General features: G+C 36.7%; 1 protein-coding gene, 3 long non-coding RNA genes and 1 other non-coding gene across 10 annotated transcripts; 3 read left to right on the top strand and 2 right to left on the bottom strand.

The window, feature by feature from the left end:
• Positions 1-13,724: 13,724 nt before the first annotated feature.
• Positions 13,725-16,314, top strand: LOC116569294. Its single transcript, XR_004276964.1, has 3 exons — positions 13,725-14,236; positions 14,856-14,929; positions 16,195-16,314. It is a non-coding gene; the product is annotated as an uncharacterized LOC116569294 (long non-coding RNA).
• A 55,677-nt stretch (positions 16,315-71,991) lies between these two features.
• LOC116569292 lies at positions 71,992-115,211 on the top strand. 2 transcript variants are annotated; one of them, XR_004276958.1, is made up of 4 exons: positions 71,992-72,242; positions 107,328-107,466; positions 108,117-108,307; positions 114,950-115,211. It is a non-coding gene; the product is annotated as an uncharacterized LOC116569292 (long non-coding RNA). The 2 variants fall into 2 exon arrangements; XR_004276957.1 differs by lacking the exon at positions 114,950-115,211 and adding an exon at positions 109,823-109,909.
• Positions 115,212-126,004: 10,793 nt separating this feature from the next.
• LOC116569293 lies at positions 126,005-264,336 on the bottom strand. Of its 5 annotated transcripts, none has more exons than XR_004276962.1 (5): positions 263,741-264,336; positions 254,338-254,579; positions 208,915-209,027; positions 207,135-207,191; positions 126,005-126,162 (listed from the first exon to the last, which is right to left on the bottom strand). It is a non-coding gene; the product is annotated as an uncharacterized LOC116569293 (long non-coding RNA). The 5 variants fall into 5 exon arrangements; XR_004276959.1 differs by lacking the exon at positions 263,741-264,336 and adding an exon at positions 258,978-259,064; XR_004276963.1 differs by lacking the exon at positions 263,741-264,336 and adding an exon at positions 258,992-259,034.
• On the top strand, positions 195,815-195,918 carry LOC116569738. Its single transcript, XR_004277169.1, has one exon. It is a non-coding gene; the product is annotated as a U6 spliceosomal RNA (small nuclear RNA).
• Positions 264,337-267,215: 2,879 nt separating the features above from the next.
• On the bottom strand, positions 267,216-287,180 carry GPR37 (G protein-coupled receptor 37). Its single transcript, XM_032305370.1, has 2 exons — positions 285,456-287,180; positions 267,216-268,546 (listed from the first exon to the last, which is right to left on the bottom strand). Exons 1-2 carry the CDS (start codon positions 286,479-286,481, stop codon positions 267,728-267,730), a joined length of 1,845 nt encoding a protein of 614 aa, XP_032161261.1. The 5' UTR covers positions 286,482-287,180; the 3' UTR covers positions 267,216-267,727.
• Between the last annotated feature and the right edge of the window lie 1,178 nt (positions 287,181-288,358).

Below are 288,358 nucleotides of genomic sequence, written 5' to 3'. Positions count from 1 at the left end.
GTTTGATCCTTGAATCCAACCGTGCCGTGGCCTCCAACAATTCTAGTTCGTTAATATATAGTGTAGTATTAGTTTCAGGTGTAGAATTTAGTGATTCAACATTTACATACAACACATGGTGCTGATGATAAGTGCCCTCCTTAATCCCCATCTTCTAGTTCACCCATCCCCCTACCCACCTTCCCTCTGTAACCAGCACTTTGTTCTTTATAGTTAAAACTCTGTTTCTTGATTTGCCTCTCTTTTCTTCCCTCAATGTTCATTTATGTTATTTCTTAAATTCCACATATGAGTGAAATGTCAAGGGTTATTTTTGAAATCAGGTTGATCAGAAACTTGTGATGAGTAAACATGACATTATACTTAAAATATTACTGTGTGAATATGCAATAAAATCTTGCTTGAGTGAATCAAACTTAAATATTTTCAAACAAAAATGATCATAAAACAGTGCTTTAAAATAAACCCTGTAATTCTTCCTGTTTCCAAATGAAAAAAGAGAAAATAAGGAAGGCCTCATCCACAAAAATGTGCAGAAGTCTTATCCTCCATAACTATGTAGTATGCAGGGACAATTTGTTTAAAATAAGTCTTTTAAAAGGTAGATTTTGTTATTATTTAGGTATGGTGAAGCCAACAGATGAAGATATAATTGTCATTGAAAAGATAGTTTGTTATAGTCACAGATCCCAAGAAGCATGCTATGGGGGGGGGGGGCGGCGGGGAGGTCACAGGAAAGCATCAGGTTTGGTCAGGAAGCAGAGGCAGTGAGGGGAAAATATGGGCAAAAACTGTGGTTTTTGTAAGAAGGGATGGGAAAGGCAGGGTAATTTGATTTAGAATTGGGTAGTTTTAATAATTTCATCAGACTGTCCCTGGTTTTCTGCTATCAGGCCCTAGAGAAAGCAGGGAAGTGGAATAGTGGTCTAAGTGCAAGAAATTGATAAAGGATTTAGTTCAAGGTATGGGCTCTGGACTGTTTGCTTGCATATGAAAAGCACACTTGCAGGCAAGACCTTTACTGGTCCTAGAAAATGGCGAGTCCTGGGAGAGGCAGTGCCTCTAGGTTCAACAAAACCCCCAGAGGTCAAAGCATCAAAAATACAGAATGGAAAGACATGATGAATATAATCACCTGAGAATCTTGATGGCCTACAAGTTTTCTAAAATCACTTCTGAGCCAAGGGATCTATCCACATCACCATCTTGTGTAGAGATTACAATCTGCCCCCATTTCTTCTTCTTTTGGTTAACAATTTTTCACTTGGAAGCTCTCTCCTGTGATACTGAGAGTGGGAGCCAGTTCTACCACTTCTTGCAGCCCACTCTTCTCTTGAAACAGGTAAACAGATTTTCTAAAATATTGTCCTTTTCCTGATTGCCAGAAATAGAAGCAAACAAATAACGGCAAGTTATGAGTTCACTAGAAACCTTAAAAACATTTCTCTAATCACTATTTCTGGACTTTATAGGGTTGAGGCTAAAGATAGACCTCGTCTTTCTCAGCAACTTTTCCTGATCTCTCTCTTAGTGCTTCTTCTGTATATCAGCCTTGTTGAGATCTTCTAACTTCCATTTTATCCCAGGGTGACTCTTCCAGATTTTTTTCCCCTCAGACTTCCACCTAGTTGGGTTTAAGGAAGCCTCTTTAGGGAGTGAGGGAAAGGTAAGCTGTCACTACTGGGGAATAGATTTCTTTCATATATGAGTCAAAGATGTTTATTTGTGGTCCAGAGATATTAGTAAATTCATTTTCTACCTCAATAGCTTATGTATTATGTATTATAGGAGTATTCTTAGAACTTGGGATCCATGTCTTGTCTTTCAATGTAAATGCATGTCACTTATTTCCATGGTTAACCCTCAGGAGACTCTGGATATGAACTATTTCTGGCCAGAGGTGTGGCTCTTTTGGCTCCACTGAAAGCTTCAAAAGGACCAAACAGGGCTTCTAGAATGATCTTGCAAGCTGTAGGCAGGGGCTAGAGATGCTTCCGAGGAATACCAAAACAACACTTCCCTACTGGTAAGAGAAGCAAAAAAGCATTCTAGGAGCTGTGAACACATGAATTTGTTTTCTGGGACATTTCTGGTATATCATAGAAGTCAACCAGCTGCCCAATAGACTGGGAGTTCTAGGCCTCAAGGAATGTTCAATAAGATATTGTCTGAAAGCCCAAGTTTAAGAAACCATTAATTAAGCAGACATTAATTGAGTATCTCCTCTTCATCTTTATATCCCCAGTACTTAGATGATGGCTGATGCATCCTGACATAGTCTGGATGAATTAAAATGCATTTGATTAGCACAGCCAAGTGCTAAGCAAATTGAGGGATTTCAACAACACTGAATCTGACTCCTAGGCAGGCTCATATTTATATATCCCACTCCAAAATATTAGTGATATTAGGGAAAAAAAGAAGAGTCCTGCTTGGGGGATCTGTGACTGAAGATAGGTATAGAATGATCTGAAGAAATGATTCAACAGACTATTTCTCCTGCAGAGGGCAAGGCCTTTGCTAAAGCAAGACTGCTGTCCCCACAGAAAACCCATTCCTACAGTTTTCTTCATAGGCATTCCAAAATATACCACTTGCATAATTAATAGATGCTCAATAACCAATATTTCAGCCATCAAAAGGTTGACCCTTTCAAGTAAAATATATCATTGGGGACCCATGGATATTTTCCATTTTATTGCGTCATGTGCTATTCAGATGTTTGAAAGGGAGGGAGTGAGAGTAGTGCTGAGATGGGGTTTAGAAACAAATAATGCAGTAAATAATAATTTTTTGGCCCTAGCTCAAATCCTATGCCTTTTCTTACTCTAATTCTTAGAGAGTTTTCTATGGTCTGAAATATGAGAATGTTTTTTCTTAGCACTTAATTATTTTATTCATAAGAATTGTTCATTTCTTAGTTATCTGGATCAAGGACAGTGTTCTATTCTGTTTGGCAAAGGGCTCTCTTCCATCTCCCATAAACATACACAATCCCACCACCACAAATCCTATGGGTGCAATACTATCATTCTCCTTCCTCTCCTTCTCCTGCCCCACAACACAGACACCTCACATTCCTCACATACTCCTTCAACTGTATGCAATTTCCTAGTGGAGAAGCCAATGCTGACTGACTGTTTGAGTTGCCTAGAGTTTCTACTGAATATACTATTTTACTGCCACATTTTGTTGCAAAATTTATAATTCAGCTAATTCAAATGATTATTTTCCTGTAAACAACAATCCTATACTGTCCAGCTGGAATCAACTCTATCTTATTCTTATTTTGTATAAGAAATAATCCCCTGAAATTTTTTTTTTTTTGAAGTACATTGGGCTTGAACTTATGACCCTGTGATCTAGACCTGAGCTGAGATCAAGAGTCTGATGCTCAATCCACTGAACCACCCAGGTGTCCCTCCCCTGACCTTAATTAAATAAGAAACCTATAATGGGGCAATGTATTCAAGTCTGCAAGGCTATAAGTTTCAGAGGCAGCAAGGTAACCCCATGTACAAGCAAAAACCAAGGTGGGATTCTACAGTGAGGTGACACCAGGCAGTCAGGGGCTAGTACATGAGAGCATGCCTGTGGTGGACAAAGTGGAGAGAGAGAGAGACAGAGAGAGAGAGAGAGAGAGAGAGAGTGTGTGTGTGTGTGTGTGTGTGTGTGTGTTGGGGGAGTGGAGACTAGGTAAGAGAAGACTTGGACTCTGAAACCAGTCTGACTAGGTTTAAATCACAACTTTGTCATTTACTATGTCATTCTGGCCTAAACAAAGACAACATAGTAACTGCCTCCTAAGGCTGGTGTCAGGATTACATGAGTTAGTACATGAAAAGCACTTACAACATTGCCCGGAAATGGTGAGCAGTCAATACCTGTCAACCACTGCTACAAGTACACCAATCACAAGAATGCTATGTGTCAAATACAAGTTTCATCTTTTCCAGTGGTAAGCTAGTTCACCCACAATTTGGAGTATGAATTATAAAGGATGAAGAAATTGAGATTAAAACTAAGAGTTACTAAAAAAAGAGTTTCTCTAAACTCTTAGAAAGGGCTGGCAATGTGTAGGCAAGATTTTTGGATAAGCTAGTCAGTTTGCCCAGCATCTCCAAACCTCTATCTATTTGAGTGTGCACAAGATGACAGTGTAAAATTCCCAATAATCTCACAATAAATTAATTCTATCAAGCATCCAAATACTTCAGGAAGATAAAATATCCAAAGAATTACATGGAAATACCTAAAATTTGTGTCATTAGTTTTTATCACTACATGATTAATGATAAATTCATTTAGAGAAGAAGAAGTAGTGGCTATTTAAAGATACACAATGCACAGAACAAAACATATTAACAAATTTGTATATATAGGCACATTAGAAAATGTGAATGCAATTATGAAAAATAATTTCATTTTACTATTTTTTTAAAAGATTTTATTTTTTTTTATTTGACAGAGATCACAAGTAGGTAGAGAGGCAGGCAGAGAGAGAGGAAGGGAAGCAAAGCAGGCTCCCCACTGAGCAGAGAGCCCGATGCGGGGCTCAATCCCAGGACCCTGGGATCATGACCTGAGCTGAAGGCAGAGGCTTTAACCCACTGAGCCACCCAGGTTCGCCTCAGTTTACTATTTTTAATTTAGTTTGTGGTTAACTCTATTTGCATAATAAAATTCTACCAGCATTATACATGACTTATGAATTCACAATATCTTTTTAGCAGCAGTGCTTGAAATGTGTGGGTGGTGCAATGTTGAAAAATGGGCTCTATAAGAAGAATAATGACAGGCCTTACCCTTTTTTCATAAGCAATATTTCAAATTTATCATATAAAGTAGGTTCCTGCAAACATGACAAAAATCCAGGAGGAAGAATAAAGGATTTACTCCCAACAATAAGCAGAATTAAAATAGAATTAGAAAACATTCAGGCTTTGCAGATATACTATATAATCAAATTCATATTGATCAAATATTGAGAAAAAAGATGACTTCCAAAGTTTTTCTAGACTCTTCCCACAGCCAGATATAGCCATTTCACTCAGGTAATTTTGCATCATGTGCTCAGCTATAGAGCTGTCGACTCAGAAAACAACCATTTCTATAATGGTAAATGTCCTTTGGGAGCATGGATCTCATTTGCCTTCTGCTGGTCAGTTCTCCTGTCATTTAACCCCAAACTGCACCGCATGGTTAGAGCAGGGGGATCTGTGCCACCAGAACTGTTCGTGGCAGTGGGGGAAATGCAGCATTGTGCCAGATGACATGGCACTCACACTTCATCCTTTAGTTGTCAAAGCCAGGTAAAAAGGGAGAAAAGGATTGCCTGCATGGACTTTATAGAGATACTGTCTTTTCTGAGTTTTTAGTTACTCATGGGAAAACACAGAGCTGTGGAAGATACAAGCTATCTTTATAGCTAATCCTTTCATCCTGATGGATATCCCAGCACTATGTTTTTCTCCTTTTGTTCTCAACTGAGAAAGGGTCGATAGTGGGATGTCCCTCAGTTAGGATTTGTCTGATGTTTTTCTCTTGATGATACTGGGCCATAGGTTTTGGAAAGAAGACCACAGAGGTAAAGTGCTGTGGTCATCATATCATACCATATCATATGCACACACTATCAACAGAATTTATTCCACCGATGTTAACTTTAACCACCTGGGTCAGGTGTTTGTCAGTGCCATTACTCTCCTCACCCCTTTCCATACAGTACTCTTTGGAAGGAAGTCACTATGCACAACCCACATTTAAAAAGTGGGGAGTTATGTTCCATCTCTTTGGGGTGTGGATTATCTACACAAATTAATTAAAAGTATTCTGCACAGGAGATCTGTCTATTCTCCCCCCATTTTATTGATGTATATATTCATTCGTTCATTCATTCATTCATTCAACCAATCATTCAATAATATCAATATGGACTCATGGATATCTATTTTATACTTGAGATTATAAACCAAGATTATTTTGTTGCTCAAATTGTTTCAGCGTCAGTCATTGGGAGCTCTTTCAGTTGCCTGACCATTACTCCTCAAAAAGCCAAAGCATTCAGAAGCTAGGAAAGTCTAAGAAACTATCACAACCTACAGAAGTGTAAGGAAACATAATGGCTAAATGTAATGTGGTATCCTGAACCATAAAAACTAAGAGAATTAAACACACACACACACACACACACACACACACACACACAGCTAAGGAATTAAAAAAAAATCACAGCTGATGCAATTCGTGAAAAGTATAGACTTTGGTTAATAATAATGAATCAGTAATTTTTCATTAATTGTGACAAATGTAACATAATAATGTAAGATACTAATAATAGGAGAGTAAACTGTTGGGGATGGATAGTCACATGCAAAAAAGTGAAATTGGACCCCTTATCTCACATTATACACAAAAATCAACTTGAAATAAATTAAAGATTTGCTCAGAACCAGAAAGAAAATCTTGGAAGAAAACGTAGCAGGTAAGCTCCTTTATGTTGATCTTGACAATGGTTTTGTGGGTCTGACATCAAAAACAAAGACAACAAAGCAAAAATAAACACACTAAAAGGCTTCTGCACTGCAAAGGAAACCATCAACAAAATGAAAGGCAACCTATGAAATGGGAGAAAATATTTGCAAACCAAATATCCTATAAATAATTTATATCCAAAATATACAAGGAGCTCATAGGAGTCACTAGCAAAAAGTCAAATAACCCAGTTTTAAAAAAACAGGCAAAGGAGCTAAGTAGACATTTTCCCTAAGAAGGTGTGTGATTGACCAAAAGGTGTATGAAAAGGTACTCTATATTACTAATCATCAGGGAAATACAGATCAAAACCACAATGAGACTCACCTCGCCCCCGTTAGCTTGTCCATTACTAAAAAGACAACAGGTAACAAAGGATGTGGAGAAGAGGGAACACTTGTGCACTGTTTCTCTTTGGTAGGAAGATAAACAGGCACAGCCATTATATAAAACAGTATGGAGTTTCCTTAAGGAATTAAAAATAGAACTGCCATATGATCCAGCAGTCTCACCTCTGGGTATATATCCAAAGGAAATGAAATCCGGATCTCAAAGGAAAATCTGTACTTCTATGTTCATTGCAACATTATTCACATTAGCCAATGTATGGAAACAACCTGTCTGTTGATGGATGAATGGATAAAGAGGGGCACCTGGGTGGCTCAGTGGGTTAAAGCCTCTGCCTTCGGCTCAGGTCATGATCTCAGGGTCCTGGGATCAAGCCCCGCATCAAGCCCCGCAAGGAGCCCCACATTGGGCTCTCTGCTCAGCAGGGAGCCTGCTTCCCCCCACTCTCTCTGCCTGCCGCTCTGCCTACTTGTGATCTCTGTTGTCAAATAAATAAATAAAATCTTTTTAAAAAAAAGTGTAGTATACGTTTACAATGAAATATTATTTGGCCTTAAAAACGAAAGAAATCCCATCATATGACATTTGGAACCTGAAGGTCATTATGCTAAGAGATATAAGCAAGGCAGAGAAAGATAAATACCACATGGTGTCACGTATATGGGGAATCTAAAACAAACAGAAAGTTCAACTCAGACACTGAGAGTAGAAAAGTGGTTACCAGGGGCTGGGAGGTAGGGGAAACAGAGAGAGGCTGGTAAAGGGGTACAAGCTTTCAGATGAATGAAGTCTTGAGGGTCTAATGTTGAACATGGTAACTAATTGATAACACTGTATTGGATAACTGAAATTTGCTAAGAGAGTAGAACTTAAATGTTCTCAACAACAGCAGCAGAAAGATGAATATGTGAGGTGATGAAAGTATTACTTAATTTGACAGGCAGATCCTTTCACAATGTATACGTACACCAAATCATCATGCCATAGGTTTTTAATGTCTTACAATTTTATTTGTCAATTATACCTCAATAAAACTGGGAAAGAGAACACACATTCCTACTTGGAACATGTTGAGCTTTGGAGAAAATGATACTTAAAAATGGACTTTCTGCCTTTCATTTATTTTTTCTCCCTCTTTTCCATGCATAATATACTGTTTTTCTTTTGTCTCTCTCCCTTTCATCCTTTTTCCAGCCTTAATTTTTTCACTTTTTCTTTTCTTTTTTTTTTCCTCCTCCTCTATCTCTCCTCCCTTCTTTCTTCAAGTAGCAGTTGGGGAATAGCTTTGATTATCTCAGAAATCGATCACTCTACTCTGTGACTATTATTCTATATCTAGGAAATCTTAAGGGTTTGTGAATTCAAGGCCATAACTAGAAAGATAACTGGAATAACTGGAAAGAGTTGGTAACTTTACCTCTTTTCCTTCCTCATTCTCTATTGCTCTCTTCTTTCAATTATACATTTTATAAACAGAATAATATCAAAGATCATTAAGAACTTCTTACAAAGAGAAGACACACAGCAGCCAGGACCTTCTATTTCGTAATAGGCTGCCATTATTTCCACTTCCAACCATGGTGACCACTGCTCATTCTGACTTCCATCAATTTGTTGAATAATTCTGTTGAAAAGCTATGGGTTTTTAAAATTTCTTGACTCAAAATGCAACTAATCTGCATACCATTTGATAATAAACCTCCAGTTTTCATTGAGATTATGCCAAATGGCAAAATGTAGGATCTCCCTTTCTCTCTAGAGACAGAATGAAAAAGAAACACTTTTTTAAAAAGGTAAATTGTTAGAAAAATATAAGTAAAAAGAAGAAAATAACTGCCTCAATAAAAGGCATAATGGAAACATTTTAGAAACCAATTTTCAAGTTTAGAATTGGCCACAATTTTACCAGATTGTATAGCAAGAAGCATAGTGGTCATGAAGAACTAGATGACGGGAGGGTCTACAGAGTGGTTGTCATTCCTATTGGTTGTTTAATAAAATTACAATATTTTGTTTACATCTGCTGCAAAAATGAAATATTAAATAAAACAAGTGTCTTGTAATATTAAAAAAATAGGAGATAGTGGGAATGGGATATGTGGGGGCTCTTGCTACTGTCTTTGCAACTTTTTTGGTTAAATCTAAACCTATACCAAGATAAAAAGTTAAAAAGAAACTGAAATGCTTTTAGCATCCATCTAGCAGAATTTTGAAGGAGTCAAAGAACTGAGTTGAGCAGCACTCCTGCCTCTGCCACAAAGACATAAAGAGTAGCTTACTTCTCACCCTAACCTGAAATATTCCCCATCTCCTCTTCTAAGTGGATTTTCAAGGCTCTCCAAGAGTCCCAAGGAACTCTTCATGCTTATTACAAAGTTAACTCAGTAATAGTGATCTGAACCTTCTCATCTGCCGATGGGCAACTGACAAGTTAAATTCAGGCCATGCATATGAATGAACTCTCTCAGGAGACCTAGTGCCTACCTGCCAGGTAGGGCTGCTCCCCAGGAGGGAGAGTCAAGGGTTGGTGTCACCTTGCATATCTCTAATTACTTGTGCTCAGGTCTGGAGGTGGCTTAGTGTCTTTTCACAAATTCACCTTGATAGCCACTTAAATACTTTTTGGGTGAAGCCCAGTCCGTAGACAGGGAGCATTATCTCTCCACTTTAAGAAGTGATGACTCTGCATAGCCAGGCCCAAATTACACTGACCTTTTTGATAGCCATGTCACATCTTGTAGTGATACTCAATTAGACTGCCCAGTTGACCCTTAGGGTTTTTTCAAGCATTGGAGATTAACAAGATTTTTCCCCGTCTCACTAAATGTCTGTATTTCTGATTTATGTCTCTATGCATTGATCTTTATTTCTTGGCCCATTTTTTTCTGGATTTGCAGCTTATCCCTTCTTATATTCACTTTTTTTCTTTGATGCAATTCTTAATTTGTGTTAGGAAGAAATAATTTCCTGCTTTTATGATTCTGAAGACCCCCAATAGCTCTGACGTTTGCTGTTTTATGAATGATTGGTAATCAGAGTCCTACTGAAGATGTGATTAAAAGAGTGCCTCTATGATATACATTTGAGATTTGGGGGTAGTTCTGGTATAATAATTATGAGATGAAGTAATTGCCTCTTTTTATAGTATTTTCAAGAAGAGGCAGGATTTTTTTTTTTTTTTTTAACTTCATTCAGAAATTCATGGTAGATTCGCCAACAGAAAAATCTCTGAAAAGGGAAAGACATGTTTCTCCAGGGAAGTGTCTTTCTGGATTTCCTGCTGAGGATACTGAAGCAGCAACAAGCTCAAGTTGTCAACCTTCACATTCCAGTGAACTACCAGGAAAACACTGAGAGTGCTCACACTCTAAAGCTGACCTGCCAATTTGCTTTCCTGTTTAATTTGTCTTCATTGTTATAGTCATCACCACCACGGAAAAGCAGACATTTGTTACCAGTGGCTCAGGACCCTCTTGTGAGGATCTTCCAAAGAGAACTGCATATACTTCAGTGGCCATTCTTGCAGTCAATTCTGCCCAAAGTATAAAATAAGATGGATACATCCAGGTAAAGTTCCTGGACCGTAAGAATTGTCTTACTCATCTATTTTTCAATGTACTCAGCAAAGTGCCCTGTTGTAGGTGCTTAAGAAGTGTTTGTTGCATTGAGTCAAATTATGGTGAGAAGAGGCATAAGCAGGCAAAGTGAGTTTCATGCCAAATCCCTTAGTTCCCTTAATCCATATACTGCCAACAACAAACTGTAAATTAGAACTGCCACAGATATGTTTGAACTTCTGTTTAAATTCCTCACTAAGTTAGTGCTTCTAAATTTAATACTCTAGTCACATTCCTGGCAGGAGGATAAGCACCGGGATGGAAAATTAGAGAAGTCTAGTCTAGTGCTCATCTTGGCATTACCTTTTGGCAGCAGAAGCCCCAGGGCAAAATGCATTTGCTTCTCAGCCTCATTTCCCTTACTTGGCTGTTAAGGGGGAAAAGAGGAGCAAAAGCCAACATTTTTAAATCACTTTAATCACTTAGAAGAAAACAGAAATTTTATAGATACCCATTAACTCTTTGATGGCTGTCTGTCATTAGCACCATGCTAATAAATGACCAAAGAGCAGCCTTAAAAAGTTGCAGTCTGATCATTGGAGAGGGGAGGATACCTACAAATTGCCCATATTTTAGATGACATGTCTGAAGCAGGATCATCTGAAAACAACACTAGGAGCTCACTCTGGGTGGCCAGATCACACAGTAGCTGGTTACTGAGTGAGTCCCTTTTTTCCTAGATGGAAGTGTAGCACCCAGTGGAATTGAAGATGTCCTCCCAAGCAGCGTCCTGCAAATCAAGCATGAGCACCAAAGTTTCCGAGCTGTCTAAGATGTTGGGCCACTGGTAATCCCAGAACATGTTTGTAAGTATCTGACACTCAAAATCCAGACTGCCTGGGGCCAAAGAGCCTATGGATCCCATCATTAATGAAATCATTTTCTTATATGTAGACAAGAGATAGTTGCATGTTCTTCTCCTGGAATAAAATCCATGCTAAGTACTACAGCTTATGATCTCTTCATAGAGAGAGAGATTGCCTGGAAGAATCCCTGTATTTCTGTTTTGTTGACTCTTGCCTTAAAATGCTTCCTTTCCCCTCTAATGCTTATTCTTTAATCTGTATCAATGAAACAAGATGGGATTGGGAGGGAGACAAACCATAAGTGACTCTTAATCTCTTACAAAACAAACTGAGGGTTGCTGGGGGGAGGGGGGTTGGGGGAAGGGGGGGTGGAGTTATGGACATTGGGGAGGGTATGCACTATGGTGAGTGCTGTGAAGTGTGTAAACCTGGCCATTCACAGACCTGTACCCCTGGGGATAAAAATACATGTTTATAAAAAAAAATAAAAAATTGATAATCTGTATCATGTGATATTTTAAAAATCACCCAATCCTTTACTTCAGCAGTAGAAACCTTTAGGGATCCCCTGACACAACTGTATCATAGGGAGAAAAGTATGGCACTTTGGGATCAAAATCTGTAACTTACCAATAAAACTCCATTGATTGTGCTCACTTCGGCAGCCCATATACTAAAACTCCATTGATTAGTTATTTCAGTTCTGTGAGTCTCAGTTTCTTCTACTTTAAAATTAGACTGAAAACCATCTCAAATTGTTCTGGATATTAAATAAAATGATGTGGCAGGCCCTAGCGTGAAGCATGAACTCAGTATTTGAGTTCTTTTCCAATGTCTCCCATCCTCTCCTAGCACATTCACCTTTTATTTCTAAAATTATGAAAGAAATTGTGGAAATGGGGGAGAAAGCACTGAGGAAGTTCCATGAGATCAAGGACTAACAGTGGAGAGGATCAAGGCAAGGAAGCAAGGATGGCTTTAGAATAAGGGTGAGAGATTTCTGGGAAACCTTTTCTCTTCTGACTTCAGGTGTGCTTGGAGATCACCATCTCCTCTAGGCCTAAGTAAAAGGAAGTTGCAGAAGATTTTTCTATTATTCTTTATCTAACCTTAAATAAAGATAGATGCTGCTGATTTCTTTACTTCTTTACTTCTTTTACTGCCTGGTACTCAAGGGGCACAGTAACAGGTGCCAAAGGACACAGTTGCATTTCACAACAGCACCATCTTCCCTTTTGAAAAGCATAACTAGTACATTGCATAAACCTCCCTGCAAACTGTATTAAGTAGTAACAGTTCCCAAAGAGAAAGGCTATGCTGTTCAGAGGCTGCCATGATTTGCTTTCATTTATGACCACATGATTTATATCAGACAATGGCAGCAGCGGCAATCATAATCACTCTGGAATTCAGCTTAGATAGACTCATAATTCTTTAAACGGGTACAGTAGCTTTCAGGCTGTCAGAATAAAGGAGGAATCATTTATAACATCAGCATCTTAACAGGATAAAAGAACAAACACAATCCTATGTATATCAGAATGAGATAATTAACTCATTGCTAATATGAACTACAATGTTTTTGAGGCATGAAAAAAAAAAAAAGACATTTCCAATCTTTTTCTTCTTTTTTGAGTCAGCCTGACCTCTGGACTCAAAATACTCATTTGTAAATGACATGCTCAGGATTAGAGGTGTAGACATATCAGACCAAATAGGAGCTCAAAGGCAAGAAGCTCTGTTATTATTAGTTATTTATCCTCAAAGCTGCATTGATTTTGCCATTTCTAAATTCTATTAACTCTATGCATGTATACCCAAGCCCATAAAGAATTCGTTCCTGTTTAAGTTTTTCCTCTCCCAGGGGATTTTTCTGATGCTTCTATGATGCATCTCAAAAACACCTTTCAAAAGAGGAGAGCCCAAGTCATTGCTTATCAAAGTTGGAGCATGATAAACTGTCTTCTCCTCCTGGTCCCAGTCTCATATGAAGGAAGGTCAAATGAGAAAACTTTATCTTGAATTTATACAGATTTTAGAGTTTGTAAACCACTTCACATATCGCAACTGGGAGTATCAGGTTCAACAGGGGAATGTGCATATAAGTGAGCCTCCTTCACTATGTCAAGGTAGATGAAATGCCCACCTAATTCACTACAGCCATGAAAGGTACTGGATTTGGTATCAGATAAGCCTTATCTTTGCCATTTACCATAAGGACAATCACTCAATCTCTCTCATGCTATTTTCACTATTCTAAAATGGAATTATTTGAACTCAATACTCACTAGGATCCCATTCAGTTCTAATGTTCTAGAATTATGTATTCTCTCTGTTTCACTCACTTCTAAATCTCTTATTTTTCCAACAGGAATTGAGGCAGTCCAACAGCAGAAGTATTTCAGGATGTGGGCTGAAGAGCAGAGTGAGATGATACAGGAGAGACTCCAAACCAAGAGAAGCACACAGAGGATTCAGCATTGAAAACCAAGCCCAGGAAGAGCTCACAGACACAGGAGACTTGCAAGGAGCGGATCTGGCTGGGAGCAGAGGCATTGCTTGTACTCCTGTCTCAAAGTGCTCGGTGACAGGGCACATCAGGAATGCCTAGACAAGCCCTAGCACAAGAAGCCCAGGGAATCCACCCTGAAAATACTTAAAGCTAGCCACATCATCCAAGAGAAGGGCTTCAGTAACGGTCTGGAAGCATCCATGAAGATTATATTTGCCTCTTTCTTAAACATTGCCATCTGAGAAGTCTGCCTTGCAGCTAGAAATCAGGATATTCGTGGGAGCTGAATGGGAAAGATAATTTATATATATATATTTTTTTTTTTTCAAAAGTTGTACCACTTCATAGGGACAAGCCTGTTGAAGATCCACAAGCAATCAGATAAAGTGAAGGATTTAGCAGAAAATTGGAAGAACAAGGTAGGAAGAAAGAAATCTGTTTTTTCATTGAGAATACTCATTTAAGTGGTGAAGAAAAGCTTCACAAAAATGGTAGAGAATTATTTGCAAGAAAAGGGTTTTGTAGAATCAATGGCTTGTGACAGTAATGGTTAAAAACTGTAATTAAGGTGTCATGTTTTAGCAAAGACTAGTTCTAGAAAAGAGCAGTCAGTGGCTAATAGAATTTGAGGTCTTGGTCTTTTAGGAAAAAAAAAATCAGCATTCTTTCTGTTACTCAACATGAACTTCCCAATGGTTCCTTATTCCTGCGAACATCAGAAACAGTAAGTCTAGTATCGGAGTTCAAAGAAAAATAGATTAAAAGAAAAAAGTTCTAATTCCAGTGGCATAGGATATCAATAAAAAAGAGGACAGAAAATGTCCCTAGTGTGTTAGATGGATTTGCCTTTGATATAATAATGTTTTAAATGACATGATTGTATAGAAGGCAAAAATGGATCTTTGTGATGTTACTTATTACTTCATTACAGGCAATTCTTAAAAAGATATGACCTATTTTGATGTCTGACCATTTACCTTCTACACAATAATGTTAGAATTGGAACAGGACTTAAATTTTTTTTTTTCCCTTCAACAGACTCTTTTTGCATCAGACGAGGGGAAGCTGAGAACCTGGGAGAAGTGAATTGATGCCCCTGGAAATCTGACCAGGTGAGATTGGAGGAGACGCACCCAGGACCAGAGCCTTTCACTCTGCTTCCAGATAGCTTTCATTTTGCTCTTTTAAGCATTTTCCAAAGTTACCTGTAGTGCTTTCCACTCTGTTCCTTATCCCTATTTTCTCTTTCTTCTTCTTTCCCCCTCCTGTCCATTGTCTGGTTATTATTGTTGATTATAATTTTGAAATTTCTAGTTAACAGAATTCTAACAGTTCATAGTGTCTCATTAAAGACTATACTTTCCTTTTTGAGTTAATTCTATTCTATTTTCTATTTCCAATGATTCTGACTTACCCATCAAAGACATATATATATATATATATATATATATATATATATATATATATTTTAATTTTTATGAGAAATTGGCAGGATTAAGAAAAAGATGGTATGGTATGTAAGTATCACAGGGATCCAGAACATTCCAGTTAAAAAGTCAATGAAGTGATGATCAAAAATAGATCTGAGAAGATTACACCAGCAGCAGCTCCTGGAATGGTGTGAAATTAATCATCTTGGAAATAAAGTAAAACAAGTATCCAGGGAGAAAGGCTTTGCACTGGGGCCTCTACAGCATTAGATGTTGATTCTAGGGTATTGCAGCCCTCGTATGCCACTAGGAATAATTCCTGGAAATAGTATTAACCCAAATCCCACTAATAAATGAAGAGTCCTTGGTGTAGGCTCTGGAGACTGAACAACAGTTTGTGTGACTAACAAAAAATATTATGTTATCGAAGATGAATGTCACCTACAAATTTTAGTTGTCTTAATTATAGTCTGCAGCTGTTATGCAAAGCCAAAAATAATGTAACTGTCACCATCAAAATGTATTTTTTTAAAGGCATGTCTATACAAATGGCACCATGGTGAACGCTTTACAGATTGAGTAAATTTTTAAAAGGCTCTCAGTATAAAGTGGATGACTAGGTTCTATCCTGCAGCTGGTGAAATCTGCTAAGATCTTAATTCTTTCAAGACAAGGAGCTATGTCCTCAAGGAGAACCAAGTTCTCTGTTTGAGCATTCTTGAACTTCACTGTACTATTGAGTGAAACTTCTTATACAATTCACAGCATATTCGCTATGAATTCTCCGGCCTCACTTGAAGCCTCTTCTCCTCTGGGGCTTTGACACATTATAAATATCCTTATTTTTTTCTTTCAAAATGATAGTGTTATTTAGAAATAAATGAGAGGTAAAGAAAAAGAAAGAAAGTATCAATTATGATCGTAATAGTTTTTCTTCTAATTGTCAGGTACTTGAATACAGCTTCGGATAATTGTCACAGCAAGATATAGAAATGTCCTTTGAGGAGAAAAACACCATAAATACATTTTATTGTGAATAGAAGACTTTATCAAACTCTCTTGGTGAAAACTGCCATATTAATTTGTACTTTCAAAAATTAAAATAATTATAATTCATTTTTTAGTATTTAGATTACCATATGCCATTTCTTCCCCCAAACCATATGAATGATTCTATATCTACAGTATCAAAAAATAATTACTAGATAGTGAAAAATTCACTCACTGGGGAGTTTTTTTTTTTAATGATTGCTTGCAGATGATTTTACTTTTTTCATGATGAAATTTTTGTGTCCATCAGGTTTTTGTTGACTTGTAGACAACGCTCAAATATTAATATGTGGTTGGTGCTTATCGACATCATATTAAAACCACCAGATGTCAGGACAGTTGAACTATTTGGGAATAATATCTGAAGAAATAAATTCCAACTTTTGTTGTTTTGAAACATAATCAATGAGGAGCTGAAAATAATAGAGAAGTTTACAAATACGAGGCTATTCTTTATCTTATGATAAACTGAACTGTAAATGAAATGAGCAGTTTATCTTTTAAATATTTGCAAAATGCTATTTTTCTCTTTATCATACTTATAAATGTTTTTTGAGAACAACCAATGAAATATAAATAAGCAAGCTAAATAAAAATATTTGCTCATCACACAGAATCCCAGCCTATTGGTTTAATAGAGCAAGCATGCATTAGATCTGTCGTCCTGAGAAACGTCTTCCTCTGTATCTTGCAGTGTTGGTGGTTAAAGAATTGACATGAGAGACTGGAAGAGGAGAGACCAATTTTGAGATAATAAAAATAAATGTCTCTCTAAGACTCATCATGTTGAAGAAAGACTCACATTTCTCTGCAGCCAGCATTTGGAGGAGACAGCTATTTTTAGCCACAGATACACTTCAGATTCCATTAACTAACTAAAACCAGGGGCTGCTTAGGAACAATCCTGAACATAGTCTGTTGTAAAATTGCAAAATAGAAATGGGGATGTGGTCATTGGAAAAGTGACTTAAAGGTGTGGGGCACTAAAAACAAGAATACCAGGGTGGTCAATAAGGATGGAAAAGGAATGGTTGGGGGATTTATTAGAAATTGGTGACCTTTAAAGAGCAGTTTCAGTCACCCCAGGAGGGTCAAACAATCAAGTGTCCAGGATCAGAAGCTTTCAGATTTGTTGACCAAGTAATAGACTCAGGCTGCTATAATAAGGCTTCCCAAATTTCTGTTTCCAGAGCCTGGTTCCTCTGTGCCAAGCACACCCAACTCAGTCATCAGCAAAGCCTCCTGCTGAGAATCTGCATGAGGGGTTTTCAGGCAGCAACTGGAAATCTCATTTGTTTTGTAACTGCTCTTCTTGACAAGAGACTCAAGCCTCCATGGGCACAGGGGATCTGGAAGCCTGTCTCTCTGCTTTGCTGAGAGTAAAAAGACAGCATCCCTGACCACCCCCTTAATCAGCCAAGTTCAAACACAATCACACAAGCTTCAATTCTGCAAATTTCACAGGCTATACAATTTAGAATCACACTGAGCCCTAATAAATAGAGGACATCTAATCACTTAGTCACATAATTACCTAAATTGGGGACATCTAATCATTTCCTGAATCTAATGCTTAGAGTCGAATTTATGAAAAATGAAACAACAACAACAAAACAGTTCTTGGAGGGAGCCGGAGATTCTCATGAGGAACAAAGGACTTCTGATTTCTTTTATTCTTTTATATTCACTTCTCTGTTTTTCTGTTTGTTTGTTTTCTCTCACAGAAAATACTGTCATTCTAAGTAATAATGAAAACCTAAAGAAACCACTCTTTATTGAGTGCCTACTGTGCTTCAGGCACCAGGCATTTTACATTTTACGTTCAATACATTGAATTCTTACATGAACCTTTTATGGCAGGAATGAGTAATAATAGAAGAAACTGACGATCATGATTAGTAAGAAGGACTCTGGTGCTACTTCCATATCACTTTTCCTTTTTGTTATTTCCAGTCTTTCACTAATATAAGCCATGCTGCAGTATCTTGTGTCTCCTTGTAAATGTATACCATGGTCTGTAATACCTAGTCACAGAAGAACTGATTATAAATTGGAAATAGCTTTGATTTATTAAGATATGGTTTATACCTTTAACCAATAGTATTAGATGGTATTCTCCGTACCATTATATGGATCTAGGAACCAAGGATGGGCATAGAAGTGACCCTGGTCTCCTGGGAGACTTTTGCTTCCTATTCCCTCCCAATAAGTTCAGACTCTACTAGGGGTCTCAGAGGCGGAGTAAGTAGTAAAGGCTTCACTAAACCTAAAGTTATAGTGCCTGTCACTTTGGGCTCTTCATCACACCATACAAAATAGAAAAGGAAGGTGCTGCCCTCCAGGCCGAGGCATGCAGCCCAGACGATCATGAAGAGGTAGGGTCGCTGCTCACAATGGGAACAGGAAGGCTGTTGGAGCTCAGAAGGCTTCTGGTGCTTCTCTTTTTGGTAATAATCATATATGGGCAATTGTAGCAACTAGGTCCTGTCAAGAACTGGGTCCACAACCCCTCAAGCATAAAGGTCTGACTTTCTCCATTAGGCTGGCAAGTACTGGCTAAGGGTTAGAGGAATCTTGAATAAATGGAAGAAAAGGCAAATAATGTATGTCATTGATGGCCTCAGGACCAACTGTAACTTACCCCCACTAACTCTGTCATAAATATATTTTGAGAAATTACAAATTTTCAAGGACAGCACCTTGAAAAAGCAATGACGGGACATGGCACATTTAATGTTGGATCAGGCGGATCAGGATGGTGCAAGGATCAGGTGGATCAGGGCTCTGTGCATGTCCATTCCTGCACTCTAGCTGACTTCCATGTCTGCATCTGCAGCTCTGTGCCTATCACACAGCAGGCCCTGGAGTGCAAAGGCATTAACGCTCTTAGGAGCAGCTCCCAATCAATGCCTCTCTGATGTCTGTGTGTACATCTCCCAGTTCCCCTGCCCTTTGGGTGGGATCATTCTAATGTAGGTGTTTCCCTACAGATTTAATCTCCAGTTGTCTATCATAACAGCTGGCTAAAGAATTTATCCTGCAGTCCTGTCTTGCACTTCTGTATCACTTTTCCTTATACTACTGGGACATAAATTTTTGCTTCACAGCCTCCTCTGCAAGAACTCAAACTAAGACACAGGGTCTCAGCTGTTTGCAGGAATCTCCATTCCAGCTCATAATGCTCAAGGTCATATATCAACATGGGAATGGGCCTATATAAGCATCCAATTTATGAGGGACCAATGGAGTGCCAACCTTTACTCTGGGTTCCCATTTTGGTTTCTGTCCCACCATATTTACTGTTTGTATTTTTTAAGTTTGGATGCGTGTGATTTGATTTTCAGAATAAAACTGAAATAATGAAGTCTCATGTTACTTCTATCAAACCCATAAAAATGAGGACAGTGGATAATGCCAGGTGTGGACAGGGATATGAGGCCAGGGGTGCATTCACAGGCTTCTGCTGATGGCGAATACTGGTGCAGGCCTTACATAGAACAGTGTGGCAGTACTCAGCTACAATAGGCTTCCACTTACTCTTTGAGACCTAGCAATTCTTCTCCTGTGTATACATTCCAAGGCAATGCTCAGTGGATCCACGAGAAGGCACGCATGAAAGCTCAACACACTGGGGTTCTTTGTTTTTGTTTGTTTTTGCTCTTGTTGTTGGCAGGAAATTGCCACCAATGTAGCCATCTACTGCAAGAGAAGTCACTGGTAAGCTGTGTTGATGTCCAGTCTGCAGGGCATGGTCAGGACAAGCCACAGACTAATTATACCCATAGCAACTTGCAGAGAGCTTAAAAATATACTGCAAGGTGAAAAAAGTAGAAATCACAAGATATGTATCATAGTTCTTATATGCATATTAAAATAGGCCTATGAACAACAACTCATCTTCTGTAAGAACACAGCATGTTGTATAGACCAAACACATTGGGGGAGAGTAGAGGAAACAGGAATGAGAAAAAAGGAAACACACGAAAAAAAGCAGAACTGTGCTTTATGAAGACCAACGATAATGTATCAAGTACTGACAGATCAAAATTAACCTGACCCTTCGCACCTAAAGTAAAAAAAGAAGTTTTTGTTTATTTGTTTGTTTGTTGATGTGTTTGGAGTATTTCAAGTATGTCTATAGGCTGGCTGCAGATGGAAGTTTGCCACAAGCTTAGTCGAAGTGTTGGGAGTACTATAACTCATTTAATAATTTCCTGGTGGTGGCGATTCGTCTGGTTCCAATTTTCTTCTATTACAAATAGTGCTGCAATGAGTGGCCTTCTGGGCCCACATGTAGTGTATGTAGCACTGCTGAGAGGAGCAAGGTGATGAAGGGGGCAAGAATGCCGGGTCGTGCTGCAATCCCGGCTCCACCACTGTGTGCCCTTGAGTAGCTCAGTTAATTGCTCAAGGCCTCAGTTTCTTGATAGGAACAGTACTAACCTCCTAGAGTTACAGTGATGATGATAATAAATAAAATGAGTTAATGTTTGTCAAGCACTTAGAACAATGCTGGACATACTGAGCGCTCAACAGTATAAGTAACTATTATTTTATTTTTTAACAATATTAGCTATTATTAATTCTACTGTTTTAGTGCATATTTCAATGGGATAAAATTACAGGTATGGAATTTCTTGCTTTGGGGAATACATTTTAAATGTTTATGTATTTTAAAAATTCTAGAAAGGTTGTATCAACTTAGTCTACCACCAAAGGTGCCCAGGCTATCATTTTCTACACTCTACACCAAAAATAAGATAACTTCCTTCTTTGCCATTCTTTTTTTATTGCACTGGTGAGTAAAGCGTTACATTTCACCTTACATTTCCTTGGTTACAAGTGAGTATGTGGGTCTTTTAAACTGCTATGGACTATTCATTCAAAACTGGTATATTAACAAAATTAATCCTAACCGGCTTTAGACAAAAGAAGCTTCAATCAGCTTTTGTATTTACTTGGCTTATGACCTATGAGAGATTCAACCAGTGCTAAGCTTAGGATGGAGCAGCCCTACACCCTGCCTTAGAGATTCTGCCATTATTTTCTTTCTGGCCAGATGGGCTATTGGGAGATATGAATGATCATGATTATACCAGAGTGTTGTCATTGTACTTATTTTCCTAACATTCATAAACATCATCTTGATTAAAATCAAATCTCCAAAGCTGCTAGGAGTCAAGATAAACTGACTCGGAATTATTAGACATGGGATTGCTTTATGACATTGCTTTTACTTTAAAAATTTTTAATGATATGTAAGATTTTAACAGCGTAATTTCAGTCCAAATGCCTAAATCCTATCCTGTGACCTTAAAGAAATTTAAATGTCTATTATATCTTTATTAGAATAAATTTCCAGTTCATGAGGATTTAGAAAATGTCAGCCAGTATAGCCAAAGGGGCTCTTTTTTAAGAGGTTTATTTTGAAAAAAATCACTTGATCTTAGCCAAAAAAATCAAAGCATATAATCCTAGCGTAGTTCATATGGGGGGGGGGGAACTAAAGTGCCAAAAGAGAAGACACTTCCTCTCAAAATTATCTTTTGATGATTTCTTCTATTGAGTTTCTGAAAAATTTTCCAATAAAAACATTTTTTATTCAGTGTGATATATATTGAGACAATTCTCCCTCTTCTATCTCAGATATATCCTTGATGCACAGAACTCCTACTGATTCTGTAGCAATTTTATCAATGTAGAAAGACTGGTATGAAGAGAGAAGAGTCAGAGCATGTGTGATTTTTTCAATCTATTGTTGCAAGAAACAACAGAATCGTAGGGGAATTGTCAGTTTTTAGGACAATATTTTGCTTCCCTGTATTCTTAGCTTACTTCTTGGGGAATTTGGAAAACGGTAAGATTTCAGATTTCTATATTTTTCAGTATTAAACAAGGTTATTAATTATTGCTCATATAATCCCTATATTACATGTTTTTACACTCCAAATTTCAGGTTATATGTTAGGAGGTTCCTTTCCTTAAAAACCTCACCTAGCAAATAGGGTAGAACATATTAATAGTACAGACTTCACACTTAAAACCATATTGGCCACAAAAGTCCTGCCAAATGAAGTTTTAGTCGAATGTCTTCCTAATATATGTTAGGTTATGCTTTGTGAAAAACCACCACTTTAACAAAGAAACTCATTTCTTGTACACTGGTACAGTCTTTATACAATCTCTATAAGACTAAGATGTAAAACTGCTTCAGGGATAACCCTGTGAAGATTCATTCTCACCAATACATCCTTTGCACAATTTTTCACCAACATTGTCAGTGAAATAAAGCAGAGAACTCTTCTACGATGACTCTAGGTATTAATAGTCTTTCCTCTTATCTTTTGTGCATTTCTTTACCGGACCTGTTATAACAGAGCAGATGAGGTCATCAATGAGATGCATACTTTCCTTTTTTCCTTGATTACAAAGTATATTGAGATAAAGACATTCTAGGAATGAAGTTACGAAGATCAAAGATATAGTCCAGCTACTAACTGTACATTGATTCAAGTCAGGGATCATTCACTCACTCAGAGTTCTTAAAGAATCCCAACCATGAACGAGTTACAGTAGAGTATAGAGGATTCACATGTAAACAGATTTCCCTTTCTTTGGTGTGTCCAGGTAAATAAGTTATACACTTCATTATTTGTGATGCAACATAGAAAGGGACAGGTGAGATGAGATAAGAGCCTCGTGAAATCCTTCATAGAGATGTCCTATAGTCTGAACCACAACAGATAGGTAGTATTTCATCATGTGGATATGGGGTAAATAAATATTTGAGTGAAAAAAAAAATAGTGGGAAGAAAATCTGGAGTGGGTCCGTGTGGGAACATCTAGGGGCCTGGCCTCTTTGGGGAATAAAGTAAGTGAAAGGAACTGATGGAAAGCAGGGGGGCCATGTCCTCTGAGACCAGATAGTAAGGCCCTGATATACCCATTGCCAAAGAGCAAGGGCTTTTCTTGGTCATTGTAGGTTTTAAGTAGAGATTAAGTGATCAGAATTGTGTTTTACAGGGTGAATCTAACCAAGGGGCTCAGGCTGGATTGCAATGAGGGGATCTTGCAAATACTACAGAGAGAATCTCCTTACAGAGGTCAGGGGATTTGGCCACAGGGCTTCAACTGAGGTGATGGGCCTGAAGTGGAGGAGGGTGGTGGGTGGGGTGATGTGGAGAACTTGGTGACAGGATGGAGGCTACAGGAAAGAAAAAATAATAAGGTGATTCTGTTAATAGAAGCAAAGGACACAGGACAGGGACAAAAGCTTTTGGGGCAGAAGCTGAATATTTCATTTTAAGACATATTGAATTTTAGGTTTGGGGAAGCAAGCAAGTTTACTATGAGGTGTTAAATCCAAGGAAGAATAAGCATCAAGGGCAGAGTTAACATAGGATGTTTCAGGGAGACAGGAGAAACAAGGAGATGTCCTTGAATTTAGTGACTAAGAAGTCACTGGTGTATCTCTCTTTTTGAAATCCATAAATGAGACAGAGAAAGCTCATATCTCAAAATATTAATTTTATATACAGGGAGAGAGATAAAGGAGCTGTTTTCTGTATTTTTTTTTCTTTTGTACAATGACCAAGCATTACTTGTGTAACAAAGAAAACAACAAGGAAATGTCAACAATTTTGGTGGCATTTAGGTAGTGAGAACAGAAGCCATACACACAGATATTGCAAAGGCCAATTGCAAAAGCTCTACTTATTTCCTTTGGAAGAACTCTGTGTGCTCTATTTCTGCATTCACAGTAGATTGTCCTGCCAGGAGTTTTCTTCCATTATGGGTCCCAATGTGAGATTTTATCACCTGTGGAACAACTGATCACAGCTAGTACCCACAGCATCAATGCCTGAGTGCTTAATGCTCTCACATAAGGAAAATGATTCTCTTTTCTACAGCTTTGTTTCCTGGCCATCATTCTACACATCCTGGCTTGTAATGATTCCCATCTCCCTCATGGGGAATTATAATTAAAACAGCTAACTTTAATTGAGCAGTTACTATACAATATGTGTTTTAATCGTTGATTTACGTACATTATCTCTGTGAATTCCCACAATGACTCTATGGCATCTCTGCTATTAGTTTCCCAATTTACTTAGGAGGAAGCTTATACTTAGGGAATGTTGGTGACTTGTCCAAGGCAACCCAGCCAGTAAGTAGTGAGGAAAACTCACTCCTATCATCGTGTTTTGTCAATTTCTCTAGCATGGGGTTGGGCAGTTCCTCCCCAAGAAACTATCTGATAAGTGGTTCAAAGTTCAAGGCAGATGAACTACATGAGTCTCCCCCTAAATTACTAAGGCAATTCCTTCTCTGTGACTGTTAGCAAAATGGAATTACAGAAAGTCAGGAGACCGGAATTCCAGTTTTAGGTCTTACACACAGAAAAATCACTTAACCTCCTTGGGTCTTTGAGTGCTTTTACACAAAATTAGTTTAGCTACATCACAATGCTATTTGTAACTATTGATTAAGATAACTCCATGAGGGTGTATGGGTGGCTCAGTCAGTTGGGTGTCTTCCTCTGGCTCAGGTCATGATTCCAGGGTCCTAGGATGGAGCCCGACATTGGGCTCCCTGCTCAGTGGGGAGTCTGCTTCCCCATCCCCACCCCTGATTGGTGCTCATGCTCTCTCTCTTTCTCTCTCTAATAAATAAATTAAAAAAATAAACAATAAAGAAAGAAAGTTTTAAAAAAGATAACCCCATGGAAGTTCTCCACAAACCCTATAATGATCTGAAACTTATTCAGATTCTGATGCAAACCTCTTTGTTCTTCTCCCCTCCACCCCAGATAGAAGAACATTCTAAGTCTGTTTCTACGGATATTACTCACTAAGTTAGGGATATTCATAAGAGCCAGGGCTCTGACTCTTGTTCCCACTAAATAGGATTACACTTGTAAAATGCTCCTAAATCTTGGATAAAAAGAGAGATTATAGTATTAATGGTTTTATTCTTCAGAATAGTATATTGCTGGTTGAGCTCAAAGGTTGAAATACTAAAATTCAGACCCCAGAATTATATGTTTCCAATGAATTTTCTGAGGAAAAAAACCAAAAACTCTATCTAGATAGTTTTCATTTATTCAACATTGTTGAGAACCTACTGTGGGTCCTCAGTGCCTCATAATTCAGTGCTCAGACAGGGAAGAGAATAATATTCAGCATTGGCCTAAGAGGGGAAGGAACTCTGGGTGGATGCACCAGCATCCACAACAGTGGTCTGAATACAAAACAGCTGTATAGAGAACTGAAATTCCATCTGGAGAATCAGGGTGAGATCAGCAGATTTTCCAAAAATGACACTTGAGCACTAAAGAGGAGGAACAGATATCCGTGGGCCTTGTATTCTAAGTGGAAATGGTTGCCCTTATCCCAAGGGCTATGAGGAGTTATTGACAAATTTTAAACATAAAACTCTTGTATTTAAAATGTGAATCTCAGGTTCATATAGAGAATAGATTGATTGGATGGGTCAAGGTTTTCCTTCTTTTTCCTGTGGCAGCCTTTTTTTTTTTTTAAATCAACTTTACTGTGATGTAATTTACATAAAATAAAATGTATCCACTTCAAATGTACAGTTAAATGCATTTAGAATAATGTATACACCTGTGTAACTCCTGCCACAATGAAGACATAGGCTATTCATTACTCAGAAATTTCTATCCTGCCCTCCTACAGTCAATCTTTTTTGCTAACCAAGACCCCACACTCACCTTTAGCCCTAGGAACTTCTGAAGTGTCTTTTGTTTATAATGATTAGCTCTGGCTTGTCTAGAATATCCTAAGAATGACATTTTAGTGTTCATATTCTTTTTAATCAGGTTTCTCCTCAGCATAACAGTTTTGAGACTCATTCATATTGTCATAATTTGTTTTTCCCAGGACTCTGTTGGAAATTTGAGGTATTTCCAGTTTTCAGCTATTATAAATACTGGTGCTATGAATATTCATGTGCAAGTATTTGTGTTGGCACAAGATTTCTTTTTTCTTACATAAAAACCTAAAAATGGAATAGCTGGGTCATATGGTAGGCAAATATATATTTAACTATATAAATAACTGCAAAACTATTTTCCAAAATGGTTGTCATATTTTACATTTCCATCAGCAATATGAGAGTTCCAACTGCTCACATCTTTACCAACACTGGGTATTGTCAATCTTTGTAATTTTAGACATTCTAGTAAGTGTATAATGGTGTCTCACTATGGTTTTAATTTGCCTAATGACGAATGAGCAACTTTATGTGTAGTTCCCTGTCACTCATCATATACGTTCTTTTTTAAATTAAAAAAGAAGTTTCAGAGGTAGAGGTCTGTGACTCATCAGTCTTATATAATGCCACCCAGTGCTCATTACATCACCTGCCCACTTTAATGTCTATCACCCCGTTACCCTGTACCCCCCCCCCACCCTCCTTCCAGCAACCCTCAGTTTGTTTCCTATGGTTCAGAGTCTCTTATGGTTTGTCTCCCTTACTGGTTTTGTCATATATGTTCTCTGTTAAAATCTTGTCTGTTAAAAACTGTTTGCCTCTTTACTGATTGAATCACTTATTACTGGGTTCTAAGAGTTATTTACATATCCTCAAAACAATTCATTAGTGAAATATATGTAGAATTGATCCTTGAACAACATAGGGGTAAGGGTGCTGACCTCCAAGCATTCAAAACTCCATGTATAAATTTTGATTATCCAAAAAATGTGACTGCTAATAGCCTACTGTTGACTGAAAGCCTTATCGCTAACAGTTAATTAAGACATACTTTGTATGTCATACATATTATATAATGTATTATTATAATATAGTATGCTAGAGAAAAACGTTTTTAAGAAAATCATAAGGAAAATATATTTGCAGATCTGTACTATGTTTATTGAAAAAAAATCCACATGTAAGTGGACCACACAGTTCAAACTCATGTTGTTCAAGGTTCAACTGTATATAGCAAATATTTTCTCTCTTGTCTCTTGTGGCTTGTCTCTTGATTTTCTTAATGATGTCTTTCAAAGAGAATTTATAAATTTTGACAAAACTGCAAAGTCATGGTCTAAACACTCTAGTTAAAAGGCAGAGATTGATAAGTGGATAAAAAAAAAAAACAGTATATGCTGTCTAGGAAGATACAGTTTAAATACAAAGACATAGGTAAAGATATACTTTAAATATAAAGAGGCAGGTGGTTAGGTGAAAGCAAATAGATGGGAAAAGATACAGCATGCAAACAGGAGGCATGAGAAGATGGTGGAGTGGCTATTTTAATATGTGATAAAGTGGCTTGCAAGACAAATGATAATATTAGAGGTGAAGAGAGACATTTCGTAATGAAAAAAGAAAAAGCATATTAGCAAGACTTGACAATTTTAAGTGTATATATGTCTATTTACAGAGTTTCAAAATACCTAAATTAAAAATTTATAGAATCAAAGGAAGAATCCTGTAACTCCAAAGTTATAGTAAGATATTGTAATAGTTGTCCTTTGGCAATTGATAGCACACCTACTTATAAATCAGTACATTTCTTGAATGTAATTACTTCAGAACAGTAGACCCAGCCACTGAAGAATACCTATTCTCTTCAGGTTCACATGGTGCATCGTTAGATAACACATTTTAAATAAATTTAAAATTATCAAAATCATGTGAATCGTATTCTCTGATCATAACAATCAGATTAGGAATTAATATAAGTAAGATAGCTAGGAAAAACTGCCCATAAATCTGGAAACTAAACAACACACTTTTAAATAATTCATGGGTCAGTTAGCACTTAACAATCTTTTGTCTCACTTTTTTTTTTTTTTTTTAAACAAAGGACAAATAATAAGACCTCCTTAACGTGAAGATGAAGTAAGGGAACAGAGGTTAGATTGCTTCGATTGTTTGGAGGTCATATACAAATACAGTATTCTCTGAAAATAAAGACTGAAGCCTTCTCTGAATAATAGCAAAACTACTTCTACTATTATTTATTGTAGTCAGAGAGGATAATCATGTGCCAAAGGGGAAAAATGATAGCCACCTTTGCCACCCGCTCTTCTGGTTTCATGATACAGAACAATTTATCCCATCATTTATGGCTGTATTCCAAATTCTGTCATTGCCACTGCCACATTCTCCCTCGATTTTTCTTTTTTTTTTTTTTTCTATCTTGTTTGTGATAGGGGAAGAAAATATTCTTCCTGAAGAATATTGTGTAACATTATGTCCTTAAGTGCAGGCTGGTAAAAAGGCAGTTGGTGGTGGTCTTGGTGTGCTTCTTTCTTCTTTATCTTTTTATTATTTTCCTTCTTTCCCTTCCTTTCTCCCATGTTCTCTTTCCTCTCCCTTTTCTTTCTCATTACCTGTCCCCTCTACCTCCATTCTGACTCACTTGTCAAAACCAGCCCTATGATGGAATTCAGGACTAATGATGTTACTCTTAGTTCACTGGGGGAAAAAAAATCCAATATTTTTTACATTTACCTTAGAGATGTTTGGTCTTGACACTGTGGTCCAGAGTAGTTAAGTGACTTTAATCTGATATAAATCCACTCCTCTGACCACTTGTTACATCTCTGAATTTTAAGTCCCAATGAAGCCCGTGAAATTGGTCTTGTTGAAAGTCCTTTTCCCACCTCTGTGAACTGCCAGGTTGGCTGACTTGATCCTCTCTATTGCTGCCCCTATTTTTTCCCTAATGACTTGAGTTTGGCTCTAAACCTTTACAGTGCTGTCCGAGATCAGTTGATACCATGGCTTGTGTTTCCTTCCTGGATCTTTCTCCTCTTAACTAGTCTATTCCTCAGCTTCCTCCTCTGTGATGTCTCTCATAGTGCTTCTCATTCTCATTTGGTCATTTGGTCAGCTGCTTGCTTGCTTGCTTTCTTTCTTTCTTTCTTTCTCTCTACTTCTTTCTTCTTCCATCTCCTACATCTAAACATTATATAAAAACATCTTTGGCCTCATGCTTCCCTTTTATCTGGTTTCCTAACCAGACTTTTGTCAGTTCTAGAGAATAGGATACTGCTCTTCACCCTTCTCAGGCTACTTCTGATGAAAAAGCCACTTATTAAACCACATTATGGCCTACGCCATATGTTAGCAACTCCAAATACAATTTACTTTTGGCCAGAAGAACACAAAAGAATAGTGATACCGCTTTTGTTTTTAAGTGAATTTATTGTGGAGATCTCAGTTACTTGAGGCATTCTTAAGAGACGACACCGACATTAGTGCCAGTTGAAATCAGAAGGAAGGAAAAAGGAATAAAATAATAAAATATTTGGTGACTAATAATTGGTATTGTATTTTCTGGAGGAACTCTTTGCCTACAAAATGGAGTTAACCATCCCTGGTTTGTGAAATATACCTTTTTTTCCTCTAGGTTGCTGTCCTATTTCAGGGTCAGTCACTACACTAACCTTCAGAGTTATATATAGCTGGAATCTCTTTTATTTAGTTTAATACTTTGCAAGACATTGTACTCAGAGCTTGACCTGGATGAGCATAATCCTCGTGGCCATACTCCGAACCAAGTGCTATTATTACCTTCATTGTATGAATAATGAACCAGTGTTAAGTCTATGAACAAGATAAACCAAAATTTCATTGTAGCTCACCAACTTTCTAGATATCTCATGATGGCGAAGTTAGTTAACTTGTCTCAGTATCAATGCTCCCACCAGGAAAATTGCTATTTGATTGGGAAAAGAGGTCATTTGACAAAAGTAAATGAAGGTCTCCAGAGGTACTGTGGGTAAAACCTAATAGAAATACTTGTTTGGCCTTAAGTAGTCTGGAGGACAGGAGGAAAGCTGTTCTCATCCTTTGCATATACTTTCAGAGATGCAGGAGAGAATGCAATGATGACTTGGCTCTTCCAAAGAAAAGTAAGTTTAAGTTTGTAAAGGCAAGAAGGAAAATGTAGCAATGGCTATATGATACATACCCTACCCCCCCCCAATACAGATGGGCTAGAGACTTAATGGTCCTCAAATAACAGATGTTAATGCACCATAAACAGAGAAAAGCACTAGCTCTGCTAGAATTCCCAGGAAAATTCCATCAAATCTGTGGGCTTTCCTTATTTCAGGTTGGTTTATATTTATAGGTAGTATGAAACTTGCTACCCGATTAGCTAGTTATTAAGCAAATACACAAATGACAAGAGGCCCAAGACTAGCAGAACATGGGATTTACTTACCTTAAATATATTTTATATATAGAAAATTCTGCTATGTACTGGATTTATTATGATATAAGATAGATAATAGCCGACCTCATTGGGTTTCCCGTAGAGAAGACAAACATTGATTAGATATATAAATAATCAACTAAAGTTATCAATAAGTAACAGAACACGTTTTAGGGCATCTAGACACCATATTTAAGTCTTCTTTGATCACTAAAGATTCTGTGGCTTTGGGCAGGATACCTAAAAGTCTGTTTCTTCCTTGTTGAAATAATAAGGAAATAGTACCATCATTCCAATCTGTTATACAGGGAAAAATATGGCTGGATTTAAAAGTATCCAAATTATTTGAGCACTTGCAGATTGTACAATAATGTTAACATATAATTAGTATCCTGATAGACAGCAATGTTAAACTTGAAAAAAATTAAATGAGAAAATTTTACATTGCCTTCATAGCAAAATGCTTGGTGTAAGTAGTCAATAAAGTTATTTCCCTTCCACTGCCCATCCTCTTTCTTGAGGAGTAAAATATGCGTTCAGACAGAAAATGTCCATGTCAGAAAATGGGGAGAGTACACAGAAGTAAATTAGCAGCCTTCTTCATGAATATTTAAAATAGCTAGTAAGAAAGCACACTCCCATTTGTGCTAATTTCTGTTATTTTAAAAGTCATCTGTGGTTTTGGCTTATGGAGGATGAATCTTAAAGAATTTATTTTCCTGCATAGCATAATCAGGTTGGAAAGAAATAATCAAAGTGACTATAAAGCCTTTTGCTACTATCAGCGCTAATAAGAGAAAAATCTGATTTTCAATTCATAGCAGCCTGGTCTGATTTTTAAAGGAGGATTTCCTAATGTCAGAAAATAAGCAAGCTCTGCCTCTCTCCATAGGCAGATATGTAAATACAAGGATGGATGTGGGGAGGGAGAGAGACACAGAGGGGGGAGAAAAAGGGAGAATTATTCTTCTTGTTCTTCCTATCATAATGGTCAATGGTGATGTAAGGCCAAGTTTCCAACGACTGAACAGTAAGAGAAGGAGATTATTGATGCTTGAAAGAATCTTGTTGTGTTGTTTCTCTTGGGCCCTAATATATCTCTACCGCATAAGAATGAAATATTAGATCTGAGTGTAGTATTTCCATTTGGGAGTAGAGCACCAGCTGTCTTCTTAAATTTCCATGCCACTTAATCTAGCTCTAAGCTTGGTTAGCTTTCAGTTCACAAAGAAGGCAACAACAGTTACACAGGGTCACATTTTCAGCAAGGTCTCTGAGGTAATGAAGGGTACCAAGTATGCTAATAAAGAGAGCGGTGAAGTTAATTCCTTGAGGGAAGTGGAAAGACATGGCTCCAAGAGCCACTTTTTGGTGCAATGCAAGAAGTGACCTGGGAATAGAAGGAGTTAACATTGAAGGGCAAGAATTTGAGAGTTTCTCAGCATTGCTAGGGGATTACCACTCAATTAGCCTTACTGATGACAATGTTGAATTTATTACCTGGTATGTTCATTTCTCTCCACATAAGCATCAAAAGATACTTAGGGTCAAAACTCCCGAGATGATCATCTAGAGAGCTACTCACATTAAAATCATCTGCTGCATCAGCCCTCTCAGTTCACAAAATAAACTTGCAAAGGATGATGCTGATATGTCCATTCTAATCACTACTAAGATTTTTCATAGGCTACTGGTACATTTGTCAAAATTTCCAAGACCTTCATTCCTATGCTAGGTCAGAGGGGAAAAAATAGATATTTAAATAAGCTTTGAATAATTCCTTTAAATAAGTCAAGTAATTCTGTCAGAACATCATATAAAAGTTTTAGAGTTGAGGTCACTCATCTGAAAATAACTTCTCATCTGACTCCCTAATATGTGCTTGTCAGAGAAGTTTTATTAATATTAAATATTCAATTAAGCCTATACTATGGTAGCATACACAGAAAAATACATGAAAAACAAAAAAGCTGAGAGCTACCAAGAAATCATACTGTTATTCAGGTGCATACCTTATACCTCTTTTAAGATTAATAGGTGGTTGATAAGCATAATCCAGAATAAATCATAGCATCAAAGAATATTAATGATACAAACTATGCTGATATACTTCTCTCCTAATGTCATTCTAACTACTGTGCAACAAAATAGCATACAATAGCATAAAATGACAAACACTAATTCTCATGTTAATAGGTCACCTGGCATGGCTTTGCCTCAGCTAAGGCCAAGTTTCCAATGACTAAACAGTAATGGGCCGTGGGACTGCTTATCTTTTGTCTATGTGGACTATGGATCAATCCAAGTCTGCCTTATGTCTCCTCTAGGTCCTCAGATATCTTGGAATGTTCTTCAAATGACAAAATTTGGAAGATCCCAGATACATGAATAAAAACATGCAGTGTTTCTTAAAGCTTAGGATCAGAACTCTAGCTGTTGGATCTCACAGATGGTTACTTCTCCTCCCTTCCATTGGCTGAAGCAAGTCACAAAGAGGAGAAGAAACATGTTCCTCCCCAATAAGTAGATGGGGGAGTCATTACTGTTGAACAAAAAGTGATTTTACTCAAGCTGTTAACAGTAACTTGCTCTTGTATGTGTGTGTGTGTTTTTGTGACATGTTTCAGGGAACGCTACAGGTTAATTTCAAAACTAGAATAATAGCAATGTGCTCCATATTAAACATTCTTTTTAAACATTTTATTTATCCATTCAAGAGAGAGCATGAGTGGGGGAAGGGGAGAGAAAGAAAGAGAGAAGCAGGCTCCCCACTGAGCAAGGAGTCTGACACGGGACTCTATTCCAGGACTCTGGGATCATGAAGCAAGTCAAGGTCAGACACTTAACTGACTGAGTCACCCAGGCGTCCCTGTGCGCCATATTTTAAAACAGGAAACTCCAGTATATTTTAATATAATGCTTTATATTATATACTGTACCCTCCTGGAACTGACATATTTTCCCAAGTGATGAACTATTGCTTCTCAAAATCTCATTGTAGGCGGTATGAAGGGTATGTTTTGATTTTTTTTTAAGTTAATAGCTTCCTCCTCCATACCCAATTGATATGCACACAAATAAACATACAGACATCCACAGATAACATAGAGGGAGGGGAGAATGAAGGGAGAGAGAAAATACTAAAGTAGAAATGCAATTATTTATCCAATTGAAAGCTAAGCCAGCCCTAACTGAATTTGGAGCTGCAGTATTTTTGCTATTTTTCCCCTTAGGAATCTCCAGGACAAAATAGAAGCTGCTAGGCAATCTCCATACCAAGTTTGTCATTTTGTTAACAGGAATGGGAAGTGTGGATTGATAATCAGGGCAACAAACCCAGCAGAGCCAAAAATTTCTATTCCTTCTCTTTCAGTAGGGATGGAAAACAAAAATTATTATTTTTTTTAAATTTACAAGACTTTTTTTTTTCTATCTCAGAAAAGCAGGATGTGCTGACAAGATAGGTCAATCAGATGCTATTGGAAGAACATTTCCTTTCTTGACATAAACCCTATGAATATATAAAAAAGGAATTGCTGTAACCGAAAAAAAATACTATTACAGCTGTGACTGGTGGTATGTACCGAACAGCCTGCAAATCTCACCCAGAATCACTCCGGAATTCACTCACCACACATTTACTGAGCTGCAGATGGTCTTCTTGCTTATCTGATGGCAGATATCTCTAAACTGTTGGAATTACCCAACAACTTAACTTTTTGAACAACTTTTCAAAGACTCCCTACAGATTTCTTCTTTACTCAATGAATGTAGAAGGAACAGATAACTTACACAGCACTTTGGTGGACTCATGTTGCGTTGGTTTGTTAATGAAGACACGAAGTATGGAATTAATGCTATCACGGAAAAGGCAAAATGCATACTGCTTGACAATAATGATTTTACTCTCTTTCTTAGGATTTTGTACTATACCTGTATCCAATTTATGCTTCAGGTTTTCATGGTTTCACAATGGACTACAACATAGTTTATCTCGCAGGTGTTTCTCTCCCAGGCATTTCCCTTACTTTGAGTTTCCATGAAATTAATGGGAGAATGACATATTCCAATAGAAACCCTGCATCACCCCCCTAGACATAACCATTAAACTTTCCTCTACAAGAATTCAAATTAGTATTTTCAGCACATGAAGGGAGCGGTTCTGTGGTTTAAATATCTTTAAGACAAAATTGGCCTTTCTATTTTATTTTTAAACAAAAAAATCTATTTTTTCTCTTCTATCACTACTGTGCCTTCTCCTCACTTAAATGGAAAAGCTAATCTTAGAGAACAAAGGGGTAAACTCATGTTTTGAAATGACCACAAACCATATGCAAAAGAACAGGATGGAAAGACCAGTGTTTTTCTTTTTAATGAATTTTATGTTATCTATGAAACTGTTTTCATGAAACATGCTTTCCAAAGCAAGCAATCGAAACAACCACCACTGCTTCTAGACTGTGCAGAAGAAAAGACAAGTCAGATCGACCTGTATTAAAATTCTGTCTCTGCAAATTACAAACTATGACCTTGAATGAGTTACTTAATTTCTGAGTTAATTTATTCCTCTGGAAAAATAGAAATGATACCTATTTAATAGAGTTGTGATAAGGATAAGAATGATACATGCAAGGTGCTTGGCTCTTGGTGAGTATTCAGTAAATGATAATGTTTACTATATCATTATATTTGGAAAATAGTAATGCATGGCAAGCAAGAGTTCACCCTCTGGAATCAAGGTGCATCTGGGTTCAAATCCAGGCTCCTCCTGTAGCTATATGAAGAGTCACTGATGAGTTTACTTTTACCATAAGACTCAATTTCCTACTTTTTATAGGCTCATAGTATTTGGGGGAAATTCTTGGCCCCGGCCCCTTGCTTAGTAGATAGTTGTCACTGAGTAAGCGGTAGCCTTACTCAGGTGGAATGAGTCATGGCAATACGCCTAGTGAAAATCCTTATTTGATAAAATTCTTATAATTTAGTTTTTTGTAGGTAATATTTTAGTCCCTGTTCTAGATTAAAATATAGCAAGATCCCCTTGAGAAGCCCTTCTGAAACCACCTTTCTCTACTGACATCTCACTGACCCCAAACAGATATATGTCTCCAAGAGTAAATTCATAATTGTTATTGTGACTTTCTCTAAGGACTCTTTCCATTTAGTCCTAAGGGATGATCTCTCATAAGTGGGGAGGACTCCCATGCAGTAGAGGCCGGAGAGGGACAGAGAGGAAGAGATCTGTTCTCATCCTTTGCCTCTTTGACTTTTACCTGCATGCTTCCTTGAATTCCTAGGTAATATAGTTGAGTGAAATATCTCCCTGGAGAAAACCTGGACATTTTGAATTTGAAAGACAAGGTTGAGATACAGGGCTGTTCCTGACTCATACACAGACGGCTGGCTGCCTCAGTTACCTGCTTAACTCCTGACAACCTGTGCCACCTCTTCCAGAGTATACAAAGCTGTGACAATTCTCCTTCAACATCCTGCCAATTTGGTGGGGTGGGCAGCTTGCTGGAAAGATTAATGTCACTGGCCACTAATCTTATAGTCTTCTGCTTATTCAGGAAAGTTATCATTATGTTCCAGCAAGCCAGACATAAAATAAATCTTATTTCTATTTAGATGTAATGGGTAGAAAGAAGGAATAGCAAGAGTCATTTTAAAAAATCGTTTTAAAACACAATTCTTAGTATTCCACAAATGTTGTTCACATTTGTAATTCAACTGACCAAATTTGCCTTTTCTCTTGCTTTCATATAGGGAGGGGGGAAAAAGTGCTCCTTTTTGTTTATATTGTGCAAACAAAACTGGCGATTTTAATAAAGGCAATTTGTTTAATCAATGTATCTCTTTATATACAAAGTTCAATTAAACAACTGGTTTGATTGATTTCCCCTCTGCCAGCCTAAGTTAACTATATTAATTTCAGATAGTCTCATTCCTGAACTTTAGTCAAAGGACATTTGTAGGTCTGGCTGCACAAGAATCACCTTGGGAGCTTTGCAATAAATAGTTTCTTGGGCCTTATTCCTGATGCTTCAGATTCAGAAGCTCCTGACCTGGGAATCTATATTTCAACAAAGATCTCAGCTATCAGCAGCAGTCTTAAATTTGTCATATATAGCACCAAACTGGTCATTCACATGACAAATAGAGATACTGTAGTTTCCTTAGGATATCTTCCTCTGATTGCTTTCATGATTTATCAGATTATTTGATCAATCCTTGTAAGTCAGCATATGTAACCATGGTGTCTTCTAGAGCACTGGCTTCTAAACTCAAGGGGCAGGTGGGCAATATGGGGAGAATACACAATAGGGGTTATTCTCGCTTTCTCTCTCCTTACTCATCTCTTATGACCACTGATATCTTTCTATATATTTTCCCCAATATGGTAAATAAATGAGGGACTGGATGAACAATGACATTACATTCTAAATAGGAGCAGAGATCCTGAGAAGAGGCAAATTTGAGTGTCCCTGTGGGCTATTTCAAGCTTGGAAACTGTCTTCAGATGAGATTTCCACAGCACTGCCTAAGCTATCTGCAAAGTCTGAAGATGTCCTTGTCATAACCACTGGTTATTACTGGCCAAGGGAGTTGCATCTCTAATTCCTGCTGATGTCAGTCATTTCACTGGTTCCATAACTGATGTCCTCAACCTCTAAATCCAGCCAGCTTTGGCCAGTCTTTGTCATTAATCAGAAAGTGAGGGTGAGATATGTGGGAACATTTTTTTCCAACTCTAGGAGAACAGGGTTAAGGGTACCTAAAAAAACAGGCATGCATTAATTTCTAAGATACTTAGAAAAATCATTTTTATGTAAGAATGTCAGCAATCTGGCAAAAGACTTTTCAAAGGAAGTCTAGTCTGTTAAAATATCCCAATATGGGACAAATGTGGTATTTTTCCAATATAGTCAGTTGGAAAGGAAACAGATACAAACATTTAAAAGATCTGAAGCAGCCCTGAGCCATCAGACCAGGTTACTTTTGAAAATCTTAGCAGCTAAGATTCTTGAATAGCAGAAACATTCACATAGCAGCTAGTGAGCTGCAGAAGGATATGAGGTGGCCAAAATGCATAAGATAACTTAGGTGGGAGAAAAAGAGCTTCTACGATTGCCCAGTTACACATACTCTCAAAGCAGAAATGCCTTCACAGAAAACACATTAAGGATCTAAATACAAATCTACCTTTGACATGTTCCATCACGTTGTTAGAGGGCTCACAACATGAATTCATCTTATTCTCCATTTGTTTGGTATGGTTGTTGATGACAAATCTATTTGGGATGATCTATATTGATAGATGGTTGTTATATGGGACCCACTGAATGTCTTTTCAGTCCTACCTCTTTGGAACTTGACACCCTACCCACAGAAGTGGACCCCTCTCATCTTTATTAGTGCTGTATATCCCCTACCTTCAGACTATAACTGACTAGATCAGAACCACACACCTGATCCGAGTTGGATTGATCTGATTCTCTCTCTTTAGACTTTGATATTAAATTAGCTCAGAATTTACACATGGTAAAGTTTTTACAAACCACTTGAATAGTGATGTTGGAAGACTGAGGTGTTGGATTGTTTCATTTTCTTAAATGGCAAAGGAATTAAGGATTAAAAATAGTTAAAAGAGAGAGTTCAGGAACAATTAAATATGATTTTGTGACAAACTCTCATCTCTTCCCACCCACTGATACCAGAAGAACAATGAAACACTGATGTATGTTTCATTAATAATAACAATAATTTTTTGTCATTAAATACAGCAAAAATGGTTTATTGTCAATATATTCTTGATATACCTTAATGAGAAAAAAGAATGGTTCTACTTCTCATGGCTGGAACTGTGAATCACTACATCATCGGCCAGCTGACACCTCACTGGGGATCCTAGAGATGTCTGTGCAGAAGACAAGGCCAATGGCCTACTCTGTGCATTTACCAAGTGTCCTACTCTGAACTCCTGTCCAGAGTCCAGGAATGAGTAACATCTTTCAAAGAGGTTCTTTACCTTCTCTGCCCTCACCTAACTTCAACTCCCTTTTTTCTATATGTAGTTTTGATGCCACATCAATTAATCAATCAGTCTAGCTCACAAACCTTGAAAGAGAAACTCATTGAAAAGAGTAAAAAGAACAGAGTTTCTCTCCAAATAACATGTATTCCATGATCTTCTGCTGAGTTCTCCTTGGCATTATATCACAGTGCTTCTCAAACTTTAATGTGCACACAAATCACTGAGGTTCTTATCAAATTTCATATGTCTTGAGTGTGTCTGAGATTTATCTGCAGTTCCAGGAAGCAACCAGGTGGTGCCACTGGCCGCCACTTTAGGTACTGCGTCTTTATGGTCCAGTGAGAGGACACTGGCAGATCCCTTCGCCCAAGTGAGGAAAATGCTCCAGATTATACTAACCAAATGAGAAAAAAAAGAAAGAGAGAGAGAGAGGTTCTTAAAAGGAAGAATCCCAAGTGCTATTAGAAGAGAACTCATGGGGTGCCTGGGTGGCTCAGTGGGTTAAAGCCTCTGCCTTCAGTTCAGGTCATGATCCCAGGGTCCTGGGATCGAGCCCTGCTTCGGGCTCTCTGCTCAGTGGGGACCCTGCTTCCTCCTCTCTCTGCCTGCCTCTCTCCCTACTTGTGATCTGTCTGTCAAATAACTAAATAAAAATCTTTAAAAAAAAAAAAAAAAGAGAACTCATGACATAAATGTAAGAGTAGTCAACTTTTTCTCAGTCATGTGGCTGCTTGGCATTCTGGGTTTTGACAAATATCTCAACTCTAATTCTAGAGTGATGAAAGGGGGAAAGGAGGTTTGATTTCTTATGGTCATTCCTATACAGGTTTTCTCAATCTAGTTAGTTAAATAGTTAATAGTTAAATTAATTTCTATGTATATTACTGAATTAATCCTAAAGCAACCTAATAAAATAGGTACTATTATTTTCTCCTTTACAGATGAGGAACTTGAGTCAGGGGAGTATTTGCCCAAAGTCACAAAATTAATAATCAGGAAAGCCAGGATTTAAACAAGGGCTTTTAGATACTTATTCTCAACCTCTGGGATATCCTTTTAGATTTTAAATCAGTGTGAGAATTTTAAACAAATAAAGCTATTGTTCAAGTCTTACTGAAAATTGTCTTTCATTTTTAAAAACTTAGATGTTTGGTGTAGAATTTGCTGTTTTAATCAGAAGGAAAATTTGATTAACACCCTTTGTCCTTCTGGCATTATATTTTGTATCCTCTGTTCTCCATGCAAAGGCCAGATTGAGAATTGAGTAGCAGAAGGAGATGAAACCAGAATAAAATAAATAGAAACCATTCCACTGGTAACAGTGTTCTTGTATCCCCTTTTAGAAGAGGAGATTTTGAAAGGGTTATTTTATCACCATCTGTGAGAAATTCAGTTTCAATTACAGAAAAAAAATTGAAAATAATTTATGGAGCAAATTTTGCTCTAAACTGTGAAAAAGTTTTTTTGCTTTTTTTTTTTAACAGAAGGATGTGAAAACTGGTAGAACAAATCATCTCTATTCTATGAAGTAAACTTGATGTCACTGAAGAAATCTGGGGCTCCCAATGGACTCTGGGATAGGAGAAAAATACACTCCCATTAAGTCTCGGCGCCAGAGATTTTACTTCTTAAAATTTACTGGCATAGTTACAAAATTCTGTAACAGTTGAATGCCATTCCTCTTAGCCAGACAGCTGTCTCTCACATTTTCTTCTCTATGGAGCCAATATTTATTTCTACCAGAAGACTCTAGATCACAAGTCATTTGACACTTTTAGTTTATCTTCGTTAGCTGAAAAGGTTAATTTAATGCTTTCTTCATGCATATTACAAATAGTTTTTAGAGCAACAGCTTCGTTTAAGGAAAAGGTTTCATGGCATTTTATTCCCTTGGATTCCTAGGCCATCACAAGGTTTGCCCTCATAAGCAAATATGAAGCTTCTGCTTCATGTTGAAATGCATTGCCTCATCACTTTATGGATGTGGCCATCACATCTTTGGCTTAGCTCCCTTTCCAGATTTAAACTCATCCCCCAGCTGCTGGGCATGTTAGAGGTTGAGGGCTTACACCTGAGTCTTCTCTGGAAATTCTACACAAGTGAGCTGCCTCATGTAGGGTTTCACCTCATTCCAGCTTCTCTGTTTCCTCACAAGTGTGGTTCCCAAGAACAGTCACCAACAAAGCTCCTGTGTGGAGACTTCAGAGACTCAGTTTTGGATCCTGACCTGCACCATCACCAGTGCCCGGGGACACTTGGCCCCATGACAAAGACATCATTCCCTCATTCATAAGTCCCTTCATTCATTCATTCATCAAATATTTTTCAAGTCTCCACTATGCTGGGCATAGTATTAATTGCTGGGGATATGATGGTAAATGAGACAGATGTGATACAGACTGTATGGGGACACTATTGGGGTTTATTAGAAAAGAAGCAGGTATAGTAAATTTAAATATGTGCTACAATAGGAGAAACTCAAGAAGGGAGGACCAAAATGGTTTTCAGAGATTAAATTATTATGTCACCCCACAAGCAGTGTACAAGAGTTCCAGCTTTCAAATCCTTACAAACATTTCATATGACCAGTCTTTTTAATTTTAGCTCTTCTGTATCTTATATGGTTTCAATTTGCATCTCTTTAATTATTTTGTGTGCTTTTAAGATTTTATAAGAAATTAAGTTATGATGTATCTTGGTGTAGTTTTCTTAATGTGCCATATGCTGGAATTTATAAAAGTTTTGGATCTGTAGGTTTATAGTTTTGATCAAGTTTGGAAAAATTTTTGGTACTGTTTTTTTCAAATATGTTTGTCCCATTCTTCTCTCTCTCCTCTTATTCAGAGTTCAATTGATGTGTACTTGGTCACTTGAAGTTGTCCTGAAGCTCTGTGGTATTCTGTTAGGTCTTTTTGGTTGTCCTTTTTCTCCATTTCATTTTCAATAGTTTCTATTGCTGTGTCTTCAGGTTCATTACTTTTCTTCTGCAACATGTGTTTTGCCATTAATCCCATCCAGTGTATTTTTCATCCCTCCCATCCAAGTACTAAACAGGTCTGACCCTGCTTAACTTCCAAGATCAGACGAGATCTGGCGCATTTTGGGTGGTATGGCCGGAGATGTATTTTTCATCTCTAAAATTGTACTTTTCAACTCTAGAAAGAAGTACTATGTGGGTCTTTAAAAAAATAAATTTCATGTCTCTACTTAACATATTCAACCTTCCCTCTAGCTTCTTCAATATACAGAATGTAATTATAATTACCTTTCTAATGTCCTTTGTTAATTTTAATGTTGGTGTCAGTTCAGGTTCCATTTCAGTTGATTGATTTTTCTCATTATGGATCACATTTTCCTGCTTCTTAGCATGCTTGGTAACTCTTTATTGTATGCCGGAAGTTGTGAATTTGATCTTGTTGGATGCTAGATATTTTTATATCCCAATAAATATTCTTGTGCTTTGTCCTGGAATGTGGTTAAATTGTAGTTTTGATCTTCCTTTTATCATTTTTTAGGCCAATTCAGAGCAGTGTTTGGTCTAGGTCTAATTATTCACATCGCTACGGAGGAAGAACCTTGTGATTTCTTCTACACTATGCTTCATGAACTATGAGTTTTTCCAGTGTGGCTGGTGGAAAAAGTCACAATTCATGGCCCCATCTGAGCACCAACTTCTATTCCCTGATTCTACTGAGTAGTTCTTTACCTGGCTTCAGGTAGTTTCTCTACTTGCATGTGTTGGTAACTACTCAGATGAAAACCTGGAAGATATATTCTACTTATCTCTGGAGCTGTCCCTTTGTGGTCTCTACTTTCTGTGTACTCTAACCACTGTGATCTCCCTCAACTTTGTCTCATTAGTACGAGAAGTCTCCTGAGCTACACTTAGGTTCTTCCTTCCTAGCTGAGACCTAGAAACACTTTCAAGGTAGTAAGCTTATAATTCAATTGTAGGGTTCACCTCATTTGTTTCCCATCTCTTAGGCTTCATGCCTCCTTTTCCCTAGAGCCCAGGGTCTCAAAAAGTATTGCTTCATTTTTTTCCTATTTTTTATATTATTATTTCAGGAAGGAGGGTAAATTTGTTCCCTATTCCTCCAGCTTGTCTGGGAACAGTGCAAGATTTTAAACAGAGAATGACCTGATAGATTTTGAGAAACACCCAGTCTACAGTATGGAGAATGTTGAACTAAAGCAAATCTGAGGAAAGACAGAGAGTCAAATAAAGAGGCTTTAACACAGGTTAGGTGAGATATCCTAGTACACAACAGATTGTATCATCTTGCTTTGCCAATTACTGTCAGAGAGGAATCATGACAGTCACCATCGTATAGGGAGGAGAGAGAATGGTGTGTGTGTGTGTGTGTGTGTGTGTGTGTGTGTGTGTGTGTGTGTATTTAAGGATTGATAGGTAGTATATAAAAATACAAAGAAAGGAGTCAACTTTCCAGTCCGTCTCCAGTGCAACATGGTGTGAGACATCTCATGGATTAACTTTATGTTGCAAAAATAGATGAAAGCATTATTCTGCAAGTTAGTATATTTTGTCCTTCTTCAGCTTGTTCACTATTTCTCGTCACCCTTCCCACAAGCAATTGAAAAAAAAAAAGAACACTCAAAGAATATTTCAAATATATACAGAGAGTGAGTTTTTCATTCTCCAAAGATTAGATGAGGCTAAGAAAGGTGATCCTTAAAATGTATATACAGAGGGACGGGGTGTTGCTGTGTGTGACTCAAACTGAGGGGGAAGTAGAGAAACAACCATGTTCTTGGAAGGGGTCTCATGAATCAGAATCTTCTCTTGCAAGAACCAGGGAGAAAGTGTTATGGACTTAAACTGTCCCAGAGCATGGAGTTCTACTGAACCAACGCCTGTGAACAATAATGCTACATTTGACATCCCAGAACAAAGGGTAGGAAAATGTGGGCAACTTATGTGGAAATGGAGTTGTAAAGAAAACACTTTGTCCCATATCAGAGTTGGGGGAATAGATGAGAACCAGCTGGTTCTCCGTAAGCTACACTACCTCTGTGTGTTACTTGTGTTACTACTTGTTTCTCCTCTCTTGGTAATAAAATCCTCTTCAAGACACTTAATAGCTTTTCAGAATTTTCCTATTGCTTTAAAATCAAAAATTGCTCACAGGATGAGAAATAAGTGATTGATAATGCAGTTATACTAACTAGACTACTACAACAATATAGAAGAAGAAGAATTAATGGAAAATAAACATCATCACTACTGAACTAGGAAAACATAAAAACCAGGTAATTTTATGTGAAACTAATGTTACATTATGTGCCAACTATACTTTAATAGAATAATACTAATAACTGATCAAAAAAAACCCAGGTAGTTTGGTAGTTTTCTTTCTATAGTTATCATGTTTACATGTGATGTCTCCTGGAAACAGACTCTGAGTTCTACGTTCTTTGATCTATAGCATCTTTCCATTGAAGTAAAAGGTCTCGCACATGAAAGTTCTTACTAAATGTTGACTTACAGACAACTTAAAGAGTGACTAAAACGAGGTGATTAAAATCTCTAAGCTCCACCTTACCTCTGTAAAATTATGCATTTAACTACTTCAATCCACTGTGTTTTCAGAAACCAAATATACGCACAATACCATAAAGTATGAAATCTTGGTCCCTGGATCTGAAAAAACACAAAACAAAACAAAAAACCCATTACATGTTCTATAACATGTGCCTCCACCGCAGTTCCTTGCCTTGGAAGGCAGAGCTTTTAATATTATTAAAGTTAACCTGGTTAAAATAAGGGGAAGCTATTTAAAACTCTGGCATAAGACTGGTAGAAGTTTGTGGAGTCAACTGGCAGATTCTTTACCCAAGAGGCATATACAAATGCATCATGTTAGGTATATGTATAAAACCAAAGGCAGAAAAAGTATTTTGCCCATTTGTAGCACCTCTGAAAAAGTCTCTTAGACCTGGCAATGCTCACTGTGGCCCAGAGCCCTCATAGTCCTTGTCTAGTCAAGACTTATCATATGCCCTCTGCTGGGTCTGCCCAGTGATACATCCACTCCACTGAGCCCATAAATGGTAGTGCCAAAAAATAACACTTCCTATGGCCTTAGGTTAAATTATGCAGGCGGGATGCTCAGTAGATGGGTATCTAAAGTTAACTTTTGAATCCTTCTCACAAACAATAGAGGATAACATTCTTACTTTATCTTAGGCACTGCATTAAGCACTTCACAAACATCACTTTATTTTTACAAAAACTCTCTGAGTTAGGGAGCTCAGAGAAACTGAAACTTAAAGTTTAGTGATATGTCCGGCATCACAGACCTAAGTAAAAGCAGAGTTGGTCTGGAGATTGAGCCCTTGACCTCTATGACTTTTTACAGCTAGTAGGAATTTCTATTGGGAAGTCACCTCTGGTTGTGATCCTACATTCCAGTCCCCTTCCATGCAAATGACCTCATCCCCAGGTCAAGCTTAAATTCAATCAAATAGTAACTGTCCTCACTAAATACTGGACATTTCCTTTAAAAAAAAAAAAGTTTTAAAAAAAGACGTTCCCTTTTTTAAAAAGAGCATTTAAAAATGCTCTTTCTTCCACTAAATTAAAATTTCAAGAAAAAATTATAGGGTCAAGATCAGGAGGCAATCAGATGTCAAATTAATAACTTCTCTAACAGACAATTAGAAAATTAAGAGATCTAGTCAATTTAAAAATTTTATTTATTTATTTGACAGAGATCACAAGTAGGCAGAGAGGCAAACAGAGAGAGGGGGGGAAGCAGGCTCCCTGATGAGCAGAGAGCTCAATGCAGGGCTCAATCCCAGGACCCTGAGATCATGACCTGACTAGAAGGCAGAGGCTTAACCCACTGAGCCACCTAGGCACTCCTAGTCAATTTAGATTAAGAAAACATTGTTGGGTACCTACTCTTTGTCAGGCACTCTTCTTGGACATGATTTGCAAAAATGCCTTTGCCTTTGCCTTTGCCTTTGAACATTACATATCTTGACTAGGAGTTCTTTTCTATCATATAATATAGGACTGGTATCATATTTTTTCTACTTGTTTTTTGTATTATTTTTGTAGCTTAATAACTGATCATCTCAGCTGACTTCACTGAGTTAAACCATTTTCAACAATTCCTTTACAGAGAGTGATTGTGAAAATGGGCAGTTTTCCACAGTATCAGAGATTCAGCTGGGAAGCATCCATTACATTAATAGAATTTATATAATTCCATTTTATTGCCATCAAAAGGTTGAATCTAAAAGGTTTTACTAAATGTTATTTCCTTTCAAAGAGGTTGTTTCTGTCAAAAATATGAATTATAGAATTCAAAAATGATCATTTTCTCCTCCATATACCTTACTTGGTAGGCAGTCTCTACATTTAAAAGGAATATATATAATCTCCCAACTTGGAACAACTGCAGGTGAGGTTTTGTTATTGTTGATTTATTGATTTATTGATATAGATATAGATAGATAGCAAGATAGATAGATTTTTAACTGTAGAGACTACCAAGTGAGGTAATTTGTGGCATAGAGTCCTTTTTAAGAAGGAATGTTTTCTACTTAAATAAATGTCTTCCATGGCAAACCTCACAGAAGCCTTTACTGTGGACTCTCAATGACAGATGATTTCCAATGGTGTTTTGTCAAGCAAACTGAGACATAATGAGAGTAACAGAACAAAAACTTAAGTTTGAACATAGCCCAATCCGCCAGTTCTCTGTTAGGGAGGCATCCGTTAGCTACCTTTTCTCCTCCCCACCCTCTGTATCAGTCAGACTAACTCCTGCTGTCTGAAGTTGGAGGTGGCTTCTTTGGTTCATTCAGATTCATCATGGCTAACTGTTCTTTTTTTGAAACTACTTGTATAAATAGGTCAGGAAAATGAGTAAAGGAGAAAACAAACAATCTTCTGTTATAGTTTCATTCCAATCCCCAAACACACAGTCATGGCCTTATTCTTAGAAAAGACAGGCAGCTCTCGGATGGCACCCCACTTACGAAAATGACTACCTGGCACTAGCTGGGGAAGTGACAAATCTCAAAAGTTTTACAAATAACAGATCAAGATTTTCTTTTTAAAGTCTGGATTTTTATTCCCATTGGAGGCATACCAAAAACCAGAACCATGGTGTGCAGTGTTAGTAACCCAGTGCATCTAACTGCCAGAAAGTTGAAATCTCACCTCACCATTTGCCACCAGTAGGAATTCTGGCAACTTGCGGCTGTTTTAAATGCAGGCAGAATGGAGTTGCACAGCCCGCCTCCCTACGTGAGGAGAGCAAAGGGCTATGCAGAGGTAGAGTGCAGAATGTAAGTGCTTCAGGAAATGAGCTCTAGCTCTAGCTCTCCTTTGTGGAATCAACATCTAATTTACATGTAGAATCAAACACCTACCAGTGAATTAGATGCTTACAAAACAGAAACACTGGAGATTAATGAGCAATGTCAATGATGAACAATTCTGAAGTATTGTGAGGGACAGTTACTAAGTTTATTATTTTTGGAGGGGAATATATTTATAAGATGCATGATAATCAAAGAGAAAATTTAAATGCAGCAGGCATGTATCGTGTTTCTCCAAATTCAACCCCAAAATACAACTAACATGTCTTTCCTACATATCTTCAGGTAGACTGGCTTATCTCTGCTTCTGTCTAGAGTTTAGGGGTGGGCATTGTCTCATCTGAAGCATCTTCTCTTGGCAGAAGATGGAAGTACCTAGATGAGTAGTTACAAATGAGAGATGACACTTGAAGCCTTGGCTTGGGACTGGTATGTTATCACTTTTTTTGTTTAATTAAACATTTTGTTATTATTGAAACATAGTTGGCATATAGTGTTATATTAGTTCAGGTATACAACATAGTGTTTCAACATTTCTATACATTACTCAGTTCTTAACATGATAAATGTTGTCACTGTTACCATACATTGTATTATTGACTATATTTCCTATGCTGTACTATTCATCTCTCTGATTTCCTTATTTTATAACTAAGTCTGTACTCCTTAATCCCCTGAATCCCCCTCTTAATGCTTTGTTGCCTGTAACCTCCCCTCCCCTCTGGCAACCACCAGTTTATTCTCCGTAGTCACAAGTCTTTGTTTTTTGTTTGTTGATGTTTATCTGTTTATTTTTAGAGTCCACATATAAGTGAAATCATATGGTATTTGTCTTTCTCTGTCTGACTTATTTCACTTAGTATAATACCCTCTACGTCCATCCATGTTGTTTCAAGATCTCTTTTCCTTTGGCTGAGTAATACTCCATTGTATATATACCACATCTTTTATATCCATTCATCTATCAAGGGACATTTAGGTTGCTTCCATAGCTTGGCTATGGTAAATAATGCTGCCATAAACATAAGGGTGCATATATGTTTTGATATTAGTTTTTTCATTTTCTTTGAGTAGATACCCAGTAGTAGAATTACTGGATCATACAGTATTTCCATTTTTATTTTTCTGTGGACTCCATACTGTTTTCCACAGCGGTCACACCAATTTACATTATCTCCAACAGTGCATGGGGGAGTGTCTTCTCAAAAAAGGTAAACAAAAACAAACTATTAGGACTACACCCAACTGAAAAGCTTTTGCACAGTGAAGGAAACCATCAACAAAATGAAAAGGCAACCCACTGAATGGCTGAAGATATCTGCAAATAATGTATCTGAAAAGGGGTTAATACCAAAATATATAAAGAACTCATACAACTCAACACCAAAGAAACAAAAAATCTGATTTAAAAAATGCACAGAGGTCTTGAATGGACATTTTTCCGAAGACATGCTAATGGCCAACAGACACATGAAAAGATGCTCAACATCAGTAGTCATCAGGGAAATACAAATCAAAACCACAATGTGATATCACCTCACACCAGTCAGAATGGCTAGCATCAAAACCACAATCATATCTTTCCACATTCCTCTGGCCAAACCCAGGTCCAATTCCACAGCAATGTTTGCTTCTTCATGGAGATGGGGGAATCAGAATGACTATTTTCTGAACAAAAAGCTAATCCAACACATCTTCCCTACCCTCATAATTTAGAAAATATCAGTAATTAAGAATGAGAAAAATAAAAATTACTGGTTAAACTATCATCCAGAGATCACCAGTATTAATCTTTGGTATACATTCTTCCTGTTTTTTCTTTCTGGGTGGTGGGAAGGCATTAGTAAAGGAGTCCTGAGGAGGGACAAAGGGAAGAGTCAAGGGCAGTTTCCCCAGGGTATTAATTGAAATGGCCTGTGTTTCTGAGCCTATCTCACTGTAAGTGACTACAGATTGGTGGCTGTTATTAGTTAGCCTCTCTGAGCCCCCATTTCAATCAGTAAAATGGGGCTAACAACTGTATCTACCTCATATGCAGGTGTGACGATTAAATGAGTTATTAAATGCAGATAGAACTTGCAACATGACAAATGCTCAGGAAAATTTAGTCACTATCCATAAATACAGTGTAGCAGGGTTTTATCTTTCAGTACCGACCTATTTATTTTCTATTCATTATCCATACTTTAGTCTCTCACTTGCAACCCAAGAGTCTTTTCCTACCTAAAGCATAAACACTTCAAAGAGAATACTGGCAATAATGCAAGAGAGAAAGATTTGGATGCTTATTTACAGAGTGGCGAGAGCTTCCCAGAGGCTCTCAAAGCCTGAATCAATGGTCATGTAGTACTTACTAAAATAATTTTTGGAAGTCTGTGTGTCCTCTTACATATTTTTAACTTGACATCAAAGATTTCTCATTATGAGTTTAAATGGATGTAATTGCTGGCATTTGGTAAAAATAAGGTTATAGTATTCTTTTAAATATCCAGTGAAATTTAAGTAATCAAAATGACTCTAAACAATACACCAACAATTTCTTCCTGAACATTCATGAATTTTGTACCTTTTGATTTATTCTCCCTTGAATTCATATTTTAATTATATTTTAAGCAGAAAATCTCATTCTAATATAACCTATTTTTTTATTCTTGAAAGACTTTTATTGATAATCCCACTGCTATTCTTTGTAAAGTGAAAGTATGTATGTATTTTTATGTGCAAAATTTCTTTGAAGGGTTATAAACATTCAAAAATTTTTTTCAGGCTGAAGTCATTAGTATTATCACTTGTGCATCATAAATATGGTATTAAACTGCTGCATAATTATTGAACATTAGAAGTAAAATTTTTAATGTCTTTTATTGAGATTAGTGATTTTTTTTCAATTAGCTTTTGTCTCTCTGAATGCATAAGAAATTGTTAGAGTCAACAGAGTTCTGCATAAATTATATTCTGATTTAGTTTGTTTTATAGATGTGAACAGAAGAAATTATTTTCACATAAATTAGCAGAGAAGAATGGAAGAAAGTTTTATTTCTTTTTCAGAGACGTGTCATTTAATTCCTTAAATGTCAAAAGTCACAGCGATCTATTATCAAAAATTATTTTTGATTATACACTGACACATCTTTGAAGGCCAAAATCACAATGATATGTTAATAAAAATTATTTTTAGCCATTTTTAATTAAGTCTCACTTCAAATTGGTAAAAGCAAAGAGTTAGAAACAACCTGACTTGGATTTTATTTGAAATGTGATTTGTTGCCCATCACTTAGGCCTTACTTTCTCAAAATCCACAACATAACCAAAAAAACTTTACAAACACATGCTGACTCTTAGTTATACCTCTTACTCTTTTATTTAGAGGAATTATTTAATCCAACACACACAAAAGGGATAAGGAAAAACCAAAATGTTTTACTCTCTCTAATATAATATTTTTGTTTTAAATTCTTTTTATCTTATTATATGCTTTAAAAATATTTTTATCAACACTTTAGCATTGTAAAATTAACTATTTAAATTTATGGAGAATGTCTGTCCTATAAACGAATCAGCATAGTATCCCTACCTAACCAGACTTACATTCTGTCAGAAAAATTTTCCCTTCATGTTTCAAGTTGAGAAAATGTATCAATTCACTTTTCAAGTGTTATTATTAAAAAGTTCTGAGGAAATAAGTTAGATACAGAGACTGCCATAAGCAGTCATGAGGATTAAAATGATGTCAATCATGAGTAATGTGCTATGAAAATAATGTAATATATCAGTAAGCCATTGCCTATTACTTAATTTGTAATAATTTAGTGAAACGTTTAGCTAAAACTGTAAGTTCTTTATAAAGCAGGAGGAATAGGATAAGATTTGGAAACATATATATATATATATATATATATATATGGATTTACCAATTATTATATATGGAATAATTATTATATATAGGATATAATATAATATAATATAATATAATACATATTACATGATATATAATATATATAGAGAGAATAAGATTTGGAGATCCTTAGTATATATGTGAGGATTTATCAATTAGTTATTGATATAGTATGGTTGCAAAACAACCAACCACATAACTTTAGTGTCCTGTAACAATAAACATTTATTTCTCACATTTATTTCTTGCATCAGCTGATCTAGGCTAGCCTGGACTGGGTAGCTCTTCTGTTCTTGGGGGGGTGCTCCTTAATTTGTTTGGTAGTAGGCTGATCTAGGCTATTTTTCTAAGATGAGCTGGTTAGCCTGGGCATGTCCTTCACAAGTGATACCAGAAGCAAGAAAAAAAAAGTGGTTTCAAGCACTTAAGCCTCTTGTGGCATAGGATAGAAACTGGCCTATAGGTTACTCATTCTATTGGCCACAGCAGGTCACAAAGCCAAACCTGAGGAACGGGAAATCATGCTGGGTCCTAGAGAGCATTCAGCACAGCTGCATGGCTAGGAACATGAATAGAAGGAGGAATGGAGAATGGAATCCATAATTCAGTCTACCACTGTGTGCACAATAAACTTTGTGGACTTCAGCTTTGGGAAATAATTAAATGTGAATCAAATATAAATATCAGCCATCACTCAATTGAGTTCAGTAGTTACCATGATTAAACATTTCCTATAGGGCAAGAAAAAAAAAGGAAAAAGAGAAAAGTGAGAAAAGCACGTATTGCCAAAATCTAATTAGTCTGGCAACTGGCATACAGTTTTATTTTATTTTATTTTTTTCTTAGTAGGAGATAGAAAATATTCAACATTATATAACATGAAGTAAAATTAGGATTACCAGTAATTGCTATAAATATTTCCTTTTTACAAAATAGTTTGAAATATCTTATTGAATAAGGTGTGCCAAATTTGAAATAAATTAAGTTAAAGCCTTGCCTCTGAGTTTTAACCAATATACACTGAAAAAGTTGGGTGATCTGAAAAATCTTCCAGTTAGAGTTAAAGAACCAGTATCATTCACCTGTATTGCCTCGGCTGTTTGAAAGTTACTTTTTTTCAAACTAAATAACATGTCTTAGGGATGAGATTGGCAAAGAGTAGAAAAAATTGCTTACATTTAAGTAAGTGTTGTTTTTGTGATTTTCTTACGGATGGATGGCCACTTTGCTTTGCTTGCAGCCTTTTCTCCTCTCCTGGTGATGCATTCTTCGATCCTGGTGGGGGAGTAAGAAGCAAGTTAATACTTGTCTTTCCTGCACACACCCCAGTCTATAATACATCTGAATTCTGAACATCCCAACATGGGTCAAAATACCCAGTTCTTACAGAGACACATGTAAGAGAACAAGGACTGGATGTATTATGACTTTACAATGCAGCTTAAAAATTATCAGGCATGTCTCTACCCCTTGTATTTTATGTTTCTTTACTCAGATTAATTCTGTGTACTCTTTTCCCTCCTACATGAATTTTGTGATCATTTTGTCAAGTTCAAGCAATATCTTTTAAGATTTGGCTTCAAATGTATTTAGATATGTAGATTAACTTGTACCTATCAGGACTTTGCCATACTGTTTTCCTATTCAGGTTTGTGATATCCACACAATTTATTTATGTATTAAAGAGTCATTAATAGTCACAAGCTAAATTTTGCCTCCTTCCCAGAAGTCCTTCACATTTCCTTTTTAGGTTATTATTTGATAGTCCTGTTTCTACTCTTGGGAATGAAAATTGTTTTAAATTATAATTACTCATTCCTTTTCGTAAAAGGAAAGACTCTCAGAACACATATTGTCTAGGTTGTTAGTATTTAAATGGATGGCCTCAGGATTTTTACATTCAGGGAATTTTAATTAATGTTTAAAAAGTAAATATTAATTATACTTTTGAAACGTTTTAAAGTTTCATCTTTATTTAATAATGTAGGCACTTTTAAATGACATTCAAACTTTTAAAATTATCCACTGCTAAATTTTCAGTATCTGTAGTTAGAAAGATCTCTGCTTTCTACTTATTATTGTTGGTTGTAATGAACAATTCAGAATTTCAAAGATCTAAGTTTATTCTCTAAATTAAGTATATAGACACAATTGGATATGTTTGGCTGATTGCTGTCTCACTGAAGTATAATTGCCTTTGTCCATCCTTATAAAGATATTTTTAGCAATTCACAATAAGAAAAAAAATGTTCTGAATAAGCTTTCATTAGAACTTCCAAGGAATATAGAAAGAGTTTATTAATAAAAATAGTTTATTAATTTATTAATCTTAATTTCAAGATTTCTCTTCTACAGCTACAATAAAATATGTGTCACAGGAATAGATTTTGATGTACCTGAAAAAGTCAGATTTAAAACCTCTGGTTAGAATAGGGGAAATTTTTATATTTGATATGCATCTAACTATAAGAATATGTAGGTGATTTAAGCAACTGTCATACAGAGATACAAAGGACAAAATTTGCTTTAATTTTCTTAAAGAAAAATGTGTTTTAAATAATTTTTAGTTCAAAGATTGATGGAATCAGCAGTTGTTCAAAAAGTATTGTCAATCCTTCTCTAAAGACAACCACAATAATACAACAAAAAGAAATATAACCCATTACCAGTGTCATTAGCGGTCACCTTACTCAGTGCTGACTGAAAATTGATGGCCAAAATAGAGAATGACTCCTTTAATTTGCTCACATTCATCATGAAAGTCAAAAGAACGAATGGACTATTTTCAAAAGATGGGAATAGGCAATTTATCTTTGTTCAGACTGGACGATATGCTTGCCTATCAGCTCCTATACATAAAGTAAGTAGAAATAAAGAGTGTGGGGGGTGGGATTAATAGGGAAAAATGACAACACAGGTGGGGGGGTAGGAAAAAATAAGTTTTTGATAAAGGATGACAATATTAGAGAGAAAAAATTTTTTTAATTTTTTAATAAACATATAATATATTATTAGCCCCAGGGGTACAGGTCTGTGAATCGCCAGGCTTACATACTTCACAGCACTCACCATAGCACATACCCTCCCCAATGTCCATAACCTCACCACCCTCTCCCTATCCCCCTCCCCCCGGCCACCCTCAGTTTGTTTTGTGACATTAAGAGTCTTATGGTTTGTCTCCCTCCCAATCCCATCTTGTTTCATTTATTCTTTTCCTACCCCCAAACCCCCCACGTTGCATCTCCACTTCCTCATATCAGGGAGATCATATGATAGTTGTCTTTCTCCGACTGACTTATTTCACTAAGCGTCATACCCTCTAGTTCCATCTAGGTCGTCGCAAATGGCAAGATTTCATTTCTTTCGATGGCTGCATAGTATTCTATTGTATATATAATTGTATATATATACCACATCTTCTTTATCCATTCATCTGTTGATGGACATCTAGGATCTTTCCATAGTTGGGCTATTGTGGACATTGCTGCTATAAACATTTGGGTGCATGTGCCCCTTCGGATCACTACATTTGTATCTTAGGGTAAATACCCAGTAGTGCAATTGCTGGGTCGTATGGTAGCTCTATTTTCAACTTTTTGAAGAACCTCCATGCTGTTTCCCAGAGTGGCTGCACCTGCTTGCATACCCACCAACAGTGTAGGAGGGTTCCTCTTTCTAGAGAGAAAATTTTTAAAAGGTGGAGTCATAATAAGACTGAGAAGTAAAATCGAAGGAAACAGTAAAAGAAGAATGGAATAAACAGACATGTTGTAATGAACAAGAGGCAAATACTATCATGGTAAAAAGAGGGAGGGAACCTGTGGAACTCAAAAAAAGAAATAGGGGCATCACAGTGGCTTACTTAGTTGGTTTGCCTTCAGCTCAGGTCATGATCCTGGCATCCTAGGATGAGTCCTGCATGGAGAGACTGCTTCTCTTCTTCACTCTGCCCCTGCTCCTACCCACTCATGCTTTCTCTCTCCCTATATCTCTTTTTCTCAAATAAATAATAAAATATTTTTAAAAAAAGAAATAGAGTATTATCACAGTTTAAAATCAGAACCTCTGAAGTTACTGGATTATAACCCATAAATAAAATAAGTGTCTAGGAGTCCATACTGATATAAATTGAATAAACAAATCAATGAGGAGAAACAGCTTTTTCTTATTGAAAAATTCCAATTAATAAATATAGGAAGAATAAAGGAAAAACAAAATTAGCATTGGGCAAACACTGTAATAACAGTAATAATTGATGTAGGCATGATCCACCAATCGATGCTAAAATTAGTGAGCAAAACTTTGAGGGGAAATTGAATATTTGCATACTCTGAAATATTTTCTCCAAGATATTTATTAACTACAAATGGGCAAAGAGGAACTTACAGCAGAGAAACTCAGGACCCACAGACAGAACCTTAGCCATGTGATCACCTGTAGTATCACTAAGAACAAGAGTTATTGACATTATGTACCTTCTGATACACACTGAGAAAGGCAAAAAGAAAAAAATCACTTCTCTGTCTTAACATGTATAAACTCATGTAAGTAACAAAAAAAGTGAGGGATATTCTATAAATTAAGTGACTGATACTCTTCAAAAGTATCAAGGTCCTGAAAGATGAAGACTGAAGGATAGTCACAGATTGGACAAAGGAGACAGGACAACTAAATGCAGTGTAGAATCTTGGACCAGAGTTGGAGAAGAGAAAAGTAATTACTGGAAAGTCTGGTGAAGTTTGAGTAAGGTCTGTATTTTAATTAACTATATTAATTATATTAATATATAATTTAATTTATAAATTTAATTAATAATTTATTATTATATATAATAATAGCTATATTATTTTCCTAGTTCTGGTTATTTTGCTGTGGTTATATAACATTGGGGGCGTGCTGAGTGAAGGGCATATGGAAGTTACTATTTTGCAGCTTTTCTGTAAATTTAGAATTATTTTAAATAAAGGTTAAAAAAATTCTGGACCTCAAGCAAAAACTTTAGACAAGACTTCTGCTGTAGGAATAATGTACTGATACATTTCGTGTTTGGTTTTTGCTGTTTTTCGATAATTCAAATGGTGTTTTACTTTAGTATCTGTATCCTTTATGAGGAGTGATTATGCTCCTTTTTCTCAGGAGTGATTGTGGGGCACTGAAATTCTCAGCTCCAACCAAGATTCTGAATTCCAGACTTGGCAATGTAATAGGACATAGAACAGCAACAACCTCCTGGTGACTCTGTGGACTTGGGTAATTATTAAACCAGTAGCAATCATAATAGACTCCTGTGAAGGGCACTTGTCTCTTCTCCTGGTACCAGGTAATTCTGGATCCCTATATTATAATGGGGGTAAAGAGAAGGAAATGACCCCTAAATTTACTTACATTCCCTTCAAATGTCTGAATAGAGGTTCCAGTGAGATTACATCGATTTAAAGAAAATAGTAATACATTTCTTATGCCTTCAAGATTGTGGATTAAGATTTATACTCACTATCCCTCCTAAATCTTTAGTTAATTGTTAAATAAAATCATGATAAAGAAACACTCTTCTCTTTTTTGGGAATAATATATAAAGCAGAAGTTCTCTGACTTGAAATGCTATTTCCAAATCCCTCTGCTCCAGACTTCAGAAAAATCCTGTTTTTTAAAAAAAGAAATTATTTATTTATTTATTTATTTATTTGAGAGAGAGAGGCACAAGGGGGAGGGGCAGAAGAAGAGGGAGTGAGAATTCATGCTGAGCACAGAGCTGGAGGAGGGGCTCCAGGCTGGCTCCATCCCATGACCCTGAGATCATGACCTGAGCTGAAACCAAGAGTCACATGCTTAAGCAACTCCACCACCCAGGTGCCCCCGTTCTGTTGATTAGTAGGCTCAACTACCTATAAAATACAGTTATCTCCATGCATTTTTTTTCTTCTTTTGAGATCTGAAAGAATGGGCAATTTTCATGATGAGTTGCCATTTCTGTGACTTTGAGACTTAAATTGGTGTGGTTTATGGCAGCAGATTCAGAGAATGAACCTTGACAGTCTCATCAGACATGCCATGAAACATTTCAGTAACCACTCTCTCTGCTTATTAACCAAATGAATATCTCCCTCTTGTTTGGTTTAGACAAGCAAGCAACTGTTAATTTCCAGAGAACTTTGATATTCACTCGATTCTACTCAAGTTCAGAAAAGAAGTTCCCAGGGTTATTCTCCATCACTACCAGTTTCCTTTTCTCCATGGTATGTGACTGCATTTCACTGAGGAAAGAAGAGTTTGATAGATGACTTCTCCAGAAAATAAATAACATGATATTTGCCAATTGCTGCTCTCTTTTATGCCTGGGTAACCTAGATTTGCATTAGAAACCAACCACAATTTAACAACATAATTTATGGTGCTTCTAAAAGACCTGCTTTTTTTTTTTTTTTTTTTTTTTAAATTCCCTGGTCTCATCCTCCAGTTCCATTCTTATTGTCACATTAGTGACAGAGATTTCTATTTCCCCCTTGAAACCATCAGTTTAAGAATTTATGGTTTTACCCAAAGTAAATATTCTTTAATTCAGCCCAAATACTTTATAATGGCATTATCCTTGACTCACATGGCTTTCCCTGGGCTTTGGAGCCAGACAAACTTTAACTGTGATCAGTACTTAGAAGCTGTGCTAACTGGAAAATTAGGGTTATACATTTGTCCTCTGAGATTTACAATGTAATATTAACACTGGGTTTCAACATGGGTTGTCAATGACAAAAAAAGGATTGAAGACTTGGCCACAATACTTTTTGGTTATTGAACTATGTTTGTTAACATAGATATGAGACAATTTGTCCACTGGAACAAAAGGACAGCTATCTTAGAGTGATACCATTAAAAGCTTGAGTTATGTAACTCTTCTTCCTCAAATTTCATGATCTCCAAGCATGTCCATGATTTCCATGTTGATCTATCTCCAGCTCTTTATTAACTCATTCAACATATAGAAAGAACAACCTAGCAAGAGAGAATGTATTGATTCTCCTGTATTTCCACACCTCCTGCCTATAATTTCTCTTGATAAATAAAAATAGCAACCACTTATTTTTTTCCAAAGTGTCCAAGAGCAGGGAGTATTGTTGTGAATATTCCCAAAACGTTTATCTGTTTATCCATAATTGGGCTTTCTGGATTCTCCCTCAGTGAAATGTGAATCTGATCTGGCCACCCTCCACATTCTAAAAGAGGAAGTCTTTAGGGTCTTCAAAGCAGTGATTGAGTCCCAGGCACCCTTGTTTGAAATCATAATGCTCCACGAATTCCAAGTTTATTCCTTTATTTATTTGCATGGAATAACATTTCTATGTTATTTACTAGCTGTGTGATTTTAGGAAAGTTATCTAGACTTCGTCAAGCCATTTTTCCTTAATCCTAAATGAAACCAATAATTAGTACCTTGTAGAGATGTTGTTTGGATTAATTGTAATACTTAGAAAGTATATATCACATTTCTTTGGGTACATAATAAATAATAAGTCACAGTAAAAATAAAATATAACAAGTTCAATATAATTAATGTTTTTGTAACAAATCTATCACCTTTCATTGTGAAGACAAATCTAAGAGCATAGCCTCAAAAAAAATCTACATTGGAATATCGTCTTAAGCAAATACAACTTATTTGCTTTACTGAAGTCATATTTCCCAAACCTGAACACTGAAAGCAATGTTACTGGTCATCTGGTCCAACTTCATCACAAACCAATCCCTACTAGAAATTCACCTAGATTATTAAAAACCTTTCAGTGATTGAGAATAGACCTCTTTATAAAATCCATCTCATACTCTAATTTTGGGTAAACCTGCCCACGAAGATGAAATGTGTCTTTGTAACATCTGTCTTTTGATTTCATTAGTCTCTAAGTAACAAATGATACCATAATTCCTCTTTAAAAATTCCTACCCACGTTTCTGTTAATTTTTTCCCCAGGTTTAGCATTCAAAACTTCTTTATTTTTTGTATTTCATAGTTTCTAAGTTCTTTACCATCTTTTATTTTTTAATTTAAATTCAATTAATTAACATATAATGTATTATTAGTTTCAGAGGTAGAGTTCAGTGATTCATTCATATTATACCCAGTGTTCATTATATCATGTGCCCTCCTTAATGTCCATTATCCAAGTACCCCATTCCCCTACTTCCTTCCCTCTAGCAACCCTCAAATACCTTTGTTTCCTGTGATTATGAATCTCTTATGGTTTGTCTCCTTGATTTTATTTTTCCCTCTCTTCCTCTATGATCCTGTTTTGTTTCTTTAATTCCACATATGCGTGAGATCATATGATAATTGTCTTTCTCTGACTGACATATTTCACTTAGCATAATACCCTCTTTTTCCATCCATATCATTGCAAATGGCAAGATTTCATTTTTTTTTTTTTTGATGGCTGAGTAGTATTCTATTGTGTGTGTGTGTGTATATACGTATCACATCTTCTTTACCCAATCATCTGTCAACAAACAGCTGGGCTCTTTCCATAGTTTGGCTATTGTGGCCTCCAATCCTATACACACTGGGGTGCAGGTGATCTTCAGATCATTACATTTATATCTTTGTGGTAAATACCTAGTAGTGAAATTGCTGGGTTGTAGGGTAGTTCTATTTTCAACTTTTTGAGGAAACTCCATACTGTTTTCCAGAGTGGCTGTGTCAGCTTGCGTTCCCACCAACAGTTCTTTACTACCTTTTAAAATGTAAGATGAACCATCTCCTTGTGAATAGTCCATAAGTGGTCTGACAATGGCAGTGAACAATAGGAAAATGGGTCTATTGTCTTCATAGACCCAAAGACTACTCCTTACTCTTGCAACTTCATAATAAATGAATGTGCATTCCCTTGTTTTAAGCATCCAATCACAATTTTTTTGTTCACACTGAGCTTAGGAATAAACATGGTCTTTTTTTTTTTTTTATTTTTTAACAATAACTGCTATCTGAGTAGACCTTCTCCAAGCACATTATCTGAGTATGATAATTTTAAACCATGACTACAGGCCTCCATATTCTTCTTAAACATAATCTTGGTTTTTTTTGGTCCAATATAATAATCATTTTCAGACTTGTTCAGACATAGGTATGATACTCATTGTATTATCAAGCAATTCACAAATATTAAACAGAATAGGAAAGTTGGTGTGATAACCACCAAGCTGTACAACGGGCTCACCATATAACGTTTTGTCTTCCCCACTAGTTGCAGAGATCCTGAATCATTCATCTTTGTGTCTGTATGGCATAATACAGTGCCCAGCAAGTGAAAGGTGCTTAATGAATCTGAATGAATGGAAAGCAGAATGTGATGTTCAATGGTAAAATCAGAGCACTGGAGAAGTCCAAAAGAGAGAGAAATGAATTGTGAATTTGAAATAGATCTTGAAAGAAAAACCAATTTGGAATGGTACCGTGATATAAGATGAAAGGGTGCATTTCAGAAGAGAGATTTAATAAGCCATGACTAAAGATCAAAGAGTTTCATTGCAAGAATGCATCCAAAATTAAACTAATGAAGTAGAACCTGGTAGAGTAAGAGAGAATAAAGTATTCTTTAACTTCTAACATGGATAATAGGTCTCAGAGGATAATCAAGAGGACCTGATTAGCTGAGCAAAAGGATGTTTTTGTGATTGAAAAAGAAACATTATCTTTTGCATTCGTGGAAGACACATAAGTAAGATTACTGAATCCAAAAATTCTTCTAGAAGAAAAGATTTTTTAAAGATTATTTATTTAGTTATTTATTTATTTGACAGAGATTACAAGTAGGCAGGGAGAGGGGGAAGCAGGCTCCCTGCTGAGCAGAGAGCCAGATGTGGGGCTCCATCCTAGGGCCCTGAGATTATGACCTGAGCCGAAGGCAGAGGCTTAACCCACTGAGCCACTCAGGTGTCCCAGAAAAGAGTTTTTGAAAAATTTCAAATAATATATTGCAAATATCAGTAGTATTAATTGTATTTTTGTGTTGGTAAACAGATGGATAGATCCATCATGTGTAAATGACTAAAAAATATTAACAAATATGAAGACACTGAAAACTGGGAAATGCTGGTTAAGCAACAATTATTGAGGTACTTCTTTTTTATTACTTTGGAAGATAGAACTGAAGCAGAAAATAAGACACTTTATCTTAAAAAGCTTAAAATCCAATTAGGGGCACCTGGGTGGCTCAGTTGGTTGAGCTTTTGGTTTTGTCTCAGGGTCATGAGACTGAGCCCCAGGTTGGGCTCTGCACTTAGCATGGAGTCTGTTTGAGATTGATTCCTACCTGCCCCAACCACTGCCCTGCTCTAATCTTCCCCCTACTTGCACTCTCTCTAAAAATAAATGAAATCTTAAAAAAAAAAAAAAGTAGTAAGTATAAAAAAATAGAAAGTAAAAATAATAGATTCTAATAAGTAAAACCTAAAAATCTGATTTTTTTTAAAAGGATATTCCCAAAAAAAAGATATTCCAGGAAAGGCAGAAGTCAACCTGGATTTGAGTTAAAATGCTACCTTTAACAGAGGCATAGATCTTCTGTCATGTATGAGAGATGCACAGAATGGCAAGGATGGCAGAAGAGCTAAAGTGACTAGTCTGTAACAGCAAGTTAGTCACTACAGTGAAGAGAATCAGGAAGAAGACTGCAAGACTCAGAGTATTTTAAATTAATAATGTGAAGGTACTATAAGCTTCTGAAGACAGAAATCACATGAGAAAAATCACACCAGTGTCTAAGGTTAACTGGGCCAAACATTAAATAATAATAATAATAATAATAAAGTCCATAGAGTATTGCTAATAACCGTTACTTCATTCTTTTATCCCTGTTCCCTCTTCTCCATACATACCCATGTGTGCACACTTTTACACAATCATATGTTTTTTACATATTAATTAATTAATTAATTAATGGCCTTACAGTTCATTAATTCCTAGCATCTGTATTCTAACATATGGGACACAAGGAACTGTCTTAATTTCTTTGTTGTTGGTAACTAAAGCAAAGAAAAACAAAAAAGATAAAGGAAAAAGTGAAGAAGAATTGATAGGTAATACAGTGCAACTACAAACAACAAGTACAATTTATTGATTCACTGCTACATGTCAGACACTCTGCAAAAAACCTTACCCTTTTATTTAACCATCCTAATGATCTTAGCAAGTAGGCACATTATTACTCTCAGTTCACAACTGAGGAACCAGGGGATTGAGATGTGAAATAACCCATCAAAGGTCACACAGGCTTCTGGACTTCAAAACCCCTGCTTTCAACTACTACACTAAACTGTCTCAGCCTAGACTTGCGTCTTCTCCAACTCCATCAATCAGCATTTTTAAAGTATACAAAACTAAAATTAATCAAAGATTTCCTTTTCAAAATGTTATTTGAATAAAGCTATGAGGGATGCCTGGGTGGCTCAGTTGATTAAGCTTCTGCCTTCAGCTCAGTTCATGAACCCAGGGTTCTGTGTTGCTTAGCAGGGAGCCTTCTTCTCTCTGTGACTATTGCTCCCCCTTCTTGTGCACTCTCTTTGACAAATAAATAAAATAAAAAAATAAAGCTATGAAATTATAATGATTTCCATTGTCTATGTATCTTACAGAAGAGGATAGAGTTAAAAAAAAAAAAACCCTCCCAGAAACACTCAAAATATTTTTTTCTGCTTTAAATTGTGTGATGGATATGACAGACATTTTCAGAAAAGCATTCGGATAGATAAGGATGTTTTGTTTAACCCACTCATTCAAAAGGGCATTTAGGTCAGAAAAGGAAGGAGGATGAGGAGGGAGGAGAAAAAGAAGTGATGGAGGAGGAGGAGGAGGAAGAGAGGAGAGAAGGAAGGGGGGGAGGAAGGACGGAAGGAAAGGAAAAGAAAGAAAAGGAAAGATACAAGGATAGTGGGTAGGAGGGAAGGAAGGAAGGGAGGGAGGAAGGAAGGAAAGACAGGGAGAAAAAAGGGAGCAGGAGGAGAAGGGGAGGGGGAAGGAAGAGGCCTACTTAAAAAGAAACGAATTGGTTAAATGACTACATGTAAATAACAAAATAGTATGAGATGAAGATAATCGTAATAGAAAGCTTCAGGAAAAAAATTAAACTCAGAATCATAGCTGATTAAAAAATAAATAAACCTGTATTAGGAGCAAGAGTCCCCTTCAAAGTCTTTCTAGAACCGGACTAAGAATCAAATTGACATGAGGCAGATTAACAGTGAGAAAATCAAATTCAATTTTGTATGTACAGAGAATCCACATAGTCATGGAAATTCCAAAGAGAGTCAGACAAAATGAGGTATGTACGGCATCCTGAACCAAGAACTGGGTATGCATTTCACAGGAGGGAGAAGGATGCATTTCACAGGAAGATGAAAGAGAGTAAATGTTTGGTAAACAATGGGACCAGCAGAAACAATGGGGCACAGGGGACTTTGATCTAAGAGGCCTCACTAGATTCCTCCCTCCCTACCAAGCCAGTTCACAGCAGAACGTAGTTTGATACAGTGATAACTCTCTTCTAGGATCAGGTCCCTTATCTAAATTGTTTTCAGGCAGTTGGGGGGGGGGGGAGGAGGTAAAGAGCTTTCCGGAACCTGTTGTGCTTTGACTGCTTTTTTCACTCAAAATAATCTTTATGCCAACATGGCTCATCTTGGGATGGCCTGCCCTTGGCCCTTACACATGCATGGAGCTTTGCAGTATAATGCACTGGGGTATCTGGTATGTTCAGTGAAATATACTGGGGGTAAACAGATTTCAGAAGAATACAGAATACAGAATAAATAAAATTACTAGAAGCCTGGCCTTTTGCTATTTTCTAACTTTATCAAAGTCTAAATATTCTGAATAAATCTATTTCCCCCATACTTCTCAATAGTCCTTCAGTCAGTCAATAGTTTCCATTTTAGGATAATCTAGTTTGCTTTCCTCTCCCTTTGCTCAAAAAGGTGTGTGCTCCAGGTAGATGGAACAGGAGGGTATTATATGCTAAGTGAAATAAGTCAATTAGAGAAAGAATTGTCATATGATCTTACTGATATGTGGAACTGAAGAAATAGGGCAAAGGATCATAGGGGAAGGGAGGAAAAAAAATGAATCAAGGCAAAACGAGAGAGGGAGACACACCTAAGAGACTCGTTATCATAGGAAACAAATGGAGTTGCTTGAGGGAAAGGGTGTGGGGGATGGAGTAATTGGGTGATGGACACTGGGGAGAATATGTGTTGTGATGAGCACTGAGAGTTATATAAGACTGATGAATCACAGACCTGTACCCCTGAAACAAATAATATATTATATGTTAATTAACTGAATTTAAATTAAAAATAAATAAAAAATAAATAATATGAAAAATATGAAAGTAAATAATACTAAAATAAATGGCATCTCTAAAAAAAAAAGAAAAAGAAGAAGAAGATGTGTCCTGATTGTACTGACAGGACCTGCTTAAAACTCATGGCCACTGTCCAGTCCAGCAAGAAAGATTGTCTTCCTTGCCAGCTTTGCGTTTTGTATTTACCACCTGAAAGGGTGGGAGCTATGTGGTGTAGCTGTTTTTCTTTCACTGAGGCCTGGCATATAATATGTAGCGGGAGTTCTACTCTTGAGAATAGGAGGAAGGATGGAAAGTTGCATTATGGCTTTCTTAAAATCCTCAGCAACTCATGGGAATAAGCAAGAGACTAAAAGTGGATGGTACACTTTGCAGGAAATGACTTACATTTTTGTTGAAAGGCTCTGCTGCATAAACAGGGTACAAATGCCCTGGAGAAGCAGAGAAAGACCCCAAAGAGATAACCAGGAATAACAGCCCCAAAGGTTAATTCATGCAGAAGGGCTAGAAAACATCATATTTTGTAATGTCAGTTTCTATTATGTCATAAACTGAATAATGTCAAAATACAGCATAATCAAATAAAAACTCAAAGCTTAAAATTATTTAAATGACACCCAAGTCTAAGTCATTCTAAAATCTCCCAGAAATCGTGTTACTCTTGGATTTTCTATCCTCTTTCTTTTAGAAATCTCAAAATATATTAGTTTCAGAACATTTTGCAAGAAAGTACACAGTGATCCTTTGACCCCATTGAACATGTGGGGAATCTGAATCACAAGGAAATGAAATACTTTATCCAGCCACAACAAAATGTCACCTGATGAACTGAAGACAATTTCAGGATCTGACTTCCTTCTACTGGATTATAAAGTTCATGCAGCATGAAGAGAGCAGGGAATTTCTACAAATTGGAAGACAAACCCTGAGTGAAGTCTCCATTATCGTCAAAATCTATTTCTTTGCCCCAAACCTGTTTCCTCATCCATTTTGAGATGTACTAACTTTTAAAGAAATATTGGGATTGAAAAAATAAATATATATTTCCTGAAAGGAAGTAACTCCTAAACTTTTGGAGTTACAATGCCTTTTCTCTGATTTGTACGACACTCTATATCTTCTTAAAGTTCTGCAGAGATGACATTTGTTTTAAAGGTATGTGTCACCTGTTGGCTGGGGTTCTAGGTTTAAGTAACTTATTCTACAGTTTATATTTCCCCTGGGGCATAATAATTTATTTTTTAATTCACTCTCTTTTTTACCTCCTCCTAACTACTTTTGTTTGACTATTATTCTTGTCCCCAATGCCCCCCAAAGCACAATGTAGACAGTTTATTTTTAGTTTTGAAGCAGACTGATGTTAGCTGAATTTCCTATGACAGTCAGCATTGCATCGTGGTTAATTTGTCCACACTCTGGAGTCAGACTCCCCAAGTCTGATTCCCTGTTTCCCCATTTATTAGCTGGACAACATAAGTCTTGCATAATAAGCAACACCTTTCTTTGCCTCAGTCTCCTCATCTATAAAATGAGTGTAATAACAGTACCAACACCACAGGATTGGGTTTAGAATTAAATCAATTAAGACACAGAAGCCCTTAGAGCAGTGCTTGGAATACATTATTCACTGTGTAAGTATTAGCTAGTACTGTTTTTGTTTCCCCATTCCATCATCTTGCTAACTGGTTAGGTGTTGTTCAAAAGTACAAAGCTGCTTATGGTCATCATCTATATTCATGTCATTCACAGAATGATGCCCTACCAGGTTCTAACCCAGAAAATCTGACTCCTTGAGACACGGATTTTCTGGCAACCAACCACACATGCATGGTCTTGGCTCATCTGAAGACCCCTTGTTGATTTTGCATCTGGACGTAGTGGGCCAACATTGTATGATGTACAAGGTGTCAGTAAAGCCTGCAGGGGGTCCTTAGATCATAAGAAAATGACAAGTCTCATTGTTCCGGTGGGGGAGCAGACACTGAGACCAAATGATTTAACTCTTTCAAGTGAGTGATATCCTAATTTGGATTCTGCCTCGGGAGATGAGCTTCCCTGAGCTACATATAATCAAGTAAAACTTATTTTCAGTAAAAACCCCTTCAGCCCCTCATCTCTTCTCTACCGTAACAAGCAAACAAGCATAACTTTCTCCATGTAGCACCTACATCACGGTTAAGATTACAGTTAAGTCTTTGTTATCCTCACAAAATAAGTTTATATTATTAGCTGCTTTGAAGTTACTTTTGAATCATTGCCTTAAAATATTTATGTTCTCAGATCACCTTAGAAAGTGATATTCCAAGTCTTTTCTTATTTGTTGTTTGTTTTACCCTATGCCCACTGATGTGTTATATAGAAAAAGCAAATTGTTATTGTATTGGAACAATATTTTTCCACTGATGAAGTTCCAGAGAGAAATTATATGCAGATTTTACCATCCAGATCCATGCAAAAGCATAGGTTTTTGGGGTTTTTTGGTGATTTTTAAAAAGGCACTATCATTATCATAACAAAACAACCAGATAAGTTTCCTATACATATAAAACACAATGATATATGAAACTTATATTCCATTTTCAAGCAATTTTTATATGCTTAAAAACAAAATAAAAAATGTTTATTTACAGAAGCACCCTCTTCCCTGCAAGAGTTTGTTGAGTCCTCACCAGGACGTAGTTAATAGTACTATTTTGCAAATTTAGGAAAGAGACTCTCATATTCATACTTGTATCTTCAAGAGGAAGTGTCTGAAATAATCTATATGCTCAACAAATGCTTATGAAATAAGCAAGTGAATAAATATCTAGGTATTAATATTCAGCTATATCTAGCACCACTGGTCTTAGACACTTAATGCTCTCTCTTACAAATTGTAAGCAACACTCCTGTTAAAAGAGTTTCCTTATGTATATTTCTCCTGAAATTAAAAAAAAAAAACAAACAATTTTTAGAGATATTTTCCGGTGACTATATGCTAGATTATACAGAAGCCACTTCCTCAACCAGATCATAGCAAAGCACAATTGTCTATAGTCAGTTCTCATTTGGGAGAGATACAAAAATAATATCTAAGATAAATTAGGGGGAGAAAGATAGCATAAAATGTGCTGCAAGTTAGTTTGTGGATTTAAAAAAGAAAATTGCGTTGTCATGAGTTAGAAACACTTTGGCTTCTTTTAAAAAAAATGATTTGAAACATTTTGACTAATGTCAGAGTTTCCAATGAAGAAGGATCTCATAAATATGCTGATTTAGATGAAAGATAAAAACAGAATAAGAACCACAGGATGAATCATTTGTATCTATAATGCATACTGATTTCTTGTTTTAAACATGTACATGTAGGGGTATCAAGGGAACTCATTTGACATAGAGGAGATAATGTTATTTCTGTCAAGTTCCTATATCCTGTTTGAAAGAACTATTTTGTATTACATTGTTAAAACCAAATAAACATTTTAATGCCATAATCAAAGCCCCAAATAATGGTAACTGCAAGATAATTTTTGAAGAGCCACTGTAAACTGATATATCTCCTTCAAGAATATGTGTGAACAGAATGAGTAAGGAAAAGGAGATGGAAAGAAAAGGAATCTCTAAATTATAACATCCATATTCTAATAAAGGTTTAATTAATTTGCAATACAATGTGCTGGAATTTTTTGAAGTTTTGCTAAAAGTTATAGTACCAAGCATTCTCCAGTTTTGGACAACTGCCATCAGTGGCCTGGCCCACATTTTAACTTTGGAAACTTAGTGATTTGTGTTGTGTCATATAAAAACAGATAACTTTCCCAACCTTCTCCAGCTATGAGAGGGTTGGTGGTGGTTTCAGGATACCATGAAGAAAGACGGAGGAAGAATGATTGTCAAGTTACTCTTCACCTCCATCTAAGGTGGTGTTCTTGACATTGACTGAATCACATAAAGAGTTTTAAATATTACTGATGATTGAGTCTCATCCTCAAATTTTTCATTTAATTGATCTAGTTGTGGCCTGGGCATAAAAATCTTTCAAAATTCCCCCAAATAATCCTAAGTGCATCCCATTTCAAGAACCAGTAATCCAAAGGAAGTAGGAAGGAAAATGTAAGGAATTTTTCTAACAGTTTCTAACAGTTAAAAAGTTTTCTTTTAGAGGTGCTTCACTGGCTTAGTCTGTAGACATGTGACTCTTGGGTCATAAGTTCAAAGCCCCACATTGGGGGTAGAGTTTACTTTTAAAAAAAAATCTTCTTTAAGCAAACTTAAATTATTTGGTTTCTCTTGCATTGGCAGAAGCCAGAATCTGCTTCTTGTGCTCATTTTGGGCTTAAGGCAATAGAATTGAACTAAAAGCAGTATTTCCGTAACTTATTAAAATGATCTATTCAATTTTATTTAATTCAATTTAATAAATAGTGACTAAATACCTATTAGGTGCAAAGAACTGACCCAGTGTTGTAGACATTCAAAGATGAGTAAGATCCGATCTCCCTTCTCAAATAGCATACAGACAAGTAGAATATTAGCAAAATCGAGTCAGATATTTGCAAATAAATCAGACTTGGTAAAAAGCCTAATGGCTTCTTGAATAGCAAATGAATATCCTATAAGTTCTGACACCGACATTACAAAATCAATTTTAAAAAGAGCATTAGCCCATAGACATACAGCACTATGTCTGATTATGCCTAAGAGAGTGGAGAAATGAGCCATTAGCTGATGAATTAGAGCTATTTGGGGTTTTTTTGTTTTGTTTTGTTTTGTTTTTGCCAACCTGGGAGGCTGAGGGGGTATGTTGTTTCCAAGCACAAAGTTTGAGGTATGAAATACTCACTTAAAAGTCTTAACAATCCACTGGACTTACCTGTGAAAGTGCTTCCTAGGTACTCACTCGATTTTTTTTTTCTCAATTCAAATTAAGGGTGTAATTATGCATAAACAATTGAATAAGTTGTTTTTAGATTTGCCTGGAGCTTGTCAGATGAGTGCTACCCAGGAAAATCTGGCCCCCTTTGTATGCATTATTTTCTGATTTGTAATGCAGAGATCCCTAATGTATGTGTCTATATGCTTGTTTATGTGGCACAAATTAGCTTGTTTAGTGACACTATATATTGCGAGAGAAAGCAAATGAATGTCATATGGGTTCCATGTGTGGTGTGTCAGAAGGCAGGGTTATGAAGGGGCATTAATAAACTTTTGGGGCAGATAATATGTTTATTGTCTTGACTATGGTGTTTCAATTTATTACATACTTTATTATGTGTAGTTTACTATTGATCTATTATACCTCAATAAAACTTTTAAAAAGTCATAAAATATAAACAGGTGTACTTTATTATCATAAAATGCTTCTCTCCTCTAACAACATAGAAATATCTTACACAGAACCTTTATGTTTAAGATCTTAATCTATTTGGGGATATGTTTGGTGCGTGAATGGTGGACTTAAGGATATAATTTTATTTTTTCATATAATGACAATTCTATAGGGCACCTGGGTGGCTCAGTCAGCTAAGCACCTGACTCTTAATTTTGACTCAGGTTGTGGTCTCAGGGTCCTGAGATCAAACCCCTGCTTTGGGCTCTGTGGTCAGCAGGGTGTCTGCTTGAGATACTCTCTCTCCATCTCCCTTTGCTCTTCCTCCCACCTCCAGCATTCTCTCCTTTCTTCTCTAAAAATAAATAAATCAACCTTAAAAAACAAAACAAAACAAAATTAACTAAAACAATTCTATCAGTCACACTTAAAAAAAAAAAAAAATAACCCAGTTTCCCCCAACAATTTGCCATGCCTCCTCAATCATATATCCAGGTTCCATACATGCTTGAGTCAGTCTTGGGGCTCTTAGTTCCACTTGACTGCTCGATTTGCTTCTCTCTACACCAGTACCACACTCTCACATTGACTACTGATTTAGAGTGAGTTTGTCTGTTGATCAAGTCCCCCTTCCTGTTCTATTTGAGTATTGTCTTTGTTATTCTTGAAGTTTTGCCCTTTGACATGAATATAGAATCTGTGTAAACAAATTCCTTTTGCACTGAGTTTAGAAAAAATTGTGTTGGCTATACTGCTGACAATTATCACCCATAGGATAATACTATCTTTTGCAAAGCTTGTAATGATTGCTTTGTTTCAAAATACTAAAAATCGTGCCAGTTCTGTGCAATAAAGAAAATATCACTGAATGGGTACTAAATGCAAAAGCAGCTCATTGATTTTCCTACAGACTGCAGACCAGGGTGGCAGAAGCACCAAAAAAGAAAAACAAAAACGACTTCAGAGCTTTATCAAGGATGAGAAAACAATAGAAAATTTTATTTCAGGTGTGCCTCCAAAGAGTATGCTTTCGAAACTGTCAAGAGATAAAATGAAATGATTTTGCTAATTAAGATTGTCCTTTGCCTGTGAAAAGCTTTTTTCCCATTTTGTGATCTCTGGCCCCTGACCCCCATCACACTTCCAAATTTTATGGAAATCACCCATATAAAAGAGATCAAATATGCGCCTGTACCTTTTATTCTTGTCTCACAAGAGAACTGCCAAGGGGATCAGAAGGGTAAGAAAAAAATGGTAATTTGTGTTTGGAAACCACTCCACCTGCTGCTGATCCAGGGCCTCCGGAAGCGGCTCTGAGAGCTCATGGCCTTGTTTCTCTATCAACTGTTCACTCCATGAAAAGATTTAGATATTTCTGGCTTTAAAAATACCACAAACAAATCTGTACTCCCTTCCCCTCAGCTAGGAAGTGCTGAGAGACATAATCAGGGGCTTTACAAGTAATTTTAAAATTGTCATGTCTAAATGAGTAAGTTTTCAACAAACAGCAGCTCTTACGAACTTGTTTTCTACGGCAGAAAATGAAAAAGCACAGGAAGCTTTGACAGGGTACTTGCAAGGCTTCATTAGAATATAGGAATATTCTGAATTCTAAGGTCAGATGGGCTCTGACAGTGCCCTAGGATAGCAGGCTGATAGCCAAGTCAAGTAGGTTTGAGTGGAGAAAAGTCCATGGAATCTTCTGCACTCGTTTCCCCTCCACCAAATCAATATATGCAAAAAACCAATGCACTTTCACTATCACCATCACTTGAACATTAAAGAGGTAACACAGTTACTGTACTACAAGGTAGAAATCAGGTAACCATGAGTACAAAAAGTCGGACTGCCTGGATTCAAATTCTAGCTCTAACACTATTAGAATGATTCAGTCTCTCTGTGCCTACATTCCCTCATTGGTAATACATGAAATCTACATTACAGGGTTATTATAAGTTACTATAAACACTAAATCAGCTAATACATAGAAAGTGTTTAAACAAAGTATGCTTTATGTGTTTGTTTTTATCATGATTATTAGTAGTAATACTATTACAACTATCAGGACTCTTAGGGGTGAAAGGAATGGAAGCCGAGTTTACAATTGTTAACAGTTTTGGATTTAAAATTCATTCAACCTTAACTTACTAGTGATGCTGCAAGCCATATAAGCCACAAGTGATGACTGTTTTACAGACAGAATGAAGTTCTCTATGTTATGAGATCAAAACATTAAAAAAAAAGAAAACCAGCACCATACCTATTTCAATAGTTTCATATGGCAACTCTGATTTTTACACTGTGATTAATTTGGGTCCTGATTCATATCTATTTATTCACTCATTTATTCAACAAATAATTCACCCAATATTATTTATTCAGCAAATAGTTACCAGTTGCTTAAAATCCAATATGTGCCAGTCATTGTGTTTGTTTATGTAAAGATATATCCAATACTTCTCTGCTACAGAAGACTTACACAAAAATTTTTATTTATTATGACAGCATAATGGAATGACAAATAGCAAGGGAGACGCGGGACATCTTCATAAGGGCAGTGACATTTGATCTAGATTTTGAAGAGTAGGTGGGGAGAACATTCCATGAAGAAAGCAAAGCAAAGTATGTGATATGGTTCAATAATGAGAGTGTGTCTTACTCTACTCTGGGCACAGACATTTAATGTGCTTGAAGGGAAAGGTTTGTGTTGGGGGAAAAGCTGAAAACAAGGAGGCTGCGAAAGCCATTTGTGACTTCCTGGTGAAGAATCTCACCAAAGACCATTGACTAGATTCTGGAGACAGAGTGAAGGTAAGAGTCCTTCAAGGATGAAATACTTCTACTTCACAGACTGTGTGTTCTTTACTGTGCAACAAATTACCAAAAACTCAACAACTTAAAACAATACAAATATCTCACAGTATCACGGGTCCGGAGTCCAGCATATTTTGGTTAGATCTTCTGTGCCATGCTGAAATCAATAAATCCATTAGATCCATCTTTATCTAAAGCTCAACTAGGGAAACATCCACTTCCATATTCCTTAGGATTGTTGGCAGAATTCATTTCTTGCATGTATGACTGCAATGTTTACTTGCTGGCTTTTGGCTGGAACCACTGCCAGCTGCCAAGGCCTGCCTCAGGTTCTTGTCACCTTGACCCCCTCACGCCACAGAAGCTACTCCTCAAAAACAACAAAAGAATTTCTTTGATGCTTTCAGTTACTTTCATTAGAAAGAACTTAATTCCTTTTAAAGGTACATCTGATTAGATCAGGCCCACTCAAGATTATCTTTTTATTGAGGTGTAATTGGCAAATAGAATTGTTATATATTTGAAGTATTTTAATGTGATTTGATATGCCTACATGTTGTGAGAGGATCCCCCACCATGAACTTAATTAACATAGCCATCACTTTATGTATTTACCTTTTTTGGTTTGTTTTTGGTGTGAATGCTTACGTTGTAGTCTCGTACGTGATATCTCCAGCTGTGTTCTTTCACAAGATTGAGTTGGCCATATGGGAGCTTTTGTGATTCCACATGAATTTTAGGATTGTCTATGAAAAATGCCATTAGAATTTTGAAGGGGATTACCTCAGCTTAGTAGATCACTTTAGGTAGTACATTTTAACAATATTGATTTGTGCAATCTATGAACATAGAATATCTATTAGTGTCTTCTTCAATTTCTTTCATCAACATCTGACATTTTTCAGTGTAGACAGCTTTTACTTCTTGGTTAAATGTATTCCTAAGTATTATCTTGTTTTAGATGTTATTGTAAATGGTGTTATTTTCTTAATTTTCCTTTCCAATAGTTCATTGTTAGGTATAGAAATGTCACAGATTTTTGTTTGTTGATTTTGTATCCTGCAATATTACTGAATTCATTTATTATAACAGTGTTTTGATAGAGTCATTAGGATTTTCTATATATAAAATCATGTCATGTGCAAACAGGGATAATTTTGCTCTTTCCTTTTTGATTTGGGTGCCTTTTATTTCTTCTTCTTGCATAATTACTCTAGCTAAGATTCCTAGTACTGTGTTGACTAGAAGTGGTGACAGTGGGCATCCTGGTGTTGTTTCTGATCTTAGAGGAAAACCTTCTGGCTTTTCAACATTGAGTATTATTAGCTGCTGCACATGGCCTTTATTATGCTGAGGTACATTCTTTTTATCAGTTTGCTGAGTTTTTATCATGAAATAATTTTTAATTTTGTCAAATTAATTTTTCTGCACAAATTGAAATGATTGTATGACTTTTATCTTTAATTTTGTTAATGGGGTGCATCACAGTGATTAATTTGTAGATGTTGAACCATTCTTTTTTTTTTTTTTTTTTTTAAAGAGAGAGAATCTTTTTTTTTTTTTTAAAGATTTTTATTTATTTATTTGACAGAGAGAAATCACAAGTAGATGGAGAGGCAGGCAGAGAGAGAGAGAGGGAAGCAGGCTCTCTGCTGAGCAGAGAGCCCGATGCGGGCCTCGATCCCAGGACCCTGAGATCATGACCTGAGCCGAAGGCAGTGGCTTAACCCACTCAGCCACCCAGGCGCCCAGATGTTGAACCATTCTTGCCCCTGCAATAAATCCCATTTGGTCACACAGTGTATGATCCTTTTGATGTAATGTAGAATTTGGTTTGCTAATATATTTTTTAAATTTTATTTTATTCTTTCAGTATTCCAAGATTCATTATTTATATACCAATACCCAATTCTCTGTGCAATGGGTCCTCCTTAATACCCACCACCAGGCTCACCCATCCCTGCACGCTCCTCCCTTCTAAACCCTTAGTTTGTTTCTTAGAGTCCACAGTCTCTCATGGTTCATCTCCTCCTCCAATATCCCTCAATTCACTTTTCCTAATGTCGTCCATGTTATTCTTTATGCTCCACACATAAGTGAAACCATGTGATAATTGACTTTCTCTGCTTGTCTTATTTCACTCAGCATAATCTCCTCCAGTTCTGTCCATGTTGATACAAAAGTTGAGTATTCATCCTTTCTGATGGCTGAGTAACATTCCATTGTCTATATGGACCACATCTTCTTTATCTATTCATCTGTTGAAGGGCATCTTGGCTCTTTCCACATTTTGACTATTGTGGACGTTGCTGCTCTGAACATTGGGGTGCATATGGCCCATCTTTTCACTACATCTGTGTCTTTGGGGTAAATACCCTGTAGCGCAATTGCTGCATCATAGGGTAGCTCTATTTTTAATTTTCTGAGGAATCTCCACACTGTTTTCCAAAGTGGCTGTACCAACTTGCATTCCCACCAATAGTGTAAGAGGTTTCCCCTTTCTCCACATCCTCTCCAACACTTGTTGTTTCCTGTCTTGTTAATCTTTGCCATTCTAACTGGTGTAAGGTGGTATCTCAATGTGGTTGCTAATATTTTGATGAAGAATTTCTCATTTGTGTTCAGCAGGTATACTGGCCTGTAATTTTCTTTCTTTGTAGTGTCTTTGTCTGGTTTTGGTACCAGGGTAATGCTGGCCTTATAAAATGAGTTTGGAAGTGCTCCCTCATCCTCAAATTTTTGGGGAATATTTGAAAAGGTTTGGCATTAATTCTTCTTTATATGTCTGGCAGAATTCACCAGTGAAGCCATCTGGTCCTGCATTTTTCTTTCTTGGGAGACTTTTGATTACTGATTCAAACTCCTTACTAGTGATTGGTATATTCAGATTTTCTATTTCTTTTTAATTCAATCTTGGTGGGTTGCATATTTCTAGGAATTTATCTATTTTTTCTCTAGGTTACCTAATTTGTCAGCATATGATTGTTCATAATAGTTTCTTATGACCTTTAATATTTCTGTTATAAGTTGTAATGTTTCCCCCTTTCATTTGTGATTTTATGTATGAGTCATCTCTTTTCTTGTGAGTTTAATCTAAAAATTTGTCAATTTTGTTTATCTTTAAAGAAAAACCACTCTTACTTTCACCCATCTTTTCTACTACCTTTTAAACTTCTATTTCATTGGGGCACCTGGGTGGCTCAGTCTGTTAGGCATCTGCTTTTGACTTGGGTCATGATCCCAGGGTCCTGGGATTGAGTCCCACACACTGGCCTCCCTGTTCCATGAGGAGCCTGCTTCCCCCTCTCCCTCTGCCCCTCATCCCCTGCTTATGCTCACAGGCTGTCTCTTTCTATCAAATAAAGAAATAAAATCTTAAAAAAAAAATTTCTATTTCATTTATTTCTGCCCTTACCATTGTTATCTTCTACCTTCATTCTGTTTTGATTATCTCAAAGTCAACTGATTTGGGACTTTAATTATATCTTTCAAAAGTCTTTCACAGGGGCGCCTGGGTGGCTCAGTGGGTTAAGCCGCTGCCTTCGGCTCAGGTCATGATCTCAGGGTCCTGGGATCGAGTCCCGCATCGGGCTCTCTGCTCAGCAGGGAGCCTGCTTCCCTCTCTCTCTCTCTATGCCTGCCTCTCTGACTACTTGTGATTTCTCTCTGTCAGATAAATAAATAAAATCTTTAAAAAAAAAAAAAAAGTCTTTCACATTTATCATCTAGTCTAATCAAGTGAGTGATTATTGTATCATATTCATAGGTCTGCCCACGTACAAGGGGAGAGGAAAACATATATTCTATACATCATAGGCTGGGAAACTTGGGAGTCCATCTTAGAATTCTACCTACAACGTAGACTCTCTGCTTTTGTGGGTTAAATGGGATGATTTTGACCTCCATAATGTCTTCTGAAAAGACTTACTTAAGGGGCCTACAGTAATCATTTTTTCTTTTCCTCAATCATTTTCCACACATTTCCATCATGTCAAATAGGATATGTGCTGAACTGACTTGTACCCTGCAGTAAATTTTACTTATATTTTCAATAGTGATTAGCTGTGATTAGCTATATTACTAAAGTTATTTTCTAGTCATATCAAGAATGCACTAATATGCATGTTGAAATGATTTACTGAGTTAAAGCAAATATAAGTCAAAATTCAAAAAACAAGAACAAAATATTTTAAAACTCCTAATAAGCTCAATGGATCAAACAGCTTTTAATACTGCTCATTAGATACTTTGTTATCTGTGCATGAAACACAAACATGTAGATACATTTTCCTAAGGATTGGGCTGGGGGTTGGGTAGGAAACTCAGTAAAATGTGTTTAAAGATTTATAAGCTGAAGCTGTTTGAAAAGTGGTGGCATCTATTCTTGGCCTGATATAAACCCAGGCACACAATATAGGACAAGGCTAAGCTCTACTGTTCTGACATCAATGAGAATCTTGTGGAGACAGCTTCCCCCAAAGGCAATGGAGCAAAATGAAAATAATCAGCTTCCTTGAGAGCTGCTTTGTGACTTTCTTGTTGCCGCTGAAGGGATCTATGTGGGAGTAATTAAGTGTTCCAAAGTAACACAAAGGACTAGAAGAGGCCTGAGCAACATGAGAGAACTTTGGTGTACAAGGCAGACAATTAAATATATTGGTGGGGCATTACATCGTATCTAATAGCTAATCCTCAGAAAACTAAAGTGAAAGAAGAAAGAAAAGATCAGCATTTGTGGATTACTTGCATGAAGACAGAACAAGATTGGGGTCACAAACGTGTTCTGTGTTTCATTCACTGGAGGTGGGGCTCTTCTTCCCAGGCAACCATTCCTCATAGTTATTACGTCTGCGCGTTTTTCTTAAAGTGAATCAGCTATAAAGACTCCTCCCTGTCCCTTGGCTGTGCTTGCTTGAATTTTATATCAGAGAATCTGGCTTGAAAGAATATAATGTGGTATATACCTTTTGTAGTCATTTCATAATTCTTGGATATTTCGTTTTGAGTTTTCAGTCTTTTTTCTCATTCTTCTCAGTTTTATAGATTTTTATTGAGAGATCCTCAAGCTTAGAGGTTTAGTTCTCTGCCCTGTCTTGTCTACTAATAAGTCCATCAAAGGTATTCTTCATTTCTGTTACAGTGTTTTTAATTTCATAATTAAAAAAATTATTTATTGAGATTTCCATTTGCCTATTGACATTATCCATCTGTTCTTGCATGTTGTCTACTTTTTTCCATTAATACCCTTAGCATATTAATTATATTTTTGAAAAATCCCTGGTCTAATAATTCCACATTCCTGCCATATTAGACTCAGGTTCTGATGTTTGTTCTATCTCTTCAAACTATAATTTTTGCCTTTTGGTATATCTTATAATTTTTGTGTGTGTGAAAAGGTGGGCTTTCTATACTGGATAAAATAATTTGTAGCGAATAGGCCTGTATATAATTTAAGGTTTGCTGGTAGAGGATGTGTTCTATCTGTGATTAGGTCCATCTTTTCGGAAGCCTGTGCTGCTGAACTGCAAATTTCATTGGGTACTTCTCAGAACTTTTTTCTTTCGTTATGTGGGACAAGTGGGCTACAGAGTGCTGGAGTGGTATATTTTCCTTCCCCCAGATAGGTTAGGCTCTGGGAAGTCATATTATATTAGTCTTCGGTAAAATAGCTTCTCCCGAGATCAGGAAAAACTTATCCTCATTAAGAAGACAAGATTGCCCAGGCAAACATCAAAATGGTTCCTTCTCTTCTCTGACAGAAGTCTGAGGGAATTTTTCTCCAGTACTTACTAGGAAGGTCCTACAGGTGAAATGCATAGAAGTGTGGAGGCTCCCCAGTGACGAAGTTCTGCTGGAGTTGTTAACTTTCAGTCTTGTCCACACTACACAGTGCCTTTAGCAATTCATCAGTTACAGTTTTCTACCCCAGTAGTAATTCCTACAAAGGTGCCTGCTTGAGGTTTTCTACTCCAGCAAGTCCGATTCTCTACCTGATGGTCTCTCCAGTTTGGAGGATAGCAGTTTTCCCTATGACATCATTTTTTTTTTTTTTAAAGATTTTTACTTCTTTACTTGACAGACAGAGAGAGATCACAAGTAGGCAGAGAGGCAGGCAGAAAGAGAGGGGGAAGCAGGCTCCCCACTGAGCAGAGAGCCCAATGTGGGGCTCCATCCCAGGACCCCGAGATCATGACCCGAGCTGAAGGCAGAGGCCCAAACCACTAAGCCACCCAGGCGCCCCCCCCATGACATCATTTTTTGATGAATCTAAGAAGAATTATTGATTTTTTTCAGTTTTTGCTGCTATTGTTGTTGTTTAGCTTTTTACTTGTTAAGATGGAGTGGTGACTCCTAAACTCTGAACATGTTGGATCTAAAATGGAAGTTCCCAAATATGCTTTTTAATCAAACATAGTAATTCTTGATCTAGTGTTGCCTTGATGTCCAAAGTTAATTATTATTAATTTCATACAGGATCTACACAAGATTTAAACATATGCTGATTCAAAATTTATTTGATGTTCATAGACTGAGTTACATAAACTTTTATTTTATGTGTATTGTACTCTGGCCAAAATACTACATGTATGCTAATTTTTCTTTTAAGGAGCACAAATGCCAGATGCCCATTTTTATTAGTGAGGCTGCTGATATATGTGCACATCAAAATACTTCTTAGTTTTTAATCTACATTTCCAGAGAACAATTCATATTCTGCCACCTTTTCTCTTAGAAAGAAGCAGACTTGGCCAACTGATATATTATATTGCTCTTCAACTGGAGCCAGTTTTCTTTCTTAAGTACATTTCTGCAACGTATCATTTATGATAAAAAATATTCGAGAACTATCATTTTGTTATAGAAAGTATTTGTCAATTGCTTCCAGCCTTTATAATTGATTCATGCAAAATTCACGGAGTAAAAAATGTGTTTTTTTTTTTTTTCAATTACAGTTTTCCAATAAACAGACACTATAAATAAGGGCCGGGAATGAAATTCCATTTCCTTGCATAAATGCTACAATGCTATGTAAGTAGATAACTTAAAAAGATGATCAAATCTAGAAACTTAAAATAGAACTTGGAGGATATTTACCCAACCTTTCACACAAATTAAGAATCTTTTCAATGATACCCCTGGCAAATAATCATAATATACTTCCTACTAAGACACTAACGACCTTTTCTGTATACACAGGGATCTTATTCCACAACATTTAAATGTGTTATTAAAGTCTGTTATGGTTGAACATTGGATATGGGTAGTAGGTGATGAAAGGGCGGGATAAGCAGAACTTAAACTACAACTCCTGTCTGCAGACTCCTTGCCAGGTCTTCTTACCATGAATTCAGAATGACAACCAGACTGGCTAGAGACGGCAGAATCCTGGCTGAGGGAACGTTAACAGGGACATATTTTTGGCGTTAGTTCATACTTCTCTCATGAAAAAGAAATGTGTTTCTTCTAAAAATAGATAAACTAAAATGTATATCAAAACTCAGAGGTAAGCCTGCCTAGAAAACAGCCTCAATAAAGGCAGCATGACACTACAAAGAAAATCATTCTCAGTATGTCATTTTGGTACTATTTCATTTTCTCAAGATGTCTCTAAACAAAGCTCTACAACACTTCCATTTTATTTCCTAAGGAACAAGATCCTACACATTTTATATTCATTATCCCACCTATTAATTTGACTCAGTGAAATCAGCATTAGTTACATAATACATTTTTAAATCCTAGCCTGATTATTCTTACTTTGTTCATGTGTCCTAGCCTATCTCTTCATTTGTATTCATATGCAGCAAAATTTTTACTCATCCAATTTATAAAGGGTCTATTTAGTGTAGGTAGGGTAATGGAAGTACAATATAATAAACCTAAATTTTCTATCAGCATATGCAAAATATTTTTGAAGATTAAATCTATTATCCAAAATAATACAATTCACTCCAAAGTTAAAAACATGCTACACTGGTCACTGTTTTGTTGTATTCGTTAATGTATCCTACAAATATTTACTGTGTACCCAACGTATTTCAGACTCTGTTTTTTTTTTTTTTTAAAGATTTTATTTATTTATCAGAGAGAGAGAGGGAGAGAGTGAGCACAGAAAGACAGAATGGCAGACAGAGGCAGAGGGAGAAGCAGGCTCCCTGCTGAGCAAGGAGCCCGATGTGGGACTCGATCCCAGGACGCTGGGATCATGACCTAAGCCGAAGGCAGCTGCTTAACCAACTGAGCCACCCAGGCGTCTGTTTTAAGTTTTGTTGATACAGTCCTGAACAAAAGAGTTAAAATTCAACCTTACATTCTTGTTTTGGGGAGAGACTGACAACAAACAAATTAAAGAAATATGTAGTGTGAAAGATGGTGATGACTGAAATAGGGACATGAAGCAGGGAGATGAGCCAGAGGACATGTGGAGGTGCAAATTTAAAAGAGATCCAGAGAAGGTGTCACCAAAAATGTGATATTTAAGTAAAGACCTGAGGAGATAAGAAAATGAGCTTTGTGGGTATCTGGGAAGAAAACATTTCAGACAAAGGGAGAAACAAGTGTGAGGCTCTGGGGGGCGGGGGTGGGAATACACCTGGAGACTTCAAGGAAAATCCAGGAGGCCAGTGTGGCTGGAGGAGAGTTAAAGATATTATAGGAGGGTGCCTGGGTGGCTCAGTTGGTTAAGTGACTGCCTTTGGCTCAGGTCATGATCCTGGAGACCCAGGATCGAGTCCCACATCGGGCTCCCAGCTCCATGGGAGTCTGCTTCTCCCTCTGACCTTCTCCTCTTTCGTGGTCTCTCTCTCTCTCTCTCAAATAAATAAATAATCTTTTTAAAAAAAGATATTATAGGAGAGCATCCAGGGTAATCATATCCTAGAGACTTTGAGGTCAAAATAAGAGGGTGTTAGAGAGTTCTGAATGGAGGGGTGAAATGGTTTTACATTTTTACAAGTTCACCAGAGGCATTGTGCAAAATAAGAGAGCAAGGAAAAAAGAAAGACTGTGGAAGGTTTTCGTACAGTGATCTAGCTGAAGGATGATGGCAGCTTGGTCAGATCAAGAGCACTGAATGTGTCTTAAAAAGGTAGTTTCTACAGTATGTACTGTTGAAGTGAATGTGAAATATGAGAGCTAAAGTTTGATTTCAAGATTTCTTGGTGTCATCAGCTGGAAGGATGGAGTGTCCATTAACTGAGATGAAGAAGAAAGACTATAGGAGGGGCAAGTTTAGACATTAAGTTTGAGATTTAGATTAGGCAATGGGTAATATTAAGTCTGGCATTCAAAGGAGTTTCAGACAAGTTGTATATACTGAGGCATTGCTGGTTTACTGGAGGGAATTCAGGCAATGAGACTAGATGTAGCGTAAAAGGAAAACAGATAGAGAGAGAAGTTCAAAGATGGAGTGTTGATCACGCCACTGTTTAGTGGCTGGAGAAATGCGGAGGAGCTAGCAAAAGGAACTGAGGAGAGAAACTCCTGTAAGCCAAAAAGAGTTACTTAAGAAGGGAAGGATCAATTGTGTCAAAGCTGCAGACATGTCAACCATGCTGCAGACTGAGAGATGGCACTGGACTTAACTACACAGAGATCACTGGTGCCCTTCACAAAAGTACCTTTAGTGGAGCATTAGAGATAAAAGCTAGTGGGAATGTTTGAGAAAGAACAAAAGGAGAGAAATCAGAGACTGTGAATAGAAAAACTTTTCAAGGAGACTTGATGCAAAGAAAACGAAAGAGAAATGAGAAACAAAAAAGAAAAGAAAAAAAATACTATGTTTGTTTGTTTTAAATGGGTGAAATAAGATGGATTTTCCTCTATTTGTGGGCATTTGAGAATTCATTTAAAGAAAAGGCAATTAATTTAAGAATCTATGTGCCAAAGAGAAACACAATATTATCTTTGAAAGCCTATATTTGGGCTGGGGAGCATTAATATTCGGGGGTAATGGTTGGTGTAATTGCAAGAGCAGTAGTTAATTGTCCACAAACACAAAATGACCTTCTTTCAAACACACTAAGCTTCTTCTTTCTATGTTTACAACATTTTAGAAACGAAATGCAAATCCTTAAATGAATCTTAAGAGACAAAAAGACTGAGACTTTAGAAGCAATGTTTTAAGTGCATGAGAAAGTCCAAGGATATTAAAATTCCCTCATTTATGTGTATTTTTATGACACTTTTGAAAATGAAAACATTTGTTTAACTGAGATTTGGCTTGCATTTTGTCTAAAGTTTGCACAAAACTTAAGAGAATAATCTACTTTTGCTATATATTTTAATGAAATAAAATCACCTCTGGGGAAAAAAATCTGAACAATCTCATGGTATCATTATGAAAATGAAACAAAACTTTTGATAACAAGCAAAGGAAAGAAAACTGATAACTAAGTAATACCATCTAAAGCTATTACTAAGGCCTAGTGCCAAAAAACATTAGCTAAAAAGAATTCTTTGTGTGTTACTGGAAGTTCAAAGACACTGACACTATCAGGGAATGCCAGACAACTTAATAGTATAGATTAAAGAAAAAATCTTTTTAAAATGTTATCCCAACACAGAAGAGGGAATTTTTTATTGTGAAAAAAAGATTAAGACAAAAAAGAAAGAAAGAAAGAAAGAAAGAAAGAAAGAACGAAAGAAAGAAAGAAAATAAATAAATTACCCAGGCTGCACTAAAAATAGTGTGAATTTTGTTGAGGAGAAAAAGTCACTCATAGCTCAACATTAGCAATGACAATTCTCTCTTGTGTTTATCTTCTCTGAAATAAAATATAGTCTATATGTTCTCAACATGTGGAGAATGATACTCCATCAACAGAATAATAGGAAAATGGAAACAGCATAATTATGCATGGAAGAAGATGGTAGCATTCTAATCATGGTGTATCTTGCACTACCAGATTTTCCACACTACTTTTTCAGCACATAAAAGCCAGTGAAGTGGAGTACAAATACAAAATTCAGCAGTGTAGGGAAGTTCAATTCCTTTAGAATTGGCATGCTGCAGAATAAGCCTGGTTTAGGAAGAGCAAGTCTCTATCACTGACACTTCTGTCAACTTATTTTACAAGTTACAGAAAATTTCCAGATACAAGTGGTCATTTTGAATACCTATAAATATGACTTTCATGCTTTATTATTATTTTTTTTAATTTTTAAAAAAGATTTTATTTGTTTATTTGACAGAGAGAGAGAGAGCAGGAGAGCACAGCAGGGGGAGTGGCAGAGGGAGAAGCAGTCTCCTGCTAAGCAGGGAGCCTGATGTGGGGCTCTATCCTAGGACCCTGGGATCATGACCTGAGTCGAAGGCATATGCTTAACCAACCAAGCCACCCAGGTGCCCCTGACTTTGACACTTCAGATGTCAATGTTTATGATAAAAAAATCAATAATTCTGACCAGAAGGAGAACCATCTCTGGATAATTTTAGAAGAAAAACACAATTTCTACAAAATGTAAGTTCTTTGTATCGTTTAGTCAGCTTAGCAAGGTGTGGGTGGAAGTAGGATTTAAGTCAATGTCTTGAATTAACAAAATAATACTGTTATATCTTTACACAATATACATGTTATTATTATGGCAGTAAACTGAAAATTAAAAGTTAACTTAAATTAGTATATATTTCTGTTAATAAAAGTAACAGATACCTATTGTAGAATGCATGAAAACTACAGATAACAAAATACAAATCACCTATTAATAACACTCATGAGTAATATCTAACATTTGATATATGTACTTGAAGACATTTTTTATTCATGTTATATCAACTAAATTAAGATCATATGATAATATGTACTATTGTTTCACATCCCATTATTTTAATATGCTCTGCAATGAATATTTCCCCTTATTTAATATTATTTGGAAGAAATCGTATACATAAACAATATTTAACAACTCCTTTATTGTTGTATATTAAGATGTTTCCTTTTTTGGAATCCTAAATGGGGCTGAGATTAATATACATATACTGAAGTTTTACTTTGAGTAAAGTGACTTTGTAATTATATTCACTATATTATTGTATATCTAAATACAGTTCACCAATAATGGAATAAACAGTTAAATATTTAATTAGATTTATTATGCCTAACACAACTCCAAAAAATTTATGAGTACTAGAGACTTCAACTGAAAAAGTAAGAAAATTAAAGCAGGAAAAACGAGAATTGAGAGAGGAAATAGAACCTGAGAAAGATATGCACCTGAAATACATGGCCTAAGATCTCACATAGTTAGTAGAAATAAGTCACAATGTTGTTTGGAGTTTCTGAATAGCCAAATCAGAAAGGGAAATATACTGTAATTCCCAATACCTATAAGTACCAACTCTTAGGATTGAAATAATAATGTTATTCTCAGGGGTAGCTCACTTTTTCTAGATGCTATGACTTGGGCAGACTTTCTTCTTTGGATTTTCATAAAGATAAGTCAGGTTGATAAAGTGGATTTCATCTCCAATGACATCCCTTCAACTTATTTTGACAGAGCTATTCATTATACTATCTCTCCATGTAGACCAAGGGCATAATGGCAAAATCAAAGAACGTTAAAATACACATTAATGGGTCCTCATTTGTCAGCTTAATTTCTATTTGAAAAATTCTATAAAACAGTGACCACTTGGCTGAATAAAACTAACATGTGTTATATTTCAATTTAATTTTTACTTTAATCACATTTAGCTTTAAAAAGCCAGAGAATGAAAATATTTTGAACTGCTTTTTAACGGTGGGGGAAAATATTTTGACAGTTGGCATAAAAGCTGCCATTATAACAAGGATTTAGAATATATCATCTTGTTTCCAAAGAAGTGATTTTGTTTTTAAATTACATATTTCACCTAATTCCAAATAGAATGAGTTGGCTTACAGTCAAAAGCAAAAGTGCATACATAGAACAACTGACACTGAAATAAAGTACTAAGAGTCATGAAATCATGCTATACAGATTGGAAGGAGATGTTTATACAAAAAAATTGGGCTGAGGAGACCTACTGCATTAAACTCCTTGGCAATAAATGTGGCATAAATCTAATGAAAAAATAATGGGAAGTACTTCAGAACATGAGGAAAAATAGACACATTATTACCAGAAAATTTAAACTCACAAATACTACCTATTTTAATTTAATGCAATTTTATTTTATTTTATTTTATTTTTTAACTTGAATGATGGAGAGTAGTACAGTAAAGTAAAACAGAGCAAAGGAAAAAAGAGCAAAGAGAAAATAGCTCCTGGGAAACAACATAGACTCCAGGTAACCTTCATAAACTGAAAAATGATCTAAAATTCCAAGGTGTGTATACCTCCCCCCCAGCCCCAAAACTCTGATCAACACGTCTGTGAAAGTAGGACTCCTAGTCTCTACCAGCTAAAGGAAACATTTGTAGAGGAGTCACAAAATTCTCCAAAGAGCCCTTTCCTCTCAACAGAGACTGCATGAAGCTCTCTGGCTGGTGCTTCCTAAACAAGCAACAGAAAAGTAAACAGAACAAAATACCCAAAGCCCCCAAATGCAGCTTGGCTAGAAACACAGACCTGTCAGAGTCAGAGATGGAAAGGAGAGTGAAGAAATCATTCATAATATTTTAGGAGAAATGAACTGTTTAGATCCAGTGAGATTCAAAGAAATGGTCTCACAGGCATCCAAAAACACTAAACCACCTTTCCCCAAAAAATATATATATCATATACAAGACAGAACAATTTTGAAAAAGATGTTAGCTCTAAAACAGAGAAAATGTTCCTACTAGTGTTTTACAGCATAGGAGAAATAAGTAAAAATGAGAATTTAATAAATAAAAACACACAAGCAGGGACTCGTGGATGGTTTAGTCAGCTGGGCATCTGCCTTCAGCTCCAGTCTTGATCCCAGGGTCCTGGGATCAAGCCCCACATGGGGTTCTCTGCTCAGCAGGAGTCTGCCTCTCCCTCTCCCTCAACCTACTGCTCTGCCTACTTGTGCTCTCTCTCTGTGAAATAAATCTTTAAAAAAAACACTTAAATACAAGATAATAAAACAAGAGAATGAGATCAAAACTGGAAATGACAGAGTCAATGAAATGATATGAGGGTCAAAATAATACTATTACAGAAGTAAAAAAAAAAAAAAAGAAAGTACAGAATAGGTATACTTTAAAACTGAGATAATACCATAGAAGAATGACTTGAGATAATTAAGTGATTGCAGGAAAAAAGCCTAAGCAATCAAAGAAATTTGAAAGAAAATCAGATATCAAGGCAAGGCAAAAATGAACTAATATGAAGATAACAGGGTTCATAAGAGAGAATCCAACCAATTGATCAGAAAAAGAATTTGAATATATAATGTCAACAAAAATCCCTGAGATAAAGGGATATCTACATTAACAGTTTAACAAAACCCACCTGTATCTCAGAAAAGATGGTTTACAATGATGATTAAGAGCTGGTATAATTTGATGACCTGAGATTCACAACTAAAGATGGAGAAGAAAGCAAAATTCTAAAGTACAGTATTATGGAGGTATATAACAGGCAGATCAAGAGTAACTACCCCCAAATCATACTAGGTATAAGACCCGGACTAGGATTCTGTAAGCCTGGAATGCTAGTGAGACTTTCCCAAAGGTTGTGGGATATTTAGACAATGGTGACCCAACAGATGGTTTTCAAGATCAGAGTGGAAAGCCATGGGGAATACTGTGGGTAGACCCTTTCAAGTTCCTTTACATCTTCCTTCTTCTTGAAAAGTTAACATTCCAGAGGAATTCTATCATGCCCAAGTAACTGGAGCTAGACTTAATGTTCTTGTGATAAACAAATAGAAAACTGAAAAGATTATATAAAACAGTAGTTTTCAGACATTGGACAAGAGATAGTAGTACCAGACTGTGATACCAGGTAAAAAGAGTAATGAAGGAGTCCTACAATCCTGGTTTTCCACCTCAAGGCAACTTCCTGACTACAGTGAAGGAAGGCGTTCCCAGAATAAGCACAATCACAAAATAAGCATCATCTTCTGCTTCACCTATGAGAAGTGACCTCTAGGAAATCTGGCAGCTCTGAGCTTCAATTTCCTGACAAATATAATATCCTGGTCTATAATTGTTGCAAAAATTACACTGTATGTAGAAGTAGACAGATGTATATAGATATACTCCCAAGTCATAATAATTACCAAATAAATCTTCACTATTATTACTCTTGATTAGATATCTCACAGTGTTTTTACTTATGTTGAAGTTACTAAATTGAACTGAAGAAAATTTAGAATTTCATGAAACAGAGTACTTACCATAAGACTATAAAATTGGGAGAAGCCTGTTTGTATCCACATGATGGCAAATCATTAAGTAGAACTTTTAACAATTAGACTTTTTATGGGATAGAAGAAAATGGAAATATTAAAAAGTGTTTGCAGTTGTGTTACAGAATTTATGAGCTGAATAATTAGGGTGTTTGCTTGCAAATGGAGCCTAACAAAAAAAAAAAAAATTCATACTACATCTTGAAAATAAACTGCATAATTTGGAACAAAACCCAGCAGCTGTGAGTCACTACTTGTAACTGAGAACACCAGCATTGAGGCACTTGTGGAAGATCTGTAAGCGAAGACTCCTTAGAGACACCATTCCTCTTAATTAGCCCAAGGAAGTGAAAGAAGGTCTTTTATATATTACTCTCAGGTGTTTGATAATGCTTCATAGACTGAAGAATCTAATCACATGAAAACTCTTATCTTCTAGGTGAGATCATTATCCTTCACAAATGGGTTGCTCGAGAGCAATAATTCAACATTTAATTGTGTTTTCTTTATTTCTCCTAAGAGATAAATCTAGAAAAATATGAATTGCATTGTTGTTAAAGTTTCAGCAGACCTTAGTATCAGAATAATGTTCCCAAATGGCATCTTTCCTATTATTAGTCAACAATATGAGCTTTGAGTATTTGAGTGCAATGTTTATGGGACATGGTGCCATAAGGTAGGACAGCTTTAACTCTGTACTCCCCTGTGAGGTATTAACAGCTTTGAAGTAGTTCTACTTTCTGGAAGCAGTAGAGCAGGTATATACACATATTCTGTGATGGTGAATATGACCCTAAAACAATCACAGTTACAAATTGCAAAATGGCTCAAATTCTTCCTGAGTCCAAGCCCTTTCCTAAGTCCATGCCCTTTGCCAAATAGCCTTGCAGGGTCCTCCTGCTTTGACTGTGAGGTCAGGCAAGGGTTTTGCTCAGACAAACAGGCTTGGATATCAGTTGCCAAATTGGGTTTGTTCTCTTGTTCCCTGACATCCATGAGAAGGACATGCTAAGGCTAGTTTGCTGGAAGATGAGACAGATGTAAAAGAGATGAAGTATCCCAGTCAGGACCATTCAAGATCACCCCAAATCCAGTCCACCCCAAACATGTGGGAGAGCCTAGGCACTAGTCAAGACCAGAAAATCCTCCCAGCCAACCTATGGATTTGTGACCTAATAATAAATGCTTTTTTTCCTTAAGCCACTGAATTTATGCAGAGGGGTGACATCCAAAATTTAGAGTGGTTAGCTTTCATCAAACCCAATCTCTGGCAACTGAATTAAACAGGAAATGCAAGTCAATTTCTTGGGGTCTTTTCCATCTTCGGAAACTGTGATCCTGCATGCCAGCCTTGTTTGCTTAAGGTGCTGGTTGTAACTCAAATATTCTGCAATTAATGATTTGGCAGAACAAACACATACTTCCTTTACGATCTTTCTCCAGCTTGATCTAAAAATGTTTCTATTGGCCTAAGGAAATCTTTTCAAATGGGGTTAAAAAATAAGTTGGATTATACTCGAAGAGAGCAGGGTAAACTAAAGCTGAGCGATGTCAACAAATAATCATCAAAAAACTGTAGAGTAAATCGGATGTCAAAACAATTATATGGGTTTTGGCATTAACTGAAAGACTTTTGTATCTAAAAAAGAAGACTTTCTCATTTATAATGTGAAATTAACTTCATGTCCAAAAATTCTGGGTAAATAATAAATACCCAGAAGCAAGCCATAGAAATTTTGTGAATTTAAAAAATAATATCTCGATTGGGAGTCAAGATGGCGGAGAAGTAGCAGGCTGAGACTACTTTAGCTAGCCGGAGATCAGCTAGATAGCTTATCTAAAGATTGCAAACACCTGCAAATCCATCGGCAGATCGAAGAGAAGAAGAACAGCAATTCTGGAAACAGAAAAACAACCACTTTCTGAAAGGTAGGACCGGTGGAGAAGTGAATCCAAAGCGACAGGAAGATAGACCCCGGGGGGAGGGGCCGGCTCCTGGCAAGTGGCGGAGCAACGGAGCACAAAATCAGGACTTTTAAAAGTCTGTTCTGCTGAGGGACATTGCTCCAGAGGCTAAACCGGGGCAAAGCCCACGTCGGGTCAGCATGGCCTCAGGTCCCGCAGGGTCACAGAAGGATCAGGGGTGTCTGAGTGTTGCAGAGCTTGCGGGTATTGGAACGGGAAAGCCGGCTACAGAGACAGAGCCGACAGTAAGCTCACAGCTCAGTGTTACCTTGAACCGTCGCAGGCTCGGTGAGCTCGGAGCGCGGCCGGAGGTCAGGCAGACGGGAGTAACTGGGCGCTGTTCTCTGAGGACACACTGAGAAGTGGGGCCCCGGACTCTCAGCAACTCCGGGCGGAGACCAGGGGGCCGCCATTTGTATTCCCGTCCTCTGGAAATCTACGGAAAGCGCTCAGGGAACAAAAGGTCCTGAAAGCAAACCCGAGCGGATTACTCATCCCGGCCACTGGTAAGGGTGGTGCAATTCCGCCTGGGGCAAAGACACTTGAGAATCACTACAACAGGCCCCTCCCCCAGAAGATCAACAAAAAATCCAGCTAAGACCAAGTTCACCTACCAAGGAGTGCAGTTTCAATACCAAGGAGAGCAGCAGAATTCCAGAGGAGGAGAAAGCAAAGCACGGAACTCATGGCTTTCTCCCTGTGATTTTTTTTTCTTTTTTCTTTTTTTTTTTTCCCTGTAATTTTTTTAGTCTTGCAGTTAATTTAATTTTTTTCTTTTTCATTTTTTTTTCTCTTAATCTGCTAAAATTTTTTTTAACTTTTACCCTTTTCTTTTTTAACGTTTTTAAACTAGTTTATCTAATATATATATTTCCTTTTTATATTTTTCTTTATTCGTTTTCCTTTTTTAAATTCTTTTTTTTTCTTTTTTCTTTTCTTTTTTTCTTTCTTTCTTTTTCAACCTCTTTTTATCCCCTTTCTCCCCCCTCACCATTTGGGATCTCTTCTGATTTGGTTAAAGCATATTTTCCTGGGGTTGTTGCCACACTTTTAGTATTTTACTTGCTCCTTCATATACTCTTATCTGGACAAAATGACAAGAAGGAAAAATTCAACACAAAAAAAAGAACAAGAGGCAGTACCCAAGGCTAGGGACCTAATCAATACAGACATTGGTAATATGTCAGATCTAGAGTTCAGAAAGACAATTTTCAAGGTTCTAGCCGGGCTCGAAAAAGGCATGGAAGATATTAGAGAAACCCTCTCAGGAGATATAAAAGCCCTTTCTGGAGAAATAAAAGAACTAAAATCTAACAGAGTTGAAATCAAAAAAGCTATTAATGAGGTGCAATAAAAAATGGAGGCTCTCACTGCTAGGATAAACGAGGCAGAAGAAAGAATTAGTGATATAGAAGACCAAATGACAGAGAATAAAGAAGCTGAGCAAAAGAGGGACAAACAGCTACTGGACCACGAGGGGAGAATTCGAGAGATAAGTGACAACATAAGACGAAACAACATTAGAATAATTGGGATTCCAGAAGAAGAAGAAAGAGAGAGGGGAGCAGAAGGTATACTGGAGAGAATTATTGGGGAGAATTTCCCCAATATGGCAAAGGGAACGAGCATCAAAATTCAGGAGGTTCAGAGAACGCCCCTCAAAATCAATAAGAATAGGCCCACACCCCGTCACCTTATAGTAAAATTTACAAGTCTTAGTGACAAAGAGAAAATCCTTGAAAGCAGCCTGGGAAAAGAGGTCTGTAACATACAAGGATAAAAATATTAGATTGGCAGATGACTTATCCACAGAGACCTGGCAGGCCAGAAAGAGCTGGCATGATATTTTCAGAGCACTAAACGAGAAAAACATGCAGCCAAGAATACTATATCCAGCTAGGCTATCATTGAAAATAGAAGGAGAGATTAAAAGCTTCCAGGACAAACAAAAATGGAAAGAATTTGCAAACACCAAACCAGCTCTACAGGAAATATTGAAAGGGGTCCTCTAAGCAAAGAGAGAGCCTATAAGTGGTAGATCAGTAAGGAACAGAGACAGTACACAGTAACAGTCACCTTACAGGCAATACAATGGCACTAAATTCATATCTCTCAATAGTTACCCGGAATGTTAATGGGCTAAATGCCCCAATCAAAAGACACAGGGTATCAGAATGGATAAAAAAACAAAACCCATCTATATGTTGCCTCCAAGAAACTCATTTTAAGCCCGAAGACACCTCCAGATTTAAAGTGAGGGGGTGGAAAAGAATTTACCATGCTAATGGACATCAGAAGAAGTCAGGAGTGGCAATACTTACATCAGATCAATTAGACTTTAAGCCAAAGACTATAATAAGAGATGAGGAAGGACACTATATCATACTCAAAGGGTCTTTCCAACAAGAAGATCTAACAATTTTAAATATCTATACTCCCAACGTGGGAGCAGCCAACTATATAAACCAATTAATAACAAAATCAAAGAAACACATCAACAATAATACAATAATAGTAGGGGACTTTAACACTCCCCTCACTGAAATGGACAGATCATCCAAGCAAAAGCTCAGCAAGGAAATAAAGGCCTTAAATGACACACTGGACCAGATGGACATCACAGATATATTCAGAATATTTCATCCCAAAGCAACAGAATACACATTCTTCTCTAGTGCACATGGAACATTCTCCAGAATAGAACACATCCTCAGTCCTAAATCAGGACTCAACCGGTATCAAAAGATTGGGATCATTCCCTGCATATTTTCAGACCACAATGCTCTGAAGCTAGAACTCAACCACAAGAGGAAGTTTGGAAAGAACCCAAATACATGGAGACTAAACAGCATCCTTCTAAAGAATGAATGGGTCAACCGGGAAATTAAAGAAGAATTGAAAAAATTCATGGAAACAAATGATAATGAAAATACAACGGTTCAAAATCTGTGGGACACAACAAAGGCAGTCCTGAGAGGAAAATATATAGCGGTACAAGCCTTCCTCAAGAAACAAGAAAGGTCTCAGGTACACAACCTAACCCTACACCTAAAGGAGCTGGAGAAAGAACAAGAAAGAAACCCTAAGCCCAGCAGGAGAAGAGAAATCAGAAAGATCAGAGCAGAAATCAATGAAATAGAAACCAAAAAGACAATAGAGCAAATCAACGAAACTAGGAGCTGGTTCTTTGAAAGAATTAATAAAATTGATAACCCCCTGGCCCGACTTACAAAAAGAAAAGAAAAAGGACCCAAATAAATAAAATCATGAATGAAAGAGGAGAGATCACAACTAATACCAAAGAAATACAAACTATTATAAGAACATACTATGCGCAACTCTACGCCAACAAATTTGACAATCTGGAAGAAATGGATGCATTCCTAGAAACATATAAACTACCACAACTGAACCAGGAAGAAATAGAAAGCCTGAACAGACCCATAACCAGTAAGGAGATTGAAACAGTCATTAAAAATCTCCAAACAAACAAAAGCCCAGGGCCAGATGGCTTCCCGGGGGAATTCTACCAAACATTTAAAGAAGAACTAATTCCTATTCTCCTGAAACTGTTCCAAAAAAAATAGAAATGGAAGGAAAACTTCAAAACTCATTTTATGAGGCCAACATCACCTTGATCCCAAAACCAGACAAGGATCCCATCAAAAAAGAGAGCTATAGACCAATATCCTTGATGAACACAGATGCAAAAATTCTCACCAAAATACTAGCCAATAGGATTCAACAGTACATTAAAAGGATTATTCACCACGACCAAGTGAGATTTATTCCAGGGCTGCAAGGTTGGTTCAATATCCGCAAATCAGTCAATGTGATACAACACATCAATAAAAGAAAGAACAAGAACCATATGATACTCTCAATAGATGCTGAAAAAGCATTTGACAAAGTACAGCATCCCTTCCTGATCAAAACTCTTCAAAGTGTAGGGATAGAGGGCACATACCTCAATATCGTCAAAGCCATCTATGAAAAACCCACCGCAAATATCATTCTCAATGGAGAAAAACTGAAAGCTTTTCCGCTAAGGTCAGGAACACGGCAGGGATGTCCATTATCACCACTGCTATTCAACATAGTACTAGAAGTCCTAGCCTCAGCAATCAGACAACAAAAGGAAATTAAAGGCATCCAAATCGGCAAAGAAGAAGTCAAATTATCACTCTTCGCAGATGATATGATACTATATGTGGAAAACCCAAAAGACTCCACTCCAAAACTGCTAGAACTTATACAGGAATTCAGTAAAGTGTCAGGATATAAAATCAATGCACAGAAATCAGTTGCATTTCTCTACACCAACAACAAGACAGAAGAAAGAGAAATTAAGGAGTCCATCCCATTTACAATTGCACCCCAAACCATAAGATACCTAGGAATAAACCTAACCAAAGAGGCACAGAATTATACTCAGAAAACTATAAAGTACTCATGAAAGAAATCGAGGAAGACACAAAGAAATGGAAAAATGTTCCATGCTCCTGGATTAGAAGAATAAATATTGTGAAAATGTCTATGCTACCTAAAGCAATCTACACATTTAATGCAATTCCTATCAAAGTACCATCCATCTTTTTCAAAGAAATGGAACAAATAATTCTAAAATTTATATGGAACCAAAAAGACCTCGAATAGCCAAAGGGATATTGAAAAAGAAAGCCAAAGTTGGTGGCATCACAATTCCGGACTTCAAGCTCTATTACAAAGCTGTCATCATCAAGATAGCATGGTACTGGCACAAAAACAGACACATAGATCAATGGAACAGAATAGAGAGCCCAGAAATAGACCCTCAACTCTATGGTCAACTAATCTTCGACAAAGCAGTAAAGACTGTCCAATGGAAAAAAGACAGCCTCTTCAATTAATGGTGTTGGGAAAATTGGACAGCCACATGCAGAAAAATGAAATCGGACCATTTCCTTACACCACACAGGAAAATAGACTCAAAATGGATGAAGGACCTCAATGTGCGAAAGGAATCCATCAAAATCCTTGAGGAGAACACAGTCAGCAACCTCTTTGACCTCAGCCGCAGCAACATCTTCCTAGGAACATCGCCAAAGGCAAGGGAAGCAAGGGCAAAAATGAACTATTGGGATTTCATCAAGATCAAAAGCTTTTGCACAGCAAAGGAAACAGTTAACAAAATCAAAAGACAACTGACAGAATGGGAGAAGATATTTGCAAACGACATATCAGATAAAGGACTAGTGTCCAAAATCTATAAAGAACTTAGCAAACTCAACACCCAAAGAACAAATAATCCAATCAAGAAATGGGCAGAGGACATGAACAGACATTTCTGCAAAGAAGACATCCAGATGGCCAACAGACACATGAAAAAGTGCTCCATATCACTCGGCATCAAGGAAATACAAATCAAAACCACAATGAGATATCACCTCACACCAGTCAGAATGGCTAAAATCAACAAGTCAGGAAATGACAGATGCTGGCGAGGATGCGGAGAAAGGGGAACCCTCCTACACTGTTGGTGGGAATGCAAGCTGGTGCAGCCACTCTGGAAAACAGCATGGAGGTTCCTCAAAATGTTGAAAATAGAACTGCCCTGTGACCCAGCAATTGCACTACTGGGTATTTACCCTAAACATACAAACGTAGTGATCCAAAGGGGCACGTGCACCCGAATGTTTATAGCAGCAATGTCCACAATAGCCAAACTATGGAAAGAACCTAGAAGTCCATCCACAGATGAATGGATAAAGAAGATGTGGTATATATACACAATGGAATACTATGCATCCATCAAAAGAAATGAAATCTTGCCATTTGCGACAACATGGATGGAACTAGAGCGTATCATGCTTAGCAAAATAAGTCAAGCAGAGAAAGACAACTATCATATGATATCCCTGATATGAGGAAGTGGTGATGCAACATGGGGGCTTAAGTGGGTAGGAGAAGAATCAATGAAACAAGATGGGATTGGGAGGGAGACAAACCATAAGTGACTCTTAATCTTACAAAACAAACTGAGGGTTGCTGGGGGGAGGGGGGTTGGGAGAAGGGGGTTGGGAGAAGGGGGGGTGGGGTTATGGACATTGGAGAGGGTATGTGCTTTGGTGAGTGCTGTGAAGTGTGTAAACCTGGCGATTCACAGACCTGTACCCCTGGGGATAAAAATACATGTTTATAAAAAAATAAGAAATTAAAATAATAATAATAATAATAATAATAATATCTCAAAATTAAATGCTGTAGTTGAAGCATGTTGAGTGTGCACTGGCCCACAATTTACATAACTGAATACTTGATCTTATAGTACTTAGAGTTTATTTTTAAAATATTTTTGGGTATTTAACTTTCAAAGATAAGTATGGATGATATGTTCAGCATTAAAGTTAGAATATAGTACTTAGAGTTTATTTTTAAAATATTTTTGTGTATTTAACTTTCAAAGATAAGTATGGATGATATGTTCAGCATTAAAGTTAGAATATGTCTTTAGCAAGTAAAAAACACAAAAATGTTTCTTAGAATTTGCATTCATGTCCTACATATAAATGTTAATCTCATTCACTTTGATAGGCAATTACATTTCTCTAGTTATTGGAAGTCTTATTAATTTTCATTTCCTTATAACTGCTTCTTTCATCTCTAATATGGAAGTACTAGAATTTTATCATTTTAATTTATAAATCACAAGGCAATAGTTTACGCATGTCCAGAGTCACTAAAGATTCATACAAGAGAAATAATGTTTTGCTCTGGAGGTCAGATCGCAATTAATAAAATTACATACTGAAATCCATAATCTTAGATCACAGCTCTTCAAGCTTACTTATCTATTAATAATCATACTTTCTTGCCTTTTATCTCTTTTTATTGGTTTAAAAAAATACCCCTAATACCTCCTTTTCTCTGCCATCATGGTGTGTGTAGTTGACTACTCCTTGCCAACTCTTCTCACAACACTTTCAGGATCAAGAGATTCCTTGCCAAGAAACAAATGCACAAACATTCCATTCCAGTGGATTCAGATGAAAACTGGTAATAAAATCAGATACAACTCCAAGAGGAGGCATTGAAGAAGAACCAATCTGGGTCTATAAGGGATCACACATGAGAAGGCATGGTATTTATGCTGCATGAAAGTCACGTCCAATCACTCACTAGCTTGTACCCAATCATTCTATAAACATCACTACTATCTGAAAAATAGACATTTTTTTTAAAGATTTATTTATTCATTTGAGAGAGAGAGAGACAAAGACAGAGGCAGAGAGAGTACAAGCAGGGGGAGAGACAGAGGGAGAAGGAGAAGCAGACTCCCCGCTGAGCTGGGAGTTGGACATAGGGCTCAATCCGAGGTCCTGGAGATCATGACCTGAGCTGAAGGCAGACACTTAACCATCTGAGCCACTAAGGCACCCCTAGACATGTTTTATAGGGGAAATACTTTTTTTTTCTCTGTTACTATGCTCTTCTACTAGTAGGATGGTTCAGTAATAAACATGTGAGAACTTAAAACAAAAAATAATTCTAATATATGTTTCATGTTTCCACAGTACAAACAGGGTGCCTGGGTGGCTCAGTCGGTTGAGCGTCTGCCTTCAGCTTGGATTGTGATCCTGGGGTCCTGGGATCAAGTCCCATGATGGGCTCCCTGCTCCAGTCTGTTTCTCCCTCTGCCTCTCTTCCCACTCATTCTCTAAATCTCTTTCTCAAATAATAATAAAATCTTTTTTAAAAAATGACAAACACAAATTCTTATTCCCATTAGTTTTCATAACCCCACATTTTCAACTACAATTCCTTAAATACAATAGAACCATATGCTAAATAAAAGCAATGTAACTAGTATTTTAGAAAATCTACCATAATAATATTGAATAATATTGAATATTGAATAATTTGAGTCATGGAAAAATATATGTAAGAATATTATTGATCTAGAAGTCAAATTTTAATTTTATGCCTTTATTGGTCAAATGATAATAAAATGTAAATGTATATCCAAGAAAAAGCACATTAAGGAAAGCAATGTTCATTAAACTTAGTTAACCTGTAAACATTACTTTTAACTAGATTTTCAGATAATATAATCAAAATCATTAGAATATATTTGTTGGGTATACGAGCCTTAAAGTTCATCAGAAATTCACCGTTTTTTATGGAGAAGGTAGTCATCTTTCTTTACACAAAAATTTTTGTGAGACACTAAATTAGAAAGGTTAAATCCCTGAATAGGGACCTACAAATATTCCAAAATTTAGGTTTCTCATAGATGTAGGACATTAACCACCACCTACCCAGAGCAACATCACACATTGGGCAACTTATCTTTATAGCTTAAAATGCAAGTTAGAGCAGATATATACGGTGGAGTATGTTCCATCCAAGAGAATGTATGCATTGATATACATGGCCAACATGTCCCATGATGTGACATACTCCACAACTGTCTTTACCATATTGGCCAATACAAACATACAAACCAGAGGTAATTATATGTGAGTCTTCAACTAAACTAGTTACCTACATTCTATGGGGGCTGCCATAAAAGAAGATCATCAAAGATTATTATTATTTTTTAGATTATCAAAGATTATTAAATGAGAAAATAAAACTTGGGCAGGAGAGAAGCTGGTCCACAAAACATTCTGCTAATGTATATGAGGGAATCTCAATTTTTAGAATTGATAGGAAAAAATTTCTTAACAGAAAATCTAGATATATATCCAAATATTTACAGAAATGAGCCATTTTATGAATTTGGTGCTTCAAACTGTTATGTGGGGTAAGAGGAGAAAGGAATAGGCTTTTCAATAAGGGATGTTGGGCCTCGTAGATTCCAGTGAAACCTAATTTGGAAAAATCGTATCTAGATCGAAACCTCCTATTATATGGGGCTATCAATAACCAATGTTATGGCTGGACTGTCCCTTGTGGTTCTTATTATGACTGTAAGACATCCTCAGCAATAACCATCAGAAGACTTCAAAGGAGACAAGGTTAATGACTTACAGAACCTGGAAATTACACCACACCTGGGGCCATACACGTCACAGGGATGTGGGACAGAGTTAGGCCTGGCGTTCAGCTTTTACTGGGGTCCAGGGTGGGGGCCTAGGGTTTCACAGGCTAACTCTGTATTGCTGAATTTAAAACAGAAAAAATGATAAATAGTAATAATATTTAGAGAAATATTATGGATGTTGCCCTAATATAAAATGTTCCCATAAACCCATAAGAAAATGACCATAAAGATGAAAAGTGAATAAACAAAAGATTCATAAATTAGGTGGGCCTTTAAATTTATTTAAAGATACTCAAACTCATTAATAACTAGAGACATATAAATAAAAACATACTGTGTCAAATTGGAAACAATGAAAAATTTTAATGAAGCATTGTAGTGGAAAACCCATCTTAAATCATGAATGGTTAGGAAATTTGTAAACTGATAACAGCATACATAACAATCTGGCAATGTTTTCAAAATTACAGATGTTCATAACCATTGGCACACCAAGACACTTGGAATCTGATATAGAAATATACATGCAAAGATGTGAAATAGCATGTATAAGGCTATTCACTACATTTAACTGGTAATAGCAAAATATTAGCAACAAGATAGATGTATAGCAACAGGAGATTCATTAAGTAACTACAGTAGATCTATACATGGAACACTGTAGTGATATAAAAGAATGAAGAACCTTTTATGCATTGATTCGGAAGAACACCCAGGCATGCATTTTCATGTAAGAAATACAAGTTGAAAGTAACATCAGTGAAAATGGCAGAGTAGAGAACTCCAGGGGCCCATCCTCCCTTAAAAACACTGAGAAATCTGACAAAAACGGTCAGAGTCAACCTTATTGGAAATAAAACTCCAGAGTATTGTCAAAGCAAATAGCAACAGTTGAATGCTCAGCCAGGAAAACAATGAGTGAAATACAGTAGACTTCTGTGGTATTTTGATTTATCCCACCTGCTTCCATAGGTTGGCAACTCACATTCTTGTATCAGTTCTGGTGTTGGAGGGCAGAGAGGATCTGGTTCTCAATGAATTTTGTCTTATTTGACCACCGTGGAAGTTTCATGAAGGATTTGCACAAAGGGCTTGCTTTTTTTTTTTTTTTTTTACTTAACTTAAAACTCTGAGGGCCGAGAGTCCACTATGCCAGGGAATTCCTCAAAAATAATGAAAGGAAAATAAACCAGCTATTGTCACCTAAGACAAAGGATATCAGTTAGGGAAGACAATAAGAAACACTGAAAAGTCTGGTAAGAAAAGCTGCAAAGTGAGATAATTTGGGGAATAAGGACTTTGAGAATACAATACAATACAACACATACAGCATACGCTGGAGAATGTAGAAGGCCACATGCATACAACAAAAAGGCACCAAAATCAGATTTAACTTTTGTGTAATGGGCAACAAGTTAGAGTCATCAGGGTATTTCATTAGGGATTAGTAAAATGTCACTGTCAGAGATCTTGCTTTTTCTGGTTATCCATTTCCAAGAACCTTCTAACCTTACCTGAAAGTCTTTCATGTCTGTGTTTGCCACTAGACTGCAAGGTCCAGCCATATCTCAGCTACAAAGCCACTGTCAAGTATAGTAATTAATTCACACTTCACACACTCATTCTGCAAAACAGACAAAACCAGAAGTATTAAAGAATGAATAAAATAATGTGTGTCATTTCCCTTGGTAAACCACATCATACAGTAGTCATGAATGAAGAGTCAAAGGGAGAGGCATTCATCTGTTACCTGACTCAGCTCTTTAATAAAGACCCAAAGGATATTCAGCTACCTTTTAAAGCAAGTGTAGGATGTATGAGAGCCACAAATATAGAGAAATTAAACTGGACCTCATAAAACCACATAAACCTTGGAGTGGAAATAAAAAGCACTTTGTGATAATAAATGGAGAGAAAAAATGTGTAGGTAATTTTTTTATTATCAAAATAAAACTAAAGCTGTACATCTAAACATAAACAGAAGTTAGATTTTTTAAAAACAAGGCATATAGAAACTTAAATATTTTCCCCAAAGACTTATTTATTGAAGAAGAACTTAAAGCTGAAGTTAGGGGTTTTTAAATGAAATTATAAGCAAAACATTCAAGACAGGGAAAAAATTGAGAAGAACTTTGAGGAAATGGATGTTAAGAATTATAAAGTTTTAATGTAATCCATTAGTTCAGAATTTCAGAGAACCAGGTTACAGGATAGAAGAAAGTTTAAAATCATAGATAAGTGTTTATCAGACATGGGGAATTGGACTGCTATATCACTTCCCAGGCTCTAATCCTGGATCTGAGGAAGGGATTCAAGCATTCACCTCAATAAGAAAGAATGCAGAACTGAGGGAATATGGGGGAAAAAAAAAAAAAACACCTCACAGGGTTGAAAAAAGAGAAAAAAATAATGGAGGCTTAAGAAAAATTTCTGCAGGAACAGGGAAAACAAACATCATCCCATAAATTCAGGGGAAATAAAAAATAGACACTTAAGAAATTTAAAACAGTCTGGGTTGTCTTTAATGAATGAAACAGATAGTCATTTACTGACATAAAAGATTCCAGAAAATAATACTGCTTACATGTTCCTTTTGGAAAGAAAAACATTAAAACTGTATTTCAAAAGATACCAAAACTGCAGCACGCTTTCAATCTGGTATAGGAATTAGTGCAAAAAAATTATGTAAGTAATCTCAAAACTGAATTCAAAGATTTTATTTAAAACGTATGTGATAAAAACACAATTTAATCTCAAAGCATCCAAAGGCCAATTCATACAAAGACTCACTGTAAATCATACCCACATATGTGCTTATGTAAATATAAACAAATTTTTTAATTAAAAATGGTAAATTGGCAAATAGAATAAAAACAGCTCTTATGTATATCTATCTGAGCTATTTATGCTTATATTACTTCACATCAGTAGGGGATTTATAACTGTTTTATAAGTAGTGCTGAGAGAAGTGATTAATAATCTTGAAAGAAAAAAGTAAGCCAGATTCTTATTCACAGCTTAAACAGAAATAGATTCCAGGAGAAAATACTGAAATGCTAAGAAAATATTACAGTACTAACAATAATGTATTGGATATTTTACAATATTGGAGAATAGGAAAAAAACTCAAAATGGATGAAAAACCCAAGCGTGAGACAGGAATCCATCAAAATCTTAGAGTAGAACACAAGCAGCAACCTCTTTGACCTCAGCTGCAACAACTTCTTGCTAGGCACATCACCAGAGGCAAGGGAAACAAAAGCAAAACTGAACTATTGGGCCTTCATCAGGATAAAAGCTTTTGCACAGCAAAGGAAACAATCAGCAAAACTAAAAGGCAACCTATGGAATGGGAGAAGATATTTGCAAATGACATATCTGATAAAGGGCTAGTATCCAAAATCTATAAAGAACTTATCAAACACCACACCCCCAAAACCAAAAACATCCAGTCAAGAAATGGGCAGAAGACATGAACAGACATTTTCTTCAAAAAAGACATATAGATGGCTAACAGACACAGGAGAAAATGCTCAACATCATTTGGTATCAGGTAAATATAAATCAAACCATAATGAGATATCGCCTCACACCAGTCAGGTTGGCTAAAGTTAACAACTCAGGAAATGACAGATGCTGGTGAGGATGCAGAGAAAGCGGAACCCTCCTACACTGTTGGTGGGAATGCAAACTGGTGCAGCCACTCTGGAGAAGAGTATGGGTGTTCCTTAAAAAGTTAAAAATAGAACTACCCCAAGACCCAGCAACTGCACTTCTAGGTATTTATCCAAAGGATATAAAAAGAGTGATTTGAAAGGGCACATGCACTCCAACATTTATAGCAGCAATGTCCAAAGGAGCCAAACTATGGAAAGAGCCTAGATGTTCATCAACAGACGAACGGATCAAGAAGATGTGGTACACACACACATACACATAGGAATCTAATGCAGCCATCAAAAAACGGTATCTTGCCATTTGCAACAATGTGGATAGAACTAGAGGGTATTACGTTAACCAAAATAAATCAGTAAGAGAAAGACAAATACCATATCATTTCACTCATATGTAGAAATTAAGAAACAAAACAGATGAACGTAGGGGAAGGGAAGGAAAAACAAAATAAGATAAAAAGACAGAGGGAGGCAAACCATAAGAAACTCTTAACCATAGGAAACAAATTGAGGGTTGCTGGAGGGGAGGTTGGTGGGGGGATGGCGTAATTGGGTGAAGGGCATTAAGAAGGGCACTAGCGATGAGCACTGGGTGTTATATACACCTGATGAAACACTAAATTCTACCCCTGAAACTAATAATACACTATATGTTAACTAAATTGGATTTATTTATTTTTATAAAGTTTTTTTAGTTGCCAGAGAGAGAGAGAGAGAGGGAGAGCACGCATGAGAGCACAAGCAAGGGGAGAGGCAGGCAGGGGAGAAATGGGCTCCATGCTGAGCAAGAAGCCAATGGCTGACTAGATCCCAGGAAACTGGGATCATGACCTGAGCTGAACACAGATGCTAAGCTGACTGAGCCACCGAGGTGTCCCCTAAATTGAATTTAAACAGATTTTTTTTAAAAAAGGAAACATTTCAAAAAACAAGTTGAAAATATGTTTGTTAGTTATTCGGAGATAAATGCTTAATTTCACTAATAGCAAATATATTTTTTAGATCAATACAAAACAGACAATCTATAGAAAACAATAAAGACTGAAGAGGAAATTCACACAAATTCTGATTCTCTCTTTCTCTTTTTCACACACACACACACACACACACACACACACACACACACAGTGAAACATAAAACTTCACTGGCAGTCAAAGAAGAAATGCCAATTATAAACCATGACACAACATAACTTTCACTTAAAACAAGGCCAAAATGTCTAAGTGCTCTTGGTAAGAATCTGGGAAAATGTGATTTTATTTTATTAAAGATTTTTAATTTATTTATTTGAGAGAGAGAGAGTGAGCGAGAGGGTAAACACGATCTAGGGGAAGAGTAGAGAGAGAGGGAGAAGCAGACTCCCTGCTAATCAGGGAGCCCCGGGGCTTGGATCGTGGGATCTGGAATCATGACCTGAGCCTAAAGCAGATGCTTAATCAACTAGGCCACCCAAGTGCCCCAAAAATGTGATTTTATGCCACTAGGAGGGATAATATGAGTACATTTTCCAAGCAACAAATGAAAAATCTCCACAAAAAGCTTAATATTGTGTATACATACTCTTTGACAAGCAATTCTACCTTTAAGATTTATTCCTAAGAAGATCATTGTGAATGTATACAAAGATTATTATCAAGGATATTCATCACAGTCTACATACCAAAGAGCACAGAAGTAACATAACTAACCCATATCAAGAAATTTCTTTTTTAAGATTAAATCCATGCAAAGGAACACTGTATAGATACTAAAATTATAGTGTAGAAAACTAATAAATGATAGGGTATAATGATTATGACCTATTTTTAATTCTAAAAAATTCTAAAAGATAAAATATGCAGTATAACTCCCTTTTTATATTTTAAATAGGTATATCAAAATATGTGAAATATATGTATACATATTGATATCCTTTCTCTGAGTCATGGACAATAATTTTTTTAACTTCTCAATCTTTCCTGGTATTTCATATATCTTCTAAAATAAAAATATATCTTTTCTTAAAAGAACTATAAATATGGATGCAGCCATATGTATATGTAAATTTATGACTGTTTAATTAATCTCTCCTAGGCATTTATCCAAAAATGTTGAGAATTATTTGGCTGTAATTATTTTTGTCCTAAGATTACTCATTATAGCCTAAATTTGGATGTATACTTAATCTAGGAATCTGTTTCATACATTATGCTGAATCCATTTTATGGCAAATCATGCAGCCATTAAAGTTCATATTCTCCTACATTATTTCATAACCTTGGAAATGCTAAAAAAAACTAGGGTATGATAAATTATTTTATATCACATTATTTCAAACTTATATAAGTAAGGAAGAAGTGTGTGTGTATGCATGCACACACACATACAAAACAAAAATTTGACTCTGAGGAGAGATGTGGAAATAGCTAGAGAATATATACAGGCTTTAAGTGAGTCTGGCATTCCAGTCCCTTCCTTATCTGTGGGGGATACATTCCACAATCCGCCAGGAATGCTTGAAACCACAGACAGTACCAAACCCTATTTTTTGCCTATACATACATACCTATGATAAAGTTTAATTTATAAACCAGGCATGTAAGAGATTAATAACAGCAACTAATAATAATATAGAACAACTATAAAAATAGACAATAAAAATTATGTGAATATGGTCTCTCTCTTTTGAAAGACCTTATTGTGCTATACTCACCCTTATTTTTGTAATGTTGTGAGATGAAAAAATGCCCATGTGATAAGATGAACTGAGGTGAATGGTGTGGACACTGTGATGAAGTGTTAGACTACTGCTGAACTTCTGACCATATGTTAGAAGACAGATCATCTGTTTCCTGACCACAGTTGACTGCAGGTAACTGAAACACTGGAAAGTGAAACCACAGATAAGGGGGAACTACTGTCCCTCACAGAATGATGAAGAAACCAGCAGATTCATTCAATAAATCACCCAGAGTGATTTAGAGTAAATATCAATGATGAGAGAGATAAAATAATGCTAGTGATTAAAGTGTATTGATTATCAGTTAATTTACAACCTGAATAGATGTGTCCAGCATGTCAACGTATGTCAATGTATTAGGCTTTGTCTCAATCTACTTCCTTATCAATAGGGTTGTCATCATTATATAGTGTATATTAAGGTGTACTTGTCAAGTTTTCAGATGCCATAATGTCAAGATCAAATACTAATATATATTATAATAATGATTTACAGTTTCCAATATACTGGAGCAATGACATGAAACTAACAACACAGAATTTGACAGATAAAACTATGAAGTCTTAGAATTAGATTCAAACTACATCAGCACAATGACACAATGAGGAAACCTATAACTTGTTGTAAGAACAAGTTGTTCCAATTAAAAAAAAAAAACAAAAAACCTCAGCTATTGTCATGGAGTTCAAGTCCAGTAGCCAACACGATAGCAAGGCTTTTCCAAAATGAATACAATCTTATGCTGCATTAATGGAAACACAGTGCCCACAAAAGGCAAATCCCATAATTCTTTTTGATATCTAGAATAGTGCATTATACTCCAAAAACACTTTAAGACACTATGAACAAAGGATAGTGACCAGGATCATACATGTTAAGAAAACAGTCATCAGGAAACCTTGTAGGAACTGGGCAGGTTGAAATGGAAAAGACAAGTTGTATCTGAAATACAATGGCTATTTTAAACCAGAAGATTTGTCCAATGACAAGAATGATTATACATTCCATGCAATCCAAGAGCAGGAGTAGGTAAATTCAAAGGAAGATCTAGAAAAGCTGACTTCACTTCACTATGAGAGCAAACTTGCAGATTGAGGGGTTAGAACAAAACTGAATTCTCCCTCGGCCTCCACAATATTTCATCGTTTCTCAGCTGCCAGATGCCGTGGGCACAATGACATCTGTGATAAGCACAGATTCAGGGGATTAGGCCTCTTCCATATGGAAAAACAACTATTAGAAGATAATATGTTCCATTTCAAGTTAACAAAGATGTGTTCACTAAAGCTTAAAATAATAGGACCTCACCTATGAACTGCTAATTTTAAAGAAAAAAAAAGTGGTAGTTGTTAATAGAAAGCCTTTGCTGAGGACAGAGTATGTGTCGGGAACAGTTCTAAATGCTTTACCCCAATTGTCTCATTTACTTCTTACAAGAACTTAATATGCTAAAAATTATCTCCATTTTACAGAGTAGGAAACTAAAACAAAGAAATATTTTAGAAATTGTTTTTAAGAGGTCCCTGGTCACAAAGTTAGTAAGAGGAGTTAACATTCACAGGATTGTGACTTCAGTGCCCATGTCTTTTGTAGTTCAGCATTGTGTCTTACTGGCACGGAGGAAGTGGAATTAGGAAATATTACTGGCATAGGCAAAAATATTAATATGATTTTGAAAGAAGATAATGAAATCTAGAAAACAGATTAGTGATTTACTCTTTGCAAGAAGTTTCTGGAGTTCAAGAAAGTGACCTTGACACTAACACTCCTATCGTCTCTCAGGAATAGCACATATAATTCTATTTATAAAGTACTTTACATTAACATTTTTTTTTACATTTAAAATTAAAGCAAATTTCTCAGAGAATCTGAAAACTCTGTTAACACTTCCACATATTTATCATAACAAGCTGTGTTATTCCTCAGGCTTTTGCATGGTCTTGAATTGCCTTCTGAGTCATCCCTATAAAGTATGGATTAGGCTTAGAACAGTATTATTGCTAGCTAAATCATGTCCTTATTTCTTGAATGTATGTGTGCTTGATTTCTTCTGTAACCATTACTCATTTATATAAAATAACACAGACTTGCTTGTAGTACTTTACCCACCAGCAAGCAAACATAACCAAACTCTAATTTAAGAGATAGAAGTGAAAAGCAGATTAAGAAGGAAAAAATGAAAAGCTTAAATAAGCTTAAAAATTACAGAAAAGTTCATAGACAAAAAAAAATACATTACGGTAGGAGACAAGTCTATTTGAAATACATTTTTTTTAAATTGAGGTGATTGCTTGTAAGGCAGAATGGACACATCCTTGGTCAGAGAAATAAAGCTTGATTGCATAAAATAGCCTGGACATGACTAAGTGGTTTATTCTTATGTTCTTATTTTCTCAGGTACTCTGATATTTGAAGATCGAACCAAATGTCAGGTCCTTCCTACTGACAGACTTAAGGACTGTGGGAACAGCTCTGGGGAACTATCACGTCATGGCTTCCAAAAGCAACACTAAAACAACTATTATTCAGAATTCTTGTAAGTAAGCCGTAAATCCACACAAACTCTTGTGAACACCTCCTTCCTGATCATAGATTTCCCCACTTAAATTGGAGAAGGGTTTTCATAAGTGAAGTCTCAGTTTCAGTTAAGGCCATTAGTTGGAAGAAGATAGGAAAACTTTTTAACTACGTTCAGAGAGTTTCAGAGTAGAATATAGAGATCAGGTCTGGGAGACCATGCAGAGAGGAGTACCTTAAGGATAGACAGGAGGCAGGAAGCCTAAAATATTCTAAAGGTGAGAATGCAGAAAACAGCAGATGATTGGAGGGGCTTGTATATGAGGTGATGACCAGAGATAACAATAGCGTGAACCCTAATGGATTCTATTTACCATAGGGTTTCCAAGTGAATTGATTGCTGCGGTCTTTTGGTAGGTGGAATATAGGCATAGGGAGTACCAAGGCTTTTCCAACATCAGCTGTGATCTTGCTTGCCAGAGGAAATCCCTGCTTCTAGCGGACAGAGACACTCAAGTTTCCTTAGAAAGAGTCAGCAATGATCTGGATTGACACAACTATTAACATACTTACCTCCTTATTTTAGAAATGGTACTGATAACTTCTCTCAACCAAAGGTGAGGTCAGGGAATATAATGCATTTATCTTTGTGCCTCTCATGCTTTGTAGGTGCTCAAAAGTATTTATTGAATACATCATTGAAGTGAAAAAGAAGACATGGAGAATTCAGAGAACCACAACCACTCATGCCCAGACTTCAGAAAATAATGACACTCAAATATAGGAGCGACTCTGAAATTGTCCCAATAAAGATTTTAAAATAATGGTAGAAGACATAGGTTAAAAAGTTAGGAATAATGGTAAGTATTTTAAGGCATTAGTAGTTACATATATGATTTTGAAGTGAAGATTGTTTGCTCTCAGAAACTCTTCTTTTCTAGAGGAGAACTAATATCAGAGCATGTAAAACGGATCCCAGGTCAAGTTCAAAAATCTCACTAAGTCAGTTAACACTATGGTTGTGGCTGGTTGAAATGGTGGATAAAGCAAGAGAAAGTAGTTACTTTTTCTCTACCTAATTTGCTTGCCTCCTACCTTTGCCAAGTAGTAACTATTTTGATGGATGCCATCACCCCAGGGGACATACTTCCCTAAATGTCTTAACTGCCTACAGTGAAGCACATCTGCCGTATATCTGTTCTCCCGATGGTAGTAAATATTTCTTGCCTCTTCAATTTAGAGATCCATTATAAAATGAGCCTCTGAAATGATTTGGATATGAGTGGGGAAGGGTATATGACTCACTATAAACGACCCTAACTATACCACTCACTAACAAGTGAATTTGAGCAACTGACAGATACTCTATTACCCTAAATTTTTCCTCAAGTATAAAGGAAAGTTAATAAAAATACTTTCCCTGCCCATATGAGATCATATATGAGAAAACAGCCCAAGAGAGATCACATATGGGAATCACAAGTTAAATTATAAAGATTTTGAATATGTTAGCTACTATTACCTTGCTGTGTACACTTTACCACCTACAGAAATGCCTGTTAATCCCTGTCACTCCATCTGCTAAGGACTCCAGGTACTAACTACAGACATTGACTCTTGACCAAGGGTTTAAAGTGGAAAGCCATTCAGGAAAAAAGCGAAAACAAAAACAAAAACAAAAACACCCAAAAAATATTAAATACAGCTTTTATAGAACTGTGGGGGACAATAAAAATTTTGTTCCCAGTTACTTGAAGTTTGCCATCTTTGCCACTGGCAAGCATGCGAACATTTAAGAAGTATCTAATGAGAGCGAGTGATTGCACAGACTCTGCACACTGCTCAATTGTTCTCTGATGTGCCCTAAATGTGCTGACACCAGCTTTCCTTCATCCGTGCCCCTCAGGCCAGGAACCTCAGATGGCTCTCTCAATAGAAAGTGCATTGTGCTGATTCTGATTCATTAAAGATGTACAAAGACTACAATTTTGGAAGTAGTAAAAAAGTACCTCTCAAGTGACAAGAAGAACATGGCAGTGGAAATATAAAATGAAAGCCTTGACCAACAATCTTTTGATTGTTTTTTTCTTTTATTAAAATAATATCAACTATGAAACAAATTTCAAGGCAGAAAATTGACAAATCTGAAATGTTTATTTACTTGACCTCATCCTGAACCTCTCCATCACTGAACCAGTGCATTTATCTCTCCTCCATAGATTTATTTCCATTACTGTGTTCATTTATTCATTAATTTTTATTCATTTGATTTTATGCATTACATTAGTTGTAGTATCAACATTCATTAAGCAATTACTATATTCCAAGCATCATAATAAGGGCTTTACATTAATTATTTCATTTAATTCTAACAGTTCTGTGGGATAAGCCCTTTAATATGCCCATTTCACAGATTAAGAAACTAAGACTCAGGGAGGTCACATTACTTATCCAACTTGGCCTAAATACGCTGGTAAGTGGTAGGTGAGCAATTCAAACCAGGTCTGTATAACTTCAAAGTCTGAGTTTTTAACTATTATATTAAACTGCTTAGGTGCTGAGGCTCTAAGCATGAGGGAATATGATCCCACTTGGTAGTTTTAGTGGAGGAACACATAGCAGAGCTGGGAGATATAGGAAGAGTGGCTGAAACTCATCTGAGGTGAAGGATATCAGGAGAAGAGATGAGAGAGGTAGAGAAGGAAGTCAAGAAAAGCCTTAGAAGTTATGATACAGAGTTTTCAGTTTTTACTGAAAATTTGAAGGATTTGGGAAAAACCAAAGGAATAATCTTTTTTTAAGATTACTGTGCCAGATCTATGCTGGATAAACTGGAACAGAGCATGGCAGGAGATGTAGGGAGAATATAAGAAAGCTATTGTGATAATCCAGACAAGAAGTGATAATGATGAAAATGGAGAAGAATGGGATTTGAGAGACATGAAGAAAGCAAAAACATCAGGTTGCAAAGACTGGATACAGGTGATGAGGGAGAGGAAGTAATCTAGAATTCCTCCTCCTTGGAGACACTTGGTGGTATATTTACCTGTAAGATAATACAAGGGCATTACAAATTTGGGGGGAAATAAGATATTAGCTGAGGAATCTATGGCACAGTACAGGTTAAGGCTTTAAATTTGGGAGCCATTATTATATACACATGATGATGCACAGGATTAATCTCAGATAACAACTCTGCTCCATTGATACAATGGCTGCCTGAAACTCTGTGTCAATCAAGATGGCAGACAAGATGGAAAGACACAGCCAACAACAAGCACATAAAATTCTGTTTGAAAACAAAGAAATCAATCTTCCTAGAAAAAGAAGCACTTGAAAAACTGTAGGGTTGTAGTATGAAGCCAGTAACATAGGAAGGTGATATGGTAAAGTGGCCCTAGAGTTGGACAGTCTGGGCTTGGATCTCAGTTCCCCAATTACTGTCTACTGTCTACTGACTATGGGTTAGCTACTGAATCTCACTGTGTCTCCAAGTCTTTACCTGGAAAGTGAACATAATTATATAATACCTCAGAGAGTGCTATGGGAATTAGATATCCATGAAAAATGCTTTGTCATGTTAAAAAATATCAATGTTGTTTATTTTGTAAACAAAGAAACATATGTATATATGTATTGGGAGATACACAGACATATATAAGAAGATCTTAAGCACCATACAGACATTCAAAAGATATGACAGAAAATGAGACAGTAAATTCATTAACAGGGTAAACTGAAAACACTGGTCACCAAAAAGGAAATTTTTCTTAAAGAAAAAAAAAAAAGGCATTTTCTTCCTATGAACTAACACAGAATAATGAGAATTAGAGATTGTTCAATCAATTTTGTTTTCTTCAGACAGTAAATTTGAGGCCCAGAGATGTTCAATAACATAAACAAGGTCACACCCAATCAAGCTAGAACCCAAATCAGTACAATTTCCTAATCCCCACTATGGATGAATTTTTTTACTACATGATGCTAGATAATAATCCTTTTAAAGAAGAATCTATCAGTTAAGTAGAAATCTTTACAACACTCGCGCCTCATTTTTTTAAATCACTTATCTATCAGAAATAGCTTGTGTCAAGTTGTTTTTAGAACATAAACTCTCTGAAGCAGAGATTTTTCTACCTTTCTAGAATTGATATTTCCTGATAATGAACAATGTGCTCTGTATGTAGTAGGCAGCTTCAAATATTAACAAGCATTTTGTTTATGTGCTGAAAGATAGGAAATAGGTATTTGTCCTTTGGTGAAAAATCACATACCGATAAATTTCAGTCTTTTTGTTGCCTGTCTCGAGAAAGTTTGAAATCTCCTGTAGGGTACTCTTTTCAAAGTATGTTTATGAATGGGTTGGCAAGATAGGAACAAGATGATAATGGATTGAGGATGAAGAGGACAAGTGAAAGGGCTGGGAAACCGGTTCTCTCATGTAACTGCCACCCTTCCTTCCCCTTCCCCTGCTGAGATATTTCTATAATTTGTGATTATATCAGGTTGGAGTGTTTACTAAATACAGAATATGAAACTTCACTTTGATAAAGCTAAAAATTCAGAGGCTCATACTCCTTATGCAAAGATTTAACTGTGTCTAATCAACTGCCATGAATTTTGAGAACATCCTCACTTTCTCTGGGATATGAATTTGTAGAACGGAAAAATGCCTTTTTGCAAAATTTTGTTTCAGACCTCAGTATGTAAACTGACACTTATTCTCACTATACTTTTCCATATTTCATATGTCATTGGTGGGGTTTGCTCTTTTTATTTTTTCACACATTAGATTTATATAGTTCTTTATAGGTTAAAAAAATTCAAGGATACGGGTATAAAGTATTGATTGGACAGTATAAAGAAATAATATCATATATCCCTCCCTTGTTCAACAAAGAATTTGGGGCATTCTTTTTTTTTATTTTTTAAGATTTTTTATTTATTCATTTGACAGACAGAGATCACAAGTAGGCAGAGAGGCAGGCAGAGAGAGAGGAAGGGAAGCAGGCTCCCTGCTGAGCACAGAGCCCATCGGGGGCTCGATTCCAGGACCCAGAGATCATGACCTGAGCTGAAGGCAGAGGTTTTAACCCACTGAGACACCCAGGCACCCCAATATGGGGCATTCTAATAGGGAAAGAAAAATGTAACCTGGAATCCCAGGACTACCACTCCAAGAAATTCCAACAGCTACTCTAGAGGAATGACCTCTCAACACATAGTGTTTTTTAGATGGTGCTTCAAGGAATTATTAAAAGAAAATGAGAAATAATCCAATTATGAAGTAATTCAGAATAAATGATAATGAATAAATAGGACCCATGATAATCTTTAAATGAATGCTTAAATAATGAAACATTTACATTTATAGGAAAAGGTGGATGACTTCAACAAAATTGTTATTAGATAATAACATTACTACATTGCTACATTGTATTTTAAAAGTGTGCTATTGTTATTGTATTCAGAAAAAAGTTTCCAACATTTTATATGAATAACTCTCAGATTATGCATGACTAGAAAGTACATGAAAAAGTTGCAAAAAAATGTTATTGGTAAGTTTCATTTCTTTGCTAAGAAAAAGAAAGATTGTGAATTTAAGAAGCTGAATGTTGATTTTAGAGAACTATGGAATGAGGGCCAGGAGAAGCAAAAACAGATCTTTTCAATCGGATTACAAATAATGACACAGGAACCCATCTGCCTATGTTTTATGGTGAAGAATGCTGTGATTATTTGATGAGTAGGAGGAAAAGTTTGGTGGGATGAAAAGATGGAAGAAAGCCAGGGAAGCTGGCTGCCGCAAGTTCAACAAGAAAATGTCAAATCAAATGTGTGTTCTCTTCCTGAAAAATACCCACTCTCATTATGCATCCATGTGTTGATGACTGATGCAAATGAATTTTTCAAGTGCTATACAAATGAGTTGCTTAACTGATGTTAGCCTAGTGAAAGCAAATCCCTAGTAATATACAGAATCATATTTTTAGCCTTAGATAAAAGCATATAGACATTAAATATTTGCAGGCTCAATCTTCCTTTCCTCTTTACTATGTTCCAATTTAATTAATGAAATACTGGAATTGGGACAGTTGTGGCTTTGGACTGGAAATTATGTGAATTCTGGCTATCAGCTTTATGGGAAAAACTAGGCTACTGGTACTTCCCTAAGGCAAACACATCTGTGAGTTAAGCTAATCAGTCCCTGCGTGTCACTGTTGCTTCATACAAACAGTGAAAACAATGTGTCTTACAATGAGAAGCTGTCATTGTAAAGAGAAGTCATATCATTTTGAGTAAAACCCACCTTAATCGATGAAATATGTACATATCAATGAATAATTCTCCAACTGAAAGTGTTTTAGTCAATGAGTATATGGGGACATTTTAATATATTGTTCATTAGATGTGAAGTCTGATTACTGTATTCTACATTTTTATTTTATAAAACTGAAGATGGCTTTTTAAAAAGATTTTATTTACTTTAGTGAGAGAGTGCACAAGCACGAGAGAGGACTGGGGAGAGGGGCAGAGCAGGAAGGACAGGGTAAGAGAGAGAATGCCAAGCAGACAGTGCACGGAGGTTGGAGCTCAATCCCATGACCCCAGGATCATGACCTGAGGTTAAACAACAGTCAGACACTTAACTGAACCACTCTGGTGCCCATGAAGATGATTTTTTCTATGCAAACCTGAGGAAAGCTTGAATTCTTTTGTTTTAGTGACTCAAATCAGCAATTAATCTTTATCAAAAAGTAATTGCTATTTTAGTGAATGCTAAGGTAAGCACTGAAACAGTAGCACCATAAAACATTTAATCTTTACTACAATAAAGCATCTATAGCTCAGGCATACCTTGGAGACACCGCAGGTTTGGTTCCAAATCACCTCAACAAAGCAAGTCAAATGTTGGTTTCCCAGAGCATATAAAAGCTATGTTTACACTATACTATAGATATAGTAACATTATGTCTAAAAGAATATATATACCTTAATTTAAAGATAATTTATTGCTAAGAAATGTTAACCATCATCTGAGCTTTCAGGGAGTCCTATACTGAGGGCTGCTGACTGATCAGGGTGGTGGTTGCTGAAGTTGGGGTGACTGTGACAATTTCTTAAAATAAGACAACAAAGAATCTTGCCACATCAGCTGCCTCTTCCTTTCACTAATGATTTCTCTGTAGCATTCAAATGTTGTTTACCTGCAGCAGAACAACTTTCAAGTGGAGTCAATCCTCTGAGACTCTGCCACTGCTTTGTCAACCAAGTCTGTATATTATAAGTCCTTTGTTATCATTTCAACAGTCTTCACAGCATTTTCACCAGGAGCAGTAGATTCCATCCCAAGACATATTTGCTCATCTGTGAGAAGTACCTCTCACCTTTCAGAGTGTCACCGTGAGAAGGCAGCTGTTTATCTAGGGGATAGTTGTTCAGTTGCATCGTCAGGCTTCACTTCTGATTCTAGTTCTCTTGCTCTTTCCACATATTTGCAGTTACGTCCTCCAGCAAAGCTCTGAACCCCTCCAAGTCACCCATGACTATCTCAGCTAGATCTTCTGGATTAACACTGCAGCTTCCACAGCAGCACTTGGATTGTTACAGAGACAACTCCTTTCCTTACACCTTAGGAACCCACCTCTGCTAGCTTCAAACTTTTCTTCTGCAGCTTCCTCACCTCTCTTAGCCTTAACAGAATTGAAGAGTCAGGCTCTTGGGGCATGTGGGTGGCTCAGTCGGTTGGGCGGCTGTGTTGGGCTCCTGTCATAATCCCAGGGTCCTGAGATCTGGTCCCGCATGGGGCTCCCTGCTCAGCGGGAGCCTGCTTCTTCCTCTCCCTCTGCCCTTCCTCTGTATGTGCTCCCTCTGTCTCTGTCTCTCTCTTAAATAAATAAATAAATAAAATCTTAAAAAAGAAAAAAAAGAGTCAGGCTCTTGCTCAGGATTAGGTTTTAGCTTAAGGGAATGTTGTGGCTCATCTGGTCTTTTATCCAGACCACTAAAATTTTCTCCATATCAGCAACAAAGCTGTTTTGCTTTCTTATGATGTGTGTATTCACTGGAGTAGCACTTTTAATTTCCTTCAAAACTTTTTCCTTTGCATTCACACCTTGGCTAACCATCTAGCTCAAGAGGTATACCTTTCAGTTTGACTCAGCTTTGGACCCGTCTTCTACACTAAGCTTACTCACTTCTAGATTTTGAGACATATGACTCTTCCTTTCATTTGAGCACTTAGAGGCCATTATAGGGTAATTAATTACCTAATTTCAATATTGTTGTGTCTCAGGGAATAGGGAGGTCCAAAAAGAGGTAAAGAGGGAATGGCTGGTCAACAGAGCAGTCAGAGCACACATAACATTTATCAATTAAATTCACACTCTCATGCAGGCATGGTTTGTGGAGCTCCCAAACAATTAACAACAGTAACATCAAAGATCACTGATCACAGACCACCAGAAGAAACACAATAATAATGAAAAAGTCTGAAATATTGCAAGAATTACCAAAATATGACACAAAGTGAGCAAATGTTGGAAAAACGGTGCTGATAGACTTGCTTGACACAGGGTTGCTTCAAGCTGTCAATTTGTAAAAAAAGAAATCTATGAAGTGCAACAAAGTGAAAATGCATTAGAAGGAGGTATGACTATAGATAGTTCAGTAAGTTAACTGACTTGTCTTCAAATTAATAAATGTTCACAACTGGAGAAAGTAATGAAAACAAATGTAAATGCAAAACTTCAAAGAAAAGGTTTTGGAACATTTCATCCAATATTTTTCTTTAAAATTGGAGTTTGAAATATTTAAAATTTTTTAGTTCCAAATTTACTCATAATTATCATCATATATTTATTTTTGATAATTTAATTATTGTTCTTCTTAGCCATATATTTATTCCAACTATTAACGAAAACTACACAATAATAAAAGTAACCAGTAGCAACTCTAACATCAAATACTAATATAGCACGTTGTTTAATCATAAGAAAAAAAAGTAAACACAAAAAACTGAGGTTGATTTGCCCTGGGTTCTTTTGTCCTTTTCTTCACAAGTATGCAGTTAGTAAAGTCCTATAAATGTAGATACCAATAAAATAGTATCTCATTGTTCTTCATGGAAATTAGTGATGCATGATAATGCATGTCATTACTAGTCATGAAAACCTTTGGAGAAATCATATTGCATTTTAATGAATGAGTTAAATGCCTGGGATTGTCAACTATGTTAGAGGAATAATTATCTGAGAAAAATTAATTCTGACATTTGGTAATTAGTAGTAGAAAAATTATAAAGTTCACTGAAAGAACATTTTGTCTAAAATATTTTGTGCTATCTCAAACGCAAAGGCCACAAACTACATTGTTTATAGGAAATATTTTATTACACAGACTATTCTGGGTCAAGGAATTATTTTAAAAGACATAAAAATATTCTTATCCAAGTGATAATAGCACTAATAAAAACAACTACATTCTCTATCAGAAGTAAATGTTCATAACAATGATAAGATTACTTGGACAATTATTTTTTATGTACACGGTTTAAAAATATATGTGATAGAACATGAATTAAAACTTTGCTGATTTTTTTTCTGAAGATATGAGGCCAGTAAATTGGCATTTTGAAAGTTTACTCATCACAGATTTTCTTTTAAGCAGATTAATATTACCAAATATATGCAAAAAATTTTGTTTTTTAGTATTTTGACATTGGCAGCAATTATGTAAAATCAGTGATGGACAAAACTGCTGGTGTCTTTGGAATCAAGGCAGTGCCCCTGAAATGTACCAGCAGTAGTTGTGTTCTTCACTGACTCCTACACTTAACAACAACAACTAAAAAGCCAGTATCTCTAAAGAATGTCCTAATAAAGCAGCAAAATTTACTAAATTTATTAAATCATGACCCTTGAGGCGGCTGGGTGGCTCAAATGGTTAAGATCTGCCTTCAGGTCAGGTCATGATTCCTAGGTCCTGAGATCAAGCCTCTTGTCTGGCTCCCAGCTCAGCAGGGAGTCTGCTCCCCCCTCCCCACCGCTTTTACCCCGCTTTTGCTCTCTCTCTCTCAAATGAATAAATAAAATCTTTAAAAAAATAAATCTTGACCCTTGAGTATACATCCTTCAATATTTTGCATGTATACAATGAGAAGCATAGCATAAAGCATTTTGCTATATGCTATAAAGTACAATGGTTGTCTTGAGAGAAGGTACTTGTGTGATTGAGCTGAGAGCAGAACAAGACACTTTTAACATAGAACTAATTTTTCCCCCCAAACAACCAACAAACAAAACCATAGTTACTCACAGGTAGATATTTGAAGAACCAAAACAATTTTGAAAAGGAACAAAGTTGGAGGATTCACCCCCTTGATTCAAAACTTACTGCAAATTTAGTCATCATGGCGTGTGGTACCAGTATAAGTACAGGCAATAGTTCAATGAAACAACTGAAGAAGCCAGAGATAATCCACCCAAGTACAGTCATTTGATTTTGATAAGAGTGCCAAGGAGGAAGAAGAATCTTTTCAACAAAATGGTGCTAGGAGAACTGGGTATCCAGATACAAGAATGAATCTGAAACTGTGTCTCATATCACACACAAAATTTGCTTGAAATAGCTCACACACTTGAGATGTAAAAAGCTAGAACTGGATATACCTGGAATAAAATATAGCAGTAAATTCTTTGTGAACACAGGTTAGGAAAGGTTTCTTAGCTATGACACCAAAACCACAATTGACAAAGAAAAAAACAGATACATCAGGCTTCATTACAATAAAAAAACTTCGTGCTTTAGACGATATCATATAAAAAGTGAAAAGACAACTCATAGAAGGGGAGTAAATATTTGAAAATCATATATCTAATAAGGGTATAGTATCCAGGAATATATAAAGAACTCTAAACTAAAACACCCAAAAGACAAATATCCCAGTTTAAAAAGGGGTAAAGCTTCTGATTAGACATATCTCAAAGGAAGATATGTAAATGTCAATAATGTCCATTAGGGAAATGCAGGACCCAAACCACAATGGTCACTTCATACATACTAGAATAGCTACAATAAAGATAGGCAATAACAACTGTTGGCAAAGAGATAGAGAAATTGAACCCTCTCGTGTGTGCTTCCGGGAATGGAATATAAAATGGCACAGACACGGTGGAAAACATCTAGGAAGTTTCTCAAATTTTAAATATAGAATTCCTATAAGATCCAGCATTCCATTCCAATCCATTCCATTCCATTCCACTTCTGTGTGCCCAAGAAAATTGAAAATGTCTGCCCACACACACAAAAATATAGACAAATGTTCAAAGCAGCATTATGCATAATAGCCCAAAGTGGAAACAACCAAATGTCCATCAGCTGACATATAAACAAAATGTGGAATACTCATAAGATGAAATATTATTCAGCCGTAAAAAAATGATGTACTAGATACGTGCTACAACATGGATGAATCTTGAAAACACTGTACTACATAAAGAAGCCAGCCACAAAAGACAATGTATTACATGACTCCATTTATAATTACATGTTCAGAATAGACAAAATTCATAGAGACAGAAAGTAGATCAGTGGTTATATAGGACTTTGGGTATTGTGCTGAAATGTGGAGGGACTGCTAATAGATAGTGAGGTTTCTTTTCTGGGGTGATGAAGGTGTTCTAAAATTTACTGTAGTGGTTGCTCACTGTGAATGTATTGCAAACCACTGAATTCTAAAATTTAAGTAGTAACTTTTATCATAGGTGAATTATATCTCAATAAAACTCCTTGGAAAAAACGTATTTGGCACTTTTCAAAAACGAATGAAGTGACTCTGTCACTTTAAGAAAAACAACTGACAGTATTTGTTGCCAGTGATATAATTAAAACTTTCAAGAAAAATTTAAATCAAACTTTTATTGCCACCAAGTGCTGAACAGTTTCCTGGTGTTAGATTAGGGGGGATATTAGCAAATGCGATTTTCAATATTTTTAAAATGTGTTAATACTTTGAAGGTCTGCACAGTGAGCCAATATTTTTCAAATGGCCAATGAATGAGGTTACAAAGTCATGCATGCATGGATAAAAGATTCATTTAAAATTCAAAAGAATTCATTGGATTTAAAAGCTATAGAGTAAGAAAAGTTTACTGACAGAGTATAAAAAGCTGATTAAAAGATATGGCTTCACATCCACATTGCAATTAATCTTTAAGAAACTATCACTGATAGTTGTCTTTCTCTGCTTGACTTATTTCGCTAAGCTGATATGAGGAAGTGGTGATGCAACATGGGGGCTTAAGTGGGTAGGAGAAGAATAAATGAAACAAGATGGGATTGGGAGGGAGACAAACCATAAGTGACTTTTAATCTCACAAAACAAACTGAGGGTTGCTGGGGGGAGGGGGTTTGGGAGAAGGGGGTGGGATTATGGACATTGGGGAGGGTATGTGCTTTGGTGAGTGCTGTGAAGTGTGTAAACCTGGTGATTCACAGACCTGTACCCCTGGGGATAGAGTATTATGCCTCCATCAGAAAGGATGAATACCCAACTTTTGTAGCAACATGGACGGGACTGGAAGAGATTATGCTGAGTGAAATAAGTCAAGCAGAGAGAGTCAATTATCATATGGTTTCACTTATTTGTGGAGCATAACAAATAGCATGGAGGACATGGGGACTTAGAGTGGAGAAGGGAGTTGGGCAAATTGGAAGGGGAGGTGAACCATGAGAGACTATGGACTCTTAAAAACAATCTGAGGGTTTTGAAGGGAGGGGGGTGGGGTGTTGGGGGTACCAGGTGGTGGGTATTATAGAGGGCACGGATTGCATGGAGCACGGGGTGTGGTGCAAAAATAATGAATACTGTTATGCTGGAAATAAAAAAAAATAAAAAATAAAAAAAAATAAAAAATAAAAAACAAGAAACTATCACTGGGTTTTAGTATAGTTTTAAAGAAAAGGCAGTTCATATACTTCTCTTCCCAATTTCATGTCTGCCTATGGCTGGATTTCTTTTTTATACTTTGAACAAAACAGCATATTGTAATGGATTGGCTGCAGACCAGATATAAGAATCTAGCTGTCATCTAATAAGCCAAACATTAATGAAATTAAAAAGTAAAACAACACAATTCTCCCTACCAATAATTTTATTCTTGGAAAAGTTATTTTTCATTAAAAGTACATTAATTATATTAATATATAATATATAATATAATTAATATATAATATTATATAACAATGGGTTTAATATTATTAGTTTAATTAAAATAAAGTTAATTAATTTTCTCAATTTAATTTCTAGTATAGTAAATATTGATAGCTACAACAAACCTAAACATAAGCTCTTTGAGATAGTAATTTGTAAGAGGGTAATGGGACCCTAAAACTAAAAAGCTTAAGAGTTGCTACTCTCGGGGCACCTGGGTGGCACAGTTAGTTAAGCACCCAACTCTTGGTTTTGGCTCACATCATGATCTCAGAGTCATGAGATTGAGACCCACACTGGGCTCTGTACTTACCACAGTCTGCTTGAGATTCTCTCTCCCTCTACCTGCCTCATGGGCTTGTGGACATGCTCTCTCTTTCTCTTACTCTCTCAAATAAATAAATAAATCTTAAAAAAAAATTGCTGCTCTAAAGCTTCCCATCACTTTCTAGAAGGGTAAACTTCACTCCAGGTGGTCTGAGGAGTTTAAAATGGAGGTGGGGCATTGGATAAACAGATTATGGAATACCTGGAAATATGGAGATTCTACAAAAATTTTTAAGTTCAGTATAATAAAAGAAACCCATATGTCTTGACTGATAATAAATAACAAAAACAGAAAAAACTCTGCTGTTACAGACAGCTGGACATGTGGTTATAAACACCCAGCCTGGGAGCCCAGCAAAAAGAGAAAAGGATCACTATAGAGACATTTTTAAAAGAATTCTGGAAAAAAAAAAAAAAAAGAATTTTGATAGCATGTTAACAAGGAATTGAGAATTGGCTAGATATGAGCAAAAAGATGAAATCTTGGAAAAACCTTTAGTACCACTTACAAATAGCTTGTAAGAAAGAAGGACTGTCTTATAACTGTGAGTTTCAATTTGGCAGAAATTCTAACTGAAAATGGGATATTCATTCAAAAGGGTAGGAGTAGATAATTTAGTGAGCTACTTGGACTAATAAGATAGATTGGACTGACATCAGCTTTATACATATATATTTATATATAATATAAATTATAGGCTTTACATAAATTTATAGGCTTTATAAAATTTATATAAATACTATAGGCTTTATATATATAAGACATACATATAAGTTTACATGATATGTATGTGTATACATATATAGACAGATATGTATGTGTGTGTATATATATATGTATAAACTCTGAAAGTTTCATTACAAAATACCAGATTTATTAAAAATATACTACTTAACAGTCAGGACCTGAGATGAAAACAGGCCACATACAATGGTAAAGCAGAAAAGACCTAGCATGAGTCTAAAAATAAGATCAAATAAGTTGATATAAAACTTTTGGAAATTTTCAGAAAATGTTCTACTGATATTTGGACCTTAGGTATTTTTGGAGGACAAAAGTAAATCTCTAGTTTCTTTATACGGAGAATTGGAATATTGATTTGGCCAGCTTCATGTTTGCAAAGGTGTGAGGTGAGTAACTTAATCTCTTTGTAACCTAATCTTAAGAGTGACAGCTCATTACTGTAGTTATATTCTGTTTGTCAAAAACAAGTCACAAAATCCACATATATGCCACAACAGGTCACAAATACTAGGGATCATTGAGAACCATCTCAGAACCTACCTCCTACAGAGTTTGAGTCTAGGTTCAAATGATTGTTAAGATTTTTAACCTACATTTTTTTTAAATCTAATTTTTTCAGTGTTTCAAGATTTATTGTTTATGCACCACACTCAGTGCTCCATGCAATACATGCCCTCCTTAATACCCACCACCAGGCTCACCTAGCCCCCCACCTCCCCTCTCCTCCAAAACCCTCAGTTTGTTTCTCAGAGTCCACAATCTCTTCATGGTTCATCTCCATTCCGATTTCCCCCAATTCACTTTTCCTTTCCTTCTCCTAATGTTCTCCATGTTATTCCTTATGCTCCACAAGTAAGTGAAACCATATAATTGACTTTCTCTGCTTGACTTATTTTACTCAGCATAATCTCCTCCAGTCCCATCTATGCTGATACAAAGAAATTTAAAAAACAGAGTTATCCTATGACCCTGCAATTGCACTACTGGGTAGTTATCTCAAAGATACCATATGTACCAGGGCCATATGTACCCCAATTTTCACAGCAGCAATGGCCACAATGGCCAAACTGTGGAAAGAGCCAAGAGGCCCTTCAACAGAAGGATGGATAAAGAAGATATACAATGGAATATTATACCTCCATCATAAAAGAGTTTTCACCTACATTATGTTACAAAAAAATGGCAGAAGACTGAAGAAGGTATTCAGAGTAGAGGAGACTAACGAAATTTGACGACTAAATGCAGTATGTGAGGTTGGATTAAATCCTGCACTAAATGGAAAGAAGTACTATAAAGATAAAATTAGGTCAGTTGACAAATCTGGATTATGGATTGTAGATTAGGTAAACTGTAACAGTATCAGATTTTCTGACGTTACTAACTGTACTGTAGTTACTTATCTTAGAAAATGTCCTTGTTCTTTGGAAGTATACACTGAAATATCCAAGGATGAAGAGGCATAATGTATTTAACTTTTACTCTAATGGTTCAATATCATACTACATGCATATCATACCTACACATGACACACATATAGGCGTATATTATAGGGAGAGAGCACATGTAATAAAGCAAATGAAGCGAAATATTTTTTAAAAGTTGGTGATTCTGGGTAAATGGCATATGGAAATCCTTTGTACTAACATTGCAACTTCTTGGTAAGCTAGACATTTTTATTTTCTTTCCAAAAAAAAGATTAACTAATAATACTCAAAGTTATATGGAGGGGTTACAAATAGCCTAGTAAGTGAAGGAACTGTTCTTTAATAATTTAAAGCATTTATTTTAGTACAAACCACATAGTGAAGATAGTTAAATATACTGTTTTTTATGGGCCACGTACTGTATAAAATGCTGTATTATGCTATTCGATTCAAATTTAACCACATTCTTATGAAGTGAGAATTACCATCAATTCATAGCTTATTTCATAAGTAAGGAAACTTAGGCTAGAGAAGTTAAGTAACTTGTGGGAAACTGTAAAGTTTTTAAGTGGACCAGCCTGGATTCAAACCTAGAAGGAGCTAACTATAACCAGTAAGATAATGATTTATATAAATAGAAAACTAGGATTCAAACTGAGATGATTTATATTTATATATTATTGGTTCATTAAAGATCAGCTACTATTACCAGCTAAAAGTAGGTTAGAAGTTAGTTCATGTGGCTTTTGCAAATAAAAATGTTATTTTCTTACAAATATTTTAAACTCAGGAATTTGGTAATTTAAACATAATTACCAGTATTTTAGCAGAATTTTATGTCTTCGAGCAAAATCTTTAAAATTCTCTACTGTATCGTTTCAAAAGCATTTGATTTCAAACACTGTGAAAAAAATCACCCTAAATAATCAACTTGAAGATTAGTGTCCAAAAGCAAAGAACAAAGAATTCTCTCAAAGGCTGAAAAGGGCAGCTTCTCTTTAAATCTGTGCTCTTCCATTTTGACCGACATATCTTTATAATTCCCTTCAAGCCCAGGACCAAAGAAAAATCAGCCATTCAAGCCTGGTGCTGCAAACAGTGGGTTCTGGCATGGGAACACAGTAGATGGCAGGAGGGCAGGAAACCACATGCTTTGAGGATGTGGGGTTATCTTTACCAAGGAAGAGCTTTCAGGATGACCTGCTGTTGGTCCTGCCTGTGACTAAGTTTCAAGTCCTTTTTTTGACATTCTGCCCCAAACTCCATTTTTCATTGATGGAGAGAGAGGTGAATATAGATAAAGAATTCCTGCTCTGAGAAAGAACAAGCTTCTTTCTATGACAGTCTTGGAGAATATTTGCTGATCTTATTCTTTCAATAAAACAGTATGGTCTTTTGCTTGTGTATCAAAAACGGTTATGAAAATCTGCCTAAGAAAACCCTGACCTTCTCTCATTAGCGCTTACAAATAGCTAGCATTTGCTGGGCACTTGCTAAGTACCTGGCATTGTGCTAATCAATTACCTAGGTAGTAATTCAAGTGGCTAGGATTTAAACCCAATGCTGTTGATTGTCTGCCTAATAATTAATTTATATTTCTTCATTGTGAGAAGAGCCAGGAAGTTTAGGGGCACCTGGGTGGTGCCCAGTCAGGGGCACCTGGGTGGCTCAGTGGGTTAAAGTCTCTGCCTTCAGCTCGGGTCATGATCCCAGGGTCCTGGGATCAAGCCCCACATTGGGCTCTTAGCTCTGCAGGGAGCCTGTTTCCTCCCCTCTCTCTCTCCTCTCTCTCTGCCTGCCTCTCTGCCTACTTGTGACCTCTGTCTGTCAAATAAATAAACAAAATCTTAAAAAAAAAAAAAAAAGTTAAATCAGACATGAACAGCAGTCTCAGAAAGATTACAATCAGGTAGTGGACTTAATGTACATAAATAGTGAAGATGTACAGTAAAATGTACCAAATGTCATAAAAAGGATTATGAAATTTCATGAGCACAAGGGGCATCGATTTCTATGAATGCAGTTAAGACTTTATAGAGGGGGGAGTATTTGAGATATTTTGATATCAGACATAACTAAGTAAATGAATGAAACGTCATTCTCATTTAAAAAAATCTTAAGAAAAAATGAGATTGCTGGAAAATAGGAGATAAATTTGAGAACAGCAAATATTTCACTTTGGATGAAATATTTATTTTGCATGAAAGGCAAAGTTTGAGAACAGTTTATAGAATTTCTTGAATACCGGTTGAAGGTATTTTAATGGTAAATTTTAGGCAGAGCAAACCTATTTAAAGTTTTGAGCAGAGGAGGGACACCGTCAAGGTTGTGCTTGAGAACTGTAATATTCAATGCTGACACCAGCAACATATGTAATTACCTAAGTTTAAATCAAAATTAAAGAAAATGAAAAATTCAGCTCTCAATTGCATTAGCCATATTTCAAATGTTCAACAGTGCCCAATACCTAGTAACTTCCATATTGGATAGAAAAGGTATAGAACATCTCCATCATCACAGTTCATTCTACTGGACAGAGCTGTTTTGAAAGATTAATCTGGTAGTGCATTACAAATGGATCAGACAGGGGAGGAAACTAGAAATGGGAACTTGATTTTAACAATCAGGGTTAGAAGTCCTAGCTGTAGTAGAGAATAGTATTTAATCTATAAAATGCACAATGTTACCCTGTACTCTCCTGGGTTTTCTGTAGATATTCACAAAAAGGACATTTACTATATACTCCAGGGACACCAGGCAGAATTTAGAACCCTATATTCCTCAGCAGAAATTTTCTTTGGCACACATAAGAAAAGAAAAAAGATGAAATGACTCACCAGATTATGAATAGCTGGAGATCCTAACTTCCATGTGGAAATGGGTAATTCAAGCAGATGGGCTTCCTGATTTTCATCTCATGTGGGGATTATGGGTAACCACCGTCTGGCTTCCAATTTGTTTTGAATTTCAAGAGAGGTCCAAAATCATTCAGTTGCTCTTTAAAGTCTGTTTATACACAGAAAAATACTATTAAGAATTTGCACTCTTGGTTTTCTCTTTTTAGTTTTGTCTTGGAGTTTTTCTGTAATCATTATGATCTAGAATGGGGGACTTACGCATTTTATGTGTAAGGAAACTGAGGCCAAAAATAAGTGATTTGGAAGATTATACAATTAGTTAGCTGCATAGCCAAGGCAATAACTGGTGTTCTGGGACTTTTCCCTTCCTCCTTTGTATTTTCAGAGTAACTTAGAACTTGGACTGTCCATTAATTTCCTTTTCATATACTCACGACTACCAGTAATGGTAGCTCTGTAATTTAGCTTGTGGTCTAAATACTGTCAGATTCAATAGCTATTGTGTTGAGCATTTGCTTGAAATTGGAAGCATGAGGAATTAAATCTTGCTCATGGCCAAATGTGTCCATAGGGCAAAAAAGTTTAATGACCCATGTTCTATACAGACATGACTACTCTTTCTCCATCACTGACTTCTTCAGAGTCCCCATAACACTTTATGGCCCTTCCTTGTTTTCCTGCCTGTCATCCTCCACTAGAACAGGATCCACATCACTCTTGCTTTTGTTTCCCCATGCTTATGCCAGCTTTCAGCACACAGAAGCATTGATAAATAATGTATGAATGATATATGAGTAAAGAGGTAATTTGGAAACTCTTTTTATGTCTATCCGTATTAATCTCACTTCTGACCTTTTCAAGTACATTGGTTCATCAGAGGCACAGAGGAAAATCAGACCTGTCTTTCTTCTAGCACCCTGAGCAGCCAATTCAAAAGTGAACAGTGCAGCAGGAGGAGACACTGCAGAACCCTCTTCTTTTGTGCCCACAGAAGTTGACCAAAGCAATCTTAAGCATGTCTGGGTCTCTTGAATATAAGCTGATTTTTTTTTCCCCCCAGAACTCATTTAATTGATTCTTTTTCCCTGGAACCAAAAGCCAGCCTACCTAAGGCTCACAAAGCTGAGTCTGAGAACCTCAGTGGGATCCTCCGGAGTCCTAGAACCTGCCACGTTGCATGAAGGGAGGCTGACTGTGTTCGCCACAGATGTACAGCTCCATGCTTGTATTGGTCAAGAGATGAGTCAGAAAACAAAACTTAGTCCTACCATTCCCATTTGTACCCAGAAAGAGCAGGTAGAAATTTCATCATGTTGAATCAAATGGTCTGACATTTAAAATACATTTTCATGGGGCGCCTGGGTGGCTCAGTGGGTTAAGCCGCTGCCTTCGGCTCAGGTCATGATCTCAGGGTCCTGGGATCGAGTCCCAAATCGGGCTCTCTGCTCAGCAGGGAGCCTGCTTCCCTCTCTCTCTCTCTGCCTGCTTCTCCATCTACTTGTGATTTCTCTCTGTCAAATAAATAAATAAAATCTTTAAAAATAAATAAATAGGGACGCCTGGGTGGCTCAGTTGGTTGGACGACTGCCTTCGGCTGAGGTCATGATCCTGGATTCCCGGGATCGAGTCCCGCATCGGACTCCCAGCTCCATGGGGAGTCTGCTTCTCTCTCTGACCTTCTCCTCGTTCATGCTCTCTCTCACTGTCTCTCTCTCAAGTAAATAAATAAAATCTTAAAAATAAATAAATAAATAAATAAATAAATAAAAATAAAATTAAATACATTTTCATGAACACTAACACCTGAACCCAAAGAAGACAAAAATCATTTGTCTTATTCATCTCAAGCATCAAATCATGAGGCCTAATATAGTGTCCCACTTTGCCTCTTGTACCAACATGGCAAAGGGTTAATGTGCATCGTAGATTCCCTAAACAGTGATCCAGATACAAAGAGACAATGTTATCCTTTGTTTTAGGCACTGCCATCTCATCAGTACTCCCCACTTCCCTCCTTCCAACACAATCAGATTTCTGGTGACATCTCAGTAATTAGATGCAAAAGACACTAGGGCTCCCCAAGCTCCTTTTCAATTCTGTGTCCAGTCATTACTGTTGTTAGTGTTATGCTAACAGAGGTGGGGTGCAGACATTATGTTTTTTTAACAAGAGAGGCCTTTGTGGCAATCACTGTTATATAAAGGCTGTTCTAAAAAAATGCTGTTCTTAATCACCATGTTCCCATCAGATGACATAAAAGAGCTCGTAGCATAGAAAACTCATTCTTCATAAAAGAATATTTCTCAAATACCTAATTAAAAACATTTATCTACCCATCCCAAAGCAGTCAAGTTTTGCACCACTGCCTTAAAACTACCATTTTGCTCCTAGGAGAGTAGTATATTCTTTATCTGGATTACTGTATTCTAGGCAGTTCTAAATCCCACTTACTAACATCCATGTCACCACACTTCAGTACAGGCTGCCACGTTGTGTCATCACCAAAAAGAAGGGGGAAGATCTTGTTAGAAGTGACATGACTTGACTAATTTAAGTTCAATACACTTAACACAATTTTCTGTTTGCCAGAAAGATGCACAGAAAGCCAATAATTGCTTTAAGCTCTGTAATATGTTTTATGCAAAGAGCAGTGCTACACATGGCAAAAGCATATTCTGAGAGTAAAAGAATCCCTAAATACATGTGAATATGAGTTCAAAGCCACATATCTAGTAACTTCTAGATTCTTATTTTATTTCTAAATGAAGTGCAGCCATCGTCTCAAATGGCTTGAAATAAATATTACACACAAAAGCCCTGACTTTTAGTGAATTTTATGTACAGTTTTGCAATAATACAATATGCATATTCCTGAAAATTCTTATACTATGGGGAAAATCTCACAGTAAAAATAACGGGACTTCTAAGGAGGTAGTTTAGAGTACAACAATCACAAACTTCACCTCTGACACATATATGAAAAAATAGGAGTCTAACAGCTTTATATAAATTAAATGATAGGAAATTCATGAATTAGCATGATAAATATGACACTTAACTTTAAAAGTTATCTGAAGCTTGCTATGGAAACTGGAGGGGTCCCAGGTTGTGAGTTTTTATAAAGTTGTATAGGGATTATCTGAAATTGGAAAGAAAATCCAGTACCAGATGTGGGGGCCTGTGCGCCATAGCACAGAGAGAACGGAGAAATGATGTGTGTGCATATGTGAGTTTTCTGGATTTGTACACAACTTACTTCAGCTGCATTTAGTTTTCTGTTCTTACCTAGTGTGCATCCCAGATGAAATTCCAAAAAAGCCAACATAAAATCTGAAATTTGCATTATGCTCAAATCTGTCCCCAGTATATCAACAGCACTGGAATAAATCTGTGTTTCAAAGCAAGTGTTAGAGCAGAACTGACTGTACCAAAGTTTCTGGAGTCAGTAGCATTCCTTGGGAGTTCTCTAATAGTATCACTCTCCAGGTTCCTATAGATAAACAGTGAAGAGTGTATTGGAGCAGGAGAGAACATCACATTCTGGGTCAGTGGTTTAGAGACTCTGAACTTACAAAACCAGACTTGGAATGTTCACTTCTCATCTGTCATTCAGATAAGTTCACTCAGCAGTTGAACATTTAATCAGATCCTAGAGTTCATTTTGTTTCTCTTGGGCATAACATTTCACTGATTTCAAAGATAGACCTTGGAAGATAAGTCTGACTTAATGGAAATGGAAACATTGAAAATCTTTTGAAAAAGTTTTGAAAAGGTCTCAAGCGCATTGCGTGTTCATCTTAGAATCAATGCCCTTCAGTGACTGACATGATTTTTTTTAGCTGGGGAGACTGAGAAAGACAAGACCCCACATTATTTGAGACAAACCTGAAGTTAATTCTGTCTGCACAGTCACTTCCCCAAGTTCATAAACCTCCCTTATGTGGGTTTGAGCTGGATTTTCTGTCACTTACCACCAATGGACTGACACACTGCTCTAGCCTGCTATAATAGCAGAGAATGAAAACAAAAGCCTCCCAGTGGCTCAGCCTGGTGTTTCTGATAGGTTCACTCATGATTCCTATATATTCAGCACCTGCTCCCTGAGAGTTCAAATAGGCAAGCCCCATACCAGCAATTTCCAGTAGTGTTTGGGATCCAATGGCCACACTTTCTGGGCAACCTGAGCAGGGCTTTGTGGGGAGTGGACTGTCTTCCACGCACTCTTCTCCCCCTCAAGCTCACTCTCATAGTGGCACTCAAGGTTCACTCTAATTCTGTACTCCCCAGCTCTCTAGCCAGAACACCTCCTACCCACTCTACTCCCAGGAAACAGGCTCTACGTCCCAACCTCCAAACTTCCTCTTCCTTTTCTTTCTGTCTGATGTGACTTTCTGCTCTGTTCAACCCTCATCTTTCACTTGTTGAGGATCTACAGATCCTCATTGTTCCCCTCTCCACTCTACCCCAACCTTGGAGATGTGTTGATTGATTCCTGTCCCCTTTCCCACTAATTGGCACTTTCTGTAAACCCATGGGGATGAGGGCCCCAACCTGAGCCTAAGCAGAGCTTGCTCTAGGTTCAGAGTAGTCCTGGCACGTCTAATGAGCCAATAGGCCTAGTGAGAGAAGGGATCATGTGACCATTTTCAAGGACTGATACCTGACATGGGTCCTCTCTGACCTTCAGTTTCCACATCTATAAAAGGTGGATAGGAAATAATCATACATACCTCATATAGTTATTGTGAGGTCACAGGACACAATACATTCATGACATCACTTTCTAATGTTATATACAGAACAATACACTAATAGTTTTTGTACATTTTTTGCATCTGCCTCTTGATTTAATTTTAAAATTTTTATTGAAGTAAAATACATATATAGAAAAGTATAAATCATAATTGTATCATTCAATAAATCTTTACAAATTGACATCTGTGCAATCAGCATTCAGATGAAGAATCAACACATTACCAGAACCCTATAACCCAAAAAGCCTCATTCATATCTCTTTCCATTACTGTCTCTCAGCATGGATAACATAGTTACTATCTTAACTTCTAACAGTGTAGTTTAGTATTAATTCAAAAGTTTTTTTTTATTTAAATCGGAACATTCAGTATTTACTCTTTCATGTCTGGTTTTTTTTTTTTTTTTTTAACTAAACCTCAGGTTTATAAGTTTCATCTATGTTGTTGTGTGTGGTTATGAATCTTTATCTACACGGCTGTATGTAGTCAGTGTTTATATATACAATATATCAATTGAAAAAAATATACTGTTGTCAATATTTGAACTATTTGACATGTAAAACCATCAATTTGCATATGGTTCATACTACCATTAATCCACTCCACTACTGATAAGCATTTCAGTTTTCCAATCTTGGTTAACATGAATAGTGTATCTGTGAACACTTTAGCACATGTCTTTAAATGAACATAAGCATAATAGCTGGGTCAAAGGGTACACATATGATCAGCTTTAGAAAGAACTGCCAAACACATTTCCCAATTGAGTGTACCAGTTTACTCTCCCAACCACATCATATGAGGATTCCAGTTGATCCACACCATCACCAACACTAAACATTTTTTCTCATTCAGATTTCAGCCTTTCTGGTGTATATGTACAATTAATGAACTGTGGTTTCAATATGCATTTCCCTAATGAATAATAAACTTGAGCCCATCTTTATATGTTTATTTGGATCTTTTCTTATTGTTAAAGATCTGTTCAACTTTTTGCTCATTTGCTTTTTAGTATATGATCTTTTGCTCAGTTATTTTTCAGTGTATGATCTTTTTCTTATTAATATTTAAGATACCTTTACATGTTCTGGATATGGGTTTTTGTCAGACATATTTTACTTATTTTTCTAATCTACTGCATTTGTATAGAACCCCCTATACACCAATGAATAAAAATGGTGAGGGTAGGCATACATTTTTATCCCCTGATCTTAAGGGGAAAGTTTTCAACATTTTACCAGTGAGTATAATGCTTGCTATGGTGGTTTCATAAATACTCCTTACCAGATTAAAGATGTTCCTCTTTATAACTAGTTCTAACAATTTTATCAAGAATATATGTTGAATCAAAAGTTTATACTCCACCTATTGAAAAAATCATGTTTTATCTCCTTTTCTGTGATGATAAGATGAATTACATTGATTTTGAAATACGAAATCAATCTTTCTTGGAATTACTTCTGCTTTGTTGTGGAGCATTTTTCTTTTTGAGTATCACTTGATTTAATTACAGTGTTATGCTAATAATTTTTATACCCATGTTTATGAGAGATATTGATCTCTAATTTCTTTTTCCATAATTTCCTTGTCAGGTTTTGGGTATGTGGCCATCATTAAAGTAAGAAAGCTGGTGAATGTTTCCTCTGTTTTTATTATCTAGGAGAGACTGCATAAACTGATATTAATTTCATCCTTAAATATCTGGAACACTTCTCTGGTAACGCGCTTTCTTTGTGGGAAGGTTTTTAAAAATGGATTTCAAATTTCTGGCAATAGTAATTTATTTTTTCCCTTATTTTCCTTTGACATTCTGCCAGAGCTTTATTAATTTCAGTAATTTTTTTCTAAAAAGGCTTTATCTTAGTGCTTTTCTCATTCTATTACATCAGTTTCTACTCTTATTACCTTCTTTTTCTTTTCTTTTTCATAAAATTGGTATGTTTTTCCTGCTCTAGTTTCTGGAGATGGAATTTTAAATTATTAATTTGTAACCCCTTTTTCTAATATATATATTTACAGTATACATGTCCCCGAAAACACTGATTTCACTATACTTTATTTGCATCACACAAGGTTAAATCTGTTGTATCTTCATTATGAATCAGTTTGAACTAATTCTCATTTTGATTTCTTTATTTTTATTTATTTGTTTATTTATTTAATTTTAAATTATTTTTTTAAGTAAACTCTATGTCCAAAGTGGGGCTTGAACTCAAGATCCTCTCATGAAGTCATGCTCTACCAACTGAGCCAGCCAGGCATCCCTCATCTTGATTTCTTAATTATTCATTTATGACTTAGAGATGTGTTACTAAATTTCCAGACAGTGGGGTTTTTCTTGTTATCTTATTACTGACTTTTTAGTTAATTGCATTGTAATCAGAGAATAAAGTCTAAGCTATCCCAGGCTTTTGAAATTTCTGGAGATTCTTCATGACTCATCAGAAGGTTGATTTTAGTAAATATTCTATGAGAACTTAAATTGTTATTGCTCACTGCTTATGTTTCAAGTTTCTCAAGATTCCAATTTGTTGCTCCAGACCTATGCAATGGCAAAAGGATTTCCCTCTCCCCAGCAGAGGTGCTACACATGGACCCAGCCTGACCCTCAGCTCAAACCAGAATTAGCAATTACTCTGCAAGAAAAAATAACTGGTGATTCAAAAGCTCATTTGTATAGTTTCCCTCTCTGTAATTTTACGCCACCTAGTCCTTATTGATTCCACAGATTTCTCAAAACTTAAACGGTATGATTTTTGTAATTTATCCATTTTTTCCACATTGCTCCCACGGAATACTAGGCTGTTATGACCTACTACATCCTGCTTAGAACATGAAATCAAGACTCTTAAAATATTGGTAAAAATAAGCAAAGAATTTTTTTTTTTTTTAAAGGAATCGGTCCAAGTAATTTTTGCAATGCAAAGTATAGAGCTCCTAGAGCCTTGATTTACTTTGGCAAACTAGTATTGATTATCTGCTGGTCACAGGCACTATATCATGTCTCATGCCATTAGCAATAAGTTAGACAGTCCTGGTACCAGATGAACTTATAGTCCACAGAGGAGTCAGAAATGGAAACAGATAAATTGCGATGCAATGTATCACCTGTTCAATAAAAGATAAGATTATCTCCTGAAACTCAGAGGAAACAAGAACTGCCTACTCATAGGATTCAAGAGAGTTTACACATAAATAAAGCTACACTTGATTTTGAATCCCAAGAAGAGTTTGAGGCATAAAAGGGGGTATCATATTCTAGCCAAAGAGAGCATTTGCAACAACTTAGTCTCACAAAATGGTATGGAATATTATTCAAGGGTGGGACATGAATGGACCAGAATAGACTCATATGTGTGGGTGTCTGGAGTTGAGGTGCATGTGTAAAAATAAGGTCAAAGAGGTAATTTCTAGCCACATTAGAAGGGGCATTGAATGCCAAGCCAGAGGTTTTAGAGGTCACACTGAAAGCTATCTGGAGTTCACAGAGATACTTAAACAAAAGTAAATCACATGATTAAATTTAAGAAACAAGAGTTCCAGCACCAGTGGAGAAAGCAGAATGAAAAGTGAAGGACCTCAGGAAAAGGAATGTTTGCAGGGATCCCAATAATGAAATTTTTCTATAATGCTATTTATAGATCATTTATGGATTTGGATAAATAAATCATGAAAATGACTGATAAAATCACCCTCTAAAATCTATTAATAGAGACTACAACTGACCAAAGCACAATGCTTACCTCACTGTCTTGTCATTAATGTGTTTTGTTTGTTTGTTTTTGTTTTTGTTTTTTAAACACTCACTGTCTTGTCATTAATGTGTTTTGTTTGTTTGTTTTTGTTTTTGTTTTTTAAGGGGGAAGCAGGCTCCCTGCTGAGCAGAGAGCCTGATGTGGGACTTGATCCCAGGACCCTGAGACCATGACCTGAGCCAAAGACAGAGGCTTAACCCACTGAGCCACCTAGGTGCCCCCATTAATGTGTGTTTTGATGCCACTAAGTAAACAGGTCTCTCCCAAAAGGAGTTCTTTGTTTTTACAGTGACTCTAATTTTCTTAAAGATCCTGAGAGAAACCCAAAAAGCATATTTTTAGTCCTCTTTCTGTTTTATATGCAATGTTTCTTTATTTTTTTTTTTAAGATTTTATTTATTCATTTGACAGGCAGAGATCACAAGCAGGCAGAGAGGTAGGCAGAGAGAGAGGAAGGAAAGCAGGCTCCCTGCTGAGCAGAGAGCCCGTAGCGGGGCTCGATTCCAGGACCCTGAGATCATGACCTGAGCTGAAGGTAGAGGCTTTAACCCACTGAGCCACCAGGTGCCCCAGTATGCAATGTTTCTTAGTATCATTTTATCTAGCCAAAACACTTTCTTTCACTTAACTTAGAAAAGTTAATTTATATATAAATTAAAGATGAGAGAGGAAAGAGAGGGGAATGGTATGAAAGAAGAAAAAAAATGAGAGGATTATGAAGTGATGCAATGAAGCCTAAATTCTAGTAACCAGCTCTGCCTCTCTTCCTGGCCTTTCATCTTGTGCATTAGAAAAATATCTTGCCAGCAAAGCTTCTGTAAGACAGCTCGGCTCCTTCAGTATAATTGGGGTAACATCTACCTTGCCAACCTTTAAAGTACTATTCAATGTAAAACATTGGTATACAAAAGTAGTAAATAAAGATCATTACCCAGGGGCGCCTGGGTGGCTCAGTGGGTTAAGCCGCTGCCTTCGGCTCAGGTCATGATCTCAGGGTCCTGGGATCGAGTCCCGCATCGGGCTCTCTGCTCGGCAGGGAGCCTGCTTCTCTCTCTCTGCCAGCCTCTCTACCTACCTGTGATCTCTCTCTGTCAAATAAATAAATAAAAATCTTTAAAAAAAAAAAAAAGAAAAAAAGATCATTACCCAGACTTTAGCCTGCTCATTTTATACTTTTTTCATGTAGAACAAAGATTTTAAGCTGATTAAGTGATTCCCCACAGACAGATACCTCCTGTGAAGGAGTCTGGCTAAAGTGAGAATAGATACAAATTCAGAATCTCATGGAGATTCAGAGACCCCAGACTGCATTTGATAAATACTTTTTTTTTTTTTTTTTTTTTTTTTTTTGCTGTAATCTATTACCACATCCCATACTGTGATTTGAAGGTTGGAGCCATTTCAACCTGCTCTTCCCTGTGAAGTAAATACTTGGATGGTATGTTGGCACCACTGGAAAATAATATTATTATGGTAATTGATAACTTGAAACCCCCTTAAACATTCAGTATTCACCCTGTGAGGCTGTCCCCATTTTACTGAAGAGAAAACAAAAGGTCTAAAATATTAAATAATTCTTCCAATGATACGTAAGTCACCCCAACAGGATTAGAAGAAAGAACTTTTGGTTCCAAATCCAGAACCTTTGGTTCTTTCCACATACTGCTTCTCATATCCCTGGTAGTCAACCAACCTGAAATCCAAGTTAAACACCAAAAATTTTCCTAATTTTAATAGATTGAACTCTTATTGTATGATTCCAATCCTCTCACTGAGAGAAAGAATCTTTTGACTTCGTGTAATTCATATTCAGTTGGTGTTGGCTGTTGTAAGCAGCATTAATATTTCACATCCTCTAATCTATAAGTCAAACTCATACATACAAGTATCATTTCTTTTGTACTTGATCCCTGAGGTGATTTTGTCACAAAAAGTACAATTTTAAGAAATCTAAATTAACACCTGTGTGACCAACAGCATTTTCCTGATGGAAGTAATATCTAGAATTGTGCTACCAGGTTGTAAAGGCCATATAACAGCAGCCACTTTGCAAATACAGTGAAAACATCCCTAAGTTCTTTCCAAAGGTTTAAGTATTTGTTTCATAAACCTGAAGTTTAGTTGCTCGCCCTCTTTTCAGAATGAACCATATTCTCCTAGTCTATCTCAACATAAGTTTGGCTATGCATCTTAAGATAATTTCTAAATACTGTTCTCCTCTTAGAACAATTTATGTAACCCATAAACTTTTTAAAAGTTCCCAAGACTTCCACTTTGCTGGAATCAACTTGCTCTCTAATATTGAAGAAAAATGAATTCAAATTCTAACCACACAAATGGCAGAAAACCCAGAGCATTCACGATATGCCCAGGGAGTCATAATTTTTTATAGCTTCAAGTTTATGTTTACACTAATTTTCAGCCTCTATCTGTAACCTAGTGCAGTGAACTTTTCTGAGATTCTGGGACACTGTGGGGGTTTATATTATAAAACATTATGGCAAGAATTTTTTTGTTATTGGAATATAGTTGACATATAACATTAGTTTCAGGTGTACAACATAATGATTTGATATTTGTCTCTATTGCCAGGTGACTGCCATAGTGAGCGTAGTTAACATCTGTCACCACACAGTTACACAAAATTTTTTTCCTTCTGATGAAAACTTTTAAAATCTACTCCGTTAGCAAGTTTCAAGTATGCAATGCAATATTGTTAACTACAGACACCATACTATACAATTTATGTTCATGATTTATTTATTTTATAGCTGGAAGTTTGTGCTTTTTGAACCCCTTCATCCATTTTGTCTACCCCCAAGCTCCTGCCTCTGGCAACCACCAGTCCGTTCTCTGTATCAATGAGCTTGTTTTGTTTGATTCTTAGATTCTACATATAAATGAACAGATCATTCCACATAAATGAGCACTGAATTTTAGAGGTACTTATAGTAAAATTTGTTAAACACTCTGAGCTCTGAATTTTCACTGATAACCTTTTTTATTGAAACCATAATGTTGCAACTCTTTTTTCTTTCTCTCTTGACCTCCTCTTCTCTTTTGCTAACTAGTTCTCCAATTATGTATTTATATCTCATAGAGGGAAGTTTAATTATCTTTTTATATCACTTCTTTCCCAAACTGCTGAGATCTGATTTTATAAGCAAAATTGTAGGCAGATTTCTAAGAATTCTCAATGATCCAAGCCCTTGTATAATCTCCTCTAGTTTGTGTAATGGAGACACTTGCTTCCAAACATTAGGATGTGGTGATGGGATGTCACTCCTGGGATAATGGTACATTTTATGGCAAAGATAAAGTGGTTTTGCAGAAGTAATTAATGTCCTCAATTAATGAACTTAAAGTTAATAAAAAAGGAAATTATCCTGGATGAGCCTCACTTAATCAAGTAAGCCCTTTAAAAGAGGGTCTAGATCAGAGACTGTTTTCTGGACCTAGAGAAGCAAACCACCTTGAATTTTACAGATTCAAATAAATAAATTCTGTCAACAAGTATGTGAGTTTAGAATAGGACACTGAGCCTCAGGCTAGGTCCCAGGCTTTGTGAACACCTTCACTGTGGCCTATGAGCCCCCAAGCAGAGGATTTCTTGAGGCTGTTGTATCTGTCTGTAGTCCTGACCACAGAGAGTATGAGATAGTAAAGAGATATGTGTTTTTTTAAGATTTTTTATTTATTTATTTGACAGAGAGAGATCACAAGTAGGCAGAAAGGCAGGCAGAGAGAGGGGGGAAGCAGGCTCCCCGATGAGCAAAGAGCTCAACGCAGGGCTCCATCTCAGGACCCTGGGAGCATGACCTGAGCCAAAGTCAGAGGCTTTAACCCACTGAGCCACTCAGGCACCCCAAGAGATATGGTTTTAAGCTGATATATTTGCACCGATTTGTTACACAGCAGTAGAAAACTAATACAATCTCTCTATCTAATTCTATGGGGATCTTAAACTAGCCATTTCCTTTCCCTAACACAGTAAGGACAACTTTCTAAGACTGCTTTGTTTGGAATTCCTGATGGTGGAGCAGCAGCCAATGAAAATCAATTGGATTGTGAGAAAAATGAAACAAAGATAAGCATATCTGAGGAATAAAAATAATCAGCCAGTCTGCAGAACACTTTATGATCATTTCATTTTTCTTAAAAGAGGGAGGGCAGGGCAGAGGCAGAGAGAGAATCTTAACCAGACTCCATACCCAGTACAGAGCCCGACATGGTGCTCGATCTCATAATGCAGAGATCATGACCTGAACTGAATTAAGAGTCTGATGCTTAACCAGCTGAGCAACCCAAGTGCCCCCTTTATGATCATTTCAATATGAGAACTGTTTAGGACCAGAGTGGTTGGACCCTTGATCTCCACTCAAATAGGTTAATAATTGGCATCTTCTGTTGAAACATCATCACACCCAAGCTGAAATAATTAGATTGTCCATTCCTTCCTCATGACACAATCTTCCTTTATGAAAAATGAAGCTGCAATAAGGTCATCAGGATATCTAATTTATGAGGTTTCTTAATAATGGTAACAGGTTTTGTTTCTGTAGTCACACTCACCTACCTAGTCCCACTGTGTGACTAATCACAGTTATCTCCAAACTGAGAAACCAGTGTTAATTTCTACCTTGAAAACAGAAGGTAATAAACAAAACTACATCTGGGCCAAGTAAGAGAATTTAGTCTGTTTAGAACCATAGAAAACTTAATTCACAGACCCTCTCTACTTAGGTACATGCTTATCAGATAGCTGCAAAATCTGTCCTTGGACATACAGAACACTCATTTTTAATTTTAATCATGTCTAAGGTTTGCCAGACTTAATCTTAATTTCATAAATGACATATTTTGTTAGTATAAGTATATTTCATACTATGGAGCTTAATATTACATATTTTTTATTAAGTATGCTGGGTAACGTTTTAGAACTTTAGTACCTGATAACAAATGCATTTATGTTAGGTCCTGTGCTTCACTCTAGGGATGCAGAAATATTCGAAGATACTCTTTCCCCTGGAGTTTCTCACTGACAAGTATGGAGTATAGGGAAATACGAAAATAATTATCTGATCTTCTTTCTGCCTTTTACTGCCCTATAAAATATCATTGGTTTCCAGTTTCATTGGTTTTATGATCAGAGTTTTATAGAACGGTATTGTTAGCCTGTGACCTTACTCAAATTTTAGAAATACAACTGATGCTTTTTAAAAAACTTAGACTTACAGAGTACCAAGCAATTATCAATGAAGCATCTATTTCTTTGTTGTTTTCAAAATATCCTGGTTGCTCTGTCCTACTTTCGTTAAGCTGGTTGTTATTAAAGATGAAAATGTCCCCAAGAAAGGAACATTCTCAAAATGTTCTTAACAAGAGATTTTGAAATATCTGACCTGTCAGAAACAGGGATTTCAAAGGGTGACAGTTAAGTTCATCCAATTCCCATATAACTGCTGTGCCATCAGAATTCAGTACTACTGTCTTCAGACTACAAGCAGGAAACATTAAACATAAGACATAAGAAAATTTTGCTGTTTGGAGTCATTCTCCACTTTGAGCATAATCATGTCCTTATAAAAACTGGTAACATCAAAGAGAAGATTTATAACTAATATAATTCCCCCCATTTTCAATTCCCCTTACCCCGAAGTATTTTTTTTTCCCATAGCACTAATTTCCTTGCAAAATACTGTATCATTTACTTGCCAGTTATCCTTATTACTCATTGTCTATCTGTCTTTACTAGATCATATAACCTCCACAAAAGCGGAGGATTTTTTAAAAAAACATTTTGCATACTGATACCCCTTAAGTAGCGTACAAAAGGGGCCCATTAAATTTGTTTAAAAAATTAACTAATAAAATAATATCCAATCACTCTTGGTCCTACTCCATCTCCAAGAAATAAGGCTTTTGGGCACTACTCTACTGAGTTTTGTTTTAGAAAACATTTTAGAAGGATAAAAAATGTTTATCTCTGTATATGGCAAAGAGTTACTACCAAAGCAACAATGGGTCCCACCCTTTGACCTATTTCGCTATTGTAGTGCTGTGTTTATGCTGATTTATTCCTATCCCCTCACCTGGACATCATCTGACCAATGACCAAACTCTGAAATATTGCTGACATGGATTAAAATTCAATAGGTAAGAAGGTCCTACTCTACATATCAGCCTTTCCTTCTCAGTGACAACTCAATCCTTTCATGTGCTCAGTTTAAAAAACTTGATTCCTTTTTTTGGCCCACTTTCTATAAGTAAACCAAATACTGGCTTTAACTCAAAGTAGATCCATATACTGACCACCTCTCATGACCAAGACTGCTACCTAATTGAGGTCACTATCATCTCCTGCTTAACTGCTATTTCTGCTCCCACCTTGCCCCATCACAATCTTTACTAATATTATTAGCAAAGTGATCCTGTGTAAGATGTAGCTCAGATTATGTCATTTCTTTGTTCAAACCCTCCGATGCTTCCTACAAAGCCTTACGTGATCCAAATCCTTATTATCTCTCTGACTTCATCTGTTACTCAAAATCACTGACTCACTCCATCTACAGTTTCTCCGTTGTTCTGGGAAGAATCCAGGCACACGCCTACCTCAGGGCCTTTGTACTTCTTATTCCCTAAGTCTAGAATGCTCACTCTCTCACTCTCTTATAGTCTTTGTTCAAATGTTTCCTTCCAAGTGCGCTCTTCCCTGGCTCAACAATTTGAAACTGAAAACCTCAATTCCTGACCCTCTTCGATCCATTTCCTCACTTATATTCTTCATAACTTAATTCCTAACACATTATTCAATTTACTTGCTTATTTTTAAATTGTCTTTCTCTGCCCACAAATGTGGAAGCTCCATGTGGACTGGTGTTTGGGCTGTTTTATTTTCTGGTGTATCTACAGTCTCCAGAATAATACCTGGCACATAGGAGGTGCTTAATAAATGTTTGTTAAAAGAGCATTAGACATTAAGAAAACTGCCAAAAATCATACATTCACCTACACCACTCAGTTTTGCTTATAATTTAAGTAAGTGAAAAATATAAATCCTCCAATAGTCTTATTCACACATTTATTCAGTAAATATTAAAATTACACTCTAAGGAATATAAATAGAAAAAAATGTGCCAACTGAGGGAGTTTATAATTTAAAAGAGTAAAGACATATGCATAAATAATTTAACATTATTACATATATTAAAATGTAGGAGAAATAATAATGTAAAAGATATTATATATTTAAATGCCTGCAGTCCATAAAGTACTATAAATTTTAATAATGTTACCACATAGAGTAGAATACCCAAAATATGTTTACCAATATATTTATAAGCAAAGTCAGAGACTAAATAAATTAGGGAAACTCTGGATTAAATTAGGTTAAAGAAATAATCAATTCTGTAGAATTAATCAGATCATGTAAAGGCACTTTGTGGCCCTATAAGGGGAGAAAAACCCACATTTTATTTGATCAAGGAGATAAGTTATTTGTTTTTTTTTAATTAAAACCAGTGTTCTGAGGAATACTGAAGCACAAGGACATAGACTTTTTCATTTTATTCTCAAAAGTGACTTTGGGGCTGCCCAGATAGCTCAGTCAGTTAAGCTTCCAACTCTTGGTTTCAGTACAGGTTGTGATCTTGGGGTCGTGAGATGGAGCCCCAAGTTGGGCTACATGCTCAGACCTAAGTCTGCTTGAGATTCTTTCTCCTCTCCCTCTGCCCCTCTCACTCGTGCTCTTTCACTCTCTCTCTAAAATAAATAAATAAATAAATAAATAAATTTAAGTGACTCTGATTGGACACCTGAAAATAATATAACACTGTATGTTAATTATACTAGAATTAAAGGAAAATGTAAAAGAATGTCTTTAGAAAGTGATTTTTTGACTTTGTGTATAGATATTTAGCAGAGGAGGGAACTAAGTTTAAGAGTGAGTTAATATATTATCCAAGTCACTTAGGAAACCCACAGGTTTCCTCAGTGGAAAATCTGAGAATAGGATATAGAGTTTTGATTTTTAATTGAGGAATCTTTCCTACCCAAATAAGGTGCTTTCTTGGTGTGAAAATGTATATCACTCTCATTGCACTTGCTACAATGTTCAATGATTCCCTGTTTATAAGACGTTCTTATCTATTATTCTATTAGATCCTTATGAACAGTAGCTATGCATAATTCATTTTTAAGTTCTTGACGCCTAGTATTGTGTCAGATACAGAGGAGGTGTTCAATAAGTATATGTTGAATCAATGAACACATATATGTATGTATGAGGGATTGAATGTATAATTGTATGGTTGAACAAGTCTTTTGATTACAAAACTCTGCTTCTTTGTAAACTCATAAAGGCTGTGTTTAAAAAGTAAGACAGGTTTTGAAAAAATAAGTAACACCAAAAACTGGTAAGCAACTACCTTATCTTTTTCATTTCAAGTAGAATACTCCTGTTATAAAGCCATTATGTGTCATTAGATATAAAGAAAAATAAGCAACAATGAAGGAAAATACTCTGAATTCTTCTCTGGCAAATTAGATCACTAAGCTCTCAAACCATTAAGACCTGTGCATTTCTTCCTCTCTGAACTCCATATTTTGCCTATCCATGCTTTGCTTTTTTGGAATAGGTCAAAATTCAATATAATATTAAGCAACCAATAAGTACTAAAATAATAAAAAAAAATGACAATTTGCATTTAAAGTATTTCACATGAGTGGTTTTAGTTGGGAAGATTATAAAATATTTTTATATTTTTATGTGCACTTAGGTTCAGAAAGCTTAAAAAAATCAGGTGCCCATATTAAATATCACAAATTGGAACTATTTCAGTATCTTCTTCTTATGAAGAATTTTTATTTATTTATTTATTTTTATTTTTTTAAAGATTTTATTTATTTATTTGATAGAGATCACAAGCAGGCAGAGAGGCAGGCAGAGAGAGAGGAGAAAGCAGCCCCCCGCTGAGCAGAGAGCCCGATGCGGGGCTCGATCCCAGGACTCTGAGATCATGACCTGAGCCGAAGGCAGAGGCTTAACCCAATGAGCCACCCAGGCGCCCCTCTTATGAAGAATTTTGAACTCACCTCATAAATTAATTTGAGAGGGATGCCTGGGTGGCTCAGTGGGTTAAGCAGCTGCCTTTGGCTCAGGTCATGGTCCCAGCATCCTGGGATCGAGTCCCACATTGGGCTCCTTGCTCCGCAGGGAGCCTGCTTCTCCCTCTGACTCTGCCTTCCACTCTGTCTGCCTGTGCTCGCTCTCGCTCTCTCTCTGACAAATAAATAAATAAAATCTTTAATAAAAAAATTAATTAATTAATTAATTAATTTGAGAGTAGTATAAAATATACATGCCCATATAAAACATGTTCTAAAACAACTTCTTTTTTTTTTTTTTAAAGATTTTATCTATTTATTTGACAGAGAGAGATCACAGTAGGAGAGAGGAAGGGAAGAGATCACAGAGAGAGGAAGGGAAGCAGGCCCCCTGCTGAGCAGAGAGCCCGATGCGGGGCTCGATCCCAGGACTCTGAGATCATGACCTGAGCCGAAGGCAGCGGCTTAACCACCTGAGCCACCCAGGCGCCCCTAAAACAACTTCTATATTAATGTCATTTATAATTAGAAAATGCAAATCTATAACTAGAAAATTTAAATCCTTTAAAATAGACTTTATAGGGGCGCCTGGGTGGCTCAGTGGGTTAAAGCCTCTGCCTTCAGCTCAGGTCATGATCCCAGGGTCCTGGGATCGAGCCCCGCATCGGGCTCTCTGCTCAGCAGGGAGCCTGCTTCCTCCTCTCTCTGACTGCCTCTCTGCCTACTTGTAATCTCTGTCTGTCAAATAAATAAATAAAATCTTTAAAAAAAATAAAATAAAATAGACTTTATATTTTAGCACAGTTTTAGGATCATAGCAAAACTGAAAGGTACAGAGATTTCCCATACCTCCCCTTCCCCCACACATGCATAGCCATTATCAACATGCCTCATCAGAGTGTACATTTGTTAAAATTAATAAACCTACCCTGACACATCATTATCATTCCCCCCTCAAAAAAGTGACTCTCTGACTTACTATACAGATACATTTATTTAATAGAGGAGGAAATTAAGGCACAGAGAGTTAATAAATTGTCCAAGGTCACTTAGCAAGCCCACAGGTTTTCTAATCCATAAGTTATATCAGGGGTCATTGTTGCTGTTGTACACTCTATGGTGTATGCACAATCTTATTAAATTATCCCATGTACAGGACTCCTGGGTGGCTCAGTTGGTTAAGCGACTGACTTGGGCTCACGTCATGATCACAGGGTTCTGGGATGGAGCCCCTGCTCCCCCTGCTCATGCTCTGTCTCTCACTCACTCTCTCTTTCAAATAAATAAATAAAATCTTTTAAAAAATCATCCCATCTATCCACCATTATGAGATCACACAGACAAGTTTCAGTGCCTTAATAAGCCTCTATGCTCCACCTATTCATCCCTCCTTCCTACTAACCTTTAGTAACCACTGATCATTTTCCTTCTCCCAGTTTTGCGTTCCTAGGATGTCATGTATTAGAATCAAACAGTATGTAGGCTTTTCAGATAGGCTTCTGTCACTTAATAATATGTATTTAAGTTTCCTCCATGTCTTTTCATAGTTTAATAGCTCACTTTTTGGCACTAAATAATATTCCAAAGTCTGGAGGTACCAAGCTTACTTATCCATTCACGTACTAAAGGACATCTTGGCTGCATTTAAGTTTTGGCAAATATGAATAAAACTGCTATTGTGTGTGCAAGTTTTTGTGTGGACATGAGTTTTCCGTTTATTTGGGTAAATACCAAGGAGCGTGACTGCTGGATCACATGGTAAAACTATGCTTAGTTTTGTAAGAAACTGCCAATCTGAGTTAGGAAGTATTCATTCCCTCAGTTTTTATCTTCTAAAATAGATTATAGAAAATTGGTGTAATTTCCTTCTACAGTGTCTGTTAGAATTCACAAGTGAATCTATTTGGGTATGGTATTCTCTGTTTTAAAAAGTTATTAATTACTAATTCAATTTCTTTCCTAGATATAGGCCTATTCAGATTATCTGTTTCTTTTTGTGTGAGTTTTGCCATATTGTGTCTTTCAAGGAATGTGTTCATTTCACCTAAGTTATCAAACTTATGGGTATAGACTTGCTCATAGTATTTTTTATTATTCTTTTAATGTCATGGGATCTATAGTGATGTCACCTCATTTATTTCTTTATTTCTCCAGCCTTTTATTTAAATTCCAGTTAGTTAACATACAGTGTAATATTAGTTTCAGGTGTAGAATTTAGTGATTCAGCACTTACACATAACATCCAGTGCTCATCACAAGTGCTCTCCTTAATCCCCACCATCTATTTAACCCATCCCCCCATCCACCACCCCTCCAGTAACCATCAGTTTGTCCTCTCTAGTTAAGAGTCTGTTTCTTGCTTTGCCTCTTTTTTGTTGTTGTTGTTGTCCCCTAAATTCATTTGTTTTGTTTCTTAAATTAAACATATGAGTGAGATTATGTGGTTTGTCTTTCTCTGACTGACATTTTGCTTAGCATAATACTATTTAGCTCCCTTCACATCATTGTAAATAGCAAGATTTCACTCTTTTTTATGGCTGAGTAAATATATATATATATATATATATATATTTATTTATTTATATGTATTAAAAAGTTAAAGAAGATGTGATATATATATCACATCTTCTTTAACTATTCTTTAGTCAATGGACATTTGAACTGTTCCCACAATTTGGCTATTGTAGATAATGCTGCAGTGTTTATCACCCTGATAAACACCAGGGTGAATGTATCCCTTCCAATTGGTGCTTTGTATTCTTTGGGTAAATACCTAGTAGCAATTGGTGCGTTGTAGGGTAGCTCTATTTTTAACTTCTTGGGGCATCTCCATACTGCCTTCTGCAGTGGCTGCATGAGTTCATATTCTCACCAACTGTGCAGGAAGGTTCCCTTTTCTCCACATCTTCACCAATACCTCTTGTTTCTTGTGTTGTTGATTTTAGCCATTCTAACATATCTCACTGCAGTTCTGATTTGCATTTCCCTCATGATGAGTGATGTTGAGCAGCTTTTCATGTGTCTGTTGGTCATTTGTCTTCTTTAGAAGAATGTCTATTCCTATCTTCATGACTTCACATTTTTTAACTCGGTTATTTGTTTTTTGGGTGTTGAGTTTTCTCAATTCTTTATATATTTTGGATACTAATTTTTATTAGATATGTCACTTATAAATATCTTCTTCTATTCTGTAAGTCACTTTTTAGTTTTGTTATCATTCTTCATTTATTTCTAATAATATTCATTATTCCCTCTTTCTGTTTTCCTTAGCCTGACTAGAGGCTTGTTAATGTTATTAAACTTTTAAAAGAGCCAGCTTTTAATTTTTTAAATTTTCTCCATTGATTTCCTTTTTGATATTTTATTGATATCTGCTCTACTTTTTATCATTTTTTTCTCTGCTTATTTTGAATTTAATTTGCTCTTCTTTTTTAGTTTCCTAAGGTGAAAGCTTAAATGATTGATTTTAGATCTTTTTAAAATATGTGCATTCATTGCTATAAATTTTCCTCTAAGCACTGCTTTCATTGTATCCCACAAATTTTGATAAATTACATTTTCGTTTTCACTTAGTTCAGAATATCTTTTCATTGCTCTTGAGATTATTTCATTGTCTCATGCGTTTCATGGAAATACATTGGTTCATCTCCAAGTATCTTGGGATTTTCCAGCTGTCTTTTTGTTATTGATTAACAGTTAAATTTAGATGTTGTCTGAAGTCAGACGTTGTATGATTACTACTCTTTTAAATTTGTTAAGGTGTTTTTTATGGCCCAGAATGTGGTTTATCCTGGTAAACATTCCATGTAATCTGAAGAAGAAAGGATATTCTACTGTCATTAAACAGTCTATAGACGTTCATTATATCCAGTTGACTGATGGTGTTGTTGAGTTCAGCTGTGGGTTTACTAATTTTCTACTTGTTGAATCTGTCCATTTCTGATAGAGAGGTGCTGAAGCCTCCAATTATAATACTGGATTCACTTATTTCTCCTTGCAGTTCTATCGGTTTTTGCCTCACGTAGTTTGACTCTGCTTTAGGCACATACATGTAAAGATAATTATCTCTTCTTAGAGTACTGGCCGCTTTGTCATTATGAAATGCTGCTCTTTATCCCTGATAACATCCCTTGCTCTGAAGTCTACTCTACCCAAAATTAATATAGTTATGCCTGTCTTCTTTTGATTAATGTTAGCATGGTTAGCATGGTAACTCTCTCCATTCATTTACTTTTAATTTATATGTGTTTTTATGTTTAATGTGGATTCCTTGTAGACAACATATAGTTAGGTCTCATTTTTTGATCCATTCTAACTATTTTTATCTTTTAATTGATGCATTTAGACCACTGATGTTTAAAGTGATTAATGATATAGCTGCATTAAAATCGACCATATTTGTTACTGTTTACTCTTTGTTGCTGTTCTTTGTTCCTATTTTTGTCTTCTACTCTCTTCTGCCTTTTGTGGTTTTAATTGAACATTTTATGTAATTCTTTTTTCTCTCCTCTCAACATATCTGTTTTACTCCTTTTTTCCACTTTTTTAAACTTTTTTAAAGATTTGCAGTGTAAGTACTCCAAGTCCACTTTCAAACATTATACCACTTCATCAATATAAGATCTTACAATAACAAAATTATCCCAGTTCCTTCCTCTTGTCCCTTATATCACTGTTATCATTCATTTCACTTATATACAAGTGCACACAGTTCTATGTATGCATGAATAAGCATACATATATAATATATATGGACAAAGTCAATACATGACTATCATTATTTTAATAAACTTATCTGTTGGATCAATTAAGAATACAAAAAATAAAAGTTTTATTTTTTTCATTTATTTCTTCTGTGAGTCTCTTCCTTTCTTTATGTAGAACTGAGTTTCTGATCTGTATCATGTTCCCTCTGTCTGAGAATGACTTTTAAAAATTTTTTGGCCTATTTTAGATAGGTCTATTGGCAACAAATTCAATTGTTTGTTGGAGAATCTTTATTTCTCTTTCACTTTTTGAAAAGATAATTTCCCAGAGTAGAGAATTCTAGGTTGATGAGTCTTTTTCTCTTAACACTAAATATGTCAGTCTCTTCTTGGTTTCTGAGAAGTTACGTGTAATTTGTATCTTTTCTCCTCTCTAGGTAAGATGTTTATTTCCTCTGTCTTCCTTGAGGATCTTTTTCTTTTGGGTTTTCTGTAGTTTGTAACTTACATGCCTAGGTGTACCTTTTTGGGCATTTATACTCCCTGGTTTCTCTGTTTCCTGGACCTATGTTTTGGTGTCTGGCATTAATTTGGAAAAGTTCTTATTGCCTCAAATATTTCTTTTGTTTCTTTTCCTTCTGGTATTCCCATTACATGTATGTTGTTATACCTTTTGTAGTTGTCCCACAGTTTTAGGTTTTGTTTTGTTTTGCTTTGCTTTTAACATTCTGCTCTATTGTTTTCTTCTTCTTTTTTTCTGGCCACTGTTTCTGTTTGTTTTTTAGTTTTTGAGGTTTCCGTTGAGATATACTCAGGCTCACAGATTGTTTCCTTAACTTTCTCTATTCTACTAAGAACATCAAAATTTTAATTCTTCACTTCTCTTACAGTGTTTCTGGCCTGTAGCACTGCTTTTTGATTCTTTCTTAGAATTTCCATCTCTCTGCTTATATTGTCCATCTATTCTTTCCTTCGGTTTATTTTATACTTTAGACTACTTTGCATATTAAACAGAGTTGTTTTCAATTCCTGGTATTGCCATAGCTGTGTCTAGTTCTGATGCTTGCTCTCTATCCTCATCCTGTTTTTTTGTCTTTCAGTTTGTCTTGTAAGGTTTTCATGATACGCTAGGTAACAGAATTGTTAAAAACAGGCCTTTGGTAATGTGATGGTAATGTGTTAGGGGAGGGAAGTCATTCTATAGGTCTATAACTAGGCCTCAGTCTTTTAATGACACTAGGACTCTGAATTGTGAACTATACAAATGTTTTTCAGTTTTTATCTCCCCTCTCAAATTCATTTGTTATTAATTTAAAAACTGTTTATTTTTAGTTTCTTCAGCTTTTTAATTATTAGGACAGTGGTGACCTCCAAACTTTTTATATGCCAGGCCAATTCAGGGGGGAGGTACTTCATTAAAATGACTTTAGAAAAACAATTTACTGTTGATGTCTGAAAGTTTTATTTAAAAAGGAAAGGCAGAAATTAATGTAAAGGTAACTTACAGATATGATTTCAAGCTGACTAAATAAAACTCATGCTGAGATTAATATAAAAGGTAAAATATGATTGTCTTATTAACCAAATATGGCCGCAAAATAAAATGATTCTGATTTTTCACATATTTGTTCTACTTGTAAAGAAATCTACTTAAGCAAATTCAATGCATCCTGAAAGTTCTATGCTCCTTTTTCTCTCAAATACAAAGACTTTGTATCCCTGAGTTAATAGAAAATTTGAAAATAAAAGGTACGGCTCAGATTTCTTTAGAGAATGTAGATATTGCTCCCTTATATTTTGGGAAATACAGATTGTATTTAGGAAAAAAACAAACAAACATTGACAGATGAGTAGAATAAATCTTATCTAGGCACTTCAAAAGAATTACCAAACAATTTATTAGTTATTTATCTGTTCTTTCTTCTGATAAAATTAAACAAAAATACAAAGGGAATAACAATTCTGATATGTACTTATAAAGCACTTACTTGTTGGCTGACATTACTGAGAGTAGTAAACTCAAATTGAATCCATTACAAATATTTATACTCTCCAAATCTTATCCTGTTGAAGAAGGATCCTGAGTCCTTCCAAGCATGCCCAGGGCTGACTGCATGGAATTTTAATGCTTCCTAGTCGATATGGTGCCTGGACTCAAGGCACCATTGGTTTTAAATACTTTTAATGCCAACAGCAGTAAGCAATTTCCCTTGAGTTTCTGCTACTGCTTTTGAACAAATTAGTTTGTTTTTCTTTAGCTACTATTCAAACTTAAATAGCACCCAATGTACAGCTTGTTATCCTCATCCAAATAGGAAGGGTTGTTCCCAGAGATGACTTGGCATAGTTTTGATTAAAGACTATTTTCACACATCCAGGAAAATAGCACAGTTAGCTGTGGAGACATAGAGTGTGGCCCAGAGGATTAATAAAGACCAATGAACACTGACAAACGAAGCTTATTTGTTCTCTTCCTATTATTTACTCTTATTCTTTGGGCAGAAAGGCTGCCTAGCTCAGCAGAAGCTGAAGTCTAGAGGGATTTAAGAGTTAACCAGACACTGCAGCAAAGAAGAAGAATAAAAGCAAAATAAACTCATTGCATAGCACAAATACAACTTTTACAAAGAATTAAAAATGATTACCTATAGAGATTTCACATACATTTGCTTAAAAAAATCAGTATGATAAAATTTCTAATTCAAATGTGCTGTATTTCTTTACTAAACAAAAACTTTTTATATGTCCTTAAGCAGCAGAGTAGTTACATTGAATCTCGCCAACATTTATTAATACTTAAAGCCTTTTGCAATGTGTGCTTTGATTAGTAGTGAATAATTTCCAACAATTCATGCTACTTTTTAAAACTCTTTGTTTTCTGAGAAATTAACCCATGATTTCTTTTAAACTTGTAAACAAATGCTTGTGATATTATTTAGACCTCCCTTTTACCACAGTCTTCTCTCTCAGAGATTTTAAAACTTGGGCGTAAGGAAAGACTTTAGAGAATATCTAAACACATTTTGGGCCAATGGGTAATTTTCTCAGGAGTGTTCATACAATTTTCTAGTTCCTCAAAGATGTCTTTTTTTTTTTTTTTTTAAGATTTTTATTTATTTATTTGACAGACAGAGACTACAAGCAGGCAGAGAGGCAGGCAGAGAGAGAGATGGGAAGCAGGCCCCCCGGCAAGCAGAGAGCCCAATGTGGCTCGATCCCAGGACCCTGAGACCATGACCTGAGCCAAAGGCAGAGGCTTTAACCCACTGAGCCACCCAGGCGCCCCTTCCTCAAAGATGTCTAATGTAAAAACAAAATGCAAAAACAAAAACATCAAGAACATGTTTAAAACATCGAAGCTGATGAGCATTTATTTAAAGCATTTGGTTTGATGCACAAGGCAGTGAACTAAAATGACCCAATTGTTTGAGAAAAGAAAAAGTACATATTTGCAAAAATAAATTCTTGTCAGTTTAAAATCAATATTGCTAAGTTTAATGATAAATGTGTGATACTCTACTCACTTAATTTTTATTCAGTATTTGAAAATGTCTCAGAACAACAGAGGCAAGTTGGGGTGTAGGCAAAGTAAAAGCTTGAAACTTTGGTAGGTCCTGCCTTAAACTATGCAAAACACCATGGTCCATCCTCAGGCAAGTTATCTAACCAGACAAATCTGCAGCTTCCTGATCTAAAGAGCATCTATTGTAAGATAGACGTGGTATCTCACACATGCTAACTCTCCAATACATATTAGTTTCAATCTCTTGTTGTCTTTCACTTGCCATAAAAGTGCAGTCTCATTTTTATTTATTTTCTCAGAAGTGACATTTTAGTTATTAGTAACAGAGTGTAGTGACTGCCCCTATTTTTCTAAGTCTTTAGAAAGGCACAGGTGGCACAAAAAATGGTCAATGGAAAAACTCATCAAGCCTATTTGTACCTAGGCCAAATCAGTTTTTACAGACTACTGAAAGCAGTTCACCTAGGCATGGCTAAATTTTGTTTAAATTCTAGACAGAAGTACACACTGAAAAAGTGGAAGTTTCATTTAGAGGTGGCCCTGGAGGTATGACTCAAAAATCTCTGGTAAAGGAATTAGAATTGTGGTAGTTCTGCAATATGGGATATTTTCTGGGGCCACAGGCTCAAGTATACTAGGTCAATAGGAGTCCTGGGAAGAAGAGAAAGTTGGATGGCAAAGACAATTTGCGATTTCTCACTGTTGCCCAGGGCAGTTTCACTCAGGACTAGTCCTTTGAATTTCTATTGAGAAACCTGATTCTTATCTTCATGACATTCTGGATGTACTGTTTATGCTTAAATTTTAATACTATATGATTATCTTACCAATAATGACATTCCCAGAGTTCTTATAAATATTCAAACAACATGGTAGAATTCCCTGGGAACACCAAACAATACAAATATCTTAAAGATAGTTTCTTAAAAATTAAAATGAGTATTACCATTGAGTTATTGAAAGGGATTACATGTCCTGCTGAGGTAATAATCTAAGGCTGTGATCATTTATACTTCTCCCAACTAAGCACTGCAGTTCACAAAATATATATCTTCTAATGGCAAATTTTAATTCTAAATACTTTGTGTTGCATATAAATTTACCATGGCATTTTGAATAATAGTTACTTTGAAACTGTCTCTACTTGACTTTCATTAACTATATTTCTTGACAAGGAAGTTATAATGTTCAAACAATATAAATATTTCACTATAGGGAAATTTTTACAAAGATAAAACTATTTCTTCAACTGCCTTTCGTACCTAAAGTATTTAAAATCATTTTTAAATTATTTTTTTATTTTTGTAAGATGAAATACTTTATGAAGATATAATTTTTGTTCTATTACTAAAAAACACAGAAAGCATAATAAATCAACTATACCTAAAACTATAATAAATCAACTATACCTAAAGCTAATACAGTGTCCAGCACTCTGCAAAGGAATAAAATGAAATTATCCTTTGTCTTGAATATTTCCAATGGCAGATCTGCTATAATTATTATATTGAACTTGATCAACAGTTCATCTTATGAAAGTTATTAGACTAGCAACAAATTAACTTGGAATTGGAGACTTTCAGAACAAAAATGTATTCTTATTCAAGTGGAATAGGATGTCCCATAACATAGGTTTCAAACTTCATTATAATACCTAAGAATCACTTCAACAATATTTTCTAATTTGGATATAAGACAACTAGCCTCAAAAAAATTTGCCATTTGCAAAATCATATCTGGACCTAGAGAGCATAATGCTAAATGAAGTAAGTCAGCCAGAGAAAAACAAATACCATATGATTTCACTCATGCGAAATTTAAGAAACAAAACAAAGGAAAAAAAGAGACGAAAACAAAACAGACTCTTAACTATAAAAAGCAAACTGATGGTTACTAGAGAGGAGGTGGGTGGGAAGATGGGTGAAACAGGTAAAGGAGATGAAGATTACACTTATCATGATGAGCACTGAGTAACGTATAGAATTGCTGAATCACTAATTACACACCTGAAACTAACACTGTATGTTAACTATACTGGAATTAAACTTTTTAAAAATTAAAAATGAACACAAAAAAAGTAAAAAGCCATGTGGATGGGGTGCATGAAAGAATTTTTAAGACTAGAGATGTTCAATTTTAAAATTGTTTATATTGGCTATATAATTCCCACCATTGTGCCTTCTTCCCCTCAATTTTACCAAATCTTTAATGAAGTCTTTTGTACTGATAAGCTTCGTGGGCCTGACGTTTTTGTTTAATTTTATCTAACACCCCACTGCTGCACTCCCACCCTCAGAACCAAAATTTGTATTTCCCATTTTGTCTGGCATGGTGCAGAATAGAAACGGAAAGGGTGGGACTGAGGAGCATTTTAGTAGAAATAGAACACAGCATAAGGGATAACTATTAAAATATAAGTTGTACAAAAATATGAAGGGATCTTAACGAGTATATCAGAACATTCACATGTTGCAGAAGAGTATTTTTATTAAATCTTATGAGATCTTAAATAGCAGGGTACACTTGTAGTCATACTATGATGTTGTGGTGGGCAAAATATGGGTCTCCAAAGATGCCCATGCCCTAATCACTGTAACTTGTGAATATGTTACTTTATATAACAAAAGAGAATTTAGGTTGAATATGCAATTACACTTGCTTATCAGTTGACCTGGAGATACAGAGATTATTCTGGATTACCTAGCCCCTGGATGAATTCCCTCTGGACGAGGTATCTTTCTCTGAACAATTAGATGTGGATAGGAAAGGACTGAGTTATAACCTAGAGGCAAATATACTACTAGTTCGGAAATGGGTATTAAGTTCTGGGCATATACTCAGAACTCTATTATACCAGGGAATTTAAGTTAATAGATAACATGTTAAATTTCATCTCCTGCTCCACATGCCTGTATGTCTCAATTATTCTTAAAATCCTTATTCTTTTTTTTTTATACATTTTTTTCATGTATCTATTATTTTATTTGACAGAGAGAGAGAGAGAGATCACAAGTAGGCAGAGAGGCAGGCGGAGAGAGAGGAGGAAGCAGTCTCCCTGCCGAGCAGAGAGCCCGATGTGGGGCTCGATCCCAGGACCCTGAGACCATGACTGAGCCGAAGGCAGAGGCTTTAACCCACTGAGCCACCCAGGCGCCCCTAAAATCCTTATTCTTAAGAACTTTCCCTTCCTGTCATCAGGTTTCCCATTCTTATTGCTGCCCTGTGAATCCTACTAAAAATGGTTAATAGACATAGAGACTGGGGTCACTTAAAATTTGTAGTATCTGATTTTTACCTGGCTTACACCTTCTACCAATTCCTAAAGAAACTGTATGAAGCACTGACCCAACTCTCACTCCTTAGGATGTCTTTATCCCATTATCTCTGGTTTGTGATAAACAGAGGAGAAACTATAAGTTAGGAACTACCTTAAGGCTCGCTCTTCTCTCCTCACTAAACATATGTGTGTATCTATACTTCTATAGTCTTTACAGTCTTTGAAGAAAATGGCTTCCTTTCTTTTTTTCAAATATTATCCATCTCAGCTCTTAAGCCAGGTTTTTTTTTTTAAGATTTTATTTATTTATTTATGCATGAGTAGGGAGAATATTAGAGGGAGAGGGAGAGACAGAATCTCAAGCAGACTCTGCACTGAGTGCAAAGCCTGATGCAGGGCTTGGTCTCATGATCCTGAGATCATGACCTGAGGTGAAACCAAGAATCGGACACTCAACTGACTGAGCCACTCAGGGACCCCTCAAATCAGGCTTTTAAGAGACTGTCCTCTTTCTACTCCATTATCCACTCTTTCCTACCCTGACCCTTGCTATTTCAACTCACTCATACTTCTGAATACAATATGCATAAGAAACTTCTATATTAAAAATATTATAATCTATCCCCCTATATGTCTACCTTTATTTTCTATAATTAATGACTCAAAGATCTTTACCTTTTGCTAAGATCAGGTTAACTGAATTGTAGATTGTTTGAGGAAATTTCTTTCACATTTCCCACTCCAAAATAAGTGCTAAATCTGGTCTATGCTGCTTTCTACATATCTCCTGAATCTGTACACTTCTGCCTCCATATGTAACCTGATCTAGGCCATCATTTCTCACCTGGGCTATTTTAAGTGTCCCAACTATACCAACAAAAATGCATCTGTACCTATATCCATTTTCCCTCTTGTTATAATGTATAACTTTGTCTATGTTTCTAACATTAAATTCCATTTTACAATGGATTCAATATCTTCAAATTACGCAAGACCTCTGATCATTTTTATCTCCTGCATTATAAGTTTTGCCCTTTTGGCATGATCACTTCTATCAATGTACAAGCAAATGCTATTGTCTTATATTGTTAAAACTAGAAACCCTCTATTGACTCCCCACTGTCCTTATTCTCTCTGAAGAGCAAAACTCTACCTCCACTACTTTTGGCAGTCTCTCGTCTTCCTTTTTTTTTTAAATTCTTTCTTGAACCCACTACAAAAAGGCTTTTGGCCCCAACACATCATTAAACTGCTATGGTCAAGGTCACAAATAATCTACAGGTATAAAATCAAATGGTTTCTTCTCATTTCTTCTCTTCCTCCTATCAACCGCATTTAATATCATAGTTTTACTCTTTCTTTTTTGAAACATGTTCTTGTTTGATTTGTGGAATATGGGTTTCTCCTCCTGCCAATAACATGAGCTACTCCTTGTCATGCTCCTTTGCCAGATTTTTTATTTCCAACCACCAAATGTTGGAGAGCATCTGCTCAATATATACTCATTCCCAAGGAAAATGGCCCATTTCCTTGGTTTAAAATACGCTGACAATTCCCAAGTCTATATTTCCCCAACCCAGATCTCTCCTCCAAATACATAAATACCATCTCATAAATACCATTTTCTATGCATAATCCCCACATGGATGCTTACAGGCATCCCAATAGTAGCAGTGAAGCACATGATATCACCACCCCTCCTCCTAGAAGGGTCTCTTCAGCATCTCAGCATAGCAGCTCCATCCCTCCAAATGCTCAGGCCAAAAACCTTGGAACTGTTCTTTCAGTCATCTTAAAGTCAGCAGCAAATCCTCTCAGTTTGCATTCTAAGTATATCTTTAAACAAGAATTCCTTGCACCTCAACAATCACTACAACCCTTGTCCAAACCACCACTACCTCTGTCCCAGATAAGTGCATTAGTCGTCACACTGGTATTCCCACTGTCCTTATCCACATAGTTTATTACCTAAAAGGAGACAGAATTGTGCTTTGAAAATTAAATATATTATGTTATTTCTTTGCTCAATCTTTCCATCTCAGTTGGAATAAACGTCAAAGTACTTATAGCGACTGACAGGACACTGTGTTATCCAGCTCCCAACTACTTCTCTTTTCTCTGCATATCTACTTGAGTGACAGTCTGAATGAAAATCTATGGGTGTTACTCTACTGCTTTGACTCCTCCAGTGACCACCTTCCACCCACCCCACCCCATGCACCCCCCCACATTCCCCCAACCCCCTCCCCTTCCTGCCTTCAAAATAAAACCAGATTTCCTAGAAAGGCATTCAATATTCTTCAGTACTCTCTAGTCTCAGTTACTGCCACTTCCTTTTCCAAGGGCACCCTACAACCCAGCTGTGCTGAACTTCTTTCTTCCTCACTCATTGCTCCATTTTGATGTTGCTTCTCTAGCTTCAAATAATCTCTACATAGAATCCCCTTCACTACCTGTCCAAGATGCCCCCTCCTTCAACTGAATAACCACTCTATTGGATTCCTTTTAAGTTTCTAAAGAATCATAAGTTTTATATTCTTCTGGACTATGCTCCAGTAGAATTCTGAATATAGTTTACATATGTTGAAATCACTTTTTATCACATTGTATTAAAAATTTTAATCTATTTGCCTACCTCTCAATCTGAACAGTGAGCATTTCATATGCTCATTGCAACTGATGGGAAGCATATCTTACTTATCCATAAGTCCTTATCATTTAGCAAAGTGCTTGACATATGGAAAGTTTTCAAAAACACTGAATGATGTTTTCAACCAATACTAAATGTACTTCTATTTGTACTTACATATGACTATGTAAGATGTGTGATAATCTTTGAAATTTTTGAAATTTTGAAATTTTACTATTTGACCATTTAATTTTTGAGCCATTTAATCTAATTTACCCAAATTCAAATGAAAAGATGGTAATATAAGAAAATAAAGGATGAGAGAATGATTTATAATTTGTTTTTACTTTTTAATTCAGAGCAACCACAAGACAATATATTTACAATATTTAAATTGGGGTATTCTTATCTTTAAAAAGTATTCCATTTAGGACACCTGGGTGGATCAGTCAGTTAAGCATTTGACTCTTGATTTCGGCTCAGGTCATGATATCAGGGTCATGATACTGAGCCCCATGTGGGGCTCCACTCTCTCTTTCTGACCCCCCTTCACCCCTCTATTAATGAATCAAATAAATAGATAATATTCTATTTAATAATTAAGAAAATAAAATATCTAAATAAAATCCTCTAGGAGACTATAATACTTTCTTTGCTCTCTGAGATTTGTAATCATCAAATTACTACATAATCTCCAATTTCATTTTTCTTTACTTGAATACAATTCTAAAGTTATACTAGATAAAATGCACACATGCACACACATACACACACACACATGCACGAAGAAAACCAAAGGAAAAGAGCCCAGCAACCAGTGATGGGTTACCAGCCTGTTTGCCATTCTTTTTAGCATAGGAAAGACTTGCCTGACTTCAACTGTCACAAAAGCATCTCTGTTTCTCTTGCCACAGTGGTTCCCTTTCTATTGTGATAGACATTAGGTTAATCATGGAAGAGAAAAGGGGGCAAATTTAAAAAAAAATACCCCAAAGATACAGATGTAGTGAAAAGAAGGGCCATCTGTACCCCAATATTTATAACAGCAATGGCCATGGTCACCAAACTGTGGAAAGAACCAAGATGCCCTTCAACGGATGAACAGATAAGGAAGATGTGGCCCATATACAATATGGAATATTACGCCTCCATCAGAAAGGATGAATACCCAACTTTTGTAGCAACATGGACAGGACTGGAAGAGATTATGCTGAGTGAAATAAGTCAAGCAGAGAGAGTCAATTATCATATGGTTTCACTTATTTGTGGAGCATAACAAATGGCATGGAGGACATGCGGAGTTAGAGAGGAGAAGGGAGTTGGGGGAAATTGGAAGGGGAGGTGAACCATGAGAAACTATGGACTCTGAAAAACAATCTGAGGGGTTTGAAGTGGCGGGAGGGGGGTAGGAGGTTGGGGTACCAGGTGATGGGTATTATAGAGGGCACGGATTGCATGGAGCACTGGCCGTGGTGAAAAAATAATGAATATTCTTATGCTTAAAATAAATAAAAAATAAATTAAAAAAAAAAAAGGTCATCAGCTGATCATGTGGCATGTGCTGCTTTCCCATTGGTGTCATAATGCTTTAAGCCACTACTCTTGCCACTCTGGACATTACTGGAGCTACAGAGTTTCTTAAGATCCTGGAACTGCGTAGGTTAGGTAAACTGTTACCATAGCAGTGGGTGTCAAGACCTTCCTCTGTCACCTCTCCATTCCAAATAAGTGCTGAGGCCATCCATGTCCTATTTCCTTCATTTTGTTCTTCTTTAGCCCCCATCTGATACACCCCTTCCATAACAATGTTTTCTTTCATTTGGATGACACTTTCCTGTATCTAAAACACTTTCACACAACTTCTCTCATGGGCCTCATGAGAACTCTAGGTGGTAGGCTCGGCTAGCACTGCTCATAAATTTAGTAAGACACCAAGGTACTGTTTGTAGCTATCATTCATCGAAAACCTTCTTGACACCAGACACTTTAATAGACACTTTATACCTTACTTAGTCTCATAAACACATACTTTATAGTTGAAGACATAAAGGCGAAGCAACATGTCCAAGGTCAAACAGTGAAACAGTGGCAAAACAGGGCTTTTTATGGCAATATATATTACAGATAAATGCATGCACATACAAATATGTATATGTGTATTTTATATATGCACATGCAGGTATGTATCTGTTTGTGTGAGTATATATTTACTCTGGGTCCCATGTAAAGGGCTTTCTGGGGCTTTTAAAAAAAATTCCTAGCTTAGCACCTTTTACTCTGTCCAGGATAGAAGGCAGTTAGCTTTGACTTCTAATAAAATATATTACATGAAGTGAGGTTCAGGACAAGGCAAAGCAAGGCATTTCCTTTCAGGAGGTCATCAGTCAGGAAAAGGTTGTGTGGTGAAAGATACTTAGAAAAGACTATGTCGTGCCCTTGCCGTCTGACATAGTCTCATTTCTGTTAATTCAAGGAAGCGACTCAATTCTCAGGTGGGGAAACCCTGGCTTCTTCACACAAAGTCACATACAGCCAGAGCTTAAGAACAGAATTGCTAAACTGACTAAACTGCATAGAAAGCTTCCAGAGTTTTCTAAGATATACCTGTCTGCTTTGCCTAGGTCTCTTCCTGTTGTAATGCTAATAGGCAGGATAGCTCAGAATGAAGAATTAGAGCAGATCTCTTCCAAGACACAAAAAGTTAGCAAGTGACATAAAATAGTCTTCCATTACTTTGTAACTCAAAAAATATTCACAACGGCCACTGAAGCTAAGAGCACTTAGTGCTGAGGGACTTTTGATATTTGTGGCAAGAGGCAGAGAGATTACTCGGACACTGTATTTAATGGTAATCATAGAGAAGCCCACATGTCTACTGAAGTGTGGCTTTAGGTCACTGGGTTGTCCCTGTTAAAGAATCTCCATGTCCCAGAGTTCTTCATCCAACAGAACAAGATGAGAAATTCACTAGAAATCCAGGATTAGTTCATTATATATATAATATATAATTAATTAATTATTAATTTTATATTATTATATATGTATATATATAAATATATATGATATTAATTATATATACTTATATATAATGTGTACATTATATACATTGTGTATATATTACATTATTTTCACATAACATGTTATTTATACTCCATAATATATATGGAATAGTATATTACATACAATGTATTATATACATTTCCATATATATGTAATATGGAAAAACCCATTCAACTCAGACGTTTTCAACAACCATAGCTGCACAAAAATATTTTGAGAGGTAGAAAAATTAGTTTATATTGTTTTATTGTATTAAACATTCACTTATTTATTCATTAGGATAGTTTTGCCATTTGGTTATTATAGTTCATATTTCCCATTTAGGTTGACATTTTATAAAAAAAAATTAAAACTCTTTTGGTACTAGAGACTAGTATTTAAAATGCGTTAGGTAGCATAATAAAAGTCATTTCATCTCATTGTTATAATTTTCCCTCTAAGGTTTTTAATATTCTGGAACACTGAATTTCCACTAGGTCTAGATGAATTTCAAATAAGAGTGATATGGACAATTTTCTAAAGTTTTGATAAATTGGCATTTCTTATAATTGAGTATGATCTAAAATCAAACTTGTATTGCCTAAGAGAAATGGTATAATTTGAAGCGTTATGTTGCTTTTACAAAAAATTTTAATTCTTTATTCTTGCAAACATTCAATGTTTCTTAGTTCTGCATAAACTCTGGATTGTAGGGTTCTGTACAAAATCCACTCATTTTAAAGACAATGTCACTTTTAAGTAATTCAAACAGGGATGCTAAACTTATTCCACAAGTGGCTTTATATGTTCTGAAAAGACACTGACTGCCTGAACAATAGTATTTGTCTTTTAGAAGGAGGATTAAGATAAGTAAATAAAACAGACATAGCCATTTAGTCACCAATAAAAATAGTTACCCACATTCTGAGTCACTGTCCTCCACCTCCTTAAAAATATCCTCGTGAATTATAAGTAAAATAATACTGGCAACTCAAGGTAAAGAGGTTTTCAAAATTCCATGCCATGGACAATATTTTAGCTAATGGCCAGGTCTATAGACACCAGGGAAGCAGTAATGCTTCTGTGACTTCTCCACTCAAGAGATTGGCCCTACTGATAAATGGTTATTCCCCGTATCTCTTTCAGTATAATGGGGTTTCCCCCATTAAATACCATTTAAAATATATTATTTCAGTATTTCAGTGAGGAACTAAACCACAATTAACACCAAGTACATTATCAAATTATGGTTTATCGCCTACAGTTTTAAAGGGATGTATTAAGGTTATATACTAGATCGTGTTCTGAAAAAGCTTACCCTCTACAAGAAAACAGGACCAGAGGCTGACTAGTACAGAAGGAGAAGCAGAAAAATGAAGACAAATCTAGATTTAACAACACAGCCCTGGAAAGCTAAGAGCTTACTCAGAATATAAGCTAATAACTGATTCTGGAACATGGAGAGAACAGAGCAGAGGTAGTAGTGAAGGTAAAGGAGATGAACAGCAATCACCAATTAGTCAATGAAATATTTATTAAGGGTCTATCAATATACCCTACTTGGTCTTGAATATATACAAAATTTGAACAAATAGGAGACTGTGTATTCACAAGGAGTTTGGTTTGTGACACAGCCTTAGGCTGATTATATACAGGTGAGACAACTGTAAAAAGTTCCTAGTGGTACATTCAATAGTAAAATTCTTTGGCTGGAATCCAAGGAAGATTTGCCCTTGCTGAATCTTAGCTTCTCATTTGTTAGAGAGAACCTCCTGTATTTTGAAAATGCACTTAGGGGCACCTGGGTGTCTTAGTGGGTTAAAGCCTCTGCCTTCAGTTCAGGTCATGATCCCGGGGTCCTGGGATCGAGCCCCACATCGAGCTCTCTGCTCTGCAGGGAGCCTGCTTCCTCCTCTCTCTCTCTCTCTCTGCCTGCCTCTCTGCCTACTTGTAATCTCTGTCTCTCAAATAAATAAATAAATAAATAAAATCTTTAAAAAAAAAGAAAATGCACTTAGTCACTCAAAAATTAAACAGAAGAGGCCTGACAAATTCATGACCAACCAAACTTGAACATGAATTTAATATCAGCACTTTTCTTAATCTCAAAAATTTTGTATATTATAGAATTGTTTCACCAAAATGCAATTTTATATTTTGCCATCAGTTCCCATGAAACAAACTATGCTTGAAATTTTGGCTGATGCATTTATTTTAGAGATTTTAAAACATTCTTCACAATAGTACATTTAATTTACGAGGATTCATAAGAGAAATGCTTTTCAGTTTAATCCAAAACAAATGATCTGCTTCTATTTTATTAACAATATGTAACACTCTAATGATTTTGTTCCCTTCTTTGTAGTTACAACTAGGAGGTAACCCAGAAACAATTTTCCTCACACTTACTGATGTACAAGACAATATGGCATGCATTTTTGTGCACTCACTTTGTCCATAATTTTGTTTCTTATCCCTAGTTTTTTCCTTTTACTGAAATAATTTTCTCTTTCATTTTTTAATCCCAATACATATTATTTGTTCTGCTATACCCATTTTATCCTGATATATAATTATCACACACAAATAAGTATATGCATACTCTATGCATTTAATATATATATAATGGTTGACATTAATAGAAGAAAAATATAAATACTAAGACTCCCATTCAAGATCAGTGGTTGTAAATTTGCTTATAACTGTCAGTTTAGCTTTTGATTTACTAAACTGTGTATGTATGTGTATATGTACACATATGTATATACATATATACATACATATCATAACACATACATATATATGAGTTAAATAGAAAGAAAATACATACATATTATATATACATATATATATATATATTTATATATAACCAACTCAATCACCTCACAACTTTTTGAAAGAAAAACAAGCAGTTCTTAATTTCTTTTTTATTTTTTTATTTTCATTTTTTATTTTTTTTAACATATAATATATTTTTATCCCCAGGGGTACAGGTATATGAATTGCCGGGTTTACACACTTCACAGCACTCACCAAAGCACATACCCTCCCCAATGTCCATAACCCCACCCCCCTTTCCCAACCCCCCTCCCCCCAGCAACCCTCAGTTTGTTTTGTGAGATTAAGAGTCACTTATGGTTTGTCTCCCTCTCAATCCCATCTTGTTTCATTCATTCTTCTCCTACCCCCTTAACCCCCCCATGTTGCATCTCCACTTCCTCATATCAGGGAGATCATATGATAGATGTCTTTCTCCGATTGACTTATTTCGCTAAGCATGATACCCTCTAGTTCCATCCACGACGTCGCAAATGGCAAGATTTCATTTCTTTTGATGGCTGCATAGTATTCCATTGTGTATATATACCACATCTTCTTTATCCATTCATCTGTGGATGGACATCTAGGTTCTTTCCATAGTTTGGCTATTGTAGACATTGCTGCTATAAACATCCAGGTGCACATGCCCCTTCGGATCACTACGTTTGTATCTTTAGGGTATATACCCAGTAGTGCAATTACTGGATCATAGGGTAGTTCTATTCTCAACATTTTAAGGAACCTCCATGCTGTTTACCAGAGTGGTTGCACCAGCTTGCATTCCCAACAGTGGAGGAGGGTCCCCTTTCTCTGCATCCTTGCCAGCATCTGTCAATTCCTGACTTGTTAATTTTAGCCATTCTCTGACTGCTATGAGGTGATATCTCATTGTGGTTTTGATTTGTATTTCCCTGATGCCGAGTGATATGGAGCACTTTTTGATGTGTCTGTTGGCCATCTGGATGTCTTCTTTGCAGAAATGTCTGTTCATGTCCTCTGCCCATTTCTTGATTGGATTATTTGTTCTTTGGATGTTGTGTTTGCTAAGTTCTTTACAGATTTTGGACACTAGCCTTTTATCTGATACGTCATTTGCAAATATCTTTTCCCATTCTGTCAGTTTTTATTTGGTTTTGTTAACTGTTTCCTTTGCTGTGCAAAAGCTTTTGATCTTGATGAAATCCCAATAGTTCATTTTTGCCCTTGCTTCCCTTGTCTTTGGTGATGTTCCTAGGAAGATGTTGCTGTGGCTGAGGTCGAATAGGTTGCTGCCTCTGTTCTCCTCAAGGATTTTGATGGATTCCTTTCTCACATTGAGGTCCTTCATCCATTTTGAGCCTATTTTCGTGTGTGGTGAAGAGAAATGGTCCAATTTCATTTTTCTGCATGTGGCTGTCCGATTTTCCCAACACCATTTATTGAAGAGCTGTCTTTTTTCCATTGGACATTCTTTCCTGCTTTGTCGAAGATTAGTTGACCATAGAGTTGAGGGTCTATTTCTGGGCTTTCTATTCTGTTCCATTTATCTATGTGTCTGTTTTTGTGCCCATGCTGTCTTGATGATGACAGCTTTGTAATAGAGCTTGAAGTCCGGAATTGTGATGCCACCAACTTTGGCTTTCTTTTTCAATATCCCTTTGGCTATTCGAGGTCTTTTCTGGTTCCATATAAATTTTAAGATTATTTGTTCCATTTCTTTGGAAAAAATGGATGGTACTTTGATAGGAATTGCATTAAATGTGTATATTGCTTTAGGTAGCATAGCCATTTTCACAATATTTGTTCTTCCAATCCAGGAACATGGAACATTTTTCCATTTCTTTGTGTCTTCCTCGATTTCTTTCATGAGTACTTTATAGTTTTCTAAGTATAGATTCTTAGCCTCTTTGTTTAGGTTTATTCCTAGGTATCTTATAGTTTTGGGTGCAATTGTAAATGGGATTGACTCCTTAATTTCTCTTTCTTCTGTCTCGTTGTTGGTGTAGAGAAATGCAACTGATTTCTGTGCATTGATTTTATATCCTGACACTTTACTGAATTCCTGTACAAGTTCTAGAAGTTTTGGAGTGGAGTCTTTTGGGTTTTCCACATATAGTATCATATCATCTGCGAAGAGTGATAGTTTGACTTCTTCTTTGCTTATTTGGATGCCTTTAATTTCTTTTTGTTGTCTGATTGCTGAGGCTAGGACTTCTAGTACTATGTAGAATAGCAGTGGTGATAATGGACATCCCTGCCGTGTTCCTGACCTTAGCGGAAAAGCTTTCAGTTTTTCTCAATTGAGAATGATATTTGCGGTGGGTTTTTCATAGATGGCTTTGACAATATTGAGGTATGTGCCCTCTATCCCTACACTTTGAAGAGTTTTGATCAGAAAGGGATGCTATACTTTGTCAAATGCTTTTTCAGCATCTATTGAGAGTATCATATGTTTCTTGTTCTTTCTTTTATTAATGTATTGTATCACATTGATTGATTTGTGGATGTTGAACCAACCTTGCAGCCCTGGAATAAATCCCACTTGGTCGTGGTGAATAATCCTTTTAATGTACTGTTGGATCCTATTGGCTAGTATTTTGGTGAGAATTATCGCATCTGTGTTCATCAAGGATATTGATCTGTAGTTATCTTTTTTGATGGGATCCTTGTATGGTTTTGGGATCAAGGTGATGCTGGCCTCATAAAATGAGTTTGGAAGTTTTCCTTCCATTTCTATTTTTTGGAACAGTTTCAGGAGAACAGGAATAAGTTCTTCTTTAAATGTTTGGTAGAATTCCCCCTGGAAGCCATCTGGCCCTGGGTTTTTTTTTTTGTTTGGAGATTTTTGATGACTGTTTGAATCTTACTGGTTATGGGTCTGTTCAGGTTTTCTATTTCTTCCTGGTTCAGTTGTGGTAGTTTATATGTTTCTAGGAATGCATCCATTTCTTCCAGATTGTCAAGTTTGTTGGCGTAGAGTTGCTCATTGTATGTTCTTATAATTGTTTGTATTTCTTTGGTGTTAGTTATAATCTCTCCTCTTTCATACATTATTTTATTTATTTGGGTCCTTTCTCTTTTCTTTTTGATAAGTATGGACAGGGGTTTATCAATTTTATTAATTCTTTCAAAGAACCAGCTCCTAGTTTCGTTCATTTGTTCTATTGTTTTTTTGGTTCCTATTTCATTGGTTTCTGCTCTGTTCTTTATGATTTCTCTTCTCCTTCTGGGTTCAGGGTCTCTTTCTTGTTCTTCCTCCAGCTCCTTTAGGTGTAGGGTTAGGTTGTGTACTTGAGACCTTTCTTGTTTTCTTGAGAAAGGCTTGTACCGCTATATATTTTCCTCTCAGGACTGCCTTTCTGTGTCCCACAGATTTTAAACCATTGTGTTTTCATTATCATTTGTTTCCATGAATTTTTTCAATTCTTCTTTAATTTCCTGGTGGACCCATTCATTCTTTAGAAGGATGCTGTTTAGTCTCCATGTTGGTTTAGAACCCATGTTGGGTTCTTTCCAAATTTCCTCTTGTGATTGAGTTCTAGCTTCAGAGCATTGTGGTCTGAAAATACGCAGGGAATGATCCCAATCTTTTGATACCAGTTGAGACCTGATTTGGGACCAAGGATGTGATCTATTCTGGAGAATGTTCCATGTGCACTAGGGAAGAATGTGTAATCTGTTTCTTTGGGATGAAATGTTCTGAATATATCTGGATGTCCATCTGGTCCAGTTGTCACTTAAGGCCTCTATTTCCTTGTTGATCTTTTGCTTGGATGATCTGTCCATTTCAGTGAGGGGGGTGTTAAAGTCCTCTACTATTATTGTATTATTGTTGATGTGTTTCTTTGATTTTGTTATTAATTGGTTTATATAGTTGGCTGCTCCCACGTTAGGGGCATAGATATTTTAAATTATTAGATCTTCTTGTTGGACAGATCCTTTGAGTATGATAGAGTGTCCTTCCTCATCTCTTATTATAGTCTTTGGCTTAACATCTAATTGATCTGATATAAGGATTGCCACCCTTGCTTTCTTCTGATGTCCATTAGCATGGTTAATTGTTTTCCACCCCCTCACTTTAAATCTGGAGGTGTCTTCGGGTCTAAAATGAGTTTCTTGTAGGCAACATATAGATGGGTTTTGTTTTTTTATCCATTCTGATACCCTGTGTCTTTTGATTGGGGCACTTAGCCCATTAACATTCAGGGTAACTATTGAGAGATATGAATTTAGTGCCATTGTATTGCCTGTAAGGTGAGTGTTACTGTATATTGTCTCTGTTTCTTTCTGGTCTACTACTTTTAGGCTCTCTCTTTGCTTAGAGGACCCCTTTCAATATTCCCTGTAGAGCTGGTTTGGTATTTGCAAATTCTTTCAGTTTTTGTTTGTCCTGAAAGTTTTTTATCTCTCTTCTATTTTCAGTGATAGCCTAGCTGGAGATAGTATTCTTGGCTGCGTGTTTTTCTCATTTAGTGCTCTGAATATATCATGCCAGCTCTTTCTGTCCTGCCAGGTATCTGTGGATAAGTCTGCTGCCAAGCTAATATTTTTACCATTGTGTGTTACAGACTTCTTTTCCTAGGCTGCTTTCAGGATTTTCTCTTTGTCACTAAGACTTGTAAATTTTACTATTAGGTGATGGGGTGTGGACCTATTCTTATTGATTTTGAGAGGGGTTCTCTGCACCTCCTGGATTTTGATGCTTGTTCCCTTTGTCATATTAGGGAAATTCTCTACAATAATTCTCTCCAGTATACCTTCTGCTCCCCTCTCTCTTTCTTCTTCTTCTGGAATCCCAATTATTCTAATGGTGTTTCGTCTTATGGTGTCACTTATCTCTCGAATTCTCCCCTCGTGGTCCAGTAGCTGTCCCTTTTTTTGCTCAGATTCTTTATTCTCTGTCATTTGGTCTTCTATATCCCTAATTCTTTCTTCTGCCTCATTTATCCTAGCAGTGAGAGCCTCCATTTTTTATTGCACCTCATTAATAGCTTTTTTTAATTTCAACTTGGTTAGATTTTAGTTCTTTTATTTCTCCATAAAGGGCTTTTATATCTCCTGAGAGGGTTTCTCTAATATCTTCCGTGCCTTTTTCGAGCTCGGCTAGACCCTCAAGAATCGTCACTCTGAACTCTAGATCTGACATATTACCAATGTCTGTATTGATTAGGTCCCTAAGCTTCGGTACTGCCTCTTGTTCTTTTTTTTTTGTGGTGAATTTTTCTACCTTGACATTTTGTCCAGATAAGAGTATATGAAGGAGCAAGTAAAATACTAAAAGGGTGGCAACAACCACAGGAAAATATGCTTTAACCAAATCAGAAGAGATCCCAAATTGTGAGAGGGGAGAAAGGGGATAAAAAGAGGTTCAGAAAGAAAAAAAAATAAAAAGAAAGAAAGAAAGGAAACAATTAAAAAAAGAAAATGAATAAAGAAAAAGTATAAAAAAGAAAAATATATATACTAGATAAACTAGTTAAAAAACATTAAAAAAGAAAAGGGTAAAAGTTAAAAAAATTTAGCAGAAGAAGAGAAAAAAAACTGAAAAAGAAAAAAAAATTAAATTAACTACAAGACTAAAGAATCATGGGGAGAAAGCCATGAGTTCAGTGCTTTGCTTTCTCCTCCTCTGGCATTCCTCTGCTCTCCTTGGTATTGAAACTGCACTCCTTGGTGGGTAAACTTGGTCCTGTCTGGATTTCTTATTGATCTTCTGGGGGAGGGGCCTGTTGTAGTGATTCTCAAGTGTCTTTGCCCCAGGCGGAATTGCACCGCCCTTACCAGGGGCCAGGCTGAGTAATCCGCTCACGCGTTTGCTTTTAAGAGCTCTTCTTCCCTGAATGCTTTCTGTAGAGTTCTGGAGGACAGGAATGAAAATGGAGGCCTCCCAGTTGACGGCCCAGAGCAGCTGAGAGCCCGGGGCCCCACTCCTCAGTGCGCTCTCAGAGAATAGTGCCCAATTTACTCCCATCTCCCTGACCTACAGCCGTGCTCTGGGCTCATCGAGCCTGTGGCCGGTTCAAGGTAACCCCGAGCTGAGAGCTCACTCCTCGGCTCTGTCTCTGTAGGCGGCTTCCCCGTTCTAATACCTGTAAGCTCTGCCACACTCAGACACCCCCGATCCTTCTGTGACCCTGCGGGACCTGAGGCCACGCTGACCCCGCGTGGGCTTCACCCAGTTTAGCCTCTGGAGTGATGTCCCTCAGTGGAACAGACTTTTAAAAGTCCTACTTTAGTGCTCCGTTGCTCCGCTGCTTGCCGGGAGCCGGCCCCTCCCCCCACAGTCTATCGTCCTGTTGCTTTGGATTCACTTTTCCACCAGTCCTACCTTTCAGAAAGTGGTTGATTTTCTGTTTCTAGAATTGCTGTTCTTCTTCTCTTCGATCTCCCATTGGATTTGTAGGTGTTTGCAATCTTTAGATAAGCTATCTAGCTGATCTCCTGCTACCTGATGTAGTCTCAGCCTGCTACTTCTCCACCATCTTGACTCCTCCCTCTTAATTTATTTTTATATTTTCTTACACATATACCACAATCAATATCAGATGACAGGTAAAATGTAGGAGTAAAAAGATGGTTCTTCTTAATTTAGCAATATGAATTTCTGTTAAATAAATTACACACATATCAAACAAGAATACTAAAGAAGTCTCCCTTTTTACATGGGAGAGTGAAGGTGGGATTTTCTTATCATTGTTTCTTATGGAAGACAAAAGTACTTATATCTCACAGATTTTATTTAATCCCTTAACACATTTCCTATTTGCTAAAGCTTTACTAAATATAACAGTAACTACCATCATATAACAAGATTCATTTTAAGTGAACTTCCAAATGCAAAAGTAATTTTATTTATTCTAATTTTTCTCCCTTTTTTTTTTTTTAAGATTTTATTTATTTAACTGATGGAGAGAGACAGTGAGAGAGGGAACCCAAGCAAGGAGAGTGGGAGAGGGAGAAGCAGGTTTCCTGCTGAGCAAGAAGCTGGATGCGGGGCTCGATCCTAGGGCCCTAGGATCATGACCAAAGCTGAAGGCAGACGCTTAACAGACTGAGCCACTCAGGTGTCTCTCAAATTTTTCTCCTTTTTCTAACCTGAAGATAATATCTAAAATAATATAAATAATCCCCTGAAAAATAAGATTTTGTGTTTAAAGCTTCTGTTGACCATTCCTTCACCTACTGACATGATTATGGCAGGAAATTTGAAAAATGTAGAAATATATAAAATATTTCATTGCTATTAAGTTACTTTTTATAAATACATGTTGTATCGATTAGGCCACACAAGATTATGCCATGCTAACAAAGAACTCCAGAATTTCAGTGGTCTCAACCAACCAAAGTTTAGTTTTCATATGCTCTATGTCCAATGCAGGTCATCTGGGATCTCTTTTCAGTATAATCATTAAGGATTCAGGTTGACTGGTGTTCTGTCTGTATATATTATGCCACAGGGAGGCCACAAGCCACATTGAGTTATTGAATATTTGAATGTGGCAAGTTCAAACTGGAATATGCTATAAATGTGAAATACACATCAGCTACTGATGACATAATGCTAAAAAATAGATGAAAATATCTCATTAATAATTATTATATTGATTACATGTTACAATATTTGAGATATATACATTAAATAAACTATATTATCAAAATTAATGTCACTTTTTTCTTTTTCCTTTTAGAATGTCACTACTAAAACTTTCAGATTACATATATGGCTCACATTATATGCCATTTGGGTAGTGCTTGTTTAGACATTGTTTCTATTATTGTCATAGCAGGGCAATGAGAATGTAGTAAATCATGCACCAGTTAAAGTTTTCACCTAGAAACAACACTCATCAATTGCACTAGCATTGCACTGGCCAAAAAAATTCATAAGGCTACGAATAATTTCAAGGAGCTGGAAGAATAGAGTAATACAGAACTACCATGTGCTTAGTAGGAGAATAACTTTGAACACGACTACAATATATATCCTCATAACTATGATATATACACTTAATCTGTGCATAAAACTTTCTAAGCATATTAACAAAAAATACTTTTTTAAAATTCCACTTTAATTGCTTCAGTGCTCACCATCATATTCTTATCCTTGACTGCCTAGCTTTGATTGGTATTTAACCAGTAAACTAGAGTACTCCCTCAATTAATTTTATAAAGACAGTGCACAGAAGCTGCTTAAAGGGGAATCAGACCCCAACAAAGGAATTTTGTTAATGTTCCCGAAAAATGAGAGAGATAGGAAGAGAGGAAAAGTGAGAGAGAGAGAGAGAAAGAGAAGAGAAAATTAAGATCCATTCAGGAAAGAAGAAAGTAGCTTTGGGGGAGGGGTTACTGATCAAATCATTCTTCAAAAGAAAAGGAGAGAACATCCTAAGAATTCTGATGAGCAAAAATTTTCTACTACATTAGTAACTGATTTTCTCCTTCAATTATAGGAATTTTAAATTTTTTTTTTAATTCATACGCTTTGCCACGTGTGCCATAAGCTAAATCCATTTTCATTTATTCTGCCTCATAATGTAGTGAAACCTGTCAATCCCTTCTCTCAGCTCCAGAAATGTATCTTCCAATTTGTCTGTATTTCCTCTCTTGTAATTATTAAGTTTTCTTCCTTAGGAACACCTAACATTCTTAGATTAACTCTATGTTCTTTATCTTGATGAGTGGGATGTGTGTGTGTGTGTGTGTGTACACACAGGTGCACAAAAGCATATGTTACCTTCGTGCATTTTTACTTTCTCTCCATTTAGGTGGAAATTTTGTAATTCATCTGCCATTACCTGAGTTTAGTCTTCTACAATTCCAATTCTATTTTCTATTGTTTGCAGTATTGATTTTAATTATTTAACCATTCTCTATTTTCTTACACTTGAAATTTCTTAAGCCAGTTTCTCTTATTTTAAACTCTTCTCTCCAAATGACTTTCTGTTTTTGTTTAGAGCAGCAGCATCTGCTAGGACTTCCTGCAATAACGAAAATGTTGTACAACTATTCTGTCCAATGCGCTAGTCACTAGCCACATGTGACCATATGTGACTGAAAGGTGATGAATGAGATTGAGGAAATGAATTTTTAATTTCCTTTAATTTTAATTTAAATAACCACATGTAGACAGCATGAACATAAAATACGTGCTTTCTCAAAAATTAATAATATCAGAAAATATGTGCTTTGAGCTCCTTTAAGATATTATCTTCAAAGTTATGCTCTTATATTGTTCTGGATGATACTACCATCATCTGCTATATTTTGTTGTAGCCTCTATATTGGATATTTCCATTTAATCATCTTGGAATGAATAAGGGGCTTCCAGATCTGGTATTTGCTAAGAGACAAGTATATAAGTTATTTTTTTTGTTTGTCTACTCTCTTCTGATAAGAGTGCAGGAATCCTCTCAGACTTAACAGTGGTATCTACAATTGGGATATTACCTAACTTAGTTTCCAATGTCTAGAACATGCATTCATCTGGTATGTGCTAATGAAATAGGTCAGTGTCTTTTTTTAACTCCACTATCTGATCAATGATGCTCAAATTCAGTGAAATGCATCCAAATTTATAATTTCTAACTCCTCTCTAGAGTAATTAACATATTAGGATTAAAGCTCCTAGAGTAAAATGAGTCCTTCTGGCTCTCCACATCTCTACTATCTGCTCTGCTATTTTCTGGGAGTTAGAATCCTAATGGTTTCTGAATTTTTTGGACATGACCCTAGTAGCTAATCTTGTATTCTAATATGACAAGTTGTTAAAAATTCATATTGGGCATATATTGCCCCAAACTTAGAATCACTAATTCTCCAAGGAACTCTGATTTATTTAAGTGGAAAATGGATTTATGTGTGCTCATTGCTATTGCACCAGCACTGTTCCTCAGACTTTTCAGTGGACAGAACTGGAAATAACTACTTATTTGCTTTATTCCATATTGCTAACATAACTGTCATCCCAACAGCCAATACTGTCATCAACAATAAAACTACTAAAATATTTGGGGCAGCTGGGTATCTCAAGTGCCTTCAGCTCAGGTCACAATCCCAGAGTACTGGGATTGAGCCCTGCAATGGGCTCTCTGCTTAGTGGGGAGTCTGCTTCATGCTCTCTCATTCTCTCAAATAAATAAATAAATAACTTTTTAAAAATTTTAAAGCCATTTTTGGAATATTTTATTTTGGGGAGATGTTCTTTTTGACCTGAAGGACTGAACAGTCATATTACTTCCTTTTAAAGTCACTTAGAACAATGCTATGAGGCTATTTTACCACTATAAATCTAAGTCCATGTGTTTTATTTTATTTTCCATTTTCAGTTATTTTAAATTTTGAGATTATTTTTTAATTAAGTAAAACACAACACCTTAAGAAAAATATAAATCTGCAAGTCTACGCACATAAATCAGTAAATGAATAAAAAAATGAAAAGAAAACCTTCAAATCTTCCTTACAGTAGAATGCCACCTAATAAAGTAGAAATAAGGACAGAACCAGAAATTTAGTATTTGGCACCAGTACAATAATAATTAACTCATGCATAAAATATCAATGGATGTTAAAACTGGTGAAAGTAGGATGAAAAACAGAACTTTGCATAGTCTCAAAATATCTACTCCTCAAAAAAGCTTTAAAGAGGGAGGAAAAAGTATCTTTACAGTGGAAAAACCTGCAGATAAATAACCTTAATCAAGTGATCAAAATCACAACTATAAGAAATGACGAACAACATCATGAGCTACCTGGTAAAGACACAACGGAAAGAATAGAATATCACTTCAGTGACATTCCAGCCAAAAGTATATAATCTATGTCTAATCATAAGGAAACATTAGACAAACCCAAACTGAGGGATAACAATAGAGGAAGTGGCTTATAATCTTAAAAAGTATGTCAAAGTCATGAGAAGAAGGGAAAGACTGGGGAACAACTGTTCTTCAAAAAAAGATACTAAAAAGACATAAGCAGGTAGAACATATAATCCTGCATTGGGTTCTTTTTCTATAATAGATATGACTGAAACTAGTGAAGGCTGAAGTGGGTCTCTGGAAAAAGGCTATGCGAGTGTTCTTTGTAATACTTTTACAGCATTCTTGTAAGTTTGAAACTGCTAGTTGATTGGTTGGTTGGCTGTTGGTTTTTTAACTACATGTCTCCAAATCTTAAAAGTTTTGTGTTTTTTTTAAACTTTTCTTTGATTTCATGAGAAACTTGATGGAAACTTAAGAGAACACTAAGAAGCCATTTTTAAAGAAAATTTTTTAAAGATTATTTATTTGAAGGGGGGAGAGGCAGAGGGAGGGAAAGCGAGGGAGAGAAAATCTCAACCAGACTCCCTGATGAGTGTGCAGCCCAATGCTGGGCTTGATCTCATGCCCCTGACCTGAGCCAAAACCAACAGCTGGATGCTCAACCAAATGAGCCACCCAGGTGGCTCCTAAGAAGCCATTTTAAGCCAGAGCAGAAACTGAGTTTGTGCACATTTTTCCAGAAATTTGTCTTTTGCAACCAATGAAGCATATGCTTATTTTGCAAAGCACATTTTTCTGCTTCTTTAAAATACCTATCTCTTAGGCACATGGGTGGCTCAGTCGGTTAAGTGTCTGCCTTCAGCTCAGGTGATGGTCCCAGAATCCTGGGATTGAGTCCCACATCAGGCTCCCTGCTCTGCGTGGAGCCTGCTTCTCCCTCTGCTTCTGCCTCTCTCTGTCTGTCTCATGAATAAATAAATAAAATCTTTATAAAATGATAAAATAAAATACATACCTCACTTAGCAAATATAAAAACCATCTTTTGGCTATTACTGATAAAACACTGACAAGGAAAATTTAAGACAATATTACAGAAGTCCCCACAATTTAAAACAAGATGGAAATTAAGTGTTAGTATACAGAGTTTGAAAATTTAAAAAGAATCAGGATCAAAATTTTTCTTCTATTGACTGATGTGGGAAGTTTCTGGCAACATCTTTTTATTTTAGATGATTTGAAAAAGCAAGAATTAATATATTTCCAGCTATTCAGACTCCCCTGAAGTATTATTTCCAAGCAGATGAACATAATTCAACATCAGTAATATTCCCCAGCAAGTCAGTTAAGCAATTCTCCTGCATTAGAAAATTGATGTCATCAGTATTAATCTATCCACTAACCTGACTTCAAGGATTTCACATTATAGAATTCCCTTCTCTTCTCTAAGAGCTTATTCTGTTGCTCAGCCCTTCTTAAAATAAGGTTTTCATATAAAACTTGAAGAAATTATTTTTCTGTCTAGATTTTTAAATTAATACCTTATTTTAAGATAAATATTCATAAAATTGATCCATGGTCTCCCTAGGATCTACCTTTATTTACACATAGATATTTGTTATCCTTTCTTTTTATTGTCTTCAAGTTCACCTCATTTTCTCATTTATTTATTGTAAAAACTCTATTAATTTATACTTTGTTCTAATTGCTTTTTTCCAGATTTAACTGTAATTTATTTGTGGTTTAATATAATAATAAAAAATCAGACATTGAGAAAATAATATAATAATTAAGCCATTCATGTTGAACTAAATTCTCAAACTCCTATAGGGATTTATTACATGGTCTTATGCTTCCTTACCTAGAGACCATCAGGTAAAAGTAATTGGGCTGGTTTTATTTCAGTTTTCATTTTAATAGATGTGAAATACAGGGTTTCCAGTTTACAGATTTGCTTTTATTGAACTAACTCCAATTACAGAATATTAAATTAAAAACTCAGAAATGTTTAAATTTAGAAGCAATTCTTTTAAGACTTAGGTACTAACTCCAAAAATTCATTATTGCAATGTAATTGTACAATTTGAGGAAAAGTAGATAGGACTTGGATTCAGATTTCCTGAGTTAGGTCTTAGGTCTATAAGTAACAGCTAACTAGCCTTAGAAGAATCACTTAATCTCTGGGAGAAGTTCCTCATCTATAAAATAAAAACAATAAAAACTTCATACACAGATTTTTTTCAGGAGCCAACATGGAAGAAGTATTTGACTGTGTCTAATCTATGTCCCCAAATTTTGACTTGCAAAAAAGACTCCTGGAATAGCAGGATACTCCCATAAGGTCAGGGATACATCAGTGGACAAATACCCCACTCTGGATGAATTCTAAAAAGTGATACAGAATTATTTCCCTCATATTTATCCTCAATAGGAAATAATCCCTATATGCTTGAAAAGAGTTTAAAGTTTCCTGAACACCTATTATGTGCACCCATTATGGGCAACAACCACCTGAGACATTGGAATCATGAAAGAGAATGTCATAATATGGGGGTTAATTAAGTATCTTCACAGAGATACCAATCCTTTAGTGTTAACTGAACTGGTGTGTCACACTCTTATGAGAAGTATTTCCTTTTGGGTGGGAAGAATGACTTTTTAAGCAGAACACTAGTAGGAAAAGCAGCAGGATGAAAGCAGCAGCACTAGGGAGAAGAGGAGAGAGCAGTGGATTGGTCATGGTATCCACACAAAAGGACACACCTGACTTCTCCAACACCCACATAGGATGAAAGCCAAAATGTAGCAACAAAGATGAGGCAGAAGTTAGAATTTTAGTAAAGACTGGAAGTCAATAGAACTTGCTTCGATGTTGGTGGCAGTAATCTTTTATCATGTGAAATACATTATGTATTTAAACTGGATGAAATAATAAAAACTAAATGAAAAAATAAGGTTCTCAAAACATTTGGACATTCATTGTTTGCTAGGAAATACTTTCTTCTTTGTGACACTGAGGTGCCTTGGCCCAACAACTAAAATAAACAGAAGAAAGCGAAAGAGAGAGAACCAGAATCACCTGTTACTTGCTCATACTTCCATTGTAAAATGCAGCACATGTTTATACTAGCACCATCTCTCATGATCCCGAGTTGCAAATTTGGATGATTAAAGTGGTAAGCCTTGTAGAAATATATTTTTGCAATGCATCACTACAGTGATATCACCTGTCAATACACTGACTATTACTAGAACTCTGTGGCCCTCTTCTAATTCTATTATTTCTTTTCATTAGACTGTGGGCCTTTAATGATATCTGGAAACTCTTTTGCAAATCATTGTTTCCAAAACTCTGTTCAAGCATTTTTATATCCCAGGTACTCTTCTTATACCTTTGTAAATTTATTAGTTTGAATCCTCAAGCCTATAAAATATACTTATGTATAATATTTGTTTTATATATAATATTTTGTTGTATTTAAAAAACACAACTGTTACTTTGTGGTTGTATAAGACCTTTATAAATACTAACATACTTAATCCTGTTAAATAAAACTAGAGTCTATTATCTCTATTTTTCCAGTGAAGCAGAGAAAGACTAAGTGACTTTCCCAGCGTCACCCGCTAGTAAGTGGCAAAGCCTTTTGGTATTACTTTAGGTATTAGAGTCCATTTTTTTTTTTTTTAAGATTTTATTTATTTATTTATTTGAGAGAGAGAGAGCACAAGTCAGGGGGAGAGGGAGAGGGAGAAGCAGGCTCCCCACTGAGCAGAGAACCAATGTGGGGCTCAATCTCAGGACTCTGGGATCATGACCTGAGCTGTAGGCAGACACTTAATTGACTGAGCCATCCAGGCACCCCAGTGTCCATGTTTCTAACCACAAATCTATGCTGTAAAAATTTTATCCTTATATTATCTATAAAGAAAATGATAGCCCCAATAGTTAAACTGTCCAAAAGGCTTACTAAGCATAACTGCAGAGCCAGGATTCAATGGTTCTTTGAAGGAACAGGACTCCCCGTATTCATGCAGATTTCAAAGGGTAGTCCTGGAACCCCTGGAATCCCCCAGGTACTTTCAGAGAGTTAAAGAGATCAAAGCTATCTTCCTTTTAATATTAAAACATTAGTTTCCTGTTTTTTCTCTCCTCTCACGAGTGTATAATTGAACTTTGCAGGGAGCTACCTGACATGTGATAGTGCAACAGCTTGAATGTAGAATATGAGAATCCAGTTGTCTTCGATTAAATCAGACAAGATATTTGCAAAAAGGTACAACCATGATGTCACTCTTCTCAATAAATTTTTCTCAAAAACAGATTTTCCATAACAATATATCATGTTAACATGTATACTAGGTTTATTAATTTTAAATAAACTAAGTATAATTATTTAAATGTCTTAGCTTTAATTTCTTATATAGTAAATATCAAGAAATACAACTCATATGGGCAAAAGTTCATTGAGGTCCTCAATAATTTTCAACATTGTAAAGGGGTCCTAAGGCCCAAAATTTGAAAAACACTGTTCTTTAGAAACAATTTTTATATATTACCCAGCCCAATAATGTAGTGAGAAATAAGATCATGAATTTGGAATCTCCAAATTATTGTCTCTCTCGGTTATTAGAGTAAGTCATTTGGCTTTTGTGTCCTTAGCTTCCTTACCTGTCCAAGAGGTCCGAGGACCTAATGTTTATGACTTTCTTAGTTAATTTTCAAACTTTATATCCCAAAGCATTAAAAACAGCTAGCTTTTATGATTTTCATTTTTATCATAATATTTGATTACTTATTTCACAGTACTTTTGCCTTTTTAAAAATTAACATTAAGTAGAGATCAATGACCTGAGTTATGTAAGTTCTTTTACGTTTCCAGTTATTTCTAATTCTGAGTTTGTTTTCTTTTGAGCTGAGTTAGAGGACATCGGAACAGCAAGGTTTGAGAAATAATTTAGCGTGAGGCATGCAGAGTTCCAGGTGCCTACGGACATTTGTACAAAGATATCTTAAAGGCAGCTGGAGAAATAAAGCTGAACCTCAGAGAGAGATGTCATTCTACAGCTACATATTTAGAAGTCCTCAACAGATAGGTGGAAATTTAAGCCATGAAAATAAATGAGTTTAAGAGAAGAGCAAGGAGAAGTGCCGGGAATAGCTAGCAATCCCTGTCCCAACAGATGAAAGATTACTCCGAACTCTGCTGTCAAAAAGAGAAGGAAAGGGGGTCAAGGCTCAGAGACTCAAACACCCTTTGCTCTTCTTCATTCCCACTCTTATTGGTCCTTCAGGATAATCAAATCCTTTTCACTGTTTCTCAAGCACACCAGATGTGACAGGAGTTTTACTGGAACTGGGAGGATCTGTTTACAGGAAAGATAGGATATGCTAATCTGCATGTTCTGCGAGTTCTGATAAACATAGCCTGAGGGACAATGCAAACATCTCTTGGGCTATCTGGGCTAAGAAAGCTTTGGGAAGGCAACTCCTTGGGGCATTCCAGCGGCAAAGTGGTCATGCAGGCCTGGGCATTCCAAAGGCCTAAGCCCTCCTCTGGAATATTCCCTGCCCTCAGGGGCCTCCATGTTACATTGTAGCAAGCCAGGTAGTAGGGATGATTTCCTGTACTACCTTAACCCCAACAAAGAAGCATGATAGGAACTGAGTTGTAGGGAGTAACAGAAAATTATTGTTTTAACAGAATTCTTGGAAGAAACAAGAGCTAGTCACAGAGAATGAGGAAAGGATGGTATCAGGATACAGAGGAAGTACTGAGTATCAAGGAGAAAATGATCCTAGCATCAAATGCAAAAGAGATCTCCAATATATGACTCAAAATATGACTTGTGAGAGCAGTTTCAGAGTATCTGTAGAGTATCTGGCACAAGGCCAAGCACAGTGGGTTAACTAGAAAATGGGAAATAAGTGGAAGAGTATGTATAAACCACTCTGTCTAAATATCGAGGAGAAATTAGAATAGGAAAGACCAGGGACAAATGTCTTGAGTCTTTTAAAAAAAATAATCTCACATATTTTTCATAAAAATATAAACTGTAGAACTCAAATGTTCTATTTCACACTTAACTGTGCACAAACTTTTAATTCCTCCCAAATTAGTACCACTTACTAATCAGCGTTCATCTTCTAATTACAGAAACGATCACAGGGAACCACTTTAACTTCATTACTGAACACCCAAGTGATCAAGTGATTCCCTCATGCCTCTGTTGTCAGAGTACCCACACAGAGGTGAACATCACTGACTTTCTCAGAAAGGTCTCAGCATCGCCTAGAACATGGACTTCACAATGAATAGCAAAACGAGAAGTGATAAATTAATTTCAACTTTCAAATTCAAATCCCCATGAATGTTTTATTTTCCTATCTACTTTAAAGCCTAAAGAAGTCTCCTTTTCAAGATCTAAGTGATAACTGTGTTTTGGCATTAACGGCCTTTAAATTTAAAAAAATGCATAATAAAGGGCCTCATTATAATATTAACCTAACCATTTCATATTCATCTCAATTAAGGATTCATTTATGGCCTGTGCTACATTTTATGTGACCCTGAGGTTCCATTAAACCTTTTAAAATTACCAGGCATGTCAGTATTTCTTTGTATCAATGAGATCTGGTTCAAGACAATGACACAGGAGGAGCCAGACTCATCTCCTCCCACACAATCTGTAGCTATATATGAACAACTTCCTCCAGGAAAAATCAGACCAAACCAAACCTAAAAACTGTTATCTGAGCAACTGCTAAGCCTCCAAGAAACAAGAGATGTCTCACAAAGAAGCAGGTAGGAGGCACTGGGACAGAGTCTGGTCATAAACTGCACCCACAGCACCATCACCTGCAATAAGGAGGGAACTCAAACCCCAGAACTTCACCCTGAGGACCAATGAGTTTGAACCCATGCCAGGCACCCCCAAACTTTTAAGATTGGGAACTGAGCAAGGAGCTCCCCAAATATCCAGCTTTGAAACCCAGTGGGGCTCATATCCATCAGACAGACCCACAAAGCTATCAGGATCAGAGAAGTAGCTCTGGAGCGGGGAATTGCCTGTTCCGTTGGGGCAGAGGTAGCCCCCTGAGAAGGGCCCAGACTTTGTGTGAATGAGACTTGTTTGTTAAGCTTAAAGTGTAGGCCTCAGGCGCAGGCATCTAATTTAGCACACAGCTAGGGGCCTGCTGAATGGCAGGTACCATCTCTACCTTCATCTCTGCTTCTCTCTAGCCAGCAGGAGACATCTTTTTTCTTTTTCTTTTCCCTTGGCGGGTGCCATCTACACACTCTCTCTCTGCCTCATTCCAGCTTCCTTCTGCTGGCCGTAGAGAACCAGTATCTCCAGAGGGGAGCTTTTAGATGCATCCGGTGCCCCAGCTTTTATGTCTGGCGCCACAGTTTTTATGCAGGACCTGTAGATCACACAGCACTGGTGACCAGCAGGGCTTACACCTGTGTCCCTGCTGACTGTATGTATGTATCTGCATCTTTAAAATCTGCTGCCTGAGGGTCTGACTGCCATCAGCCTGAATCCATTTGCTGACTGAGAACATCCCCTTCTGGTCACTGACAGGTGCTGGCACACCCTCAACCACTCAGGGGCCATTAGAGATAAAATTGGCTGCTGGGTAATCCCAGAGATTTGAGGGACAACCAGGAGGTAGGCCAGAGTTGAAATGTAAGGTTTACCCCCGAGGTGAGCCCACTCCTTCAAGACTGGCAGAGGTGACTGCTTTACCTAATGCATGGAAACCAACACATAGAGTAGAGGAAAAAAAAAAAAAAAAAAAAAAGGAATAGATTCCAAATGAATAGGATGAAACCTCAGAGAAGGGAAAGAAACTTTAATGAGATGGAGATAAGTAATTTATCTTTACATTACTTTTCTTAACTTTACCCTCATACAGTCTATGGATTTTTGATATCCTGAATACATAAGAACAAAATTTCTCTAGCAAAGTTTTGTTTGTTTTAAGCCTCCAGGAATACAACATCTCATCCCTCCCCATATGCTATGTCATCATCCACAGAAGGAATAATCAAATCTTCCTTTCCTATATGGATTTCAACAGGTGTTCTAGGTTGAAAAAATTTAGGTAGTAATTTAATAATCCAGAGAGGAATAAAGTGCTCAAATCTTCTCATGTTGGGTCTTAACCAGAATGACCGTAAACATTATCACCCAAACTGGAATATTCAGAAGAGTGAAAGGAGGTGTTATCCATAACTATTCAAAAAGCAGACATTGACTAGACAGTCAGAGAAACCCTGTATCAAGAAAAAAATAAATACTGAAGGAGCTTCAGCAATAATGGGTTAGGAGTGGGGACACTGAAGGTTTGTATCTTGCTTTTACAATCCCTGTGATTGTAAAATACATGTGATTTCACAACCCCAATCCCACTTTGATGTGCTTCTCTCACTTAAAAAATAATACCCTCACTATCTGAAAGTGGTTGTCTTCACTTGGAAACCACTATACCCAACCAGTGGCTTAAGTCACATTCCAACTTTCTCTTTTCCCCCAGCTTTCTTTTTTTCTTTTTTCTTATGTTATGTTAGTCACCATACAGTACATCTTTAGTTTTTGATGTCATGTTCCATGATTCATTGTTTGCATATTATACCCAAAACCTCCATACAATACGTGCCCACCTTAATACCCATTGTTGGGCCAACCCATCCCCCAACTCCCTCCTCTCTCAAACTGCAGTTAGTTTCTCAGAGTCCATAATCTCTAATGGTTCATCTCCCCCTCTGATTTTTCTCCCCTTCAATTTTACTTTCCTTCTAATGTCCCCATGTTGTTCCTTATGTTCCACAAATAAGTGAAACCATATGATAATTGACTTTCTTTGCTTGACTTATTTCACTTAGCATAATTTCCTCCAGTCCCATCCATGTTGATGCAGAAGTAGGGTATTCTTCCTTTTTGATGGCTGAGTAATATTCCATTGTATATATGAACCACATCTTCTTTATCCATTCTTCTGTTGAGGGGCATATCGTCTCCTTCCACAGTTTGGCTATTGGACATTGCAGCTATGAACATTGGTGTGCATATGGCTCTTCTTTTCACTATATCTGTATTTTGGGGGGCAAATACCCAGTAGTGCAATTGCTGGGTCACAGGGTAGCTCTATTTTTAATTTTTTGAGGAACTTCCACACTGTTCTCCAAAGTGGCTGCACCAACTTGCATTCCCACCATAGTGTAAGAGGTTCTCCTTTTTCTACAGCTTCTCCAACATTTAGTCGTTTCTTGCTTTGTCAATTTTAGCCATTTTAACTGGCATATCAGGTGATATCTCAATGTGGTTTTGATTTGAATTTCCCTGATGGCTAGTGTGACATTGAACATTTTTCATGTGTCTGTTAGCCATTTGCATGTCTTCTTTTGAGAAGTGTCTGTTCATGTCTTCAGTCCATTCTTTGATTTGATTATCTGTTTTTTGGGTGTTACGTTTGAGAAGTTCTTTATAGCTCTAGGGTATCAGCCCTTTGTAGTGTCATTTGCAAATATCTTCTCCCATTCTGTGGGCTACTCTGTTTTGTTGACTGTTTCCTTTGCTGTGCAGAAGCTTTATATCTTGATGAAGTCCCAAAAGTTTATTTCACTTTTGCTTCCCTTGCCTTTGGAGATGAGTCTTGAAAGAAGAATCAATTTCATTTACAACAGCACCAAAAACCATAAGATACCTTGGAATAAACCTAACCAAAGAGGTAAAAGATCTATATTCTAGGAACTACAGAACACTCATGAAAGAAATTGAAGAAGACACAAAAAGATGGAAAAACATTCCATTCTCATGGATCAGAAGAATAAACACTGTTAAAATATCTATGCTGCCCAAAGCAAATTTTACTTTCACCACCAACCCAATCAAAATATCAATGGCATTTTTAAAAGTGCTAGAACAAACAATCCTAAAATTTTTATGGAACCAGAAAAGATGCTGAATCACCAAGGAAATGTTGAAAAAGAAAAACAAAGCTAGGGGCATCACATTGCCTGATTTCAAGCTATATTACAAAGCTGTGATCACCAAGACAGCATGGTACTGGCATAAAAATAGACACATAGAACAATGGAAAAGAATAGAGAGCCTAGGTATGGACCCTCAACTCTATGGTAAAATAATCTTCAACAAAGCAGGAAAAAAACATCCAATGGAAGACAGTCTCTTCAATAAATGGTGTTGAGAATATTGGATAGCTATATAAAGAAGAATCAAACTGGACCCTTCTCTTACATCACACACAAAGGTAAACTCAAAATAGATGAAAGACCTCAATGTGAGACAGGAATCCATCAAAATCCTAAAGGAGAACACAGGCAATAATCTCTTCAACACTGGCCACAGCAACTTCTTTCTACAGCTTTCTGACTTCACCGTTTCTTTTTTTCCCATTCTTGGCCTTGCCTCATTCTTTGGACTCACTATATGCAGTACTGTATTTTTGACTCCAGACTTGGTTTCCTTTTAACTGTGATTGGCCCAGACTAAACTGAGTTCAGTTCCAACATAAGACAATAGAAAATGCTGAAATTACCCAACTTTTCCATTATTTGATCATCATAGAAAGATCTACAGGAGCCATGAATTAATTCATTTTTAGTGAATTTGAATGCCATAATTCAAAGTCAAAAAAATACTCTTCTCTCAGAATATGACTAAAACAGGTGTAATGTTAAATATTAATATATTCTTATCACTTCTGATTTTAATTATTTCAACAGAAAACAGATGCAGACTGTTCATTTTATAAGCCATCATCAAACCCATGGAGTTGACATTGTTTGCTAGCTTAGAAAACAAGTCATTAAACCTTCTTCCATTATTATCTAAATAGCTTTATAAATAAATATGTCATTGGCAGTCTGAAAGTTTATTGTCAAAGCTGAGTAACATCCAAGTTTATTTTAAATCAGGGCTTCCAGGTTTAGAGTTTTCATGTAAAGAATTCATTTATGACTACTTTGATTTTTTTGCTCATGCTGAGGGGAATGGAAAAAAGTTTAGTGTGTATCTTTGTTTTAATGCACCTAGGAGACATACTACAAATTTAGATAACAGATGGGAAGAACCACTATTGACTTTGGGCAGTCCAGAGAGGGTTTCCAAGAGCCCATTAATTTTGTGTTCCAGAAGTTTAGATACCAGCTTGAAAATAATAAATTAACTGTGCTAAAGTAATGAAAAAAATCCTTTGCTTTTGTATAATGAGAAAATGCAGAAATAATATATGTCTGTTTATTAACACAAACCAAATGGGTATTGGGCCCTTTTTATTTCCTAAGTTTATAAGTTATGACACTTCTACTTTGAAGTGGGAATATATTGTAATTAAACATTTGGGATTTATTCCAATTCTCATCATGATACAAAGTTTCTTAAATCTGAGAGAGGAAAAACAACATACACTTTCTGCATGTAATGCCTGTTCTGTAGGCAGATGAAACCTTGGACCAGTATTCATCTGTAGTGGGTTAAATGTAGGAGACGATAAAGAAGTAGTCAATAGGGTAAGAGATTCTAGCAAGTAAAATGCCAAGAAAATACTGTTTAAAATTCATTTAACATAATCAATGTCTTCTAGAAATAATCAGCAACTTCTCAAACAACATTTATTTTACTCCCCAAGAATGTATTCATTTTTAAAATCCATAGTTTACATGAATTTATCATTGAGGAAGTTGATCTGTGAGCCTTTCAGATGTCTGTCTTGAAAGTCACATTCTGTAGAACAAATGTTTCATACCATTTACACTGAATAGATGTTAAACCATTTCTGAGATGTGAAAAAGACAGTTACACTTATCAAAAGGGAGATATATTTTAGTGTTTCTTATTGAAATTTTGCCATATAATTTCTTCTTTTGAGATAGAAAAGACTCAAAATTACTAGATGTGTTTTTACCTTTTTTCTCCCCCAAAATAAAATGTGTGAACACAAATTGAGTATACAAAGAGCTCTTCTGGAATGTGTTCAACTCTAGGTCCCCTAGTAGGATAGATGTGATTTATCTATTCAATTTACCTTTGGGAAGAAGGTGGGAGGAGGTAAAAGCTAAAGCAGGAATAGAACATTTCAAAATAAAATCCCAATGTTCCTCTCCCTAGGATCTCAACAACATCCAAACTTATAATTTCTGCATATTTTTTACAACTGCTGTTCTCATACACAACAGAGTCAAATATAAATTAGGCCACTTTTCAGCTATCTGTATGTGTGTACACATGCATACCTATCCATCTTAGAAAAAGAACAACTGCAAAACGTGAAATGCTAGGAGTTCTCTGGTATCTCCAAAAAAAGGATAATAGAAAGAGAACAAAACCTAACTTCAGTCAAGTTTGCACAGGGTAGAAGAAAATGAAAATTGTAAATTAATCTGAAGACAATTTTGACTCTTAATCCTTAATTCCCCTTCAGAACAGTGAAAAGTAAATTTTTGTTATTTATAAGCTACCCAGCTTATAAATGGCACATGGTAGTGTGCCATAGCCACCCAAATGGACCAAGAAAACAAATTACCCCACAGTGTAGCAGCTTAAAAATATATATATTTATTATCCCTTTTCTGTGAGTCAGAAGTCCAAGTGCAGCTTAGCTGGGTGCCTCTAACTCAGAGTATCTCACAAAGTACAGGACAGGGTGTAGTCATGTCATGGCTCCGAACACACTTTTAAACCACCTATTTGACTGCGGACAGCCTTGAGTCCTCATTGACTACTGACTGGAGATAATAGTTCCTTGTCAAATGGACCTCTCCAAAGGTCAGCTCACAACATGGCAGCTGGTTTCCTTCAGAGCAAGCCAATTAGAGAAGGAAGGAAGGATATGGAGAATGGCAACCACAATTTTTTTTGTAATCTAATTCTAAAAGTGACATTTTAATCATTTACACTATATTCTGTTCTTTATTTATTATTTATTTTTAAAGATTTTATTTATTTATTTATTTATTTGAGAGAGGGACAGAGAGAGAGAGCATGGGTGAGGAGGTCAGAGGGAGAAGCAGACTCCCCATGGAGCTGGGAACCCGATGCGGGACTGGATCCCGGGACTCTGGGATCATGACCTGAGCTGAAGGCAGTCGCTTAACTAACTGAGCAACCCAAGAGCCCCACATTCTTTTCTTTAGGAATGACCTACTAGGTCCTGCTCATACTCAAGGACATCAATCGAGAAGTGTGGTTCGTTTGAGGCTATCTTAAAAGCTGCCTACCACACTTGTACATAGGGTGGAAATAATATTGCCTACCACACAAGATGGTTGGTTATAAAAGCATAACATAAATATATTCTCACTGACTTATTTCAAGTATTTGTTATAAACCATGAAACTAATATGTCAGATCAATGGAATAGCTCTCTTGCAGATGAAAAAGATTTAAAGGGAATTTCTCAGGGCACAAAAACTACTGCTGGAGTTAAGAGCAGAATTCCAAAGATAAAACACCATTCTGTGCCATACCCACTTATTTATGCTTTGATTTCTTCATCTGTAGGTGGTGCCAAGTAGTATTTTTTAATGCATCCTCCAACAAAATTCTAGATGCCAAGTATAATTACTCTAAATATTTAGAATCCTTTTGGGAAAATAAATATACTTCCAGCATTAAAAATGTAATGAGCTTAGCCACAGATTAACTCACAAAGTTAAAATAATCATAAGCTTTAAAATACGTATGAGGTCTAAAATACTCACTGAGAAATTAAACTAACTTCAAGAAATTAATGGGTCACCTGGGTGACTCAGTGGATTAAGCCTCTGCCTTCAGCTCAGGTCATGATTTCAGGGTCCTGGGATCGAGTCCCACATTGGGCTCTCTGCTCAGCGGGGAGCCTGCTTCCCCTCTCTGTCTGCCCCTCTCTCCGCCTACTTGTGATCTCTCTCTCTCTCTGTCAAATAAATAAATAAAAGTCTTTAAAAAATAAAAGAAATTAAGCTATCATATATTTTCATGTGGAAAACTAGTTTATAGACATTATTTTAAAAGAATGACCATTTCAGTCTATAAAAATATTAAATACTACATTTATTACATCTAGAAAAAGTCAAGGGCAATGATATTTTCTAAAAATGCCTATAAGAGTTAAGGGCTTAGAACCTTAAAAGTCTACAAGAGAATAACCTAAAGATCATAAATCCCGGACAATTTCATGCACAATCCACCACATTTTTCACTTTAGCGCGTGCGCGCACACACACACACACACACACACAAATTCAATAAATATGTGGCCGCCTATATTGTGCAAAGTATACCATGAAGAAAAATGATTTGATAATAAAAAGATAAGAATACCTTGCTTATCAGAAACTTAAAATGTAGTAAAAAAAAAAAAAAAGAAAGAAAGAAAAGGGAAGGAAAGGAAAAAATGATTAGATAATCACATCAAACGGTAACTAAATATAAGGCCAAATTCCTACATGGGTATTCCTCTGCTCGAGGTATATATAAGCTTGCTTGAACCCCTATTCTTCATTCACTGGGAAGACTAACGGCTGGGAACATTTCTCCCAGCTCTCTACGGCTCTAATTTCTCCCTTTTTAATCCTCCATCCAGCTTCTGATGGCTGGTTGATCCTTCCTCCTCTTTGCTCCATTTTAACCTTGACACAGAATTCCATTGATTTGATTTCCATGAAAACCACTCATATCAGGCCTTTCTGTGTAAAGCAAGACTCACTGAGTATTTAGAAAGATGAAAGTTTAGGGGCACCTGGGTGGCTCAGTGGGTTAAGCCTCTGCCTTCAGCTCAGGTCATGATCTCAAGGTCCTGGGATCAAGCCCCACATCAGGCTCTCTGCTCAGCGGGAAGCCTGCTTCCTCCTCTCTCTCTGCCTGCTTCTCTGCCTACTTGTGATCTCTGTCTGTCAAATAAATAAATAAAATCTTTAAAAAAAAAAAAAAGAAAGATGAAAGTTTATATCACAGTCACAAAAATGACTATAATTTCAGTCTCAGACATACCTGCTAGTCCATTTCCAACAGTAGCAGCCTCCCCCAATGTTACAGGGCTCTTTGCCCCTCTCCTCAGGCTCTCCTTGCCAATGCCTCCAATTTTGTTTCATTTTTCTGTTTACTTTGTCCTTCAGTGATACTTATTCTCATACAGTCTCATGTTCTCTTTTCTAAGACAGTAAAGCATTTCTTTAACAAGAAACAGTATTCTCCATGGAAGAAATACTGGTGCCAGTTGCTCAGAAAATAATTTTTTTGCCCTTTCATACCATTTTATGTGTTGAGAATACTTTTTAAAAAAGATTTATCTGTTAGAGAGAGACAGAGCAAGCATGAGAGCAGGGGGAGGTGCAGAGGGAGGAGGAGAGAGAATCCCAAGCAGACTCCCTGCTGAATACGGAGCTTGATGCAGGCCTTGATCCCAGGACCCTGAGATCATGATGCAAGCCGAAATCAAGAGTATGATGCTCAACCAACTGAACCATGCAGGCGCTCAAGAATATTTTTATGCTTTAAGAGGATAGTGGATCAAGAGGTAGCCAGAGTAGGGTGCTAAGGAAAATCTTTAAATTGGTGAGATTATTTTAGCATTAAGTGACTGGATAGGCTCTGAAAATGGTGGGAGGAGGGGGCTTTGGAACCTTCAAATAAAAACAGAGTAAGCATAACCTATACTAGAATTTATCAATGCTAATTATAGGGTTTTGTGCAATCTAGATACGCTAAAGGGATTTTCTTTAATTGTAACTTCATCTTCCCTGGAATGATCCCTGAAGACATTCTAGGAAAGCCTTAGGATGTGATATTATTTGTCTTTTAATTCTTTCTTTATAACTAGCTTAAAAGATATTGTTTAAAATACATAGAAAGAAGAGGTCATCTTGCAGAATTTAACTTGAATATTGGATTGTTCTACAGGTGGGTCTTAAGCAATTTGTATGCAGGAATATGTTAAGATGAAGTATGGATTGACTTCAGCTTAATTACAGCCTTAAGCTATTAACCCTTGTCTAGGACCATTTCTAATACAGTCTTGATTTGTGTAAGTAAATATTCACCTCTAATTTGGATCAGAGAGACAGGATGTCATAAACTCACTGCATATTAAATTGAGCCAAATCACGTTCATTGCTGTACAATTCTTCCATAGAGCAGCATGTGTAGGATCTGAAATGATTTCTCACTCTCTTTAGTGACAGTAGTTGGTAAGAGCATAGAATATGGAGCCTGGTTCCATCTTACTACCTGTATTTCCTCAGGAAAGTTACTTACCCTTTCTGTACTTCAGTTTTTTCATCTGTAAAACTGAGACTATAATAAGTGGGACACAGGAGGGAAAAGTCTCAGCTGGCAGTTACAAAACTTAAATCTGTGAACCTCACGTTTATTGTATGTTGCATGGCAGAGATATGCTTTAAGTAACACCTTCATGAATATGTGTAAGTAATCCCATGATCAACATTCCATCTTGATAGTTTTCATCAACATTTACAAATATCCTTTTCCCTTTTGTCCTAAAATAATAATTATATTTACACTTACTGTTTCCTATTAATTCTAAACTCCACATTTATTCTTTTTGTCCAATTGCTTGTGGTCATTTTCTAACTTAAATTCACTTTCCTTAGCTCTTTGTCTAAATTAATAAATAATGCTTAGACTTCAGCATGTGTAAGGATCACCCAGATTGCTGGTTAAAAATACACATACCCCTGACCCTCATCCTGATATTCTGAATGAGGAGCTAGGAAGTGGATCCCAGGGATGGTAATCACCACCTTGGGGGATTCTGATGTAGGTGATCCATAAATACACTTTAAGAAACACAAACTGTATTCAGTGATAAAGACATTAAACTTGATCTAGTTCTCCCCTCTAAGGAATATCAAGAACACCATCTCCTCTGCTTGAAAATAACTCACAGCGATTACTTCAGAAAGTACCCCAACTTTTAAAATGATAAGATTTAAAATATTAAAATGAAAAAATAAAGTGATAAGATTAAAAAAATAAATAAGATTGGTAAAAAAGCTTTGGAATTTTTTTGGGGGGTGGGGTGGAAGACAATCTTAGGTATAGATATATATATATGAGAATGAAAGGCCTACTATACAGCCAGAGATTTTATTTTTTAATATTTTATGACTTTGGGATCATGACCTGAGCTGAGGGCAGACACTTAGCTGACTGAGCCACCCAGGCACCACCAGGCAGAGATTTTCATCTACATAATTCATTGCTGAATTCTTAGCACCTAGACTAATGTCTGGACTATGGTAGGTCTTAATACATACAAGAATGTTAAATACTATAGCAATCAGTTATGGACACAAAAAGGTAAGTACTGTGGTTACTTTATTATAATTTTGAGCCAAAGAAAGTAAAAGCTAAATATAGAATATGAAAAGACAAGTAGCAAGGTGTTTGAAGTTATGTTTAAAGTAGTGAGATCTTAATGTGTTAGAGAAGGGAAATACAAAAGTCTAAATTTAAATTAAAGGAAAGTTCCCAATGATTGTTCCACAGAATATCATCACACACACATGACAATAGTCTTATTACTAGCAGAAATAAATTACGGAATGTGCCAGAGAAAACTAGTCAGACTCGTCTTTGGAAAACTGAATTTTAAGTTAGTCTGTCTTCCCAGCAGATTCTTTGTCAAAATCTGAGGTCATCCCTCAGTGGCAACTTTCCATGTGCCAATTTCACCTCATGAAATTTTTAGTGTGTGTTAGAGCAGAGGCATTGGGAAGAATGCCTATCTTGAGAAAGTTTAAATCTATGGAGATAGAGATTTCATTTTATGGCAAAAATATCTGACTCTGACATCACCCTCTGTTCAAAAATTAGTTTATGGAGGAAACAACTGGCAGTCTAAAATATTTCTCTACTAGTAAGAACACTGTAGATATTTGGTAGAATACATGACTCCATCTGAACGCATCAACTACCCATAAAATGGGGACGTGGCATTATAAAATATCCTGGTAGAAACACATGATGTCTGTGGTTGATTTCAACATTCTGATTGTGTTGGTATTGTAAATGAATGTATTTTGCTCTAGTCCTTGTTCCTCTGACCTTTTAGAGTCTTAATGAGACTCCAAAAGCAGCAATCAAAAGCACAGTGTTCCATTTTGGAAGCATTCAGAAAGCAAGGCACTTTGGCTAAATTTAGTTGTAGCATTCAGTTTAAAAAACATGTCCGGTCATCTTTCTAAGAGACACAGAGTGAGTGAGTGACTACTCACTTTGATTTTAAATAAATTGGTCAAATAATACTCGCTTCTTCTTGGTTCACTCGTGTAAAAGAAGAAACGAAGGGTCTTGGTGGGGACAATAACAGAAAGTGACCCGTGTCAGGCTTTGCAATGGTTGCAACTCAGGCATGCCCATGTTGTAGGACATCAGACAATAGAAACTTTTGTGTTCAGTTGAAACAATTCTGGCTCAGAAAACACAAATCGCAATTAAAGTTGAGACAACAAAATTGGACACTGAAAACACTCAGAATTGCTCACACATACGTCATGTGATTCTACCAGGATATTTGCACAATGCCAAGTTCCCTTTTTGTGGGTAGCTGATGTGTTCAAACAGAGTCATGTATTCTACCAAAGCTGAAGAAATACTATCTTCTTTATCAAGAATTATATTTGGTACAAACTTCAGAAAATAACTGAAAGTTATCTTTGAAAAAAAGGGAGAATCAAACTTCAAAGTAATATTTCATCTACTAAATGAGAACATGGGAAGTACATCTTTAAGAAATCAAAAGTTTACCATTTAAGCAATAATCTTGAGACATATGTGTTTATAGTACCTGGTCAGAAATCTTTTTTCTGGCTAACAGAATCTAAGAAAGCACATCAAGCCACAGAAATTCAGTTCTTTGGCTCCACAATGTTAAGTTCTATGAAAAATTCCCAGATAAGAGAGACCAGATGCAATTTGGAGTTTTGAGCACAACCCAAGTGTAATCTAGCTTTCCTCACTGGAAAATGAATTTCTTTTTAACTTTATTGTGGAAAGAACATGTAATATGAGATCTATTCTCTTAGCAAAATTTTAAGTTACAATGCAGTGTTGCTGACTGCAGCTGCAATGTTGCACAACAAAGTCCAAAAATGTATATATGCATCTTAACTACAACTCCATGCCCACTGATTATTAATTTCCCAATTCCCCCTCCTTCCAGCCCCTGGCAACCACAACTCCATTCTTTGATTCTATGAATTTGATTTTTGGTTGCCTCACATAAGTGAAATCATGCAGTATTTGTCTTTCTGTGATTGGGTCATTTCACTTGGTGTAATGTCCTCAAGGTTCATTTGTGTTGCAGCATATTACAGAATTTCCTACTTTTTGAAGGCTAAATGGCGTTCCTGTGTGTGTGTGTACACAAACCATATTTTCTTAAGTAAATAAAAAACAGTTCTCTCAGAATTTACAAAACTATAAATGAAGAGAAAAGCCAGGCTGGTACCTGATACAATAAGGCTGTGCGTGGGCCTCTATTGAGACACTCTAGCCAGCCGTGCCAGAATCCAGTGTGGAAGGAGAGGAGTAAGAGGTACAGGACTGGAAAAGTCATTCCCCCTTCTCCCCTCCTACCCACTCACCCATGAGGTAGTGTCTATGGTTGGTCAAACCTGCTGAGTGAAGCAGCTCTGGGAAAAAAAGGGAAGGAGTGTGGGAAAGAAGGGAGCATAAGAGGAACATGAACTCACTCAGACCTACTTCTTTGTTACTTGTGTCTGTTGGTTGGGGTAAGAATAAAGCCACTTCCCAATCCCCTATGCCAAGCCCCTCAATAACCAGGAAATATATTTCCACTCTGCTGCACAAATTTCTACTTCACTGTGTGCAAATCTAAAATTCCAACTGTCTATAACTTAGCAATTAAAAAGCTGACCATAATCCTGTATGATGTATAATAAGGGGAGGGGCCAAAATCAAACCAGGTTCAGCTGTCTTCCAGAACCGTGCTCTTTTCACCTAACTACAGCTGAGCATTCCTAATAAAGAACAGGGTATGGTGTGAGGAAAGCCTGCAATATGAAGTCTAAATAAGACAAGCAGAAACCTCACCAACCTCATACAAATTATGTAAGGGCTTCCTGAATTAGATAGTGTAGGATAATAAAACTCTGTTAGGGCAAATTCTAGAAACAAACTAAGATAATCAGAGCATAACAGGTGTGAAGAATCAGAATGTAGATGTAGGAATATTGTAGATAAGAGCTGAAATTAAGTTCTAAATGGAGTCTTCTGGCACAGCAATTTTATTTTAAGAAATGTTCTAATTTCAAAGGCATCCTTTTAGAAGTCAGCAAATTATGAGAATGAATAAAGAGAAATTGCAGCAAAGAACATTGATGAAATCTTCCCCTATCCCCATCCCCCCATCCTCAATCCTCCACACCCCATCGCCATCCCCCACCCCCTAGCAGCTATAGAGAAAACATTTGCTAGTAAAACACCTAGAAATAATAGTGAGTCCAACTCAAAACCTTGATGAGATCATCATTGTTCAGCATGTAAGTGTCTGCACAAGCAAAAACAGTGTGTTAGTGAGAACAGGATGAGTTTGGAGAAATTGTTTAAAGGTTCTTAATTTTTAAAACTTGGGGGGGGTAGTCTTCCATCGCCTTACGATTGACACACTAGAGCACAGATGTTAAGGGCAAAATCTGTGGAGTCAGGCTGGCCAAGGGGTACCTCTTTCACTCATGGTTTTCTGGTTATAAAACCATAAATCATGAATTATACCTTTCTAAATTTAATCTTAATGTTTTATTGTCTTTAAAAAGAAAATAAGAGAATTAGCTCATTGCATTCTTGTGGGAGTCAGTTAGATAATGCATGTAAATTATGTAGCATACTGGCTGGCATATAGTAAGAACTCAAAAAATTTGGGTTTGAATCATTGCTTAGTTTTCAACCAGAAAATTAGGAAAATAGAGCAATGATCATCTTGGTTCCAGTCATGTATACCATATTCTGGCTCTGAGCGTACAACCAAAGGGTATTTTATGGAAGAATATCATAGTCACCCTCCATGCTTTAATATCTTAATATGGAACTTTATGGACTTGATCTAAGACTTTATTTTGATAATAATAATCCAATGGTCTGGCTTATCTTTCAAAGTTACAGTTTCTATAATTTTTTTCTCCTTTATGTAAATAAGTGTTTTCCTTAAAATATGAATAAGTGGTGGGGTGCCTGGGTGGCTCAGTGGATTAAAGCCTCTGCCTTTGGCTCGGGTCATGATCCTGGGGTCCTGGGATTGAGCACCACGTCAAGCTCTCTGCTCAGTGGGGAGCCTGCTCCGCCCCCACCGCCTCTCGCTGTTTGCCTCTCTGCCTACTTGTGGTCTCTGTCTGTTAAATAAATAAATAAATCTTTTATATATATATATATATATATATATATATATATATATATATATATATGAATAAGTGGTCTACTTTGGTACACATACACTAAAATTAGAACATTACAGAGAAGATTACCACGGTGCCTGTTCAACGATGGCAAGCAAATTCATAAAGTCTTTTATATTTTTATGAAAGAATTCTGGACATGAACAGTAGTGTTAGGTTGTACAACAATATGAATATATTTAATACTACTGAACTGTTCATTTAAAAATGGTTAAAATAGGGGCACCTGGGGGGCACATTCAGTTAAGCATCAACACTTGATTTTGGCTCAGATCATGATCTCGGGGTTGTGAGATCAAGCAAGGAGCCTGCTTGAGATTCTCTCTTCTCTCTCTCCTTTTCCCCCTCCCCTACCTCTGTCCCTCTTTTAAAAAAATGGTAAATTTTATATTATATGTATTTTACTACAATTCAAAAAATCAGAAAAAATATGAACTAATACTGTTTCATTAAAAGGATCCTGAGATCTTAAAACCCTGGTCCTTTGTCAATGATTTTACATATTTGAATGGTCATAGAATAGCTAAATTGCTGGTCCACTGTTATTTAGCAAAGCAGAGACAAACAGCATTATAATTCTATATATTACAATTTGAATAAACTAACTACAGCAAGCTGGTACTTGTTTATATATTTATGCTTATTGTATAACAGCTCAGAAGAATAACTATTTGTAGAATCACCTGTTACCACTAAATTTTCGACTATGTTTTTTTTTTTAATACTTGTAAAGTTACATGCGGGACAGGGCATAGTAATCAAAGCAAAATTATGTTTCAGCTTGATGCCCAAACAGCAATTTAAAACATTTTAAATGTTTTTATGTTATTTATTTTTCTGCACAGAATTGTCTAGCAAGCTTTCCAGAGGATTAAAATTACTGGCTTAAACAACTTGTAATATGAACAGGAAGCATGAAAATAAACTTACACCCAGTGAGTAATCACAAGCCCTGCTACAGTTTCCACCCTTCCATGGTCTAACATTTCGTCAAGCAACAAATATGGCAGTGGATGATCTTGAAGAAAGTACAATTGTTTTCCTCTTTTTTTTCTTGCCGTCTGAAGACTGGCTTTTTGTTTTCAATATTAAATTGATCTCGACTTGCATCTATATGCTTAAGTTCTACCTTTCCTCCTGTTGTGGATGGATGTGGACGAATTGTTCTTGTTTATAACCACAGCCTCATTTCTCGTCTTCCTTTTGTGGTTAAAACTAGCGGACATAGTTATTTCAACTTCCTAACCTCTTACTATCTGCTCAACCAGCTTCAGCCAGTTGATCAGAACCTCCACCTTGCTCTGCCCAGTGACCAGTTCTCAAACTTCATCTCTCTCAATCCTCCAGCAGTGTTTGAGTTATCATTTTCTTACTGACATGTTTTTGTTTTTGACACTCTACCATGCTAATTTGCCTGCTTCTTCAGCTGCCTCTCCTCCATTTCTTCTGCTTGCTCCTTTTCTTCTTCTTGATTTCTACATGCTAGAGTGCCCAGGACTCGGGCCAGGATCTGTTTTTTCCTCTATTAATACTCTTCCATATGGCTGTATCTAGTTCCCATATGTAAATATCATCTCTCTACTAATGACTACCCAAAGCATATATCCAGCCCTGACCTCCTCCTGAACCCTAGGCTCCTGTATCCAACTGTTAACTCATCATCTCCAGGGAGTGTCTACTAGGCATCCACCCAGAGCAGTAGCCTTAATCAACACCCCTGCCCAGAGACTTCTCCCTCCAGTCTGTTCCATCTGACTCACCTGTTAAGTCCACAATGCAGAGTTCTAATCACTATGCAATCCACTATATGATCACAGTCTCACCTGTTAAGTCCAAAATCTCAGAATCTATCTTTGAATTCTTTCCCTCTCCCCTACAGTAAATCTATCTGCAAGTCTTGTCAACTTGTATATCTCAAAACATCTCTTAAATCGAGTCACTTTTGCTGGCTCTCTCACTACCATCCTTGTGTGTTATCCATGCTTAACTTCAGCTAGTATAATAGCCTGCCCACCATTCAACTTACTTCTATTCCTGCCCTCCTATACTTCATTTTCCACAGAGCAACCAGACAGAGCTTTTAAAAACTAAATCAGGTTGTGTCATTTCATTCAAAAGTTTCCAGGGTGGGGCGCCTGGGTTGCTCAGTCAGTTAAGTGGCAGACTCTTGGTTTCAGCCTAGGTCATGATCTCAGGGTTGTGAGATCAAGCCCCATGAGCTCTATGCTGGGTGTGGAGCCTGCTTCAGATTCTCTCTCCCCCTCTCCTCTGTCTCTCACCCCTACCCCTCTCTAGTGGGGCAGGGGGGAAGCTTCCAGAGTGTAGGCATCCTACTTAGAATAAAATCCAAACTGCTTATCACCTCCAGGTCTGTCTCTGACCATCCTTCAGATCTTATCTCCTACCATCCCCTTCTCCCATGTCCCAAAGCTCTCAGCTAAATCACTCTCATTATTCCCCAAACATACCAATGTGTTTCCCTCTAGAGGTCTATTTACTGATGCACAATAGGTTTTTTATAATTATTTAGTGGACAAATTATTTTTTTTAAAGATTTTATTTATTTATTTGACAGAGAGAGATCACAAGTAGGCAGAGAAGCAGGCAGAGAGAGAGAGAGGAGGAAGCAGGCTCCCTGCTGAGCAGAGAGCCTGATGCAGGGCTCGATCCCAGGACCCGGAGATCATGACCCGAGCTGAAGGCAGCGGCTTAATCCACTGAGCCACCCAGGCGCCCCGTAGTGGACAAATTATTTTAAGCTGGGCTTTTTCCTTTTCGACTCTCACTGTATTATTTCTGTTAGTTTGTACCACTTCCTGTACTCACTTCTACACCCGCTCTCCATTATGCCCAGAGAAAAAGAACACTATCAGTATTTTTTAAGGGTTACTCACTGTGGATAATTCAAAGTATTTCTTTTTCAAGTGAGAAATCTAACAGGAGTGGTATCTTGATTTAAGGCAGCCTGGGAGCATGTCTTTAGAAAAAGTTACATAAGATGATTAAATCTTACAGATCTACTATATAACACTGTGGCTGTGGTTAATAACACTGTATTGTACACTTAACCACGTGTTAATAGGCTAAATCTCATGTTAAATATTCTCACCACGATAGAAAAACTTCCACTATCAGATATTTTAGATAAGCTTGCTGAGATACACCGTATCCAGACCTCAGGCTTCTTTCGGAGGCCCACTACTTCTGTGGCTGAGCAGACTGAGCCAGCATCCAATAATTCGCATTTGTACAACATCACACTATCTTTACCAGGAAGATTCAAGACCTGATCAGCTCTCACCACTGTTTCCACCCTTCCCTGTGCCACCACCATTTGTCTATCTTCCTGAAGCTAATTAAGGCTAAAACCTAGAATCCAATCTTGGATTTCTCTACCATCCTTCCACAATCCAGTGTTCCTTAATAAACCTCTTTCTTCCAAAATACCAAGATCTTCATATATTCATCCCACAAATATTAACTGAATTTCCTTGCTTCCACGCGTTCTCTTACCTCTGATGATATAAAATGGATAGCAACGGACTGACCTGTGCCGGCATTACTGCAATTCCTTTAAGTTCCTTGAAAGAAAATTGCTATATACATCCACACATTTTACAATTTTTAACTTAATGGTGTTTCCCAAGGTTCCATCTCGATCCCCTCACTCTGTACTTTCCTATCTTTCAACTTCCCACTAGGTTTTACTGCCTACCGTCAGATCTCGGTACAGGATATTGACTGGCATATTCTGTTATGTCCCTTTGCCTACATTCTTCAATTTTCCATGTGCCAAACTACTTTCTACCTCAAATACAAAAGCCAACTAAAATTCAGATTAATTCAGGAAGACTATGTGGCAGAGCCAGGTATTAAAGGGCTTCAGGAAAAAAATTCCAAAACATCCTGTTGTGAGTACCATGCAAAATGAGTAAGACAAAGTACTATTTTCAGCACTGTACCATCTGGGGAGTAGACGTAACATAAGTGCACTGTGGGTATAATACTATGACCTAAGGGAAATGATAAAATATGAACATCCCATACAACTGAGAGACTCACAAGGACTTACTTCTTAGAGGTGGCACATGCCATGAGTGGTTAAAAGTGAGCAAGATTTTCAATAGATATGAATGACCAAGAGTTCCAGACAGACAGGCCAGTAAGAGAGAAGAGCAGCGTGACAGAAAGGATCCTAAATGATGATCCCTCTGTCCTGTGGCAGCAAACGTCAGGAGCAGCTGTGCTTTCTGAAATCTCATTCCACCGGCAGACAAGATTATCTACCACAGTGGTTAATGTTTATTTGACAATAATAATGACAGTTGAACAATACAGACTCACTCCTATGGGTCGATAAATGAGAGGCACTGGCACTATCAAGACAAGGCATCTCTTCCTCAAAGTGAATGACAGAGAAAAATCATGCAAACACAGGTGGAAAGCATTCTTCAAGGATGACATGAAACTATGGCAAGAGCAGTTTCTCTCTATGGCTAGAAAATGCAACAGAAGACAGTGCTAGAGTTTTAACCACAATAACAGTGATAAGGCTGACTTGAGCAGAAGGAGAAGGCCAAATCCTAGACAGCGAGACATAGCTATGTAATGTGCGCACGCACACACACACACACACACACACGCACACACACAGGGATGAAGGCAAGTTCTCGTGTTTATTTTCATAATGCCTTTCATCTTTGTGCATGCAGAACATACTACGTGAGATTCGGAATATGTGTTAAACACTCGGTACTAAGCAGGCTGTGAAGGAAGCAAAGGGAGTTTTTGTCTTCTTCCCATATCCTCTGTAAAGAGCTCTTGGGAGCCACTTCTTAGCCTCTTTGCTAAATATAAATATAGTCACTTTGAGTTTAAGTTCTTTCCCTAAAGCACATCAAAACATCAGCTTACTCTGTTTCCATATCCAGCCCTATAAATTAAATGCAGCAATTCTAAGAGAAAGATTGTTTTAATTAAAAAAAGAAAGCAAAGAGGGGTGCCTGGGTGGCTCAGTAGGTTAAAGCCTCTACCTTCAGCTCAGGTCATGATCTCAGGGCGCTGGGATGGAGCCCCGCATAGGGCTCTCTGTTCAGTGGGGAGCCTGCTTCCCTCGCTCTTTCTATGCCTGCCTCTCTGCCTGCTTGTGATCTTTCTCTGTCAAATAGATAAATAAAATTAAAAAAAAAAAAAGAAAAGAAAGCAAAGATAAAGAAAAGCAGCTGTACGTTTTAACAGGGGGCTGCAGTAGGGCCCAAGGTATTTCTAAGGCATTTGAATACTGTGCTGTGAGTCACAGCTCCAAGGCACCAACTCTTCAGAGCATAATTCCTTCCATGGCTATAAGACACTGCCACACACTGAAGAGTGGTTTTCTTCAAGGCAAATGTTTGGTGTAGGGCAATATATTCAGGAGGCATCACCTAAGAAAGGGATTGGGAGAAGTCACATTGACCCTAGAACACAAGTTCTCAGTCTGGCCTATGGTGGGGGTGGGTCTGTGGATGGACAACAGAACATCTGTGAGCTCTTGAAATTATCTGTAAAATTGTGGCTATTTGCATCTCTCTGGAGAGGTCCTCCATAGCACTGTTTTTGTTTTCAAAAGGATATATAACCTCCACAAAGGTCAGGGCTCCAGGGAAAGCATATTAGTTTGCTGGGCCTATCTTGCCAAAGTGTCATAAAGCTGGGCAGCTTAAAAAACAGAAATTTCTTGTTTTTACAGTTTTGGAGGCTAGAAGTCTGAAATCAAACATGTTGACAGGGTTCGTTCCTTCTGAGGATTGTTAAAGGAACATCTGTTCTGGGCCTCTCTCCTGGGCTTGTATCCCTGAATATAAGCCCTTCACAGTCACCCTATGGGTGGTGCCACAAGGCCCATGACATATCTGATCTGTTAAAGGCCAGCAGAAGGCCATAAATTCCCTTCCCTACAGTTCTTGCCCTCCTATGATTAATGTCAAGTGCATATTTTGAAGCCTTCTTTTTTTTTTTTCATTTTTCCTGGGAATAATGGACAAAATTTATTCCATTTAGAAAAAAAAATATTTTATCTACTTTATCTAATTTATCTACTTTATCTAATTATCTACTTTTTCAGAGTTTTTCACTGTTCACCTTCTTTTTTATGTTTCCAAGTGTACTTGTTCTTATAACTTTCTCAAGTATTTATTATAGCATGAACATTTGTACTCTTTCCTTGGGATGTATTTACTATTTTCAAACTGCTCTTCTAGCTCAAGGGTGAACCATTGATAAATCAGCTCTTTTGCTTTCTAAACAAAACTATATTCTCCTTCTAAGTTTTATTTTTTATGTGCATTTTCTTATAAGAAGTAAAGTCCCATAAAATAATAATACAAATATTGATTTAATTGCATTTAATAACTACTGAATTTCCACTATGTCCTGGGCATTGTGGTTGTCATCAAAAATTTAAAAAATGAAATAAAGCAAGACTACAGTTTTCTAGAAAAGAAGGATAACAGAAGGAGGGAAATAATAGCTATTAGAAATTGGAAGTCATCATGTCATGCATTATGTAGATATATTTACATGTTATATTACTTAATATTATCATATAACAGTAAAGTATAAAAAAGATGTAAATATCATTCTTTTGGTAGAATGGCAAAATCTAGCTGCAAAACTCGAGCTCTTTCTACTTTATTGCATTGCCTTGTTAGTTCTACAAATATTACTAAGACTCTACTATTAATGCCAAGAAGATTGCTGGATACTGTGAACAAAATAATTAAAACACAGCCACAATCACTACCCACATGAACCTTAGAGTCTAATAAAGGAAGCACATTAATCAGTCAAATTCATTTAATACTGCTCTTTTAAAATACATGCTAGGAAGAAGAGAAATGCAGGCTCTTTTGAGAGCTTCTAATAGTCTAGGATTTTTAGTCCTAAGGGAAGTGAGAGAATGGGTCCCAGTGGAAGGGATTTTTGAGGTAAGATTTAAAGCATAATGGAGATTTTTAAAAGCCAAGGGCCAGGGCACCCTGAGTGGCTCAGGCAGTTGAACATCAGAGTCTTGGTTTTAGCTCAGGTCATGATCTCAGGGCCATGAGATCGAACCCTTCATCAGGTTCTGTGCTCAGCATGGAGTGTGCTTGAGATTTCCCTCCCTAACCATCCCCCTTGCAATAAATAAATAAATATTTAAAAAATAATAGAAAATAAAAAGTCAAGAGTCATTAGCACTTCTGGGAAGATGAAAGAGACATATACTCTCTTATTATTGATGTTAAGTATAACTACAATTCATAGATATTACATATTAAATAAACATCAGAAGACTGAAAGGTAGAGAGAGAAGGCAATTTGGCTAGGGACCACAGGACCCAAGGAATGACAGAATGGTTAAGTTTCCTGGGTTTTCTTTTTGCCTTACATATCCTAGACTTATAGCCAAGGTAGCCAGTGACCCAGAAACATTAATGAGGATATACAAAAAATCCCAACTAAAACATGATCTCTCTAGCCAAAGGATGAAGAAAAGGAAAAAGTAGCAAGACAGAAAATTTTATACAATACTCATTCCATTCTAGTCAAACACCATATCTTAGACTTATACCCTCAAAAGGGTGTACCAACTGCCCCCAAATACCTGCCAGCGTGGTATCAGAACAGGTCAAATAGGGAGATAGGATTTTCATCTGCAGCTTTCAGTAATAAGTACCCACCACCTCCAACTGTGTTATTAGAAATCATGTATGGAGATGATGGAGAGTCAGAACTTTCACCATCACCCAGAGATAACGAAGTCACTGTTATGTCAGTGGGGACTGCTTGTATCACCAAATCCACCCTGCCCAGCAGTAACAAGCAGCCCTTCCCATATCTCACATGTCAAGAGGTTGTATGGGGAACCTGAATTTCTGCCTCTACTTGGCAATAATGAGGTGGTGCTCCTCCCTCTCCTCCTTCTGGAATGGTAGCAGAGGGAAAAAAAGTTTAAATAAGGTCAGAACATAATGGGAAAAATGTATGAGCTTCAGTAAAAAATCACTAGTCATGCCAAGAACCAGGAAGATCTCAAATTGAAAAAGACAATAGATGCCAACATAAATATGGAATAAATGCTAGAATTATCTGATGACAATGTTTAAACATCCATGAAAAAGATGCTTCAATGTGCATTTATCAACATGTCTGAAACAAATGAAAAAATAGAAAGATTCATTAAAGAAATAGTAATGTCCAAAAAGGAAACAGAACATACAAAGATTTACCAAATGGAAATTTTAGAACTGAAGAATACAATAACTGATAAAAAGCTCAGTAACTGGCTCAACAGAACAGAGAGAACAAATAAAAGATTAGTGAAATTGATGTTAGAAAAATAGATATTATTAATCTGAAAAACAGAAAAATATACTTGAAAAAATGAACTGGGCCTGAAAACCTGAAGAAGTACACAGGGTCAGAGCTAGAAAAGCATGAGAAGAAATAACAGACTAAAATTTTTAAAATGTGCCAAAGAGATTTCTAGATTCAAGAAGTTTAATGAACCCCAAACAGGAGAGACCCAAAGAAACCCATAGCAAAAAACATCATAACTGAACTTCTGAAACCTAAAGACAAAGAAAAAATCCTCAACACAGCCAGAGAAAAATGACATCTAACCTACAGAAGAAAAATAATTCAAGTAACAGCAAATTTCTCATTAGTCACTACAGAAGTCAGAGAAAGTGACATGATATTTCTAAGGTGCTGAAAGAAAAGATATGTCAAACCAGAATTCTATACCCAGTGAAAATATCCTTTAGGAATGAAGAAGAAACCAACACATTCTCATATGAAAGAAAACTGAGGGAATTTGTCACTAGAAGACATTCCCTAAAAGAACGTAGGAGGGCAATTGTGTTTCTGTATGCTAGCAAACAAATATGAGATGACAAAACATAAAATACTATTTACACTTGTTCAAAAAATGAAATTATTTAGATGTAAATATATTTACATCTAACATGCATAAGATTACAACATGCATAAGATTTGTCCACTTAATGCATCATTGATGAAAGGGATAAAAAATCTGAATAAATGAAGAGACATATCATGTTCAACAGAGTAAAGATATAAACTCTCCCCAAATTGATATACAGGTATAATGCAATTCCTATCAAAATTCAATCAAGATTTTCTTATGAATCTATATAAGATTATTCTATAATGTATATGAAAAGGCAAAAGGAACTAGAATAGCTAAAGCAATTTTGAAAAGAAAAATAAAGTGGGAGGAATCCACCTACCTCATTTCAAGACTTACCATATGGCTACAGTAATCAAAGCTGGGTGGTACTGCTAGACAAATAAACACACAGATGTGTGGAAAAGAATAGAGAACACAGAAATAGATGCCTATAAATATGCCCAACTCATTTTTTGACAAGTATTCAATTCAGTGGAAGTAAATGGTCTCTGAACTTACTGCTGGAGCAATAAGATATGAGTAAACCTTGACTTCAGTCTCACAGCTAACACAAAATTAACTCAGAATGGATCAAAGACTTAAAACATGAAACTACATAACTTTTACAAAAACATGAGAAAATCTTCAGGATCTAGGACTAGGTAGAATTGTTAGACTTGATACCAAAAGCATGATCCATAAAAGAAAATTCATAAATTGGGCCTCATTTAAATTGAAAACTTCTACTGTGCACGAGACCCTGTTAAAAAGATGAAAGGACAAGCAACAGAGTTGGATAATCAAACTGCATTTCTAACAAAGTATCTAGACTATATGAAGAACTCTCAAATTAAAATACAGTAAGATATTTCTACACACATACCGGAATGACTAAAATAAAAAGTAGTAATAAGTTCAGACGTTGGTGAGGATGCAGGGAAACTGGATCACTGATACATCACTGGAAACAGTTTGGCAGATTGTTTTTGTTTTTGTTTTTTTAACTTAACATGCAACTGTCATGTGATGCCACATTTGTACTTAAGGGCAATTATCCCAGAGAAAGGATGATTGCACTCACACAAAACCATGTACCTGGATGTTTATAGCAGCTCTATTCAAAACAGCATAACACTAGAAAACAAACAGATACCCTTCAGCAGATGAGTGGTTAAACAGACTGATATTTCATAATAAAAAATACCAAATTGCTGATACATATAGCAACCCGGGTGAATCTCCAGAGAATTAGACTGAATGAAAAAAGCCAACCACAATCAGGGACATATTTGAAGATTCCATTTACATAACATTCTTTTTAAATTTTTTTTTTGATTTCTTGTTTTTGACAGAGAGAGAACATGTGTTGTGTAAGAGCAGGGGAGGGGCAGAGGGAGAGGAAGAGAATCTTAAGCACTAAGTATGGAGCCTGACACAGGGCTCAATCTCACAACCCTGAGATCATGACCTAAGCCAAACCCAAGAGTCAGACACTTAACTGAGCGACCCAGGTACCCCTCCCCTCATTTAGGTAACATTCTTGAAATGATAAATTATAGAAATGGAGAACAGATTAGTGGTTACCAGAGATTAGTAGGGGGTGGGACACTGGATGGAAGAGAGTATGGTTATAAAAGGACAACATTAACGATCCTCATGCTGATGAAATATCTGTGTATCTTAACGGTATGAACATCAGGATCCTGGCTGTAATCTTCAACTACATTTTTGCAGGATGTTACTGTTAGGGAACTGGATGAAGTTTCCACAGAATATGTCTCTATTATTTCATAAAACCGCCTGTGAACGTAAAACTATCTCAAAATGAAAAGTTTAATAAAAGGCAAAGAGTGATAGAAAGAGATCAAGACTCTGGTCTTGATCTAAAAGTGTGAAGAGTCATTGCAGTGTGTTCAGCAGAGAATTAGCTTAATTGGAATTGTGTTTTGAAAAAAATCACCATCTGCAATGTGGAAAATAGAGGAACAAAAGTGGATATCTCCCCAATATGCTGCTTATAGTTCAATTATGCTGCTCCAGCTACAGAGGCTCAGTCTGGGATAGAGAAGCTGCCTGGAGAATCATGTCATTGATTTATCAGTTGCCTTGAGCTAAATTCTCCTCTGATGTGTTCATGGGAAAATTCCCATAGAGTTAAAAAGGTGAAAACATTTGAAAATTGGTTTGATGTGTTGACTATTTTAATTCATCAATCAGGTAGGCATGATCAAAAGCAACCTGGGTATGCTTTGTGACCTCTACTAAAAGAAAAGTCTTACTTCAGCTTCTCAAATAAATCATTACACAGAGACATTACAAGTATCAGTGGTTACAGGATTCTCTTTAGCATTTGCTAGAGATTTAATGCATTCAGACACATTAAAAGAGTTGTTCATGAAAACTTACAGAAGACGAAAAATGATGCTATGTTATAATTTATTGTGCCTCAACAGGTCACCTTTTCTGAAACAAAAATATGAGTGCCTTTAAATATAGTTTTGGGATTCATCACCCTACTTGTTTACTGCCTACCTTTTACCTAAGGATACAGTCCATGCCAATGACTACAAGTTATAGTTTATCTACAATAAGTCAATTGCTTTTGTTTTCCAACTTTTTAAAAAAAATATTTAGTCTAAACATTTTTCCTCCTGCATTGAATGAATTGCCCCTTATTTTAGTGTCACATAGACAATGGCTAAGTGGACAACTACCAGCTTTCCATATTAAACAACCTTTTATGGAGCATCATTCATTTTCATGTACATTATTTAATCATTATAGTGATGCAATGAGGTGTTCAGAGTAGGCTGCCAGTTTATGGAAAAGTATAAAAGCTACAAACAAGCAAACCAGCTTCTCCAATATTTAGCAACTAGCCATATGTGGCTGTGAAATTCTTGAAATATGCTAGTCCAACTTGATCATATTATAAATGTAAATTACACAATAGATTTTGAATATTATAAAACATCTCATTAATATTTTAAAATATGGACTGCATGTTAAAATGATAATTTAGATATACTGGGTTAAATTAAATGTATTATTAAAAATAACTTCACTTTCTTTTTTCCTTTAAATATAAAATCATACTTGGGGCTCACATTATACTGCTATTGACAGCAGTGCCCCAAATCTTGTCAATGAAATGTGCTACATGTATCTGAAATCCAGGTTCCTCTCTCTCCATCCCCACAGCAAACACCCCAATCCAAGCCACTTTGTCTACCGCTGCCCATTCATAATCTGCTCTTCACTACAAGCCAGAATGGCAGTGTTTTTTAAACTGTTATCTGATCATACTATTCCTCAACTTCAACCTTTTCAGGAAACTCCCATTGGTTTTTCAGTTAATGAAGTGTTCTTGGTGTTGATGTGTTAAAGAAGTTCATGGCGTTAATGAAGTGTTCTTACCTTGGTGTACAAGACTTTATGAATCATTTTTGTCCATGTCCAGCCTCACTTCTCCCACTTTCAACATGTGGAAATTTTCTCAGACACTTACAAGTTCCTTCTGTCTTTGGCCATTTGTATATTTAGTTCCCTCAGACTGTCCATCTTGGCCTATGGACTCCTAAGTCATTCATGAGACCCCTGCTTAAATATCACTTCCTCATGATTCCCCGTAACAGGATGCACTTCCCATCACAGAACCCTATAGTTCTCAGCACACTTACACTTTTTAACATTCATCTTCCCAATGGATTATAAACTTCATAAAGGCAAGGACCTTTGGCCTCTTCCACCACTGCATTTCCAGCACATGGCTGGAACTACACTTGTCAGATAGGAAACTTCAGTAAGTATCTGGTGACTGACCAATGTTCTAAAATACTGTAGCCACATTAAGAGTGAGAAAGCCAGTTCTTCCCATAAGATAGTTTATCGATCAAATTTTGAAATCTACATGTTGATTATATGCAAGAACTAGGTGATCTAAAAGCTATTAGAATACAAAGAAAACTTGAAGGTCTCATTTATTTACTTTTTTCCCCCAGCTCTATCAATGAAAACAGAAAAGAGATCAAGAGCTCTAAAGTTAAAATAGTCTACGCCTGACATTCTGGAGCAAAAAGTTAAACTTGTAAAGATTTTTTTAAAAAGGAAATGTACCTAATGCATAACTGCATGTAACTTTTTTTACTCTATTGAATAATTTACTGAAGTCAGGAAATACACTTACTGTAAATAGTATCTGAGAACCCACGAAGGCCTTTATATTTATCACCTGTTGTCTCCATGTGTTCTCTTCTGAGACTTTGCTCCAGCATCTTATGACAGATATTCTTCAGTGTCCTTTATTTAAAAAAAAAAAAAATCTTTGTTGAAACTTGATTTCTCCTCCAAGTCCCGTTCTATGTACAACCATTCCTTTGCCACCAACTTTAATGCTTAATATGTACAGGGTTTGTGGTGTGCAGAGCTCCTCCAGTCTGTGCTAACTCCTTGTAATAATTCTTTGAGTTTCTTCTCAATAATTATTAGCTCTCCTTTCACATCCAGGACTGTTCACTTTTACCAAAAAGTCACCGATGACTTCCTCCTCAGTCAGTCTGTTCCCTGTGTTCTCTTTAGGATTTGACAGCCTTCGAAAATACCTTTCTATGCTTTGTACAATTTTCACGTTTCCCTGACTTAAAAACAGTACATAATTGTTCAAGAAAGTACCATAAAGTTGGAACACACAGAAGCAGTCACCCATAATCTCATCACCTTATAACCACCTGAACATTTGACATCATTCTTTGTCTTTTTCTGTGTTCTTCAAAACTTTTTATTTGAAAGATCTTACTAAGTATAGACATAACTTTTTCTCCTGTCACTAAGAACATTTCAAAGACATAATTTTAATGTAAATGATTTAATATTAAATTTTAACTGTTTTAAATATTTTTATCAGTGAATGCTTTCAGTTATTTCAAATTATTAACATGGGATCATTTCCTAGAAGTAGAATTAATAGATCAAACAGTTGATATTTTTGGTTTTTGATGTAAGAAATTAATTTCACTAATGTACTCCATTAGGAATCCCATTTCTCTATGCATGTATCAGCATTAAATGGCATATAATATGTGTGTGTATATATATATATATTTCTTTTTGAGAAAGAGTCTGTGCATTGACAAGCAGGGGAGGGGCAGAAGGAGAGGGAGAAAAAGAATCTTAAGCAGGCTCCATGTTTAGTACAGAGCCTAACATGGGCCTGGATTTCACAACCCTGAGATCATGACCTGAGCAAAAACCAAGAGCTAGATGCTTAATCTACTGAGCCACCCAGATGCCCCACCACTATATATTTTTTAATTATTGACTTTGAAGGCAAAATATTCCTTTGAGTTAAACATAGCTAGAATATCAATATTAAACATGGCTTTTCCACTTTTTAAACTGACATTCATATCCTTTGTGTAATTATTAATGGTACCTTTAAGATATGTTAAATTAATTTTTAGAGGCTATCTATAGTTTAATTTTTAACCCTTCACTTTTTTTTTTTTTTTTAACAGCAGTTTTAGGCTTACAACAAGATTGAGAGGGAGGTGCAGATTTCCCGTAACCTCCTGCCCCCACACATATATAGTATCCCTCATTATTAACATCACTCACAAGAATGATAAATTTTTTATTGAGGATAAACCTACACTGACACATCATAATCACCTAATTTCATAGTCTACCTCATGGCTTACTCTTGGTGTTGTACGTTCTGTAGGTTTATTCAAATAAATAATGACATCTATACATCATTACAGTATCATAAAGAGTATTTCCACTGTCCTAATAATCCTCTGTCCTCCACCTATTCATCCTATCTCCCACCCTCAGAAACCACTGATGTTTTCATTGTCTCTTCTTTTCCTTTTCCAGAATGTCTTGTGCTTGACATCGTGCAGTGCATAGTCTTTTCAGATGGGCTTATTTCACTTCACAACATGCATGTAAGTTCCTCCATGTATAGCCATGACTTACTAGCTTTTTTCTTTTTATCTCTGAGTAATATTCGACTGTCCAGGTGTACCACAGTTTATTTATCCATTCACTTGTATGTTGGTTGCTTCCAAGTCTAACATTTATGAATGAAGTCATGATAAACATCCATGTGCAGGTTTTTGTGTCAAAATAAATCTTTTATTCCTTGGGACTAATACCAAGGAGTACAACCACTGGATTTTAGGTTAAGAGTTTGTTTAGTTCTATAAGAAACTGTCAAACTATCTTCCACGGTGGCTGTACCATCTTTTGTTCCAACCAGCAACATGTGAGAGTTCCTGTTGCTCCACAACCTCACAGCATTTGGTGTCATCAATGTTCTGAATTTTGGCCATTCTAATCGGTGTGTGATGGTACCTCATTGTTTTAGCTTGCATTTCCCTGATAACATAGGCTGTGGAAAATCTTTTCATATGCTTACTTGCTATCTGTTTATCTTCTTTGGTGAGGGGTCTGTGGAGGTCTTTGGCCCATTTTTTAATTGGATTATTATTTTCTTATTGTTGAGTTTTAAGAGATCTTTATATATTTTTGATAAGTCCTTTATAAGATATGTCTTTTTTTTTTTTAAAGATTGTATTTATTTATTTGACAGAGAGAGAGATCACAAGTAGGCAGAGAGTCAGGCAGAGAGAGAGGGGGAAGCAGGCTCCCTGCTGAGCAGAGAGCCCGATGTGGGGCTTGATCCCAGGACACAGAGATCATGACCTGAGCAGAAGGCAGCGGCTTAATCCACGGAGCCACCCAGGCACCCCATAAGATGTGTCTTTTGCAAATATTTTCTTCCAGTGTTTGGGTTGTCTTCTAATTCTTTTGATATTGCCTTTGTAGAATGTAAGTTCTCAGTTCTAATGAAGTTCAGTTTATCAATTATTTCTTCCATGTATCATGTCTTTGGTGTTATATCTAAAATGCTATCATCATACAAGGTCATCTACATTTTCTCCTGTTATCTTCTAGGAGTTTTATACTTTTGCACTTCTACATTTTCGGACTATGACCCATTTTGAATTAATTTGTGACAGGTGAAAGGTCTGTATCTAGATTCATTTTTTTTCTTTCAAAGATTCCCCATCTCTGTAATTCCACAGTACTTCGCATATATTCTTCATAATACTTGGTATAAATTTCCTTATATAAGAACAATTTTAATATGTATATGAATAACTATATATACATGAATTTTTGTATATATACACATATATATTGCTCTTATATAAATTGTTCTCTATTCTTAGGATAATATACTTTGTGCTTATATAATAGGGACTTCTTTATTTGTCTCAGTACAGATTAGTTGTTGCTAGTGAAATGAACCAGCAAAGCAACTGAGGTTATTAATTCTGAAGAAGAAATTCTGATGGATTATTCAATAGTTCTCATATAAATGAAAGAATTTTAAGCAGATGGCAATGAACAGCTGTTCTCCATTTTAGCAAAGGACCAGCAAGAAAAAACAATGGAATTAGAAGGATGGGAAAGTTAACTTAAACACATTAAAAGCTTTGTTATCCTAAAGTTTGCCAATTAGGGTACTCTAGAAGTCATTTTTTTCTGTTATATCACAATAGAGATATTCAGCTTAAATGAAGGCAAACTGAAATAGAGTTACAGAAATAAAATGAAGCAGCACAGAGCTGCTTGTTTACTGAAATGAGTTTGGAGTAACAAATCCATTTGATCTCTAGTTCATAAAACTTTCTCTTTATGACTCATATGTGATCATTTGCATCTTTCACTTTCTTACCTGCTTCACATAAAAAATAATAAAGAAGCTAAAGAAACTGGAAGCCAAAATCAACAGATCAGAGTTGTTTATGAATACCCTAATCTATAATGTAAGTGAATCATAAACAAAGTTTTTAGTGTTCAAAAATATGTCCTTATAAACAGAAAAGCATTCAGGTACAAGGTAAGGAGTTAGTACACATTAACTTAAGCTCTTTAACATTTTAAGAAGTTTTTATTATTTTTTTTTAAAGATTTACTTATTTATTTTAGTGGGGGTGGGGGGCAGAGGGAGAGGGAGGGAATCTCAAGTAGACCCAGCTGAGCACAGAGCCTGGTGTGGGGCTGGACCTCATGACCCTGAGATCATGACCTGAGCCAAAACCAAGAGTCAGATGTTCAACTGACTGAGCCCCTAATGTTTTAGTTTATTTAACAAGTATTTATTAAGAACTAAATATGTGGGTTAAGTCATTTAAGTGGCTGCCCTCGGCTCAGGTCATGATGCCGGGGTCCCGGGATTGAGTCCCATGTCAGGCTTCCTACTTCTTCCTCTGCCTCTGCCTGCTGCTCTGCCTACTTGAGCTCTCTCTATATCTTTCTTTCAAATAAATAAATAAAATCTTAAGCAAACAAAAAAGAACTATGTGTTCTGTGCTAGATACTAGAAAGAGACACTACCCCTTGCCTCATGGTGTAACACTGTAGTTTAATTGTACCTTCTTATAGAAAGTCCAAAATATCATTGGAAAGTAGGCTGACAATGATTTAAAAATGCAAAAAGTAAAGAAGGGGCTTTCTGTAAAATTATTTCCGTGGAATGTGAATAGATATTATTTGGTATGTGTGTGGGAAGAAGAGTTCCATGGCCAGATACATCTGGGGAATTCTAAGATAAAGTTTAACAGATTACTTTATAGCAGGCTTTCTCAGAATGTTTGTTTTTATTTTACAAATCTTTATACAACAGTATATAATATTTGTCACTCAAAAAACTTTATAAATGCTAAGTTATTCAGTCCTCATAACAATCCCAGTATAAAGGTATTTCTTCTCCCTCTATTTTATAGATGAGGAAACTAAGACTCAGAGAGATTAGGTAACTTGCCAAAATTCACACAGCTCCAGAATATGTCCTCTAAAAACTGTTCTGTACTATCTTTCCACCTCCTAATGTTCATTATCAATTTCTAAGATACAGCATGCAGGATCACTGGAACTTATCTGATTATGAAACACATCCCCTACACACACAGGACATTTTTTTAAAGCAGACAATGTCTTTATTCTGTTGCCAGTGTGTCCTGTACACAGTGGTCCTTCTCATTGTGTAAGCTTCTAGAGCAGTGAATGGTTCCTAATCCCGACTGCCCACTAGAAATACCCAGAAAATTTTAGAAAATACTGAAAGGTCTTCCCTCACATCAATCAAAGCACTGTCTCCAGTGTTGAGACAAAGCAGTGTCTCCAGCAGTGTTGAGAAACACTGCTCCAGAGGGCCATCTGCTGAGGTCTCCATGCCTAGTGTCACACAGGACCTTCTTATTTGGCAAATATTTTATAGTAATAGTGGCATAAGGAAGAGCTGTTTGTTTGTTAGCTAGTTGCTCCAGCTCCTTCTCAAACTGGCTGTCAGTGTCTTCTCTATGATTTTGTTTCTTCTGTAGTAGAGGTGTCAAGATCAGAGATGATCTTCATGTCCAATGAACTAACACTAGAATTTTTGTGTGATCAACACTGTTGAGAAGAGTCCTCAGGGATTTATGTCTGAACCATAACAAGAAAAGGATGCAAACAAAACCTAAACCAAAAGAATAATGAGGAAAGTGGTACTTTCTATTTCAACAAAACAGCTTCAGGGGTGTCTGGGTGGCTCAGTAGGTTAAGCATCTGCTTTCAGCTTAGCTCATGATTCTGGAGTCCTGGATCTAGTCCTGAGTCAGGCTCCCTGCTCAGCGGGGAGTCTGCTTCTCCCTCTGCCCCTCCCATGCTTGTGTTTGTTCTCAGACACACACACACACTCTTTCTCTCTCTCTCTCTCTCTCTCTCTCATATAAATAAGTAAGATCTTAAAAACACAACAGCTTCAGCTCAGTATGGCCTGATCCCTTGTAATTTTAAGAGACCATAAACAGGAAGAACCTCCAGAGGTGGGGGCTGAGACTCTAAGAGGTGCAGTGGTGAAACATCAAATGGTATTGCAGGGAACATCCCTTTGGAAGGCAGAATAATGGACCCCTAAAGAGGTCTCTGTTCCAAGTTCTGGAACCTTTGAACATGTTACCTTATATGGCAAAGGGACTTTGAAGATGTGATTAAAAATATTAAGATGGGGAGACTGTCTTGGATCATCTGAGTGGCCCAACTAATCACAAGTGGGATTTGCTAGAGGGAAGCAGAAAAAGGGAGATGTAGCTATGAAAAAATGGTCAATGAGATGCAATGTTGCCAGCTTTGAAAATGGAAGAAGGGGACCATGGATCAAGGAATACAAGAGATCCTAGAAAAGCTGGAAAAGCCAAGGAAACACTCTCCTCTGGAGCCTCCAGAAAGGAACACAACACTGCCAACATATGATTTAACCCAGTGAAATTTATGCCAGACTTCTCACCTAAAAAATTATAAGATAATAGTTTTGTAAGAACTATAAATCTCAGGGACACCTGGGTGGCTCATTTGTTTGAGTGTCTGACTCTTGATTTCAGCTGAGGTCATGATCTCAGAGTCCTGGAATCCAGCCCCTGGTCAGGCTCTGTGTCAGTGGGGAGTCTGCTTCAGGATTCTCTCTCCCTTTGTACCATCCCCCAAAATAAGCAAATAAATCTTTTTTTAAAAAGTACTTCAAATCTTATAAAATAGAAGTTTGTAAGATAAAAGTTGTATTGTTATTTTAAGACACTACGTTTTTGGTAATTTATTAAAGCAGCAAGAGAAAACTCACACAATCTCCTGAAGGAGCTGTGAGGCATGGGGGAGAAATAGTTGATGCTGTTTGAAGGCATTTCTTCAGGGAAAAACGTTACACAGTAGAGTCAAGAGTAAGAATTCTACTTGATACTAGGTTGGGTGAATCAGAATAAAAGTTACAATCTCCTGAAGTTTATTTCTCTATGACTAAAATGCTTCACAGGTTCATTTGGGGATCAAATTATTTTTAGTACAATTTGAGTAAAAGAAAACATAGTAAGACCAAGGACTTTGTGATAAATAATAAGACAATTTAAAGTAGAGAACATGGGTTTAAGAAGCACAGAAAACTTCCCTGTATGCTCACCTGAAACTCTACTGCAGGATTTGATAAATACCACGCTCTTTCATATAGTGCTTAAAGTTAAGCAGTCAGCTCAGTTAGCAATACCCAAAACTATCTTCTCCCATAATTATTCCATATTCTTCCTAAAATACTTAGAGAATATCCTTTAAAGTTTTCTTAGGGATGTCTCCAGAAATCACTTACCCCCAAAAAAGGATGATTTCAGAGATTTATGATGTGTTAGAAAAAAAATGTTTGGGGCACACAAATCTAGCTTCATTCTGTAGTGGGTCCATTTTAAACGTGTATTTTAAATACCCAAATGCTATTTGTTCACTATGAAAAACCATGATCCCAGGCTCCCAACTCAGATGTACCCTTATTTTTCATCTCATTAAGAAGCAGAACAGTTCTAAAACACTGGTTAGGAAGCCAGAAGACTATTTCTAGAATTGTCACTGATGGCTTAACTCCTTTATCCACTTAAGATCTTTATTTTCATTTAAGTATAATTCTTTTCATTTTCTGCCAAGAGATGAAATAAAGGTTTTTACACCTTCAGCAGCAGACACTGTGGTAAACTAGGAAATGCATGATCTTAATACAGTTTCTACAGTTATTGCTTCTTAACAAACTAATCCCTCAGCCTACATATTAAAGCATGATTTCAAATACATTTGTTCTTATGAAACAGGAACTCAGAACTAAAATTCAGGATAGGTTTTGAAGTGGGTGGTAAAGCTTTATTTATCCTGCAAATAAGTACGCACCTGTTTCTGAAAATTCATGTTCTTATAACCAGAATTTTAAGCAAAGAAGAAATTAAAAACTGAGGCCCTTCAAGCCAGTACCATGTATTAACCAGAATAATAAACACTGAGTAAGATAATACTATATTAAATTATAAACTGCAGTAGTATTGACTGAAAGCAAGAATAACAACAGGTTGCTTCAGCATTACTTTCTCTCAGGCAAATTTATGTAAAAAGTTTCCACCTTTCTAGTCCCAGAAGGGATCTTTCTATCTCTCTACTAACATTATAATCATCCTTTCCAAATAGGCTCCCAATTTCAGAATGAATGGGGAAACAGATTGTTTGTTTTTATCTTTTACCTCAAGGAAATCTACATTTTATTTTCTATGATTAATTTCCTTTTCTTATCAAAAGATTTTCTGTAACATAGTTATCTGCCATAAGATTTTCCCCCAAATTTTTGCTAGGTGTTTCTCAAGTAAGTAAAAAAAAGTGCCTAGAATCACCAAACCTATTCAAATTTCCTGAGCAGTGGAAGAATTTGTAAGGTAAATAAAGGCTGAAAAGAGTCAATTTAATTTCTTTCAGTCACTAATGCTAATAGGCATAAACCATCTGAACATTTATATTTTTAACATAAATTTTCTATCATATACCATCTTGTCTACTTAAAACTGTTATATCTTAAGCCCTTACTAGATTTTATTAAGCCCTTACTAGATTTTAAGCTTCACACAGTCAGTTGTATAACATGTGTTTTTTACTCCTCCTGCACCTAGACTGGGACTTTTATACATTGCTGGTATTCAGTGCTCAGACACTGAGATTATTAGAATACCTGCTTCAGCCTTAAAGATACCTAATCCAAAAATATGGACAGACTGTGGCAGATATGTTGGTTGTCTATTCAATATCCACTTTCTACTTCATTGTAATTTACAGAACCCCCTGTTTTTCAGGTTGGCTTTGTGTTCAGGTAAAATGCTACATTCCCTGCTCTCTTGGCACAATGGAAGCCTTATGATTACCACTAAAGGCCACTAGGGGCCAATGGGATAGGAACAAAATTCTGCTTGGGATTTCTACAAGTTCTTCTTTTCACTGTGAAGGGATAAATTCTAGAAATATTTCTTCCCTTTGGAAACACTAACATGAGGCTAAAATTGGAGAAACCATATTGTACCAATGAGGTGAACCTTGATTCTGAGAGCCATATGGTAAGGACCACCAAACACTAAGACAGAAGACCAGGACATCAATGACAGGGAAGTTGCCGACTCTGCCTTGGACTACTTCTGTACTTCCCATTATGTTAGAATATTAACTTCTATTTTACTAGAACACCATGTAGGATATTCATTGCATTCAGCCAAGATCAGTCTTGGATGTCACATATTTTGCCACAGCCCTTGGGTTCAAGTTTCATGGTAGACTGGGCTGTGGAACCATGAAACCATTTCTTAGCTGAAAGAAGAAGCTTGTGTGCTTTGATTCAGCCCAACTCAGTGAATTCAGTCCAACAGTCAACTGAGTCTACAATTTTCATAGTATCCTGCTCCGTCCTCATCCTAAAACAAACAAACAAGCAAAAAACCAAAATTGGCTGCTTGACTAATATTTTCACATTCCACTGGTAGTATGTACATCATATCTACACTTTCTAAGCCCAGAAATTTGAGACGCCAAAGATTTACACATATTATGGTCTGTGCTGAAGCTGCAGCACCCAATCTCATGATATATGGCCCAGGCTTTTCTCAGTCTATGGCCAGATCCTATTTGTTTTTTCCTTTTTTTTTTTTCCAGATCCTATTTTTAAGCATCTATCAACATCCACCAAATAACTGAATTCCCACATGTAGTAGTAACAACAAATTAAAAAGTTGCTATGATACCAATGTAATGGTTATTATCTGTGCACTAGCTATGCTGTCATGTAGTACTTTCTGGGAGTACGTAATCTATGTACTTCACATCTACCTTCACAGGGTTGTTGTGAGACTTTGATTAGTTGATACATGCAAAACATACCATAGTTCAGGTATGAAAAACTGAAATAATAAAGAATTATTTTATTTTATTTTATTTTATTTATTTATTTGACAGAGATCACAATGAGGCAGAGAGGCTGGCAGAGAGAGAGAGAGGAGGAAGCAGGCCCCCTGCTGAGCAGAGAGCACGATGTGGGGCTCGATCCCAGGACCCTGGGATCATGACCTGAGCTGAAGGCAGAGGCTTTAACCCACTGAGCCACCCGGCTGCCCCCAGAATTATTTTTATAATAAAAATTTAGTTACTTTGATATATTACTCATGTAGAATTTTTCATTTTTAAAAACAACTAAAATTATTATTTTTAGCTAAAAAAGATAAAGAATATCTTACTGCACTGTGATGATAACATATTTGTAAGTTTACGTTCTCGTTCACTTGCTGCCTGAGGTCATTCAAAAAGCATCTGTTGATTGCCTGTCCTTGGGGCGCCAAGGTGGCTCAGTTGGTTAAGAGTCTGCCTTTGGCTCAGGTCAAGATCCCAGGGTCCTGGGATCAAACTTTATCCCTCTGCCCTCCCCCTGCTTGTGCATTCTCTCTCTCTCTCTCTCTCTCTCTCTCTCTCATACTCTCCCTTTCAAATAAATAAAATCTTTTAAAAAAAGGAATACCTATTCTTCTCTAGGAGTAATAATAGGAGTCATCCTCAGACTGGGTTATTCTACCTGGGTATTTTTGAAGCTGGTCAACCTTTGGTAATTTAGTTTACATCAAAGTTACCAAGGACCTTTGACAAAATTCTCTGCAAAGAGTTAGAAACCATTAAAACAAATAACTGTCTATAACACTACTGGTTGATCTAGTAGTGTGTGTTCCTTAAGATGGCAAAAAAAAAAAAAAAAAAATCAGAGACTGAATTGTCTTTTGAGCATACATAATACAATTGACTGCTAGGTTGATGCCGGTTATGACTGTTTTGCAGTTCATTTGAAAAATCTGTAAAAAGAAACAATTTCCTATGTCATTTAATTGAAAAATACTTTAAACTGACTCTAAAGATAAGCCTTTGGCAAACCACTGAGTTTGCTTGCAGTAAATCATATCAGTTAATGAGATGTGGGAAAGGTTAGAGCCAAGTAAGTAAAACAGGGTAACAGGATAATACAGGTCATCTATTTTAGGAGAAAGTGAAAATTTTGGTCATTAGTCATTTAGCCAATAATATTCATCTGTATTTGTTATTATTTAGTGGAATATGCACGCTTTATTCAGGGATTTTATTGGTTTAGACGACATTGTTTGGCTTTAGAATTCCTTGGAAGAGTGTAAGTACATTTCAATCTGATAGCCACTATCTTCAAAAACTGATATCAAAACATTTCTGTATTGAGACTTATCACCATCAGGGTAATTAGAAGGTCACTGACTGTGCTAATTCCACATGCCAAAAGTGTTTGCTGCAATGAAACATTTGATTTTTTTTAATGCAAATAAAATCATTTTTAAAGGCGACAATCATTCATTACTTAAAAGAAAATCTTTTCAGGTGATAACAAAAACAACAAGTTAACTTCAAGTGGATTTTAACTTATTTAAGAGAATTCTGAGGTTCAGAGTGTCAGAATAAAAGAGTTCCTATAGTTAAGAAATCTTCAATTCTAGTGGCTCTTAAACTTTTAATGAAAAAAACCCTCAGATTATTTTCTTCCAACAAAAATTGGAAGAACTCAGAACTTTTAGATGTAGAACAGAAACACATAACTGCCATAGTAGACAGTAGACAAGGACTCGCGGACTATCTTTTAAGAATACTACTTGCTCATCCCTCCCTCAACTCCAATTAAGTATCCTTGGAGCATTTGAAATTTTGAAAATTACTACAAAGTCAGAAAACTTCTACAGCTGATTCTCATGATTTATGGGAATTATGTTTTATAGAGATGCTACAAATGCTAAACTAGCAAGTATCAACAATAGGTCCTAGGAGATACAACAGGGTCAAGTTCCCATGAGCCCCTGGTCACAATATTTTTACAACATTTTCACCAACCTATGGAATACAACCTTGTTTTATGTGTATTTCTGCTTAAACGTACCTTATTTAATAATTTAATAATTATATAATAATTTAATATTTTAATTTAATTTAATAATTAATTCAATAATTTAACTTAACTTAAAGTTAACTTAAATAATTAATTTAATTTAATCATTTAATAGTCATATAAATAATTATGTGCAGTATTTTTTTTAATAATAAAACACTTGCCAAGAAGGGTTTAACATTTTCCTGAACCCAGTGACGTGATCATAAATTTCTTTGGATTTCAGACTCACAAAAACTCGTGCTTTTTAAAAAATCAACTGTCATCTCTTGAATCCATATTTGACTGCCTTCCCATCTTTTCCATAGATTCATTATACACTATAGATGTTACTTTAACACTTCCTGGAGAGGCCTCACATGTAGATCAACACATTTTATCTTCCTTTCTCTGGATATATTCTATTACTAATTCATTACCATTGAGCTCATAGCCAACAGAATTATAACTCATACATGAATGAAGCTTATCTAACACATGTCTTTTCTGCCTAAGACATGTCACAGCCTTCTTGTACTTTGGAATAGTAGACAGCATTTCATCACAATGCTTAGGGGAAATTTTAAACAGTGAAATCACCAACAAAAAGCACAAAAATGTAAAAAAAACAAATATGGAACAAAATAAGTGGCAAAAAAAGATATTCATTTACAATAGAGCTGAAATAAGGTTATCAGGTCAATTCCAAGAAAACTGGGACAGTTAGTCACTCTGAGAAGTTTTCTGAGAAAGGAAATGGATTATCACCATAATGTGGCTCGAATTATCTCTTGTTATATTTTTTTACAACGTTCATTCATTCATTTCTTTAAACATTAGTAGATATTTTTAGAGTACCTATAATGTATTAGGTTATGTAGCTACAATAGGAGCAAGACAGTGTCAGCTCTGCCTGAATTTATAATCCACCTGGGATGTAGATAGGTAAATTACAATACAATGTGATATAAGCATTGTGAAAAGTAAATTGAAGTGCTATGGAACATGAGGAGAATGTCACCTAATCCCACTTTTTTTTTTTTAAGATTTATTTATTTATTGGGTAGAGGAGTAGGGTGGAAGGAGCAGAGGGAGAAGGAACCCTAGACTCCTCATGGAATGCAGAACCAGAAGTGGGGCTCAATCCCACAATTCTGTGATCAGGACCTGAGCTGAACCAAGGGTTAGACACTTAACTGAATGTGCCACAAAGGCACCCCTTATTTAACTCCACCTTAAAGCACAGGTACAAGTCTTCCCACTTTTCTTATTTTACTAACCATTCTTTTTTTTTTTAACTATTTTATTTATTTATTTGACAGATAGAGATCACAAATAGGCAGAGAGGCAGGTGGGGGTGGGGGTGGGGGGAAGCAGGCTCCCTGCTGAGCAGAGAGCCCGATGTGGGGCTCAATCTCAGGATCCTGGGATCATGATCTGAGCTGAAGGCAGAGGCTTTCACCCATTGAGCCACCCAGGCGCCCGCCCATTCACTGACCATTCTTTAAACTCAAGCTCAAGAGTTACCTTCAGAAACCTTTTCTGGGTTTCCCCAATCCCCTCCCTAGTTTAGACAAAGTCTTCCCTGCTCTATGCCCTCATTAACTGCAGGGGAACAAGAATAAAGGCAAAGACCATTTTAAAAGCTTCTTGAGTTATTTGAATAATCAGTTCTAAAGACCAGAGGAAAGACTCTGACAGCACTTTCGGAGAAAAGAAAAGAGATCTGGCTGTGATAAGCCAGATATGGAATTCCCTGATTTGCCATGAACAAGTTAATAAAAATCCTCTGGATCTTAAGAGTACTCACTGATGAAATGAGCTACTGGTTAAAACAATATTCCTTAAGACATTCTGTAGACTGAAAATTCTATGAGAGGGACAAGTTAAAAAAATATACATATTACAAGTCATTTTGCCATGGCATATAATACCTTAGCCTTGACAGTTCATTTTTTATTCTGCTAAGAAAATCTAAAATTAATTTCGTAATTAATACTTTAAGCAAAAGCCCAACTGATTAGAAAACATGATTTTTGCAATTTTTAGGACTTCATTTTTAGAGGACACAGTAATTAAACAGAAAAAATTACTGAATTTATTCTAGAATCAACTATATCTACTGTACTATTGATATTCATAATAGCCATTAGTCTATTAACACTTCCCCAATTAAGACAAAAACAAGATAATAAAGTGACTTTCAAGACCTTGGAAAACAGAAAAATCAGGTTGCCCTTCAAACTGTAAGCTAGCAAAATTCAAACAACAGATGTGACTCACTATCCTGAAATTAAAGAACAGCATTTAAGTTTGTGACTTAAAAGTATGGAAACAACAGAAACTTCAACGAATTTTATCTGGAAGTAATCACAGGAAAACAGCTCTGAAATGGGTTTGCAGATAGTAAGCAGAAGAGAAAGAAGCCACATTTTACCCTGTCTGGAGAAAGAATGAACAGAAAGAGGGGTGGCTAGCCTGGGACACGTAGAGGGGGCTGAAAGAGATGGCAGTTGGCAATGTTCATGCAATGATGTGCAGTGGAAAGGTTTACTAAACAGCTGCTGACTATTGGGGAGGTGAAGAGGATTCACTGGGTCTCTCATGGCTTGGATAAAAGACCTCTTACAAGAACCACCACACTCTTGAAGCAACCACTCACAACTTTCCACTATTGTAACCTGAAAATGGTTCAGGCAAGAACCCTCAATGTTTGATAAACTGTGGGGAGAATATTTAATGAGGAGCAAAATAAGTTATAAATTGTCTCCCCACAGACTGCTTATGAGTTCCAAGGGGGAAAATAGTACCTACCCAGGGGAGAAACAAAGTAGCACCTTGATCAGGAGATCAAAATTAATATTACCAATGAAGGGTACTTCCACATATGACCTCCTGAGAAGGACACTTTTATCAGTAGTAGCACAAAGATTCCTGCCTATAACCTGAATCTAATCATGTGGAAACAACAGACAAACCTAAAACGAGAAACATTCTCTAAAGAAAAAAAAGAGAGAGAAATTAAGAAGTAAAAACCCGACCTATATTCATTGAAAAATCTCAGTGTCAAAAAGGGCAAAGAAATGCTGAAGAACTTTTGCAAATTAAGCAGTCTAGAAATATGACAACTGAATGCAATCTGTGAGCCTTGACTGACAGGGAAAAAAATCATTACGAAGTTTATCACTGGGAGAGTTGACAAATTTGGATCATGAGTAGCAAAGTATAGTATAGTATCAATATAAAGCTTCTTGAATTTGACAACTGTACTAAAGATTATGTAATAGAATAACTTTGTTCTTAGGAGATATACACTGAATTATTAAGGGATAAAATGTCATGATGTATATAACCTACTCTCAGTGGTTTAAAAAATATATATATATATATATACATATGCATGTGTATGTATAGAGAGAAAGAGAATAATCATTTAAAATGTTTAAAAAAAAAAAGGACCATTGCATTCTTCTCTAATGTATTTTGTAAAGGAAGAAAGTCATTTCCTCTTGACAAGGTTCCCTTGCCTTCCCTTTATAAGGTTCTTGCCTGATACCAAAAAAGAGATATGCTGGAGAGGGAATATAAGCATTTTGATCATTAAAATTTGGGAATTTTTCTTTTGCTGGTTTATATAAGCAGTATTTGAAATCAGTTTTTGTCAGTCAATTCACCTCAGTTCAATAAGTGTGGGTTTCTTCTTATGCAAAGGCAGAGAGCTAAACCCTGCATCATGCTGAATTTATCCATGTGCTAACCCTTGAAGGCTCTAGAAAACTGGCCAAATAGACATCCCTATATAAATTCCCACTTTCCATTTTGTCTACTGTCAAATATCCCAATATCATCATGAGATTGTAAAACAGTTCATAATCTAAAGAACACTGCCTTGACATTGAGAAATCCTGCAAAGAAAACAAAACAAGTATGACCTCTATTTCACCATCTGCAAACTGAGAGGCAGAAACCCTAAGCTGACTAACATAGTCGCATGGAATTCAAATAAAAGTCTTTTAAAGGGATGCCTGGGTAAATCAGTGGGTTGAAGACTCTGCCTTCAGCTCGGGTCATGGCCCCGGGGTCCTGGGATAGAGCCCTGCATCAGACTCTGCTTAGCAGGGAGCCTGCTTCCCCCTCTCTGCCTGCCTCTCTGCCTCCTTGTTATCTCTGTCTGTCAAATAAATAAAATCTTAAAAAAAAAAAAAACTTAAAAAAAAAAGTCTTTTAAATCAGCATTTATTTGATTACTTTACACAATAAGGCTTTCTCATTACACACCATCATTTATGTTTAAGATGATGAATCAGAAGCAGTTAATGTCATGCAACAAAGAAGGGTTAAACTGCACCTACTATTATTATAGTTGAAAAGCAAACTAATGTATTCTAAATGATACTTTAAGATCAAATGATAAATCTCTGCTTAACTATGCATTAATTAGAAAATATTCATAAGCATATTTCTAGAATACTGGCTTTATAGAATTTTCACTTGACTAGAGAAATATATTTTACATTTCCTTCATTTCTAGAGCTCACATTGTTTGGAAGGGAGCCTACGGTCCTGGGTATTAGGGTGCACTCTGTCTCTAACCAGCTGGGTTACTTGTGGAGAAGACAATTGATTTTCTATACCCTCAGCCTACAAATTATTAACATTAAAAGACTGAACTAGATGATTTCATGTTTTTATCAAGTACAACATTCTCCAACCAAACAGACATACTTTTTTGAACTCTGATTCTGGTTCTCTTGATGGTCTGAGGTTTCACTTAAATGATAACAAAAAGTGTTTTATTAAATTACCCAGTGATGGATTGTATCAGTATTCTAGACATATCAAAAGAGTATTTATTTATTTATTCATATTAGAAAAAGAAACCATATGGAAAAGAATTGCGGAGATAGAATAAAAACACAATTTGGCCTACAATTTCAAAAAGTGGGCAAGAAAGAAGCTCTGGAAGAGATTATGCTGAGTGAAATAAGTCAAGCAGAGAGAGTCAATTATCATATGGTTTCACTTATTTGTGGAGCATAACAAATATCATGGAGGACAAGGGGTGTTAGAGAGAAGAAGGGAGTTGGGGTAAATTGGAAGGGGAGGTGAATCACGAGAGACTATGGACTCTGAAAAACAATCTGAGGGGTTTGAAGTGGCGGGGGGGGTGGGAGGTTGGGGTACCAGGTGGTGGGTATTATAGAGGGCACGGATTGCATGGAAAAAATAATGAATACTGTTTTCTGAAAATAAATAAATTGAAAAAATAAAAAAATAATAAATAAATGATTTTTTAAATAATTTAAAAAAAAAGAAGGAAGCTCTCAAGTAATGCCATTTAAAAGGTTAAAGTCTCTTATAAAAGTGCATTTGGTTCATTACTAGATATTGAAAATAAATTATTTAAAATAACTGGGAGAGAAGAATTTCCAGGCAATTGTCTCCACACTGAACTTACTTTATACTCCATTAAAATTATGCAGCCCAAGAGAGATGCCCCAATAGAAACTTTACAGTTTCCTCTTGAAATGCTAAAACTAGCATATGAATTCATGAGACAGGAAACCTTGAAAGAACTGAGAAGGAAATCTAGAGGAAAAACTACATTAAGAAATCTGAAATCTTTTTATAATTCCTTGGCACCATATTAGCTCACAAAACACACACTCAGGCTTATTGTCTGCAAAAGATATTGTATACAATAGTCTTTTTTTGCAATGGAAGAATATTAAACCTGTTTCTCAAGTCACTAAGCACACTCCTGCTTTAAAAACATAGCAACTCCCAAAACACGTATAGACATTTTGTTGTACTTTAATTTTTTTCCCACCATTAATCGTTTTGCCAATATTTTATCCCTAAAGAAGGAGGAAGTGATACAGATCATAGTTTCCAACAAAGGAAAGATAGTAGGGTCATCTTCCCCATTCATCTTCATCCTTCAGCCTATGTTAGCTATGTGTCAGACACTGTTTCATATACGTCCTAATTTAATCCTCGCAATGACCCTGAGTCCTGACCATAATCATTATACAAGGGGGAAAGGATTTTGATGAGGTTGTGGCTCTAGGAGGTGAACGGGTGAAAGAAAAGATGGGGGTGGCAGCTGCCATTGGAGAATGGGTGCCTTTTCCACTCTAACAAAAGGGAAGAAAAAAGAATGTGTGCTGCTGTGGTGGGAGTCACAGAGGTTCAACAGAAATCAAGGCAGTTCGTCTCTGATTAATTGCTTTGGTTTCCTCATTGTAAACTTGGGAAAAGTAAATCCCACCCTTAGTATAAGATTATTTTGAGGATAAAGGGACCTTATATTTAAAAAAAATACTTCAGATGTTTGGTATGGATTAAGGATCAAAATTTATAATAGCTATTATTATTGTTATACATTATTGGTGTATATTATATATTGGTAGATAAATATAGTTATATATATTATTACTACATATAATACTATCACTGTTATTGTTATCATTATTATAGTGAAGCTAGTGGCTAAACTATATCTGGTATCTATCTAGTACGTATCTATTGAAAGTCACTTGGAATTACACCTGTAACTAAAATAACACTGTGTATCAACTATATTCAAGTTTTAAGAAATTTAAGTTACTTGGAATAATTTTTTAAAAAAGAAATGAAGAAAAAAAAAGTCACTTGAAATGAATAAGCCACAATTTATTATGAAACATCTCTAGAGAATAATTAGAAGAACCATACCTATGAATTCTGAAAATGAAGTTTTAAAAAAGAAGCCAATTCCTTTCAGTGTCAATGTCAAGAAACCAACAAACTACATGCACTCAAGTCCTAATGAAACTGGAGCTACATTATATCTTTTTCTCTTTGAATTCCAAAGTAGCTATTGGAATGGACTTGCTGAGTATTTGAACATAGGTGCTTCTTCAAAGAGGTAGCTTCAAAGAAAAAATATCTGACAATATTTCATGTTGGTGTATTTGATTTCATATATTTATAATTAATTAATGTTGTTATCACTTCTTTTTGTTGTTGAACATTCAAGACTCACTTGGCATGCAAAAACATGAAAGTCTTTGCCCTAGAGACATATGATGTAAGCTGACTGCTCATGAACCTGAGTCCCATCTACAACATAGGCTTAGTTTCTCTGTCCAAGTAGGATACATTGTGGCACTTTCCACCAGGAGCCAAATAGGGCTCCTTTTCTGCCACAGGACAGAGTACTGAATTTCAGTGAGACAGCTTTATCTTTCAATCAGCTGTTCCATCATCCCAACTATTACTATATAAAATATTTCAGAGTTATATAATTAATTGCCATCTGGAGAGGGAAAGAACAACCAGTAAATTCCTACATTATCCTTAGTTTAAATGTCACATAAATATATTAACTGTTTACTTGGGTAGCAAATTACACCTTAAAGACAGGTTAAAAAAAAAGCAAACCATAAAACCACGTTTTAATTTCATGAGCATATTTGCATTTTGTGGTCTTGTACTTTACTACTCCCTCAGAGTCATGCACCATCAACTTAAAAATAGCTGAGGACATAAATATTATCAAACAATCATTTTTTAAAAATTAACATTTGTGAATTGCAATTGAAGTGTGTCCATATTCCTACACTCCTTTTCGCCTTTGGCAAAACTGGGATTCATGCTTGCAGGAAAAAGCCTCTGTTTTTTACTCAGGGCACTTTTACTACTCTCCATCCTGCTCTATAGGCTGCAACACAGATCCTACAAAAGAAGAAAAATCTAGTCTTCAAATCTTATCCGGCACATTTTTGTTGGTTGGTTTGTTGGAACCACAGCTTATTCCCCATTTATGCAGAGAATCTCTAAAATGTAGCCAACAGCTATAACATTAAGGAAAAAATTCTCAAAATAGTTTTCCTTCAAGGCCTAAGGAAGTAAACCTTCCATTCCAGGGCTGGGGTCCATCATGGACTACAGATTTTGAAAGTTGTGTTCCCTGTCTCCTGACTCCTTCTGTGTACTTTCCTTTTCCCGGCATCTCTTAGGTAAAACTCCCCCACGGAAAGACCTGGAGTCATCCCACAACCTGCTTGCAAACCCACGTGAAGCACGAGATATCCATTCGTTTACCTTCATACTCTTTCCCTAAAAACATGTGTATCACAGAGTATAATTATTAAACAAAACAGAGTCACTGTCATTCTGTGAGTCCTGATCATGATTATAATTAACATAATTATAATTAATCAGACCAGTTTTACCTGTTTTGAGATTTATAGGCCTTATTCAGTCCTAGTTCCCAGCTATACTCCTGTCCCTAACTTCTGTGCCAACTCCAGCCTAGTAGTTGGGGTCTTTGGAGATCCGCTTTCTTTTGGCAGGTCTGGAACTGGAACCAAAAATCTGAAAACGTATCTTAACGATGGTGCTGTTAGCTGACTCTTGAGTACCAGCCATTATTTTCCTCCACTTTTCTGACTGGAAGCAAGAACTGGACATGGAGGCCCGACTTCCAAAGCTATACTTCTATAGTTAGCTTCTGCTGCTGGGTCAGTGGCATTCGTGCTTCACTCCAGGCCTCACATAGTGTCCTTTCTTTTCTTTCAGGCTTTACAAACCCAGCCTTAGCTACAGGGCAAGTGAAGCAGCTACAGGAAGTGTTCCATGGAGCTTGGAAGAAAACCTTCATTTCTTCTCCCATATAAATTACCACAGAATTCCCTCAAAATGCACCAAACAATGAGGCCATTACATATGTGTGTGAGTTATATAAATCTGGGACACAAAAGACACTTTGTTAGTCAGGATTATGAGTTTTTAACCTTTGGAGGTTGTTAAGAGCACAAAGGTGAAACTTTCCAATTATAATTTATTGTCAGCTACGATGATTAAATTGATAACACTTAGTTATTATTGCTGCCATGATTATCTTCACCATCAGTATTTTGTAAACAGGCTGAAATTGAATTGGAAAGGACTATTTCTCTCATGATTCCTCAAAGATGAATGAACAGGATAAGAAGAAGAAATATGTTCAAATACCAAGTTGAAAAATGTAAACCTTATTTTCTAGGGAAAAATATTTTCTCCACCCATATTCTGATGTGCAAATTACAGTTTAACTCTAAGGATGCCATCTGAGGAAAATGTTGCTTTGATATCTTTTTTAAGTAGAAGGTCATCATTACAAGAGGTTCCTAGCAGAGGCATAAAATTATGACTCTTATTTTGTTTTCAAATAATTGTATAAAGATTTTGCAGTCAACTACCATGCCATTTTAAAAGCCTATTCAAAACATGGGGTGTTTTTCTCCCATTTTCCCAGTGCACAGTGATTTCTTCCTCAATGCTGTTCTTTCAATTTTGCCCCAGCAGAAGCCTTTTGAACAATATCCTAAGAGTCAAAGGCAAGAAGGATTAATTATCCACTCTGACACCTCAAATTTGCATCCAAGAAGGAATCTGCCAATGAGATGTCAAAAATATTTATAGGAAAAACCTGACGTTTCTGACAGCTGGTGAAGGAAGTTAATTTGGGCTGATAGAATCTTACTGGAGTCTGGTATGGTTTGGATACATTAATTTAATGAAGGGTTTCAGGGGCCAAAGTCATGTTCTCACAGCCAGCCCTTTCGTAGAAGACTTGCTCCATCTGTGCAAAATGAACTCTTCACTCCAGTTCTAGACTTGATGGACAAATACCAAGACTTTAGGAACTGCCATTTATAATTAAAGTATAGCCTATAGGACATGTTAAAAATTTGAGTCCTTGGTGTCTGACCTCCATGACCAGGAAAAGGCTTTCTGGGATAGGAGCTATGGAAGTCCAACTAGTCTACATAATTAAGAAAAAAGGCTTTACTGTTATTAAAGTAATGTGTGCAGAGAAGAGAATGAAACAAAGTCTAGCTGGTGCTTATTAAAGTGTCTAATACAAACAGGCACTGCATAAATGCAGATAGATAGATAAAATATATCAATGATTGCCAAGGATTGAGGGCAAGAAAAAAAAAAAGAATTCTAGACATCAAAGAATCTAAACCTTTTCTTAAAGGGAAGATGGAATCCTATCCCTGTGAGAAGAATAAGAGAAAACTAGATACACTTACACAAATAAACAAGGCCTTAAACAAGGAGTCTGATGAAATTATATCTAATAAAGGAAAAGCAACACTTTTCTATGACTCAGTGAATGTAAACTGCTACCAGGTGAGTATTGCTTTGCTTTTCTAACTGCTCTCCTAAGGGGCTAACAATGTGAGCAATGACTTTCCAGTGGCCTTAAAAGCAAGAAATCATAGGAAGTAATGAATGACTTCAGTGGGAGAAACCAATTTTTCCCCCGGTCATTCATTGTGACTATAGCTGTCCTGGGCGATGACAGGATGACTTCCTTATTGCTCACATATGCAGTACTAAATAGAAGGTAGTAAGGTCAGACAGGCTCAAGTATCCATAATGGCTTAGGTATTTTATCTCTTAATAGGAAATTCAAGATCTTTTCAGCTAACAGATAAATCTTAGGAAAGGATTATTTAAATTACTGATTTTTTTTTTTCTGCCTGGTGTTTTTTAAGGAAGCTTTACTCAGTGAATTAGTTATATTTATCCCTACTAATTCTATTATCTCAATTATGAAAACAAGTTGCTTTCTCTGTACTGTTCCAAGTGTCCATCACTGCACTCTTCAAACTAAGAATTTTCTAATTCAGTGTAAAACTATGTAAATATGCAGAGCCAAAGTTTTCATGGTCTCAGTTAAACTTTTATATTGCTTTTGTACACTGACAGCTAAAATTACAACAGTTAACTGTAGGCAGATCAAGCTAAGTGCTCAACACAATAAAATGGCAAGTGATCATTTAATACCTTCACTTTTATAATAAAAAATAATTGCTTATGTAACAAGAAGGCGCACCATGGTAGTTGTCCTATAAATCATCTTGCTATCTGGAAAGAAACAGTATATATGAAACAGAACATGGGTGTTGAGCTATAGTTAAATTGATGTCTTCATGTCACAGGGAGAATAATGTCATAATATCTAAGAATTACTAAAGCATGACTATGTTCTTAGCACTCTATAATGCTCTTTAGAATAACTTGCTTCATATTACCAACTTAAGTTTAAGGAAAGAAGTACAGAGAAATAAAGTAACTTGTTCAAGGTCACACAGCCAGGAAGTTGTAGAAGTTGTAACGATTTAAATCTAGACTTTCTGAAGCCGGAGACCATAATTTTCATTCATTCATTCATTCATTCATTCATTCAGCCATCCATACATTCACTTATGTATTTATGCATGTATATAGGTCTTTACATTGCATTATAATTTATATGCAGTGAAACACATGAATATTAAGTATACAGTTGAGTATTAAAAACTGTGTACACCGGCAACCACCTGCTCAATCAAAATAAGGAATATTTCCATCATGCCAGAAAGTTCCTTTGTATCCATTTTTAATAATTTCCATACCACCACCTCACTGGCAAAGGCAATTACTATTCTAACTTCAAACACCTCAGATTAGTCTTGCATGTCTGTCATCTTCATGTAAACAGAATATTATAGTATGTACTATTTGTTTCTGGCTTCTATCATTCAACATAAAGTCTGTCAGATCCATCCAGTAATAGTTCCTTATTCTTTGTATTGCTGAGTAGTATTCCATTGTATGGTTATATTTCAATTCATTTACCCATTTGCTTGTTTCTTCTTATTGTGAAGCAGCAGGCTATTGTATAGTCACACCTCAGTTTGCTTGGTGATGGAGATTTGGGTTGTTTTCAGGTACTGGATGTTATAAATGAAGTGGCTATTAACATTCTTGCACAATCCTTTTCTTGGACATATTTTCTTGTGTATTGAATAAATTCTTGTATGTGAAGTTGAATTGCTGTGTAGTATATGTTTAACTTTGTAAGAAACTATCAAGCTGTTGTCCAAAGTAGCAGTATCATTTTATACTCCCTGTAGCAGTGTTCATGAGTTCCAGTTGCTTCATATCCTCATAACATTTGGTACACCAGAGACTGTGCTCCTGCAGAATGAGTCTTCTGAAAACATGGGATGAGACTATACATGAACATAAAAAATTATGTCGAGAAATAATTAGCTAGTGAAAATAGCTGTGGCCACCTAAGCTTTCCTAAAAACTCATTCCCAATCTTTGTTTGACATCTATTAGTCATCCATAAATTAATATCTTATCCCAATCTATCAAACATTTCTAGACTGGGGCGCCTGGGTGGCTCATCTAACTCTTGATTTGGGCCTATCTCATGATCTCAGGGTCATGAGACAGAGCCCCAAGTCAGGCTCCGCATTGGGTGTGGAGTCTGCCTGAGATATGCTCTCTGCATCTCCCTCTGTCCCTCCCCCTGCTCATGTGCATGCTTACTCTCTCTCTCTCAAGAAACAAAAAACAAATTTAAAAAGTTCTAGACAAAGAATAGAAAAAGAAGAAAAAATTTGATTAAGTTATGGAGCACAATTTAGGAGTTATTTCAAAACTACTGACTTGAAGCAGCATTTCTACCTCAACACTTTCTGCATAATGATAAAATAAAGCTCAAGTCAACTGAAGATTAGAAAATTCATTCTATTAGGTACGAGCAGAGATAATCAACCAATACAGCATAAAGATATAGGGAGTAAAATACACATTTGAAAACTTTTGCCTCAGAGGGAGACCTGGTATGAACACTGATTATAACAAGCAGTTTGGCTAATCACGCGTTTGACATAAGACAAAACGGTGGGTGTTCAGATGTCTCTAAGGCTGTTGGCCATAGGTAATAAATGTAATCATCTTAAACTAGTGTTTGCTTTGAATATACCTAAATAAATGTGGCTAAAACATATACTTTTAGAATTCTATAAAGGAAATGACTAATAAGTGAATTTTTTCCTAAGGTCAACCAATTTTACCCTGTAAAAATGACACATAGATTGATATAAATGGTTTTTTAATTACGTCAAAAAACCTTTAGAAAACCACTATGATTTTTCTTTCCCAGTCTCAAAAGAACATAATTCAATCTGGCAGCTAAAATTTTGAAATCAATTTGCAAAAGGCATTTAACTAGCAGTTAATAATCAGTGACAGGCTCTTTGAATTTTCCTAATAACAGTAATAAAAGTTTTTTCTCTTAATTGACCATATTATAACATCTTCCTTTTTATAGAAAATAGTTAACACTTTAGTGATCTTGTTAAAAATGTATCTATGTTGCACACACCAAAACCTCCATAAGAGATTAATGTTTTAATGTATTATATATACTTTTCCTGTCATTTACTGAAAATTCTCAAGAGCACCAAGGGAATAAATATCATAGACAGTTTTCTATAACTTCTGATTTTCTAGCATATGCAATTCATATGGGTTATGCAAATAACTTTAAGTATTTACTAATGGTGTTTAAAGAATCGACAGTTTAATTAGCAAAATGGTTTTCTGACCAACCAAAGAAGTAAGCTTATTTTAAATACCTGACTTGCCTTTTAAATTAGAAAACCTTATTATATTTTCAGTATCCTGGGGCATTCACTGCACCAGCCTCGCCCTATGGACCTTGCTAATTAGCCCCCAAAGGTTACAACGATTGAATCTACAACTGCTTACTCAGATGGAACTCCCATTCATCATCTTTCTCATTTTTCTCTCAACTATTTATGTTCTCCTGTGGCCTCATTGACATTTATGGTTTCTATGCAGCCCATAGTTAGCATATATCATGGCAGATGAATTCAGGAAACTTCTTTTCAGAATAATCACTATCTCTATCCCATGTATGTTTGTGTGAATGAAATACTATGAAGAGATGATGGCACAGACATTAACCTACTTTCGTATTACCTTTCAGTTAGGTTAGCCATCCTTATAGAGAGAAGCGTTTCAGTGGTTGTAGTATATTTTTATTTAACTGATGAAAGGTCCTCCAGGATAGCCCATGCTGAGCAATAATGGAGAATTTAAAAAAATACAAGACCTCCACAATTTTTATCCATCTTTCCCATACTAAAAATTCTATTTTCTTTTTTTAAATACACTGAAATAGGTGGGAATTTCATTGTTTGCTTGCTTGCTTTCCTAGAGACAAAGAAATAAGGCTTGCAGGGACTGAATGAGCCTAGTGCCCTGTTTATACAGGATGTAACTAGTTCATTCTTCAAATTAACCACATGGGTGTCTTCTCTAAAAACATGCTTTCTGCAGTCCATCCTTAATGATTCTGGTTCTGAATAACTGAAGTAAGACTCAAAAATCTGCATTCTTAGAAGTCCCCCAGATGATCTTCACCAGGATGGATCACAACCATATTTGAAAACCCTGGTTTTGGGTGCCTGGGTGGCTCAGTGGCTTAAGGCCTCTGTCTTCGGCTCAGGTCATGATCCCAGGGTCCTGGGATCGAGGCCCGCATCGGGCTCTCTGCTCAGCGGGGAGCCTGCTTCCTCCTCTCTCTCTGCCTGTCTCTCTGCCTCCTTGTGATCTCTGTCTGTCAAATAAATAAATAAATAAATATTAAAAAAAAAAAAAAAGAAAACCCCGGTTTTATCTGGGGTACTGTCCTCTTTAACAACATGGAGTATCCACATGAGGTAACCGGATATAGACAGACAGATGTGGTTGGCTTTGAGAGGTTACTATGATGCCCAGGACATCATTCTGGATTCTTCCAAACCTCTCTCTATTTCTGACTCACTTTCCTTTTACCATGCCAAAAATTCATCCTCATTTGTACCTTAAAGAGGGAGAGTTAAGTGGGAAATTTTTCAGGGTGTGTGCTAAGTGATGAGGGGTAGGAAACAAAAAGAAGCACTCATTTTCTGATAAAGGAGTGGTTATGACAACTGGTGGATACAAAGATATACAGCAGGCTTGGGGTAGAGGCAATGAAGATGAAAGAAAGCAGCAAACACCCCCACCGGGACTGGTCTGAATAGAACAGACAAGGGGTATGGCCAAGGGAAGTCCAGTCGTGGGGAGTCCTCAAGCTGTGTTGCTGCTCTGCACAGGTAGAAAAATACCACACAAAAGGAGTGAGCTTATTATTACGCTTAGCGTTTGACCACAATTTGATTTCTCCCAGACCTCACTTGATTTTCAGATCTCATGACTGCAAAAACCATATAAATACCGTACCTTTAAAAAATAGAGTGGTAAATTCTTAAAATGACCCTTTGGCCTCCTAGCTGAGTCTGTCACCACCATTCCCTCGATTTTCTTACTCCCAAGTTAATGCACCTGCCATCCAATTAACACCTCATTTAACTATACACCTGAGGCCTTTGCTTCAGCACTCTATTTTGAAACAATTAGCTGAATAGGGTAGTGTGATTATAATTAGGTGAGAGACACAAAGAACAGTGTGATTAAGACTTTGCGAAAACCCTTAGTGGAAGAGGGGTCACAGTAAGAGAAACAAATGAAGTTAGGATAAAGACAACTTTCTTTTAAACTGTGAGATGTTTTGGTACATAGTATTTCTTACATTACTTATGTCACACACACAAATCGTTGTAACTCTGAATTTCAATTCTATCTAGAGACAACTGGGATTATTTCTAATGAAAATACTGTGATATTTTATAAATCTGAGTGGTTTTTATATACAAATATGAATTTAATTTTCCTTGTAAATTTGTAAAATCTCCTAATAAAAAACACGTATTTATATTTTCACACCTAGTGGATTTTTTTTAATTCTAGATTTTTATCATATTAAGACTTTCTAGAGCAGTGCTTATCAAACTTGAATGTGCATGAAAATTGCCTGGGGCATGTCTGTAAGAAGCAGAATCTGATTAACTAGACAAGGAGTGAAGACTTTAATTTTGAATTCTAGCAAGCTTCTAAGCAATGCTCATGTTGTTGTTTCAAGGGCCGACTCTGTAGCAAGGTTCTGTCTGGAATATATCTCCCAAGTAGCCAAAATGGGTTTTCACTGAAGAGGAATATTCTTTCTATTTCAAATGTTATGTTTATGAATTATCACTGGAACACAACGGAGACTACATTTCATGGCAGAAACCAATACATTTTAGTCCTCTGAAAGTTCCTCACTTTAAGAAAACATATGGTATCTTCAATGGACTTCAATTTTTTCTGGTACTCTATATAAAAAGGCTTAAAACTCTTGCTATTTTAGATGAGAGGTTTAATTAGTATTCATTAAGGAAATACAAATAACCTGACCACTCATCCTCTTACTCCCAATCTGGGATCATCTAAACAATAAAAACCCATAAAATATTTATTTGATCATTGAGGTGTAGCAATGAGTGAGGATAGGTCCTTTTTATGCCCTTAAATCTGCTAGTAGTCAGCACACCAATATGTCTTTTCTAGAGAAGAAGCAGCTCAAATTAGCTAATTTGTAAAGGGTAAGACACTTGACTTTGTTAACTGGCGGATATAAAAAATGAATAGCAAGAGACAGAAAAGAGAAAAACAACCCTCACGGAGTCATAAAAAAGCAGGGAGGGGAAAAGAGGAAGAGTCAACAATAGAAGCCAAAAGTGAAATACAAAGGGCTTCTGACCCCATGGGGGCCCATGTACATGTGCATGTAGGAGGCAGAGGAATGAAAGAATTTATTCCACTTTCTGCATCCTGAGAAATAAAAACCCAAAGGGGAAAAACTGTTTTCTTCAGTGATCAGGAGAGTTTAGGAACAGAGCTTAAATTTGGTTTGGAAGTGAAACAGACAGCATCGGGGAAGACACAGTTCAAAGGAAACCCAAAAAACACAGGCTTCAGTTGGGGAGAGGCAAGGACTTCAGGGAACAGCAGAGGCTTCCCACCTGGAGATAATAAGCAGGAACGACCTGGGCCATGTCCACTCTGGATCAGTATGCCATCACTTCATTCATTCCTAGAAATGCATATCACCAATAAGGTGCAGACTCTGGGTGCAGAAAGACACATTCGTTATCATCTAATCCTGCTCCTCCAGTTTGTAATGCAGTGGACTAATTCCTCCCAAAGCCTAGATGACTGGCCCAAGGTCAGATTTTAGGCCAAGCTGATTCTGAAACCCAGTTCTCCAGACTGTTAGTCCCTGCTTGTGTCATAACAACAAAACCCACTGAATGCCACTAGGGCATAAGATGAACGTAGAGGAAGGATTAAGAAGAGAGAAGGAAATCCCTCAAACTCCGCTCCACCCGCACACATGAGTCTTAGTAAGGGACAAGACAGGATGGCCCGGCACAGCACGTCACCTCAGTGTGGCCTTCAGGGCTAACAAAGAAATTGTGATTAAAAAAATGGAAATACAGGGGTGCCTGGGTAGCTCAGTGGGTTAAGCCTCTGCCTTCCGCTCAGGTCATGATCCCAGGATCCTGGGATCAAGCCCCGCATCAGGCTCTCTGCTCAGCAGGGAGCCTGCTTCCCTCCCTCTCTCTCTGCCTGCCTCTCTGCCTACTTGTAATCTCTGTCAAATAAATAAATAAAATATTTTTTAAAAATGGAAATACAACAATTAATTGTCAATTAATGACAATTCTATTGTCATCTATCAACCTTTTTTTCCAAGTTCTCAGTCAAACTTTAAACCATTTTACATACTAGCAAGAGTTAAGATGTGAATTTATATATATAAATGAGCTTTGCAATTATCAAGGGTCAAATTTTCCTTTACAGACAAAGACTTCCTTAAAGTATGATAACATTCTTGATAATAAAGATATGTTTCATTTCACAAAACATTGTTACTTTCAGAATGCTGTAAATGCAACTTAATACATGTGCAACTTAAGAGAGTTCTCATCAATAATTCAAAAAGCAAAGCCTTGTTTCAATACGCTGTAGGACATCATGTATTAATGAGGGGCATATTTGTTTGTTCCAATATTTGCTTCCCCAAAACAATAAAAAGCTGTATTTATTTGTAACATAATTATAATAGAAAGGCTAAATTAGATGAGGAAAATTTGAGGCAAAATTTTTCCCCAAAAGACAAAAGTTAATATTCTATCAATACCAATTTATTAAAGGCATATAAATTCAGATATTAAACTCCAAAGTACACCATAGGCAGCATTTTTTATTCAATTTATGAGTTTACTGACAAAGCTTAAGGAAACTGTAAACTTTAGAGCTCCTGTTGTTTAACCTATCAGGGTTGGAGAGTCAAGTTATAGTTAGGCTCTCTCTCCATATAGGAATTAAGCATGAGCACTCCTATTTTCATATATTATCATATACTTTTCCCTCTACTAAATCCTCTGAACAACTAGACTCTCTGAGGCAAAAATTTTTAATTGACATTGAGTCTCAGGGAGTTAAAGGGGCCTTCGGTGACAGAAATATCCTGGACATTTCCTCACTGTACTCATTTGTGAATACTAATAAATACACTGGGATATTCGGTTTATGTACTAGGACCAACTGATTCTCACAAATGCCAAATTTTCTTTCCTGTACTAACCAGCAGAAATTGACCATTTAGGTTTTTCCATGAACTAGGCCAGCTTTTGGGAAAGGTCAAACAAAGACACTAATGTTGACAGCTAGAAGAGCATTTATAAAAACAAAAAAAGAATAAACCACAAGTTTAAAATGAGCCAGGCACATTGAGCTTTACCTATAAGCACATAGAAGGGTTATTTATTAATTAGATTAACCATTTTCTGATGGAGAGTTCAACAGAGCAGTGCCATTAAAAAAGAAATACTTATACATTGTATAATCTAGTAAAAATCTAGTAACTGGGAGATGCAGGGCAGTTTAGGGGTTAAAGATGTGATCCTTGGAGTAAGATTTCTGGTTTAAATCCAGTGCTGTCACTAATCTATGTGACCATGAACAAGTTACTAGGTAGAAAATCACAGTACATACCTTATACTATTAATAACCAGACTAATCTTCCCTCAGAAAATGCCCTATCCTAATCACTGACACTTGTGACTATATTACTTTACACAACAAAAGGACTTTACAGGTGGGATTAAATCAAGGATATTGAGATGGGAAGATTATCCTGGATTATGTAATCACAAAAACCCTTTAAAAAGGGAGGCAGGAGGGCTGGGAGAAGGAGGTGGGAAGCCCATGGCAGCAGTCAGAGTGATGAGGGTTCATAAACCAAGGAATGTGGCAACTTCTAGAAGGAGAAATAGGCAAGGAAACGGACGCTTCCCAGAGCCTCTAGAAAGAGCCCAGCCCTGCTGACACCTTGAATCTAGCCCAGTGAAACTGATTTCTGATCTCCAGATCCATAAAATAATAAACTATGTTGTTTTAAGCCACTAAGTGTATGGTAATTTGTTGCAGCAGCAATATACTACCTTGTAGGGTAGCAGATGTAGTAAATATATGTAAAGCATTTAGAATGGTAGCCCAGAACATGGTAAGTGCTATGCACATCAGGTATTATTACCATAAATCAGATTATTTCACTTCTGTGCTTAAAAACCTGTTGTCTTCCCTAAATGCTGTGAATGAAATTCATTTGCTGAATTCTATCTTCTAAAGTTTGTGTTCTTCATTTTCTGCTGACTTCTTGAAACCTTTCAAGCCATACCTGTCCAGCCACAGTGACTTCTTTCAGTCCTTTTAAAAATGCCTTTGAACCTCAGGACCTTTGTAATGGTTGTTCTCCTAAAATGGGGATCTTTTCCTTCATGTTTATCCCAGCTAAATTCTACCTACATTTCAAATCTGTTAAAATAGTTTGCTTCAAAAAGGCCTTTCCTGAATATAGAAACTCCCTCAGAATATCGTATTCTTAACTGCCAATAAGCACACGAAAGATGCTCAGTATTACTCGCCATCAGGGAAATGCAAACTAAGAACTGCAATGAAACACCACTAGATAACAACTGGGAGGGTTAAAATAGAAAAGACAGATAACAGCAAATGTCAAGCAAGGATGGAGAAGAATTGGAACCTTCATATACTGTTGGTGGGATTATAAAATAGTGCAGCCACTTTGGAAAACAGTTGGGCAGTTTTTTAAAGTGCTAAACATAGAGTTACATCTCTTAATGTATATAATTGTCAAATCACTATGTTGTATGCCTCCAAATAATATGCTATTGTATGTCAACTATCCAATTTAAAAAAGTAGTATGACCAGTGGTCCAGCAATTCCACTCCTAGGTAAATACACAAGAGAAATAAAAACATATGGGCACGCAAAAACCTATCCATGAGTGTTTCACAGCAGCATTATTTGTAACAGAGAAAAAGCATTAACAACGCAAATGTCCATCAACTGATAAATGGAAAAACAAATATTGTCTATTCATACAATGGAATATTACTCAGCAATAAAAATAAGGTACTGATATATACTACAACATAAATGAACCTTGAAAACATGATACTGAGAGAAGCCAGTAATAGAGACAGCAGGTAGTATAGTTCATTTACATGAACTACCCAGAATACACAAACCCATCGAAGTACAAATTTGCTTAGTAGATGCCAGGAGATGGGGGAGTAGGGACTAAGGAGTGATGGATTATGGGTACTGGAGTTTCTTTTTGGGGTGCCAAAATGTTCTCAAATCTGGTGATGGTTGTAAAACTCTGTGACTACACTAAAAAATATTGCATTGTGTATTTTAAAAGGACAAAACTCATCGTATGGGAATTATATCTCCAAAAAGCTGTTTTGGGTTTTGGGGTTTTTTTTTTTTAGATTTAAAGAATACTGCATTCAGTATCATGGTAGCAATTACCATAATTTGAAATCACTGTAAGTTCTAAAAAGCCAGACACATATCTGTTTTTTTTTTCTTCATTGCTGTGTTGTACGCCCTCCACCTCCTATCATGACAAGTATGTGGTAAATGTTCAATATTTGCTAAAGAAGTGAAAAGGATTCTGACTGGTATGTGTAAATGACAACAGCAGTGATGATGACATACGGAAAGCAGCCATCAGTTTGAGCCTAAACAAGGCAACTAAAGCTAACCTTGAAAACCAGCTCTGCTTCTACTTTTTTTTTTAATTAAATTCACTTGCTGTTGTTACCTGACTCCTTTAGCAACCAAGCTTATCCACAATGTTCATTTCTAAACTAGCTTCAGAGAAGCACAGAATGTCATTTTTAGTCAGAGAACAATTTGGGGCATCAACATCCTCATGACACCATTGTTGATCGGATTAGAGCCTCAATCTTCTGGCATGTTTCCTGTCTTCCAGAACACAGACATGGCTCTGTCTTTGCTGTTCATCCAGATATCCTTTGTCTTTTCTCATATTTACTCATTCAACATGTGTTTCATGCACCCTTTCTCCAGGTGATAAAAATATAAAAATTAGGGCTCCTGGGTGGCTCAGTGGGTTAAAGCCTCTGCCTTCAGCTCAGGTCATGATCGCAGGGTCTTGGGATCGAGCCCCACATCAGGCTCTCTGCTCAGCAGGGAGCCTGCTTCCTTTCTCTCTCTGCCTCATTGTGATCTCTGTCAAATAAATAAATAAAATCTCAAAAAAAAAAAAAATATATATATATATATTAAAACCACCAGATACGCCCTCAAGAAACCAAAAGAATGTCATAGGAGACAGAGGATTGAGATGAGTTTTGTAAGAGTATCCTACTGGAATGTGGAGGGAAACACCGTAATGGAAACTGCCTTGGTAGTTTCGCCACATCTGCCATGTAATTCCAGTCAAGCACAGCATCCAGTACCATCCATTTATGATTTAATACATTTTATTGAAGTCCTACTATTTGCCAGGCACTGTTCTGCTGGGGATATGGCAACAAAGAAAAATAACAAAAAGTCCTGTCCCCATTAAGTTTACACCGCAGTAGTGAAAGGTGAGTCAAAAATTTAAGTAAAATAAATAGTATTTCAGATGATAATAAATGCTGAGGAAGAAACTCAGCAGGAGCAGGAGGTAGAGAGGGTAGGCACACAAGTTTGAATGGATTGTCAGGAAAGACTTCAATGAGAAGGAGATATTCAGTGGGCAAAGACCTGAAGAAAGTGACCTGGGGGAGAACTCCAGGCAGAAAACAAACAAAAAAAACAACCACCAGACCAAAGTCCTGAGGTGGAAGTGTTCTGAAGTCTTGAAGAAACACCAAAGAGGCCTAGGTGACAAGTGTAAAGTGAGCAAGAGGGAGCTAAGTAGGGGAACAGGGTGCAAAAGTAAAGGAGGGGATTCAATCCCATAGGACATTCACTTTCCCTCTGAAGAAGATAGGAAGCACTGGAACATTTCAAAGAGTGAGGAGATCTGTTACCTTTCTGTTACTTTGTAACAGATCATATTGTTGTGCTAAAAATAGGTATATGGAGGAGGGAACATAATGAGGGTTGAAGTAGGGAGACAATGTTGGGAGGCTGTTGCAATGACCTGGGTGGGCTATGATCCAGGTGACTTGGACCAGGGTGATAGCAATAGAAGTGATATAAAGTGATGAGGTTTGGGATGTAATGTGGAGATGGATCCAAGGGGCTTTGCTGATTGAGTGGCTGGGGAGGTTACTGGTCATTTTAACAAGACAAATTTCAGGGGCACAGAAGGAATAACTGCCTGTTTATGGCAGGTTTAAGAGAGATGGGGAGGAAAGGCGATGGACACAGATTATAGACAACACTTCTGAATCGTTCTGTTTTCAAATGACAGTAGATGGAGAGGAAGTGAGGTCAAAAGAAGGTTATTTGTTTTTTAACAAGGAGAAATAATAGCATCTTTTTTAATTGATAGGAGTGATATAACAGACAGGGAAAACTAATATGAGAAAAGGGGATAGCCAACACAAAGAGTAGATCAGAGAGGATGGGAGATAGTGTACAGCAGAAATTCTTGTTCCATTAGGAGCATCAACAGTGAATCCATAGTCACGAAGACTGAGGGTACAGGCTGTGATGATCCAGGTGAGAAGAAAAGGGTCTTACAGTCTTGGAAAGCTGCCCCTTTTTTCCCTGTTAACTCATGAGATAAAAAGCAAGGTTTTCAGCAGAGAGTGAGGGTGGTGGAAACAGACTTGGCCATGCAGGGAAAAAGGTGAGGGTAAAAAGAGTCAGTCTCCTGGAGAGAAAGAGAACTTAAATATCCGGGTGTAAGTGTGCAAGTGACTGAAGTGTGTGAAGGACATTACTGATGGACAGGAAGTCCAGGAATAAAAAGCCAGAATATTATAGCTAGCGAGCTCTAGAAATAGTTATATAGATATGCTGAAATCAGTCAACAAGAATCATAATAAGGAAAGTATCATGGAAGAGTAAGCTGAGCTGAAATTTTCAAGTTTTACTAAACTGTTTGACTTAAGTTTGAGCCTCTGTTTTCATTTTTATTGAACACTAAGTCACAGTTTCAAAAATGTTTATCTTTTACCAATTATTTCCTTTCTTTCTTTTACCTTCCTTTAAACAATTAAGAATGGGAATTTACAGGTTAGCCTGTGACTAGTATGTCTACATAAATTTTTAAAATTATAAAGCACACAGTGAATATAAGCATATACCTACGATGAATCCAAACCTGAAATAGTCACTCAATGATTTATACTTAGAAAAGAAAATTTTCCATTGGGTAGAAGAGAAAAAAAATACCAATTTTATTTCTTTGATACATAGTTTTAAAGAAAAGAAAGCTTTAAAAAGATGTGGCTAGTAAATGTGTGCAAATTTAAAATGTTGCAATGATTGAGTTCAATGACTCTAGCTGGTGAATGTCTAGCCAGAATAATGTTAATCAAAACAGTCAAAAAACAATCATAAGTGAAATCCATCACAGACCCATCACTTCACATTCATCCACTAATCTTCAGCAAGATGCCAACAGTGAATCAAATGGATTTCTGGATGTGAAAGGGTATCATTTATAATACCCAGTGTTAATAGAAACCGCCAGACCCGTACTCAGTTGCCTACTGGTGATGGTCATTGATCTGTTCTTATAGAAAGACAAAGACTTATGAATTTTGGACACCATTTTGAAGCAGGTTTCTACATGCTACCCCATCAATCACCTGTAGAATATTAATCAAACTCTAGCTACTTTAAGTTTCAGATGGTTCAGTCCTTTCCAGACTGGATACTGGGGAAGTGATGTATAAGATTAATGAGGGACCTAAGTTGATATTGGACGGTTAACAGCTCAACAGCAGAACAGGGATTCAATTAGTTTGGGCTACCTCTCAAGTTTTAAGCCTAATCCCTCACATGAGAAACACAAAACGAATACAGTAATATTTATTAACATTTGAGAGCCCCAGTAATCAAAACTCCAAATGTCTTCTTTGTAAGTGATGTCAAATTAAAGCATGGAAAATTGTACACACCTTGAAATTTTCAGCACTCATTTTTAGTTCATACATAGCAATCACTTTAAATTTGTTTAAAGGTAAGTGCTTTCATTTGTTATTTTTAGAAAAATAAATTTAATGTGAAAGAATGTGAGGGCCATTTTAGGATATGGATATGAAAAGAATCAAGTAAAAATTCAACTTAAGGAAAAACAAGAGATTTGAGGAAAAGGAAGACTGATGAACTGAATAAATACATGTGAATGGGTGAGGACAGTCATAAAGCGGTTTACAAAATTTAGGACAACATGACCTACCACCAATCATTTCCATCTGCACTACACAAAAAACTCCGTAAAGAAAATCACCCGACGTTCCAACAAAATCTCAGTAAAATTGATGCAGTAAATTAAGTGACCATCATGAATAACCCATTTCTCCAGTTATGTGTGAGAAGGCTGAAGTTATCTCATGGGTGCTATATGATGTTATACATTTGTGGTTAAGCAACCTGTCTTTGTCAGTTTGAGCGGCTATAACAAAATACCATAGAATAAACCACATTTATTTCTCACGGTTCTGGAGGATGCAAGTCTGATCACGGTGCCAGTGTGATCACGTTCTGGTAAGGACTCTCAGTTGGGTTGCGGATGACTGACTTCCCATTGTATCCTAATATGGTGGAAAGATGAGTGAGCTAGCTCTCTGACTTCCTCTTATCAGGGCATTCATCCATTCATGAGGTCTCTTCCTTTATCACTTAATTATCTCTCAGAAGCCCTACTTCCAAACACCATCACAGTGGGGATTAGATTTCAATATATGGACACAAACCTTTAGTCAATAGCGCAGCTGTTGATTCATGAGAAAAACAGGGACAAAGCTATATTGGAACCAAAGAGGAAACCAGAATAAAAGTGTGAATTAGAACAAAGCCACTGGAGCAAGAATGCTGATATTATGCATCCATATCATGTTTGAAGAGGAACTGAGTGAATCAAGAAGGAACTGCTAGAAGACCTGCTTTTGGAATTCGACCCTGGGTTGAAGGATAAGAAAAGAACTGATTATGTTCCTCTTCATGTAGAATCCAGGGTGAGGAGCAACTAGTTCAGTTTTGTTTTGTTTTGCTTTTTATTGAAGCTGAGCTGATAGGTGCAGAGGTAACAGTATTATTTTAAATTAGCTGTTATACTGAAAAGCCGGTGGAAAAGCGTCTTAATTTTCCATCACACACTGGTAGTTAAGCGAAAAGGACAAGTCGAACAGAGAAAGAAACATATAATAATCAGTAATTCGGAAAACTAGTTGATCTTTGCAACAGTGCTATCAGTCTATACGCTTGCCTACCTGTATCCACTTTGAATACTAACATTTTTCCCACTGACTCTCTCCTACTCATGAAAGACTAAATATATGACCCTCTCAAGACACTCCTGGGTGGTTGGTGAGAGGAGCTGAGGTGGAGTAACTACTATTGAGCCAACCTATTGTCCAAATGCCCTGTGCTGACCCTCAAAATTTCCTAGTATCATCATTCTGGATACATGGCACAATTATAGCTTCTTATCTCCTTGAGGTTAGGAATGGCTATATTACATTTTTTTTTTTTTAATAGAATGCAGGTGGAGGTGATATGTGTCACTTCTGGGCAGGAGCATTTAATTGCCACTGAAAATTTTTCAGAATTCTCTTCCCTGGCTCCTGCAATCATGGAAGCATATGTTGCTACTGAGATGCAAAGCTGAGCTATCATATGGAGGACAGGTGCCTAAAGTACAGTGCCCTCTATCTGAACAAGACTTAAACCTTTGTTTTTAGGCCTCTGACATTTGGGTTTGGTTTTTTTTTTTTGGGGGGGGGTGTTTATTACTGAAAAATATCCTAGCCTATCCAGACTAATACAAGCCCCGACTTCCCCCAAAAAGACTCAGAATAAGCCAAAGAAACACCTTAACTCTTCGGTATCGAAGCTGGCAGATAATTATGTTGGCAGGTAGCTTTATGTTAGAAGACTCATTTGCACCTCTATCACTGAAGTTTACAGGACTGCCTCTTCATATTCTTTATTAAAACACAACCCTTAGTGCAGCTATATACTGAAAACCATGTACCAAAGAAAGTTAGTTACGAAAACAACTCATTTACTGACTGCATTCCATATATCCACTAACCTCTACTTGCTAGACTTCCTCTGAATTGCAAGTCCTTTAAAAGAATGCTGATTTAGCCTAAGACCCTAAGATTTCTTCCACGTCTTTTAATTTAGTTGTAAAATAGGACTGTATTTTTTTTTTAGCCTTTTATTCATTTCATAGGACTTCTAAGAACTTTTGCTATAAATCTGGGTCAGAAAGATAAATGAAAAAGGTAGTAAACATTTTCAATTTTGTGGGCTCTCTGATCTCTGTTGCAACTTCTCAATTTTGTCATTGCAGCAGGAAAGCTTCCACAGACAAAACAACAAATGAATGTGCCTATTCACAAAAATTCACAACAGGCTGGTTTGGGCCCACAGATAAGATTTTCTCATATCTTGCTTTAGGTGTTATTTCCATTTAAGTCACATCCCTATAATTCTGTATTATCAGCTACCATTATAGCTTATTTTGGGACCATATTAATTAAATTGCCATGCCATCTAACAATTTATCTGATAGTCTACACAGTCATGAAATAAAATACATATCCTATTTATGCTCTAGGCTTAATATCCTTTTTCAAAAAATAATTTCTTATAATACTAGTTCTGAAGGTCTAGATGCAAAAAACAAACTAAATGTTCTATCTTTGTAGAATATTCATAATCCCATTTTTGCCCAATAATATATTTTAAATGGACCTCTTTTACAGAAACATTTATTTTTTGCTTCAAACAAATGCCAAGAGATAAAAATCTTGGTGAGATAAAGGAAAGAAAGAGATGACAGTAGCCACTGCAGAAGAGAATGGATGTGTAAAATTGTTTTCAGAAAATGAAATCATGACTGACACGATCTAACATCTCTCCCTCAGGAAAACACTAGCCCATACCAATTTAGGTCTGTGTTTATTAGTTATAAAACATCTCTAAAACAGCCACATATACAGGAGACTACTGGAAAGAAGAGGAAAGGAAGAGAAAGAAAAAAATAATGCCTATATACATGAATCTCCTAGAAGGAAAAAAAAATAGTTTCACTCTTTTCAATTTCAATCTCATGTTAATTTCTCTTAATGCAATATATATATATATATATACATATATATATATACATATATATATGTATATATATATATATATACATAAAGTTTTTATTTAAATTCCAGTTAACATACACTGTAATCTTAGTTTCAGGTGTACAATATAGTGATGCAACACTTCCACAATAGGGCTGGGCTCCTCACAGCAAGTGCCCTCCTTAATCCCCATCTGATGTTTCCCCCATCCCCCCACCCATCTCCCTTCTGGTAACTGTCAGTTTGTTTCCTATAGTTAAGTCTGTTTCTTGGTTTGGCTCCCTTTCTCTTTTTTTGCCCCCTTTTAATGCAATGTATCTTTAATTACTGGAGCAAAGAAGCAAACAAGGAAGCCAGCTACAGCAAATGAATTCAGCACAGTTATTTAAAGAGATGAATTATGATAAGACCCAAGGCTATTTTTGTTTCCTGCTTCAAACAGCATGTGTATGGGGGAAAAGATATATGTATAACACAGTAGTGCAGTGTCTCAATGAGCACACCAGAACACTAATTAAAATCAATTTTATTGGCTTCTAAAAGATATATGAAAGAACTTTGTCTTTTAATGTACTTGGTTCGTTTGTTCCTATATAAACCCCTGAATATACCCATCAGTTGATTTCTAAAGAAACTGGGATAAGTTCTCCACTTGACTGCTTCATTGCTCACTTAGGATATAACCAAGGACAAGCCCTTCTTCAAAGGGAGGAAAATAGATTGATGCAGACTGAAATGGTTCAAGCATGAAATGGCTTGTAATGTGCCCCTGTGTCTCAAGCAAAAGTGGAAGCGCTTCTCTGTTCAGGGTGCTTTCCTGCAGTGGAAGTGCCACAGAACTGGAGATGTCACCGAGCCTGAGCAGCATGGAATACTAAAAACAGACCAGCCAAGAGATTTGTACACACACAGACTCTGGATGAAAGCTGGCTCACCTACTACAAACTAGAGGAGGTTGTGCAAAATACTTAATCATTAAATGTTTTGGTTCTCTCAACTATTACGCTGAGCTATATTAGCTGCCAATTTTTGGCTATTTTTAATCTACAAAATTGGCAATTTCTTGATTCATCATCTGCATCTACATCATTCTATGGCTGTGACTGAATTTTTAGATGTAAGTTTGTAAGTCTAGAAACTTATAGGTACAGTATGAATGCATTTATGATTTTTTTGTAATTCCTCTAAGAAAAATGATTGATTAGCAGGTTATTAACTTATATTTAATAACAGCTGCAATTCATTTTACTTAGTTGTTTTCTATATGCAAATTAATAATTGATAAGTTCATATTTGTCACTAAAGAAATACAACTTGTATTCTAGAATAACTGATTTGTGTATATCTCTGTGGTCCTGGGACCCTAAAGTTTACTTCATCATTGGTAGAGCCTTTGCCAACAGTCATGTCATCAAGTTAGACATGTCCTGCGCAATAACATGCTCTTCTGATAGAGTCTTAAGACATCTGGTTGCCACCTTTCTTATTCCAGGTTAGTATGCATTTGTAAAGTTTATTCTCTGTCAAGAGATGTCAACATCTCTGTCAAGATGTTGCAACAGTGATTTCACCTGTGACCGCCATCTGCATGAATAAACCTCCAGGTATAGAGCAGAACTCATTATTATTTGAAATGGGATCTGTTCCTTACACATACATTCATTCTGCTCTAGCCACACCCAGGTATACAACACTGAAATGCTTAGATGTTTGCTTTCAAAAAAAATTACACATTCATAAAGTTATTTAACTCTTTAGCTGAGGGCATATTTGCACAGTACTGTAAAACCTGGGAATTTTGGTCCAATATCCATTTGATATATCTTAAGTTTGAATTAATCCAAGGTAAAGGGTTAAGTATGGGGAGAAGACTGAAGCAGGACAGTAGAATGCGGTCACTAAGTCTCTAGGGTAATTAAGGAATCTCTAATGAGTAGTTTTAGAACTGAAGAAACAAACGACAATGCATAATTAATAATGAGATATGACAAATTTGCTGATAATGTTTATAATTACAATTAAACCATGAAAGGCACTTGACTCCCATTGGAATGTAGCAAGTGTTTTGTGGTTGCAATGCATCTCCTACTCAAATTTCTCAAAATGGTTTTTAGGTACTCAATTAGGTTAAAAACCCTCAAGAAAACCATTTACAGTCAGAAGAACACGTCACCCATCTCCTCCTTTTTATATCTGGAGTTTACTGATGGTGACATCAATGAAAGAGGCTATACACCTCCACAGTTTCAATCATACTCTGGAAACTAGAGAATGCTAAATATTTTATTACTCTTTCATTCTCAGTTATTTCACCGGTTGCAGACTGTTCTGGAAATAACTGAAGATAAAACCTGAACATTGGTGAATTTTCTGAAGAGTCAAGATCCATTGGAAACTAGGCTGAGACCAAAAGTCTTGGCCAAATTTTAGAAGGCGGCAAATGTTTGGGTGCCTGGGTAGCTCAGTGGGTTAAGTGTCTGCCTTCAGCACAGGTCATGATCCCAAGGTCCTAGGATCAAGTTCCGCACTGGGCTGCTTGGAAATGAGTCAATTTCTCCCTCTCGCTCTCCCTCTGTGCTCTCTATTTCTTCCTCTCTCAAATAAATAAAATCTTTAAAAAAGTAGTTTATATAGAAGAAGACAATTGAAAAAAAAAGAAGAAGACAATTGTTCACTGACAAAGTTTTCCATCAGAGAGCCTCTTCTTGTGTCCTTGTGAGCTTTGCCCACTTCGTACAGTCCCATGGCCCTTCTCATGCCTTAAGCAGCCATGGTCCAGAATACAGAATAGGTTACTTTCATATCCATTTTTAATTTTACAGATTATTTTACAATTATTTTACAGCTCACAATAATGGTAGCTAATAGAATAACACTCACTATCAGTAATAACTGCATTTTTATCTTCAGGAAAAAGTCCAAAAGAGTAACTAATGATGTAAGTTTTAAGTATCCTAATACCGAGAGAAGATATTTACTGGTAGATATCTTGAGAAATTTTCAGAGCATCCTGGTGACATGGTCCTGTATTTCTACCTTACATAACGTCACTCCTGTTACAAATCAATCAAGAAACACTTATTGTGTGCCCCATATTACAACAGGAGATAAAGTTCTTCTGAAAAAAATCTGATTTTTTTTTTTTTTAATTTTAGCCTTCTAGATATTGCAGTGTCATTTGAGAATGCCCAGCTGCCAAGCAAAATTGCCCAGAGGTGAAAAATTGCAACTTGCAAAAATCTAACCAGAGTATTATGGGAGCCTTTGGTGCTAACCACTGAATAAAAATCCAGCAGAGATCTTATTCAGATAGCAGAAGTTCCCCTCAAGAATAGCTTTGCATAGAGAAGTACAACAAAAAAAGGAACAAGCAAGTGTCACAGGAGAAAAACCTGAACTTTACAATAATGTGTCTTTTACCAAATATTTTGTGGAATAAGCGTCTGTGGAGATTCAGGTCGGGGGGGTGGGATTGTTTTCCTCCTTCTTCCAAGAACCATGTGTAGACAGACACCCTGTTCAGCCTGCATCTCTGAAGGTAGTTTAGCTAGATAGTCTAAGGTCTATCCTTAGACTAAGGACAGCAATGCAATTCCTTCATTACCTGAGAAAATCTCTCCCAATGCCCCCTTCTCCCACACACCTCCCATCTATCACTAATTTTGTGCTCAAAGGGCCAGCAACGAATGGCTGCATAGGTGGGAAAATAATGTAGAAACTGAAGCAACCCGTGGAATATGCAATTGTAAGTAAACTGAACTTATTTTCTGGCAATGAGGTCATGGGCTGATGGCCTTTGAAGCAGTGATGACAAACAGACCGCCCATGGGACAAATTTAACTGACAAATGGGTTTTAAATGGGTTTATTTTCTCAGACATGTAATTAAAAGCAGACATAGTCTTCTAAGAGAAAATAAAAATTGTATCTTCCCAGACAGCAGATTTAAGGCTTCAATGTCTGCCTTTGCAATCATTACTTTCATAATACTCATTTTTTTTAATTTTTTATTTTTTATAAACATATATTTTTATCCCCAGGGGTACAGGTCTGTGAATCACCAGGTTTACACACTTACCAGCACTCACCAAAGCACATACCCTCCCCAATGTCCATAATCCCACCCCCTTCTCCCTAACCCCCTCCCCACAGCAACCCTCAGTTTGTTTTGTGAGATTAAGAGTCACTTATGGTTTGTCTCCCTCCCAATCCCATCTTGTTTCATTTATTCTTCTCCTACCCACTTACATAATATTCATTTTTTTTTAAATATTTTTTTTATTTATTTACCTGAGAGAGAGACAGTGAGAGAGAGCATGAGCGAGGAGAAGGTCAGAGAGAGAAGCAGACTCCCCATGGAGCTGGGAGCCCGATGCGGGACTCGATCCCGGGAATCCAGGATCATGACCTGAGCTGAAGGCAGTCGTCCAGCCAACTGAGCCACCCAGGCGTCCCCATAATATTCATTTTTAAACCACCATATCCTTAACTTACTTCTAAAAGGGAAAAACATGAATGTTAAAATATTAAGTGTTAATGACTAGTTTATCTCTAAGCATTATGTGACCTGAATCCTTGAAAACTTAAAATTATATGGAAAGAATACTGTCAGTAAAACTTTGGATAACTTTCTTTTCATCTTCCTCAGCTAGCTTGGAAAGAAAGAAAGCGAAACAACATTGTACTATACTGTAAGTAGTAAAAACAGTTTAAAGTTAAGCTTAAAATCATGGTCCACAGAAAGTCACTGGCGGGGGGTGGGTGTTGTTAGAGAAGAAACCATCTAAATGGGGAAACAAAAACTACAGACACTAATGAGGTCTTGTTTTGTTTTGTTTTGTTTTGTTTTGCAACATTTTACTAGTATGTCTTCTGAAATACATTGGAGGTAATCATACACTTTTATTACGGAAGATTTCAAAAATACCTGCACTTCTCTTTTCAAAATATGATTATAGTTTGATTTTCTAGCATGATTAAAACAGTTGAAAACCAGTAATCTCTGATGTTAATAATAATCCCTTTTACCCCTATGTTTTCTTCTCATTATTTTCTCACCCTGCCTTGTTAATTATCACTTTTTACAGTTTAAAAGTTCTTCCCTAGGGAAAATAAAACAAGGAGGAGGAAGAATTTAGCTTGAAAGTATAATTCTTTATTTTTCTTCTTCCAAACAATGTTGACCTAATTTTATGACACCCACTTTGCAAATTTGCAAATAACAGAACTTCGTTCCTTAATTACCTGAAATACCAGATGAAAGTATACTAATGCTAGTCAGTCTCTAGTACTACAGTCTTCATATATTATATCCATATCCTCAACTTATTTGATTGCTTTAGTTAAATTGAATTTATTAAAAATAGCTATATGAAAATAAATTTTTAAAAAATTTTTTAAAAATAGCTATATGGAAAGAACTATAATTGCCATTCTTAGAAAACATCTATGTCAGCAACTTTCATTAGGTGTCCATTCCTTTCTCCGTTGAACTTTAGTGATGTGTTCTCCCTGAGGTTCTTTGTATTTTCTCATGCTAGGAGTCTCCTTCCACCTCTGAGGTTGTATAATATGGCAAACACACCCTGTCCTACAGTAAGGCAGAATAGCCTCATTGGACTAGAATTTTTCTGCGTCCTGTTGTTAGCAAAACTTTTAAGAGTAGGATGGATAGCAAGCTTGTGCAATACTCTAAGCTCAAGCGACCTGACTTCCATTTATCAGCCTAAAGGGAATATCTGATTGGGTCCAGGTTGCCTTACTCAGTTCTGGGGAGTCCCTCCTGGGAAAGTCCATGCTAGGTCCATTCAGTGGTGATATACTTCTGTTATATCAGTACTGTACTATTTTAAGTTTACCTTCATGACAATCTTTAGTTTGTTGCTAGATAGCTAAACTAATTTATTCCTTACAGGTTTTAGAAATCATGGTATAACATACCAAAATTACCATTTGGAATATACATGTGTGTCTGTGTATAATATTATATATGTTAGGATTCTTTAGGTGAAAATAATAAAATATCCACCACCTTGGTCTTAACCCAGTGAGATAAGAATCAAATTTCAGGCCTACAGACCTGTAACAGAATAAATTCATTGTTAAGCTTATGGTGATGCTACAAGAGACACAGAATACTAATGCACTGAATTAGGACACATGGACTGGACAAATTTATACCCACTGCTCAAAATGGCGCAGTAGCAAGGGAAATGCTATGAGCTAGTTGACTGAGGCAAAAATTAAGTACCCAAACAAATTATTCTGGAGAAAAAGATGGGGTAAGAATCAATGAGCTTACCTTTGAAGCTGGGAAAAGCAACCCACATGATTTGTGTCTATCTCACAATAAAGACTAATGTGGATAGGAAGTCTAAAATATGTTCCTTAGTACACTTACCTCAGAAGGCATGCGAAACTGGCAGGTCCTTTAAGATTTGATGGTCTGTTCAGCCAAAGGTCATTCACAAAAGTGGTTTCTTCTTTTCTTTCTAAGAGGGGTATGGATTAATTTTTCTTCCATGTCTTACAACTTCTCTTGATCAATGTATTTTTAATGTCTGAGGAGGCTGTAATTTGTCACAGAGTCTGTCTGAAATGAGGTGAATGATGTTTCATGCTTGGAGACGGCTTGCTCGATGCCTAATGGAGGAAAGAATGATTCAGTGGAAGAAAAATGAGGCTAAGATACAAGTATGACCAAGTGTTTATGGGGTACAATGTTTTTATTACTTTGAACAATATAAGATCACAAATGCATAAAAAATATTACAGCAACCTGTTTAAATTTATTATATAATTCTTGTTCACTGAGGTATTTTGAGAATTCTTTAAATGCGTATTAACAAAGACCTATTCTCTAACTTTTTATGCTTATTTCCATTTCTGGCGTAAAGTAAATGCTCTATAAATATTTGCTGTCATCAATGCTATTTTATCTATATAATGAGTATCTACAGTGTATGAGATGACTCATTTCTTCCTGAGTCATCAGGAAGAACTCTGAGCTATGAAGAAGACTATTCCCCTCTGAAGGTAAAATTAATGTCAACCCCAAACAGGAAGCAATAGATCATTTCCTAGACATGTGGGAACAGTAAATTGGGCTAGAAACAGGATTCAATTTAATCAGTGATGTTAACACTGAGGTATACAAGTAAAATCTTGTAACTTTCTACCGCTGTCCAAAGAAGAGGGAATCAAAATTGTGAGGGACATGAGCACTCAATCACGAAAGGATATTTGCTCAGGCATCTTCATGGCCTAGAGGACCTAGCCTTCTGGACCTGTCATTTCCCTTCAATCACCATGTGACCACATGGTTACTGAAATCCTCAGTTTCACTGATCTTAGGACATAGCACCATAGAGAGAGGATATGAGAATATGCTTATATGGCTCCAAATATAAAATTAACTGATATGCTTATCACATCTGAGCCAGTGAGCTTGTCAAGCTAGTCAAATTGTCCTAGATAATACTGAAAGAGTTCAAGGTCCAAAAAAAGAATTTAAACTTGGGCAAATTCAACTCTATAGGGTCTCTTACCTCAAGGCAACTCCAAACCTCAACAAGCCTTTGGCCTTTCTATTCAAAAAACTCTACAGTTCATTAAATAAATTAAAAAAATGTAAACCGTTTTTGGAATATTGTAAAAGGCAGGAACTGTCTACATATATTCCATAGTTTTAGGGCTGAATGTTACTTTTTCATATTCTAATTTTTATAAAACATGGTAAACTATGGATAGTGGATATGCCTCTGTATTTTTCAAAATAGTTCACTGATCATACTACCTAACCATGGTTCTCAGTCAGGTACCACTCCACAGTTTCCCAGACACATTTGTAAATATGGAAGTGGGAATGAAAAGAGAGGAAGTTTCTCTTGTCAAAACTATTAGGTGACTGTGGTATCTAGGTCCCAAAGGGTCAGGTATAGTCAACTTGGTACAACACTGGGAAACTCACACATGAGAAAGGAAAAACAAAAAACTGTCTTGTCTCAAATACCAACTCTATTTCTGTTGAGAAACATCGCTCTTAGTTTCTTAAGACATAAGGATTGATTGTGACTTTCTGAGGTTATGATTTAAAACAGAAAGACACTAAGTACATTTCTTGCTGCTAGATCATGAAATAGTACCACCAGTCTGACTTTTTATTCCCACATCATTGTATAAAGCAGTGGCAGAGGAGGCATGGGTGTTGGTGTGGGTACTGCTGGCTTTGCAGGAGTTTCTTTACTCTTTTAAAGGTTCTAACAATAAAAAAGATCAGTCAAAGCAGCCAAGTCAGAGAGCTCACCTTGGGGGTTGGGTGGAGAGATTGGAGAACTGAAAACAAAGTCCCAGTCCTCACTCAGCTTGGCATGGATCAGTCATTCACTTAATACTTATATAATTATTCAGTAACACTTGTTTCTACTAGACTTAATCATCCAAAGGTGACAGTAGAGTGGGAACGTCTGATCACCCAAGCATTTTCTCAAGCAGATGACAAAGACCAGCATTATATGCACGCTTTGCTGATGTAGAAATAGGTTGAGATACAAACAGGGGCTGATCAAATATCAGTGCAGGGCTGACCATTTACACAAAGGCATTCATTCCAGAGACAGATGCAGCTGGGGCTCACAGGCCTGCCCTAGACAAAGACTCTTCAGCTAAAAATCCTTTATGAGGGAGGTTTAAACAATCATACAATCAATTGGCATTACAGCATCCAATCTTTTTAAACTTGGTGACCAAAGATCAGTCCCAACCAGTGAACTTTCTAATTGTTGCAAATGTCGTATAAATGCCTGGCTTGTCCTGCCCCAAGGTTTTCAGGAGATAAAAGTTAATTCAGAAACAAAGTTCTATCTATGGAAGTCAAGGAAGCCTTTTAAAGAAACATTATTGAGATTTTCTAATCTCTTGCCAAAATGTAGAAAAGAAAAAGTTAGATTTCTGTCCAACAATCTCAGAATCAGCAAGACAAAGACAAATAATCCAACCCCCAAAGGCAACAAAAGGCCCATTTACTATCTGACACCCTGGGTGGACTTTGAAGCCACACTTCTCCAACAATCACTGTATTATGTCCATAGAATAATGCCAACCTATTAATGTGTGGTTTGTTCAATCAATTTGGAATTCAAATCAGAGTAAATCAGGATAGAAGGCTGCCCTAACACCAAGTCACTAAGGCTAATCACATACAGAGACACAAAAAACAAACAAATAAAAAAGGTCTTCATTCCAGGAGCAGTGAAGGCAAGCTTAAAACTTAACAGAACTCTGCTCACATTGACCTAACTATATGGTACAAAAGCTATTTTCAAAAAAAAGAAAACCTGACCTTCATGACTTTCAGGGACTCAAATGTAATTTGTGGTGTCCCTCTTGTCCTCATACCAATTCACAAAAGAACATATTCATCTTTACAAACTATTCTTAAAATTTTTAGACTTTAAACTTGAAGTGCCAATGTGACAGGAACAAGCTGCAGAGAGATTTTAAATATCTGTATGTTTAAAACTTGTTTTTAAACAGAAACATGGAACGTGTTTTTAGAATGACTAAAGCACATCCCAGCATAATATCTCCATTACCAAAATGCCTCATGACTTAGGTCACTGTGCCATGCCTTGGAAACACTAGTAATCAGATCCCACTTAATTGGTAAACAGAATTAGAACAATAAGATATTCAGGAATAAAAGTCATTAGTGGAAGAAGCAGATAGAAGAAAAATAAGATTATGTCATTTTTATAAACGTCTTTGAAATCACAAGCTCTTCTAGACACTTCAAATGTTTTTTCTTTCTCAGAGACACTATTCCCTTAAACTTCCAAATTCCGTCTGAGACAAACTTTCAAATTTTTATCAAGAGCAAAATGATTAGGGAAAAGAAATCCTCATTGACCTAGATTTCTTAATACCTTATCAAAAAAATACAAATAAAATAAATAAAATTACAGGAGACCATTTTTCTTAAAATGCAGGAAAATAAATTATGATTAAATATTAAAATTTTAATTTGTATGATTATACTTACATCTGGTATATATAAAATTACATGTCTGACTGTATAGTAAGGCATTCAGTGCAGAAGGTTTCTATGGAACTGAAACAATTGGACTAGCAGGAAATGGAAATGTCATTTGATAGCTATATGACTAATTAAAGTATTATTAGTTCAAGAGGACGCTAACTTTGAAACTGATTAAGGTATACTATTTTTTTACAGTCAGTCTTTAAGCTCTGAGCATTTCAGCCACAAGACCTCTAATCCTCTACAAAGGTACAGAATGCAGTGGAAAACTGATTTGGTACTAAAGTTCTAGAAACCAAAGATCTCATAACTATGATAGTAAATAATAAGTCTTCTACTTAACACCCATACAATCTCTTCAATCAAGGAATTCTTATCCTATTTTAGATGGCAATATTTGGGGTGCAAATGTGGAAACACAATTCAGCAAAATGAAATGAAAAGTCAAGACTGGGAACTGTTGAGGCTGCTGTTACCTTCAAATATGTAGGAGTCCGTTTTCCAATAACCATGATAGGTGGTCTCCTGTGAACCGTACAAGGGCGGTCTGACATTGATGAAGGGAAGTGCTTCTACCTACATAGAACAGAAACCATTGTAGATGAACAGCAATTTGTTTCTTACAAATTCTAGCCCCATGCTCCTTTACGCTTGCCTTGGCTTCGGGCATGCCAGCCTTCCTCCGCCATTCTTAGCCCTTGAACTTGTCTGTTCTGTCTCCACAACGAACCATAACAAAGTACAGCAGTCTCCCCTTGTTCACGGGAGATACGTTTCAAGACCCCCAGCAGTCGCTTGAAATCACAGCACACATCTCTATACCACATACCGAACGCTATATATACTGCTTTTCCCTAGGCATACACACCTATAATAAAGTTTAACTTCTAAATGAGGCCCAGTAAGAGAGTAGCAACAATAATGAAACGGAACAGTTACACCACAATTTACTATAATAAAACTTGGCTGAACGTGCTGTTGCATACACGCGCAAAACATCTCACCGCGCTTTCCTCACCCTTCTTCCCAGACCATGTGAAAAGAGCAAATGCCTGCGTGAGGAGAGAAGCGCGGCGAATGACGTGAGCGCTCTGACGCAGCGTTAGGCTACCATTGACCTTCCGCTGATTCGTCAAAAACGAAGAGGCCCTGCTTCCAGGAGGGCAGTTGACCCGGAACTGAAACTCGGAAACTCCAGAACGCCAAGCAAGCAGTTGATCAGCGAAACTGCTAAAGCGAAACTGCCCTCTGCCTGGGCTCATGCCCTTCCAATCCTTTTCTAGCGCTTCCCCCGAGGAAATCTTCGGGGTCATTAGCCCTAGGTCAGTTTCTCCTATGATATACTCTCAGAGCACTTTTCTTTCTGAGTATTATTCACGCTTTCAGTAAATATTTGATTGAGGAAATCATGTTTAATGTCTGAAGGGGCCGCCATAGTGTAAACTCCACAAGGGTCTGAACTGTATCTCCTTCCTATACTGTTAGGTCTCTAGGATTTAGCACGATGTTGGGCAGCAGGGAGGTGTTCAACCGAATGCATGGAGTGAATGAGGGAAGGAATGAAATGGGAAGAATATGAAAGGGACTCTTTGGATACTTGGACTCAATAACTTCTGGATGGAGAATTTGGAAGATTCACTTATAGCACCTAGAGGTTATAATTTGTCTGGAACTTATACCATGTACATGGCCGTAACTATGTATCTGATATCACTTGATTAACGCTGGACTGCTGATTCTACAGTTTGAACACTCTTACCAAAAACCTGTAATTTCTTCCTTTTTCTTTTGTTGCGGCTCCGTAACTCACAGTCCTCTGGTTTTCCATCCAATTTTCCTGAACTGTTTTCTGCATGTTCTTTCAGTTTAAAGATTTATTTTTTCTTGCATTAAGGATTGATTGAATGCCTACTTTGTGTTATCCAAATTAACACAAATGAAATAATATTTCATTGATTGTTTTAAGAGTATCAGTTAAGTAGAAAATAATTATTTTTTATAATTCCTGGAAGAAGATCTCCTAATTCTTAGAATTCCAGTGCTAAGTCAATATTTAACTAGGATCAAATTACATAACTTGCTGTGTCAGTTAACTTCTCAGAGAATCCATTCGGTATACATCAAGTAAGAGCTAGATAATACCGGAAGTTTTAGATCATCTTGAGCTCTAAAGTAATGTACTTCCACTTTATTACATAAGCCCTATGTTGGGTAATTTCAAATTTAAAAACGGACAATATAAGTAGCAGAGCAAAACAAGGACTCAGAAAATACTCCTCAGTTGCATTCACTAAAAGAACCAAGCCAAAGAAAATATAGAATATATTTTTCTACTCTCAAAAAAGGCCATTCAAATACTTTTTTATATCTTTTAAATAATAATTGTATATTTTATCAAGAATATAAAGAAAAATTTGTATTTAAGGGCTGATATAAAAGCAGATATAGAAATAAACCAAAATATCTAAATTGTGGGGGAGAAATAGAGGAAGGGAATACTCATAAAACATGATAGTTAAATTGTAGAAACTTTAATGTGTTTTTTCCCCTCTTTATGAAAAAGATTAGCCGTAATCAGATATGCTGGAAACATACTTCCTAGAAAGAGAACATAGAAAACCGAACTAACAGAACATAATTAAAGAGTATTTTAAAATTCGAGATGAATTCAAATGATCAGGAAGACGCTTTAACGTCTTACTTTGGAGAATCCCTGAAGAGTAGAAGAGCCCATCTATTTTTAAAATGAGGGGCAAAATTTGGAGAAGAAAATTTCATGAATAGGAGTATCTTTTATGTTTCTTAGAGGAACCAAGCTCCCTGCCAAACATTTTCCAGTTCAGCACCAGGTGTGGTTATAGGGGAGAAGTTGCTACACCTGCTGCTAATTAACACAGTATTTGAATGTGGGGTGGAGGGAGCACAGGGCCTCTCCTATGAACACAGGACATGTGGCATGCCAAAGACATAAGGGTTCAATACTGCTTGCTCACTGCTGTAAGCTTTAGGAATGTGGACTCGTCTGCAGGAGTGTAAGTTTGTGTTTTGAGTATCTGATGGTAATAACATCTTCTGTAGTGTCAGGCCAGCTCTTAATCTAGGTAGTCCTAAAATGGGACATTTTGGTTGAGACAGTGTGAGTATTGCTAAGTAAGTATGGAGGTGAGGAAAAATGAAGTTTGTGTGCGTTATTTTTTGTGGTTTTTTTTGTTGTTGTTTTTGTTTTTGTTTGTTTAAGTTCATAGTGCTGCTAGGAACTGTGGCACATAATAATATTGATATGTAACAATGCTGATATAGTAATAGTGAGTAATGTTCGGTGAGTGCTAGCTCTATGAAAGACGCTGTTCCAGATATGTATTAATTCATCTACTCAATACAATGGGTCCTTAGTTCTATCAAACATGAGAGAATATTCATATACTTATAACTTAGTCACAAGCTCTTAGAAGTTCTAAGGAATTGTAAAAGGCTAAAATGAACGAAAGAGGTGTCATCCCAGTTATTTAGAACATCTAAGCAATTTTTGTCCAAGTGAGGTCCCTAAGAGAAACCTCATAGACTTAACCAGATTTTGATCCCATGGCTCAGAATTAACTTGGAAAAGGGATGGTGTCCCATGTCATAAATAACGGACCCAAGACTTTCCACAGAATCAGGGAACTTTTTGAGTATGAAATATACTTAGTGTATGAAATAGAAATCCCTATATGAGTAAAGTCTGTAAGACTCAGAGAGGTAAAGGATTTGAATATAATCACTGCCATATATATCATGAAAATGAATTAGTGATTTAAATTCTTCCCACAATTAAAAGCCTCAACCAAGATGGCCTTGCTCATGAATTGCATTGAATATTTAAGAAGAAATAATAGCAACTCCTCAAAAGTTCTTTCAGAAAATTAGAACATTTCCCAGCTCACTTTCTGAAGCCAGTATTACTCAGATAATAAAATCAGATGTCATAAGGGAAAACATACAAACTATAGACCAATATTCCTCAAAAACAGGAAAAAAGGACCAAATAAGTCACTGGCACTTAAATCCTCCTCTGGTTTTGCTTTCAGGAACCCCATCTAAGATGATAACAATGCTCCAAATTCAAAAAGAACCAACAAACAGGGGGAGGGGTTAGGAAGGAAATTCTACAGGCAAGAGAAACTCTTATAAAGGACATTACTGGGGATAATTGGGAAATTTGAAAATGTACTGAATATCAGGAAATATGACTGTTTCGGTGTTTAATTTCTCGGTTCTGATAATGATGATGAGTCCAGATACAGATGCTGTGTATCTCCTGAGGACAAGAATGTTCTTGTCCTCAGGAGATACACTGTGAAGTGTTTACAGGTGAGGGATCACTAATATCTGTAACTTATTTTCCAAACTATAAGAATAAAACAGAAAAAAAAAGTGCAGAAACTGTTAATAATTTGTGATTCCAGGTGAATAGTGAACTTGTGTTCACTATTGTTGTCTTATAAAAATGAAATTCATTAGAGAAGTGCAAAACCCTACGATACTGCTATGCACCTATTAGAATGGCTACAACTTTTAAAAATTAAAAACTAGGGACGCCTGGGTGGCTCAGTTGGTTAAGCAGCTGCCTTCGGCTCAGGTCATGATCCCAGCGTCCTGGGATCGAGTCCCACATCGGGCTCCTTGCTCCGCAGGGAGCCTGCTTCTCCCTCTGCCTCTGCCTTCCATTCTGTCTGCCTGTGCTCTCTCTCTCTCTCTCTCTCTCTGACAAATAAATAAATAAAATCTTTAAAAAAAATAAATAAAAATTTAAAACTAGCAAGTACTTCTGACAATATGGAGAAAGTGGAGTTCTCATGCATTGTTGATAAAAGAGCAAAATGGTATAGCAACTTTGGCAAACATTTGGTTGTTTCTCATAGTTAAAAAATGGACTTACCAAGAGACCCAAAATTTCTTCTAGCTATTTACCAGAGACACAGAAACTTATGTTCACATAAAAACCTATATACATCAATGTTAATAATGAATGAATAATTTTATTCATAATCACCAAAAACTGGAAACAATGCAATGTCCCTCAACTGGGAAAGAGAGGGATACACGTGATCCATCCATACAATGGAATATTACTTAGCAATAAAAAAGAAACAAACTATGGATACACACAACAACATGTGAATATCCAATATCCAACAACAGGTGAATATCCAATATATTATGCTAAGTTAAAAAAGCTAGAGTCAAAGGCTATGTATGGTAGAATTCCATTTATGGGACTGTCTGCAAAAGGTAAAGTGCAAGGACAAAAAACAGATTAATAGGTAGAGTGGGGATGAAATAAGGAGTTGGCAACAAAGACACATGGAGGAACTTTCTAGAAGGATAGAACTGTTCAGTACTTTTTGGTGGTGGTTACATAAAGATATATGCTCAGGACTATAGGCTAAAGGTGGTGAATTTACTGTGTATTTTAATAAAAATTTTATATTAACTTTAAAATACTTAAGTAAATAAACATTACTGAAAAGGTCATTTCTCGGGGCGCCTGGGTGGCTCAGTGGGTTGAGCCACTGCCTTCGGCTCGGGTCGTGATCTCGGGGTCCTGGGATCGAGTCCCACGTCGGGCTCTCTGCTCGGCGGGGAGCCTGCTTCCCTTCCTCTCTCTCTCTGCCTGCCTCTCTGTCTACTTGTGATCTCTCTCTGTCAAATAAATAAATAAAAATCTAAAAAAAAAAAAAAAGAGTCATTTCTCTCCTTGCTCCAGAACCATCAAATGGAGCCTTACCCGGCATAAACAGCAAAGTCATTGCAATATTCCCAGGCCCTACATCATCTGGCATCCTTTTAGCTCTCTGATCTCATCTGGTACTTCTCTTCTCCTCCCTCCAATTGTTCCAGCCACACTGGCCACTTTACATTCCTGAAACCTATCAAGCATGCTCCTGCCTCGGAGTCTTTGTACCATGTATTCCCTCTGCCCTTCCCCCAGAAAGCTCACTAACTTACTTGTTTACTCCAATGTCACCCTTACAGTAAAGTCTTCTTCATAACCCCACCTTATGCTGTTTCTCCATATTACTTTTCACTATCAAACATACTGTATATTATACTTTTAAATTTATTTTGTCCAGTTTCTACAGCACATGAACCCACAACAGTGTTGAACATATAGTAGTACTCACTATTGGTTGAATAAGTGAGATGAGATATAATGAAAGAGCCATTACTTAACCAATGCTCTGCACTCAGTATCACTTGCATACTTTTTATAACACACTAAAATCAATCTTACCATAATTATTCAAGAAGTGGACCTTTGTTCTAATTCTACTTTTATGAGAAAGAAGCAAATAATGAGGAAAAAGAGTTATTAAGAATGTGTTTGTAAACACAAGTATCAGGATTTCCTTAGAATAAACACAGATTCATCATCCATTCAATAAACATAAATCACTTAGATCTAATATGAAACAATAAGCGTTTGATCTTTCTCTCTGTGAAGCGTTTGTTCTTACCTCCTTCCAACCACTGAGCCCTCAGATCAGTTCACCTTCAGCTTCCCACCAACCACTCCATGTTTCATGCACACTCCCATTTTATTTGCTTGCAAATAAGCCCCTTGCAGCAAGTAAACTACTTGATGGCAGGAATCTTAAGGTTGAGGTAAGTTATGTGTTCTAACTGCCTTGCCTAGCACCAGGCACAAAGAAGTTTAATAAAGATTCATTGAGTTAAATATAAATGAGTTGATTTTGAAGTCATAGATTGGAAGGCTTCAGAATTGTGAATCATTAAAGAAATGTTATATTGATTATACTATCCAGTTGTAGATCCAGGTATAGATATAGACATAAGCATAGAGGTAGATACTTTGAAAAGAGTTTCTCTGACTATCCTGAAACCACAGAACTGATTTTTTTCAGTAACTCAAACACCATCTGTAGAAATCTCTGATCTATCAAAATGTTAGCAGACTTAATCTTAGGTGTGAGTTTCTCTTTTTAAGGAAACTGAGGAGGGAAAAACATGGGTCAGAATCTCGATCAGAGGAAAGTAGAGCATGAACAGGTAACAGCGAATATATATATATTTTTTACTGTTTACATATGTGTGTGTGTGTGTGTATACACACACACACACACACATATAAATATATATATACTGCAGGAATTCTTACGAGAAAGCAATGGCAAGGCTATGAAGAAAACTTCCAAACCACTTTACACTTGGGACGACTTCACTAGTTATCAAAGTTTCTACTTCGACAGAGTTAGGATTCAATAAGAAGATACATGTTTCAACTATTGAAAAGTCAAAAGTCAAGGATAAAAGAAAAAAAGAAATTTGAATCCCAACTGCCTTCATTGTGGTTCAACCTTTACAATGACTTCCTGAATAGTTTTTCACATCCATGCTCTTCCCAATAGCCTGTTTAAACTGTTTTCAAATTGATTTTCCTTCTGCAGACTTGTGGTGATGTTTCTCTAATGCTCAAAAACCATAAAAACCAAGTCACATTTCCTGAGGACTCCATCTGAACATCTTTCGAGACATGACCCTTTTATAATATGGTCTCAATGCGTATTTTCTTGAGCATATTGCATGAGGCTTCTGTGCCTACATAGCACAGGAACCAAACTAGACTATTAATTTATTCTTCAATCACACCCTGTAAGTCCTTCCTCTATTCCTTTGCTCAATTGACTCCCTCCTCCTGGAGTGTCCACTCCTCACACTACCTTTTATCAACCTTTTTTTAAAAAATTTATTTATTTTTTTAAATTTCTTTTCAGTGTTCCAGGATTCATTGTTTATGCACCACACCCAGTGCTCCATGCAATACGTGCCCTCTTTAATAACCACCACCAGGCTCACCCAACCTCCGACCCCCAGCCTCTCCTAAACCCTCAGATTGTTGTGAGTCCACAGTCTCTCATGGTTTCTCTCCCCCTCCAATTTCCCCCAACTCCCTTCTCTCCATCTCCCAATGTCCTCCATGTTATTTCTTATGCCCCACAAATAGGCGAAACCATATGATAATTGACTCTCTCTGCTTGGCTTATTTCACTCAGCATAATCTCTTCCAGTCCTGTCCATGTTGATAAAAAAGTTGGGTATTCATCCTTTCTGATGGAGGCATAATACTCCATAGTGTATATGAACCACATCTTCCTTATCCATTCGTCCATTCAAGGGTATCTTGGTTTTATCAACCTTTTGATGGACTAACCATCCAGTTCTCTTACACAGCCTTTCACAATCTCCTTTGATCTGGTGGGCTCTCTCTCTCTTCTCTGATCCATCAGGGCACATTACACCTCCATAACAGGTCCCAGATTATACCATTGTTTTTTACATATTTTATCTTATTCCTGCCTTTTCCTCCTCCTCCTGCCTGGTTTTGTAAAGTCTGACACTAAGCTTTGGTTACTTTTATTTACTACAGGTAATAGCAGAGAGCATTTTCTACATTATGTGCTCAGTCAATCTTTCCTGATTTATAAAGTTGACTAAATATCATGAGAGACACTGTGGAATCACAATTGTTGATATATTCAGAAGCTCAAACCAATCCTCGAGAAGTTTTCCAGAGATGTATTACAGGGATCTGTAAGAAGACAATGGTGCCTTGTTTTCATTCCCAAATCCCTAGAGGCAGGCATCCTACACAACCACTGGAACTTAAACTGAGGGGAATCAAAGAATTCAAAAGGAGAGGGTTAGTTTTTTTGTTGGAAGCTTATGGAATATCAGTTTAAAAGTAGTATTTGAATATTCAAGTGTTCTAATCAAAATACACATTTTATTATTCTACTACTGTACTTTCATTCTCTTAAAGAAATTAAGTCACACAGACTTAACCAAGTTTGTTTTTTAAAAGGAGAAAAGCTAGAATTCAGAGTTCTTCAAAGGTCAATGTTCAGAGGAAATTAGATGACAAGTGCATGGTGTTTTTGTCCTTGATTCTGCTTATAATTCGTAATTACTATGGAGCTCTACATGCTAGTTCAGAGATAAATAATAATAACTCTGCTGTCTATTTATTCATATTTTATAAATATTTGGAAGGAATTTTACATCTGTATCTGAATATTAAAAATACAATTTTGTCTGAACATACAATATAGTTTTATATGAATCATGCATATAAAATAGTACTATTAGGAAAGCTGTTTCTGTAACATGGTGATTACCTCCTTAAAGGAAAATAGAATTTTAAAACAATAAGGCTGTTTTTAAATTGTGCGTAGAACCAGTAATTGTGTATTTAAGGCAATTAAGATATTTATTGAATCTTGGTTAAAAGTAGATTCACAATGACATTAAAGAATAACGCATAATTTATTTGGTGCTACTTTGTGAATGCTTCTTAACTACAAATCATCTCACGACACCATATACAATATACTTTCAATCACAACTCAAAATAACCTACAAAATCACATGGCTATAATCAATATACACTGATTATATTTTTAAAAGAAAAAAAGTTAGCAATTAATTAAGTTAAGGTGCAGTAACTTTTTTCAAATAAAATATTAGCACCATACCAGATAAAATGACCTAAAACTATTGGCCTCCTCATATTTCTTAAATAACTAAATATAAACATTTTTTTCAAAGCACAAATATTAATTTGCAGAATCAGTTCTACAGTAGTTAATATTTCTCTCTTTTGATGCATTTTTTTCCCCAGGAGGGAAAAATACAAAGTAAAAACTTTCACAGGATATGAAAATCAAATAAATCTAACCGAACAAAACGTTGTCCTTCAGCAATGAGTTCCAACAGAAGCAAAAGTGGACATTTCCCTGCGTATGGTACTAAAAGGTGAGAGTTCAAGTTCTGTGGTATATTCGTTGTCATTGTCATCGCTGGTTACTGTTGAGGACTTCTGAATGCACTCTTCACAGCAACAGCAACAGCATTCCATAAAGGCCCGACTGAAGGGTTTGCAAAGACAGAAAAGGAGGACAGGGGTGACACAGGACTTAAAGAACAAAAGGAACTGGCTGATGATATAGAGCAAGTCCATTGTCTGCTGAGAAACCCCTGTGGCCATGTAGGCAGTAACAATGTTGCAGATATTTTCAGGAATAATGCAAAATCCATATAAAATGGTCAGAGCCACTACTGTACAGTTCATCTGGCTTTCCAGCTGAATCTGTCGTTTATTCCCTCGGGTACAGGCTTTCTCTGCTTTGCGGATCTTCCTTGCAGTCACCAAAGAGCAGGTGATGGTGAAAAGTGTGGGCAAACAGAAGTAACAGCCAAAGTACCACCAGAGTCTTGCACTATCATAGGTAAGGGCTAGAACGTAGATGGTGTCTGGTAAATCTGCAGAGACCTTGATAACACAGCGTTCTGCAGGAGCTCGGCCACTAAACCCCAAATCCTCCTTGCTCAGCTGGCGGAGAACAACTTCTGGAAGCGCTAACAGTAGGGCACCAACCCATATAACAGCAAGCTTGGCTGTTGTCGAAGAACAGTTCTCGATCATTTCATAGTACATCTGCACGTTGGTGGCTGCCCGGAACCGGTCTATACACAGAGCACATAAGGTGAAGGTAGTAACTCCAAGGGAAGCAACCTGTGGGAGGAACACGGAACACATTTATTCTGGGTGATCTCTGAAAGAGCATAACACGAGGCAGTAAATACAGATCAGCAAAACAGAAAAGAAAAAAAAAAAAAAAAGAACAATTTCCTGGAATGAAGCATCGGTAATTGGGTTGGTGACTCTAGCTGAATTATTATGAAGATAAAAATAGAAGGGAGGGAAAAAAAGAAATGTAGTGGTCCAAGAGTCACGGAGTCAAAAAATTTTACAGTTGGGAGGACCCATAAGGATCAGCTAGTCCAATACCATTTTATTTTATTTTTATTTTATTTTTTAAGATTTTATTTATTTATTTGACAGAGATCACACGTAGGCAGAGAGGCAGGCAGAGAGAGAGGAAGGGAAGCAGGCTCCCCACTGAACAGAGAGCCCAATGTGGGACTCGATCCCAGGACCCTGGGATCATGACCTGAGCGGAAGGCAGAGGCTTTAACCCACTGAGCCACCCAGACGCCCCCCCATTTTATTTTAGAAAAGAACACAGACACTCCAATAATTTCAGTCACCACGAAAATGCCTGCCACCAGAAGGTCCAGATAAGGAGTAAGGACAGTTGAGTGTATCCCATTTTCATTACTGAAAAGGCTGGTCATGTCTTCCAGTGTGTGGGTCAATAGCATGCCCCCCACACAGGAAACCTTCAAAACCTTATTATTTCCAACAAATCAGATGAGTAAAGATCTCCAATTTCTCCTAAATGCAAAATAAAATGTTTTGATATTATTTTCAAATGCATGCACTTATGGAAAGCAAAAAAAGGAAATTCTCCAGGAGTCAAAATCAATGAAAAAACAAATGCCAAACAGGTCCTGGACCCTCCCCAGCCCCCCGCCATGTTGCATGCTTGCCCTAGGGACATCTGCCAACCTTGATGAGAGTTTCAAGATGGTTTTAGTTAGATGATGGGGCAGGTGCCCAAGTACACATAGGTAGGAAAATAAATCTAGAGCCAGTGTACATGAGATTTAGTCAAAGATTCCTTTATGAATTGGGAACTTCCTGAATAGTGACATCTTCATGGGTATAAAGAGAAAAAATAGAGGGACATAGTAGAGAAACTTGTCTGAATTATATGATTTGGATCTAGGTGAACTGGAGATAAAAAAAAGAAGAGCAAATTCTAACCAGGAGACCAAATTTACACTGGCCTAAGGCCAAAATTCACACCATCTATGTGGCTAAAAAAAAAAAAAAAAAATTATAATTTTAAATTGTCCCAGGCACCTGGTAGAAGAAAACACAAAACCTCTCTGGAAGAATGCACTTTAAAACCAGGTCTCAGAAATCCACAGACAAAATTTGAGGAAGCATGGATTCACAATTAAAAATCACAATATGCAAGAGACAATCCATCACTATGAACTTATGTTGCCAAAAGAAGCAAGTTACAGGATCAGGAAGGCATAAAATAAGTACATTTATCATGAAATAAATACACTAATCAAATTTAAGGTTATATGAGATACTGAAAGAATGTCAAAAGATAGGAGATATAAAAAATAACCATGAAAATATGCAAAAAGGAGTCAGATACAAGGTCTAGATGTACTAGCCATAGGAAAATTTCAGATCAGGAAACTCTTTGATGCTGACCACATAGAGCACTGTATCCAAACTCTTATATGCATATGGCCCAGACAGCTAAATAAATCAACAACTAAAAGTTAAGAGCCAAAAATATGTACATATTTTTTCACAGAGAATATAATTGCATATTCCTAATGTAAATATACTATCATTCAGTAGCCCATAAAATATTTACAAACATTCTACATACTCTCTAATGGATACACAGACATGTATTCAACACAAGTATACATTTAATGTTTTGGCCTCTGGCCCAAGCGCTCTGCTAGATACTGGGGATACAGAACAAGAAACAATTATTTCCCTCAAGGAGGTCATAGTCAACCAAAAGGGGGAAGGTAGTTCTCAAAGTCACAAGATAAACACAGTAATCATCTGGAAGCATCAAATTTACTCAGCTATTTACAGGAAATTGAAGTAATTTAATGTTTAATAAGTGTAGTCATTATATATCTAAATAAAGACAATGAGGGTAGACTGTAAAATGTTCATGAGGATTAAGATGAAACAGGAGACTAAAACTCTAGATGGAAAGGATATTTTGGGGTGTACCCTAGGCTCTTGGGTATGTGCATCTACTCTCCTCTGTCTGCTAGTGGGAATGTTTAAGAAGCACAGCTACAGGTCATGCCTTGGCAAAGGGGCAAGGAAACATATATATAATGCTCTTGTCTTGTTTTTTAGGACTCAAAGGGATCATGCTGAATAAAGGAAAACCATTTGTCATAACAATTTTGACACTCAACACATTAGTTGTTTATCTCCTACACTCAAGCTGTCACTCTTCCCAGAATGATGGCAACTTGCCTCGCGAATTCTATGAGAGTTCCAATGTCAAATGTTCTCCCCTTTTTTACACGCTAAACATTAGTCAGTGTCTACGGGTTCCACCACAGAAAATAAGAACATTGCACCCATGCCCTGACTATACTCATAACTCTTAGTGGAGACGGTCTGAAAATGAGATATAATGAGGGCTTAAGTGAATGAAAAGCAAAAATGAAGAAGAAGCATGACTCACAATCTAGATCAGGGCAGATCAAGACAACATGGTTGAGCTGATAACCATGATTCTTGTACAAAATCTTGAGGAAAGTTTCCCATAAATACCAGTGTAAGAAATATCCATCCAGTATGACTGCCATAAAAAGTCACCTCTCCATACATCTCTTTATTTTTTTAAGATTTTTATTTATTTATTTGACAGAGAGAGACAGCATGAGTGAAGAGGAGCGGCAGAGGGAGAAGGAGAAGCAGACTCCGCACTGAGCAGGGAGCCCTATAGAGGGCTCAATCCCAGGACCCTGGAGTCATGACCTGAACTGAAGGCAGATGCTTACCTGACTGAACCTCCCAAGCAACCTCCATATGACTTTTTCAAATTAGCTTTGAAATTAATGAATTGTTCACCTTGATAGAAATTTATTTTGCCTCTATGCCAGAGATTCAAAATAATTCTAAAATTGAGGTCCACACTATGCAGCTGTCTTAAGATCAGATTATTACTTTCTTAATGTCAGTAATTGCCACACTTTGCATGGAAATCTGAGGACTGGCTGTTTTCTAAAGGTCTGCATCAAAAGTATTATTTAGAAATTGCAGTATTTTATGTTTTTGAAACTTCACATTTATATACTTTTCAAATATTTTGATTCATTCCTCTATAAAAATGTAAAACAAAACCAAAAAATCCTCAAACTATCAAATGTACACAAATCCTCAGCAAGGTTTTCTGTGCCGTCTTCACTAACGCAAATCTTCATGCACATCTCTCTGTCAACCACATATCCAGAGTCAGTCCACAAATAACAAAGCTATAGAGCTTTATGCTGTGCATTCGCTCTTAAAATTATGAATAACATTTCTACTGAAACAATAGCTTGGTAAGACAAAAATACCAGCGAGTCTGATGAGAGACAATCTCTTAGAGGCTTGGTACATCCATTTCTTGGTAGTTTTCGATCATTATTTACAAAGAACACGCAACACTCAAGAGATAGCATTTTCTCCCTGATTACGCTCCTTATTTTTAAACACAGAGTTTTAAAATCTGGACCAGGGGCATCCAGGTGGTTCAGTTGGTTAAGTGTCTACCTTTGGCTCAGGTCATGATCCTGGGGTCCTAGGATCTAGCCCACATTGGGCTCTCTGCTAAGGGGGGATTCTGCTTCTCTCTCTGTCCCTCCTCCTGCTCTCTTTCTCTCAAATAAATAATAATCATAAATAAAATAAAATCTTAGAAAAAAAATCTGGACCAATTATCATAAGAGCTAGCATTTATACACCTAACTCCCAGTCTGTTACAAAGCATTTCATGAGAAGGAATAACCAATGAATGTGGGTGGACATGTATTAAGACGCGTGTGTTACATTGCCTCTCCTTAGATATTTATAAACTGTGTTGCATATCCACTTTCAATTAGAAGATGTTTGCTGCTTCAAAAAGCAAAAAATGTTTTCTAGGTTCAATATATATTTCATTGCACATGACAACAAAAGCCAGGGCAAATTTTAAGCAACATTTACAGGTGCTCCAACTTTCACTTAGGAATTCTACCCTGTACTTTATATGAAGAGGCTTAGTTCTTCAGCCATATTCCCAAAAGCTTTTGGACTGAGCACCAAATGTGTTTGAAAGAACATGTTTGATCTGTCGTCCTCTTGACGCATCATTGATTGAGGGAAGCTTCCCAGGTTTCATACACACATTGCAGGAGGCTCCTGGACCCAGCTTCCTGTTGTCAAATCATACTTCTCTCTGGTGGTGTTCTCCTCAGCGAGGAACCGGCTGACGCAGGAAGGTCACAAGAGCTAGGGCCTCTGAGGAAAAATGCTGCCCCCAATGCAGATAACGCTTACTACATTGTTGCCAACAGCAACCACAGCCCAAAGGCCAGTCCTAGATATTTCCTCCCTCCTGCTGCCACCGCCTGCAGTGCTATTACTTCAGATAGTTTTCTGCAAATTCACTTCTGCACATGATTTTATGATGTGAAAGAGCAAGAAAGGTACAAAGCTCCTGCTTAGTACTTTCCCAAATTATTTATAGAAGGTTTTAAACCTTTATAAAGAATCAACCTCAGAAATTAATTGATAAAACTCATCTGGATCTTGGGTATGGGCTAATTTCTGCTTTTTCTGACATAAAATCTACCCATGCAATTAAAATTGCTCAACGTTGGGGTAACATGAGAAGCTTTCAATCACAATTTTTAACTCTATTTGTTTACTTACAGCTCATTGGAAATTCTACCCAGATGAATGGGGCAATTATATGCAATTATAAAACTATGTCATAAATGCTGGATCTTCTGCATTTAATGACCATATCTAATTGCTAAAATTCAATGTCACGAAGAAATTTGCTCTTGGGAGTAAATCTAGTAAGGGGTAGTTTTTTGGATGCAACATCCGGAGACATGGAATGAGTAAGATGCAGTCTCCTATTAATTAAACTGCAGTGGGAGAAGTAATTAACGTCCACAAAAACAGAACTATAAACACTTCTCTAACAGACAAGACTATTAATTTTGAGAATCAAGATCAAAGGAAAGCTGGAAGCAGAACTTCTTAACTATTTGGGGAAGAGAGATATAGAGCATTTTGAGGGTGTTGGCATCAAAATACACAAGCCAAGAGAATAAAAATAAACAACTCTAAAATCCTTCTTTCATACCCCAATGTCCTGCGTATCCCTGTATCCCAGAGGAACAATGCTGCGGCGCCTTCAGCACCGACCCAGTCAACATCCAGAGCGGTGAGGCTGCTGGCCACTGCAGCCACCTGTAGCATGGTGTCCAGGCATGGGACAGACACAGAGTCCCGACCTGAGTACTCAGATGGGAAAGCAGCAGCTGCGGTGCCAAAGTATTCTTCCCACTGTCCAAATTCTACTTCAATATGAACATCAGGCCATGAGAAAACCTGGGCCACCATATTCACTTTGTACTACATTAAATTCCTGTTCACTCAAAATGATAGGAGGAAAGCACACACTGAACGCTTTATGGAAAACCGTAAGTAAGGATCTTGGCAGGAAGACCCTGAGCTATGTTTTAGTTGTTGCTCCATTTCTCAGAAGCTTACTGAAGACAGATAAACAAGAAATTTTTTTTTAAGTTTTATATTTTTTTGTTTTTTAGAGAGAGACGGAAAGAGAGAGAAAGAGATAGTGGGAGAGGGGCAGAGGGAAAGGGAGAGAGACAATCTCAAGCAGGCTCCATGCCCCTCGTGGAGCCCAGGGCAGGGCTGGATCTCATGACTCTGAGATCACGACCTGAGCCAAAATCAAGAGTTGGACGCTTAGCTGACTGAGTCCCCTAGGCGCCCCATAAGAAACCACTTTCAATAAGAGTAAGCTATGAAGGTACAACTCTTACCAAACAAATAGTATCTTTTGCTAAATTTTTGATATAAATCAGTGGTAACAATGATGGGGGGAAAAAGACCAATGTACTTCCAAGCAAAATTTCTTTCATATGAAATTGAGTCAACATGCTTCAATACAGCGATGGGACTAGAATACACTTTATAAAATAGGGAAATTTCTAACCAAAGTCATGACAACTATACTACAGCTTAACTTATATTTTACCTCAAAAAGATGTTTAAGCACATCTATTTCTGTGCTGTCCTTTGTATACAAGTAACTCACAAAACAAGGGCATTATTGTTAAGAAAACCCATTCATTTGGACCATGAATGATAATCTATTGTAAGTGTGTGGTTACAGGCCTAACAATCAGTCAGGAAAAAAAAGCAGGAGGAGCACAGGGTAGAGTTTCCTTTGAAACTCTAAATGGCTTGAGTTTGTATGCCCTTGGCTTCCTCTCGCATTTTCCATAATCCTTATCCTTGCAGCACTGCAGGGCAACTTCTCCAGCAAAGACACTTCTTTGATCACCAGTGGGGAGAGCGCGTTTATCAGAGCCTCTGCTGTGAATAAGATGGTCTCTATCAAAAGGACTTCATTTCAGAATGCATGCGAGTCATGATACTAGGGTAGGAATACACTTCCATTAGTGTTTCCAAACCAAAACAGAGCCAGTGGAAGAGATCTGCCTCACCCCTTACAACCATGCATGGATGTCCAAAATGAAATAAAGCCCTTTACAGCTACTCTTCCACAGTCAAAGAGAAGGCGTCTTCCCTTTTTCAAAATTCGATTTAATATGACACACCCACATATCATATATATCCATTTATTTCAATGATACCCAACGTATTTTGTCTATACTTGACACTCAATGTCATGGAAATATTCGAAGGCACCAGCTGTCCTTGTAGTCTCGCTCTCCACCTTCCGCCCTCTTGCTTAAGCTCGGTAACATGCTCTTCCTTATCTCAAGAACAAGTGAGACTATTTAAAAGCTGACATACCATCTCCAAGCTTGTATTGATTTTATAAGTCTTTCTTTACTTTTATAGTCCCACCTTGACATAAAGTTTCCTACCAATTGTGACATCTGAACTGCAGCACAATATATTTCTTTTGGAGAAAAAAAAAAATTACAACTTGTCTAAAACATTATAATTTGGTTGTAAATATGTCAATGCTCATTAGTATAAAAAATACCAATGAAGCAAGATTAACATCATTGGACCTAAGAGGGAAGGAATCTATTGAAATCAACAGATCTTAAGGAATCTATTTAATCTCAATAACAGTATTTATCCCATGCCCATTGTCCTTGGTATTACTGTGATGTTTCTAATCAATCTTAAAGTGACCTGGAATTTCTGCTATTCACCTAGAGGTTCTGATGAGTTTGCAAAGAAGAGTGATAAATTTTCACCAGTTTTCCTTTGTTCTTAATGACTTTAGTCTGCACGACAGTAAACCTAAACTAAAAGCACATTCCTCATCCATCTGTGGTTGGGTAATTATGATTTGAATGACACCAAGAAATAATATTTTAAGACAAAATTTCTCTGCTCTTAATCAAAATTCCACCCTTGGTAGTCTATTAAGGAAGTAATAAGAAAATTAATTCTTATTCTTAATTATTCTTATTATGAAAAATAAAATTCTTCCTTCAACCCTCCTATAAAAGGCACGTATCTCTAAATCTCAAAGCTTGCTGTGAGTTAACAGAGGTTTTTCTCAAAAAGGAGAGATTTGAACCCAGGCGAAGACAATGAAGAAGGAGAAAAGGCGCTGGGGGTGGGGGGTGCTGAACAGAAACTAAAAAATGGCCTGGGACACAGTCATGGACCTAATGAAAATGACTCATTCCAGTCCTGGATCAAATCACTGACCTTGGCCTCGTTAATGCTATAACCACTCAAGCGTGCTGACAAATAACATTAAAAACTATCATAAATTCACAAACCAAAAGTATTCTGTCTCAGGAACAAGCCTGGCAGTGTAATTATATCCTGTGTTTTATAGAAGTTTTATGGAAAGTATGTATACCTACTTTTCAAATAGACCTATATCTGAGATTGCAGCAACCCCATTCTCCATTCTACCTTGAAATTTTAGATGAGATCATCTCCTCTGGCACGAAGAATATCATTCTAATTAGGATACTTAAGAGTTAGTCTTGGCAACAAGGTTGAGTTAATTACTGGACTTAGGCAGGTCAATTCTTGGGAAGTAAGAGGACCAGAGAGTCCCCAGAGGGAGGGAGCAGGAGTGCAACACCAGAGACAAATCTCACCAGAGAGCAGCCTGCCCCTCCCTTTCTGCACGTAGTCCACACCCCAGACACAGATCCCTGGGCTTCCAATGTGACATTGTTAAATCTAGTAAAGAGCTAGTAAAGGTGGAAACATTCTGTCAAGATCCATGTAGTGTAAGGGTAAAAGGCAAGGTAGATAGACCTTCACCTACTCAGCCTGGAAATCATAAATCCAAATCTATTTTGCTTTCCCAGACATACTTGCATCCTTTTTGCTGTTGAAGGATGCTTTGTTGATATAACCAGATACCTTGGCAGTTCTCGGGAACTCAGGATAAGTCCTCACTCTGATTTTGTACTTGAAATATTAATCCAATTTTGAGAAAGTCCATTGTTTATGCTTCCCTTTCTATAACAGGGTTAAGATATCCATAACCCACTGAGCCACCCAGGCACCCGGGTTAAGATATCCATAATAGGGTTTAACCTATCTCCCATTTCAGCCTTTCTTCCTAGGTTCTCTAAGATCAAATTAATTTTTTTAAAGATCTTATTTATTTATTTGAGAGAGAGAGAGAGCGAGAGCGAGAGAGCGTGTGTGCAAAAGCAGGGCAGACGGAGAGGGAGAAGCTGGCTTCCTACTTATTAGAGAGCCCAATGGGGGACTCAATCCCAGGACTCAAGGCAAAGGCAGACACCTGACTGACTGAGTTACCCAGGCACCCCTCTAAGGTCAAATTAAATAATAGGTACATTTTTGAGATTTTCAGAAGAATAGGACTCAAATGTACTATTTTAACACTGTTAGATGAACCATTCATTTAAGTAAAATTTTAAAATTTGACTTATGTAATTCTTTATGGCTAATAAGGACTAATAATTCCAAAGTAGAGACGGTCATCATAGGCATTGTATTCTAAATAATAATTCAGAATTTTGTGTTCCAAATGAAATTTCTAGGGCTATCCCATCTGCCAATTTATCTTGCCAATGATTTTTTTTAAAGATTTATTTATTTATTTGACAGAGAGAGATCACAAGTAGGCAGAGAGGCAGGCAGAGAGAGAGAGGAGGAATCAGGCTCCCTGCTGAGCAGAGAGCCCGATGCGGGACTCGATCCCAGGACCCTGAGATCATGACCTGAGCTGAAGGCAGTGGCTTAACCCACTGAGCCACCGAGGCGCCCTTGCCAATGATTTTTATGGGCTTCCTATGCCACAAAAGATTGAGAAAACAAGAAAGCAAGAATCAAAAGATTTTTATATTTTTATCTTTTCACCATGGATCTAGGCTGAATAGAATTTATAAAGACTAATATGAATATGAATATGATAGAAAAAGAATTACGAGTGAGCACCATTTTCTCTTGAGGTAAGTACAGTTCCCTTGAAGTGGGCACAGTTTTCCCTAATAAGTACAACTGTGAGCTGACTCATTCCAGGACCCACTCCTGACCTTCCATAACACCTTGTTTTAACCTCTAGTACAGTACTTACTACCCTGTAGAACATTACTTGACTTCTCCATAACTTTAAAAGCAGTAATGCATCTATGTTACTCATCTCTGGAAACTTTCCCTCCTTCATTCCCACTCCTCCTACACCCATCCCTACCTATGATCATATCCAACAGAGTAGAAAAGCTCAATAAATGTTTGATGAATAAATGGATAGTAAATAAACGAATGAACAATGACATACATGGAAAAGGATTATAGAAAATAATGAATTATTCAAACTATTCTTTAATCAGTTATTGGGTGCTGGGGTTTTGCATATAATCCTTCCAAGCTGAATGCCAGCAAGTATCTTTAGAGGGGAAGTAAAAAAAAAATCCATTTCTGTGTGTACTTCACTGACAAGATTTAGAAAAGAATGACATTCTCAGTATAGTCACTAGTTAAGGAAATTATTTAAATTTTACATTTGAATATCATCAAACTTCTCTCTCTTATACAGAACCCAAATTCAGGAAACTTCACCATACACTGTTCAATAAATGGGATTATAAATAAGAACTCATTCTATAACTTTTTAAATCTTTTCTGCAAAAGTCATCGGCTAAATATTTTTGCTTGCATGGGAATGTAGGAAATGATTATAAAGGGATTAACAGGAAGTCATAAAATATTTGTTGAACACCATTCGCATACATCGAGTTTATTTTCCCTGAGAATATTATTAGTGACTTTCAAATTGCTCGTAAAACTGTAAGTTTCCACTTAAAAGTCCATCAGAATATGTAATGGCTAATCCACAACTCAAGTGAATTTACCATCTGTCATGATAAATGTGCTATTACTTGAGTGTAGGGGTTCTAGGGAACTCTGTGTGGCATCACATACCTGGATGGTAAAACATCTTCAGCTTCCAGAACCCTTCCTTTCTTACCTGTCAGTTCTAACTACAATCTAAGGCAATGAAAGAGCCATCTGTTTCACTCAGTTTAAAACCAGCATTTCTAATGCCATTGGAGAATCTGGCTCTTTTCTTCTCAAAACATCGTAGATCTTTCCCAAATCATCCATGGTCCAGAAGCCCTGGTGAGATGCATTCCCTTTATCCATCCTCTACTCTGATGCAGGAATCTTGTATCCCAGTAAAATAAAAGTACAGTTAGGGGCCCCCCAGGTGGCTCAGTTGATTAAGAATAGGACTCTTGTTTTTGGCTCGGGTCATGATCTCTGGGTTGTGAGATTGAGCCCCGCCTCGGGCTCTGTGCTGGGTGTGGAGCCTGCTTAAGATTCTCTCCCTCCCCTTTTCCCCCCCTCCCTCATTCAAAACTTCCAATTAATGTCCAAATAGAAATAAATATTTAGTGGTGGATCTGAATCAGATGATACACTGACTGACTGGCTTTCATCAAGTAATGAGCAAAGATGGGTTCCAGTTGCCACATTTAGTGCCTGAATCATTTGGCTTTAATCCTTTGTAAGATTCTTAAAGGCATGGTGTGATAGGGAACTCCTATGCAAGTCTCCGATTGCAGTCCACACCCAGACTCCATATATATCCATCTCTCTCCCTCCCTCTCCCTTACCCCTCTCTTTTCACATGTAACTATCACTTTGTGTATAGTTCTGTTTGGTTTTGTTTCTTGTTTTCTTTCTGGTGACTATTTGATAAGCCAGTTGAAAATGATGTGTCTATTAGGATGGCCACCATCCACTCAGATTCTCTTCTCTCCTATCCCCTTTTCCTTCCATTCCATCTGCCCTTGATCCTTAAAGGACTTATCACTAGGCTACAAAGGCATCAGAATTCTAGAATAGAAAGAGAGAAGTTATCAACTACAACATTTCCCAGTATGTTTCCATTCATAGCAACATTAAATATGATAAAACTACTTTCTAGCAACAGACCCTGGAAGCTGGCTACTCTCCCCAAGCCTTATGCCAACAAATTGAAATAAAATAAGAGTAATGAATGTAAATTGCAAAGACATGTAATTTCTGCTGAAGAAATGCCTCCTATTTTTCTACACAAACCCAACTCTGCCCAAAATGCCACTATCTCCTTAAGATTATGCTAATACTCAAGCTGTGTGTGGGTGGGGGAAGGAACTATGGAAGAAGAAGAAAAGAAGGCAGAAGGGAAGACAGGAGAGAAAATTGAGAACATATCTGAAGATTAATAAAATTAACTGTGGTGCAGTTACTATGGAAAACAGAACGGAGATTACTAAAAAATTTAAAGGGGTGCGTACATGGCTCAGTTGGTTAAGCATCTGCTTTCTGCAACAGGTCATAATCCCAGGGTCCTGGAATTGACCCCCACATTGGATTCCCTGCTCAGTGGAGAGCCCGCTTCTCCTTTTCCTGCTGTTGCTCCCCCTGCTTGTGCTCCCTCTCTGTCAAATAAATAAATAAATAAAATCTTAAAGCAAATTAAAAATAGAATTATCATATGCTCTAGCAATTTCACTTTTGGATATTTATCTGAAGAACATGAAAACACTAACTTGAAAAGATACACAACTCTATGTTCATTGCAGCATGATTTGCAATAGTCAAGATATGGAAACAACCTAAGTGTCCACTGATGGATGGATGAATGGGTGAAAAAAATGTAGTATATGTACATATGTATGTGTACATATACAGGCACACACACATATATACATACACTGGAATATTATTCAGCCATTAAAAAGAATGAAATCTTGCCTTTGTAATAACATAGACCTCAAGACAAAATTTTGCTAAATGAAATAAATCAGATGCAGAAAGACAAATACCATATGCTCTCACTTATATGTGGAATTAAAAAAAAAAAATGACACACACAACAAAAACCTAAAACAAAAAAACTAAGCTTATAGATACAGAGAAGAGATTGGTATTGATAGAGGCTGGCAGTTCTTGAAGAGTATCAAGATACCAGCTTCCAGTTATAAAATAGGTCATGGGGATGTAATGTACAACATGGTGACTATCGTTGATAATACTGTATTACATATCTGGAAGTTGTTACAAAAGAAAGTAGATTTTAAAAGTATTCATCAGGATGCCTGGATGGCTCAGTGGGTTAAAGCCTCTGCCCTCAGCTTAGGTCATGGTCCCAGGGTCCTGGGATCAAGTCCCACATTGGGCTCTCTGCTCTGTGGGGAGCCTGCTTCTTCCTCTCTCTCTCTCTGCCTACCTCTCTGCCTACTTGTGATCTCGCTCTCAAATAAATAAATAAAAGCTTAAAAAAATAAAATAAATAAAAAAATAAAACTTTTCGTCATAAGAAAAAATAATGTTGTAACTATGTAAGTTGATGGATACTAACTAGAGTTATTGTAGTGATCATTTCACAATTATACAAATATCAAATCATACTATGTCATACACCTAAAACTAATATAAAGTTATATGTCAATGATACCTTAATAGAAAATAAAAATTAATTGTGAATAAAAGTTTAAAATAACTAAGAAGTATTAAAAATAAAAACTGGAGGGCGCCTGGGTGGCTCAGTGGGTTAAGCCGCTGCCTTAGGCTCAGGTCATGATCTCAGGGTCCTGGGATCGAGTCCCGCGTCGGACTCTCTGCTCAGCAGGGAGCCTGCTTCCTCCTCTCTCTCTCTGCCTGCCTCTCTGCCTAATTGTGATCTGTCTCTGTCAAATAAATAAATAAAATATTTAAAATAAATAAATAAATAAATAAATAAATAGATAAAAACTGGAAAAGATGAAACAGATTATTATCAGAAAGGTAAATCATACATTATACATCAGTAATAAGATGTGTGGTTATAAAAAAAAAGCCAACAAATAAATATAAGTAAAAAGTGAAGAGAAGGTAAAATCTAGATCTAAGAGGAGATAAAATGTCAAATAATTTTCAGAAGTCTTTGGTAAAGAAGAAAAAGATTTGGGGGGGGAGATTTTTTAGAAAGTTTTTATTTGCAGTTTCTTTTACCAGTCTAAAACACTTTGTGATTTAAGAATATAAAAATATAACCTACATAGCTTAATTTCATCACTAAAATAATCACCTTTGACACATTAAAAAGTGCAATTGGCTCAGATGATTGCAGTTTTTAAAAATTTAGTGAGTTACCAACTCTGGAACTTACTGTTGATTTATGAGAAGTAAGATGAAACTTAAGAATATAAAAAGTTATAAGTTTCATCATATAGCAAATGATGATAACTGGGCTTATTTCTTCTCTACCCATTGGATATAAAAATCTTTTTTAAAAGATGGCAAGGAGCAGACATAAAAAGAGAACACTAATTGGACATTCTTGCCACATAGATGTTTATCTAATAAGCAAACTTGAGTTGAGGGTCGGGCTGCCACTGACCAGGTGTAAGTACTTAGGATGATCATTTCTCTTCTCTGGGCCTCATGTTTCATCTTTAAGATCAGGGGGTTGGATCAGAGTGCCACCTGGTTCTAATTTAACCTGAGAATTCAAAAGCCACTGGGGTGTAGCCCACGGCTCCTGACCCAGATTGCCCCCCCACAAATTCCTTCAGGTATAAAATGTTGATTCCCCTCCCCCCCCAAGTGGTAGGACTCTTGGTGGCCGGTGGCTCTCAGGTGCATCCCTCTCTAGGAATTGCCCTTCAGAGACATCCACCCAGATCAAGGTTATGGCCTCTTCCTGGAAGCAACTTCGATCCAGTGACTGATCCCTCAGGAGACATAAAGGCTGTCTTGCCTCAGTTCAGGACATGCGACAAGGCCCTCCAGCCAGGGACCTCCTATGGTGTCAGCGGAGGACTCTGGCATCTGGATCACAGTTTGACTTCTCCCTCTGCCCACTCCTGCCTCCTTCATTCCCTACTAGGTGTTGAAGATGAGCACATGTCCCAGTAAAGTTCCTGCAAACCAAACGTCCACATTTGGGTCTGTTCTTTGGGGAACAGGATATGGAACAGTCACTAAATCTCTCTTCTGTGAAAATAACCTGCCTCCTAGAGGCAGAAATGTTTGACTTTGAAATTTGGATTGTATTTCCTGTTCTCATCATCAGGAATTACAGAACTGATACTACTATCCAATAATTATTTCCACAAAACATACTAATGCATTACAAAATTATTTCAGAAGAAGAGGACAGAAATGTAGAAACACTACATCTTAAGATTTTCATTCATTACTTTAACAGTAAAAATGCATATTACAGTCTAATTTTTAAAGAAAAAATTAGTAATTTTTTTTTCTAACCTTTGCTTCTCTGAGCAAAATAAAGTGTAGTACTAATAACTAAAATAAAAAGCAGGGCTATAAAGAAGGGGGGAAATGCAGAGGGAAAAATAACAATAGTTGTTTTAATAATAAGAAAGGTAAAAAAAAATCTTAAGGAGCAGAGAATTAAATTTAAAAGTGAAATAAAAATGAAAACATACATTTTAAAAAATCCTCAGAGTTAGAGAGAAAGAAAATTAAAAGACATACATGATAAATACCATCACTCAAAGCACTTAAGTCTCATAAACTAACCAAAGTTTTTATATTCTTTTCAGAATTTGGATGGATTCCTTTCTTTCAAAGTCTTTTTTTTTTTTTCTTTAAGAAATGGGTAATCTTTTTTTTTTTCCTTTCCCCAGGCTTTTTTGTTTTTGTTTTTTCCTCTTTACATTGTTTTTTCCTCAACTGTATAAAGGCTTCATCATGCCCAGTACATTTTGGACAAGACACTACACTTCTCTGTTACTGGGGGTAACTCTCCTGTTCACCCTGTAGTTTACTTTTATCTCATTCTTGCATTTGTCAATTTCTTCTGCATTATTCCAGCAAACAATAAAGAAATCTTAAACCTTGACCTTGAAAAGGCAATTGATAGACATTTCTCCTACATAAATTCAGCTACCTCCCCTACAATTCAAAAACAAATTGTCTACCCAATAAATTAGATATTTCAGAGCTACTTGGAGCCTGGCAACAAGAGAAACCCTAGGTCTTGGTAAAGTAGCAACAGCTGATTTAGTCAGCATGGAATGATTCTGCATCTGATCCCTGCCAGGATAACAGAGGGTCTTATTTACTGTCTCTTCCCTTGATTCTTCTAAGTAGGTACTGTTTTCTGTTTACTTATCCCCTAGCTTTAGGCCCTGGAACAATGTTGAACATAGTGTCACTGGCTCTGGTGCCAGACAGGATCAGGGGCTCTGGAATATTTACAGTTTCCCTTCTTCTGCTTCCATAAATGAAATGGGCAGTCTGAATGGAGGAAATCAAGGGCCAGCTGGCTACAAACACAACTGGCAACAAAGCACTTGGGATCCTTCCAAGAGCTGGTGTTTAAAGAGAGGCCATTTAAAGAGCAAATTCCAACTACCATAATAACGGTTCAGGACACTAGCTATAAGATGAAACAATAAAATTTTACTCAGCAATATTTCTGTTTCCAAAGTTTAGAACCTATTATATCCTCCCTTCTTTTTAAGAAAATTTTCTAGTCTTAGTCAATCCTTAAAAGACCAATCCATTACATCTTAACAAATGACAAGTATATATTATATACTTTGAGAATGTATATATATGAATTCTGTGCCACAATGGCCAAAGAGTTATTTTTGCTTAAGCTCATTCCTATAAAATCAATAAAACTGTTAAGAAATTGAGAAGGAAAAGGAGAGAAATAAGAAATGACATAAGAATTTAGATGGAATGGCATGGCTGACAGCCAAAGAACACTTAAACTAATTTGGGAGGTTATTAATATATCATGAAGCCAATTGACAAAGGCAGATTTCCTTTGTTAAATAAAAAAATATTTCCATTCTGGCATTTAAGAAAGATTCAATAATCTTCATGGGGAAAAAGCATGTTGGAGTACTACTCAATAAACAATACATGGTTTTTTGTTGTTGTTGCTGAGTCCTGGTAATGACAACCATAGACTGGCTATTTATTAACCCTAGAATCTCTGATAGGTGCCAAATCAGAAATATGTATGAATGCCATATTCAGCGAGAGAAATTTAAAATGTAAATAATTCTATACATGATGAGACCATAATCATTTCACAATCCAGGAGCAGATGAGTTTGAAGGTGAGCCAACCAAGCTGCCTCTCTTTTTCAAAGATTGAGAAGAGAAATGGAGGAAGGACCCAGAAAAAAAAGTAAAGGGGTTCATCAGCTAGGTATGTGTGAGGCATAGCTGTTCTGATGCTATAAATCCCAGAAACGGGTAAAGCCAGTAGACTGAGACCCTCTGGAGGGCATTACCTCGATATAGGGCACAATCTTGCAAGAGAAGTCCTCCAGCAGCCACTTCTTGGTCAGCTCGTGAAAGATGACGAGCGGAAGACAGAAGAAGATGATGAGAAAGTCCCAGAAGGCCAGGTTGGCCAGGAGGGAATTGGAGATGCTCCGCATGTAGTAGTTGTGACACACGATGCACATCACCGCCAGGTTGCCAATGATGCCAGTCCCGAAGATCACCACAGACAAACACATGACTGCATAGGCTCCGTATGACTCCTGGGTCAGCGGGTAGAACGGGTTCTTGAGTCGCAAGCGCCGGTTGGTGCTGTTCCCCCGGCGAGAACCCCCGCGTTCGTGGACCTCTTCCCCTGAGGACCCATTCTGGGCCAGAGCCCTGCCAGGGGGTGCGATCGTCCGCCCTTCGTGCCCCGACGGTCCATTGACCATCTTGGGTGGGGTGTCGTGGTGGGAACCCTGGAGTTTCCCGCCTCTCCTTGGCCAGTAATAAAGGTCGCTGGCTCCGGGTTCTGTTCTCACACTCTGCTCTTGACTGTGCCCAGAAATTGGAGCGACTCTGGGACCCTTCTCTTCCCCCTCTGAGGTCTGAAGGAAGAGTTGGAGAGCCGGAGGGTTCCCTCTCCCCAAAGTTCCAGGGGGCTCCTGACCCCAGGCACCTCTCCACCTCCAGGCTGCAGACGACCTGGCTGGAGGTCCCGAGGGTTCCGAGGCCCACGCCTCAGCCCCTCTTCCCGCACCTGGGTCACCGCTCCGGGAGGCCCTTAGGTTCCACAAGGGCGCCGCCCGCACCGCTGCCGCCTTCTCCTCCTCCCTGGGCGCACGGGTTAGCAGAAGGTCTTCTGCAGAATTTCCCAGTCCCCACGCGTCCCTGCTGCGACGCTGGCTCAGTGCAGGTGAACAGTTTTCCCCCGGGCAAGTTTCGTTCCTGGGCGATGGAGCGGACGGGAGGGCAGGCGAGGCAGAAACCTTGAGCAGTAGCAGAAGCAGCAGCCGCAAGGTGCGGACAAGAGGCGCGCCCGGGGCCCGCATGGCTCGGTGAGGGCGCACCCTGCAGCCGCGGTTCCTGGTTAGGACCGACACCTGCTGCCTAAGTTGCTGCTGAGAGTTAGACACATGTCACAACTCACCCCCGCCCCGGCAGCGAGGGACGGGAGCTTACGGGGAGGCTGGGGGATGGGTCTTGGGTCACAAACCCTCCCCCTCTACAAGCCTTCCTCTTTTGGCTTTCCGTGCATTTCTCGGCCAAATCCAACCCGAGCGCTGCGTATCCCCAAGGTTCAGAGAGGGAATCGCTGCTCCCGGTGGCTGACCTTGGAAAGTTGCAACAACACCTGACTGTTGATTAATGTTGCGACTGGGAGAAGCCCGGACCAAGCCCCACGTTCCTCCCTGCCTTTGGGTGGTTGCCTTCTTGGTAACAGTTGCTCTGCCTTTTTACACCCTTTCAATACCGCTTTATCCAGTTGCAAACCGAGGTCGCTAAAGGGAGAGAAAAACAAGTTGCCCTTCTTCAGCTGACTGGCAGCCACAATCCCGCTCCCGGCTCGCTGGAAACAGGTAGCCAACAGCCGACGCCGCGCAGATGCGCCACGGAAACTCTTGCCCCGCCTAACCCCAGAGACTTGAGAGGGTACCGCTGCCGAGGAGAAGCGGGATTCCAAACCCGCGGCCACTGTCAAAGTTGCTTCTCCTCCTGCTCAAAGTTGACCAGGGGGCGGCGCGGGCTGCAGGGCGGCGCGTCCTCGCGGACAAGGGAATCGGTGGTGGTGGGGGTGGGGAGGGCGGGCGCTGCTCCTCGGTGGACGGTGCCGGCGGCCGAAGGAGCTGGTGGCGGCGACAGCAGGCGCAACCCGGGCGGAGAGTGTGGTGCCTGGAACCGCCGCGGGCGAGGCGGTGCATGGCCGGAAAGGGGGAGGTGGCCCGGCCTCTCCCCGCCGCTCCAGTCGCTGCGCGCGCGGGCGAGACCCAGCGCTCGGCTCCTTGCTTCCTCCCCCTCCTCTGCCTCCTCCGAGAGAGGCTGGTTTGTGGGGAGACTGGATTCCCTGGTGGTTTACGACTCACCAAACCCACACACGTTTCATTCAAGCCCTTTGTAGCGGCTTGCACTCGTAGGAGCTCGAAGCCGAGAGGGAACAAGGGCGGAGGCGCGGAGCTAGAGATGGGCGGGACCCGTTAATTCCCTAGATGTCGGAACCAGCTTGACAGGTCCCGGAGACCCGTGCTCTCGCGTCCAATCCGCCGCGGCGGGTGCGCATGCCCAGGCCTCGGCCCCGAGGGAGTAGTAAGGTGAACCGCTCACCTCCTTGTATTCCCAAGAGCTGAGACGCGAGAGAAAGGAAGCTCAGAGGTTTCAACCGTAGAGAAAGAGCAGTTCCGACAGTGGGACGCTGAGCGAAAATGTTCAGGATGCACCATTCCCTTTAACACTGAGTTAGGAGGAATGCGAACAAGGGTTACTTAGAACGCTCGGAGTACAAAGAAAGTAGTTTTGTTTTGTTTGATGAACTAGTGGGAAATGACAGGTGGGCGGAAATTAACTTGAAACTACTGCCAGTAGGGCTGACTATGCTTTCCAACCTTTACAATAAACCCTCTACCTCTGCCACAGTTGTTCAGGGTATAGTTAATAAGACAGACAAATATAATACAAAATAGATAAACCGATTCAAAGAGAAAGTGATACAAGAAGAAATAAATGCATTTTGAAATGAAAAAAAAAGGCAACATCTAGAAAAACAGGAAAAAATACAATGAAAAATACTATGCCAATTGTGGCGAGTATAGAATAATGGCCCTCCAAAAGATGTCCACATCCTAATTCCTAATACCTGTGAAGATTTTGGCCTTATTTGGCAAAAGGGACTTTGCAGATGTGATTCAGTTAAAGATCTTGAGATGGGAAGAGT

This window comes from Mustela erminea, chromosome 11, assembly GCF_009829155.1.
Source record: "Mustela erminea isolate mMusErm1 chromosome 11, mMusErm1.Pri, whole genome shotgun sequence".
Lineage (NCBI taxonomy): Eukaryota > Metazoa > Chordata > Mammalia > Carnivora > Mustelidae > Mustela > Mustela erminea.
This window is presented reverse-complemented; position numbering and strand designations above follow the sequence as displayed.

Excerpts from the sequence above, each read along its gene's own strand:
- GPR37 (XM_032305370.1), bottom strand. The coding sequence starts at position 286,481 with ATGCGGGCCCCGGGCGCGCCTCTTGTCCGCACCTTGCGGCTGCTGCTT. Across the intron at positions 268,547-285,455 it reads AGATTGTGCCCTATATCGAG|GTTGCTTCCCTTGGAGTTAC; the intron begins GTAATGCCCTCC and ends TTCCTCCCACAG.